Genomic DNA, 285,222 nt, shown 5'->3' with positions numbered 1-285,222 from the left:
CCAGTGCTTTCTCTCAAACTATTTTGTAGTGCTTTTTGGAAGACCCATGACCTCTGAGGAAGACCCAGCCTTCTCACACTGGGCCCTACATTATGCTGCAAAATTTGTTGGTAGTTTTCAGACTTCATAATGCAACACACACGGTCAAGCAGTCCAGTGCTAAAGGCAGCAAAGCAACCCCAAAACTTCAGGGAACCTCTGCCATGTTTGACTGTGGGGACCCTGTTCTCTTCTTTCAAGGCCTTGTTTTTTTCCCCTGTATACTATGTTGATGCCTTTTCCCAAAAAGCTCTACTTTTGTCTCATCTGACCAGAGAACATTCTTCCAATATGTTTTTGGCTTTCTCAGGTAAGTTTTGGCAAACTCCAGCCAGGCTTTTTATATCTCTGGGTCAGAAGAGGGGTCTTCCTACCATAGAGTCCCTTTTCATTCAGACGCCGAAGGATAGTACGGGTTGACAATGTTGTACCCTCGGATGGCAGGACAGCTTGAACTTGTTTGGATGTTAGTCGAGTTTTTTTTTTTTTTAATCCACTATCCGCACAATCTTTCAGTGAAATCTCTCGTCAATTTTTCTTTTCCGTTAACATCTAGGGAGGTTAGCCACAGTGCCATTGATTACAGTCCACACATTTGACAGAGGAACATTCAGGTCTTTGGAGATGGATTTGTACCTTTGAGATTGCCCATGCTTCCTCACAATTTTGCTTCTCAAGTCCTCAGACAGTTCTTTGGTCTTCTTTCTTTTCTCCATGTTCAATGTGGTACACACAAGGACACATGACAGAGGTTGAGTCAACTTTAATCCATTTTAACTGACTGCAAGTGTGATTTAGTTATTGCCACAACCTGTTGTTTGTCTCAGGTAATTAACAGCTGCTGTTATTTGCACAAATTAGAGAAGCATCACATGATTTTTCAAAGGGTGCCATTACTTTTGTCCGACCCATTTTTGGAGTTTTGTGTAAAATGATAATGATTTTCCCCCCCTTTCTCTGTTGTGTTTTTTCATTGCAAGCAAAATAAATGAAGATATTACTACCAAAGCATTTGTATTTGCAATCATTTTCTGGGAGAAATTGAGCATTGCAGGGGTGCCAATACTTTTGGCCAGCAGTGTAAATGGACCAAACATCCGTTTGACATTTGTGCTGTAAACAAGGTATAGGCCTAAAAAGGTGAATACATACAACTAACATACATATTTTCAATAATAATAATAATAATTGTAATTTTGCACATTTATCCATCAACAATATAAGATGCTATTCTGCCTCTAATAGTTCATAATTAACCCTGAGTCCACATGGTATATCACTTTGTGAATTAGCTCATACCTATTTTGACCGTAAGGTGGTAGTGTAACAGCAAAAATAAACCAAACAAATTATTTTACATTACTGCGTGTTCATTTCATCGTTTGATTCGCTTCGTGTGGTTCAGGTGACTCATCATATCCTTATCATTTTGCCATTTCCATGTTTACTGTAAACTAATATTAATAAATACTAATAATTAACGTATCCAGTCTCCATTAAGGGGATGTTTATATGTATTTATTTGACAAAGGGAACATAAGGTACTTCCAGTCTTTGAATTTATTGCATCTAACTACAAGAAAGTAAGACGAAATAGCTATTTCATCCACGCTGGTCTTTTCTTGTGATTCTACCTTGCACTTCAGGGAGTAATAGAGAGTTACAATAGCTCCTTTTGGATGTGGGTAGAATTTACAACAAGATTGTAAATGCAAGGAACACAAGTGGCGGGCAGCACATTTGGTCTGAGCCATGAGTGGAAAAAAACAAGCCATACTTAATACCACCATTATAGTGTGTGACAATCACAGAAACCATCTGCAATATACAGTGCCCTCCATAATTATTGGCACCCCTGAAAAAGATGTTTTCACTTCTAATATTTTTTTAAAATTCAAATAATATGGGACCTTAATGGAAAAAAAGAGAAAAATCCAACCTTCAATACAAGTGCATTCATTCAGTGGGGAAAAAATCCCACATAAAGAAAAAAATATTTGACATCAAATAATGTGTGTCATAATTATTAGCACCCCTGGTGTTAATACTTTGTACAACCCTCTTTTGCCAACAAAACAAGGTCTGGGGACTGAGATGGCCTTGGGAGGAGCTTGATTTTGTGTCTGGTGAACCATTTCTGTGTAGATTTGGCCATATGTTTAGGGTCATTGTCTTGCTGAAAGACCCAGTGATGACCCATCTTCAGCTTTCGGGCAGAGGGCAACAGATTTTGATTTAAAATGTCCTGGTATTTCAAAGCATTCATGATGCCATGCACCCTAACAAGGTTCCCAGGGTCTTTGGAAGCGAAACAGCCCCACAGTCCCAATTTTTCATAGGGATGGCCAGATGGGGCCACCTAAAATCTTGGGGTGGCACACCAAAACTAAAAGCCATAATTTCAGGTTTTCATTATTTTATTGCAGTAAAAAGGTCAGGGGAAAACTATAACAAAAAATTAAGGACACGGCTACTGATATACTTTGGTGTGTTGTGTAATATTTGAGGTTACTAATGATTTAATGTGCATAGTCCATAATTGTCCAGTCAACATTTTGAGTTCCCTACAATTCTATTTGATTGTGTTATGTATATATTAGGCATAAAATGTACATTTTCCAAAAGAAAATAATTACTGGGGTAAAGCAGGTGCTGGCAGGTACAAATAAAAGCAAATACAGAGGCAATTATATCTTAACTGGGTGTTTCCTAACACAATGTTAATGTGACACAAAAATAATTATTACTGAATGAACAAAACATAAAAAGTACTTTCCAACAGGGATACGATATACTGGCTAGCGGGGTGGCCAGTGGGGTGGCCAACAAATTTATAGGCGCCACTGCAAAAAGCTCAATCTTGGTCTCATCTGACCAAAGCACACGATCCCAGTTGAAGCCTGGGACCGTGTGTATTTTTGTGTGATAATAATTGTGACACACATGATTTGATGTCAAATATTTTTTTCTTTATTTGGGATTTTTTCCCCGCTGAATGAATGCACTTGTATTGAAGGTTGGATTTTTCTCTTTTTTTCCCATTAAGGTCCCATATTATTTGAATAAAAGAAAAAAATATTAGAAGCTAAAAACCACATCTTTTTCATAGGTGCCAATAATTATGGAAGGCACTGTACATCATCTAGTGCAGTTCATGATGTTGATCAAATAACATGAAAACCATATTGAAAATAAAGAAAACATGTCAAACGCCAACCAACAAATCAAAAGTTACATCAGTCAGCACTTTATACCCAATGGGGTGAGATAACATCAAGTTCTGTTTCTTCTATTTGAAAAGTTTATCCGGACAGTAATGTTCCTTTATTCGCACGTATTGCAGAATACCATTTCCCCTCATTTAATTTGAGATTCTCCCCTCGCCTCACCTCACTTCTTTCTCTCTATCGGTCATGTTTGCCTATTTCGCACGGCAAGCAAAAGCCACTTACATCCAAGACTGACAAAGTAATCAAGTCAGACTGCAGTTTACAAGGCCGAGCGCACGGCTCACTGAGCAGGTTGAAAGAGGTGCAGAGACAGGCCAGAGAAACCATCCCTTTCACTCGGCCCTTCCTCACTTTCTTGTTCTCATCTTGTTCCCATTTCTTGCTCTCATTCTACTACACAGCCTCACTTTTCGTTCTCTTTACCTCTCTAATACTGCACTTACACATCCCACGTGTATGCGAATATCCCGCAGGTATGAGCAATGGAATAGAAAATGCAAAAGAAGAAGATGCTGAGACGGAATTTTAAGACAGCTGTGTAATTGAATGGGAAATACACAAAGTGATTGTGATTTTGTGTGCCGTCTCTCATAGACAACATGTTATGTGAACAGGATGTCTCTCAGTTTTTAAATGTAACTTGAACTCTAAAGCTGCTGAAATTATCGGTCAGAGATCTGATGTCGAGGCAAACATATTTGCATCAAACCATTTGCGTCAGGGAAAAAAAAATCTCGGATGCTCGCAGCTGTGTGGCAATATGGCGAGATCATAACTTGAAAATAGCAGCCGAAATGTCTGAGGCCATAAAAATAAACAGATTTGTGAGCAAAACACTTCTGTACATCTGTTGCGTTTGTGTAAGTAAGCATGAAAAAGCCGCTTAACAGGCATGCTCAGTCCCTAGGGTTTCAATCTTCAGGGCCCAGCTCCGAGTTGTGTGATTGGTCACTTATGTTGTGGAGCCGGAGCGAAGAGGAGCCAATGGCCATGTCTCATTAGGGAAAGCCACCACCTGAGCACTGGCATCACTCATGCTCATGCTTTTAGTGCATTATATGCATGCCACTACCATCAAATGCTTTGAATAGCCGTTTAATACGTGACATATTTGTTGCATTTATTCGTAATAATAATCCATCAGGTGTTGTTTTTGTGACTTCGAGTTTGTCACGTCAGAATGAATTAAATTGCCAGTTATAAGGTCTAAAAATACTAACATATGTAAAAAACTCCACTCTAAGCTTTGATAAGGATAGAATTACTCAAACTGACTCCGCAAAAATCCTTGTGTTAGTTACAGTGGTATGAAAATGTTTCTGAACCTTTTGGAATTTCTCACATTTCTGCATAAAATCCCCATCAAATGTGATCTGATCTTTGTCAAAATCACACAGATGAAAATACAGTGTCTGCTTTAACTAAAACCACCCAAACATTAATAGGTTTTCAGATTTTGATGAGGATAGCGTGCAAAAAATGACAGAAGGGGGAAAAATAAGTAAGTGAACCCTCAGCCTAAGGAGACTTAAAGAGTAATTGAAACAAATTTTTACCAAATATTTTAAGTCAGGTGTGTGCCTAATCACTGATGAGTGGTTTAAAGCTGCCATGCCCACTATAAAACACAGACACCTGGTAAGAAATGTCTTGATGAGAATCATTGTCTGATGTGCATAATGGCTTGGTCAAAAGAGCTGTCTGAAGATCTGCGATCAAGGATTGTTTATTTGTATAACGCTGGGAAAGGATACAAAACCATCTCTAAAAGTCTGGATGTTCATCAATCAACAGTCAGAGAAGTTGTTTACAAATGGAGAGAGTTTGGCACTGTTACTTCTCTTCCAAGGAGTGGCCGTCCACCAAAGATGACGCAGAGAGATCAGCGCAGAATACTTAGAGAGGTAAAAAAAGAACCAGAGAGTGTCTGACTTGCAGAAATCACTGGCACAGTCCAATATTTCTGTGCACACATCAAATATATGTAAAACTATGGCCAAGAATAGCGTTCATGGGAGGAATCCACAAAGGAAGCCACTGCTGTCTATAAAAACATTGTTGCTTGTTTAATGTTTGCAAAAAGGCACTTGGACACTCCACAGAAGTTGTGGCAAAATATTTTTTGGACTAATGACACCAAAGTTGAATTGTTTGGGAGTAACACACAATGTCATGTGTGGAGGAAAAATGGAACAGCTCACCAACATTAACACCTCATCCCCACTGTGAAGCATGGAGGAGGGAGCATTGTGATTTGGGACTGTTTTGCTACCTCAGGGACTGGACAACTTGCAATCATTCATGGAAGAATGAATTCAAAAGTTTATCAGGATGTTTTGCAGGAAAACCTGAGGCTGTCTGTCGGCGAGTGGAAGCTAAAAAGAGGATGGATGCTGCAACAAGACAATGATCCAAAACACAGAAGTAAATCAACTTCAGAATGATTTCAGAAGAACAAAATACACGTTCTGGAGTAGCCAAGTCAAAGTCCAGACTTAAACCCCATTGAGATGCTTTGGCATGACCCAAAGACAGCGATTCATGCCAGACATCCCAGGAATCTGACTGAACTACAGCAGTTTTGTAGAGAAGAATGGGCCAAGATTAGTCCTGATCGATGTGCCAGACTGATAAGCAGCTACAGGAGGCGTCTGGTTAAAATTATTGCTGCCAAGGGGGGTGAGGGGTGGGGGTGGGGGGCAAAAAATATTAAATGTGATGGTTCACTTCCTTATTTTTCCTCTTCTGTCATTGTTTGCATTCCATCCTCATTTAAAATATGAAAACCTATACATGTTTGGGTGGGTTTAGTTAAAGCAGACACTGTTTTTTCATCTGTGTGATTTTGACAAAGGTGATTTAATTTAGAAGCAGATTCTTGTGCTCGCGATAGCCGAATTCTATCTCTACTGTCTGTTCACTGAATATTTAATGGCTAATTACTGTCGAATGGTAACTTTACTATCGATACATCTGTATCACTCACCTGTAAAACCGGATATCCGGTCGTATCGGTTTATCGTTCTCAAGTTTAATATTTAATCAATGACATGTACACACAACAGTCAACAACACAAAACATTTCGAGGGAAGCTGAGCTTCCCTTGCAGTCTTAGAGCAATTGCCACTTAGCAGTACAAGGATTTTACCCAACCTGTTCCACTGTACTTCTGTTGGCCTACTTTAAAAAGAACTACAAAAACGCAAATACAGGTTGTCTCCTGTGGCGTAGTGTGACATTTCGTTTCTCGCATGTTTTGCCCGCAAAGATAATATTTGATTGAGGTTAAATGGGGAGAAAAGAGAACAACAAATTGCACCGGATGCTGCAATACGCATCCCTAGTGTCAAGGTGGCGCGTGATGTATACCAGAAAAGACGGCAGGCCGCGGGTTAGCGCTCAGACAGATGTGTCTCGTCTGTACACACTGCAGGGGAGGGGAAGCTTGGATGCTTTGGCTACAGGATTAATTTGCCCTTTGAGACAGGTGCTGAGAGAAGCGGGTGCAGACACAATGAATCTAATGTTACGTGACCCCCTCCCCGCGCTCCACTTTAAGTTCATGGGACACTGGGAGCTTAAAGCCAACAAATTCATATGGAAAATCTCTTTCAGCGATATGCTTTTACACCAGTAGTATTATCTCCTGTAATGGGAGCGTTTTCTCCTTTGAGTAATAAGGATTTTCTCTGTATTGCAATTGAAAATATGCTATACACTGATTCAATTCAAACAGGCATCTCTCAGGAGTAGATACTACCACTACTACTACTAGAAATAATTATGATAATGATAAATAGATATATTCTTGCAGGTTATCCAATGCGTAAGTTGATCTTATTAAAAAGTAAGTCCTATATTTGTCTGTCTGTATGTTAGCATGATACTTTAGTTTTAGATTGATTTTAAGTCAAGTACACGGATCCTGATTTTTAAAATGTGAGAGCTTCCACACCACGCGTGATTGCTGTGTTACAGTGAGCTGTATATACTGTAGCTGTATTCAGCTGTATATAGTAATCCCCAACATCAATTAATACTCAACAAATTTATTCTAGGGCTGTCAAACGATTAAGATTTTTAATCGAGTTAATTACAGCTTAAAAATTAATTAATCGTAATTAATCGCAATTCAAACCATCTATAAAATATGCCATATTTTTCTGTAAATTATATATATATTCTGTATAATAATTTGTTGGAATGGAAAGATAAGACACAAGATGGATATATACATTCAACATACGGTACATAAGGACTGTAGTGGGCATTTCACTCTACTGTCATTTAAATCTGTCTATGCTGTCCTCACTCCGAAGCGTCTACTTTTTCCAAAGCTAGACAGCTAGTGAACGACGCCTTAATAATCAGACGTCTTCCTTTTTCATCTGATTTATTAATAAAATGGCCTCAAACCACTGTCCTCTTTAGACCGTAGTGAAACTACAAAAAAAAGTACACAAGCATTGCATTAGCAACAACGTTAGCTTAGCACGCTATACAGGTTCACTAAACATAAACAAAAAGCGTCTCATACAAAAAATATAACATTTCACTTACTAACATAATATGTACATTCTTTACAACAACCATACTTACGGACAAATCTTGTCCAAGGATCATATCAGCACAACATTACAACGTAGGCGTCAGCCCGAGACGTCGTGCAGCCATAATGAACTAGCAAGAAAGCATTAAACCATGTTGCAAAGCGACCACAAGAGTTCGCTGTTAGACAGCACCAAAAACCTTGCTGTAAAACTTACCAAAAGGCAGAATACTGTCTGAGCGGGACATGTGCGTTAATTGCGTCAAATATTTTAACGTGATTAATTAAAAAAATTAATTACCGCACGTTAACGCGATAATTTTCACAGCCCTAATTTATTCGTAATGTTTTTGGGGGTGAATCTTTCCAGAGTGGTCTAAAATGTCACAACATTTCACCATAGTCTACTCTAAATAGGAATTAGTGTCAAAGAAGTAGTGTTTGTTACAATGATACGTCTCAACTGTTTGTCAGGCTAAATTTCAAATAAAACATGGTAAGGCTGCAACTAGGCATGTACCGGTATGATATTCTGAAGGCATGATTACCTTTAGCCAGGAGTGTCCAAACGTTTTGTAAAGAGGGCCAGATTTGGTGTGGTAAAAATGTGGGGGGCCGACCTTGGCTGACGTCCTTTACGTAGAACAATATATTTAAGTAAATTCTTTGTGTCGCATTTGCTTTATTATCTTTTTTAATTAATAATTTCAACAATCTCACAACTAGCCTTTCTCTTTCGACTCTCGGGCTCTTGCAAAATACTGCTGCTGTGAAATTAAACTAGCTTCAAGTTGCTTCAATTTGTCGCTGCGTATCTTCCCTGCAATCTTGTTGTACATGTCAGCGTGTCTTGTTTGGTAATATCGCCTCACATTGAACTCTTTAAAAACAGCTACTGTCTCTTTGCAAATGAGGCAGACACAGTTGTTGCGTATTTTAGTGAAGAAATAGTCCCATTTCCACCTATCATTGAAGCGTCGGCCGTCGCAGTCAACTTTTTTTTGTTGATTGTCGCCATTTTAGAAAATTGGAAGTAAAGGTCACACGGGGTAATGTTGCTTAGAGTGCTGCTGCCTTTTAGTGGGTAAATGAGGAGCAGCATTTAGTGTGTAAGCTACTTCATATGCTGGTAGCAGTACTGCTGACCAATGTATTAAGTCTGTGTGCGAGCCAGACGTTATTGATTTTATGACGGAGGCTGGGGGCCGGATGAAGTTTGACGATGGGCCGAATTTGGCCCCCGGGCCGGACTTTGGACATGTCTGCCTTAAACCAAAATTTCACTTTATCACGGTATTGGAATTACAGCTCTAAAATGTCTTACTTTAAAATATCTGGGGTAAAAAAACAAACACTTTATTCTAAAGATTTCCCGATCGATCGGGTCTGATCACGTCATTTTCAAAGTATCGGAATCGGCAAAAAAATATCGGACATGCCTTTTTTTAATATATATATATATATATATATATTTTTTTTTTAATTTAAATCGTTTTCTAATTGTATTTAACGTTACAGACAAAATGTCTTAGACTCATCCAGAGTAGTTTTGGCTTAGAGTAGGGCTATCAAATTTATTGCGCTAATGGTGGTAATTAATTTTTTTAAATTAATCATGTTAAATAATTAACGCATGCGCTGCACGACCCACTCACGCATTGTCGCGTTCAATCTAGAAAGACGCCATTTTAACTATAGATAGCGCTAAAAAACGGCGTATAATGAGTAGAGAGAATTTTGACAGCCTTTGGAGCTATTTTTTATGTGCCTAAAGCCTTACAATACCTCTCTCAGCAATTAAAATTCACGTGGGAAGCAATGTGGGGAAGAGAGGTAGTAGTTGATCATTATCTTATCACCCTATGTTCTTTCCCAACGAGAAGAGAAGATATCTCAATTGGTGCCCCTACGCACAGTCATGGTTGCACTTCCCATCATGCATTTGGGCAGAAGTTAAATGGTTGCAGTATCATTTACTGAAAGCTCAACAAATACACTAGATGGCAATATTTAGTCACAATATACAAAGTCACACATCTTTCTATCCGTGGAGCCCTCTCACAGAAAGAATGTTAATAATGTAAATGCCATCTTGAGGATTTATTGTCACAATAAGCAAATACAGTACTTATGTACTGTATGTTGAATGTATATATTCGTCTGAGTTTTATTCATTTTTTTCTTAATGCATTGCCAAAATGTATATGATCGGGAAAAATTATCGGGAATGATTGGGATTGAATCGGGAGCAAAAAAAAAAAGCAATCGGATTGGGAAATATCGGGATCGGCAGATACTCAAACTAAAACGATTGGGATCGGATCGGGAGCAAAAAAGCATGATCGGAACAACCCTACTTTTTTCCATTGAACTGGATTTTTCTCCTCAAAACATTACGCAAATTGGAACATAAGTATAATGTTAAGTTAAAAAAAAAAATCTAAATAAAATTAACATAAATGCAGTCCTTTAGGTGAGCCTAAACCCACAGCCACAGCTCAACATTATTACTATCAGTATGAAAATAATTGAATTATTTATATATTTATTATTTATATAATAGCATGCGTGTATGACTCGTATCATGTTTACATTATACACACACACTCTCTTTCTCAACACAGACTGTTGCTACAGAGAAAGATAAAACACCACGTTTTACCACCACTAGACACACTAAACAAGCTGGAGTTAACTCTCTTAACTTTAAATTTTGTATGATGCGAAATCATATTGGTGGTATTGCCTCCTCGGCAGCCACCCCCTGCAAAACTGTTTTACATGTCGGTTGGCCTATTCTCCTCGAAGCCGCGGTCGTATGTAACTTTTCTGTAGCTCAAGTATTCCCATACCAGCAGTTTCGTTTTCTTTGATGGTGGAAAAAGTTAAGGAGTTTCACTTCCTCCAGCCATCCTGTAGCACAACTGACTCACTGACACAGAGCAACAACCGGTGGGAGAGGGTTGAGTCTCATCCATGCATTTTTGGGACATAAAAAATAGCTAATACCTTAGGGACAGTATGATGGAAAATTTATGCGGTTTTGAAACCTTGACATTTTCATGCCACGGTATAGCTTGACACCAGTAATCGGCACATGTCACGCTGCAACTAACGAATATTTTTATAATCAATTAATCAGATGATTAATTAAATGATTCATCAGATAAATGCAACTTTTTTCAATTACCTTTACAATTGAACCTGAAGTTGTTTTAGGCATGTTCTCAGTAACAATGAAGACAAAAAGGATGGCTATTTCCTTCAAAAATAATATTTTATTACAGGCTCCTGATGTAACTGTATTGTAGTCTACAACTGTACTGTTTTAAGGACATAAAACGTGTATAAGTTTTTAATAAAAGTTCTGAGTATAAAACATAAAAAGAAATTCTCAGCACAAAAATCAGATAAAAGTCCTGTTCATTCAAATAAAAAAAAGTGCTGCTGATTGATTTTTTTCTTGTGGGCAAAGCGAGGATATACATTGTGTCAATGACTCATTTATTTTCTATGAACAAATTAAACAACATAATGAAATAAGGAGGCAGACTGAAATAAATGTTTTCTTTATTAAACAGTTGCTCATAAATACAATCCAAAATCCAATTTCAAAATGCACTCTCTTGTATGCCACTTTACAGTTTGGGTTTTGTGTTGAAAGGAGACTCTAAGCTGTTATATGAATATGTTTATGCGACTTTACAATGTAACAATAACTCAAGTGCTAATATGCTTCTCCAAAACACAATACAAACAGACACTTAAGACACTAATTAGCATAATCACTAACTAGCTCAGCACTCCATGCTAAGTAGTAACATCTCATCAACAAACAATTCAAACGATACAATAGTCTTTATTTACTCACTTCTGACAGAGGCGTCCTGGATCTAACAACACAAAACACAATCTAACTCTCGACACTGTAATATTATTGATTCGGCAAACCAACAGCAGAAACATCAGCAGTTGCAGCAGTGAACTCCCTCTCTCTCTTGCTCTAATCACTAATCACTGGTGCGTGCAGCTGCACGCGCAGCCTCACATTACACACAAACAAAAATCCAAATGGGACTGCTCATACTGTAGCTGCCGGCAAAAATTGTTTATCAAATTAGTTGGCAATTAATTAATAACCAATTTAATTGATTAGTTGTTGCAGCCTCAAAGCCTGGACTATTGGTTGTTATAGTCTTTGCTGCATGTACATGTGCATCATTTAAAAAAACAAATAAAAATACAAACAAAAACTACAAGCTATTTATAGAACAGTTCCAACATGACACAAATGGCAACAAAGGAAAAATACCGGTATATACCCAAAACAAGACTCATAAAGAATGAATGGATTGATGAGTCTCAACTAGGGCTGTTCCGATCATGTTTTTTGCTCCTGATCCGATCCCGATCGTTTTAGTTTGAGTATCTGCCGATCCCGATATTTCCCGATCCGATTGCTTTTTTTTTATGCTCCCGATTCAATTCCAATCATTCCTGATCATTTTTCCCGATCATATACATTTTGGCAATGCATTAAGAAAAAATGAATAAAACTCGGACGAATATATACATTCAACAACAGTACATAAGTACTGTATTTGTTTATTATGACAATAAATCCTCAAGATGGCATTTACATTATTAACATTCTTTCTGTGAGAGGGATCCACGGATAGAAAGACTTGTGAATTTGTATATTGTGACTAAACATTGCCATCTAGTGTATTTGTTGAGCTTTCAGTAAATGATACTGCAGCCATTCAACCCAAATGCATGATGGGAAGTGGAACCATGACTGTGCGTATTCATTTTACGCTGCATTTTACCTCTCTAAATGAGTAAAACAGCACCATTATCGATTGAGCACGGTAATGCGTCAGTCGGTCATGCAACGCATGCATTAATTGCGTTAAATATTTAACATGATACACTTTAAAAAAATTAATTACCGCCGTTATCGGGATAAATTTGATAACCCTACCTTAAGCCTAATCTAAAGACTCTGGATGAGTGTGACATATTATGTCTGTAACGTTAAATACAATTAGAAAACGATCTAATAAAAAATATATATATATATATATATATATATATATATATATATTTAAAAAAGGCATGGCCGATACTTTTTTGCCGATTCTGATACTTTGAAAATGATGTGATCGGGACATCTCTAGTCTCAACCATTCACATTTTGTGAAATGTGAAAATGGAACTTTTCTATCTGTTTCATTGTTGATTCGTTTAAATGATGCTGCTATTATAATTGGAATGGTGTATTGATAATATACATAAACACATACAGTGGTATGAAAAAGCACCTGAACCTTTTGGAATTTCTCACATTTCTGCATAAAATCACCATCAGATCTGATCTTTGTCAAAATCACACGGATGAAAAAAACAGTGTCTACTTTAACTAAAACCACCCAGACGTTTATAGGTTTTCATATGTTAATGACAATAGTATGTAAACAATGACAGACAAAAAACACACACTATATTTTAATCTGTGTGATTTTGACAAAGATCACATGTGATGGTGATTTTATGCAGAAATGCGAGATATTCCAGAAGGTTTAGATACTTTTTCATACCAGTGTACATAAAGACATATAACACAAAAGAATTATTTACTGTATGAGACTACATAAATGGATTTCATTCTCTTTTGTTCTTGTGAAGTACTGAACGCAGCTCATTTTTATCAGGCCTGCATGTACAAGTTCTTGCCTTCCATTCATGCACTAATGAATAGAAGCGATCGACACCTCTTCCAGGTGGTGATTTAATGAGCGTATTACCTTTTTATGAGATGGCTCCAAAAATAAATAAAAAAGAGACTAAAGAAAACATGTACTGCAGCAACAAAAGTCGAACATTATGGTACAAAACAAGAACTAATCTCAAAGAAGACTAGCAATCTACAGTGGCTGAAATATTGGCCATTTAAAATTCGCTTGAACATAAACAACCACAGTGGTGAACATAGTAAAACATATCAAAACTGAGCTACAGTAAACTCATAGACCTGATGCTTGTATTTGAAGATTTAACCAATTTTATAATTTCGAGAAAATCCATAAAGTCTCGTTACAATTGATGTTCATCTGATTCGTTCCACATATATTTAGTATTTCAGGTAACAGTCTGTGTTGAAATAAACCCTGAAAAAAGGCTGGTCCTTAAGAAAAGGCACTATGTTTACCACGGTTTATTGAAACAAAATTGGATACGCATTCTCATTGAAACTGCAGGATTAAGTACGGAAGGCATCCACTGTCACGGGAAAGAGGCAGCATTTTTTAATTCACACAAATTTAACTTGATACCTGAAATATACAGCCTGTACTGCTCTGCAGAGCCATTTGAGTGGAATGGGACAGGTTCCAAAGTGTGTGTTTTAAAATCATTTCAAGCGGAAACAATCAATGGATACCTAAACAAGCTGACGCGGAACGTATATAGAGTGGTACCTTGACATATGAATTTAGTTCGTTAAAGTACTTGGTTTGTCTGTCGAAATGGTCATATGTCGAGGTGGATTTTCCCATAAGAATACATTATAATTTCATTAATTTGTTCCACAGCCCAAAAACGTACAGTAAATCCTTAATAAATACTGCTAGTACAGTACAATTACACATAGCAAAACAAATAAAGAGGAAATAAAAAAAGCCAAAAAGACCATTTGGATGGCTTCCATCTGCTTGAGGACCGTTGAGATCGTAGACATATACCCTTCATCTTGTCTAGCCAGTTCACTCACACCATGCTAACATTTTTTAAAATTGATTTCTTTTGTCATTTCAGTCGTAAGCGTCACCGTCTTCGTTTTTTACCATGCAAGAAAATCCAACGTGCTGCCGTCTTGCAGGAAAAAAAAAATTGTGACGCTGTCCTAAATCGTCCTATCTCGAGCATTTCATCATAATTTTACGTCGTATGTCGAAAAAAATCGTGTGTCGATCCGTTCGTATTTCGAGGTACAACTGTATGTATGGAAAAGACTGCAATAAAATGTATCCCATGCTAAGGCTTAGGGGGCTGCAGTCCTCCTAAAATAGTGTGGCGCGCCCCCCCCCAGGGGGGTGAAGAGCGATGCAAGGGGTGGTGCATGTGACTTCATACTTTTTTTGCCATACTAGAGTAAAGTTCAATTGCAAATCCACTCAGTGGGTGGCAGTGGCGCTCTCATTTTTAGAGTGTACACAGTATTTTTTAACAAAACAAGCGCACACAGAAAAGAGTACTGGAGATGAGATGAGGATATATGACGTATGTAGCGTCTGGCTTTTGGCTTTGACTTTTAATACAGTGGGATACAAGGAAAGACCACCCTATTTACTGTGTCTAAAATGTTTTCAGTGGACAACAGGAAGCCAAATCAATTAAGACCTCACTTAAAGACATTAGACCCCAATTACAATGATAAGCTGCTTGATTTTTTTTTTTTTCCAGCGAAAACGTGCCATATATGCCAATAATCGTCACGATTTGTCAGTGTTACACAGAGGTGGGTAGAGTAGGTAAAATTTTTTACTCAATTAAGAGTAATTACAAGGATAACAAGCGTTAATTCAAAATTTTATCACACATGTAAGAGTAAAAGTAGTCATCCAAAAATGTACTCAAGTACAAGTAAAAAAGTATTCATTGAAAAGAATACTCAAGTAATGAGTAACATTTTGAGTAACTGCTTATTTTTGTTTGATTTTTTTTTATTTAATTTTTTAAATTTTATTAATTGATGTCTAATATTTAGTTTAAAAAAAAAGGCTTTAAAAAATTACTCACTCGCGTATTTTAAACTTTTAAACAAATTATGTTTCAATGAAAAAAAAAATAGTGTCTGTAAATAATTCAAGGATATCTACCTCATAACTACTGTATTTTGTTTGTTACTGTCGCATTTTCCCCGTTATTTGAGATGATGAATAATCAATCAAAAAAAAAAAAAAAAGTTTAAAAGGGTAAATATATGAAAAAGAAAATTTTGACCACTCCTTGATTTCTGCATCACGAGTCACGACCCTTGTTATATTACCATGTTTCACTCATAAAATCCCCCATGCGTTCACCTCTAGTTAGGGTTTTGCTGTTTAAAATTTCTTTTTCTTTTTTTAAATGCCCTCCTGTTAAAATTTTTTCTTCCCCCAGAAAATGGAGATTTTAAGCTTTCCAATGATGTATCACACATGCATATAGGACAATTTTGAAATGTGGCCAAATTGGGGTTTTAGAGCGGAACTTCAAGTCACGTGTTTTCCGCCATATAATTTCTTTCTTTAATATTAAGAAGGACACAATGTTATGCAGAGTTGTACTTATCAAAATATTATTTTTTTAGACAAATTACACAATTTACAGTGGCAGCAGAGTTGGGGGGTGTGTGAAACATTTACGTTATTATTTGTAATTGAGAAGCAAAAAGGGGCCGAAAGGGATGCCGATCGATCGGGTCCGATCACGTCATTTTCAAAGTATCGGAATCGGCAAACAAATATCGGACATGCCTTTTTTTAATATATATATATTTTTTAATTAAATCGTTTTCTAATTGTATTTAACGTTACAGACATAATATGTTACACTCATCCAGAGTCTTTAGTTTAGGCTTAAGGTAGGGTTATCAAATTTATCCCGATAATGGCGGTAATTAATTTTTGAAAAAATGTATCACGTTAAAATATTTAATGCAATTAATGCATGCACTGCACGACCCACTCACGCATTGTCGTGCTCAATCTGTAATGGCACTGTTTTACCTATATAGAGAGATAAAAGGCAGCGTAAAATAAGTAGAGTGAATTTTGGCACCCTTTAAGGCCTTTTTTTAATTGGCTAAAGCCTTACAATCCCTCTCCCTACGATTAGAAATATGGGAAGCAATGTGGGGAAGAAATGTGGTATTTGATCTTTTTCTTGACACTCTATGTTATTTCCTAACGCAGAGAAGATATATCAATTGGTACCACTACGCACAGTCATGGGTGCACTTCCCATCATGCATTTGGGCACAACAGTTAAATGGCTGCAGTTTGCCTGGTACACCAGACTCAACGCTGTTCCAGCTATTGAGTCTGGCCACCATTCAGCGGATACAATTTCCAGGCCGGAGCAAGCCACAGCAAACAGACAGCGGAATGGACCAATCAGCGACGGGCAGACGTGACGTTAGTAAAACGACGAGGGCAGGACGAGGGACTTGCGCGCGGAAGTAAACATACGAGGAGAGCAGAGTTTATTCAACATGGCTAGCGCGAGACAGACTGTTGTCAATGGCTCGTGTTGATGTGTTTTTGGTAATTTAAAACTGATTTTACCGTGGATTGGAACATATTCTCGGCTGTCCTGTTCACCATCTGTGTTGTTGTTGAGACGACTTCAGACGCGCAAGAGTGACGTTGCTCGTTAAGAACACGTCACGCAAATAAACGAATCTGATTTGTCGATTGATTTTGTACCTGCTCGAGGTTCCCAGACTTTTCTTTCAGTGTTTGAAAAATACAGGGAGAACAGTCTGGCCGTGCCAGGCAAGGCTGCAGTATCATTTACTGAAAGCTCAACAAATACACAAGATGGCAATATTTAGTCACAATATACAAAGTCACATTGATCCTTTAAGAATCATCTTGAGGATTTATTGTCATAATAAACAAATACAGTACTTATGTACTGTATGTTGAATGTATATATTCGTTCGAGTTTTATTCAGTTTTTTCTTAATGCATTGCCAAACTGTATATGATCAGGAAAAATTATCGGAAATGATTGGAATTGAATCGGGAGCAAAAAAAAAGCAATCGGATCGGGAAATATCGGGATCGGCAGATACTCAAACTAAAACGATCGGATCGGGAGTAAAAAAACACATGATCGGAACAACCCTACTATTTACAGTGGCAGCAGAGTTGGGGGGGCGTGAAACATTTACGTTATTATTTGTAATTGAGAAGCAATAAGGGGCTGAAACGGATCAGAATATTAAGTGATAAAATGTTGAACCGCCAGGATAAATACCATTGTTCACTCTGACACCTGACGTGAACTGCATTGTTCTTTTGTTTGTTTGTTTTTAAAAAAATTACTTTTTGGGCTAAGAAATTTGCTCTCCTTGCCGAATTAGAATGCATGCACATCTCCAATTTCAATCTTATGTTGTCAAAAGGCTCCCACGGTTAATGTTTGGTAACATGTAGCACACACACAAATTGGCCCCCGAGCGGCCTGTCGACAGGCAACAGTTGACCTGACCTCATGGAAGTAACACGACACTGCAGTTTCACGTCAAACGTCGACGCTCACCGCCTGTTCCTCGGCGGGACCGTATGACCGTGTCACGGCAGCAATCCAAACTGTTCTCTCCAGGGACACTTTTGATGAACTTGCTGACACGAAGATGACACGCAATGGACGCTCGAGTGCACTAGGATATAACGCCGACCGCTCTGTTTGAGATCAAGGTCCAAAAGACGCAACACGCTGGAAATCACATAAAGGCTTGAAGAAAAGCGAAACATCACTGAGTCCCCATTGTGCCACGTTTTATCCCTACCATTCAGACTGCTTCACACATTATTCATGCTCGTACATGCCAAACACAAAGCTTCTAAAGAGAAAGACGCTATATTCGTTTGGAAAATTTAAAAAAACATACCTCTCCCTCGGTCTCTCTGATTTACCTTTAAACACACTTGCCTTTTAAACACAGTTAATTAAAAAGAGAGCAAAGTAATCAAATGGATGAGGACAAAAGAGCCGTCAGCAGCTGATGTAAAAACAGACTCAAGGCTTTGTGACTTTTATCTACATTTTCAAGTTGTTAGAGGATTTTGACTGACATTTCTAAACATACATGGCAAGTTCTAAGTATAGCCACCAAGCTATACTTTACTGTCAGAGAGTGGAGATGCCAAACCTCTTGTCTATATTCCCTGTCAGAATCTATTGTGGTTAACCAAGCTCAAACAACAGCACCCGGCCTTTGTTTTAATTCCTGATTTAATTATTGTACATTAGAGATTTGCAGGCTCTGGATATGGATGTACCGAGAGAGGATGATTGAATTTAAGAGTTGAAGGGACTTGCCTGTCAATCAAAGAGGACGACACAAAGGATGAGCAAATGTTTGCTCCGTTTATTCATGACCGCACATTCGGGGTTGAAATTGATATTATGATTATATTTTGACCAATGGTCAGCAGGGCCGGCCCAGCCTATACGCAGACTATGCGGCTGCTTAGGGTCCCTGACCACTAGGGGCCCCCCAATCTGGCAATTGTTTAATTTATATTCTATTTTGTTTACTGCAGTTTGCTTTATTTGACTTTTGTGAGTTTTGATACTTGATTACAAGCTTAAAAAAAATAAAAGTTCTTCCTTAACTTCTTTCTTACCTCTTTTAGAAAAAGGTTTGGCACTATCTACTGTAAGTACTGACAATCATTTGGGGTGAGAAGTTTGAAGTATGCAGTGCAATAAAATCTGATTAATATACAAAATATGGACGTATGGGTTGGATTGCATGTATGGGTTTCACAGTACAGTGTGACAAAATGGTGGGCCAAAAATATGGGCCCCTTTGCATTTTTTTGCTTAGGGCCGGACCTGATGGTCAGTTCAAAGGATACCTGGACTTTTGAACAATTGAAGTTGTTCGTTAATTCAAAATTAGTGGCGAATGCTGGTCTTTCAATGAGGGGAAGCACTGCCAGTGAGTGTTTTGTAACAGTGGAGGGGCTACGCGGCTCCCACTGCTCGTTAGGGAAAGAAACTATATTGCCAGAAGTCGTCTCCAAACGCAAGCAGCTAAAATCAGGGGGAAAAAAAAAAACCAACAGAAAAAAAGCTCGATTTTTTGAAAGCAAGTGTTGCTAGGATGATTATGAAAGTTTCTGGTTCAAGTCTGAACAACGGAATGAAAATTGAAAAATGCCTCTCGTGTATGTTAATTCGACAAGATCGCTGATTTGCCCATTTCGCTGTCAATCAAAATGAGAAAAATGATTCAGCCTCAGACAGATCATTTAATCATCATGAAGAGAACCAGAGCGTCTGGGCCAGCCGAGCCCCGCCCACTGCCCATGGACCCCCAGAGACGCACAGCGTCTGATGGGGAGGATAAACCTAGCCTTTAGCCAATAGCCATTCTCGTTTTGCCACAGTGGAAAAATGTACTCTCTACTCTGGAGAAGCACCACGTTCGCACTGTTTAAAGGAAATCTAGGAATTAAAGGCTTATAGGCTCTAATAAGCCACAATTGTTCTCTTTTATTAAAATATGTTATTAGAAACACATAGAATATTGCCATTGATTTAAAAATCTATAATAATTAGCACATATTTCGACCAACAGTGGGCGCCATGTTTTATCCGCACAATGGACGCTCGGGGTGATGATGTAATTTGTCACTGTCACTAGACGAATTCCTTCTATGCGACGAGATGTCCAACACATGCGCACATCGGTTAAAAGCGGCTAGTTCTTACTTTTCATGTTTTTATTGAGTCTTTTATTACCTTTTAATTGCCTCAAAATATTTCCCTCTCATCCTTTTCGGCATTTTCTTTTCTCGTGGCAGCTTTAAAGCAGATTTTTGATCTGTCGACCACATTAGTCACGTAGCATATTTAAACCACCCTTATTTGATATGACTACGTTGAAGTATTTTCTTAAGGCATCTTTCGTGAGTTCTGTTTGTATGCATCTAAACAAAACAAGCTGAACACGCACAGTAGCACATGTCAAATTCGCCTCTTGTTGGACGTTTCGCCGGTGTAATACATTTTGACAGAGCAACAGCCCCCCCCCCCACTTTCGTCTCGTCTCATCCCGTCTTTCCTGTTCATTTTGCTTTTGCTGAAATAGCGAAAGTGCTGTCATGCTCATTATTGTTCCTCTCAGGTTCAAATTGAAAGGGCTGAACAGATGACATTTTTATGTCATAAATTCATATTCTGGAAGCCTAGCAGCGTAACCATGAGACATCACTGCCCTGCGACGTCAACAATAGCGACCTACTAGTTAAACTAATTTTACAAATTGTATTAAAAACAAAAACATCAAGTGGGGTTTCAATTAGGGTTGTTCCGATCATGTTTTTTTGCTCCCGATCCGATCCCGATCGTTTTAGTTTGAGTATCTGCCGATTCCGATATTTCCCGATCCGATTGCTTTTTTTTTGTGCTCCCGATTCAATTCCAATCATTCCCGAAAATTTCCCGATCGTATACATTTTGGCAATACATTGAGAAAAAAATGAGTAAAACTCGGACGAATATATACATTCAACATTCAGTACATAAGTACTGTATTTGTTTATTATGACAATAAATCCTCAAGATGGCATTTACATTATTAACATTCTTTCTGTGAAAGGGATCCACTGATAGAAAGACTTGTAATTCTAAAAGGATAAATGTGACTTTGTATATTGTGACTAAATATTGCCATCTAGTGTATTTGTTGAGCTTTCAGTAAATGATACTGTAGCCATTTAACTGTTCTGCCCAAATGCATGATGGGAAGTGCAACTATGACTGTGCGTAGTGCCACCAATTGATATATCTTCTCTGCGTTGGGAAATAACATAGGGTGTTAAGAAAAAGACTACTACATTTCTTCCCCACATAGCTTCCCACAAATTTTCTAATCATTAAGGGAGGGATTGTAAGGCTTTAGCCAATTAAGAAAAGGCTCCAAAGACTGCCAAAATTCACTTTACTCATTTTATGCTGCTGTTTAGCTCTATATAAAGGGAAAACGATGCCATTATAGATTGAACGCGACAAGCGTGAGTGGGTCGTGCAGCGCATGCGTTAATTGGGTTAAATAATCTAACGTGAATAATTATAAAAAATTTAATAACCGCCGTTAATGCAATAAATTTGATAGCCCTACTTTAAGCCAAAATTAAAGACTGTGGATGAGTGTAAGACATTTTGTCTATAACGTTAAATACAATTAGAAACCGATTTAATTAAAAAAGTATATATATATTAAAAAAAGGCATGTCCGATATATTTTTGCCGATTCCGATACTTTGAAAATGACGTGATCGGACCCATCTTTAGTTTAAATATCATTTTTTAAAACTCATAATAATGTTTATCTTTTAAGAACTACAAGTCTTTCTCTCCGTGGATCCTTTTAAAGGACTGTGGCTCAGCTTGAATGAATGAAAAGCAATCCGCATCGTAGACAGTGATGAGAAGCTAATTCTGATCAAGTTGAGTGCATTGTAGTGCATGCTTAGTCAATGACATGTACACACAACAGTATACATTTGATCACTTATTTTCTGACATTTTGGGGTAAGCCGAGCTTCCCTTGCAGTCTAAAAGCAATCACATTTATTTAAAATGTTCATGTTTCAAATTTCATGAAGAAATGTCTAATTGAAAGTTTTAAATGTTGACGTAAACTTCAGATTGCCATACTCAGAATGACAGATAAAGTAAAATTGCATTCAATGGCATTAGTGCTGCTCCTTAAAGGAATGAGTGCCACCTGTGTGTAGCTGCACACCTGAGGAGGCGGAGCTATTGATGAGTATTTAGGTGGCAGATTTAGCAAGCTTCAAGTTTGTTTAGTTTGTTTTCTTAAAATTGCAGCTTGCCTTTGTGTTAAATGGGAATGTGGTTGTGTTAGCCTTTTATTTTCTGGATTGTGATGACATAAATATCTGCTTAACGATGCCTTTGTGTTTAGGGAGGTGTCAGACTGCATTTGTGGAATGATAATAATAAAAAAACCAGTGCAGAAACATTAGCCACCAAAAAGATATTACATATATGGTGCATGTTGATGTCATTTTACGAGGCAACTGTGATATAATTACAATATCTTTCTAATGCGCAGCAAAACACAGGACATAACCTCAAGATATAAATGCATTACTGGAGCCAAACTGAGCTGCGGGCCTCATGAAGCTGATTTAATTATCGTTCAATTATATTTTTAAGATTTAGAATAGCTCTGAGTGAGATATTGCAAATAAATCAAAGGCAAACTTCTTAAAATGTATAATATGTGAAAGGTGAAAGGAAGGGGAAAGTTAAGTCTGTGCTGTACTGAATGCTTAACAAGCCGCCGCAGAGAGGCAGAGCCGTACTTTAAATGGCAAAAATGTAAATTATGAAATTAACCATCCTTTTCCTTAATATCCTCTGTCTCCAGTAATGCTTTCTGTAGATATACGGATTTTTTTTTTTTTTTTTTTTAAAGTTCATCCCTCAAAGGCTTTTTTTCACTTACTCAAACCAAATCGTTGGCCAAAGCTTACCATTGGCATGATTTTGTCTGCCTTTACTGAGTGACTTCCTGAAAGACTGTTTTAATGAAATAGAAGGCAGTTGGATTGGACTGATTGAAATGCTAAGTGACATAATCACAGCTGATATGTAAAGTTATGTATGAGCCAACGTATTATGAGCATCGGGAATATCGCACTGGCTGCCTGTCAACATTCTCGTCTGTCAAAGTATCTTAATTGAGAAAGTCTCCCCTTATTTAATTGGGCTCGAAACACAAGATGCTTGGCTGACCTCTTAAATGTTTACTACATCATCATCAAACTTAACTGTGCTTTAGATTTATACAGCATAAATTTGCATTTATTATCAAGGGAGCGGCAGACTTGATTTTCACACTGTAATAAGACCAACAATTTTCCAGTCACAGTTATTCTGTACAATAGTACACCGATTCTTCGCTATTTCTGACCCTCAGTCCACCACGGATTTTTTTTTTCAAATAATAATAATAAAAAAAGATAAATACTATTTTACAGATGTCTCGATCCAATCAGGTACAGCCTCTCCCTGCTGCTGCTTTTCTTGCTCACCAAGCAGCTGCTTGTTAAAGTTAACTGTGAGTGACTGCTCTGAAGCTTTGATGTTGCCAGAGAAGCTTGGGAGCGTCTACCTTGAAAGGTGCTGAATGTTTTATACCTGTCCGAAATTACGTTTAAGGTGTGTTTAAGGCCCCCTCTGCTTCTGCAAGGTACGCCTGCATTTGCGCAAACTATGCATGCGTAGAAAGGAGCAGGCTCATACAGTATGTACCGCGCTCTGAACCGGAAAGTCATTACTTACCGGCGGGAAATTTCTGAAATTACTACACCTTCTAAACCAGGGATCTGGAACTTTGTTTTGTGATCACAGTTTTTTTCGTGAACACAATTGAACTCATCACGGGGGAGCGAGAGTAAAGGGAGAGCACGATCGGCTTTTGCGAGCAGTTGCCGACATAAGCGGAGTTTAAGGGGGGCCAGCCCCCCCTCCCCGGTGGCTGAAAAGTGTTATTGCATATAATTGACTTTCCTATATATGATTTTCTAACTAAGAATTTTTCGGTAAAATATTGTCCATGAAAGTTGTAAAGCAAATAAACAACAAAAATGAATGAAATGAACAAAAAAAATCTATATTGGGTCAAAATTATTTTTCGAACAGATCATGTAACTATTTTAATGATATGAGCAAATTGTATCTGCATGTTCGACTAGTAATGTCTACTCATCACAGTACAACACAGCTGATCGGGGTCAGCTGATTCGGTCGGCATTGAGTTGGGAGGGGCCAGCCCCGCAGCTGTTTGAGCGGAGACTTAATGCGGGAGACGAGCTTTGTTAAAAACTCATCTCCGCGTCATCTGCGATGGGAGTACCACAAATGGGCACTGAAGTGAAGCATATTATCGCGATGTAGTTTAAAGGTTCAAGAAAAATGTGTGGAAAAGAAAAGAGGAGCAGAAAAGCTTCAATTCAGTGTCCGTTTGTTGTCCTCCCATCGCGGATGACGCGGAGATGAGCCTTTTTTTACATAGCTCGTCTCCCGTGTTAAGTCCCCGATCAGCCAGCTGCGGGGCTGGTCCCTCCCAACTCAATGGCGATTGAACATGAGGAAATAAAAATGCGTAGAGGAAAATTACACCCTGAAAAGTGACCTGCATGGTACCCCCACTCAGAGTCGTGCGATCAGTTTTTTTCCATGACATTTCTGCCTTTCAAAACTGTTGTCACTTCCAGGATTGAAACACTCCTGGTTGCGGGTTCCAGGAAATATACGCAGCGCCACACAATATGCTTCTATTGGTTGTTATTTTCCAAGTGGTGAGAGCGCAACTGAGCATCGATTGTAACATCCCAAGTAACGATGTCAGGCTTTCGTTGTTTTCCAAAGATTTATTCCAATCACAACTCTCCTCACTCTTGCTCCTGCGTGATGCGTTCAATTGCGTTCACGAAAAAAATTGATCACAAAATAATGACAGTCTAGAACAAGGGTCCCCAAACTTTTTCCTGTAAGGGCCACATAACTTTTCCCTTCTCTGATGAGGGGGCTGGTCAGTTTGTAACAGAAAAAGTGTGACGATTGCAGGAGTGCCTAAATGTAAAAATTGATTGTTTTTCAGAAGGCCACAATCAAATAACCCTTTCTGGATTCTTCATGAAACAAAAGTAAATAAAATAATAATAATATAATATAATATAATATAATATAATATTACATTTAGGGCTGTCAAACGATTAAAATTTTTAATCGAGTTAATTACAGCTTAAAAATTAATTAATCGTAATTAATCACAATTAATCGCAATTCAACCCATCTATAAAATATGCCATATTTTTCTGTAAATTATATATATATTCTGTAAAATAAATTGTTGGAATGGAAAGATAAGACACAAGATGGATATATACATTCAACATACGGTACATAAGGACTGTAGTGGGCATTTCACTCTACTGTCATTTAAATCTGTCTAGCTGTCCTCACTCCGAAGCGTCTACTTTTTCCAAAGCTAGACAGCTAGTGAACGACGCCTTAATAATTAGACTTCTTCCTTTTTCATCTGATTTATTAATAAAATGGCCTCAAACCATTGTCCTCTTTAGACCGTCGTAAAACTACAAAATAAAAGTACACAAGCATTGCATTAGCAACAACGTTAGCTTAGCACGCTATACAGGTTCACAAAACATAAACAAAAAGCGTCTCATACAAAAAATATAACATTTCGCTTACTAACATAATATGTACATTCTTTACAACAACCATAATTACGGACAAATCTTGTCCAAGGATCATATAAGCACAACATTATCAGCCCGAGACGTCGTGCAGCCATAATGAACTGGCAAGAAAACAATAAACCATGTCGCAAAGCGACCACAAGAGTTCGCTGTTGGACAGCACAAAAGCCTTGCTGTAAAACTTAAAAAGGCAGAATACTTTCTGAGCAGGACATTTGCGTTAATTGCGTCAAATATTTTAACGTGATTAATTAAAAAAATTAATTACCGCGCGTTAACGCGATAATTTTGACAGCCCTAATTATTTATATTATATTATATTATATTATATTATGTTATATTATATTATAATAATAACACTATTTATTAGATAGACAATAACCCTCACTGGGTTCTTCACAGAAAAAAGCCAGGAAATAAATAACACTATTGGGGGGGGGGGGGGTTGTTCAGGGGGCCGGACCAAATGTGGAGGCGGGCCATATCCGGCCGGCGGGCCGTAGTTTGGGGACCCCTGGTCTAAAAGGTGTAGTAATTTCAACATTTGCCGCCGGCGAGTAATGAGTTTCCGGTTCAAACCGCGCGGGCGATTACGTAACATATGAGGCTGCTCCTTTCTACGCATGCATAGTTTGCTCAAATGCAGGTGTACCTTGCAGAAGCGGGGGGGCTTAAACACACCTTACTAATTACATGTTTAAAACTTTTTCTTTTTTTTTTGTGTTAATTTAAATTATACTTTGGAGAAAAAAGGGAAAACATGTCTTATATGTATCTTTTCATTGCTACAGTAAATCTGAATATGTACATTGAACTCAACACATAAATAAATAAATAAGCTCCGCCTCTACTTTGTGGATTTCGATTATCGCTGGGGGGTCACCACTAACCACGAAAAACGAGGGATCAATGTACTCTATGTTCAAAAGAATGGGGTCACTTTGTATTTGATCAGAACTTAATTCATCGCTTGGGGTTAAAGGAGGATGTACCAATTGGCTCTTCTTCATCGTAATGCCTCTGGAATGCGTCACGCTAAATCGTCTTCATTGTAGGCTTGTTGTGCAAGTCTGCTGGCAAGCCCAAACATCTGAGCGACTTCTAAAATGAGCAGTACTAGCCTTGGGCCTATAACACCTTCAAGAGGCTGAGTTCTACAAGAAACTCAGTCTTCTTCGAAGTGAATCAAAACACAATGAATTCAGTTGTTTGGGGTTTTCAGAGTTTATTTGGATTGCATTTCGAATTAAATTCTAGCAAAGCTGATTCAGCAATAAGCAGTGGTGGGAAAGGTTCAAACGTGGTTATCATTCTTTAAAACTACATGTTTATTGATATTTGTAGTAATGAAATAATTTTACCTTTCAACCAACCACTGATATACGACACAACAGCGTGAGAAGTAAACCCAATTATCGCGATACAAACACAATGATCAAGCTCCGACCAAGTGTGGGGATGTCAAATGAATCATCCAACGTGACTGCAGTGTAAGCAGACAGGTTGCATATACCATGCAAATGTCAGATAGTCAATAGAAAATCTAATATATGACATATACACTTGTCAAACCACACAAAACGACCACGTTAATCAAAACAACAACAAAAGCGTGGAAGTGCATAAATCATTACAATCGAAAATAATGGCCCATGGAATCCAGTGGTGTAATGAAGTTCTGCCTTTTTGAGCCGTTTAGTGTTCTGTGCTTAAATGTCACTGTTTTGTTTTTATATGAGAAAATTGTGGGAAATGTATTTAAACTGCATACTAGAAAGAATATTCCGCATTTTCACTGCAATACACAATTAAATAAACCTCAACTCTACTTGTATTCACCATGGAATGCCTGAAAGGTTTAAACCAGTACAAATGCCATTTGAACAGTGATTTATCTGGCCAAAATGAATGTAAAAATATTTTTTTTATTGTTTTAATTCGTGTTCCTAGATGCTTTCTATTGCTGCGGACAAGCAGTGATTAAACGCTAAGGATTTGCTTTAAGCAAAAATGGGAAATCAGTATTTTATCTTGACAGAAGACAATGAAAGTATAGGAGTTAGGCACTTTTAATATTTACAACTAATAGAGTATATGTACTTTTGTCAGTCTTTTAAAACAGATTTTTTAAAGACTGTGTTCAGACTGTAGTCATATCTGATTCCAAATTGTTTACTCTTAACCCATATGACAGGTTGCTGGGGCAATGTAGAGCGACCTCACGGACAGTAAAAACCCATCTGAGCTGTTCAGACTAGGAAGCATCTTGTCCATATCAGATATGAAACTACCTCCCGAATGTGGTTTCGACCTGTATCTTAAAAATCTGATTTCTGTGCTTTGTGACTGTTCAAACTACAAAAGTTGTTCTACCCATTTTCAATCTGGATGGGCTAAAAATTCTATTTTGTCTGCCAATCTGATTAAGGCCAAAGGCAAAGGTGTAGGTTTGTATAGGGACATAACACTACCAACTTTTCAGGATGCTGAAATTGTCCCCCACCAACTTTTACCTTATTTGCATTATATAATTACTTCAGTTTTATAGGTAATTTATATTGTAAGGATAGAATTCACCCTACCATTATTAAGTGAATCATTTTCATTATGTTCAGACTTATATTTACCCCTTTTCACTTGCTGAATGTTCCAGTACACCTCCTTCCCCCAAACACACGTTTGATTGGCTGATGACTTGACACCCCCCCACTCACACACACACACGCCCGCACTCACAGCCCCGACAGAAACACAACATGTCGACAACATGCTGCTTCCTCCGCCCCTTTTGAAGAATAAGGATATTCGATTTTTTCGGCCAGCAGCAGCCACTGTCAGTAATGTAAAAGACATCAATATTGCCCTTTTTTTGTCACAACAATTCAACAACCTTTTTTTGCTGTTCCAGAAAACATGCACATTTGAACCTATATCTGCTGATCACATGTCAGTATGTCAGCCAATTCAACCGATAAATGAGTCCAGGCGTTTTGCTTTGCTGCGTGCATTCGCACATTGACGTGACTCATCATCGTCAGACTCCTAACTGCAGCAGCTGGGGAAACCTCCATGCCGTCCGTGGAATAAAATAATAAATATTGGTGGAAACTGATTAGGCTACACACGCACTTTATTATGCTTTTTGTTAACACTTGTGTATGTAAATCTGATGTTGGTAGCTTTTCTTCTTGTAGATGAAATGCATTTGTGGCAGCCTAGCATTTATAATTTTTTTTTTTTTTTACTTAGCGTTTTGACAGTTGCCGTCATATTTTCGTAATCAAAACACTGTGTACCGAAACAGCATTCCGGCCCTGAATCTTATACCGGAACTGCGTTCTGGCTTTCACCCCTGATCGTTTCACCAAAATTTTGAGAGCAAATCTACACCCTAAGCGTAAGGGTTTGTGTATGCCCATCTCTGAAGCATATCCAAATTGAGCGACATTGTAGATAGAAATAAGACTTGAAAAATGATCTTATGCCATAAAAACATTGTCTGGCTCAAACTTGTGTATCTCATACATTCTATTTCCTTGCATCAATTATCTCATGCTTAAACAAATCAAATTTTAAACTGCAAGCGTTTTTCTTTCTTTTTTTTTCTTTTTTTTATTACCTCGAAACAATATTGTGTGTTGCCATGCCAGCGGCCCTGAACGCTACTTCGACAATCAATCGTTCATTCTTCAACGCGTGGCACTTTTGAATCTTCACGTCGAGATATCTGTTTTTGTTTACACACAAATTTGGGGCAAATAACTGCTGATTGCAGAGGGGAGCAGCAGTGTGAAAGAGTCAGTGATGCCCAGTCTATTAACTTGTTGACATTTTGGGGTCGGCCTGACTCTGGGCTAATGCGGAGTGTGACCAAGCAGAACCATCTTCATTATCCTAGCGCAATGTTTCATTGCTCGGGGCTTGTGCGCTGATGGCCAGCCACCCACTTGGCCGTCTCCACCTCTCATCTCCTATTGCAGCGTGTCTCTATCTCTATCTTCTGTGAATGCATGGTTGCCAAGCGTGCCATCGAGCATTTTTCCTCTCTTGCTCCGGAGCATTCCCGCAGACTTCTAGCTTATTTTGCCCTCCCTCCATCCATCACTTCCTTCCAGCGCCATCCTTTTTCTGTTGTGTCAGTACTTTATTGCATCATCTTTCTTTGCCGTACTTGTGATCGTATATCTTCTTCTCATTTTGGGCTGCCTTGAGATGTTTGCCATCTGTCTGCGGCGGCGCGGGCTCTGCTGTTCTTTTATTTTAACACCACAAATCACTGCATCCCTTTCTGTAGCGTGTTTGGTAATTTCCCTTCACCGATGTCGCACGTTGAGGTTTTGAGGTTTAACGGATCAGATGACAGAACCTCAGTCCGCGGTGGCTTGACCGCTGCTTGTGGATTATCTTCCATGTCAATAGAGATAGTCATACAGCATTGTTATGTCTTGATCCCATTGTAAATCACAGCACATCGACACCAGCTTTGGCAATTAAAGTTCAAGGAGTAAACAGCCTCACCATCATTATGCATTAGAGGGCTCGCAAGCAATACCAAGCGGAGCTGTCGAGATTAATCTCCCACTGTCTTTGCGCTCCTTTCCCCGCACTGTCATCTTGTCATTCGCTCTGTCAGGAACCCTTAAATCACACACGCAAGGGTGCATGAAATAAAAAACAAATTACCTTTTCTTCACTAAGATTAATTGTCACTGATGGGAAATGGAAGAAAATAGTCCAAACAAAGCAGGTGCAAGTAATGCGAAAAAATTGACCTTTATTACCCTGCTCGCTCTCCTGTCACCGTGTTTGTTGATGCTCCACCTTGACCTCGGCGTTAAAATCACTTCTTTGCTTTTAACTGAAAGGAAAAAAAACATTCTGTGTAGGGTTGTTCCGATCATGTTTTTTTTGCTTCCGATCCAATCCCGATCGTTTTAGTTTGAGTATCTGCCGATCCCGATATTTCCCGATCCGATTGCTTTTTTTTGCTCCCAATTCAATTCGTTTCGTTTCGTTCGTTTCGTTTATTCGTTTATTTCAGGCCATTATTCCTTGTCAAGACAACAAATATATACAGCTCATATAATAAAGTAACAAAAAAGAGCAGCAAAGCTGAGTAACATTACAACATCAACTACATGCCTGAAAAGGAGTGGGAAGAAGAAAACTTATTTAATCCCACCCCTATTCTTATCTAATTAAGAACAAAAAATTCTTGCTACTTCCTTCCAAAAATGTAGGCCACCAAAAAATCAGTCCAAACAGTTTTGCACATATACAGTTTTGTACCAAATTTTGTCCCTTGTGATGAAGTTACCACAGGCAACACCCAAACCAAAAACAATTTCATACCAACATGGTAAATGAAAGTAAAACCATACCAACAATGGTAAAGGCCACAGACACAGGACAACAAATTATAAATGGCAACAATAACTATACCAACAACGGTCACGGACAATATACCAGCAATGGTAAAAAACAACCAGCACTCATTCCAAGACAATTTATTGATGTAATTAAGACTTTATTTCGGTATACTGTGACCAGACCATAAGTTTGTACAACCTTTTAAATTTGTAGATAGTTTGGCATTGCTTGTGTTGCATTCCCAAATTATTCCAAAGTTTCACTCCACACACAGACACACAAAAGCTTTTACGAGTTGTTCGAATTTTTGGTATTCTGAAGTCTCCATATCCTCTCAAGTTATGAGTTCTCTCTTTCATTGTAAAAAAGTTTTGCAATTTAATTGGTAATAATTTATTGAATGCTTTATAGAGGATTATTGAGGTATTATAATTTACAAGATCGTTAAATTTTAGCAGCTTTGATTGAATAAACAAATTATGTGTATGATCCAAAAACCCGACCTTATGGATGATCCGCACGACCCGTTTCTGTAAGGTAACTAAAGGATTTATCGTGCTCTGATAAGTGTTTCCCCAGACTTCAACACAATATGAGAAGTATGGGAGAACCAAAGAGCAGTATAAAGTGCGGAGTGTGTTCTCATCAAGGAATTGTTTAACTTTATTTATAATTGAGAGACTTTTGGAAATTTTTGTTTTTATATGTCCGATGTGGGGTTTCCAGGTCAGCTTACTGTCAATTGTGACACCCAAAAATGTATTCACATCTACGTTTTCAATTAGGATACCATCAATAATTACATGCAAATCAAGATTAGTTTTAAAGCTACCAAACATCATAGCTTTGGTTTTACTTAAATTTAATGATAATTTATTTATATCCATCCATTTTTTAATTTTAATTAGCTCCTTGTTCACGACCTCAATCAACTCATTATAATTATTACTACTATGGAACACATTCGTGTCATCTGCAAAAAGAATAAGTTTTAGAGATTGAGATACATTAAAAATATCATTTATATATAGATTAAACAATATTGGCCCCAACACTGACCCCTGTGGAACACCACAAGCAATACCAAGTTGTTTTGATGTATACTGTCCCATTATGACATACTGCACCCTTTTGTTTAAATAATCTTTTAATCTTTAATTTAATAATTCCAACCATTCCTGATAATTTTTCTCGATCATATACATTTTGGCAATACATTAAGAAAAAAATGAATAAAACTCAACAACATACAGTACGTAAGTACTGTATTTGTTTATTATGACAATAAATCCTCAAGATGGCATTTACATTATTAACATTCTTTCTGTGAGAGGGATCCACAAATAGAGAGACTTGTGACTTTGTATATTGTGACTAAATATTGCCATCTAGTGTATTTGTTGAGCTTTCAATAAATGATACTGGAGCCATGCCCAAATGCATGATGGGAAGTGGAACCATGACTGTGCGTAGTGCTACCAATTGATATATCTTCTCTGCGTTGGGAAATAACATAAGGTGTTAAGAAAAACATCAATTGCTACCTTGCTTCCCCACATAGCATCCCATGATATATCTAATCATAGGGAGAGGGATTGTAAGGCTTTAGCAAATTAAAAAAAAGGCTCCAAAGGCTGCCAAAATTCGCTCTACTCATTTTACACTGCCTTTACGATTGGGACATCTCTACATTCTGGTTATACTGTACTGAGACCCCAAATCAAGCTAGGAGTTAGCACAATGTATCGTGGTAGAGAAACAAAAAATCCTGGTCTCATGATTCAGAATTTTAATAATTATAGACAGGCCCTCTGAGGTGAATGCCCGGTGAGTGGGGGTCTTAGGCAGTGGCGGACTTGGCAATTTTGGGGCCTAAGGCGAACATATCCAGGGGCCCTCTTCATGGGTTAGGGGTTAAAAAGGTGAGACGGGTGTGGAGGAAATATGTTCTGGTACACTAGGGCTGTCCTAAACGACAAATTTTCTCCTGATTAGTCAGCCGACTAGTTTTACGATTAGTCGACTAATCAAATTTAAAAAAAAAATTTTTTTTTTTTACTAATTTAGCAATGAAATTTTTGTTGGCGCTTATTAATTCACAAAACTATTTTGGAACACTTAAATTCTTTATTAAAGTACAAATAATCATGTAAATAAAAATAATTAATCACAAATAAACAATGAGGTTAAATGCTGATAGCATTTACTAGTGCAAAAGAATGGAAAGTAAACAGCTTCAGAACACTGACTTTGACTTTGCCTTTCCAACATTATTCAAAACCATCTTTAAAAAATTCCAGAAATATTATTATAGTATACCACTATATACAGTGCTGCTCGAAAGTTTGTGAACCCCACAGCGATGGTCAGATTTTTTGTAAAAAAAACTAAAATAACCTTATTAAATGTTAAGTTATACCCAAATCCACAATACTGACATTCCAAATAATGGACTGAAACAAAAGAAATAGTTATATTGTCATTCTTTATTTAACAAAAGTGGTTGATTTAAGAAAAACTCAGATATCATGTGTGCAAAAGTATGTGAACCCCTTCAGTTAATAGGATATTGCGCCTCCTTTTGCAGAGATTACCTCAACCAAACGGTTTCTGTAGTGACTAATCAGCCTCTCACATCTACTTTGGGGGATTTTTGCCCATTCTTCCTTGCAGAACGCAGTCAGTTGAGAGAGGTTTGATGGGCGTCTGGCATGAACTGCTCGCTTCAGGTCCCGCCACAGCATTTCAATGGGATTTAGGTCAGGACTTTGACTGGGCCAGTCCAGAACACGAATCTTCTTCTTTTTCAGCCATTCCTTGGTTGTATTGCTGGAATGCTTTGGATCATTATCATGTTGCATGATCCACCTTCTGCCAAGCTTTAACTTCAAAACAGATGGCGTCAGGTTATGTTCTAGGATTTGACAATATTCCTCAGAATTCATGATTCCCTGGACTATGTGGAGTTGTCCAGGTCCTGAGGATGAAAAGCAAGCCCAGATCTTGACATTCCCACCTCCATGCTTCACTGTTGGGAGAAGGTTCTTTTGGCGGTATGCAGTGTTGACTTTTCGCCAGACATGGCGGTTTTGGTTGTGACCAAACAGTTCAATTTTGCACCTACATCAGTTGATGAAAACTCTTTTTAATTTAGTCTCGACAACACAACTGTTAAAAAAACAAAAAAAAACTACTGAATTGATTGATTAGGAAATCAGGTTGAAATAATAGAAAATTCCAAAATGTTGAGGGGGTTCACAAACTTTTGAGCAGCACTGTATATTAGTAGTATAATAATCATAATGATTATTCATTGACAATCATATTTGTCATGAAGAGTGTCATTTGAAAGCTATTCTTAGTGTAGAATCTGTATTATGTTGTATTTACTCAACATATTATAATATTAATTCTGAGGTATGTGGGATTAACTCCAGAAATCATTATTTATATGACGAACATGACGTGCTTTTGCTGTTAACCAGCTGTTGAATGTTATTGTATGACTGATTGGAACTGTTCTACATTGTTTCGCCACAGGGTGTGCTGTCGTGTATTTTATGTTCGGTGTGAAGAAGAAGAAGAACGTTGAAAGAGGCCTGTCCTCAACTTCTCCCTCACTGCACTTTGGCTCTCATGGAAAGCACGTTCGCTCATGTGTTCGAAATAAACGATAGCCGGCGCGCAAAGTAGCAAGTGAGCTGTAAAAATAGCGAGCTTAGTGGCGTGAAAACTGCAGGAGAGCTAAGTGAAGCTAACGGACAGCTAAGCGGAGCTAAGCGATGCTAAACGGCGCTAAATGAAGCTAAGTGACTGATACTCAGTCTGTCGTCGTGGAACAGTCCATTGTAGTGCGTGTGTGTGTTGGGGGGGGAGATAATATAAATGCAGTATTCAAATGGCTTTCTTTTTTGTTTTGTTATTTGTTTGTTTGGTATGCTGACATAATTATACATGACGAATAGTTGGGGGTGCTGCTGGCTCCGGTGGCCCAAGCCGTTGCTCGTTGGGGCATGGGCAGCTGGTTGGGGGCCCCCTACTGGTTGGGGGCCTAAGGCGATCGTCTACTTCACCTGAATAGTAGATCCGCCTATGGTCTTAGGCTACATCTACACTAGGACGGATAATGGCCTTAAACGTTCAGTTTTATTATACAATACGGCATGTCGGCTACAGTAGTGGACCTCTTGTCAGCATATTTTATTGCACTGGACAGAGAGCCAGGTAATTTCTTAAACGCCGGATACCCTGTCTAGTGTAGCCACCGGTTAGCGGTGTAAAAATCTGAGCCAATGAAAGTGACGTCATTGAACGTACCATCGCCATTTTTTTGTTCGGCGAATGGTACAGACGCGGTTTTCCTGCCCCTCTTTTTACAAGTGAAAGAGCTTGCAAATTTTAAGCTTGAATATGTCCAGAGAAGACATCGAACAACGCCAAAGAATTATAAGTTTCCGGTTCAAAGGTGACCCACGCGGACGATGACGTCACACATGAAGCTGCTCGTTTTTGTGCGAGCGTATTCTGCAGGCATCCTTTGCAGGAATGTGGCATTCATAAATGCACCTTAAACGTAGTGCGGACAAGTATAAAATATTGTCCGAATTACAAGGCGCAAAAAAAAAAAAAAAAAAGATCCCTCCTAGTGTAGACGTAGCCTTAGGGGATGATTATTCGCGGGCTATTCGACACTTTACCTTCATGACGCTCATCCAATATGTGGGGCGGGGGCGGTGAAATTTTCCGCAGGCAACAACCAGTCGAGCAAGGGTGTTGGAATGCATTAGAGATATTTTAGCACTTAAACACTATATTTCAGCCAGTAATGTTTTTGGCAGCCCTTTTAATTTTCGACCTAGTCTTAGTCTTTTGGACGATAAGACTTATTAGTCCTATTCATATTTTAGCAGTGTTGTTAATCTTACTTTAATAAAGTAATTAATTACAGTTACAAATTACTTCTCTCAAAAAGTAATTCAGTTACCCAAATGTAAGAGTAATTAGTTACTTGGCAAATTAACTGGTGTTACTTTTAATGTTTTTTTTTTTGTTTCATTCAAAAAAAAAAACCTTGGTCACACTATGTGAAGTTCAAAGAATTTTTGGGACAATTCGTCCTAGCCCAATTCTTTACCCTAAACTTAACTAGACGCAGGGGAATTGTGGATATCGCGATAACCAGATAGTAACCATTGCTATGTTTGGAAGTCATTTAATGTTGTGAATCAACCGTTAAAGTTATTGAAATGGCTCCCGTTATTGCATTAGTTCCCTTCTGTCTACTTTCTACATATGAAAGTTTTTAAACTGTTTGATCATTTAATGATAGATTCAAGTCAAGATTTTGCCGATTTAGGAGTATTTTAGATAAAAAGTTACTTTGGTTCGCTTGAAAGGTTCTCTACAACAGAGCCTTCCTGAGAGGTCTACTGCTTTAAAGTGGCGGCTATTTACTAATGCCGGCGAGTGTATCACTTCGCATCTACTTCTCTATACATTTGCTAATGCCGCCGAGTCAGTCATTTTGCATCTAGTTCTATATGCATGTCATTTCGCATCTACTGTACTTCTATATGCATGTGATATATGCATGCATCATGTGGGCGTAGATTGTAGGCTGTTGGCTACAGTCAGGTATTATTGGAGCCACCTAGCCTAGCATGGCGTTTGCAACGGCATCACAACTCCCTTCCCTCCTTCCCACTCTCGCGCTTCTCTTCCGGTGTCTCTCACACTTTTCTCGCGTCATTCAACCAACGTAGTAACGAACGCCTTTACATCCTCAGTAACGTTAACGGCGTTGCAAAGATGAGAAAAGTAATTAGTTAGATTACTCAGTACTGAAAAACGCTATTAGTAACGCCATTTTACTCTAACGCCGTTTTTAGGCTCGAGCGTTTACGTCACAGCAGCACGGGATCATGTGAGATTTGCGACAACGCAGCCATTTCGGAAGCACGTCTGCATCACGGGACATTTAAACTTAACGGCAAATACAATTCAACTACGAGTGCCAAAGATGGAAAAAAGTAAGGAAAACTTGCCAGTTCGATACAGAGACAAACTTGTTCCCACGGCGAAGGACAGATATGTGAGCAATTTTAAGGATGTGAACAATGTTGACCCTTACGAGCAAGCCGAACACAAATGGAGTAAAGATGTCGACAAGCTTCCACCACTACGCGAAATGGACATCATGCTGTATTTAGTGTTTGGTGTAAGTTACTACACTCATCAGCAATTCCGAAACTACAAATTGCTACAAAGCTACGAGCAGTTTTGCTGCGGATGGGTGCAGGATCTGCACATTATGACCATAGCAAACGGCAACACCATCTTTCTAGCAAAGGTAGGCAATGTGTGTATACATTAGTCTATGACCACGGATGTACAAATTTTTTGTTGCAGAAAATGTAGCCTGTGTACAAATTCTTTGCCACTCTCTCCCGTCAAAATATTACAGCTTTTTCATTTAGCAACGACAGGAATTATGTCTTATGAAGACAATGCACATGTATGCATGCTAGTTGTTTAGCTGTAGCTGTAGCTATAGCTAACAACAGGCCGACTTAGGGCATAAAGTTACCGAAATTTGCGTAAACAAACGAAATTAACTTACTGGAGTGGAAGTGCATAGAGCAAACTCTGTGTGTAACTGGAGAATCAAACGTTATGCCCTTCCTTCTGATCGAGGCCACCCATGCCATTCTTCGACGTTTGGTAAGTTCAGATATGATATTTCCCTCGCCTTTTCTCCATGTAGGGATCCGGAAGAAACTCAATGGTGTTCCGTCGAGCTGTACATTCTCCTTTCTATTCGATCGGTTGTTGCAATTCTTTACCTCACGATAATTTCCAACCATTTTTAAAGAGCGACCTGTGTTGAAATGCCTCACTGTTTATGTTTCCCATTTCCAAAATGGCGATAGCGGCGGAAACCTCGCGAGTGCCACGTCATACGCTCGAGCCTAATTAACGACACCTTATTATAGTCATCTCAAAATGTTTGTCTTTGTCTAGTTTTTGTTGACGAAAACTCAACACTAATTTCGTCTAGTTTTAGTAGCAATAGCCTGATGTTAACACGAAAGTAAATGCTATGCTAACACAAGTTACATTTATTGTGTGATGATCCTTCAACACAGACTTTTAAAGGCTAAAGATAAGGCAAAGATAAGCAGACAAATATTAGCGTGTGTGTCTCAAAACAAGAAATGGAGAGACTGGAGAGGACACTAGCGAGTGACACAACCAGACACTGCTACGATGCAGACTAACTACACATAAAATATCAGATTTTGTGAACATGTGACAGAAACTATGGCGCATTTTTGTCTCGTTCATGTCTCATCAGATTGAAAACTGGCATTAGAGTCGTTATGTCTTGGTCTCCCAATGCACGTTTTTAGCTCGTTATCGTCTCATCATCGTCACGAATAGGGATGGGAATTAATACGATTTTTACGATTCAGATTCCATTATCGATATTGCTTAACGATTCGATTATTTATCGATTCTTATCGATTCTAATTTGGGGAAAAAGAAGAACAAACGTTTTGATTGGCATCGAGTTTGTTTAATCAGAAGTCACAGCCTTACAAACTAACAAGGAGGTCAAAAGAGGCCCAAAGCCTCAATGTTAACTGTGGCAATAAGTGGCAAATACACAAGAATGTGTAACATTTAACTGAAACATTTTTCTTATAGAAATAAAAAATATTGGTATATATTGTTCTGCCTTTGGCAATATGTGTTGTGTATTATTTACCATTATATTGAAATGCATGCCTTTTAGTTTTTATGGTTCTTTCACGCTCAAGTGGGGGCGCCCTTGCGCTTTCTCACACGAAGAAGAACGCGCTCACGTGAAGAAGAGCGCGCTTACACGCAAAGAAGAAGTGCCGCATCCAAGCGAGTGAGCAAGTTAGTGAGAGAGGGAAACACTGCTACGATCCTACGTTCTTTGTTAATGTTTGTAAAATATCTACAGAGGCAACGCCTGTATGCATCATCTTTTGTGTTGTTGTTGTGTGTTTCCACTCACGATCGGACACTTAAATCCAGTTGTGTAGTTGTTTGAACGATGTGCTAACCGTTTGTGTTATTTTTTAGTAGTAGTAGTATTATACTATAGTATTATTGATGCAAACCTGTTTATTATTGGGGACGAAATTGATTTGTTTCATTTTTATTTTTAGTTTCACTCTTAAAGTGATGGTTGAATGAAGTCAGCAAATTATACCAACGTCTTCTGCATCGTCATTTGGGAGTTTAGCTAGCTGTATAGCCAGGACTGAGCCTTAGCGTCTCTGTGAAGACAGTGCAGTTGTATTCCCTCCCTCCCCACCTTGCAATGACTGCAAGTCGCTTTGTTGTAATTTTTCCTCGTGAAGTGAAGACACACTTTCGAGCGTTTGAGCCTACATGCTGTTATTGTTATGTTTTCGGCTGCAATGCTCGTGCTAAACCATTGTAACCTTTCATTTTCACTCGCTTTCCTGGTGAAGTGTAGCCAAACTTTGGAGCGAGTGGTTCTTGGCGCCATGCTAGTTTGATGCGTCTGGACAACAAGACACGTCACGACGCAATATGAGTCTTTAGGAATCATTAAAGGGATCGTTAAGGCCTTTTCATTGTGATGTCGAGGTCTCGAAACACTAGGAACCGGTTCGGAATTGGATTTCAATTCTCATCCCTAGTCACGAAAAAATGGTTCGTCGATGAAATATTTTTGTTATAGTCATCGTTGACAAAAACCCAGCCATGCCCCTGTTACGGCCACAAACTGGGCCCCCTAGATGTGCCCTGCTGCCAGTTCCACCCCTGGCTCCATATCAACAAAGCTTTGAAAACATCATTCTTCTTTGTCATGGATTATCAACATGTTTGACCATTAAGTCTGTAATTATGTCCGGTGATGATGTCCTGTTTGATAACACATCCTCATTATACGTCAGCGGTATAACAAAAGAGAAAACAAATCAGACACTCGACTTCTATTATGAATATCCTTTTTTTTAATTGGTCATTATTTGACTTTGTATGACCATTTAATTTTTTTATTGGGTTTTTTACAAGGTTACTTCAGACAGATTTTAAAGGCTTGCATCTTTATTAGACCTTTGCTGTGAGTCTGTTTGTGTCAGAGTCTGGACTGAAAATAAAGGGGTCAGTGCCCCGAGGCTTTGAAATAACCTACATCAGGGACTAAGGCTTTCTTCAATTTAGGTTTACTAAAACAAAGTCTCCAAATTTTACCTTCACTTTCCACTTGGTGTATTTTTCAATTTACTTTGACATACGTTGACTTTACATTAGCCTTCCTTTTCCATTTCGGTTTTATTTATTTGATATTACATTCAATACAAGTTCATTGCCTTTGTCAAGATGATATTCTGGCAACATTTTATTGCTCCATTTATTTCAGGGGAGCTTCACTGGTCACTCGCGGCTCCTGAGGTGTAAAAGAGGCCTCTGAAAACAGCTGTATTGGATGTGTCAACAAATCCTTGGACTGGCCCACAGAGAGCAATGCAAGACAAAGTTCAGCTGGACAACAAAGGAAAGATGTGGGATAATATTTTATTAAGAAAAATAACTTGCGCATCATGCTAAATTTGTAATGTTATTGAAAAAAAGAAAATATTCTTAAAAGTGTTCATTATTTTTTGCTTACATATCAGTGAAATGTGCACCAAATGTGCACATTCTTCCCTTTCCCCAGTCTGTCCTTCATAAATAATTCTGCAACCCCACAAGTCTTAATGTCAGAAAGTTAAAAGGTGATGTGTATGAAAGTCAATGAGGTGTGTGGTGTGTTTTGCTGGGAAAAAAATGTTTAATGATGTACAGCTAGGTTCATATAAAAAAAAAAAAAAAAAAAAAAAAACAGTTCTCAGCCTAAAACAGATAAAAATGAAAGAAATTTGAACTGAAAAAACTTAGTTGCAATAAACCGATGAGCGATTGTGTTTACACGACTCCTCAATGATGACACCAAATGATGTAGAATGCAAACATACAGAGGTTGTTGCTTGTATAGAAAACACATTGGATACTATACTTGACAGCAATGAATAACCACTGTTGTTTTTACAGATAATTTTATTTTCAAGAGAGCTGCTAGTGTTATATTGCGATTGATGGAATCTGACATTCTAGACCGCCGGAATTGTGCCAGCTGAACCGCCAGACCCGCGCTGGTGCAGGTGCAACGGCCTGGACCAGCAGGAACCCGGCAGTCCGGCCAGAAGAGCAAACTCCGCGCGTTCACCTTAGTCTTAACCAGTGTTGGGAATAGTGCCGCTATAAATAACGCCTTTACATAACGACGTTATTTTTTTAGTAACGGGGTAATCTTACTAATTATTTTTTCCGCCGTTACAACGCCGTTACCGTTACTGACGGTCAAAAGCGGTGCATTATTTACTTTGAATAAATTGAAGAAACTACCAGCCGTGGCGAGTCTACTCTGCTCTGTTTATTTGTCATCCAAGACATGGGTGCGTTCAGGTTCATGGCAATGAAAATAGTAAACACACATAGCCTACCTTTGCAAGAACGATGGAGTTGCCGTTTGATACGGTCATAATGTGCAGGTCCTGCACCCATCCGCAGCAAAACTATTCATAGCTTTGTAGCGATTTGTAATTTCAGAATCGCTGATGAGTTTAGTTACATACACCAAACAATAAATAAAGCAGAATGTCCCTTTCGCGTAATTGTGGAAGCCCGTCGACATCTTTACTCCATTTGTCTTCGGCTTGCTCGTAAGGGTCAACATTGTTCACATCCTTAAGTTTGATCACATATCTGTTCTTCACCTTAGTAACGAGTTTGTCTCTTTATCGAACTGGCAAGTTAAAGTTAAATGTCCCGCGTGCCAGACCTGCTTCCAATATGACTGCGTTGTTGTCAAGTCTCACATGATCCCCCATTCTGTAACGTAAACGCTCGAGCCTAATAGCGCACGTACTTCAGAGCCGGTGTTTTCACACACAAACCGGAACAGCGCGTGCGGCAAACACACACACACAAAACAGATGCAGAGGGATATGATGGCAGAGCATTCAGAGGAAATTTGTCCTTTATGAGGTGGAGATACAAACACTGTTTCAAGTTGGTCGAAATCAAAGGAAAGAACGTGCATGTAAAGTGTAATTTATGTCCCGCGGCAAAGCTTTTGTCGACAACTGTGGTAAGCAGTTCAAATCTGTTTATTTTTGTTGCACTTCAAGTGTAGGATAAATCTGTTGCTGGTGAGGTGCAATAAATATTACAAGGTTCTATAACACAACTACCTGTCTGTTCTCCATTCAACTGACTCGAATACTGCATAGAAAATTTCAAATTCTTTGACATACAACAACTTCTTTTTAAAGTAATGGAAATAGTTACGTTCTCTGGTAACTAGTTACTTTTACTATAGACTAATTCAGTTACTAACTCTTTTTGGAAGAAGTAGTGAGTAACTATAACTAATTATTTTTTAAAAGTAACATGCCCAACACTGGTCTTAACCCTTTGTACTGACTCCATTTTGAAAGATTTAAAGAAGGCTCATCGAGAACAAGTTGACAATTTATTCAGGTCGACAGTGATCAAAACGGCAAGGCGAAACAAACACTCAGGCGGAGAGGCAAACTCGTTCCAAGGTCACCATATCAGAAGTCAACAAAAGATTCCCAAGAAAAACGACAACGATTAGTTAAACATTGTCTTTTGAAGGCTCTCGCGGGGCGGGCCATGGGCAGGAAGAAGGGTGTGTTGTCTGTTTGTGGATTGGACTGGAGGATTCGGGAGTTACTGTTGTCCAGGCAGCGAGGGTTGTGGATGTTGCCACCTCCGCGTTAAAGGGGCTCTTGGAGTCTTGTCAGTCGTGTTATCAGTTGGATATTGTGCGTCCTTCTGTGTTCCTTGTGTTAGGACAGACCGTCCCGCCATTTGTTGTGGACTGTCCGGGACGGTGGTGCAGACGTGTAATTGTTAGCATCAATCTTGCTCAGTTAGTTGTATGACCCACGCGCTGGGCTTCCGTGATAAGAAGCCGTTTAGCTCTTATGCCTTATATTCTGCTTGTTTTCCTTAAACTATGGTATAAGTGCTATTCATTTTACATTGGGTGTATTAGAGTAATACAAACTGTTAGATCTCCTTCACAATGCTTTAGACATGTTAATGAGTTTTACTCTGTATAAACTAACCAAAAATAACATTGCCATGAAAACGATCCAGATTAGTATTTGCATTAGTGGTCATGATTATTATTATTTTTCTTAAAATAAGATATTTCACACATGACATGGGAAAGAAACAAACGTAACCATGAAAATACTCTAGGTAAAATGAATGCATGCATAATAAATGTCATTCACGTGAATGAAATACAAGCAAAGAATACTGTAAATATCTATATTGTAGGTGCTGTTGGTTCCAAAACGTGTTTTAATTTGATACCGCTTTTGACCTCAAAATGCACCGAGTCTAGTCAGGGAAGATGATGCTCGTAAGCTTCTGTGTTTTTAATCCAGTCGGGTTCAGGTTTGCATCTGCTCTCTTTGCTATAATTTTCACTGCATGGACTCAGCAGCTAATCAAAGCGTGCTTTTTCGGCATAGCAGTCATGCACACAAACTCCCAACAGCGCATCCTTATTAGCCTGCAGTTTCAAGTCTACTGACAAGACCTCCAGCCAAGCGCTATTCTTAAATGTACTTGCTTTTGTCCGCTCTTCTGAACATCTGAGGAGACGGCTCCTCCCACATCAGCCTCACTTCACTTGAGGTGTAACGACCATGTTGAAGGCACACTCGGTAGCAGAAGTAAAGGCTATGTTTGGTCTCAGCTGAGGGAAAATGAGCTTCCTTATTAAGATTAATTGACACAGATGAAGATAAAAATCATTGATTTTTTTTTTTTTTTGCGGGGGTGTGATTTTGATAGGATCAATAAACCATAATTTTCAATCTGTAGGAATATCTGACTTAATGCCCTTTACATCAAATTTGACAAAAAAACTATTTGTTCCCATATACCATTTTTTTCGGACTAGGTTTTTTTTTTTCATAGTTTGGCCGGGGTGTGACTTATACTCTGGAGCGAATTATGTGTGGAATTATTAACACATTATTATAACATATGACATTGGCGGTAACTTCTAAAAACAACTGAGAAGGGCTGAACAAAATGACACTGAAAAGATAATCATATTTTGCAGATTACAAGCTGCAAGTAATGAAATATGCAGCCGAAAATGGTAATGGAGCAGCAAAAAGTTTGGAATAGTGAGAAAGGGGCTAGCAAATTGCGGAGGTTATCTGTTGTTCTCTCTTCTATTTTTATTTTTTTATTTTTATATTAAATTGCCTTTCAAGATAACAAGTATGTTCTTGGTGTTGGATTTTATCAGATAAATTTCCCCCCAAAATGTGATTAATGTTTTTTTTCCCTCTGCATTGCACATATTTTGTCTGGAGGTCAGTGTATTGGTCTTTTTTTTTTTTTTTTTTAAAGGTTAAGGGGGGGGGAACTTAAGCATTTATAATTTCTTAGTTAAGGGATACGTGGGATAAGGGTCCAAAAAACATTCAGTAATGGTTAATTAAGGTTAGGTAATACTTATGAGGTCTACGTTCATGTGAAATAATACCATACTTAAGGTTAGGTTATAATATATATAATAAATTACTTAACATTAATTCCCAAATACATTAGTGAATTAATAAATAGTTATCAATGTATACTGGTACTAGTAAGTGATTATGTTATTTTAATATGAGAAACATTGCTCTGTGAGTCCTTGGGTGCTGCTAACCTGACCTTAAGTATGGTATTATTTCACGTGAACGTACCTCATAAGTATTACTTAACCTTAATTAACCGTTACTGAATGTTTTTTGGACCCTTATTGTAAAGTGTAGCACATCTGTCCCTTAACTAAGAAATTATAAATGCTTAAGTCCCACCCCCTTAACCTTTTATAAGCCATTACTGAATGCTCTTTGGACCCTTATTGTAAAGTGTAGAACATGTGTCCCTTGCCTAAGAAATTATAATTGCTAAGTTATCAAACCCTAACCCTATATAGGCCTATATATATTTTCAATTTTACCAAACCATTAGTTACTGTCTGGTTATGCATTAACTAATGCATTAGCTAATGCATTAACTCATGTTAATTAATACATGAATAAATGTTAGATAAACAATTATATTAATTATTGTAATGTTACTTAAACATGAGTTATTGTCTAAAAATGCATTAACTAATGTTAATTAAGAGACCCTTATTGTAAAGTGTTACCCTCTCACGCCATCTTGCAAACCTCGCGTGAACCGATCGAGCTGCTCCACAAACGCTCTGCTCGTAAAACGCGCCCTATGGAAATTGGGGGTGAGCAGTGTGTGGTGAGTGGTGTGCAGTGTTGGGCACATTACTTTAAAAAGGTAATAGTTACTCACTACTTCTTCCAAAAAGTAACTGACTTAGTAACTGAATTACTCTATAGTAAAAGTAACTAGTTAACAGGCAAAGTAACTATTTCCGTTACTTTAAAAAGAAGTTGTTGTATGTCAAAGAATTTGAAATTTTCTGAGCAGTATTCAAGTCAGTTGAATAGAGAAGAACAGACAGGTAGTTGTGTTCTAGAACCTTGTAATATTTATTGCACCTCACCAGCAACAGATTTATCCTACACTTGAGGTGCAACAAAAATAAACAGATTTGAATTGCTTACCACAGATGTCGACAAAAGCTTTGCCCCAGGACATAAATTACACTTTACATGCACGTTCTTTCCTTTAATTTCGACCAACTTGAAATAGTGTTTATATCTCCACCTCGTAATGGACAAATTTTCCTCTGAATGCTCTGCCATCATATCCCTCTGCATCTGTTTTGCGTGTGTGAGTTTGCCGCACGCGTTGTTCCGGTTTGTTTGTGAAAACACCGACTCTGAAGTTGTTTTTTTTTTTTTTTTAAACAAACTTTATTAACAGCAAATACACATATACAAACATAGTGCGAGACAATTCACATATAAACAACCGGCTCTGAAGTACGTGCGCTTAGGCTCTAGCGTTTATGTCACAGAATGGGGGATCACGTGAGATTTGACAACAACGCAGCCATATTGGAAGCAGGTCTGGCTCGCAGGACATTAAACTTTAACTTGCCAATTCGATAAAGAGACAAACTTGTTACTAAGCCGAAGAACAGATATGTGATCAAACTTAAGGATTTGAACAATGTTGACCTTTACGAGCAAGCCGAAGACAAATGGAGTAAAGATCTCGATGGGCTTCCACAATTACGCGAAATGGACATTCTGCTGTATTTATTGTTTGGTGTATGTTATTAAACTTATCAGCGATTCCGAAATTACAAATCGCTACGAAGCTACGAAGTTTTGCTGCGGATGGGTGTAGGACCTGCACATTATGACCGTATCAAATGGCAACTCCATCGTTCTTGCAAAGGTAGGCTATGTGTGTTTACTATTTTCATTGCCATGAACCTGAACGCACCCCAAGTCTTGGATGACAAATAAACAGAGCAGAGTAGACTCGTTACGGCTGGTAGTTTCTTCACTTTATTCAAAGTAAGTAACGCACCGCTTTTGACCGTCAGTAACGGTAACGGTGTTATGTAACGCCGTTATTTATAACGGCGTTATTCCCAACACTGGTGGTGTGTTGCTGTGCCGGCATCGCTGACGCGCCGCAGACGTGCCTGGTGTGTTACCGGGGTTAGACTGGCCAGTGTTTTAAGAGGACGCACGGTATTCTGGAGCTAAAGCGAATGCTACGCTAATGCTTGGAGTTAAATTTAGCATCTGATGATCACTGAACACAGACGTTTAAAGGCTAACGCAACTTTCTAGTCACGATTAGAAAACAAATCTTACCGTGTTTCCAAACAAGCATGATGGATCGCAGCCTATCTTGGGATATATCCTAATCTCTGGTAAGGAGAGTGAGGGAGAGGCACGGAGTGACACGACACAAACACTGATAGGATGGAAGCTGACGTACTCCATGTACAGTATGAAAATGTCATGCATTCTCAACATATGACAGAAACGATGTCGCATTTTCGCCTTGTTGGACGAAAGCTGGCATTCGTCTCGTTATGTTCTAGTCTCCCAAGCAACGTTTTTAACTTGTCGTCATCATGAAAAAAATTGTTCGTCGACAAAACACAGTATTTTCATTATCGTCATTGTTGATGAAAACACTGACACAGGTGCTATTTATAGTCCGAAAAATATGGTACCCACACTGGACTATAAGCCACAGGTGTTCTCATTGTATTCACACCTAAAAAGCCCAAAAAAAAAAAAAAAAAAATCATAAATTAGTTACACTGGACTATAAGCCCCATGGAACAACAGTAGCGACTTAGTCCGAAAATTATGGGTCAAATTGAGGGTCAGCCATTAATTTGTTGTATTATATCTATATTCTCTTTAGCTAAATCCACACATTTGGGCAGAGTTTTTAAGCATATTATCAAAAAGTACAACTTCTAATGGTTTAAGTGCATGAAATAGTTATCCCGGCTTGATTTGTGCTTTTTATCAACTTATTGATTATGTGCAAAAGAATAAAAAGATCTTCAAACCACATTAACATCACATTGTCCGTATATGCTCCACTTGTCCCCAGAATCTTAACCACTAATGTTTATAGATTTTTTTCCCTCACCCTGGGCTTCAGTGAACTGATGGTTGCTGTCATGAGATAAACACCAAAAAGGAACACGCTTTCTTCAATGCAAAACACTCCAAAGTTTTCTGCTCGATCAAACCGCCGCGAGCGCTGACAGGTGACATAAATGATACCCGGTCTTGTAATATTAACGTTTAAAACTTAAAAGTGCCAGAGGTAAAAGCAACTTTGAAGCCTAACTGTTTTACATTGTTTGAATAGGAAAAAGTGATTGTGAGAGTGAAGGGTTGTGTATAATCATCCTGTGATTGGCTGGCAACCACTCATTGGTGTTCCTATTGTGTCTTATGGGTTTATGTAATGTAATTCATGTATAGAGAACTGTCGAAGTGTCTTTGAGCAAAATACTGAACCTTTAATTGTTTCCAGTGGGCATGACAGCACCTACGACCCTTGTGAAGATGTAAAATTAAAAATGCTTAATGGGAAAATGCTTGACAAGTTCAAACATGAAAAATCTATAATTCTTCATCTACATCGATCCAGCCCTATACCAGAATTGAATTATGTCTTATTTTTTTCCCCTGGCACTATACCTCCACTCCTCCTCAAAATCACTCTTATAGCTTTAATGTAATCTTATTAACTGACAATGGCGATGACGGCGTAATCGTCTTTGGCTGAAGTTCTAATCATTTCAAATGTACACCAGGGCCACGCAATTTAATATTTCACTTAAAAGGATGACTGCTATTGTGAAATTCTGAATAAGAAAGATGAAAAAATTAAATAAAAACTTGAACACTTCATATGCATCACAACTCTACAGTGAGATATAATTCCAAACCTACATATATATAAATGGAATTTTGTCTGTGACTGTGTGTTTGTTCCTGAGGGACTCCAAAACGGTTTGACTGATTTTCCTAAATTTACACATTTGTACTATACAGTGGGGCAAATAAGTATTTAGTCAACCACTAATTTTGTAGGTTCTCCGACTTGAAAATATTAGAGAGGCTGTTAATTGTCAACATGAGTGAACCTCAACCATGAGAGACAGAATGGAATGGAAGTGGAAAATAAGTATTTGGTCAATACCAAATGTTCATCTCAATACTTTGTTATGTACCCTTTGTTGGCAATAACGGAGGCCAAACGTTTTCTGTAACTCTTCACAAGCTTTTCACACACTGTTGCTGGTATTTTGGCCCATTCCTCCATGCAGATCTCCTCTAGAGCAGTGATGTTTTGGGGCTGTCATTGGGCGACATGGACTTTCAACTCCCTCCACAGATTTTCTATGGGGTTGAGATCTGGAGACTGGCTAGGCTACTCCAGGACCTTGAAATGCTTCTTACGAAGCCACTCCTTTATTGCCCTGGCTGTGTGTTTGGGATCACTGTCATGCTGAAAGACCGAGCCACATCTCATCTTCAATGCCCTTGCTGATGGAAGGAGATTTTCACTCAAAATCTCTCGATACATGGCCCCATTCATTCTTTCCTTTACACAGATCAGTTGTCCTTGTCCCTTTGCAGAAAAACAGCCCCAAAGCATGATGTTTCCACCCCTATGCTTCACAGTGAGTATGGTGTTCTTCGGATACAATTCAGTATTCTTTCTCCTCCAAACACGAGAACCTGTGTTTCTATCAAAAAGTTCTATTTTGGTTTCATCTGGCCATAACACTTTCTCCCAGTCCTCTTCTGGATCATCCAAATGCTATCTAGCGAACTGCACACGGGCCTGGACGTGTACTTTCTTCAGCAGGGGGACACGTCTGGCAGGACATCTGGTGCAGGATTTGAGTCCCTGGCGGCGCATTGTGTTACTGATAGTAGCCTTTGTTACTCGTCGAATTGCAGCAGTCCATCTTTCTCTCCTCTCCGGGTCTCTCGGAATACGGTAGAACTTCAAGTCTCTCCGTCTATCTTCTCTGTTATTGCAACCGACCGCCACACACGCCTTCACCATTTTGATTATTAATGTTAACGAGCAGAAAAACACGCCATAATAGGAGGAATTTACGTAGCGGTAATGCGTCAACACGACGAGTTGACGGACAATATGGCGTGGGGGCGTGGTTGTGACGTCAAGTGAGTAGGGTCTATATGTAAAACTATGGGCAAGAATGGTGTTAATGTGAGGACTCCACAGAGGAAGCCACTGCTGTCTAAAAAAAACATTGTTGCTCGTTTAGTGTTGAATTGTTTGAGAGAAATACCCAACGTCATGTGTGGTTGAAAAATGGAACAGCTCACCAACATCAACACCTCATCCCCACCGTGAAGCATGGTGGAGGGAGCATAATGATTTAGGGCTTTTTTGCTGCCTCAGAGCCTGGACAACTTCATCATTAATAGAAGACTTAATTCAAAAGTTTATCAGGATGTTTTGCAGGAAAACCTGAGGCCGTCTGTCAGACAGTTGAAGCTAAAAAGAGAATGGATGCTGCAACAAGACAATGATCCAAAACACAGAAGTAAATCAACTTCAGAATGATTTCAGAAGAACAAAATACATGTTCTGGAGTGGCCAAGTCAAAGTCCAGACTTGAACCCCATTGAGATGCTTTGGCATGACCTAAAGACAGCGATTTATGCGAGACATCCCCAATCTGACTGAACTACAGCAGTTTTGTTGAGAAGAATGGGCCAAGATTAGTCCTAATCCATGTACCAGATTGATCTGCAGGTACAGGAAGCGTCTGGTTGAAGTTATTGCTGCCAAAGGGGAGGGCCACAAAATATTAAATGATGGTTCACTTACTTATTGTTCCTCCTTCTGTCATTTTGTGCATACTATCCTCATTAAAATAAAAACTTACAAATGTTTGGGTGGTTTTAGTTAAAGCAGACACTTTTTTTTATCTGTGTGATTTTGACAAAGATCAGATCACATTTGATGGTGATTTTATGCAGAAATATGAGAAACTCCATAGGGTTCAGATAGTTTTTCATACGAGTGTAAAACTGAAATTGGCGTTAAAAAGTACTGAAACCAAGCTAGTATGTCGACCAATTGAATTTGAAAAATCTAAATAGCCCCTGATGGTGTTAAACAGTATTCAGGCCTTAGAATTAGGTCTTCATTTGGTCCTGCAATCTGACACTGAGATGCATTTTTAAAAACGTCAACCATTTTTCAGGGGAGCAAAATTAAACAAGTTGCGGTCTAAGTGTGGAACCGCTGAAATGGTGGCCGAAAATCATTGCGAAGCCCTGATTTCATGGTTTCATATGTGTCGAGTTAACAAACCTTGGTCCCAACAATCCAGCACAAGTAGTGTGCCCGAGGCTATGCCGAGCTATACTGTATTGTATATACTTGTATTATATAAAGTTCCTCTCAAAATCAGATGGGTTTTTTTGTAATCCTGCCAGGAAACAAACTAACAAACAGTGATGAAAATGTGGTCCTCGCTGAAGGTAAACAACGTTGCGTATGAATTGACCTCCTAAATGAAAACGTGTGATGTGACAAGTGACTCTAACAGCGCCGAGACTGTGTTTACTTTCAAGCCTCTCTGCGGATCCGTCACTATGGTCTTTGTGTGTTTTGTTTACACCAAGCAAATGTATAAAGCCCTGTGTGGGTCTTCCTCCAGCGTGCAGCCGCCTGCACACGTATTTGCATCACAGCTTACTGTGTCCCTCTGCTCTTGTGTGGCTGTGACAGATGGATTATTCAATAGTGTAATGAATGAGGTGCCAGAAACATTCAGCTCGGCTTTTGGGCACAATGATTTCTCTCTGTCTACCTCTGCATTGTGTCATACGTTGCTTATATTGATTATGATGAGGCGCTCTCTTCTTCAGTTATTACAATATTGATCTCGCGCTGATACATAGGAGCCTGGATGAATTTTGGATTCAGTTAAACAAAAAACCAACAGGGTGAACGCCAGACTTGCTTGGCACTGCTGTGACACTGTTTGATCAATTGATGGCTTCATTCTTTTGGAGATTGCCCTGTCTCTCGCAGAAGCGAAGATGATTTATTTTAATCTTGCCACAAAAAATGTCAGTACTAAATTTTGACACTAAAATATGTTAGCATTTTATTTATTCATCAACCAACCCTGACATTACATATTTGAGCTGCAGTGCAAGAGCTGTTAAATATTGCCTTTTATAATCTATCTCCAAAATTCTACTCTCATAAAAACAGGGGCGGATCTAGAAAAATATTAATGGGTTGGCGAGAAGGGGGTCAGGAGCTTTTTGATGGTGGCAATTATTTCATGATAGTGTACATCCTCGATTCTTTGGAAAATGATGACATTCTGCGACGATTCCAGTCAAAGGGCCTTCGATTGATTTAAAGGGATCCTTTATTTTTAAGACAAGTAATTCTTAAAAGATAAATGTTAGTATGAGTTATAATAATTTGATATTAAAACCCCTTTTAAAGTTTTTGTTTTAGTAAAATTTGTAAAATTATCTTAAGTGATAGGTCACCATTCTTGTTACGTCGCAGTGCGTGACGTCACTGGCCCCCTTGCCGAAATTCCAACGTGTCACTCGTTAGCTTTCCCAACATGTCGTCAGTTCTACCCTTCCTATTTGAACCAGATCTGAAAAGTGAAGAGCAGGACAGCACTATCGGTCGTTCACAAGACGAGCTTCAGGGAAAAATGCAGGCAGCAAATATCTGATAAGGCAAAAGTTGGGCAAAACTGGTGATGCGAGACAGTGCTGTTGTGTTGGGAATCCGGTTGGGAGCGAAAGGGTACGCTGTCCAGTTTTATTAGCAGATATTCAAGGTAAGCATATTGCGTTTTCAAACTTATTCCAATATAATTATGTAGATTGTTAGCATCCAGAGCTGTCGTGTGCTTTACATACAGTACAGGCCAAAGAGCACACCTTGTGTAATCCATGTCTTGTACATTGTAATGCGTGGTAGCTAGGATACGTGTATAAAAGTACCAAAAAGGGGAGAAGCTTCCACTATGCACATTTATTCACAAAAAATAATATTTCCACCTTGACCACTCTTCACACGGGAGCTCAGCAGCAAGCAATCACGCGTTCCCTGACGAACTCCCAACATTGTTGTGAGGTCCACGTCAGAGTCACTGTCGTCACTGTAGCGTGCCATAGTGCTTTAATTGTTTAGTATGATCTGGGGAAAACTCCCACGAAGAATAGTCAACATAAAAGATAGCAATAGTAATACAAATCCGCGTTTTTTACTCACTCGAAGATCCAGGAATTAGACCGATCCCATGACAATGTCGCAGCCGCATCAGGCCGTCGATTCCACAATATAGACCCTACCCACCAACGTCACAAAATCACGTGATCGCTGTATTGTTCCGCCCCATTGTCCGTCATTTTGTGTCTGTATTATCAATGGTCTCGATTGAGCAATTTTTAATGCATTTCATGGAAGACCCGGTGCTTTCGGATGCCGTAAACTCACTGGATGCGTTGCATAAAAGGCGTTATGTGGAAAAGCTTCAGTTTATCCATTCGCCAGATCCATATTTGATGCCTAAATCAATGTTTTTCGACCCGCTGTCTTCGCCGTCTCTGCCTGACATCTGCTACCCTTATATTTACAACTATCTTGTCCACACAAAATCCGCCTATTCTCACGAAAGTTTGAAAAACTTTAAGAGCTTGGAGGCTTATAAATACCTTGTTGCTGGTTGGGTGAAACAGGTCCTCGTCCACGAAAAATCGGCAGGAATCTATCTTGTGCTTGGAAAGGTGAGTTACGAAATTTTCAATTCAAAATCTTTTGTTCTTGCTAACATCCACTGTCAAGTCTAATGTATTTCATGTCATTTGTCAATGGAGCTAGGGCTTTTAATGTTTATATGGTTTAGCGATAGCACTCTCACTACACACATACGTGTATGTTGTCGGCGATTAGCCTAGCAATGATCTTAATTGTGGTTGTCAGCCCAAAACCCTCTAAATATATATTAAATGCATCTTACCAGATATAAAATGACTACTACATAATCTGTGGTAATCGTTTGGAGCCCAGTTTTCTCGTCGAATTGCAGCAGCCCATCTCGCTCTCCTCACCGGGTGTCTTGGAATCCGGTATAACTTCAAGTCTCTCCGTCTATCTTCTCTGTTATTGCAACCGACCGCCACACACGCCTTCACCATTTTGATTATTAATGTTAACGAGCAGAAAAACACGCCGTAAATAGGAGGAATGTACGTAGCCGTAACAGGTAAACACGATGTGTTGACGGACAATTGGGCAGCGCCAGTCAGGAGGGCGGAGTTGTGACGTCACGTGGGTAGGGTCTATAGACCGAGCCGAAAAGCTGCTGTTTGGGACCGACGAATCAAAAAAAAATGGACAGATCCGAAACCAATATTGCAGACGCGGTGGGACCGTCGGATCCAGAAAATAGATGGATCCGTTACTTGACTGAGGATCCAGGAAAAATGTTCGGGCGCCAGTTGTAACGCGTGGTGGGTAGGGTACTTGCATACAGGGACCAAAAAGGGGGAGAAGCTTCCACTTATGCACATTTATTCACTAAAAATAATAATTCCACCTCTACCACTCACTTCACTCCCCTTGTTTCCATTTGACTGGAAATTGCATCCAAAAGCAGCACATCGTGGCATTTTACTTGGCGAGGTCAGGCAGCAATAAGCAATTGTTTAACACCAACACATTTGGAAAGATACCAATGACGTCATCACTGCGAGCCCGCAAACCATGGCGCCAAATAATGGTCAAAATTTGGACTAAATGTTATAAAATATTGCCATTGATTTAACATTTTATGTGTTTCTAAGAACATATTTTTGTACAAGAGAACAATTGTGGTTTATTAGAGCATACATGTATTTAAGTTAGAGGATCACTTTAAAGTGCCTGTGACACGAAAAAGCATGTTTATTTCATAATACACGCAGTATTTTATGCTCCTGAATGAAATGGACCACTTGGATGTGTGAAGAAGCGATCGATATATTTATTCAATTTTTTTTAATCCTTTGAAACATCACTTGGTTCGGGTTAGCATGTTGGCTAGCTGTCACGCCTCTTGGTTTGTTTACATTCTTCGAAGCCGGGGAAGGGAAATGACATAAGCCCGATTTAGGTGGCATAAAATATCATTCCGGAGGTGCGACAGTATAGGTGAAGTCGACAGTTTTGACCATTCTGGAGTAATTTTGCCATGTCGTCCTGAATAAATGCATTTTTATTATTTCATATTCCATTTAGCACAAGACTGTTATTTGTCATCACCATGCCATTTATTTAGCTATCGGGGAAAAAAATACTTGGATAAAAAGAATATCCTGTAAAAATGTTGGAGGAGAGAGACTGAAACAATGACATTTTGCAGCTCTCTACGTCACGTTTTCCTTGTTCTGAATAATTCCCTCTCAATGGGCTGAATAGTAAAACCGATGAGCCCATTCTCCCGCTAACGTCATCCACCTGTTGGGGACGCTAGAGCCCTATAATGGTAGGCGTGGCTAACCTACAGATTTAAAGACCAATTTCTCGTCACATGCGCTTTGCTAAATTGTTGTATATAGTCAAATCGTCTCAAAATATGATTCTAATTCACATAGTAATGCTATTTAAGACTTTTTTTCTCCTGTCGCACGCACTTTAATCCAAAATTACGACGACTTAACACAATCAATTGCTATTAAAGCAATAAAAAATACAAATCTGTTTTGATGTGTAAATTTTGAAACTGTGAAAATTTTGTTGAGGAAATATTTTTTTTTCTACTAAACAAAACCGCATCATTTTGCATTTTAATCAAATTACTTTAAACTATGCTTAACAAATCGATATATTGATTAACATCAATTGTTACGTTCCTAGTGCGACGTCTTAGAGATGTGTAAACATAGTGAATCAGAGTTTGCCAAGAAATCAATATGTAGATGCTTCAAAAGGCTCAAGTCATATTTACAAACTGATATAACGCAACTTAGCTTCATACAATATTTTTTTATATAATTATCATTAGGATCCTCACTGACAGCATTGTTTTCTTCAAAGATGACGATAACTATAACGAAAACATTTTGTTGACAAATTTTTCATGATGATGACGAGCTAAAAACATGTCATGGGCATCCGCAGAGTTTAAGGCCCCCCTCCCCCCGGTGGCCAAAAAGTGTCATTGCATGTAATTGACGTTCCTATGTATGATTTTAAAATTAAGAGTTGTCCGGTAAAATATTGTCCATAAAAGTTGTAAAGCAATAAAAAAACAAAAAAACAAAAACAGAAATGAATTAAATGAACAAAGATATTTTTATAATGGGTCAAAATTATTTTTCGAGCAGATCATGTTACTAGCATCGTAGACGGTTATTTGCATTGCTTAGCCAAAACCACCCAAGGACCGAAGAGGCAAAATGGATATATGTAATTTTTTCAAACCTAAGCTTTCAAAAGCAACAACAACTACTGAGCAAGAACCAAGGATTAAAAATGTGGACAATGAAACGCCAAAGACCACCGTCAAAATGGTGAGCGGAGTTTCAATTTGCCACTCTAAAGACACTAATTGTACAACAGAGCCACCACCGGTGTCTTGCCAATGTGGTTACCCCCGTCAAAAATTGTATCCACTGGGCGCAGGACCGCACACACACACACATTAGTTACGAGCTATGTCGACTTAAACAATTAATTGAAGCCAGAAAGGAACCACAATTATATACAATAGCGTTGATTAAACTGGAGAAACACCATACGAGACTTGAACTGCAGTAATAAGTTATAGGTCATCCTACGAGTAAAACAGTAAAACATTGCCTTTTTTTATGTTCAGTACGTAAGTTACGTTATACGACAGAAAAAAAAAAGTAAAAAAAAAAATTTTTTTTTTATGGCTGGGCCATGTTTTAAAACATCGTAGATAACTACATCACCAAAACACGGAAATCAAGCGAATCAGTGCAGCACAGTGGCTCCGCCCAGGGGATACAATTTTTGACGGGGGTAACTACACTGGCACGACACCGGCGGGCATACCATACTTAATGGATGACGATCTTGGCGAAAAGTATAGCTGTCCTAAGCAGCCTGATTTAGAATTCCCCTCAAGAATGATGGGAAACAAAAATGCTCACCTAGACTTACTTATTACTATAAATATTCTTGTAAGTTAATTTTATTATTGACACTGCGTTTCGGGGTCATCAAAATGTTGTGTCCCCCATGCCCAAAAGTCAAACTCCCCTGTGGTCTTGGGAGACTAAAATGTAACGAGACAAAAATGTGCCATAGTTCCTGTCACATGTTCACAATGTGAGACATTTTTATGTGGCGTTAGCCTGCATTGTAGCAGTGTCTGGTCATGTGATTTACTGCGCACGCCCAACTCACCAGTGTCATCACCAATCTCCAGGCATGCATGTTTTGGAACATTTGTTTTTCTTATCTTGCCAAGAGAGAATATGCAAGGCTTTAGCCTTTAAAGGTCTGTGCTTAGTGATCGTCACACACTATATGTAAATTATAGCGATAGCATTCGCGTTGGCATTAGGCTGTGTGTTATCAGGCATGCACCGGAAGGCAAGAGAGACGGGTGGACTTCTTGGTGGATCTTGCAAAAGAATTGGCTCACTCTCATGTGGGCGCAAAGAAGGCGCAGAAGGAAAAATTGCTTCGGCAACACCCTCCAACACCTAGCCCCGGGAAAAGGGTGAAGTGTCATATGTCACCACATTAAAAGTGTTTTGTTTTTTATAACACCATTCTTTAGTTTCTTTTGTTGTATTTTTTAGATAAGTTTCTTTATTGAATAAAAAACTTTTTGTGTGCAAAAAATGACTTGTGTTGTGCATCATCAGCCATCCAGCATCAGCAATATGACAATCATAAGTCCATACATACAAGAAACAGGGCAACTAAATATTCAGAGAGATTGAGACAGCTGTGGTTTCTCAATGCTGCAATGTCAGACAGTCCTACGCAACAATTCCCCAGCAAAAAAAAAGTGCTCTGAAATCTTTCCAATTTTGTCAAATTGTGGAAAATTCGATCACATTAGACAACCATACTGAGCAGTTACCAAACACTATAACATACTGTAAAAAGGTTGTCCGCCCGATTGCCTGCCTGAGAGGTCCACTGTCCGACAAAGCTAAGGCAGACCTGCCCTGCAAACACTCAAGATGCTAATTGGAGCAATCTAACCATGTGGTTTTTGCGAGTTTGAATGGGACTGACGAATGAGGACCTCAATGCCCACAAAAGATATGCTGATTAGAGTCAGATGACCCTTATCTGAATACAAAAGTAGTTTAAGAAAATAATTTACTATTTTCCTGCTGAGTGTGTATTATCACCAAGTTTTTGTTGACGCTATAATATGTGCTCGTCTGTCAATGTTCATTCGAAATAGTTGTAAACCTTTATTTATTTGTTTGTTTTCGGAGTAAAACTTTTATATTTTACTGACGAAAACATTATGAGTAAATGTTGACGAAAAATAGATGGAATGAGTTTTAGTCAACAAACACTAGACGAAGACACATTTTGAAATATTAAAATATGATTCACTGATAAGTATTATTGTCCAAAAGACAAAGATGAAAATTAAAAAAAAAAAAATGCCTAAAAAAACACTGACTGACAGCAATGTCAAATTGACAGCTTTGTATTATTTTCATCAGTGCCGACTGGGGTGGCAAGTCCATCTCCTAGGGTGGCAGTTGCCACCCCATGCCACCTTGGTGGATTTGCCCCTGCATACAAGTAGAAATGTACGGAATATATTATTTAATTTCCTAAAGTGCTCCCTCAGAATTGTGTCCCACATTGTTCCCCTGTTAGTTTGTTCACGTTTTAAGTGGTATGAACAAAAATCCGTCCATTAAGATTTTTTTTTTAATACACTGTAAACAAGATGTTTTAGGTGACATTTTGCCGTGTTGAGTTGTCTATGTGAATGAATAATTTATATTCAGTGTTAGTTTTATGAGGCTAACTTACGAGTTCCTCGTCTGCTTTTACGAGAACATTTTCATCTTTTTTTTTGCCTTGCCACTAATGAAGTGTACCTACCAGTTATGGCATGATGATTAGCATTAAAGCAGAAGTGGAGCATAGGAAAGGCTTTGTCGCTCAGCACATTAGGAGTAATTCAATCAATGGAATAGCAATGACATTACACTAATTAATTTCAGCCATCAGACGCTGATGGAAATAACCTCTATATATTATAGCATTAGCTATAATAAACTTGAGGCAATGTTACACTGCATACGACATGCTGTTAGGCGATTTGAAAGGGCTGAGTGGTTGTAATTTAATATTTTTTTTATGCAGTGATTGTATTATTTTAATGCATTTTATGTTTGTTATTCAGTGAGTATGTTGGCTTTCTTTCTACTTGTATGACATTTTATGAAAAGAGACCTCAAAGATCATTCACAAGAAGTGCGGATTTTTATTTTTGAGGGTAACTTTTACAGTACGATTGATCGGTTGGCCGATAAAGCATTTTAAAATAAATATTACATAATATTGACATTGTTTTTCATTATCGGTTTTGGGGCAAGATGTATGGTGCCTTCAAAGTGAATGTAGAAGCCTTCTGCCTTTGTACAAGGGCTGGTCACAGCTTAGCACAGCAGTTATGCTGATTGACCATTAGATGTCTCCAAACTAAGATGCTTGGGATTTGCAATGTGAGCAGAGAATTTGCTGTCATGGTGCAAAAATTAAATGAACAATAAGTGATTGAAAAATAATGAATGTTAAACGAGTAAATTGGTTCAATATGCTTTGTACAAGGGCTGTTCACAGTTTAGAACAGCAGTTATACTGATTGACCATTAGATTACACCAAATTAAGATGCTTGGGATTTATTATGCGAGCAGAGCATTTGCATTCATGGTGCAAAAACTACATGAACAATAAATGATTGGGGAAAAAAAAAAGAATCTTAAACTTGTAAAGTGGTGCAATATGCTTTGTACAAGGGCTGGTCATAGCTTAGTGCAGCAGTTATACTGATTGACCATTTGATATCTCTAAACTAAGAAGCTTGGGATTTGTTATGCGAGCAGAGCATTTGCATTCATGATGCAAAAACTAAATGAAAAATAAATAATGAATGATAAATTTGTAAACTGGTGCCATATGCTTTGAACAAGGGCTTTTCACAGTTTAGCACTGCAGTTATGCTGATTGACCATTAGATGTCTCTAAACCAAGATGCTTGGGTTTTGTTATGTGAGCAGCCCGTTTGCATTCATGGTGCAAAAATTAAATGAACAATAAATGATTGAAAAATAATGAATGGTAAACTCGTGAACTGGTGCAATATGCTTTGTACAAGGGCTGGTCACAACTTAGCAGAGCAGTTATGTTGATCGACCTTTCGATGTCTCCAAACTAAGATGCTTGGGATTTGTTATGTGAGCAGTGCATTTGCATTCATGGTGCAAAAATGAAATGAACAATAAATGATTGAAAAATAATGAATCATAAACTCATGAAGTGGTGCAATATAGTCACTTTTACCTTAACTTCAGTTGAAGTTGTTTTCTTATTCTTCACAGTATGCTTATTTGGAAAACCTTGAAGTTGTTACATTTATCATTATTAGAGCATCCAGTGAGGTATCACAATACCCTTAGCTTTAATATGTTAAGTCCATGACCGCATGTATCGGTATCAAGATTTTTGGAGTTGGAGGATAATATCATCATGTCATTATTGGAGAACTCTAGTAATTTGTTATTCCTCACATTACATATTAGGTGCGTTTTTCATCATTCAATCTTGGCAGGACTGTTTACAATACAAACAAAAAATTTCGATGAGATGTATCTTCCCTATACAATGATTAGAGAAAAAAAAGTTTAGTTTAATTCATCAGGATCATTTCCATGTTAACTGCATGGGAACTTGGAAAGTTTCATTGTCATACATTTCATATATAATCAGAGGTGGGTAGTAACGCATTACCTGTACTCCGTTACATTTACTTGAGTAACTTTTTGAGGTAAAATGTACTTCTAAGAGTAGTTTTACTAAGCCCTACTTTTACTTGAGTAGATTTATGAAGAAAAAACAATAGGCTTCATAATGTATTGACGTGACACATTCGCCATGCTTCATTTATTGGCAGTTGGTCACAAGCAGCGATCTAACACCGGATTTAGGTTGAAAAAGTACGAAAGCTGTATTGCATACAAACAGTATGGATTGTCTCAGGAGTGATTTGTTCGAGGATTCGGGGTAATTATTATATTTTTCATACAATGCATGCGTTTTGAAACGTGATTAAAATCAGTGGGAGAAATTAGCCGCTACAGCATTGGCATTATACTTCGCGATATTTACGTAAAATAAATGCTACCTGCAGGTTTTTTTTTTTTTTTTTTTTTTGCTTTTAACCAAGAGCCAATCGAGTGTTTACGTCCATATCTATAAAGAATTCAGGTATTTAAGGATTTATTCACACGAATTTTCAGCGGGAAAAACCTCTTTGTTGTACTAACGGGGCCGCCACAGTGACTTAACTAGCTGTACATTCGACATATTTACGTAAAATAAATACTAATTGCACGTTTTTTTTTTTTTTTTTTTTTTACTATTAACCAAGAATCGAGACTGTTTTACGTCCATATCTATAAAGAATTCAAGGATTTAAGCATTTATTCACAAGAATTTTGAACGGGAAAAAGCTCTTTATTTACATATGGCGGCCGCTAATTTCCTTACTGACTAGCCTTATAGTTCGCAATATTTATGTAAAATATATGCTACCAGCACGTTTTTTTGTGCTTTTCACCAAGAAACGAGACTGTTTTACGTCTATATCTATAAAGAATTCAGGGATTTAAGCATTTATTCACAAGAATTTTCACCGGAAAAGCTCTTTATGTTTCCACTCGGTCAACTTTGACCGAGATAAGCCCCCTATGAATCTGCCCCGTGTCCCGTCAATACATTATGACTAGGGCTGTCAAACGATTAAAATTTTTAATCAAGTAAATTACAGCTTAAAAATTAATAAATCGTAATTAATCGTAATTCAAACCATCTATAAAATATGCCATATTTTTCTGTAAAATATTGTTGGAATGAAAAGATAAGACAGAAGATGGATATATACTGTACATTCAACATACGGTACATAAGTACTGTACAGTATTTGTTTATTATAACAATAAATCAACAAGATGGCATTAACATTATTAATATTAAAGCAATCCATGGATGGAAAAACTTATAGTTCTTAAAAGATAAATGTTAGTACAAGTTATAGAAATTTTATATTACAACCCCTCTTAATGTTTTCGTTTTATTAAAATTTGTAAAATTTTCAATCAAAAAAAAAAACTAGTAGCTTGCCATTGTTAATGTCATTACACCATGCTCACTCCCCAAACCCATAAAATCATTTGGACCCAAGCGCCAACAGAGGGCGCCAAACAACAAAAAACAATTACCAAGTAACAAGCGGACATTACTCTGCTGTCATTTTAATCTGAGCGGGGCATGTGCATTAATTGCGTCAAATATTTTAACGTGATTAATTTAAAAAATTAATTACCGCCCGTTAGCGCGATAATTTTGACAGCCCTAATTATGACGTCTATGAAAAAACGCTACTCTTATTCCACTACTTTGGGCTACACAAGAGTCGTTGCATTTATCCTCTTCATAATATATAATATATATGTATATATATATAATATACAGGGGTGCGCATAAGTGGTCCGCATGCGCGCATGCGTACTGGACGTAGACAAACGTGCTGGCCCTCAACGGCTTCCATACGCTTTTGCGTACCGATGGCTGACCACTGTATTTGCGGCGGACACGAGAAAATAACTTCTCAAAATGTCGAAGAGGCAGGCCACACTGAGTAATTACTTCCGTGTTCCCCCACCCCCGTCAAAAGACAGACAGACGACAGAGACGTCACCGGAGCTACTGAAAAACAGGACTTTTGCTGAAAAGTGGCTACAGGAGGTACCATGGCTAGAAGCAAATGATGCTCGCACGGAAATGCGGTACAAAATGTGCCGTGAGAATCCCAATGTCACCGATAAGAGCAGCGCATTTTATGTAGGGTCAAAGAATTTCAGCCATCCAAACTTTGAAAAGCACGAAAAAAACCAGAGCGCATGTGGCAATTAAGCAAACTATCGATGTCAGACATGACCCCACTCGCCCTATGGACAAGTGGAGGAATAGGACGGAATAAAGGTAATGAACAGTGACATGCACTGACAAACGTGTTTTTGCTCGCATTTTACAAAGCTAAACATGCACGTTCAATGAGGTCTTATGAGGAGGACATCCCACTTTTAAAAAGGCTTGGAGTTAATGTGGGAGCCGCATAATGCCCTTTATTTTGAATTGGTGCTTTTATGTTTATTTCTTTACATTTCACTTCAAAGAAATGCCAATTTTGTTGTGCCAGTTGATGTTAATCAAGCATTAATTGTTAATATAATTAATTAAAGTTAATTGGCTCTAAGTAAAGCTTGTCATAAATTTATCGCATCAGGCGGGTTGGCTCTCAAGCTCAATGAGGACCAAGTCACATCTCCAGGTCCTCCTCTGAGAACCTGGGCGAAAAAATTATGTGCACCCCTGTATATATATATATATATATATATATATATATATATATATATATATATATATATATATATATATATATATATTAGGGCTGTCAAACGATTAAAATTTAATTACAGCTTAAAAATTAATTAATCGTAATTAATCACAATTAATCACAATTCAAGCCATCTATAAAATATGCCATAGTTTTCTGTAAATTATTGTTGGAATGGAAAGATAAGACACAAGATGGATATACACATTCAAAATACAGTACATAAGGACTATTTGTTTATTATAACAATAAATCAACAAGATGGCATTAACATTATTAACATTCTGTTAAAGCGATCTATGGATAGAAAGACTTGTAGTTCTTAAAAGAAAAATGGTAGTACAAGTTATAAAAATTTTTTTTTCATTGTTGATGTCAATAATTACTTACACAATGCTCTTTTTTTTTTTTTTAATGCCAGCTATGCCAAGAGTAGCTCAACCAATTTCACCAATGAGACATCGCAACAATAATCACGTGACTCCATTATACCAATTAGACGCTGGCCTGTTCAATATCATGGCGTCTTTAAAGCACCTTAAAAAATGAAGTATTTGACGTAGCGCGCTCAACATGACTCGAACGCGTAGATTTTAACCCCTCTCCCAGTCTTAATTGGGCACCGACTGACCACAGAAAATGGGAGATATGATCCTTTTAATTTCATGATAATAACTATGAGGGAACTGTTCACTTTTTAAACCAGGAATTATTTTCTCCATGAGGGCACTCATGCTCTTTGGACGAATAATGCTTCATTTCTGTCAATTTTTTAAAATTCTTGCACGAATTCAACGATTTTTTTCTTTTTTAATTTCTTTGGCTTAATGTGGTGATGTAATGGGTAATTGTACAGTATCATTGTAACAATAACTTTGTGCTAAGAATAAAAAATATAAGCAGTTACAATGTTACTCATTAGTTGAGTTTTCTTTTTACCAAATACCTGTACTTAAGTATATTTTTTGGGATGACTACTTTTACTTGAGTAATATTATTTTGAAGTAACGCTACTCTTACTTGAGTACAATTTTTTGGCTACTCAATCACATGGTGTATCTGCTGAGGTCCACATCATTGGGTTAGGTCTGTCCAATTTGTGAACATGCTCTTTACAGTCCAAAGGTCCAGCGAGGGATACTTTTGCGTGTGTTTGCGCATTCTTGGAGCTCAGCACAGCAGAGAGGCGCTCCAAACTCCTGCTGCCTCCCCTGGCAGACGACCTCAATTACAGAGGCGGAGATTATGGGTCAGCATTAACACTACTCTTAATCTGTATACATGGCGCTCCAGCTCCACTCTATCTGCTCTCACCCACCTGCCTCGCTGTCCAGATCCATTGCCTGTTTGGTTTCATGCACACAAGATATCCCGCCTATTTATCCCCCCTGTTCTGCGTCTCGTCCTATCAACCCGGCACACTCCTCCGAGCTCTTCACTCCACGTCTGAGCCTGGGGATTTTCACTCCCGACAAAATGTCATTAATATCAGGATGCTAAATGATTTCTGTCATTTCCCGCTGGCTGCTGTTTCGTTTTTAACGCTTCATTTATCATTTAAGTTCTTCATTTATTTGACTCTAACAGTGTTTTGAATAATAGTTCTGTGGTATATCGACATGGGCTTTATTTTTATGGCTGTCAAGGTTACTCTTGACTTGGATATGAAAAAAAAATCATTAACTATTCAACTAATGTTATACATGTGTAAAAGGCAGTTCACCACTGCGACATTAATATGTTCAAACGATAAAACGCACTCCACTAACTTTAATGATGAATTAGATGGGCTTAATAAAAGTCGCAGATGCAACCAGTTGGCCACAAAAAGGCAATTTTTAAACAACTTTAGACAGGTTCAGCATTTCAGTAGACATACAGTGAGGAAAATTAGTATTTGAACACCCTATGATTTTGCAAGTTTGAAATTTTTATGGTAGGTGCTTGTCCACTGTGAGAGACAATATAGAATAGAAAATCCAGAAATTCAAACCGTATGATTGTTTTAACAATTTATTTGTTTTATACCGCTGCAAATAAGTATATGCAGTCTTGAGAAAATCAGTGTCAATATTTGGCACAGTAGCCTTTGTTTACAGTTACAGATGTCAAAGGTTTCCTGTAACTTTTCACCAGGTTTGCACACACTGCAGCAGGGATTTTACACCATTGCTCCACACAGACCTTCTCTAGATCTATCAGGTTTCTGGACTGCTACGGAGAGACACAGAGTTTGAGTTCCCTCCAAATATTTTCTATTGGGTTTAGGTTCTGGAGACTGGTTAGGCCCCTCCAGAACCTTTTTACGAAGCCACTACGTGGTTATTCTGGCTGTCTGCTTCGGGCCATTGTCATGATGGAAGACCCAGTCACGACCCATTTTCAATACTCTAACTGAGAGAAGAAGGTTATTCCCCAAACTCTCACAATTCATACAGTCATCCAGTCCCATGTGCAGAAAAACACCCCCAAAAGCATGATGCTACCACCCTCATGCTTCACAGTAGGGATTGTGTTCTTGGGATAATACTCAACATTCTTCTTCTTCCAAACACTATGAGTGGAATTAAGACCAAAAAGTTCAATTTTGATCTCATTTGACCACATAACTTTCTCCCATGACTCCTCTGGATCATCCAATGGTCATGGGCAACAGGCCTGGCCTTGTGCTGGTTTAAACAGGGGAACCTTTCGTGCCGTGCATGATTTTAAACCATGACGTCTTAGTGTATTACCAACAGTAACCCACGCCGGGTGCCACTCCTTTCAGCTAAGAACAGGAAACTGAGGCTACAATTTGCACAAGCTCATCGAAATTGGACAATAGAAGATTGGAAAAACGTTGCCTGGTCTGATGAGTCTCGATTTCTGCTGCGACATTCGGATGGTAGGGTCAGAATTTGGCGTCAACAACATGAAAGCATGGATCCATCCTGCCTTGTATCAACGGTTCAGGCTGGTGGTGGTGGTGTAATGGTGTGGGGAATATTTTCTTGGCACTCTTTTGGGCATCGTTGGAACGCCACAGCCTACCTGAGTATTGTTGCTGACCATGTCCATCCCTTTATGACCACAATGTACCCAACTTCTGATGGCTACTTTCAGCAAGATAATGCGCCATGTCATAAAGCTGGAATCATCTCAGACTGGTTTCTTGAACATGACAATGAGTTCACTGTACTCAAATGGCCTCCACAATCACCAGATTTCAATCCAATAGAGCATCTTTGGGATGTGGTGGAACGGGAGATTCGCATCATGGATGGGCAGCCGACAAATCTGCACCAACTGTGTGATGCCATCATGTCAATATGGATCAAACTCTCTGAGGAATGCTTCCAGCACCTTGTTGAATCTATGCCACCAAGAATTGAGGGAGTTCTGAAGGTAAAAGGGGGTCCAACCCGTTACTAGCATGGTGTACCTAATAAAGTGTATATTACACACAATACACAACTATTATATGTATAGTATAGCACACTAGCTTGGGCTACTAAAGCATTAGCTGGCTTCTATTACACAACAACTTATGAAGTTCTGTACATATGGCCCTTCACCAAGGGTGTAGGTTTGCCTAGGGACGGTAGGGACATAACACTAGCAACTTTTCAGGATGCTCAAATTGTCCCCACCAACTTTTAAGCAACCTTATTTGCATTATACAATGAGTTCAGCTGTAAAGGTCATTTAGAATGTCTTCCCTTGTGTTGTTAGGATAGAATTGACCCTATCATTATTAAGTGAATTACTTTCATTATGTTCAGACTAACCCCTTTTCATTTACTGACTAGAACCCCCACATTCACACAATCCCGACAGAAATAAATGTCAATATGACGCCTCCTCTGCACTCTTTGAAGAGGAGGGATATTAGATTTTTTTTTTTTTTTGTCCGACCAGCAGCAGCAGCCAATGTAATGTATAAAGCTGTCAATGTTGTGGAGGTGGGGAACACACCACTAATTTTGCTACTGAAAGTCCACCCTTCTTTTCTACTGTCAACTTTAATTCGACTGTGCATTTGTGCATTTATTCATTAATTAAAATGTATTTTCTACATCATTTAAAAAAAAAAAAAATTTAGCAGCCTATACACATATACTCAAGCACCCCCCTCAAAAAAAACACAAAAACACAACCACTGTAAATTTCCTTTATATGAAGCAAGCATTTTGAAAAATGACTTCCTCCCCATGAAAATAATTTTAACTTTTTTCATTTTTATGTAGTAACCAGCTATTTTTGAGAAATGTACCCAATATGCTTGGTCTTATCAATGTCCCGTCCCCAGCAAAAAGTGTACATGCAGGTTATCGTCCCTACCAATGTTGAGACCAAACCTACGCCCTTGCCCTTCACCACAGAAGTGAACATATATTGCACATCCATATGTTATAGTAAACATAAAATATAGACATATATTTCCGAGGGGGAAACGTAACAGAAAGCATTCACGATTGTCAATGCTACCGCTAGACACCGCAACGTGTTACTGAATGAACCTAACTACTGTAACAAAAAATAGATGCAGCGAATTATTCTGACCAGCAGGTGGCAGCAATGCCCCGCAAATGGTCAACTGATTTCCCATACTAGAGTGTAAACAGTAAAGCCAGCACAGTACATATTATTGGTCCTCTTAATAATGTTATTGGATTTATCGATCGGACCGATAATTATCGGACCAATAATTATCGTGCACCAGTAGTAACGAAGTAATTGTAACGCGTTACTACCCACCTCTGAGAATAGCATATTAAAATTCACAAAAGTAAATGAACCTCAAGGCTTCTTCAACAATTAACACTTAAGAAAGTAACATTGAAGACAGTTTTTCAACTTTATACAGCATAGTTTTGAACAGGTATGAAGGTATCTTGCAATAGTCAGTGAGTGTGCACCATGAACTCCATGGCTTCCATTGAATTTGCTGCATTATTGAGTGCATTATGAGTCGTATTGAACTGAAAGGTTGTGGTTCATGGACATTTCTCAAGATCATTTCTTTTTATTCAAAAGGTTCAGCACACACATACAGTACAGTACTAGCTGCGTCCTCCTGTGAGAATGGCTTCACTTTGTGAGAGGTGCAGTGTGACACCGGGGTATGTTTGTGCATTTATGTAAGTGTTGTGTGTGTTATTTGGGGGAGGGTGGAAAAGAGGACTGTAAGAAGATGAAGGAAAAAAAAGTGATCTTTTAAAGAAAGGAGGATTTACAGCTTTAAAGCTTGTGGCTGCATCTTAACCTTTGAGATATCCCATCTGCACTTCTCCTTCCTCTCTCCCTTCCATTCTTGCACTGCTTCATCCCGCCGTATTTCTCCACATTCCTGCAGATTTGGCAGTGTACTCTCCGTCCTATCTGTCGCGGCAGAAGGGAGCAGAGATGAATCCATTAAGTGGAATAATTTACCCGCAAAGCAAAAGTCTCAAAAAGCGCCTCGGCCATTGTGCGCCTTTCAAAAGAGAGGACCGCTTTGTGTAAAGCACATCCTGCTGTTTGGACACTCTCCCTGTTCCAATCAAAGGGCCAAAATCAGCCCACGGACGGCCTCGTCTGACCCTAAAGAAAAAGCAAAAAAAAAAACATTTTGTGAGGATGTTGCTTTAGCATAATAGTTTGCTTTCCTACAGCGCCTAAGGAAGGGCAGCCGTGTTGATCCAGAAGGAGTAAAAGCATGTAGTGACATCATCGTTTTCGCACGCTGAGCGGCATTTATGGCGTTGTAACGTTTACACTGTGCGTGTGTAATTCATGTTGTGGGGACATGCAGTATATCAGCATGCATGGGGGCTCTCCTCCCTTACGGGGCCAACAAGCAAGCCCCCATAACGTAAATCAGCAAAGTCTCAGGTATGAAGTCTTTTCCGAAGGTCGAGTTAAGGCCGGAGTAAAGGTCAGGTTGGAGGAGATGATGACAAGTGGTCTCCAAGAAAGTAATGTGACTCTAGGGAACTGTGTGTGTGCACGGAGAAATGCTAATGTGCAAATAGCAGCAACTTAAAACTCAAGGTGGATTATAAAGAATAAAAAAAAAACTCATCCAAGGAACAGGCTCAACTCAGCTCAGCTCAGCTGCCATGTGCTTGACAGGCATGAGAATACATACAAGCCCTGAAAGTGTGCCTTCTATTCTTCTTCCACACAGAGCAGATGGATGGGGGGAAAAAGCTCAACAGAATCACACGTGCTTTTTTCATCCTATCTATTCAGTCAGGCAATTAGGCCTTTTTTACATGTGAGAGGTGGCGAAAAGGCTGAGATTTTCAACCTGTTTTCATGGATTGCACCGTACATTAATTTTTTTTTTTTTTTTTACATGAGTGATCGCCTGAACCCAGAAATTTTGAAAGGAAAATTCTGACTTAGATACAGTAGGGCAAATAAGTATTTAGTCAACCACTAATTGTGCAAGTTCTCCCACTTGAAAATATTAGAGGCCTGTAATTGTCAACATGGGTAAACGTCAACCACAAGAGACAGAATGTGGACCCCCTCCCCAGAAAATCACATTGTTTGATTTTTAAAGAATTTATTTGCAAATCATGGTGGAAAATACGTATTTGGTCAATACCAAAAGCTCATCTCAATACTTTGTTATGTACCCATTGTTGGCAATAACGTTTTCTGAACCTAGTGCTACTAAAAAATTACAAAATATATGCATATGTTTTCTAATTTGACACATTAGGCATTACATACAGTTCTCTTGGTAAAACAAAAAAAAACAAATAACTGAAGTGAGAATGAACACCAAGGTTTAATTTTTTTTACAGTGTGACAATGCAATGAGACCCAGAAACGCTTGTATCAAATTTGATGCATTTGGCAATATAGGCTTAAAAGCGCTGACCTAAAATTAATATCAATTCAAGATTTTGGCTATAAATGGGAAAATTCAATTCCTAACAGTCTTTTCCATTCATTTCTTTTGGAATCATGTTAGGATTTTTATTCCCTGTCCAGTCAGATTTCATCTTCCGGCATTGCAATGTCAGTCTTATCTCCACAGGATAAGAATCAGTCATGCTAGCTAATGTAATTTAAACTATATTAGCAATGAGTCTGTGTCTTTTAACTAATTAAATTTCAAAATTGTCCCTCAATGTCCTTGGAATTTTGCCGCCTTGAAAATGTACAACATTGTCCTTTCCACAAATCAATGTTTGGGATTTAGAGCAGCTGGGGAGCTCAACCTATCAGACTATTAAGCTTGTCTCAACCCGTGGCGATTGCTCTTCCCTCATAATGTCAAAAAAATAAGTGATCAAATGTATACTGTTGTGTGTGCATGTCATTGACTAAATATGCACTACAACACGCTCAACTTTTTTTCAGAATTAACTAGGGCTGTCAAAATTATCGCGTTAACGGGCGTTAATTAATTTTTTAAATTAATCACGTTAAAATATTTGACGCAATTAACGCACATGCCCCGCTCAAACAGATTAAAATGACAGCTCAGGGTCATATGCGCTTGTTACTTGTGTTTTTTTTTGGAGTTTTGTCGCCCTCTGCTGGCGCTTGGGTGCGACTGATTTTATGGGTTCAGTACCATGAGAATTGTGTAATTATTGACATCAACAATGGCGAGCTACTAGTTTATTTTTTGATTGAAAAATTTACAAATTTTATTAAAATAAAAACATTAACTCATTTGCTCCCATAAACGTATAAATATGTTCTATTTTTAAATGCTCCACTGTCCCAAAAACGTATTTATACGTCTTTTGCGTTTTTAAATTTTTTTTTATAAGAAGCATATATAGCTTCCGCTGTATCTGAGAAACAAAAAACAACGCTCCAAACCCATTATAAAGCAATAAAACTGGCCACTGGAGGGCAGTAGCGCATTTTGTAAGACGAGGCAACCCGATTCAACAGCAGTGAACGGCCAGGCAGCATGGTCAAAGCGCTGGCGGCATGAAGCCAAGCGGCGCTCCGACCGAACAAAACAACGAGAGGACGCCTGGGACGCCAGGCGCTGGACGACCGTGCAAAACGAGTGAAACCCCCCCGTGGAGCGGCTCGCCAAGCAGACCCCGCAGAAATGCAAAAATAATCCATCTTTGTGAGACAGACAACGATGAGGGAAAAGTTTACACAGCTGACGTGGCAACAACGGCGTCATCTCGGCGACAAACCGTCATCTCTCAGTAGTCTTGTGTGAATAAATTTTTACTTTGCTATCTAAAGCTCTATTTGTCTGGTTGTTCATGATATTTTGTAAAAGGAAAACATTATTCAGATGTTTGGAATGTAACTAATGCAAAAAATAGCTTTGTTAAAGTCAGAGTTATGTTTCAAATGTATGCGTTTACAAAAAGCTAATTTTCTCCGTTTTTTCATCAGAAATTGGAAAATTGCTAAAACTAAGCTATTTTCTAATGCTGATTTCTAAAGAATGGAAAAACATGCGAACTTACTTTTTTTTCTGCTGAAAGAAGAGAGTCTAATCTTTCTTTTGGTGGGTTCCAAGTTTATATAGCAATAGAACAGAATTTTCTGTGGGCCTTGCAAAATCAGTCAAAATCCAGAAAAAACGGCCGGGAGCGAAGGGCCCTGCACTGGTGAAATTGGCTGGGAGTGAATGAGTTAAGAGGGGTTTTAATATAAAATTTCTATAACTTGTTCGAACATTTATCTTTTAAGAACTACAAGTCTTTCTATCCATGGATAGCTTTAGCAGAATGTTAATGCCATCTTGTTGATTTATTGTTATAATAAACAAATACAGTACTTATGTACAGTATGTTGAATGTATAAATCCGTCTTGTGTCTTATCTTTCCATTCCAACAATAATTTACAGAAAAATATGGCATATTTTATAGATGGTTTGAATTGCGATTAATTACAATTAATTAATTTTTAAGCTGTGATTAACTCGATTAAAAATTGTAATCGTTTGACAGCCCTAGAATCAGGTCATCGCTGGTTACGATGTGGCTTGCTATTCATTTATTCGCACTCCTTCATAGTCCTTTAAACATTGTGGATGCGGTGCGTCTTCAGAGTTGAGAGTGCATTGTTCCACTAAAGCGAAACGAGATGAGTCATTGACTAAAGTATGGGTTTATCCTACCCATTGGACGCTGTGCATCTCTGAGGGTCTATGAGCAGTGGCCAGAGCTCAGCTGGCCTGGACGCTCTGCTTCTCTGCATGTGGATTGGATGAACTGTCTGGGGCTGAATCCCTTTTTGACAGTGAAATGAAAGAATGTTAGGATGCGCTGGGAAGTGAACCCGAAAGCAGACAATGGAAAACGTCTGTGCTGGTATGCAATATTTTGGGAGGGTTGCGGCGGCGCACAGGCAAACTGGGTTGTAGCTGGCAAGTGTGAGGTTGGTTTTGCCCTCCCATATGAACAGAATTAGAATTAAGAAAGCCAGTAAGGGTCTACTTACGTCTTTGAAAAACCAAGGTTGTATCCTTCTAGGCTTTCAAAGCTGTCATTGCTGAAATGTTGAAAACAAAGACGGCAGGAAGTTTTCGCTTGAATCTCACAAAAGGTTTTTTGGTCCACTCAGAGTCTCGAGGCTTTGTGTGAGCACTTCTTGGCTACATATTGAGATGGCATGATAAATCTGGCGAGTAAAACCCATAAAATGTTTGCAATATATGGTCAGGATAGCGTGGTTCTATACTTTCATATTGGAGTGCTGGCGAAGTCTTCGGGAATTGACGTGATCAGGTAGCGTCCCTCGTTGCTGAGGTGGTGCTATGGCAGTAACCCAAAAACAATGCGGTCAATTCAACAAAATTTTGGGTAATGTGAGTTTTGAGACAGCGAACGATGCATTCAATTCAATTTAACCGAGTAAAATGCTCGTGAATTGAAGTCTTCACCTGCCCTTTAAGAGGGCAGCTGATTGGGATGGCTCGCAGCTATCGTTGTTCCCCCGTCTGGCCTCCAGCCTTTAATCAGGGAGCTCTAACAAAGAATCAGTGACAGTGAGGCATTTTTAAAATTTTCATTGCGTTGTTCAGAGTTGAACCGGAGGTTATATATATATATTTTAATTTTAGCCACTTGTGTTTGTAGACCTGACTTCTGGCACTTTAGTTTCTTTCCCTACTGAGCAGCAGGTGACACTGAGCCCCTCCACCGTCCCAAAGCACTCACTGGCAGACACACTTTGAGCTTCCCCTCATTGAAAGACCAGCATTCGCCACTGGTCTCAACCAATCCGAGGATGGCAAAATGGCAACATCAATTCTCGCCTTGTGAATGACTGCAGCTCTCCTGTTCAAATGTAGTGGCATATAAAAGTTTAGAGCCCCCAAATAAGCCCAAAAGTCCCACCATAAGCGGATTTTAAGGGGGGGCCAGGCCCCCCTCGTGGCCGAAAAGTGTTATTGCATGTAATTGACTTTCCTATATATATATATATATATATATATAATTAGGGCTGTCAAACGATTAAAAATTTTAATCGAGTTAATTACAGCTTAAAAATTAATTAATCGTAATTAATCGCAATTAATCGCAATTCAAACCATCTATAAAATATGCCATATTTTTCTGTAAATTATTGTTGAAATGGAAAGATAAGACACAAGATGGATATATACATTCAACATACGGTACATAAGGACTATTTGTTTATTATAACAATAAATCAACAAGATGGCATTAACATTATTAACATTCTGTTAAAGCAATCCATGGATAGAAAGACTTGAAGTTCTTAATAGAAAAATGTTAGTACAAGTTAGAGAAATTTTATATTAAAACCCCTCTTAATGTTTTCGTTTTAATAGAATTTGTAAAAATTTCAATCAAAAAATAAACTAGTAGCCCGCCATTGTTGATGTCAATAATTACTTACTCAATGCTCATGGATGCCTATAAAATCAGTCGCACCCAAGCGCCAGCAGAGGGCGGCAAAACTCCATAAAACACAACAAGTGAGCGTTTCAATGTGTACTGTCATTTAAAACTCTCTGAGCGGGGCATCTGCGTTAATTGCGTCAAATATTTTAACGTGATTAATTTAAAAAATTAATTAACGCCCGTTAACGCGATAATTTTGACAGCCCTAATATATATATATATATATATATATATATATATATATATATATATATATATATATATATATATAATAAGTTGTAAAGCAATAAAACTGCAACAAAAATGAATGAAATGAACAAAAACATATATTTTTATAAAGGGTCAAAATTATTTTTCGAACAGATTATGTGACTCGTAACTTAGTCATTTGGTTTGCATTTAAATTAAAAAAAATAGGGGAGGGCAATTTGATTTTTCAAATGATTTTTTTCTTTGATTGAAAATATTTTTTTTGATTGAAGCAACTTTTTTGGGGATTAAATGATTTAGACACAAATGTTCTACCCATAATATGGCCCAAAAACAAAACGGATTGCTTCAAATAAAACGTTTTCAATTAAAAATTAAGTATTCAAATGCTAATTTTTCAATCCCAAATATTTTTTCGCATTCAAAAACTTTTTCCATGATTGAATTTTTTCTTTTTTTGATCAAAGTGATTTTTCTTTTTGAAAATGTATATTTTTGGATTGAATAATAAAGACAAATATGTCCGAGCCAAAATGCGGCCCAAACACAAATCAGCATTACTCCAATCAAAAAAGTTGCTTCAATCAAAAAAAAAAAAAAAAAAAACATTTTTTTTTTTTTTTTTTTTTTGCATTTTGCATTTTTTTTAGTTTGAGTTTCAAATTTAATTTTGCATTCAAACACATTTTTTTTTTTTTTTAATCGAAGCGACGTTTTTTTTTGGGGGGGTTGAAAAAATACATTTTTATTGAACTTTTTTTTTTTTTAATTGAAGCAAATTTTTTTGATTGAATAATAGACACAAATCTACCTCCATATGGCTCCACCTAGGATAGAATTTTGTACCAGGGTAACTACATTGGCACGACACCGGCGGGCATACCATATTCAATGGATGACGATCTTGGCGAAAAGTATTGCCTAAGCAGCCTGATTAAGAATTCCCCTCAAGAATGATGGGAAACAAAAAAACGCTCATTGTCAACTTATTATTATAAATATTCTTGTAAGTTAATTTTATTGCTGACACTGCGTTTCGGGGTTATCAACATGTTTTGCCCCCCATGCCCCAAAAGTCAAACTCCGCCTATGAGTCCCACCATGATGGCTGTTTTGATGAGAGGTCTTGAAGAGAAAAAAGTGAATATCCCAGGTCGATCCATTTTGTTATGAGTTTACAGCTAAACACCTGTGAATGAACAGCCAACAAACCACGGTCAGATATTTGCTGACTTTGAGCAAAAAACAATCACTGAGTGCACCTTTTAATTACGACTATGTTTTACGTTCTCAACCCTCATCTGTGTCTTCAGAGCTGTTCATCGTGGCGCGTGAAGGTTTAACAGTGCGACGCTCTCACCCATCACAGTTTTATGCTTACGCTGACAGGCCGGCTATGTCCACTGCCAGACTTATTCATTGCCTGTGTTTTATCATTAAGGCCACGCTTGTTCTCAAGACATACATCAAACACTTCATCATCACTTCCTCTGTCGTCTTTCTGTCCGTCCTCCTGTCTGTGCACAGCGCCAGCCATTTTGTCCACACATCGAAGCTGGAACAATAGCGAGCAGATGACGAGACATTTTGATGGGTACATTTAAATGCAACAGTTTTACACTGACTCAAATGGTTGTTTTCAAGTCACAGTTAAATCCACCAACCCATTCATAGTGGACACATACAGTCGTGGCCAACAGTGTTGGCACCTGTGATCCTTGCCAAAAAAGGTCTGGACAAACCAGAGTCCATCTGGGAAAATGTTCTGTGGAGGGACAAAACCTATGATTGGCTGGCAACCAATCCCTGGTGTACCCCTCCTCTTGCCCCAAAGTCAGCTGGGATGGGCTCCAGCTCAACTCGGACCAAAAATGAGGACATGCACGAGAGAAAATGGACAAGGGGTCGAGACAACATAAAAATGAAATACTGTATTTATTGTGCTTTGTTTGTAGCAACAAAATAAAAAAAATAAGCTAAGTTAAATTTGGACAAGTCGGTTCTTCAAATAGCCGTAATGTGTATCCAAAGCAAATGATTCACTGTTTACACTGGAAAGAGGAGCCCTGGACAGAAAATCCTTGCAGAACTTCAATAAAAAATGAGCCATACAGTGGAGCAAATAAGTATTTAGTCAACCACTAATTTTGCAAGTTCTCCCACTTGAAAATATTAGAGGCCTGTAATTGTCAACATGGTTAAACCTCAACCATGAGAGACAGAATGTGGAAAAAAAAAACAGAAAATCACATTGTTTGATTTTTAAAGAATTTATTTGCAAATCATGGTGGAAAATAAGTATTTGGTCAATAACAAAAGTTCATCTCAATACTTTGTTATGTATCCTTTGTTGGCAATAACGGAGGCCAAACGTTTTCTGTAACTCTTCACAAGCTTTTCACACACTGTTGCTGGTATTTTGACCCATTCCTTTATGCAGATCTCCTCTAGAGCAGTGATGTTTTGGGGCTGTCTCATCTTCAATGCCCTTGCTGATGGAAGGAGATTTTCACTCAAAATCTCTCGATACATGGCCCTATTCATTCTTTCCTTTACACAGATCAGTCGTCCTGGTCCCTTTGCAGAAAAACAGCCCCAAAGCATGATGTTTCCACCCCATGCTTCACAGTGGGTATGGTGCAATTCCGTATTCATTTTCCTCCAAACAAGAGAACCTGTGTTTCAACCAAAAAGTTCTATTTTGGTTTCATCTGATCATAACACATTCTCCCAGTCCTCTTCTGGATCATCTAAATGCTCTCTAGCGAACCGCAGACGGGCCTGGATGTGTACTTTCTTTAGCAGGGGGACACGTCTGGCAGTGCAGGATTTGAGTCCCTGGCGGCGCATTGTGTTACTGATAGTAGCCTTCGTTACTGTGGTCCCAGCTCTCTGTAAGTCATTCACTAGGTCCCCCCGTGTGGTTCTGGGATTTTTGCCCCCCGTTCTTGTTATCATTTTGATGCCACGGGGTGAAGAGGGAGTTGAAAGTCCGTGTTGCCCAACGACAGCCCCACAACAAAGGGTACATAACAATGTATTGAGATGAACTTTTGGTATAGACCAAATACTTATTTTCCACCATAAATTGCAAATAAATTCTTTAAAAAGCAAACAATGTGATTTTCTTTTTTTTTTTTTCACATTCTGTCTCTCATGGTTGAGGTTTACCCATGTTGACAATTACAGGCCTCTCTAATCTTTTCAAGTGGGAGAACGTGCAAAAGTAGTGGTTGACTAAATACGTTTTTGCCCCATTGTAGAGATATAGGTGGTCGTCCTTGCTAATGTTACATCTTAATGCCCTTATGGCCTTATAACGATCTAGGGATATCTACAGAGGAATGAAAAAGTATTATGATCTAGGGACATCTACAGAGGAATGAAAAAGTATCTGGACCTTTTGGAATTTTCACATTTTTGCATAAAATCACCATCGAATGTGATCTGATCTTCGTCAAAATCACACAGATATTTATAGGTTTTCATATTTTAATGAGGATAGCATGCAAAAGTAAGCAAAAGTAAGTGAGCCCTCTGCCTAAGGAGACTAAAAGGGCAATTAAAACCAATTTTTACCAAACAATTTATATCAGGAGTGTGCCCAATCACTGATGAGTGGTTTAGAGCTGCCCTGCCCAATATAAAACACACACCTGGTATGAATTGTTTTTATGAGAAGCATGTCTGATGTGCATCATAGCTTGGTCAAAAGAGCTGTCTGAAGACCTCTGATCAAGGATTGTTGATTTGTATAGAGCTGGGAATGGATAAAAAACCATCTCTAAAAGTCTAAATGTTCATCAGTCGAGGGTCAGAGAAGTTTGCACTGTTTCCTCTCTCTGAAGGAGTGGCTGTTCACCAAATATGACGCCAAGAGTTCTGCGCATAATACTCAGAGAGGTAAAAAAGGAACCCTGGAGTGTCTGCTAAGGACTTACAGACATCACTGGCACAGTCCAATATCTCTGTGCACAAATCAACTATATGTAAAACTATGGCCAAAAATGGTGTTCATGGGAGAACTCCACAGAGGGAGCCACTGCAGTCTAAAAAAAAAACAAAAAACATTGCTGATTCAGTGTTCGCAAAAAGGCACTTGGAAACTCCACAGAAGCTTTGGCAAAATATTTTGTGGACGGAACCAAAGTTGAATTGTTTGGGAGTTACACACAAAGTCATGTATGGAGGAAAAATGAAACAGCTCACCAGCATCAACACCTCATCCCCACCGTGAAGCATGGTAGAGGGAGCATCATGATTTTGGGATGTTTTGCTGCCTCTGGGCCTGGACAACCTGCAATCATTAATGGAAAAAATGAATTTAAAATTTATCAGGATGTTTTGCAGGAGAACCTGAGGCTGTCTGTCAGATAGTTGAAGCTAAAAAGAAGATGGATGCTGCAACAAAACAATGATCCAAAACACAGAAGTAAATCCACTTCAGAATGGTTTCAGAAGAACAAGATACACTTTCTGGAGTGGCCAAGTCAAAATCCAGACATGAGCCCCATTGAGATGCTGTGGCATGACTTAAAGACAGCGATTCATGCCAGACATCCCAGGAATCTGACTGAACTACAGCAGTTTTGTAGAGAAGAATGGGCCAAAATTAGTCCTGATCGATATGCCAGACTAATATGCAGCTACAGGAAACGTCTGGTTGAAGTTATTGCTGCCAAAGGAAGTGGGCACAAAATGTTAAACGTGATGATTCATTTACTTAGTTTTCCCCCTTTTGTCATTGTTTGCACACTATCCTCATTAAAATATGAAATAAATATACATGTTTGGGTGGCTTTAGTTAAAGCAGACACTGTTTTTTCATCTGTGTGATTTTGACAAAAATCAGATCGCATTTTATGGTGATTTTATGCAGAAATGTGAGAAATTCTAAAAGGTTCAGATACTTTTTCATCCCACTTGATACTTATACAGTATATAAGTGGGACTGTGTGTGTATCGGTGTGTGTGTGTGTTGGTTTCATATGGACTCCGAAACGGCTCGGCAGATTTTGACGAAATTTTACACAGTTGTACTTTACGTGTCTGGAAGTGTTCTTGGATGGGTTTGATCTCTGTAGGCCTCCATTTAGTGCAGAAAATTAATTCCAAAACCCAAAAATTAGCATAGAAAAAGCGACCTGACTGTGGAGCCGACAGCGCTATCTTTGGGCAAAAGACGCCTCTCTTGCAATTACAACGTCGCAGTTGGCTTTCAAACTTAACGCTTTCATGTACAAATTTAAATGTGCTGTGATGATACGTTGTGGCTTTGAGTACTCCATAACAAGATGCTGCATTTAGAAAAAAAAAAAAATCCGGAATATTAATAAGGGATTCATTTCGGCTGGATATCTTGATCTCCGTAAAGACGCGTTTGTCTGTGTGTTTTATGGACGCTGAAACGGCTGGGTGGCTTTTGATCAAACTTTGCACAGTTGTACTTAATGTGTCTGGGAATGTTTTTAGATGGGTTTGATCTCTGTAGGCTTCCATTTAGTGCAGAAAATTAATTTGAAAAAAAGAAAAAAAGCCTAGAAAATGCCGCTTTTCACTTTTTCACCCGAGCAGCACTGAGATAAATCCATCCAGCATACATAAAAAACAAATCATTGGGAAGCCCAAATTTTATAGGTTTCATATGTGTCCGTTTAACAAATATTGGCCCCAACAACCAGCACAAATAGTAGTGTTTACTATACTACTAATAGTAGTAATACTGCTAGTATTATATGAACGACAACTTTTAATCCAGCAATTAAAAAGCTTACTTCTCCCTAATACTTTGAAACAGCCTCGCGCTCCAATTATTTGTGTCTGTTTGTGACCGTGACCGCCACTACCACTGCCTGCTGTCCTGCAGCCAGTGGGTTGATGTTAGAGTAATCATCAATCACCTAAATTGTTGTGTTGAAATACCACGCTCTGCAAAAGCGGACATGCATTGAGGCTGACTGATACACCTGAGTTTAACAGTAAACAGGAGGGGGAAGCTCAAAGTGTCCGCCTTTGAGTGCTTTGTTACGGTGGAGGGACACAGCGGCACCCCTTGCTAGGTAGGGAAAGAAACTAGAGTGACAGAAATCAGTTTACAAACACGAGCAGCTACAAAGGAAAAAAAAACACCAAAAATAGAAGCTCAGATGTGGGTATAGTAGCCAAAGCTTTGAAACAAGTAAGAGGAGCGTTACTTCAAAATAATATAACTCAAGTAAAAGTAGTCATCCAAAAAATGTACTCAAGTAAAAAAGTATTTGGTAAAAAGAACATTCAAGTAATGAGTAACATTGTGTGTAACATCTTACAATGTTTAAATTTTGTTCTTTTAAACAATTGGATTTTTTCCTCAGCACAGTTATCTATATGAACTGTTATTGTTATACTGTACTATAACATATTACATAACCACATTCAGCCAAAGACATAAAACAACAATAACAATAATCTTCCATTTATTTACAAACTCTTGCAGTGCTTCATATTGAAGAACACATGTGAAGGATGGGGGTATTAAGGACAATTATTTTTTGCGCATTGTTATGAGTGTACTTAAAAACCAATGAATGCAGTTGGTTGTGGAAGTTTTTTGCTGTGCTGGTGTAGACATAATTATTTTATTCCGGACAAATAGTTTAAAAAAAAACTAAAGATGCACGATACCGATACCGATACTAGTATCGACAGGGGGTGCCGATCCGGCCCGAAATGGTGGTATCGGTATCGGCGAGTACCAACAAAGACGGCGCCGATACCCTTTACCGGTCCATTATTATAATATTTGACCACAGCCTTTTTTTTTCTCCTGGCGCTCACTACACTCTGTCTCTGTGTTGTGTGATGACACGTGAACACCAAGCAGCTATCGCTATTGGCCTGCTCCAGACCAATGAGAACGGGCCAGTAGCCACTCCTGACCAATCACAAGGCCGCTTTTTCATATGAAGGAAAAAAAAAACGAGGAGAAATGGCGGCGGTCGGGAAATATTTCAAAATAGAAATCCCGTCGATTAAAATCAATGGCTGCATGCAAGATTTGCGGCCTGAAAGTTTCGAGATGTGGAGTTAAATCGGCCAGTTTCAATACCTCGAACCTGATAAAACATTTGAAGACGAAAGGTGAACGAACACAACGAGTTTGAGCCTACAAGAGCAGGACTGCTATCCAGAGGAAGGGCGCTGGACCGGTGCAACAATCTCTGGTCAGTTCACTACGTCAACTTTACTTTGTCTTTTACTTAAAGAAATGCTGCAGTAATTTGGGAACTGTTTCCAAAGTAGGGTTGCCACCTTTCAGAAATAGAAATAAGGGACTCCCCCCTTCCCGAAAAAAGGAGGCTAATAGAGAGACGGGATGCTGTGGTCAATTATTATTACTTATAATTGTTAGCGTCCGCAAATGCGGAAACAAGGTTGGACCTTGAAGCGGACAACAAGCGGGGATACGAACAAAGGGTTTAATGATTGCAAACAAAAAATAACACACGATCGCGGGATAGTAGAAATAACAAAAGGAGTCCGTGACAGCAGGTCGACGGAGCTCAATACTACAAACTCGAAGGTTTACTAAGACGATAGGCAGCGAGCCAAAAGCCAAAATAAAAACACTCAAATACCTGCACAGGGTAGAGGTTACAAACGAGTGCAGCACACTAACAGAAAAAACCCAATGCAGGGGCATAACAAGCAAATGTAGCGAGACTATAGTGCGAGATGTCAAATGGCGATCAGCAAAGCAAATATCTCGGCAGCCTTCTCTGAGATCACCCGTGCTTAAATGCTGCGTTGATGAGCCTGCATTGGATTCAGGTGCGACGTTTGAATTGCGATTAATTACGATTAATTATTTTTTGAGCTGTAATTAACTCGATTAAAAATTTTAATCGTTTGACACCCCTAATATATATTTAAAAAAAGGCATGGCCGATATTTTTTTTTGCCGATTCCGATACTTTGAAAATGACGTGATCGGACCCGATCGATCGGCATCATCTCTATTTGTATGTTCTTCCACATCTTTACCAGTGAATTTGGCACCAGGGACATCATTTTCAGACAGAATTGGTAGGTTTAGCTCGGTAAACATCTCATTCGTACACTATTTACATGCATTTAGCATTGGGACAAACGCGAGCTTCACCCGCCTAGCAAAAATTGCTAATGTCATGTATATTAATGAGCAAAAGTGACGTGTTGCATGCGGTACGCCATTCAGGAACAAAAAGAAATTACCGAGTGTACATATGTTGAGAAAAGAAAAGAAAAAAGCTAGCCGACAAGGACAAGTGCGCCCCCGAACGCACCACGAGGCACTCCAGAGACGATCTGCCCCGTCCTTCAAGTTCATAGATTTTATGTTTGCCGTTTCAAGTAGCACCCTCTTGATAAAAACAATGGAAGAAAAAGTCCTTGTCCACAGCAGTACTGTTACCAGATTTTGATTGATAAACACACAGTTATGAGAACAAAGAATGATCATGTGCAAAAATATAAAATGGACAGATATATATGGCGGAAAACACAGACAAGACTGAAAAAGAAGTTTCTGCTCTTGCACTCCTCTTTAAAAGAAACTGCTGTATTTTAAGCCAAAACAATTGTTGTGTTTGATAGAACAATATGTCTATATGCTGCCATAGCAGATTCATGGCGCATTAGGCCCCCGAACTATTTTTAATTTGTCCGTTTTACCCTGAAAACCCCCGTTAACAGACATCGCGCAACCGCTTTTGTTTCAACCTAGCCATAAAACGAAGGTAATTAATTATATTTATTATTCAAAAATTTAGCTTAGAATCATTAATTGATATTTCATATTTCGTTTAAAAAAAAAAAAAAGACTTTAAAAAATTATTCACTCAAATATTTTAAACTTTTAAACAAATTAGGTCACAATGAAAAAAATGGCGTCTGTAAAAAGTCACGGATATCTACCTCATAACTATTGCTTAATTGTATTTTTTTGCTACTTTCGCATTTTTAGATGTTAAATAATCGATCCAAACAAAGAAAAATTGAGGAAAAAAAAATGTTTAAAAGGGTAAATATATGAAAAATAAAATCTCAACCACTCCTTGATGTCTGTGATCTCTGCATCGCGACCCTTGTTATATTACCATGTTTCACCCATAAAATCCCCCAAAAATCCAGCTGTGGCCATTCACAGCTGTGTCTTGACACTCAGTGACACATGCTACATGGAGCTTTTGGACCGAAACAAGGTAAAGGCCCAAGTACACTGCATGCGTGATCGTTGCGGTTCCGGTCCGGTTCAGTGTTGCCTGCGTGCCACGCAGTCCGTCAAAAACAGGCAAATCATACCGGCTGCTGCACGGCTGCGGTCTGCCAACCTCGTCCCCCCCCGTGAGCTCTCGCGTGATCGCGCGCGATAATGTGCCATTTAAAACAACGAAAAACACACGGAGTCTATACTCATCAGAGAAGCAGAGAGAGAGCACATATTTTCTTTGCATATTGATATTTTAGTTAATCTGGAATTAAGAGACAGACATGACTGCATCATGATGAGATCAGGACAGAAAAACACACATAATAGGACACCTTGCAGCTTCCTTTTTTAAATTGTCCTTATAGAAAGGATCTGCTGCATCATAAATAATTTTGTGGGTTTCCACCTCCATGATGAAGCGCTCATCATCCATCTTCGCTCGTGTTTAAACCATGATTAGGCACCTGGGTTGTTACGTCCAGGCCCAGCTCCGCCCATTTTGCCGGATGCGTGTCCGGCAAAAATAGAAAATAGCCTATACCATCCGGCGGGCATGCGGCACGCCGGAGGTGGTTCGCAGTCAAGCCGGAGCACTGACGCGGCCGGTATACGTTGAACAATAGGATATAATGGGAACGGATTGGCTCCGGCGCTATTTTTTTACCGGAGTCGGACCGGAAACGCAACGATCACGCATGCAGTGTACTTGGGCCTTAAGTACGCAATAATATCTCGTTAAAGTCATGGCGTCTGTAATTCTGCTCTTGCGTGCTCTCACCTCCAGATAGGGTTTTGCTGTTTAAAAAATATATTTTTTCAGAAAATGCCCTCCTGTTCAAAATTTTTCTTCCGCCAGAAAATTGAGATTTTAAGCTTTCCAATGATGTATCACACATGCATTTCGGACAATTTTGAAAGTTGGCCAAATTGGGGGTCTCAGAGCGGAACTTCAAGTCACTTTAGTGTTTTCTGCCATATTCAAGTGAATAAATGGAAATATACTGTATATCTACAATACACAAGTAGAGACTGTTCCCCTCTCTGATGTTGTATTATTTTAGCCACTGTGAGACAAACAGAATGTCTGGGGATGCTTGATATAGATGGTAACCGCGTGAGCAAATAGGCAGACACTTGTTAAAAGCAGCTATCAGGTTGTATTTGAGTTGTCTCTTTGCATTCCCCCTTTATTAACTTCTCTCTCCCTCTCATCATTTCAGCCTTTGAGTCAATTTTCATAATTCAGGAAGCAATCTACTAACAACAAATTCAAAAAAATTTTTTTTTTTTTTTTACATTTGTTGACAGTTTAATCTTAAAATGAACATTCACATCAACACAGCAAATTTAATTGTGCACAGTCTATAACATTCAGTTAGGTCAAAACGTCTGTTGCAAAGAGTACTTTGCTGTGGATGGACATCTGCCCCCCGTAATGAATATAACAACTGGAGGGCATAGTCTGGTCTAGTCAGCCCATACAGATAAGAATATAATGGAAGGACAGATGCGCTATCATTACTCAACATTGGTTAATGAAAGTATCTGTTTACTATAAGAACAAGGCAAAAAATACTATGCTTACTTTTTTGTCAATAAGTTTTTATAACCTGACATGTTTCCATTTTAAGTGTAACTTGGGTACAATGTGTATTTAAGTTTTTAAGCAAAATAAATAGCTTGGCTGTTTCCAGCTGATTGGATTTCTTTGCTGCATGATTTTCTGCGAGAACTCTGTGTCATCAGGGGAAATAAACTTATTTCAAAGTAATTGGAAAGTTCAAAGTTTGACAGTAGGGCTCGTATATACATGCTGTAATTTTCACTGAGTGGAAACGCACAGTTGCCTTCTTGCAGAGCTTTAGAAGCAGATTAAGCTGATGTTTTTGTACACAATTTAGGACACTCTCCTTTTCAAAACAGTAGCATGAAAAAGTATCTGAACCTTTTGGAATTTCTCACATTCCTGCATAAAATCACCATCAAATGTAAAAATCACACAGGTGAAAAACTAGTGTCTGCTTGAACCAAAACCACCCAAACATTTATATTTATTTCACATTTTAATGAGGATAGTATGCAAACAATGACACAAGGGGGGAAAATATGTAAGACATCACATTTAATAATTTGTGACATTTAATAGCTAGTAGAAGAAAAAGAATTCACGTCGACTACATTGCCTCATCACAAGCAGAGTGTTGATCCTTTGCTGCATTTCGACCATTATGCGGGCAGTAAAAAGCATGAAAACAGAGAACACAAACGGAAAGGAGGCTTCCATGTTGCTCTGCATTGTTTACTTCCTTGAACTGAATGAATTTGGTCGCACTTGTCGACGTTGATCTTTGCGTGGTGACGTCACGTAACCTTACGCACGGCTGGGGGGGGGGGGGGGGGGGGGGGTTAGACGGGGGGGGACGTTTTTTTTTTTGTCATTGGGAAAGGTGCCAAATGCCAATTGCTAGTGGGTTGCATCGGCTTGGAAAAAAAGCGCGTTGACCCACTAGTTTCAGTGGGAAAGGGGCATAAAAGTCTAAGGGGCCGTTTACATGGTGACTCTCCGAGAATACGAAAAATGTCAAATTTGCATTTGCGTCTCCATTTGAACAATGTCGCGATTCCGCATGAAAACGATGTAGTATTCATGCCAGGCCCTAGGAGGCAGTGCAGATTTACTGGGCGAGAGAATGATGCACTTTGACCCCACCAAGCTCCCCTCAGCCCGGATAAAAAAATATGCCCGCCCACTGAAGCAATGTCATTTTTCTTTTGTTCAAAAAGGCACAAAAATTGAAACGTTCAACATATTTAATTTAAAAATATTATTAAAACAGTAAATTAAAGCAGACAGTCCGCCATATTTGCTGTTTTTAATGTTTGGTAGCACCGCTGCGCATGCCCAATGTGACGTGTACGAGTGCTGACGTTAACGACGGTCTCGCACCGCAGGAGCCTTTGATATGCATGCCGAGGAAGCCCCCCTCAACCCCCCACAATCGGATTCTTCCACTTTGGAGTAGGATTCAGAATTTTGCGTCTTCGGCTTCCGTCTTCGCCGACACCATATGCACGAGTCCATGTAAACTGCCCCTAAATGTTCATCAATCGAGGGTCAGAGGAGTTGGCACTCATCCTCACCGTAAAGGATGGTGGAGGGAGCATCATGATTTTGGGATGTTTTGCTGCCTTACGGCCTGGACAACTTGCAATCATTAATGGAAAAATGAATTCAAAATTTATGAGGATATTTTGCAGGAAAACCTGAGGCTGTCTGTCAGATAGTTGAAGCTAAAACGAGGATGGATGCTGCAACAAGACAGTGATCCAAAACACAGAAGTAAATCAACTTCAGAATGGGTTTAGAAGAACAAAATACACATTCTGGAGTGTCCAAGTAAAAATCCAGACTTGAACCCAATGGAGATGCTGTGGCATGACCTAAAGACAGTGATTCATGCCAGACATCCCAGGAATTTGACTGAACTACGGCAGTTTTGTAGAGAAGAATGGGTCAAAATTAGTCCTGATCGATATGCCAGACTAATATGCAGCTACAGGAAACGTCCGGTTGAAGTTATTGCTGCCAAAGGCGGTGGGCACAAAATATTAAATGTGATTGTTAACTTACTTCTTTTTCCCCCTTCTGTCATTGTTTGCATACTATCCTCATCAAAATATGAAAACCTATAAATGTTTGTGTGGCTTTCGTTAAAACAGACACTGTTTTTTCATCTGTGTGTTTTTGACAAAGATCTGATCGCATTTGATGGTGATTTAATGCAGAAATGTGATAAATTCCAAAGGGTTCAGGTACTTTTTCATACCACTGTAAGTCAGGAAGCACAGCAAAGCGTAGAACGGCAATTGGGAATACAATGGAAGCACCGACATTGAACACACTGTGATTTACAATATTTATTGACTATGTTAGTACAGTATATGAAAAACGGGCAACGTTAATCTTCGTTTATGACAGTGGTCCATCTTTACGAATGCCGAAAAAAAAAGCCAATGATTTTAGATGCCGATGTGCAATCTAACTGAAGTGAGAAAGGTGCAGAGTTGCATCTAAACCGAAGGCCAGAATGCAATTCATCGTCGGGCACGTTATGTTTTATGGGTTGTAAATCCCTCCCTGGAAAGGATCTTTAAATTAAAGTGTTCTACATCATCACTTACTATCTTTTGTTATCTGTTCCAACCAACAACGCCGGAAGCTACTCCATCATCGTTTTTCACTCCGAAGATGAAATTCCAAATTCCTCACAGAAAAGAGCTAACTTTGTTCTCTGTTGAAAATCTACAACACCACTTGCTCAATGACCCATGTCATTGCACCTCCTGCCTATATGGTCAATAAAATCAGATTGCCTTCAGCTTATAAATGTACAATTGTCAAACTGTCCAATTTATAGCATTATCATATAATACGTTCACGGTGAGATGAGCACAAATGTTCCCATAAATCTGTGTCCCCAAAACAAAATCTGCATTTTACCAAATGTGCAGACGTTGGCAGCAGTGTAATTCAGCCTGGCAGGTGTCGCGCACACTCTTTCAATACAGCATCACTCTTGTGTGAGCGCTGCCTAGGTAGCACTGCGGGGCATTGTTTATATGCACAATTGCTGCAATGGGGGCTGCTAGTGTCCGTATGGGGGAAATTGTGCAAATTGCTATTTTGTCAGATGCGGTCTGGCAGGCCTTTTATGACAGCTTTGCAAAACCAGTCAAATTTGAGCAAATAAGAAGAGGCGACTGTCGGCATTATCGCTAATGTTATTCATTTTGACAATTAAGGGAGTGAGGAGAATGGAAGAGAAATGTCAAACAGGTGGGAGAAAATCTCGGTGGCATTTGAAGAGTCAGGACGCGCGAATCGTATTGATTTTCGACAATAATGATCGATTCTCTTTTGCCTCTTTGTCACATCAAAAATAAGAAACGGGGCCTAGCGGCTTATTCAATGCCAAGTAATAACAATCATGTAATCAAACCATAAGCAGATTTTAAGTTGGCGATGTTGGCGGTTGGCGAAAAGTGTCATTGCATGGAATTGACTTTCCTATATCTATATAAAAGTTATAAAATTGCAACAAAAATAAATGAAATGAACAAAAAGATATATTTTTATAATGAGTCAAAATTATTTTTTGAACAGATCATGTGACTAGCAACGTAGACGGTCATTTGATTTGCATATAAGTTAAAAAAAAAACATTGAGGAGGGCAATTTTATTTTTCAAATGATTTTTTTCCTTTGAAATTTATTTATTTATTTTATTTTTTATTATATTTATAATTATTTATTATTATTATATTTTTTATTATATTATATTATTATTATTTATTTATTTTTTTTACTTTTTTGGGGATTAAATGATTTGGACACAAATGTCCTACCCATAATATGGCCCAACAAAAAAAAGGATTGCTTCAATCAAAGAAACCTTTTTCAATGAAAAATTAAGTGTTCAAATGCAAAATTTTCAATCTCAAATATTTTTTCGCGTTCAAAAACTTTTTCCATGATTGAAATTGTTCTTTTTTTTGATTGGTTTTTCATTTTAAACAATGTATTTTTATTTTTCGATTGAATAATAAAGACAAAAATGACCTAGCCAAAATGTGGCCCAAACACAAATCAACATTCCTTCAATCAAAAAAAAAAAAAAAAAAAAAAAAAATCAATGAAAAATAGCTTTGACATGCATTTTTTGAGTTTTAAATTTATTTTTGCATTTAAACACTTTTTTTTTTTTTTTTGATTGAAGCGACTTTTTGGGGGGGGGGTTGAAAATATATATTTTGATTGAAGCAACTTTTTTATTTTTTTAATTGAATAATAAAGACACAAATCTACCTCCATATGGCTCCGCCCAGGGGATACAATTTTTGACTGGGGTAAATACATTGGCATGACCCCGGCGGGCGTATCATAATCAATGAATGACGATCTTGGCAAAAAGTATTGCCTAAGCAGCCTGATTTAGAATTCCCCTCAAGAATGATGTGAAACAAAAAAACACTCATTGACAACTTATTATTATAAATATTCTATAAAGTTTCATTTTATTGCTGACACTGCGTTTCGGGGTCATCAACATGTTGTGCCCCCCCTGCCCCATGAGTCAAACTCCGCCTATGAATCAGACCGGTTTTTGTACAACCTAGGTCAAACTTGTACTGCTTCTTTTCTAGTTTCACAACAACAAAATGTTTCAATTTGTCAGTGCCAAACAACAAATGATATTAAGCTAAACCTCTTCTGAGCCGAGATGGATGACTACGAAATGATAAAACTGTCACAGAGGTCTGTGCTGCTGTGGCCCAAGAGGCTTTACTCAAAGTGATGTCTGTGTCTACTGTCAGTAAAGTGTGGGAGTTGCATGCAGATAATGAAGAGTCAAGATGAAAAAGGCACATTTTAATGGATGAACTGGAAAAAAAAAATAGACATCTACAGGTTGTATTGAGGTGTTAATTCCCATTTCAAATGAAGAGTGAATACTCTACAAAAATATTATTGCAAAGCCATTAGTAAAATCAAGAAAAATCAAACTACAGTATTTTTCAGACTATAAGTCGCACCCGAGTATAAGTCACACCAGCCAAAAAATGTGCAATAAAGAGGAAAAAAACATGTGTCGCACTGGAGTATAAGTTGCATTTTTGGCAAAATCTATTTGATAAAATTCAACACCAAGACCAAACATGTCATTTTTAAAGGCAATTTAAAACAAAATAGAATAAAGAACAACAGGCTGAATAAGGGTACGGAATGCTAACGTTACACTTCAAAATAATATTACTCAAGTGAATGTACAAGTAGTCATCCCAAAAATGTACTCATGTACAAGTAAAAAAGTATTTAGTGAAAAGAATACTTTTTTCCCCCTTTTTTTTAACCTGTCTTAATCCAAGTCTAAGTGTCCGATTGGTCTAAACAGTTTTGATGTTTCACATGGAGAGTATGACATACTCCCATTGTGATCATTCAACATACCTCATTTATTATGACAAAGCAGCGGACAGGAAGGGGTTATGGGGGAACAGAAAAAAAATAAAAACAAGAAACGAAAGAAAAGCAACAACAAGAAACACATTGAACGTCTACAGTACACTAACTAATAATATGTTGGTGCTATCGTCAGCAAGATGTATTTCCGGTTGACCCCATGTGGGGGGGCCTGTTGACCAGAGAAAGAAGGGGAGGGGGGTGGGGGAGACTATAAGCTAAGTTATTGGGAGGGGTAGAGTGTACACAAATCAGCACTGTGATCTAGAACCCAGTAATCGTGTGAATTATTTGGGAGTGTAAGCCGGTTGGCAACCGACCCTACGCCGCCCCACCGCCAATCCCGTCACCAGGACCCCCCACCCGAGCGCGCCCAATCACAACCAGCTGCACGCGAGCCAACGGGCACCAACCCAGGGCCACGGCCCCCACCCAGCGGAGCCCATCCCTCCTACCGGAGTCCAGCAAAGGAGCCATCATTACCCCCCCCGGGATCCAGGGTGGTGAAAAGAATACCAAAGTCATGAGTAACACTGAGTAACTGCTTATGAAGTTTGGATTTTTTTTTTTTTTAAACCCCTTCAGACCGGCATTGTTTCTGCTGGGCAAACATAAAAAAAATTTTTCGCTGTTTTTTACTCGAACACCAGAACAGTTGTTCTTAACCTTTCTAAAATTACTGAACCCCACGAGTTTCACATGTGCATTCAACCAACACTTCAGAATCGGATAACAAAGCAAAAAAAAAAAAAAAAAAAAAATACACTGAACACAAATAAATTATGTATAAATGGCGGAAAACATAGATAAGGCTGAAAAATCAGTTTCTTCTCTTGCACCCCTCTTTCAAAAAAAACAAAACAAAAAAAACCCCGCTGTATTTTAAAGAGTACGCCATGCCCTGGGAAAATGTTAATATTCGATCATTTATCCATAAACGCATGCCTTTTGTATTCATATCATGCCACTTCGTGTAATTACACACAAGAAAATGAGAGAAATTTGGCTCGATTGTCAAGCTAAAACGACCGGCGCCCGAGATCTGGCAGATTGTGTGTGTGACGTCATTACAAGTGAAGAGAGTTTTTCGCTCTGCCAACAGACACAAATAAAAATGGGATCAGAGGATTTGTTCCAATTTGAGCCCAAACGAACGCCAATGCAGCGTAATGAAATGGTCATTGAGGGGAGCAATGACACTGATGAAACATCGGCAGCAAATCATGTGGGAAACACCAGTGATTTGTTTTGCATTTCTTTTTGTGAAGCTGATACACCGTGACCGCAAAATAAAGTAATGTATAGAATAATGATCATTTATTGCACTATCATAGCTTTTCGCTCTGCCAACAGACACCAATATAAATGGGATCAGAGGATTTGTTCTATATATTTTACGAGCGATAATTTATACATGTGTCCAGTCCTGTATCCAATGCGTGATATTTTTTTATTATAAAAGAGTACTCACTCTGGCCATTTCGAGCTTGGCTGCTCCCTTCCTTTGCTTAGCCTTAGCCTCCTTTGCCAGTCATCGTCCTCTTTCTTGATATCTCGGGACATTTAGGTGGGTGCGCGTGTATGGTGGGCACCGCATCTCCTTTGAGCAGCAATCTTTTAGCAAAACCCGATTTCACTTGTCCATAATTCGTGAAGCTTTCAGGTGGAAAATGCGCACCACAGAAAACCGTGCCGGAGGCTGGGTCTAGAAAATTAGCCCTCTTTGCATGGACAAACTTTACCCATTGTCTGCGTAGTCCAGCTTTTTTTTTCGCGTTCGGGAACTCATGGATACTATATTCCGATAAATAGCTATTTGTACACCACATAGCATAGCAGTTTTGAACCATTTTAGTGATGTTTTGGTCAAACAAACCCGAATGCTACTCTCTCGTCGATAAAAAACAATGGCACCTGGCTCCGCCTCGACTGTCAATCACTTGTTGTGACGTCGCCGCCCCATTCGGCTGTTTCCGGAACACTTTCGGAACTGTTCGTCATTTTCGATCTATTTTCGATAATTTTATTGCTCATTAATGTGATTTTTTTTGTTAACTTTATCAATATTTGTTATCTTGGCACATAACGGTTCTATTGATGTCTCACACCCCCTTTGCCATTACATACCCTTTAAGCCAAAAGAACTGTTGTGTTTGATAGAACAATATGTCGATATGCTGCCATAGCAGTTTCATGGCGCATTAAGCCCCCAAACTATTTTTAATTTATCCGTTTTACCCTGGAGACCCCCGTTTACAGACGTCGCGCAACCGCTTTTGTTTCAACCCAGCCATAAAAAGAAATAAGTAAGTAATTATATTTATTATTCGAAATGTCTGTCATTTTTAGCTTGGAATCATTAATTGATGTTTAATATTTACTTAAAAAAAAAAATAATAATTTTTTTTTAATTATTCACTCGCATATTTTTAACTTTTAAACAAATTACGTGACGTCACAATGAAAACAATTGTCTGTAAATAGGTCACCGATATCTACATCATACATAATGCTTAATTGTATTTTTTTTGTTACTGTCACATTTCCCCCGATATTTTAGATGATATATAATCGATCCAAACAAAGAAAAAAAAACGTTTAAAAGGTAAATATTTAAAATCTCGACCACTCCTTGATGTCTGCGATTTCTGCATTGCGACCCTTGTTATATTACCGTGTTTCACCCATAAAATCCCCAAAGAGTCCAGTCATGGCCATTCACAGCTGTGTCTTGACACTCGGTGAGACATGCCACACTGAGTTTTTGGATCGAAACAAAGTACGTGATAAAATCTCGTTGAAATCATGGTGTCTTTAATTATTCTCTCTCATGCGCTCACCTCCAGTTAGGGTTTCGCTGTAAAATTTTTTTTTAAAAAATGTCCTCCAGTTCAAAAATTTTTTCCCCCAGAAAATTGAGATTTCAAGCTTTCCAATGATGTACCATTGGAAATTGTGGACTTATCGAATTTGGCAAAATTTGGGGTCTCTGAGAGGAACTTCAAGTTACCTGAGTGTTTTCCGCCATTATTTTTACTGTATACTGTATATATATTCTTTAATTTGCGGATTTTCACGCGGTTTTCACCCATTAACCGTGAAAAACAAGGGATCACTGTATAGCAGAAATAACATGTCATATGATATAATAATGTGTTAATAATTTCACATGTAAGTCGCACCCCCGGCCAAACCCTGGGAAAAACTTTGACTTATAGTCCAAAAAATACGGTAGTTAATACTAGTATATGAATGTATATAAATCACTCGGGTATACAATACCTGGCATTTATTTGAAAAAGTAACGTTTAAGGATAAACCTGATTGGTTATGAAGCCAAAAGCATTGCATGTGTTGCCACAGGACTATTATTGCTGCCTCACAAATGTAGGCATGGTTGAATATGATTTCCTTTAATACAACAATTTCCATTGATTAAATACTTCTTATTTATACTTTGAGAAACTTTAAATAAAATGATGAAGGTGCTTTTCCATTTATTTACATTTAAAATTGCAAATAGGTCTCTTTGAAACAACAACATAAAAAGCCCTGGGGATATAATTAAAAGGAACATCTGGGCCAAAAACACAATTACAGTACTTGCACAGTAAAAAAGTTGCAATCACGATAAAAAGAAGACCACAAACTATGAAAAAATGACTTTAAAAATAAAGTAAAGGGCCTGTAATGTTAAAAAAGTTCAACTTTATACACTTCTATTTTTATTCCAGTACAATATTGAATATATATAATATATATATGTATATAAATATAAGCATAACGGTTTACATTTGACTCTTTTAGAATTCAACTGATTTGTTTTTTAGTTTAACAAATTGATTATTTTTGTTTAAAAATCACATAATCAATAAAGGTCCATGCATCTTTTTCATCATTTGGACAGGTATTCCGTGTTGTGAACTTAAAAGAAGGTGTATAAATTCTGTTGAGCGCCACAAAAAACAAAATCAATATTTACTCCTTCAAACACATAATTCTAATTCAGCGCTATAATAATACATGCCAATGTTCATTGCATTCTAAGGCTCTTTTAGTCAAATATGGTGAATAATTTCATGGGGACAAGGCATCGATAGTAAGAACGAGCCATGAAGCGTAGGAGTAGCGAACACCTCTGACAAGGCAAATTACTGAAACAATGACTCATGAGGAAGCCTTGATAGGCAAATGATGACTACCTTTGCTTACATTCGCACTACTCTAAAGTAATTACCCTTGAGAGTGGTTTACAAAGTAATTTAGGACAAATGAGGGGATAAACAAGCACACCTCCTCAACCTAATGAGATTTAATATAAGGCGATACTAAAAAAAAAATTCCCAGTTTTGATCGACGTCGCCAATAATATGTTTGTTATTAGTGTGCTAGTGGTGTGGGTATTTCCCTCGAAATAGCAGACAATTGCACAAGTCGCCATGATCTGAGTCACAAGTAACCTGAGTCTCACCTGTTGTGGGCAATGTCGAGTCGAGTCACGAGGCTATGTCGAGTCGAGTCACGAGGCTGTCAAGTTGAGTCAAGTCGAGCCACGAGGCCGAGTCGAGTCTAGCTACGAGACCATGTCGAGTCGAGCCACGAGGCCATGTCGAGTCACGAGGCCATGTCGAGTCGAGTCACGAGGTTATGTTGGATCGAGTCGAGTCACCAGGTTATGTAGGGTCGAGTCGAGTCACAAGGTTATGTCGGGTCGAGTCGACTCAAGAGGCTATGTCGGGTCGAGTCGACTCACGAGGTTATGTCAAGTCAAGTCGAGCCACGAGGCCGAGTCGAGCCACGAGGCCATGTCGAGTCAAGTCGAATTACGAAGTTATGTCGAGTCGAGTCGAGTCACGAGGCTGTGTCGAGTCGAGTCATGAGGTTAATAATAAAAACACCATTAATTAAATAGATAATAACCTAATAACCCTCTCTGAATTCTTCAAGGAAAGGCCAGGAAATAAATAACACGATTGAGAAAAAGCTGCAATGCTCGTGCTTACCCGTCGTAACCTTTCATTTTCACACTCTTTCCTGGTGAAGTGTAGTCAAACTTTGGAGCGAGTGATTCTTGGCGCCATGCTAGTTTGATGCATCTGGACAACAAGACACGTCACGACGCAATACGCGTCTTTAGGAATCGTTAAAGGGATCATTAAGGCTTTTTCATTGTGATGTCGAGGCCTCGAAACACTCGGAACCGGTTCCGAATTGGAATCGGATTTCGATTCCCATCTCTAGTCACGAGGCTGAGTCTAGCCGGGTCACGAAGCTGAGTTGAGTCGAGCCACCAGGCCGAGTTGAGTCTAGCTACGAGACCATGTCGAGTCGAGCCACGAGGCCATGTCGAGTCGATCACGAGGCTATGGCGAGTCAAGTCGAATTACGAGGTTATGTCAAGTCGAGTCATGAGGTTATGTTGGGTCGAGTCGAGTCACGAGGTTATGTCGGGTCGAGTCGAGTCACGAGGTTATGTCGGGTTGAGTCAACTGAAGAGGCTATGTCGGGTCGAGTCGACTCACGAGGCTATGTCAAGTCAAGTTGAGCCACGAGGCCGAGTCGAGCCACGAGGCCATGTCGAGTCACGAGGCTATGTCGAGTCCAGTCACGGGGTCATGTCGAATCAAGTCGAATTACGAGGTTATGTCGTGTCGAGTCGACTCACGAGGCTATGTCGAGTCGACTCACGAGGCTATGTCGAGTCGAGTCACGAGGCTGTGTCGAGTCGAGTCACGAGGCTGATTCGAGCCGAGTCACGAGGTTGTGTCGCGTCTCGTCACGAGGCTGAGTTGAGCCCCGAGGTTATGTCGAGTCGAGTCTCGAGGCTATGTCGAGTTGAGTCACGAGGCTTTGTTGAGTTGAGTCACGAGGCTATGACGAGTTGAGTCCAGTCACGAGGCCATGTCGAGTCACGAGGCTATGTTGGGTCGAGTCGAGTCACGAGGCTATGTCGAGTCACGAGGTTATGTCGAGTCGAGTCACGAGGCTATGTCGAGTCAAGTCGATTTTCGAGGTTATGTCGAGTGGAGTCGACTCACGAGGCTATGTCGAGTTGAGTCACGAGGCTGTGTCGAGTCGAGTCGACTCATGAGGCTATGTCGAGTCGACTCACGAGGCTGAGTTGAGTCCCAAGGTTATGTCAAGTCGAGTCACGAGTTTGTCGAGTCGAGTCTCGAGGCTATGTCGAGTCGAGTCACGAGGCTATGTTGAGCCGAGTCACGAGGCTATGACGAGTTGAGTCCAGTCACGAGGCCATGTCGAGTCACGAGGCTATGTCGAGTCGAGTCACAAGGCTATGTTGGGTCGAGTCGAGTCAGGAGGCCATGTCGAGTCACGAGGCTATGTTGGGTCGAGTCGAGTCACGAGGCCATGTCAAGTCTCGCACCCTCCCAGCTCAAGTGAGTCAAGTCTGAGTCTCCGTTTTTTTTTCTTCAAGTCTGAGTTGAGTTGCAGCCTTGCAGGTCATCAAATTTATGATTTTGATTCTACTCGAGTCCAAGTCCCTTTGAATCGAGTCCAGTTGTCTGCGAAATACTATTAACAAGATGTGAAAAAAAAAAATGTCGGAAAAACAAAGTTGAGCTTTGTTATCTTTTAAAAGGCAGAAATACACAGTTCATATGCTGGATTTTATTAGACTATTTAAGTGAAGGTAATAAAGTCTATACCAAAGTACTTCATGATCAAAGACGAGTCTGCGTGTATTGACAGTTAAATGTTTTTAATGTGAACCATGCTGCGTTTGAATTTAGAGTTTTGTTCGTTCCCAATTTTCTGTAACTAATATGAAGCAATTTAATAAACGCAAAATCTGGTGCATAAAAAACAGGAAATTAAAACACAAATGTGGGACGGAAGGTTTATGAGGACTAAAAAAACCACAAGTAATCGAAGACAAAATGAGAGACAGATTATTCCGAGAAAAAAAAAATAACTCAGCGGCATAAATAGTTGAATTGTTGAAGAAAATAAATTAGAACCACTTGTGCTGTCTTTAATCCCTAATAGGAGGCAACATTCAGGTATATGAAAAACATCATTAAAAATGTTCTTGTCGAGTGCGCCGTAACAGTGTGACAGTGAAGTCATGCACAGCAGCGCACGGAGGCGGCTAAATGAGATCCAAGCATCATTCATTTGACTTCTTACACGTTTTGTTCGGGAACACGACACCGCAGAGGTTCTTCCAAGAGAAACTTGTTAGCTGCATAGCACCTGGAATCCAATGTCAGAATGTCTTGAAGAAAAAGGTGAGATTTGCAACAGGAAAAGTCATTTCAGGGCGAGAACCTGTCGGCTTATTTGATAGCAGTGAGTTCATGCAAATGGTGGCATGAGCAATAAAAAGTATTAAAAAGAAAGGAGAAGGGTCTGGCTTTGTCCAAGGCATATATGTCATTTTTGTTCAAGATGCAGTAATAAATGTATTTGTTTTGTTTTCCCTAACCAGTAATAAGGGAGTGTCATTGACTCATTGTACAGGGTGATTGAAAAGTAACTCCCTATTTCAAAAATACTTTATAACAACATTTTAATACTTTATATTTTTCTCACTATTTTATTTTGTTTTGTTTATGTCCCTTGATGTATGGCGATTACATTATTTTCTCACTATACACCCACCCACCAAATTTGCCTTGAAAACGGCATTTGTTCGTAGATAAGCCGCACTGGACTATAAACCGCAGCTGTCCTCACTGCATTATGGGATATTTACACCAAAAGATGTTAACCGGTAACACCTTATTTGACAGCAGCATCATATGACTGTCATAAGACCAAACGAACCACCATGAAGCTTCAAGAAGCTTCATTTTCTATCACTGCTCCCTTGGGGGAGACAGTCAACCTCTGCTGCCACCTGAAACACTGTTCTCCAACATGCCTCCTAGCATGCATTGCAGCGCTAGAGATGTAAATAACAATCAAAATTCATGTTCTGTGCTAATTATTTCTTCAGTTACAGTTGTTTCATTAATTAATAGTTATGGTATTTGGTAACACTTTATTTGACAGTGGCGCGATAAGACTGTCATTAGACAATCATAGTTATGACATGACACTATCTTGAGCAATAATGAATGCTTACAACATATGTTATCTCATTTTTGAATGAATGTAAAAGATCCAAGCTGGACATAAATGGAGTTAGTGACATAATTTGCCGGATGACACTTAATAACATCTGTAATAAGCATTCAGTAATGCCCATTAAAGTGTAGTGTCATAGTTATGACAGTCTTATGACGCCGCTGTCGAATATATATATATATTTTTTTCTTTAACATTTCTTGAACAAATTGCACTGCCCTCGGTTCCCTGGACATTAAAGGGCGACCGCTTTTTTGTGTATCAGCCACAGATCCTGTGGTTATGAGTTTTCATGAAAAGGTCTGACTGTCTTAGCCTTAAAGGGTATGAAAACGCAAAGGGGGTGTGAGACATCAATAGAACCGTTATGTGCCAAGATAACAAATATTGATAAAGTTAACAAAAAAAATCACATTAATGAGCAATTATCGAAAATAGATCGAAAATGACGAACATTTCCGAAAGTGTTCCGGAAACAGCCGAATGGGGCGGGGACGTCACTACAAGTGAATGAAAGTCGAGGCGGAGCCAGGTGCCATTATTTTTTATCGACGAGAGAATAGCGTTCGAGTTTGTTTGACCAAAATATCACTAAAATGGTTTAAAACTGCTGTGCTACGTGGTGTACAAATAGCTATTTATCGGAATATAGTATCCATGAGTTCCCGAACGCGAAAAAAAAAAGCTGGACTACGCAGACAATGGGTAAAGTTTGTCCGTGCAAAGAGGGCTAATTTTCTAGACACAGCCTCCGGCACGGTTTTCTGTGGTGCGCATTTTCCACCTGAAAGCTTCTCGAATTATGGACAAGTGAAATTGGGTTTTGCTAAAAGATTGCTGCTCAAAGGAAATGCGGTGCCCACCATACACGCGCACCCACCTAAATGTCCCGAGATATCAAGGAAGAGGATGATGACTGGCAAAGGAGGCTAAGGCTAAGCAAAGGAAGGGAGCAGCCAAGCTCGAAATGGCCAGAGTGAGTACCGTAATTTCCCGAATATAAGGTGCACCCGTGTATAATGCGCACCCCAAATTTACTTGTAAAATCTAGGGAAAATTATTGTACCCGTTTATAACGCGCACCCTAATTTTAGCACCAATAAATAGAAGAATACAAGAAAACAGAGCTTGTGTACAGATACAGAGATGTCATTTTACTGACTGGTAAAACACTGCACAAGCATAGCACATTAGTAGTTCAAAACATTAACGTGAACTGACAATATTTACGGTAATAATATGATTTGACAACTTCTCCAACTTACCAGAATCTAGGAGAAAACAAAACAGATGTGACTTTTCTTATAAAGGCTGCTGTGTAACTTGCTCGTTTCCTCATGATGAATAAATGTTTCTTCCATGGATTGATACGGTAAAATGAAAGTGAGAACGTAAGTCGGAAATCCGTGAGAGCTCATAGCTGTCAACACGACAGTAACCAAAGGAACTATTGTTATTTGGGTTTGAGTTTCCCGAGGGACCGATATAGTTGACGGACACAGGAAGTGTGTGTCCTTACATTTGTTAAGGTCCGAATTGCGGAGCTGCAATAAACGTCGACTCAAATGAGTTCAAGAAACTAAATTCTGTGCTTTATGAAGAGTGAAAAAAGCAGAATTTAACACAGACGAAATCATTCGGCCGATTAGAGTGAAGTATTACCGAAACAAAACGGTGACGTCACGTACCGTAATGGTCGACAACGGGTCGCCGCATACGTTTCTTCAACACAACGTGGCCGTGTCAATGAAAAAAAATCGGTTTATATATATATATGTAATACATATATATTTCTGTCTCCATCCATGTACCCGTTTATAATGCGCACCATGAGTTTACCAGTTGATTTTGGGGAAAAAAAGTGCACGTTATATTCGGGAAATTACTACTCTTTTATAATAAAAAAATATCACGCATTGGATACAGGACTGGACACATGTATAAATTATCGCTCGTATAATATATAGAACAAATCCTCTGATCCCATTCATATTTGTGTCTGTTGGCAGAGCGAAAAGCTATGATAGCGCAATAAATGATAATTATTCTATACATTACTTTATTTTGCGGTCACGGTGTATCAGCTTCACAAAAAGAAATGCAAAACAAATCATTGGCGTTTCCCACACGATTTGCTGCCGATGTTTCATCAGTGTCATTGCTCCCCTCAATGACCATTTCATTACGCTGCATTGGCGTTCGTTTGGGCTCAAATTGGTAACCTAAAACACCGATTAAAGCTTCGTAACTCTCCTCGTCACCATTAGATGAACATTCGTTACGTCCTTCTACGTCGGATTCGTCGCTGAAACTAGAAACGAAATTGTCTGCCATCATCGCCGCCATTCAGTATTAAAGCACTGAGCCTTTTTCTTGTTGAAGAAACACCCCTCACTGTCAATTCTGAATTCTCTTTATTGACAACGAGGGGTGTTTCTTCATGAGGGAACCTGGAATATGTGTAGGATGAACACAATGCAACAGCATAAACAGCTCAAAACACCCCTAATTCTCCCCTCACTAGAAGGAATTATATTGATGCAGACATGCGCTGCCCCCCTAGTGGCCGGTGGCACTCTCTTCACTTGTAATGACGTCACGCACACAATCCGCCAGATCTCGGGCGCCGGTCGTTTTAGCTTGACAATCGATCCAAATTTCTCTCATTTTCTTGTGTGTAATTACATGAAGTGGCATGATATGAATACAAAAGGCATGCGTTTATGGATAAATGATGGAATATTAACATTTCCCCAGGGGTGGACATACCCTTTAACTTAAGCATGTCTCCTTTCAAAGGTTCTCCATGATTTTTGCACATACCCCCCAAAAAGTCTACACACCCCAAAATCTTTTACCTACCTTATTTTTTTGGTTATTTTGGTTTCATTTGACCTTGAAAAGAATAGCTTTAAAAGACGATAGAATGTTTTAGAGATGTTTTTTTGTTTTGTTGTGCCTTCAAACTTCTGCTAGAAATGACAAATAGTCAGGAAATGACAGCTAGATTGTCTTTTATTTGGGTTTACGGTAATCAAATCTGTTCAGATTCTCAGTAAGATTGTTTGTTGCAAAGGTTTTATTTTATTTATTTATTTTATTTATTTTATTTTCTCTTCAGGCATGACATATCCAAAGAAACATACAGCATTTATACGTGTTTACAATTAATTCAACCCAAAAAGAAAAGGGCTGACGGGAGAAGTCGAAGCTTATTGAAACCCGTCCCCAGTATACCATATAGGACGCAGAAAATATCGAATATCAATTTTTGACATTCAGATTTCGTAGTGATTACAAGTTTTTTTTTTTTATAGTAACCATCCCCTCTGATTGTTAATGTTTAAAATGATTCATTCTGGTCTGCTGTTTTAATATCAAGAACCTGTCATTTGAGGGATGTATAGACTTTAGGGTCAGAATGTCGCAAAATAACTGCAGCAACTTAAAAAAAAAAAAAAAAAAAATGTTAACAAGAAGTTTAAGGCCAACATGACAGGAATTGTGGCTGAGAAAAATGCATGTATATGTACAGTTTGTATTGTCTACCTGTATGTATATATTTCTATGTATTTTACATGTAATATAGAGAAGTACCCATACGTTTACTTCACATCAAGTAAGTGTAGTGTTTATTTTAACATCCTTTCTTTAACATGTGGCCAATTTCCTCTTGCCTCCCTTTGCTCTCTTTGTTCCCGGGCCCTGTTAACTCGTAATGAAATTAGAATGTGTGCCTGTGTGTATGTGTGTTTTCCCGTTAGCCTGTGGGGCACCAATTTTGCCTAGCAACAAGTGGCCATACAACTGTGTGACATGGTTGCGAAAACAGATTTCTAGCAATTCTGCTGATTCTCTTCTATTTTGTAGACAGTGATTGTAACGCTTTATTCTTGGATAACCTCTTTTTTCTTTAGAGTAATGTGTTATTATTTTAAAGCCAGTAATCTGATTAAAGTTACTCATCCAAATTTACTCTGACAGAGGTGAGTAAAGTAGCTAAAACCTTTATTCAAGTAAGAGTAGCGTTACTTCTAAATAATATTACTTAAGTACAAGTAGTCATCCAAAAATTTACTCAAGTACAAATAAAATAGTATTCGTTGAAAAGAACTGAGTAACATTGTGACTTACTGCTTAAAATGTCAGATTTTTTTAATAACGGTATTTTTTTTTTTCCTCAGCACAACTTCATCTATATGTCTACATCTAACTGGTAATGTAACTTAGTTACTCTACAGCTTACTATATTTTGAAAGTAAGTTACCTTATAATTCAGTAGTCAGTAATCAGATTACTTTGTAGCAGTGTTGTTTTCGTCAACGATGACAATAACGAAAATATTTCGTCATCGAACACTATTTCTCATGACGATGACGAGATGATAACGAGCTAAAAATGTGTTTTGGAAGACTAAAACACATTGATAATAGGGCTGTCAAAATGATCGCGTTAACGGGCGGTAATTAAGTTTTTTAAATTAATCACGTTAAAATATTTGACACAATTAATGCACGTGCCCCGCTCAAACATATTAAAATGAGAGCACAGTGTCATGTCCACTTGTTACTTGTGTTTTTTGGTGTTTTGTCACCCTCTGCTGGCGCTCGGGTGCGACTGATTTTATGGGTTTCAGCACCATGAGCATTGTGTAATTATAGACATCAACAATGGAGAGCTACTAGCTTATTTTTTGAATGAAAATTTACAAATTTTATTTAAACAAAAACATTAAGAGGGGTTTTAATATACAGTGCCTTGCAAAAGTATTCGGCCCCCTTGAACCTTGCAACCTTTCGCCACATTTCAGGCTTCAAACATAAAGATATAAAATTTTAATTTTTTTGTCAAGAATCAACAACAAGTGGGACACAATCGTGAAGTGGAACAAAATTCATTGGATAATTTAAACTTTTTTAACAAATAAAAAACTGAAAAGTGGGGCGTGCAATATTATTCGGTCCCCTTGCGTTAATACTTTGTAGCGCCACCTTTTGCTCCAATTACAGCTGCAAGTCGCTTGGGGTATGTTTCTATCAGTTTTGCACATCGAGAGACTGACATTCTTGCCCATTCTTCATTGCAAAACAGCTCGAGCTCAGTGAGGTTGGATGGAGAGTGTTTGTGAACAGCAGTCTTCAGCTCTTTCCACAGATTCTCGATTGGATTCAGGTCTGGACTTTGACTTGGCCATTCTAACACCTGGATACGTTTATTTTTGAACCATTCCATTGAAGATTTGGCTTTATGTTTTGGATCATTGTCCTGTTGGAAGATAAATCTCCGTCCCAGTCTCAGGTCTTGTGCAGTTACCAACAGGTTTTCTTCCAGAATGTTCCTGTATTTGGCTGCATCCATCTTCCCGTCAATTTTAACCATCTTCCCTTTCACTGCTGAAGAAAAGCAGGCCCAAACGATGATGCTGCCACCACCATGTTTGACAGTGGAGATGGTGTGTTCAGGGTGATGAGCTGTGTTGCTTTTACGCCAAACATATCGTTTTGCATTGTGGCCAAAAAGTTCAATTTTGGTTTCATCTGACCAGAGCACCTTCTTCCACATGTTTGGTGTGTCTCCCAGGTGGCTTGTGGCAAACTTTAAACGAGACTTTTTATGGATATCTTTGAGAAATGGCTTTCTTCCTGCCACTCTTCCATAAAGGCCAGATTTGTGCAGTGTACGACTGATTGTTGTCCTATGGACAGACTCTCCCACCTCAGCTGTAGATCTCTGCAGTTCATCCAGAGTGATCATGGGCCTCTTGGCTGCATCTCTGATCAGTTTTCTCCTTGTTTGAGAAGAAAGTTTGGAAGGACGGCCGGGTCTTGGTAGATTTGCAGTGGTCTGATGCTCCTTCCATTTCAATATGATGGCTTACACAATGCTCCTTGAGATGTTTAAAGCTTGGGAAATCTTTTTTTTATCCAAATCCGGCTTTAAACTTCTCCACAACAGTATCTCGGACCTGCCTGGTGTGTTCCTTGGTTTTCATAATGCTCTCTGCACTTTAAACAGAACCCTGAGACTATCACAGAGCAGGTGCATTTATACGGAGACTTGATTACACACAGGTGGATTCTATTTATCGTCATCGGTCATTTAGGACAACATTGGATCATTCAGAGATCCTCACTGAACTTCTGGAGTGAGTTTGCTGCACTGAAAGTAAAGGGGCCGAATAATATAGCACGCCCCACTTTTCAGTTTTTTATTTGTTAAAAAAGTTTAAATTATCCAATAAATGTGGTTCCACTTCACGATTGTGTCCCACTTGTTGTTGATTCTTGACAAAAAAATTAAATTTCATATCTTTATGTTTGAAGCCTGAAATGTGGCGAAAGGTTGCAAGATTCAAGGGGGCCGAATACTTTTGCAAGGCACTGTAAAATTTCAATAACTTGTACTAACATTTATCTTTTAAGGACTACAAGTCTTTCTTTCCATGGATCGCTTTAACAGAATGTTCATGTTAATGCCTTCGTGTTGATTTATTGTTATAAAAAACAAATACAGTACTTACTGTATGTACAGAATGTTGAATCTCTATATCCATCTTGTGTCTTATCTTACCATTCCAACAATAATTTACAGAAAAATATGGCATATTTTATAGATGGTTTGAATTGCGATTTATTACGAGTAATCAATTTTTAAGCTGTGATTAACTCGATTAAAAATTTTAATCATTTGACAGCCCTAACTGAGACGAATGCCAGTTTTCCTCTGATGAGACGAGAACAAGACAAAAATGCGGCATAGTTTCCGTCTCTTCTCTTTTCTTGTTGTTGTCGCCATCGGCTCCGGCGGACAGTCGCCATGTTGTGTTGCACAAGTTCTGAAATAAATTAATAAAACCTGATGAAGCTGGCGACTTCTAATTTCTAAAGACTGGTGAACGGAGGTCGGAGGAGATCGTAGACATATTACGGCCGGATTGTTGAGCCACTTCACTGACGCATACAACACGTTCATATTTTTTCTATCATTTCCATCTTGATTTCAATGCTAAGCATACCTTTTTCCTTTTTTCACCACCCGCACTAACCTTCTTGGGACCTACAGTGGGGCAAATACAGTGGGGAGAACAAGTATTTAATACACTGACAATGGGAAAACCGATTGTCATTGTATCAAATACTTGTTCTCCCCACTGTAAGTATTTAGTCATCCACCAGTTGTGCCAGTTCTCCTTATTGAAAAGATTAGAGAGGCCTGTAATTGTCAACCTGGGTAAACCTCAACCATGAGAGACAGAATGTGGAAAGAAAACCCAGAAAATCAGATTGTTTGATTTTTAAAGAATTTATTTCCAAATTAGAGTGGAAAATAAGTATTTGGTCACCTACAAACAAGCAAGATTTCTGACTGTCAAAGAGGTCTAACTTTTAACGAGGTCTAACAAGGTCTAACGAGGCTCCACTCGTTACCTGTATTAAAGGCACCTGTTTTAACTCATTATTGGTATATACGACACCTGTCCACAATCTCAGTCAGTCACACTCCAAACTCCACTATGGCCAAGACCAAAGAGCTGTCGAAGGACACCAGAGACAAAATTGTAGACCTGCACCAGGCTGGGAAGACTGGATGTGCAATAGGTAAAATGCTTGGTGTAAAGCAGGGGTGTCCAAACTTTTTGCAAAGGGGGCCAGATTTGGCGTGGTAAAAATGCGGGAGGCCGACCTTGGCTGACGTCCTTTACATAGAACAATATATTTAAGCAAAATTTAGCAAGCCATTCAGTGTGTCACATTTGCTTTATTATTTTTTTTTAACGAATAATTTCAACAATCTCGCAACTAGCCTTTGCGGTGTTCTCTTTCGACTCTAGGGCTCTTGCGAAATACAACTGCTGTGAAATTAAACTAGCTTCAAGTTGCTTCAATTTCTCGCTGCGTGTCTTCCCTGTAATCTTGTCGTACATGTCAGCGTGTCTTGTTTGGTAATATCACCTCACATTGAAATCTTTACAAACAGCGACTGTCTCTTTGCAAATGAGGCAAGACACAGTTGTTGGGTATTTTAGTGAAGAAATAGTCCAATTTCCACCTATCCTTGAAGCGTCGGCCGTCACAGTCAACTTTTTTTTGTTGATTGTCGCCATTTTAGAAAATTGGAAGTAGAGGGTCACACGGAGTAATGTTGCTTAGCCCTTAAATACCTGCAACATGAAGCAATTATCAGAGAATCCCAAAATTTGAAAAATAAAGTCCTAATGAAACCTTTTTTTCAAATTTGTGAAAAGTCAAAATGAATATGTGTAATAAGCGCTCTAATATCTATAACCCATGCTTTTTTTTCTTATGGAACCTGCAGATGCATGTGTTGACTTGCATCCATCATTTTTTTTTTTTTCAAAAAGAAATGTAAAAACTCTAAATTAGTCTGAAAATCATGAAATTTTAGGTATATCAAATGTGATACATTTGGCAATAAAGGGTTAAAGTGCTGCTGCCTTTTAGTGGGTAAATGAGGAGCAGCATTTCATGTGTAAGCTACTTCATATGCTGTGTGCGGGCCAGATGTTATTGATTTTATGACAGAGGCTAGGGGCCGGATGAAATTTGACCACGGGCCGCATTTGGCCCACGGGCCGGACTTTGGACATGTCTGGTGTAAAGAAATCAACTGTGGGAGCAATTATTAGAAAATGGAAGACATACAAGACCACCGATAATCTCCCTCGATCTGGGACTCCATGCAAGATCTCACCCCTTGGTGTCAAAATGATAACAACAACGGTGAGTAAAAATCCCAGAACCACACGGGGGGACCTAGTGAATGACCTACAGAGAGCTGGGACCAAGGTAACAAAGGCTACTATCAGTAACACAATGGCCCGCCAGGGACTCAAATCCTGCACTGCCAAACGTGTCCCCCTGCTGAAGAAAGTACACATCCAGGCCCGTTTGCGGTTCGCTAGAGAGCATTTGGATGATCCAGAAGAGGACTGGGAGAATGTGTTAGGGTCAGATGAAACCAAAATAGAACTTTTTGGTAGAAACACAGGTTCTGGTGTTTGGAGGAGAAAGAATACTGAACTGCATCCGAAGAACACCTTACCCACTGTGAAGCATGGGGGTGGAAACATCATGCTTTGGGCTGTTCTTCCGCAAAGGGACCAGGAGAACTGATCTAATTAAAAGAAAGAATGAATGGGGCCATGTATCGAGAGATTTTGAGTGAAAATCTCCTTCCATCAGCAAGGGCATTGAAGATGAGACGTGGTTGGGTCTTTCAGCATGACAATGATCCCAAACACACAGCCAGGGCAACAAAGGAGTGGCTTCGTAAGAAGCATTTCAAGATCCTGGAGTGGCCTAGCCAGTCTCCAGATCTCAACCCCATAGAAAATCAGTGGAGGGAGTTGAAAGTCCGTGTTGCCCAACGACAGCCCCAAAACATCCCTGCTCTAGAGGAGATCTGCATGGAGGAACGGGCCAAAACAAGGTACAAAGGGTACATAACAAAGTATTGAGATGAACTTTTGGTATTGACCAAATACTTATTTTCCACCATGATTTGCAAATAAATTCTTTAAAAATCAAACAATGTGGTTTTCTGGGTTTTCTTTCCACATTCTGTCTCTCACGGTTGAGGTTTACCCATGTTGACAATTACAGGCCTGTCTAATATTTCCAAGTGGGAGAACTTGCACAATTAGTGGTTGACTAAGTACAGTACTTATTTGCTCCACTGTATGTTGATTTCTTCGTCCGTCTTGCAGGAAAACAATGAAATTGCGGCGCTGTCATAAATAAAAAATGTTTTCATGTCGAGACAAATGACGAGTCAAATTTTACGTCAGATGTCGAAAGGGTCGATGTAATATAAAATTCAAAATGATTTTTTTCTATTAGGGAGGAATTGACATTTTCATAGTATTTTACTATTTGTTTATTGAATGTGTAATTTACAAGGTGAAGTTCAGATATGTATGTACAGTATTATATTTAACAGGGCTTAAGCTGTAAGAATATTTGGTGTAAATATTGGCAATCGCGTATGCCATTACAGGGACAATTGTTAGCGACATTTCCATAGAAAAGACATCAACAACACAAAGCAGTCATTTTATTTCCATCCAATAATGTACTATTGGAAAAAGCTGCCAATGTGGCTTTTATTGGTCTTTTTTTTTTTTAACAAACTGGCACACGGTTCGGTAATGTCACAAAAATTACACTTTGTTTTGTTTTTTTTGTTGTTTTTTTTCCCACACATCATCGTCACATTGTTTGGCATAATTGATATGTTGCTTTTTTAAACATGTGAAACACATTTCTGTACATCATTTCGCATGATTTGAATGAGTAATTAAATCATTAATACATCAATATGCAAGCTACTGAATGGAAAATGTGTTGCTTTTTTTAAACATACTTTACAAATATAAACACACATTTTGAAATGTGAAGATACATAAAAATGCAGATCCAGTCGTTAAGGCCAGCGCCACAGAACAGCAAATAAGCAGCGTTATTGCTACAACACTAAAATGGCAGGTGTTTTCTTTGTTTTTCTTTTATTTTTGAATTCATGTGGCCAGGTTTTATCTTTTTAGACGAATTTGCCATGTCACTTTCAGGTGCTGCCTGTGAGCTTCCTTTAGCCTCGATTCAAATAACGCTCAAACTGCAGAACAGCCTCTGCCAATATAACCCTTCATTAACCATTAAAAGCCATAGCGTCTCCCAATGGAAACAAGTCAATGCTGGGCCTTCTTTACATTAAGGGAGTGCCAAAAAGTCGATTATTAGATGCATTGCCATTCGATTACGATTCATAAATGTTCAAAAACGATTATTTTTCCCTAATAACTTTATGAAAGGCGCTTGTAGCGGAACAAAATTCAAGACGCGTCTGCCGCCCGGACACCTTTAACGGAGGCACGCACAACATTATGATTTATGCTGCCGGTTACTGAGTGAGAGATTTACTCCTTTTCAAAAGACTGGAAAATAAATTTGTGTATGAGACAGGCAGGAGCCCGGTGGTCGCGCTTCAGTGCGCAAGTTATTTTTTAGAGCGAGAGGGGAAGAGAGATAGTTCATTGCTCCTTGTCTTTCAGTTGTCCAGCAATAGGTTCAAGTCGTGTTAACAGGAAAAAGTCCTTAGTGTTTTGCTAAGTCCCGTGTCCGTCTATCAGAGGTTAGTACACAAACCCTCTTGTACTGTTTAGCCTTTTTTGTTGTTGTTTTTGAGATGTTAATAGTTAGCGCCGAGCGCTATGCTAATTAGCAACTTTGCTAACATGTATTTCCATGTCAAGTTGGGGCGTTGTTTGGTGGTGTACATAAGTTACTCCAGATGCAGAATGTTTAAAACCAGGATTAAGTACAGCGGTAATAGTACAGAATCTGTGAAAACAAAGTATATTGGTTGACAGAAGTGTTTTTTTCTAAAGACACTTTGTCTGTTTCCAGAAAATGTGGAATTTATTCCACCAGTGTAAATTTTATCGTATTGTTGAGAGAAATACCGTAATTTCCCGAATATAACACGCACTTTTTCCCCCCCAAATCAACTTGTAAAATCATGGTACACGATGGAGACAGAAATAAATATACAGTGGGGAGAACAAGTATTTGATACACTGCCAATGGGAAAACCCATTGGCAGTGTATCAAATACTTGTTCTCCCCACTGATATATATGAACCGATTTTTTTTTTTAATTGACACGGCCACGTTGTGTTGAAAAAACGTATGCGGCGACCCGTTGCCGACCATTACGGTACGTGACGTCACCATTTTGTTTCGGTAATACTTCACTCTAATCGGCCGAATGATTTTGTCAGTATTAAATTCTGCTTTTTTCACTCTTCATAAAGCACATTTTAGTTTCTTGAACTCATTTGAGTCAACGTTTGTTGCAGCTCCGCAACTCAGACCATAACAAACGTAACAGACTTCCTGTGTGTGTCCGTCAACTATATCTGTCCCTCGGGAAACTCAAACCCAAATAACAATTGTTCCTATTGTGACTGTCGTGTCGACAGTGATGAGCGCTCTCGGATTTCCCGACTTACGTTCTCACTTTCATTTTATCGTATCAATCCATGGAAGAAACATTTATTCATCATGATGAAACGAGCAAGTTATACAGTAGCCTTTTAAAGAAAAGTCATGTGTTTTGTTTTCTCCTAGATTCTAGTAAGTTGGAGAAGTTGTCAAATCATATTATTACCGTAAATATTGTCAGTTTATGGTAATGTTTTGAACTACCAATGTGATGTGCTTGTGCTGTGTTTCACCAGTCAGTAAAATGACATTTCTGTATCTGTACACAGGCTCTGTTTTCTTGTATTCTTCTATTTATTGGGGCTAAAATTAGGGTGTGCGTTATAAACGGGTACAATAATTTTCCTTAGATTTTACAAGTAAATTTTGGGTGCGCATTATGCATGGGTGCGCCTTATATTCGGGAAATTACGGTAAGTACTGCCTTTGAAACAGGTGATGTTTTTGCACCTTCTTGTAAAAAAGAGTATCTCAAAGTCAGCTGTGTGTTGTATGGGTATGTTGAGACATAAGTATTGCCTTTAAAATGGTTAATGTTTTTGCACGTACTCATACTTGTCACCCGAGGCCGTTGGCAATCTTACAAATAGTGACGTATGCCCTTACAAATTGGTGACAAATCTTACAACGTTCTATATAGCGTGCAATATGAAACAACAATAAAACTCAATTTTTAAAATAATATGAATTTATTGGTAATATTGTAACATATAACCTGGTGCAATCAAATAACAATCAGCTACATTATGAAAATTTAACAGTGACTTTTGTTATAATTGTATGTAGCACTTTTGGCAATTTCTATTATGTCTTGATGGCTGCACTTCATGGCACTTCAGCTCGCAATTCAGTTTTACTTGAAGGTAATTCGTTAGTGTGTCCAATTAATAAATTAAAACAGTCAATTGATAAAATTACCAATGCAATCTTGAGTCAGGGAACATTTCTTTTGCTAATTCTGAGAAGTGATCAGCAATAGTTGCAGGCAAATTGTGTTCGGCCACAAATTGGCAGGTAAGAAATCTCCGCTTTTGTCACTTTTCATTCTGCAGACTTCATCTTTATGACCTGTGTTGTTAATCTTACTTTTTAAAAGTAATTAATAAGTAATTAATTAATAAGTAATTAATTAGTAATTACTTAATTAATAAGTAATTACTTACTTAAAAATTAAGTAATTAAAGTAAACTGAGTTAGTAACTCAGTTACCTGAAGGTAAGAGTAATTAGTTACTTGGCAAAGTAACTGGTGTTACCTTTCATGTTTTTTTTTTTTTTTTTTCATAAAAAAAAAAAAAAAAAAAGAAAAAAAAAACATTGTAACCTTTGCTATGTTTGGAAATCGTTTAATGTTGTGAATCAACTGTTTAAAGTTGTTAAAATTGCTACCGTTTTTGCATTAGTTCCCTTCTGTCTACTTTCGACATGTTAAAGTTTTAAAAGTGTTTCATCACTTAAAGATAGATTCAAGTCAAGATTTGCCGATTTAGGAGTATTTTAGATAAAAAGTTAATTAAGTTCGCTAGGAAGGTTCACTACATCAGAGTCTTTCTGAGAAGTCTACTGCTTCAAAATGGCGGCTGTTGATTAACGCCGCCGTCTGTCATTTCGCATGTAGTTCTATAAGCATTTGATATCTAGGTGTAGATTGTAGGCCGTTGGCTACAGTCAGGAAATATTGGAGCCACCTAGCCTAGCATCGCGTTTGCTGCAGCGTCACAACACTCTTCTCTCTCAGTGTCTGACTTTTCTCGCGTCATTCAGCCAACGTAGTAACGCATCGTAACGCAAATTGTCTCGTTGCCTAAACGGTGACAAAATCCAGAGGAAAAAAAAACGTAATGTACGAAAAACGTACAGATTTTGAACGTACGGCGTACACATTTCAAAATCAGTGCTCACTTGTACAAATTACGCCGAAACCGTACAACTTGACAGGTATGCATACTTGTAAAAAAAAAAAAAAAAAATTATAATTAAACAGTTTAAGGCCTGCTTTTTGTTGTATGGGCATGTTTCCGCCGTTACTGTTGAATCATAAGTATAGGATTAAATGAATAATGGACATACATTTTTTTAGCGACTTTATTAATTAGTAATGTACGATGCATCGATAATCGTGATAATCTTGATAACCGTGATCATCATCATTCTATAATCGAATCGTAGCACCCTGAATCGTAATCGAATCGAATCGAATCGTGGGGTGCCTTACATGGCACTCCCCTAGATTACATACAATCATATTTACAGTAAATGAGAACGTATAGCAGTGCTCCTCCTGTAACATTTACAACAAACAAACTCTTTTATGTAGATTTTTTTTAATGATACATCTTTGGAAAAGGTCCAGCTCGCTTAAGTGCTCAGTGAAATCCCATCTTTAAAGCCAATTATAGCTCTTATTTTCTGAAAACTCATCGTTAGGTTTGCTCCGAAATAATGGTTTAAAGCTCCATATGCTTGTCTTTACCTACAACCCTGCAACAGTGTAATTTCCCAAGAAAATGAGCCATGGGAAAAAATCATTAACATCAGCAAAAGTTATTCCAGCCAGAGAGAATGGCTCAATGTGCTGCTCAATGAGCGGAGCAGCCGGCAGCCTTTGCAGCCTCCAGTGTCCGTGCCTATCTCCATATCTTCATCTCGCAGCATCTGCACTACATGACAGGGAAGTGCCACTAAAACACATCACCTCAGGATTCAAAAAATAAAAAAGGTACGCGACTATGACAGCTGTAAATTGCCTATTTCCTCCCTTGAGCCGTCATCCCCATTTTCCCTACATGTTGACTTCTTTGAATTGTGCGGTAATTGCTTTAAGTCACTTCCCCCTCTTCATTTCTGCTGTGGAGGTTTACCTCATTGCCGCTGCCCTCTCTCATTACTCATCCCGCTCAGAATAATTCTAAGTGACTTGAGGTCCTTCCTGTCAGAGAAACAAAGGTTGCGAAGACGGAATTCGCTTGTGCATGAAAGCCACCGCGTGGTACTGAATTGACTAAATGCCCTTCTTGCTTTTGTCACCACCATTTCATTTTCGGTTGCTCACGGGCAGCACTTGATGTGTTTTTTACTTCAGCACGTGCACGCGGGGGAATACGAGTCCATTTATGACCCTTCATCTACTCTAATGTACCCCATAGGGCTAATTATTGGACTCTGTGGTAAATCATGTTCCTTTTCCAGGCCAGAAAAGGTGCACACATGTTACCAAGATGTAACTCACTGGGTACGTTTACATGGGCAGTTTTCCTCAACCCGATTCGGTGTTGTTTTCATCAACGATAACGAAAACGAAAATATTTCATCAACGGACAATTTTTTTTTATGACGATGGTGTGACGATGATGAGCTAAAAACGTGTCTTGGCAGACTAAAAAATAACAAAATGGATCGCAGTTGCCATCTGACTAGACGAGAACGAGATGAAAATTTGCTATAGTTTCCAGGTTCACAATGTGTGACATTTTCTTACCGTATGTGTAGTTAGCACGCATCTTAGCAGTGTTTGGTCATGTCACTCAGTTACAAATTACTTCTCCCAAAAAGTAATTGAGTTAGTAACTCAGTTACCTGAATGTAAGAGTAATTAGTTACTTGGTAAAATAACTGGTGTTACCTTTCATGTTTTTTAAATTTTTTTGTCATTAAAAAAAACATAGTAACCTTTGCTATGTTTGGAAGTCATTTAATGTTGAAGTTGTTGAAATTGCTCCCGTTATTACATTAGTTCCCTTCTGTCTTTTTTCAACATGTGAAAGTTTTAAAACTGCTTTAAAGATAGATTCAAGTTAAGATTTTGCCGATTTAGGAGTATTTTAGATAAAAAGTTACTTAGATTCGCTAGGAATGTTCTCTACAACAGAGCCTTCCTGAGAAGTGTACTGCTTTAAGATGGCGGCTGTTTACTAACGCCGGCAAGTCTATCATTTCGCATCTAGTTCTCTATACAGTACATGTGATATCTACCGTAGCATCATGTTAGCGTAGTTTGTGGGCTGTCAACTGCAATCAGGTATTATTGAAGCCACCTAGCATAACATTTGCAACAGCGTCACAACTATCCTTCCCTCCTCCTCACTCCTGCTCTGCTCTCTCCGTGAGTCTGTGTCCCTCAGACTTTTCTCGCGTCATTCAACCAATGTAGTAACACACACCTTTACATCCTCAGTAATGGTAACGGCATTGCAAAGATGAGAAAAGTAATTAATTAGGTTACTTATTACTGAAAAAAATAACGACGTTAGTAACGCTGTTATACTCTAACGCCGTTATTAACAACACTGCTTCCAAGTACGTCCTGTTCATGTGCTTTTGTTGTCGGAGCGGGGAAAAAAAAAACTGCAGACACAGCTTTCATTCTGATTCTGTTGCGTGGGCAAAACGCTTGTAGACCTATTAATTCATCGACAACAATAAGATGTCAAAATGCAAACGGTAAGTTTTTTGTCTGTAAATGTTTTAGCAACCACTTGCCACATGGTTAAAAAAAAGCCTTAGAAATGTATACACTACATTTTGAAGCTGGCGTAGAAGAAACGTGCAAATTGACTATAAATCTTTAAAAATTTAGTTTCGCAACAGTTTTCACAACTTCGTGTTCGCGCGCAGCCATTTTTAAAAATAAATGGCGGTCCCATCTCGGCAACCTGGGTAGGAAAAAAAAAATCCCAGTTTTTCAGTAGAAAATACGACATGAAGGGGTGTTCACATTCTATTTTCCACTCGACATGTGTTATTTACTATAATTACGTCAACACATGAAGGCAGCATAAGAGAAAAAGAGGTGCACTTTCTGCTTCCTGCTTAACCCGCGTGTTCTCACGTAGTAGGAGCGCATGTGCAAGCAAACCAATCCGCTCCACTCAGCAGTTTACATGGGGCATGGAGTGAATTATCAATCGGCGTAGACTACCTCTTACAATCCGATTGGCTATCAGACATTTTTTATTGTATTGGCCCTTCAATCGGATTATAAATAGGATTTTTGGGGACCCGTGTAAACACACCCGTTGCCTGCTATTGTCAAAGAGACGAACCAGATCAGCCCTAAAAATGAAATGTTTTTTACATTGAGCAAATTACCACTTGCAAGACTGAAGCTACTGAAACACATCAACAACCGTTCTATTGTTCTGCTTTAATGTTATTTCACAAATTAAGACATTAGCCGCCATTCAATCGTTGCCATCCCCATCCCAGTAAAAATGGATCTCTATCATTGTCAACGGCACTCAAAAATTGATTATTGAATGTCAGCTTTCTCAGTTCAAATGTATTTTACTGTGGGGCAAATAAGTATTTAGTCAACTACTAATTGTGCAAGTTCTCCCACTTGAAAATATTAGAGAGGCCTGTAATTGTCAACATGGGTAAACCTCAACCATGAGAGAGAATGTGGAGAAAACCCCCCCAGAAAATCACATTGTTTGATTTTTAAAGAATTTATTTGCAACTCATGCTGGAAAATCAGTACCAAAAGTTTATCTCAATACTTTGTTATGTACCTCTTGTTGGCAATAACAGAGGCCATACGTTTTCTGTAACGCTTCACAAGCTTTTCACACACTGTTGCTGGTATTTTGGCCCATTCCTCCATGCAGATCTCTTTTAAAGCAGTGATGTTTTGGGGCTGTCGTTGGGCAACACAGACATTCAACTCCCTCCACAGATTTTCTATGGGGTTGAGATCTGGAGACTGGCTAGGCCACTCCAGGGGTCATTGTCATGCTGAAAGACCCAGCCACGTCTCATCTTCAATGCCCTTGCTGATGGAGATTTTCACTCAAAATCTCTCGATACATGGCCCCATTCATTCTTTCCTTTACACAGATCAGTCATCCTTGTCCCTTTGCAGAAAAACAGCCCCAAAGCATGATGTTTCCACCCTTATGCTTCACAGTGGGTATGGTGTTCTTCAGATGCAATTGAGTATTCTTTCTCCTCCAAACACGAGAACCTGTGTTTCTACCAAAAAGTTCTATTTTGGTTTCATCTGACCATAACACATTCTCCCAGTGCTCTTCTGGATCATCCAAATGCTCTCTAGCGAACCGCAGACGGGCCTGGACGTGTACTTTCTTCAGCAGGGGGACACGTCGGGCATTGCAGGATTTGAGTCCCTGGCGGCGGATTGTATTACTGATAGTAGCCTTTGTTACTGTGGTTCCAGCTCTCTGTAGGTCATTCACTAAGTCCCCCCGTGTGGTTCTTGGATTTTTCTCACCGTTCTTGTTATCATTTTGAAGCCACAGGGTGAGATCTTGCATGGAGCCCCAGATCGAGGGAGATTATCAGTGGTCTTGTATGTCTTCCATTTTCTAATAATTACTCCCACAGTTGATTTCTTTACATCAAGTGTTTTACCTATTGCAGATTCAGTCTTCCCAGCCTGGTGCAGGTCTACAATTTTGTCTCTGGTGTCCTTCAACAGCTGTTTGGTCTTGGCCATAGTGGAGTTTGGAGTGTGACTGACTGAGATTGTGGATAGGTGTCTTTTGAATGAATGAATTTATTGTCATTGTCATCATCATCAGTATCATTGACAGTTACAGAGTGTGGGGTAGTTTGGCCAAGAAAGAGAAACATTGACACGGAATATGGAGTAATTTGCCCGAAAAGACGATGACAGACAAAGGAAGACGGGGGAAAAAAAGCATATGCTTATTGATACCCGTCCCCCAAAAGCCAGGGACGCACAGTCTAGCAAGTTAGTGTTGCATAGTCCATTTTTTTACTCATATATCTTTCCAAAAGTCATTGATTGCCATGGCATTTCGCAATATTGTCAATTTGAGTAGGTTCATTGGATAGGTTGATTTCCAAGTTGGTGTAGGGAGGGATGGCCGGGGGTATCATGGAGGCCCACGTCTGCCGTATCCGCTCCGGAAGATTAGTCATCATCCTCCCTTGCCCGGTTCCCGCGAGCGAGCCTTTCATGATCCCGGATCTCCGTGATGATTTTCGTGACCATTTGAGCGGTGGCATCACTTAACGCTGCTTGTTCCTTCTTCACCTGAGACAATTTGTTGCCGTTGTTACGAGCAATCTCCATTGCCTCGTTGAGTTGACGCTTCATTCTCATCGAGAATCGGTGTACCCAGAGGGCACCAAGAAGCAGCAGGAAGGCGAGCGCGATCAGAGAGCGGAGGTCCTCGACGTCCTCAATCTGGAGAGACGTTAAGCATATGGGCCTCCATTTTCCCCAGGCATCCTCCACATATCCAGACGTGAAGGTGTTGGCCGGACATGGCCGTTGGTTTGGTGTAGGTCTCATTGTAGAAAATATTTTGTCCAATGAGCTAAGTGTCCAGTCCGATATATCAATAATGAGTTAAAACAGGTGCCATTAATATAGGTAACGAGTGGAGCCTCGTTAGACCTCTTTAGACCTCGTTAGAAGAAGTTAGACCTCTTTGACAGCCAGAAATCTTGCTTGTTTGTAGGTGACCGAATCCTTATTATCCACTCTAATTTGGAAATGAATTCTTTAAAAATCAAACAATGTAATTTTCTGTTTTTTTTCCCCACATTCTGTCTCTCATGGATGAGGTTTACCCTATGTTGACAATTACAGGCCTCTCTAATCTTTTCAAGTGGGAGAACTTGCACAATTGGTGGTTGACTAAATACTTATTTGCCCCACTGTATGTCTACTGCGGTGAATTGCAACCGATAAGTTAAATAGTGGACAATCTGGCCTGAAATAATGATAAAATTTTACGTGCTTAGAACAGATTTGCAATTTTGCTTCCGGGTGAAATCAAAACCTACAGTCAAGGTCAAGTCTGCTGGAACAGATTGCGGTCAAATAAATAGTTTGTAAAAGTCAAATGTGTGCTGAAATGTACGACGCCGCACCTGCAACTTTTCGGCCACCGAGACATTTACATTTAATCAAATGGCGGAGCAAAAGCAAGCTTAAGATTTTTTTGGTGTGTGTATCGCATAACGTCAATTGGACCTAAATTTGGGTTAAGCAAAGTTGCACTTTTCTACTGACTCATTCCGAGCATCGAGGAAAATATACAGGTCAAGCGAATAACAAATATGTCACGAAATAGAAGTCAGAAGGAGTGCACTTTCTCGGGCGCGCCGAAGCACACGACTTCTGCGGCGGTTTTGTCTCGGCGAGCACGTACAGTGAGCGTGGCCTTCTTGTTAAAAGAGGGGATGTACTTTTGAGTGCGAAGCAGTCTCTGGATGGACTATTTGCCCAGACAGCACTTCTCAGTTCAGCCATGCACCGCTATCTGCACTGGAGCTAAGACACAGATACTGCTGCACTACTGATATCTTTTAACTCTTAAGAGGGAGAGGAGTTTTCTTTTTCGATGAACGCCTTTTGCAGTTCTTTCTGACAACTTCTCTCAAAGGTGGGCATGTGTCGGAGTGTGGAAATGACAGAGAAATGAGCAGACGATGGAGGTTTTAATTACTCCAGCAATCCCAATCCAGGACGAAAATAGACAGCAGCAATAGCGGAAAGACTGGCGCCACCGTGCTAGCCGTTCCGCGCTGCCTCTCCGTGGCCCTTGACTCACTGTTGGAGTCTTTCTCAGAATACGGTGGGATGATATTGAATTCTTCACTCTTAACCTCTTCTTGCTCTTCCACTTCTTCACTGGTCTCAATCTGGAAATGAGAGGGGTTCAGATTAGAATTGAAGAGATGTACATTTTTCTTCATAACTCATTCACTGCCAGCCCAAGTATATTTATAGACAAGTTTCCGAGGTACTTCCGCATTTTTTCTCGCGACTGCCGTTTTCCGTGTTCTCTCCAAAACAACAATAGAGCTGGAGTGTCATCAGTCGTCAAAATCCCTCTAAAAAGACAATTTGGAAATACCACATCCATTTTCCATCATCACGACATTGGAGGACAACATGAAAAAATTGCTAACCAAAATAGTTTGTATTTCATTGATTTAATGGCAGTTGATGGAAACACAATCAGGGAGCTGAAAAGCTCCGAAGCATCCAGTTGAATGTGACCTTATACATGAACATTGGAATTTTGTGTTCACGAAGGCGGATGTGGGAAAAAGACAGTTCCACCAAAAGCAATAACAGGTACAATAATGTTCAATTTGACTAAAATTCTTTGTGTTGCATCACAGCTGAGATACAATTAGCTTTGCATTAGCTTCAACGATGAAGAAATGGAAAACAAACTAGGACTGCAGCTATCGAATATTTTAGTAATCGAGTAATCGACTGAAAATTCTATCGAGTAATCGGATAAAACCTCAAAAAAAATTTTTGGGTAAAGAGCAATTATAAATATACATGATTAACAACAGACATTTAATCGAATATTGAACCATTTTCAGTCAATCAATCAATGTCTTTATTTTCAGTGTACATTGTTGAAAATAGCCAACAATTGCATCTCAGATGTGACTAGAAAAAAAAATTCACTTTCACTCAAAAAACCTCTAGATCTTATAAAAAAACAACAACATATTTCTTACCTAAAAATGTAATTACGCTTGTTAATGCACATCACTTGAAAGCTATGTGTTTTCCCCACGTGTTTCATATATAATTTCCCATTTGTGTCAAGCTATTTTTAAGTTCTAGTTAAGTTTTAAATTAATCTAAACTGTAAATTCTGATAGGATTGTGTTCAAAATAAATGTATGATACCTGCTGTATTGGAACACATTAGGGACCAGTGCTACTTGGTGTTTTATTCAGCAATGACTACTGAGCCAAAACTGACAGTTAGCTTTATTATGTTTTAATTTTACACCCTCATCAATCTAAAGCGCTGTGTTTTTACAGATTATATAAAACCTGTATGTAAGACACGTTAGCTACGCATAGACAGTGGTCTAAATCAATAGAAACCTAGCCCTCCGAAGAGCTAACGTTACGTGACCGAGTGACAGTAACGTTATATTTATTAGCGATGAGAAGTGTACTGCTTAAAGATGGCGGCTGTTTACCAACGCTGCCCAGACGCGGCCGAGTCTGTCATTTCGCATCTAGTCCTAAATGCATGCAATATCTATGAGACGCATCGGACACTACCTGCTACCAAACTAGCATCATGCGGGCGTAGTTTTTAGCAACGTCGGCGTAGTTTGTAGCGGCTGTCGGCTGCAGTAAGTTTTTTTTTTTTTTTTGTATTGCTTCTTTCCTCTACGCATGTGATGTCAGCGTGTTGTCCCGCATTAAAAGTAGTCCGGGCAAAACGTGATGCTTAGAGCTGATAAAATTAAACGATTCCTCGAGGTGAATAATATTACTCGGATCAGTTTTTAAACTCGAGTTACTCGAGTTGCTCGAGGATTCGTTTCAGCTCTAAAACAAACACTTATCTATTACAAGTTATACACCAGATTTTACCCTAAATGCATAAATTCAAGTGTTACATGTTTTTTGTTCGTTTGTTTGGAGGTGGAAAACACTGTTAGGCAAGGGAAGACAACCTGATGTCCCTCACAACAACACATGATTTATTGACCTGTTGTGCACATGCACCAATTGTTTCAAACAAAACAAGAAATTGAATCATGTTGTCCAAAAGTTTTATTGTGATCAATATCTTCGATAAAAAAGAATGACATACTATAAGTTTTTATATGCACACCTGCGAAGAGCTCATAATACCATAACTATATCCTAACTAGATGAAAATTACCTTATATGTTTCCTTGTAAAACCAAAATCCACGTCAGCCCTTCTTTTTTCGGTGAAATATTATTTGTAATTTCGCCTCATTTTGGTCACTCAAGTGGCCAGCGTATCAATCCACACCTCATGTTAACAGAGGCTGCACAGATTTTTAGAATTTGTCCACGAACAATCAACGACGTGATAAGAACAAACATGCAATCATTTAGGTGGATCCTTTAGGGTTAAAGCTGCGAGCCATATCCTTAATCTGCTGCTGGTTTCGATTTAAGGCGTATGGCGAGGTAGAGCCACACTGGAGCCTTGAAAATGGATGCTGTTCAAAACATTCCACTTCCAAACATATATGTAGGCACTTCCAGGAGTTCACACAACCAAGCACAGCACAGAAAGTCCCAGAGTCTCATCTATGTCGTGCTGAATCCATTTTTGGAGATTCCGTGGGTTCCTCTAGTTTGATTTGTCAGTTTAAAACTTTGTCTACTTCAATCGCAATTCATGGTGTTCAGTCTAAACCGGAAATCCATAGCAGAATATATCAAAGATGGCGCCGCCCAGTTTTCACTTAGGAAACTTGTCTATACTATTCGCAGATAGGGTTCCCAACTGTCCCTTGGAAAACAGAAGCGTCCCATATTGAGAAACAAAATTACGCGCCCCGTATATAGCTTTCAAGGGACATACTTTGTCCCGTATTATCATGAAACTCGAAAATGTTCTTATTTGTACAATGAGCAAATACTGGTATGGTGCTTTACAAGTATATGCAGGTAAACGCATTCCTCTGTCTCTCCTGCTTTTTGACCAATGAGCTTGCGGAACAATGACAATACGTAAACCCAATCATCTCATTGGTCGAGCTACTGTTACTTGACATGATGAAAACGGAAGGCAACATAAGAGTGCGGGAGCCTAGACTTCACTATCAGTTGACGAGACAGCTCCTACAGACATTGCGCCTAGGCTTCTGGTAGGGGGCCAGGCAAGGCAGAGTGTCATGAAATCTTTCACGGAGATGAACTCAAACACACGCTGTGTTCTAACACTGGATTTAGGTGGAAACGGAAACAGGACTAAGGTTTTAGTGCATACAAGCAGGCAGGAGTGTTTCAAGAGTGATTTGGTGGAGGAGTCAAGGTAATTATCATATAAAATAGCACCATGCATGCACTTTGAAATGTTGTGAAAACAATGAAATGAATGAAAAAAAATAGCTTAACTTTTGCTTGAAATATTTACGTAATATGAATGATAACTGCCCGTTTTTTTTTTTTGCTTTTAACCAAGAATCTAGATTGTTTTGCGTTCATATTTATATACATTTCGGGATTTACGCATTTATTTACACGAGTTTTTAACTTAAAAAGTTTTGATTTGTGATGGCCGCCATGTTGGATTTTGTATCCATACACAATAGCATAACTTTACGTTCAAATAATCTGGTAATATTCGGCCAACTGCTCGTTTTTTGGCAATAAACAAGTAATTTAGACATTTCTGCGTCAACCACCCCCCAAAAAAATCAGTTTTTATGTGTTATATTTTACATAACATATCAATCTAAAAACGATGAGGGCCAGATAGCTGGCAAGACATGCTGAGGCAATAGTGACATCGATAGTGACATCGGAATTTAACCTAAATAAGTTGTGATTGTATATAGACAATGCAAAATTAGCTTTTGTTGACTAAAATTAAGATGATTCTGCATGATTTCCTCAATTATTAAGTTTATGATGTGAAAATTGAGTGATTTATTAGCTGTTGAAAACATGTCACACTTGCACTAAATTAAAAAAAAAATTAAGTGGCTATTTCGGGAAAAAACTTATATTTTCAGTTATATTATAGGTGCATCTCTGAAATCGGAGAATTTTATTGCCAGTTTTGTTTTACTTATATAAAAAAACAATTAATCGGGATTTCATTAGAATTTTTTATGCTGCTGCTCATGGAGACCCGAATATGCCTAATGGAGGTAGGTGCCTGTTTGGTTTTAGGTTGCCGGCGGCTTTAGTTTTGAAAATATTTAAACATTTTAAGTTTTTGAAAATAGGCCCCCTATGGAGCGGCCCCGCTCCCTGTCAACTGATAGTGAAATCTATGGTGGGAGGTAAAAGGTTTGAGTTAAGCTTGAGTAAAAAGCATGTTCATGTTGTTAGGGTCTGCAAATGCGGAAACAAAGTTGGACCTCAAAGCAGACAACAACTGACGGATGGCTACAAGGGTTTATTAAATACAAACAAACAAAAAACACTAAGGCTATAGGCAGAAAGCCAAAAAGACAAAATAAAACGCTCAAATAAGGTAAAGGATTTCAAAACGAGAGCATCAGGCGAAACAAGTAAATGCAACGAGACTAGAGTGCGAGGTGTCATATAGCGATCAGCGAGACAATATTGCGGCACCCTCTTGGATAACCCGTGTTTAAATGCCATGTCGATTAGCCGGCATTGGATGCAGGTGCGATGTCGGAACGCCCCCACAACCACCTCTGCAACAAAAAAACAATCTAACCAGCAGCAGAATGTGACAGTGACAAGTATTTTTTTTGTATTAAAAATGCATTGCTGATAATGATTGTTTTTCCATATTACTCAAATATGTAGTGAATTAATTCAGGTTTGAATAAAATTATTATAATTATGAATACAAAAAAAATCTACTTTTAACATGCAAATAAATAATAAACAAATATTAATTTATAAAATTATTAACAGGATGACGGTTACTGGGCCGGCGACTCAACCGATAAGGTGGTTTTTTCTGTTTTTTTTTTTTTTGTCTCAGGGTGTTGGCAACCCTATTTACTGCGCATGTGTTGTGGTAGATATTTAAAGAAATTTTAAGATTTAAATTTAAAAACACAGAATCACAGCAATAGATGTTGAATCCATGTTAATTTGAAGGGGCTTGCAGCGATCATTTAATCCATTATAATTTAGTACCTTATTTTACCGACTAAAGGTTACTTTTGGGGGGGGGGGGGGGGGGCTGCAATTTATAGTATTCGTCTGTTTGTTTGTTTGTTTTCCACACAGACGGTCGAGAGGAGAGTGCTCCTGGCGTGCCCTCTACTTCCAGAGTTCCACATTCTTCAAAAGTGATATTAAGGCTGATTTCAGATATGTCTCCAATCAGATTCCTCCTCAAATCAGATTTTCAGGGTTCATCGTTCACACTATTTTTAGCAAGTGTACAAATCAGATCAAGGCCTGTTCCTACTGAGCCCCATTGTTGACACACCTGACAGGTTGCTGTGGCAACGAAGGCCTCAGCGTAGAGGGACGTCACGGACAGTCAAAACCTATCTGAGCTGTTCAGACTGAGGCCATGTCTACAACGTAGCAGGGTATCGTAGATATATTTTTATGTGAATAAAAGGAAATATACTGTATATCTGTTCATTTCACATCGTCACGCATAATCACTTATTATCCCATAGCACTGCGTTTTGTCTATTTTGTGAAGTCCGGGACTAGTACAAGGAGTAGCTTTTTGTTCAAGGTTGTTTGTAGATATTGGGAGTGAGATACCTCTCCCAATCCTGTTCTTGTTTTGCCTGTTTTTTTCTGCTGTTTGTGGAGATGGCAAATATAAACTGTATGAACTTCAAGGTCGGGGCAGATCTTCTTGGGATCACCTCGTGGGCGCCCAGGGATGTTTGTCCCGGCCGACTGGCTTTTCTCTTTTCTGTCCTCAACAAATGTGCCCTCAGTACTTTCTTTTTGTTCCTGAATTGTGATTCGTCATCTCCTGTTCGTTAAGAAAACAAAAGAACCCTTAAAAAAAAAAAAAAAAAAAAAAAAAAAAATCAAATTTTTTTCTTCTTCAGTGTCTTTCAAACAGAGAAACTTTTTCTGTGGTTTAGCCTATCATCCACAGGCAGACGCAACGATGGTTTTTAAAAACTCCGACCATAGTGAATATTTGCGAATTCTGCGTTTGATACAACATCATGTGTACATTAATAACCAAAGGTTTGCATTTTTTAACAGTCGAAACGTGACAGCCTTCGACACAAAACCAACAAATGTTGTATGTGCGACCCGTGTTTACATTCAGAGACTGCGCTTACACTCACGAGGATTTGGAATCTTACAACATCACATAAACATTGCGAATGTATTAAAGAATGCACATATATAAATACTAGTGCTGTCAAATTTATCGTGTTAACGGGCAGTAATTAATTTTCTAAGTTAACCACGTTAAAATACTTGATGCAATTAACGCATGCATGGAATGACCCGCTCATGCATTGCCTCAAACAGTTTACAATGACGCCATTTTAGCACATTGAGAGCGGAAAGGCAGAGTGGACACATGCGTTCATTGGACCGCGCCTTTCATTGACATAAGCTTTGACATCTCTCCCACAACAAACGTAACTACTGTGGTAAGCGACGTGGGGAAGAATGACAGGAGACGATAATTTTCTTAACACGCTTTCCTGAACACAACGCGGAAAATATACCATTTGCAGCCACCATTGACAGTTATGGTTGCCCAACTTCCCACCATGCATTTGGGCGGAACAGTTACGTCGCTACAGTATCATTTAGTGAAAGCACAACAAAAATAATATTCCTATCTCTCAAAAAAATAACGTTCACAAAAAGAAAAGCGCTCAATGCAAAGAGAACAGGCATTCCCAATCAAAATAGCTATGCGAAATACACATAAAACTTACTCAGACTTTGCCTTGGCTAGATCTGTATTTAATTTAAAACTCACCAGTGACTCCTTGTGGTGTATTTCAATCACTACCTTACGCTTACATAGTTAAAGACACTGAGGTAGGGAGCCCATGTGACGTCCCGCTCGGCAACGTCAACAATGGCGAGCTATTAGTTTATTTTTTGATTGAAAATGTTACAAATTTTATTAAAACGAAAACATTAAGAGGGGTTTTAATATAAAATTACTATAACTTGTTTTCAAATTTATCTTTGAAGAACTAAAAGTCTTTCTATCTGTGGATCCCTTTAACAGAAAGAATGTTAATAATGTCAATGCCATCTTGTGGATTTATTTTTATAGAAAACAAATACAGTACTTACGTATGTACAGAATGTTGAATGTTTATGTCCGTCTTGTGACTTATCTTTCCATTCCAACAATGATTTACAGAGAAATATGGCATATTTTAGCGATGGTTTGAATTGCGATTAATTACGATTAATTAATTTTTAAGCTGTGATTAACTCGATTAAAAATTTTATTCGTTTGACAGCCCTAGTAAATACATAATCGACCTTGCTAACATGCTAACGGTTCATAAACATCTCACAAGGTGAGGGCTGAACAGACAAAATACAATTGTTGAAGCATTTATTTACTTTTTGTCATTCACTCTGTGCTTGGATGTACGTCAGTATATTTGTAAAAATAAAAAAAAATAAAATAAAAAAACAACACTTATGCAGTTAGGTGTGGATGATATGTTTCCTACAAATTTATGTGGTGTGGACATTGAGGGTTTTTTTTTTTTTTTTTGACAGATGGGGCAAAATACTCATTTTTTTAAAATCCCTGCTACATGTGGACATGGCCTTAGAAGCATCTTGTCCATATCTGATCTAAAACCACCTCCCGTATGTGGTTTCAATCTGTCGCGCAAAAATTAGATTTCTGTGCTTTGTGATTGTTCAGACTATATATGAGCCATCCAGTTTAAAGCCAGGTTTGGCAAACAAGTTTTGTTGTTTTGTTCAGGCTATAGTAATCCAAATAACTTGTTTATGAACAGAAAATCTTTTTAGCCTGTTGTTCTCCATTTTATTGTTATGACTATAATGTTTGGTCTTGGGTTTTTTTCACCTTTGTTGATCATTTGAAGTCCGGAAACGACCAAATTTTCATAAGAAAACTAAAACTCCAAAACATATATCCAGTGTTGTTAATAACAGCGTTAGAGTAGAACGGCGTTACTAACTGCGTTATTTTTTCAGTCGTGAGTAATCTAATTAATTACTTTTCTCATCTTTGCAACACCGTTACCGTTACTGAGGATATAAAGGCATGCGTTACTATGTGTTACTACTTTGGTTGAATGACGTGAGAAAAGTCTGAGAGACACGGAGAGAGAAGAACGGGAAGGAGGAAAGGGAGTTGTGACGCCGTTGCAAACGCGATGCTAGGCTAGGTGGCTCCAATAATAACTGACGGTTGCCGACAGCTTACAAACTACGCCCACATGATGGATATCACATGTATGTAGAACTAGATGCGAAATGACAGACTCGGCGGTGTTAGCAGATGTATAGAGAACTAGATGCTAAATGATATACTCGCCGGCGTTGGTAAACAGCCGCCATCTTAAAGCAGTAGACTTCCCAGGAAGGCTCTGTTGTAGAGAACCTTCCTAGCAAACCTAAGTAACTTTTTATCTAAAATACTCCTAAATCAGCAAAATCTTGACTTGAATCTATCATTAGATGATGAAACCGTTTTAAAACTTTGTCATGTAGAAAGTAGACAGAAGGGAACTAATGCAATATAACGGGAGCAATTTTAACAACTTTAACGGTTGATTCACAAAATTAAATGACTTTCAAACATAGCAAAGGTTATTATCTAGTTATCGCTTGAACTTCACATAGTGTGACCTATGTTTTTTTTTTTTTTTAACGTTAAAAAAAAAAAAAAAAAAAAAAAAAAAACATTAAAAGTAGCACTAGTTAATTTGCCAAGTAACTAAATACTCTTTCATTCGGGTAACTGAATTACTAACTCAATTACTTTTTGGGAGAAGTAATTTGTACCTTAAATTGATTACTTTTTTAAAGTAAGCTTTACAAAACACTGCTAAGATATGAATAGGACTAATAAGTATTATCTTCTAAAAGACTAGGACTAGGACGAAGATTAAAAAGGCTGCCAAAAACATTACTGGCTGGAATATACTGGTAGTGTTTAAGTGTTAAAGTGAATCTCTAACTTAAATACATGTAGGCTCTAGTAAACCACAATTGTTCTCTTGTACTAAAATATGTTGTTAGAAACACATAAAATGTTAAATCAATGGCAATATTTTATAATATTTAGTCCATATTTTGACCGTTAGTTGGCGCCATGGTTTGCGGGCTCCCAGTGATGACGTCATTGGTATCTTTCGTGTTCAACAATTGCTTATTGCTGCCTAAATTCGCTAAGTAAAATGCCATGATGTGCTGCTTTTGGATGCAATTTCCAGTCACATGGAAACAAGGGGAGTGAAGTGAGTGGTCAAGGTGGAATTATTATTTTTTGTGAATAAATGTGCATAAGTGGAAGCTTCTCCCCTTTTTGGTACTTTTATACACGTATCCTAGCTACCACGCGTTACAATGTACAAGACATGGATTACACAAGGTGTGCTCTTTGGCCTGTACTGTAAGCACACGACAGCTCTTGATGCTAACAATCTACATAATTATATTGGGATAAGTTGGAAAACGCAATATGCTTACCTTGAATATCTGCTAATAAAACCGGACAGCATACACTCTCGCTCCCAACCGGACTTCCCAACAGGACTCTCTCATATCACCAGTTTTGCCCAACTTTTGTCTTATCAGGTATTTGCTGCACGCATTTTTCCCTGTAGCTCGTCTTGTGAACGACCGACAGTGCTGTCCTGCTCTTCACTTTTCAGATCTGGTTCAAATAGGAAGGGTAGAACTGAGGATATGTTGGGAAAGCTAACGAGTGACACGCTGGAATTTCCATCTCCCCAAGAGAGTCTAACGGGACCAGTGACGTCACGCACTGCGACTTAACAAGAATGGCGACCTATCACTTAAAATAATTTTATAAACTTTAAAAAAGGGGTTTAAACATTAAGAGGGGTTTTAATATCAAATTACACTCATACTAACATGTATCTTTTAAGAATTACTTGTCTTAATAACAGAGGATCCCTTTAAAATATCTCTAATACATTCCCACACCCTTGCTCGACTGGTTGTTGCCTGCAAAAAATTTTCCACTAACACTGCCCCCGTCCCACATTTTGGATGATCGTCTTGAAGGGCCCGAAAAAGTGTCGGGCCCATGAATAATTATCCCCTAAGGCTACGTCTACACTAGGAGGGATCATCTTTTTCTGCCTTGTAATTCGGACAATCTTTTATACTTGTCCGCACTACGTTTAAGGTGCATTTATGGACGCCACGCACCTGCAAGGGACGCCTGAATTTGAATCTATCTTTAAATGATGAAACAGTTTTAAAACTTTCACATGTCGTAAGTAGACGGAAGGGAAATATACGGGAGCATTTTTTTTTTTTTAATGGGAAAAAAACATGAAAAGTAACATCAGTTACTTTGCTAAGTAACTAATTACTCTTACATTCAGGTAAGTGAGTTACTAACTAAATTACCGTAATTTCCCGAATATAAGGCGCACCCGTGTATAATGCGCACCCCAAATTTACTTGTAAAATCTAGGGGAAATTATTGCACCCGTTTATAACGCGCACACTAATTTTAGCACAAATAAATAGAAGAATACAAGAAAACAGAGCTTGTGTACAGATACCAAAATGTCATTTTACTGACTGGAGAAACACAGCACAAGCATAGCACATTGGTAGTTCAAAACATTACCATAAACTGACAATATTTACGGTAATAATATGATTTGACAACTTCTCCAACTTACAAAACCTAGGAGAAAACAAAACAGATGTGACTTTTCTTTGAAATGGCTGCTGTATAACTTGCTCGTTTCATCATGATGAATAAATGTTTCTTCCTTGGATTGATACGGTAAAATGAAAGTGAGAACGTCAGTCGGAAATCCGTGAGAGCTCATGGCTGTCGACACGACAGTAACAATAGGAACTATTGTTATTTGGGTTTGAGTTTCCCTAGGGACAGATAGAGTTGACGGACACAGGAAGTCTTTGTGCTTACGTTTGTTATGGTCCGAGTTGCGGAGCTGCAATAAACGTTGACTCAAATGAGTTCAAGAAACTAAATTCTGTGCTTTATGAAGAGTGAAAAAAGCAGAATTTAACACAGACGACATCATTCGGCCGATTAGAGTGAAGTATTACCCAAACAAAATGGTGACGTCACGTACCGTAATGGTTGGCAACGGGTTGCCGCATACGTTTCTTCAACACAATGTGGCCGTGTCAATAAAAAAAAAAAAAAAATCGGTTTATATATATGTAATATATATATATATATTTCTGTCTCCATCCATGTACCCGTTTATAATGCGCACCATGATTTTACAAGTTGATTTTGGGGAAAAAAAGTGCCCGTTATATTCGGGAAATTACGGTACTTTTTGGGAGAAGTAATTTGTAACTGTAATTATCACATATCATAAGCTTGGGTGTCCTTTTCATCACTAAAATAATAATCTCCCATTGGTCAGTTGCCAACCAATTTAAAGGAATTCCCTGAAGTAAAGGGAATCTCAAGGTAAAGGAAAAGGTTCATTGTGTGGTCACATTGACCTTGACAGCAGAAAACAATCAGCTCATCCTTGAGTCCAAATGAAAATTTGTATCAAATGTGTAGAAATTGGCCTCCGGCAATACTGAGACTGCAATCATAAAAATGGAATGGATGAATGAACAACCTGGAAACACAATTTTTCCATCTCTGGGTGTTGCTGAGGTGGAACAACAACAGGTTGATACTTCACTTAAATTGTTAGATGTTAAGGGAACGCGTCGTTGGCTGATCAGAAACTAGCATTACGGAAAGACATTTATGCAATCCAAACATAAAGTGATGATGAATGTGGCGTGTGAAGTCATCACACCTCCTTTTTGTCTGGCGCAAAAAAAAATAATAATAATCTGGCCGATTGAGGAGGTGAAAAAAAGTTTATTGCTATATCTCAGCATTGAACACTGAATTGTTCTCTTTCCTCATGTTTTTGGCAATGACTGATCTATTTTTTGGTGTTCTCTCATCTTAGCTCGCCAATACGCTATTTCTTATCCTATCACCAGAGGTGGGTGGTAACCAGTGTTGGGCACGTTACATTAAAGAAGTAATTAGTTACTCACTACTTCTTCCAAAAAGTAACTGAGTTAGTAACTGAATTACTCTATAGTAAAAGTAACTAGTTACCAGTGAAAGTAACTATTTCCGTTACTTTAAAAAGAAGTTGTTGTATGTCAAAGAATTTGAAATTTTCTGAGCAGTATTCGAGTCTGTTGAATAGAGAAGAACAGACAGAACCTTGTAATATTTATTGCACCTCACCAGCAACAGATTTATCCTACCCTTGAAGTGCAACAAAAATAAACAGATTGGAATTGCTTACCACAGACGTCGACAAAAGCTTTGCCCCGGGACATAAATTACACTTTACATGCACGTTCTTTCCTTTAATTTCGACCTACTTGAAATAGTGTTTATATCTCAACCTCATACAGGACAAATTTTCCTCTGAATGCTCTGCCATCATATCCCTCTGCATCTGTTTTGCGTGTGTGTTTGCCGCACGCGCTGTTCCGGTTTGTGTGCGAAAACACCGGCTCTGAAGTACGTGCGCTATTAGGCTCGAGCGTTTACGTCACAGAATGGGGGATCACTTGAGATTTGACGACAACGCAGCCATATCGGAAGCAGGTCTAGCTCGCGGGACATTAAAATTGCCAGTTCGATATAGAGACAAACTCGTTACTAAGGCGAAGAACAGATATGTGCTCAAACTTAAGGATGTGAACAATGTTGACCCTTACATGCAAGCCAAAGACAAATGGAGTAAAGATGTCGACGGGCTTCCACAATTACGCGAAATGGACATTCTGCTGTATTTATTGTTTGGCGTATGTTACTAAACTCATCAGCGATTCCGAAATTACAAATCGCTACAAAGCTACGAACAGTTTTGCTGCGGATGAGTGCAGGACCTGCACATTATGACCGTATCAAACGGCAACTTCATCGTTCTTGTAAAGATAGGCTATGTGTGTTTACTATTTTCATTGCCATGAACCTGAACGCACCTCAAGTCTTGGATGACATATAAATAGAGCAGAGTAGACTCGCTATGGCTGGTAGTTTCTTCAATTTATTCAAAGTAAGTAACGCACTGCTTTTGACCGTCAGTAACTGTAACAGTGTTGTAACGGCGGAAAAAATAATGAGTTCGATTACCCCGTTAGTGAAAAAATAACGCCGTTATGTAAAGGCGTTATTTATAACGGCGTTATTCCCAACACTGGTGGTAACACATTACATTTTTTAGAGTAACTTTTAGGGAAAAATGCACTTCTAAGAGTAGTTATTTTTAAGCCATACTTTTTACTTTTACTTGATCTGTGAAGAAGAAACGCTACTCTTACTCCGCTACTTTGGACTACACTAGTCATAACATTGTTCCACTTTATTCTATATATTAGAGGCTCTACCAGTTTCACCAATGAGACGTTGCAACAATAATCACATGACTCCATTATACCAATCAGACTGAAGCTTGCCGTTCTATTATCACGCTGGCCTGTTCAATCACATGGCGTCATTAAAGCACTGTAAAAATTTAAGTATTTGCTCTCAACATACAGTGAAGAAAATAAATATTTGAACACCTTGTTATTTTGCAAGTTCTTCCACTTAGAAATCAGTTTTCATCGTAGATGAATGTCTACCTTGAGAAAGATAATCTAAAGAGATAAATCCAGAAATCACAATGTATGATTTATTTAACAATTTATCTCAGTTATTGCAGCTGTATCACAATTTGAACACCTGAGAAAACAAATGTTAATATTTGGTGCAGTAGCCTTTGTTTTACAATTACAGAGGTCAAACGTTTCCTGTACTTTTTCACCAGGTTTGCACACTCTGCAGGAGGGACCTTGACACACCCACCTGTCTGGTTTCTGGGCTGTTGCTGAGAAAAACTGAGTTTGAGCTCCCACCAAAGGTTTTCTAATGGGTTTAGGTCTGGAAACTGGCTAGGCAATGCTAGAACCTAGTTAAGCTTCTTATGGAGCCACTCCTTGGTTTTCCTGGCTTTGTGCTTCAGGTCACTGTCTTGTTCGAAAACTCAGGCACAATCCACCTTCAATTCTCTGACTGAAGGAAGGAGGTTGTTCCCAAAAATCTCACAATACAGGGACTCAGTCATCCTCTCTTTAATACAGTGGACTTGTTATATCCCATGCGCAGAAATACACCCCCAAAGCATGATGCTACCACCCAAATGCTTCATAGTAGGGATGGTGTTCATGAGATAGTACTCATTATTATTCTTCCTCCAAGCACTGTTAGTGGAATTATGACCAAAAAGTTCTATTTTACTCTCATCTGACCACAAAACCTGCTCCCATGACTCATCTGCATCCTCCAAATGGTCATAGGCAAACTTAAGACGGGCCATGACATGTGCTGGTTTAAGCAGTGGACCCTTCCGCGCCATGCATGATTTCAAACCATGACGTCTAGTGTATTACCAACAGTAACCTTGGAAACGGTGGTTCTAGCTCTTTTCAGGTCATTGACCAACTCCTGTGGGGTAGTTCTGGGCTGATTCCTCACTTTTCTTAGGACACCCCATGAGGTGATATCTTCCACGGGTCTCCACTCCGATTGAGATTAACCATCATGTTTAGCTTCTTACATTTTCTAATGATTGCTCCAACAGTGGACTTTTTTTCACCAAGCTGATTGGCAGTAGCCCATTCCAGCCTTGTGGAGGTGAACAATTTTGTCTCTGGTGTCTTTGGACTGCTCTTTGGTCTTGATCGCATTACAAGTTTAAGTCTTACTAATTGTATGGGCTGTACAGGTGTCTTTATGTTGCCATTGACCTCAAACAAGTTCATCTGATTTAGGATAGCACATGGAGTGGAGTTGGACTTTTAATAGGCGGATAAACAGTTCTTTCAGGTTCAGTATTCTAATGGATTGAAAGGTGCTCAAATAATTATTTGCAGCTGCATCACACAAAGAAATTGTTTTTAAAAAATCATGCATTGTGATTTCTGGATTTTTCTTTTTAGATTATCTCTCTCACAGTGGACATGTACCTATGATAAAAGATTCAGACTCCTTCACGGTGTATCACATGAACCAATACACATGAAAGTTATTATAAGTCAATTAGTGCTGCAACGATTAATCGATTAACTCGAGTATTCGATTAGAAAAAAAGATTCGAATTAAATTTTCCTGCTTCGAGTATTCGTTTAATTAAAGAGGCGTTGTAATGGTTTGTTTTGTAAGTGTTTGCATTTAGTTTTATTGATTGTGGTGGATGCACTGCCCTCTAGTCTGCCTCATTTCATTTGGCTGAATCGAGCTGCTCCCGGTTAAGACCAACATTAGCTAAGTTTTTTTGAGCTAATGTTTATTTTTTTAATGCATTCATAATTTAGTTTATAGGTATATTCAGCCGTTTGTTTTGTGGGAATATGTGTCTGAACCATTTGTTAAGAACAATGTAAAAAAATAAAATAAAATAAAAAGTTAGCATTTTATAGCATTCAAGCTAGCGGACATTTGCTATGTAAGTTGGCCAAATTGTTCTTTTGTTTTACATAGATCTTCAATTATTTATTTTTTATACCGTTTGAGGCACAGCTCAAGTATTTACATTTTTTATGTTTTTTTATCCGATTGCTGGATTATTCGAACTAACTAGTTCATCGATTAATCGACTACTAAAATAATCGATAGCTGCAGCCCTAAAGTCAATACACATTTATTTTGCGTTGATCATTTAGCCTATCAGTTTTTTTTTTTCTTCTTTTTTACCTTTCCTGCTCCGCTGTTTGACACGAAGAATGGAAGTCTAAGTGCCCGGATAGTCTGAACAGTTTTAATGTTTGACATTGAGAGTCTGACATACTCCCTTTGTGATTGTTCAACATACCTCATTTATTATGACAAAACAGCGAACAGGAAGGGGTTATGGGGGAACAGAAGAAAAGAAACACAACAGAAGAAAGAGAAGAAACACAACAACAAGAAATACATTGAACGCCTAACTACACTAACTACTAATATGTTGGTGCTATCGTCAGCTAAATGTAGGGCTGCAGCTATCTAATATTTTAGTAATCGAGTAATCGACTGAAAATTCTATCGATTAATCGAGTAATCGGATAAAACAAATATATTTTTAGGTGAAGAGCAATTATAAATATACATGAGAAAACAAGACATTTCATCTAATCTTGAACCATTTTCAGTCAATCAATGTCCTTATCTTTGACGTATATTGTTGAAAACAGCCAACAATTGCATCTCAGATGTAACTCGAATTAAAAAAAAGACTAATTCACTGCTTTCACTCAAAAAACCTTTGGATCTTATTTTTAAAAAAAAAAGTATATATAAATATATATTTTTTTAATTATTAAATTTATTAGGATCATGGAAGCTTCCACTTGGGGAAAATATATACATACAGTATATCCTGTATATACATAATACAATAAAAATATACAGTACTGTATATATATATTTTTTTGTTGTTGTTGTTGTTATTTTTTTACCTAAAAATGCCGTTACGCTTGATAACACACATCACTTAAAAGTTAGGATTTTTTCCCACGTGTTTCAATTGAATTTCTATTTGTGTCAAGCCATTTTTAAGTTTTAGTTAAGTTTTAAGTTAGTCTAAACTGTAAGTCCTGATAGGATTTTGAGTTTTTGCAGCGTTCAAACTAAATGTATGATACAGGCTGTATTGGAGCACATTAGTGACCAGTGCTACTTGGTGTTTTATCCAGCAATGACTACTGAGCTAAAATTGATAGTTAGCATTATTGAGTTTTTATTTTACACCCTCATCACTCCACAATGCTATGTTATGTTAAAGCCTTTATGTAAGACACGTTAGCCACACATCGAAAGTGGTCATCATTAATAGAAACCTAGCCCTCCGCAGGGCTAACGTTACTTGAGCTAGCGAAAGTAACGTTAATCTTATTTATTAGCGCTTAGCGCTCTTTATTAGGGCTTAGCGCTCTACTGCTTTAAGATGGCGGCTGTTTACTAACGCTGCCCAGACGCGGCCGAGTCTGTCATTTCGCATCTAGTTCAACATACATGTGATCTCTATGAGACTCATCAGACGCTACCTGCTACCAACGTAGCATCGTGCGGGCTAGTATTTAGCAACGTCGGCGTCATTTGTAGCGGCTGTCGGCTGCAGTAAGTTTTTTTTTTTTTGTATTGCTTCTTCCTCTATGCACGTGACATCGGCGCGTTGTCCCGCATTAAAAGTAGTCGGAGCAAAACGTGATGCTTAGTGCTGTCAAAATAAACGATTACTCGAGGTGAATAAAATTACTCTGATCAGTTTTTAAACTTGAGTTACTCGAGTATTCGTTTCAGCTCTAGCTAAATGTATTTCCGGTTGACACCATGTGGGGGGCCTGTTGACCAGGGAAAGAGGGGGAAGAAGGTGAAGAATTTAGCCTATCAATTAATTAGGTTCATATAGGTGAGAAATGTAGCCTTGACCCCCTTTCACACAGTCTGTTTGGTCTTATACATGTCCCGTCCCCAGCAAAAAGTGTACATGGAGGTTATGCTGTTATATTGTCCCTACCAATACTGAGACAAAACCTACGCCCTTGGTTCAGAGTCGTTTTCACCATTTTGTTTTGCCCGACATGTGGCAAGTAAATAATCCACCACTGGCACAGACTACAACGTCACAGGATTCCGTATCAGGTGCAATAACCATGCGCGAAAACATGACTGCCTGGCGAAGGATAGTTCCTATAACTACTTGAGAGGTCTATAATTATAGGAACCAAGTACTCAGGTTCCTACAGTCTGAAAGCGGCTAGTATGTAGTAATTCAGCTCCTGAAGATTTAGTCCACCTCAAAACTTTTTTTTAACTTAAAGTACTAAACGCGACAATCTTTTCCTTTCACAAGTTCTATTGGCCACTTCACTTAAAAGGTTCTATTTGCAGCTGTAGCGGATGAGGTCTACAGTGTGTACACTGCAAACACATTTGCTGTTCTGTGATGTGAGCAGGAAACAGCTGTCACCACGGAAAGTCACTCACCCAGCTGTCGACCTATGTCACGACGTCTACTTATGCCCGAAAGCTGAGGATGTGCACTTTTCTTCGCTAATGATTAATTAAGTGAATTGATGCATGCATACATTCATATGGTTAAAACATATGGCTGTCATTGCACCGCAGTGGCCGTAATAAACTGTCAGTAATGCCGGACATGCTCACGGATCTGATACACTATCACTATCCAGCTCACCTAATCGTACCCTTCAATGTCAAATAAAAATTAAGAACTCAAAAGGGGTTTATTGTTAAATAAACTATGCTTATGAATGTTGAATGCAGCCCACTGGTGGCAGATTTTGCAGCAGTGGGGTGCTGTGGGAGGATTATGAGAAAAGAAAGAGAATATAGAGTGAAGGGGTGTGCATACATGAATATTAAAAGTTGAGGGCTGAGCCTAACGTTGCAAACACCTTTAACTAATCTGTAACCACAATGGGCCAGGAGGGGCTTAGGAGTGGTGGGAAGTTTCTGTAAAATGAGGATGCAGGCCCCAAATCACTGTTGCTGCCTTGTAAGATTGAGTTAGTCATACACTAAGGTTGTAGCATGGGTTAGAATCTCATGCGGCGAGGCACCGAGAGGGCTTACTTACGGTAGTAAATTCCGGGAGAGAGTTGACGGCGTGGACCCTCTCCTCGTCGACTCTGGGGGAAGGCTCGGGAGCCGGGACGGGGCTGGTCTCGGTGGGGGGTGCCACGGAAATTCCCATGGAGCTGATAGCGGCACCTGAGGCAGAGTCAGCAGGGGGTGTCTTTGCATGCTTCATTATTCATCATTACCAAGTCACTCTGACTTCTGCACTCTGTCCTATATTTGAATACACTTGATGACTGCAGTTGTTAGGGTTGGATTTGATGGAGGAAATGAACTTTCACCTTACTTTTTATCATGTGCAAATGCAAATCTTCAAAAATTTTGCACCATTTTTTCAATACACTGATTACAAGAACTCAACAATAATATCTGCGATATGATAGCAATCAGTCCACCAAACCCTGCACCCTATTCGAGTAGTGGACAAATAGAAAAATCTTGAGGATTTAGTATACAGGTAGTCCCCGGATTACGAACGGGTTCAGTTCCTACGCTGGCGACGCAAACCGAATTTCCGCACCAGTCGGAATTAACCCTTTAAGTAACCCCTAAGTTCCCGCTGAATCTCAAAATAACTATCCAAAAACATGTATTATACATCATTGTACTGTCCTTTCCAAGACATTGGCGCAAAGCCAGAGTTATGCTTCTGCATTGCGCTGACGGCGTAAAGATGATGTAGACCCTACGGCTTCAATGAGCATTCGATAGTTCTGCAGCAAGGGAACGCGTTGCTCTGTAATTCACTGCCAAGTAGAGGTGGGAATCTTTTGGCACCTAACGATTCGATTACAATTACAATCCAGAGGCTTCGATTTGATAATAAATCGATTACTGATTACTTTTTTTTTTTTTTTTTTATCTAGCGGCATTAGCTGCACGATATTTACTCTCGGTCCGTTCCTCATTGCATCCCGAAGACCGCACTGACTGTGTTTAATTTCTGCTTTACCTGGTATAATTCAATAATCGGAACTTGGATGTTTGTGAATCGTTCTCAAATCTTCCACGGCCGAATCGCGAATAATCTAAGAATCGGATATTTTGTACGCCTCTACTGCCAAGCCACTAGAGGGGTGTTGTGTTGTGTTTGTACGGTTTTGGGGGACTCTTGTCATCCTCTAGTTTTCTTCCAGTTACACAACAATGCCAAAGGAGATGGAACGCTTGAATGTGGATCTTCAGCTCATCAACATTGAACAACAAATGTTGATCATACAAATGTTGAGGCGCAGGCGACACAGAAGACGGTTGTGGAGGTGGTTTGTCCGACTGTTGATGCCACACAGAGACTAGAATTCTAGCATCGGGTGGAAGTCAGCAACCTGTGTTGTCCTGTGTTTTGTCCGTTTTCTTTGCCGTGTCCTACAACCAGCAGGTGGGAAGCCATAGCAGATTTCTGGCAGCTGTGGAACCTTCCAAACTGCGTTGGAAGCCTTGATGGTAAACAGTTTATCATAAAAGCACCGAAGCACTCTCAATCAGTGATGATGTATCAAGTGTGTGAACTGTCTGTTGTTGAAAACTAAACATAAAAACAACTCTTTTGACACCAAACCTGTGCTTTATTCTTCATATACTTGAAGTGTAAAATGTAAATAAGTCACAGACTCACGGCAAACATATGTACACAATAAATGATAACGTGCACCAACCAAAAATACGACATAAAGTGATAAAAAGCTGGCAGTTTTGGCCGACTGTGTCACCGCTTCATGTGGCTATTCGCTTCCAAACACGCATACTTGTCTCGGAGGTTCTTCCATTTTTTTATGCAATCGCTGACCTCCAGCCCCATATTTAGAGCTATCTCCTTCCACAAATAGCTTGTCATTTGGCAATCTTCACAATGTCTTGGCGAGACATTGTAGAGGTTGTCCTACTTGCGTGTAGGACAACAATGTTTGAAAATGGCGTTGATTTCGCGCTAAACCGGAAACAAGAGTCTGTGCGGACCAATCACAATCCATTTGCGTCACGTCATCACACGTTGACATGACGCCCAGTCAGGAATCTCTGGAGGTGCACAGCGGAGGGTCGTAAATCGGGTCTGCCTTGACGGCGTAGGTCTGCCACAGAAGCATAACCCTGCCTTTAGTCCTAGCTAGACAGCGAGCTAAACTCCGAAATGACAATGTCAGACGTCCATGTAGTTTGCTGACTTTATTCAGCTGCTCATCACATCAACACTTGCAGAATGAAACTAAAATAAAAATGAAATTAAATCAGTTTCATCTTCAATAAAAGCAATTCAAAGTCTATAACTAGCTGCTTATACGGCAATAACAATCCACACAAACGATTAGCATGTATCAGTTAGCGTCCGTACATCAGCAAAAACAATCACATAAACCCACCCCAAGTATTCGACCACTATTAAAAACGCAAAATAAACAGTACAAAAGGTGTTATATACAGGTGCTTACTCTGTGGATGCTTCACACGCAATAAATGTGCACACAAGCTTGCAGGTGTAATTTTTCCACTGTCACTCGGCTGTGGAATTTCTTCGTAGGAGCAAATGCACTCTTCTTTGTGTGCGCAAATATGTTCTTTGTGTGTACATGCGCTCTTTCTCGGGTGCGGAAGTACTACCTGCTCTATGCTTCCTGTGCCAAAATAAGAGCAAGCATCACGAAACAAAAGTCAACATTTTATATATGTGGCGGAAAACAGAAAAGACTGAAAAAGCAGTTTCTGCTCTAGCACTCCTCTTTAAAAGAAACTGCTGTATTTTAAGCCAAAACAACTGTTGTGTTTGATAGAACAATATGTCTATATGTTGCCATAGCAGATTCATGGCGCATTAAGCCCCGGAACTATTTTTAATTTGTCTGTTTTACCCTGAAACCCCCTGTTTACAGACGTCGCGCAACCGCTTTTGTTTCATCCCAGCCATAAAATGAAGGTAATTAATTATATTTATTATTAAAAATGTCGGTCATTTTTAGCTTAGAATCATTAATTGATCTCTAATATTTCGTTTTTTAAAAAAAAAGACTTTAAAAAATTATTCAATCGCATATTTTAAACTTTTAAAAAAATTACGTCACAATGAAAAAAATGGCATCTGTAAAAAAGTCACGGGTATCTACCTCATAACTATCGCTTAATTGTATTTTTTTTTTTTTTTGTTACTGTCACATTTTCTCCGATATGTTAGATGATAAATAATCGATCAAAAGAAAAATCGAAAAAAAAAGTGTAAAAGGGTAAATATATGAAAAAGAAAATCTCGACCACTCCTTGACCCTTGTTATGTTTCACCCATAAAATCCCTCAAAAATCCAGCTATCGCCATTCACAGCTATGTCTTGACGCTCGGTGATACATGCTACATGGAGTTTTTGGATCGAAACAAGGTAAGTACGCGATAATATCTCGTGAAAGTCACGGCATCTTTAATTTTGCTCTCGCGTGCTTTCACCTCCAAATAGGGTTTTGCTGTTAAAAATGTATTTAAAAAAAAAAAAAAGCCCTCCTGTTTAAAAATTTTCTTCCCCCAGAAAATCGAGATTTTAAGCTTTCCAATGATGTATCACACATGCATATCGGACAATTTTGAAAGTTGGCCAAATTGGGGGTCTCAGAGTGGAACTTCAAGTCACCTGAGTGTTTTCCGCCATATATATTTTTTAGGGCTGTCAAACGATTACAATTTTTAACCGAGTTAATCACAGCTTAAAAATTCATCAATCGAAAATAATCGCAATTCAAACTCTCAATAAAATATGCCATATTTCTCTGTAAATTATTGTTGGAATGGAAAGATAAGATAAGATTATAGAAATTTTATATTAAAACCCCTCTTAATGTTTTCGTTTAATAAAATTTGTAAAATTTTCAATCAAAAAATAAACTAGTAGCTCGCCATTGTTGATGTTAATAATTACACAATTGGCTCCTGGTGCTGAAACCCATAAAATCAGTTGCACCCAAGCGCCAGCAGAGGGCGACAAAACACAAGTAACAAGTGGACATGACACTGTGCTGTGCTTAATCTGTTTAAGCGGGGCATGTGCGTTAAATGCGTCAAATATTTTAACGTGATTAATTTTAAAAATTAATTACCGCCCGTTAACACGATAATTTTGACAGCCCTAATATTTTTTAATGACTCTAAACAAGATGGTGGACGATACTCCGGCGTCGTAAAGTCGAAATCATATACAGTAACTCGGGTAAGTTGTAACTCGGGGACTACCTGTATTTTCAACTATTTTTATCTTTAAAAAAAAAAAAAAAAAAAAAAGGTAATAAATAGAACAATACTTAGAAATAATACATGTTTCTCCTGATATTGACTGATTCTTTCCCAGTTTAGTAGTAGTAGATACAATATGTGTGTTCACCATTTCAATTTGTTTTTCAATTCTCATTAACTCACAGATTAGATGTCTATCGCTGTCAGTGGTACTGAAACATGATCGTTCATCATGTCAATGGCAGCGATTGAATTTACTTTTGGTTTTATTTAAGCACCACATGTTTGTGTTGTGTGGTGATTTAGCGCATCCCCTAGTTTGCTGGTATGAGGACATGCCGTTCCGCATTATCGCTCAAAGAAATAGCAACGAGTTAAAAACTTGTAGGTACAATTCATCTTGAAATGACGGTGATCAAAGTATAGGCAAGAGGCGCATTGTTCTGTCTAGCAAATGATACTCACGCAGACAGATGTTGTTTTTGAACATGTGCAGGATGCGCTGACAGCCCTGCCATTCGTTGCCGCTGCCATCGCAAGTGCACCACTGGGACACCTCTGTACTGCTGTTGCTCACATAGTTGGGAGTCATAATGGTGCCTGCAAAACATGGTGAACATCAGCTTTAAGTCAGCCGAAATATTAATGCCCTGTGTCTCTGTTGCAGAGGCTACTGACAATATTCGCGCTCCTGCAATAGGGTCAAAAATGTTTTGAAAGATTCAGTTAGGGGGTAAAAAGGGGAAAAAGTAATACAATTCAATGAGTTGCTGGTAGTAATACAAATGTGAAATTCTTTTTTTATGGTGTTTCTGTCAGGAATTCTGAAGAAGCAGAAGCAACAATAGTAGTAGAAATGTTTTTTGGGGGGGAAAAATTGTGCATGTTGGGACTGGCGTGCCTCGGTGCTGGTAAAGTAGTCACTCTCTAACCCAGAGGTTGTGGGTTCGATTTCCCAGAAGTATTTCTAAGCAAGATATGTGTCATCAGTAGGTCAATGAGCATATACCGTCAAAGTTCTTTGAGTGCCTTGATGGTGGGAGGCACTATACAGTGGTATAAAAAAAGCATCTAAACCTTTTGAAATTTCTCACATGTCTGCATAAAATCACCATCAAATGTGATCTGATCTTTGTCAAACTCACACAGATGGAAAAACAGTGTCTGATTTAACTAAAACCACCCAAACATTTATAGGTTTTGATCTTTTAACGAGGATAGCATGCGAACAATGACAGAAGGGGTAAAAATAAGTAAGTGAACCCTCTGCCTAAGGAGACTTAAAGAGCAATTGAAACCAATTTTTACCAAACAATTTAAGTTAGGTGTGTGCCCAATCACTAATGAGTGGTTTAAAGCTGCCATGCCAACTATAAAACACACACCTGGTAAGAATTGTCTTGATGAGAAGCATTGTCTGATGTGCATCGTGGTTCGGTCAAAAGAGCTGTCTGAAGACCTGCGATCAAGGATTGTTGATTTTCATATAGCTGGGCAAGGACTCAAAACCATCTCTAAAAGTCTGGATGTTCATCAATCGACAGTCAAAGAAGTTGTTTACAAATGGAGAGAGATTGGCACTGTTGCTTCTCTCTCAAGGAGTGGCCGTCCACCAAAGATGATGCCAAGAGTTCAGCGCAGAATACTCAGAGAGGTAAAAGAGAACCCATAGAGTGTCTGCTAACATTAATCACTGGCACAGTCCAATATCTCTGTGCACACCTCAACTATATGTAAAACTATGGCCAAGAATGTTGTTCATGGGAGGACTCCATGGAGGAAGCCACTGCTGTCTTAAAAAAAAAATGTTGCTAGTTTAATGTCCGCAAAAAGGCACTTGCACACCCCACAGACGTTTTGGTAAAATATTTTGTGGACTGATGAAATCAAAGTCCAATTGTTTATGAGTAACCCACAATGTCATGTGTGGAGAAAAAACGGAATAGCTCACCAACATCAACACCTCATCCCCACCGTGACGCATGGTAGAGGGAGCATTATGATTTGGGGCTGTTTTGATGCCTAGGGGCCTGGACAACTTGCAATCATTAATGGAAAAATGAAATCAAAGGTTTATCAGGATGTTTTGCAGGAAAACCTGAGACCGTCTCTCAGACAGTAGAAGCGAAAAAGACGATGGATGCTGCAAAAAGACAATGATCCGAAGCACAGACGTAAATCAACTTCAGAATGGTTTCAGAAGAACAAAATACACGTTCTGGAGTGGCCAAATCAAATTCCAGACATGAACTCCATTGAGATGCTGTGGCATGACCTAAAGACAGCAATTCATGCCAGACAACCCAGGAATCTGACTGAACTACAGCAGTTTTGTAGAGAAGAATGGGCCAAGATTAGTTCTGATCGATGTCCCAGACTGATCAGCAGCTACAGGAAGTGTCTGGTTGAAGTTATTGCTGCCAAAGAGGGGGCCAAAAAAAATATTAAATGTGATGGTTCACTTACCTATTTTTACCCCTTCTGTCATTGTTTGCATACTATTCTCATTAAAATATGAAAACCTATAAATATTTGGGTGTTTTTAGTTAAAGAGGACACTGTTTTTTCATCTGTGTGATTTTGACAAAGATCAGATCACATTTGATGGTGATTTTATACAGAAATGTGAGAAACTCCAAAAGGTTCAGATACTTTTTCACACCACTGTACAAGTGTTAACTCCATTTACCATTAAACAAATGGCGAAAACATTGTTATTTTTCAAATCATTATCAAAATGTATGAAATGTTTCAATATTTTAATTACAGTAAATTTAAGGTGTGAACAACATCATTAGGACAGATATAACAGTAGTAACATACAAATTCTGTGACTCGTACTAGCTATTGCTTAAGTCAGCATTTCATCATGATAATACTTTGCACTTTCCCTCATTATAATGTCAAATTATTTTTTCATGAACCTTTAAGTATTTTCAATATTTAGCACAGTATTTGTAAAGTACTCATAAGAAACTGTAATCTTTTTTTAAACTTAACTGCAAGTAAAACCCAAATAACATGACTAACAAACATAATAAAAATATACTGCTAAAAGCTTTATAGAAGCAATTAAACTAGTGTTTTTTTCCTGAGGTAAAAACGTTTCTAGAAGTCAAATATCACTGCAAGACACCTGCTGATGAATTCTAAATAATCCTTCAAGTCGTGTTCTGCCTTTTCCCCAAAATGATTCAATCTCTCAACGTCTTCTCCGCTTTCATTTTCTCACCTATGAGTCCAGCGTAGGCCTTGAGGCACATTGCTCTGCTTTCTCGCATGCAGCCAGAAGCAGACAGAGGAGCTGGCTGACAGTTGTGTTGGAAATCAGCAAACCGGGATCTGACGCATACAAAAAAACACACGATTTCAGATTTTCTGAAGTTTAAAGGTACCTCGATGGTAAAAATGTTCTCATTCTGCTTTGGCAATCCAAAGACAATGACAAAGTATTTCTCGCAAAGAATCATTTTCTTTGGTAGTTGTATTATTTGGTCACCAATACTCACGTGGCTTATGTTTTGTTGTACCCAGCCTGTACATTCAGGTCAGTTTTAATGCCAAAGCAAACTTTAACAGTTGAATTAATCATGAGTTTATTGGTGATGCCTGCAGAGTTTGGTGCATGTTCTACAATATTGCAACGTTAATACAATTACCGTCATTTTCGCACTATAAGGCGCACCTGACTATAAGCTGCCACCCGCCAAATTTGGCACGAAAACGGCATTTGTTCACAGATAAGCCGCATTGGACTATAAGCTGCAGCTGTCCTCATTGTATTATAGGATATTTATACCAAAAGATATTCACCGGTAACACTTTATTTGACACCGGCATCATACGACTGTCGTAAGACTAAATGAACCGCCATGAAGCTTTGAACCACTGGGCTGCAAAGCTTCATCGCTTCAAGAAGCTTCATTTGGTCATCACTGCTCCCTCGGGGGAGACAGTAAACCTCTGCTTCCACCTGCTGTCAACACTGTTGTCATACAACATGCCTCCTCGTATGCAATGTGGCGCTACAGATGTAAATAACAATCAAAATTCATGTTCTGTGCTCATTATTTATTCAGTTACTGTTCCAGTTGTTACATTAATTGCAAGTTTTGGAATTTGGTAACACCTTATTTGATAGTGGAGTTATAAGACTGTCATTAGACAATCATAATTATGACATGACATTGTCATGAGCATTAATGAATGCTCATAACAGATGTCATTTAGTGTTATATGGCAAATTGTCTCACTTTTCTTTGTGAGTTTGTGTGTGAGTTTGTGACGTAATTTGCCGGATAACACTTAATGACATAAGCATTCAGTAATGCCTATGCTAGTGTCATGTCATAATTATGACCGTCTTATGATAGTCTTATGATGCTGCAGTCAGAGTGTTATCTATTAACCCAAATAAATCAACAAATAAACCGTACTGGACTATAAGCCGCAGGATTCAAAATGAGGGGGAAAAGTAGCGGCTTGTAGTCCGAAAATTACGGTAGTTGGGTGCATAAATAAAATCATTCATTCTTTTTTTTGAGCCACTTATCCTCACGAGGGTCACGGGGGTCTTAAGCCAATCCCAGCTAACTATGGGCAGCAAGTGGGGTACGCCCTGAATCTGTTGCCATCCAATCACAGGGCACACGGAGACGAACAAACTTTCGCCCACACAGTCACGCCGAGGGAGAATTTAGAGTGCCCGATCAGCCTACCATGCATGTTTTTGGGATGTGAGGGGGACATCAGAGCAGTGTTGTTAATAACGGCATTAGAATATAACGGCGTTACTAACGGCGTTATTTTTTTCAGTAGCGAGTAATCTAATTAATTACTTTTCTCATCTTGGCAACGCCATTACCGTTACTAAGGCGGGAAAGGCGTGCGTTACTATGCGTTGCGATGTTGGTTGACTGACGTGAGAAAAGTCTGAAAAAGACGGACTCACGGAGACGAGAGAGCAGAGCAGGAGTGGGGAGGAGGCAAGACAGTGTGATGCCGTTGCAAACACGATGCTACTATGCTAGGTGGCTCCAATAATTCCTGACTGTAGACGATAGCCTACAAACTACGCCCACATGATGCTTCGGTAGATATCACATACCGTATATACAGAACTAGATGCAAATGACAGACATGGCGGCATTAGCAACAAGTATAATAAAGAACTAGATGCGTTAGTAAACAGCCACCATCTTAAAGCAGTAGACTTCTCAAGAAGGCTCTGTTGTAGAGAACCTTCCCAGCGAACCTAATTAACTTTTTATCTAAAATACTCCTAAATCGGCAAAACTTAACTTAAATCTATCTTTAAATGATGAAACAGTTTTAAAACTTACACATGTCGAAAATAGACAGAAGGGAACTAATGCAATAACGGGAGCAATTTTAACAACTTTAACGGTTGATTCACAACATTAAATGACTTCCACACATAGCAAAGGTTACTATCTAGTTATCGCAATATCCGCAATACCCCTGTGTATAGTTAAGTTTAGGGTAAAGAATTGTCCCAAAAATCCTTTAAACTTCACATTGTGTGACCTGTTTTTTTGTTTGGTTTTTTTTGGGGAGAAAAAAAAAACAAAAATTATCACCAGTGACTTTGCCAAGTAACTAATTACTCTTACATTCAGGTAACTGAGTTACTATCGCAATTACTCTTTAGGAGAAGTAATTTGTAACTGTAATTAATTACTTTTTTAAAGTAAGATTAACAACACTGCATCGGAGTACCCGGAGAAAACCCACGTAGGCAAGGAGAGAACATGCAAACTCCACACTGGAAGGCCAGTGCCCGGAATTGAACCTTGTTCCATGGGCGTAGGTATGCATAGGGTCAGTAGGGACATGACACTTTTCAGGATTCTTAAATTGTCCCCACCAACTTTTAAACAACCTTATTTGCATTATTATGATGACTTCAGTTATAAAGGTAATTTGGACTGTCTCCCCATATGTTGTAAGGATAGGATTGACCCTACCATTATTAAGTGAATTTTTTAATTATTTTCTGGCTTTTATTTACCCCTTTTCACTGCTGAATGTTCCAGTCCATTTTTCCCCTCAAATGTTTATTTGATTGGCTGATGAAGGGACCCCCAACACACACACACACACTCACAGCCCCAACCCAATGTCACCTCCTCCACCCCCTTTGAAGAGGAGGTATATTAGAAGTAATTTTTTTTTTTTTTTTGCTAGCGGCAGCTGCAGCCACTGCAAGTACAACAAAGAGACATCAATGTTGTGGTGGTGGGGAACACTGCTCTAATTTTGCTACTGAATGTCCGACCTGTATCAGCGTTAGCATAACATTAAACTGTGTGAATTTGCTAACCTGCAAAACTTAGAGAGGTGTTCTCCTGTATGTGTTTTCTACTGTTAACGTTAATTAAACTGTGAGAAATGTAGTCAAACGAAGTTTATCCCTTTCTCCCCAGCTTTCATTTTTGTTGTTGAGTTTGGCTGTGCTTGTGGACAAAAGCAATAGTGTTTTACCTGAAGGAAATCTGAATTTTTATTTATATTTGTTATTCCCTGACCAAGAGGTTTTTTCAGTTGTATTTAGTTTATATATTTATATATACGTTATATTAATTTCTCAATAATGTTGAGAGGTCTTTAATTATATCCAGACATTTATTCTGGAAGTTTTAAAACTGTTTCTTAAGTAGTTTTTGGGAAAAAAAAAAAAAGTTTGAATCGAACACTGTATCACCTGACCCAATACACATGAATGTTAGTATAAATCAATACAGATGTATTTTGGATTGATCATTTAACTTATCAATTAATTACGTTCATATTCGTCAAAAATGTAGCCCTGACCCCCATTCACCCAATCTGTTTGGTCTTTTTAATTTCAAGTCCCCAGCAAAAAGTGTACATGGACACGACCAATGTTGAAACCAAACCTTCGCCCTTTCCTTGATCTCAGATCTGTGAGGCGGACTTGCTAACCACTCTGCCACAATGTCGCTTAAATGACTTTAAAAAAAAAAAAAAATTAATTGTTACTAGAGATGTCCGGGTCCGATCACGTTATTTTCAAAGTATCGGAATCGGCAAAAAAATATCGGCCATGCCTTTTTTTCATTTTTTTTTTTTTTTTAATTAAATCGTTTTCCAATTGTATTTAACGTTACAGACATAATATGTTACACTCACCCAGAGTCTTTAGTTTAGGTTTAAGGTAGGGTTTTTAAATGTATCCCAATAACGGCAGTAATTATTTTTTTTTATAAATGTATCACGTTAAAATATTTAACGCAATTAATGCATGCGCTGCACGACCCACTCACGCATTGTCGCGCTCAATCTGTAATGGCGCCGATATATCTATATACCTGTAGAGAGATAAAAGGCAGCGTAAAATGAGTAGAGTGAAATTTGGCAGCCTTTGGGGCCATTTTTTAATTGGCTAAAGCCTTACAATCCCTCTCCCTACGATTAGAAATATCATGGGAAGCAAGGTAGCACTTGATTTTTTTCTTAACACCTTGTGTTATTTGCCAACGCAGAGAAGATATATGAATTGGTAGTGCTATGCCCAGTCATGGTTCCACCTCCCATCATGCATTTGGCCATGGCTACAGTATCATTTACTGAAAGCTCAACAAATACACTAGATGGCAATATTTAGTCACAATATACAAAGTCACAAGTCTTTCTATCCGTGGATCCCTCTCACAGAAAGAATGTTAATAATGTAAATGCCATCGTGAGGATTTATTGTCATAATAAACAAATACAGTACTTATGTACTGTATGTTGAATGTATATAGTCGTCCGAGTTTTATTCATTTTTTTCTTAATGCATTGCCAAAATGTATATGATCGGGAAAAATTATCGGGAATGATTGGAATTGAATCGGGAGAAAAAAAAAAGCAATCAGATCGGGAAATATCGGGATCGGCAGATACCCAAACTAAAACGATCGGGATCGGATCTGGAGCAAAAAACATGATCGGAACAACCCTAATTGTTACCTTAAAAATTAGTTTGAATAATTAGTCAGATGTGGACAGAGTAGCCAAAAATTTCAAAATAATATTCTTCAAGTCAAAGTAGTCATCCAAAAATTTAGTCAAGTACAAGTAAAAAAAGCATTCGTTGAAAAGAACACTTACTAGTAAGTAAAGAGTAACATTGTGGGTAACCGCGTACAAAGTCTGATTTTCTAAAAATGATATACCGGTATTTTTCTCAGTACAACTTCCTCTATATGAACTGTATTATTATACTGTACTATAACATATTACATGACCAAATTAGGCCAAAAAGATGACACAAAAGTTATCAAATTCAGACTAGAACAACACTATGGAACATCACCCGTCCAAAGAGCATGAGCGCCCTCTAGTGGAGAAAAACATTGTTACCTCTGATTGGTATAATGGAGTCATGCGGTTATTGTTGCGATTTCTCGTTGGTGAAACTGAGACAGCCACTGTTGGCATCTCTGGCGAAAATAAATTCCAATATGTAGAATAAAGAGGAAAAATGTAACAACTCTAGTGTAGCCCAAAGTAGCGGAGTAAAAGTAGTGTTTCTTCTTCACAAATCTACTCAAATAAAAGTAACACAGTAAATGTAACACGTTACTACCCACCTCTGTAATCAGTACACTACAAATTTGAATTTGCAAATTACCTGTTGTGTTCTTCAACAAATGTGTTTAAACATAGGCAATGGAAACGTTTCGGGATTTTCTATGGATGTTATAGTAACATTAAAGGATACGTGTAAAATATTCATGTGTTTCATGTTCATAGCTAAATGCGTTAAATTTTTATATTGTGTGAGGAATCTGGTTTCAGTAGAATGCTTCACATTCGTCTTCACCCAACCTTTTTTCTTACCTGCATAGCTCATCCCGAGAGCAGTAGTTTTGTAAGCTGAGGCAGTTGGGCTTGCCCATTCGGTCCTCTCCCTTGGTGTTCTCTTCATAGGAACAAGATGGCACGATGGTTTTTCTGCGGCGCTCTCCGCACAAGGTATCAGAGCACGGGCAGAAGAGCAGGGCGAAGCTGTACTCCTCCGGGACACGCTCCAGGAAGCGCCGCAAGGCCCGGTGGCATTTTTGACGGTTGCAGCCGTTGTCGGAGGCCGTCGCTCGTTTGGTGCACGCCACTACGTACTCTGAGCGCAGGGAACCGCATTTCTCGTACAGACCGCAATCTTGGGCCGCCTTGAGACACTGATTGTGACCGTCCATGGACACAGACGAAGCTAATGGGAAAAGAAATGTGTGACGTCTGCCAGGAGACAACCTTCAATTGATTCATTTATATTGGTGGCTGTACCTGCCATGATGGAGGCCATGTGTGACATCTCAATATTTCTCACCAGGCTGAACTCCAGTTCTTCATATGGAGACACTTCATATTCATCATATGCTGAAAGCATAAACAAAATCTTTGTTACATTCATAGAAATCATCACTGCTATACAAAAACACAATACGTATGTACATATAGATGAAGTACAGACTGGACTGGTCGCCAGGGCAAAAAAGAAACAAAAAATGATGCTCACATTCAAACAATTAAACAATTTAGTATAATGAACTGAATGCGGATTAACACAATTGAGAGCGAGTAGTTTTATGAGCTCCGCCAAGTACAGTCAATGAACTGGATGATCACTGCCGATGGCCTTTAAAATATATACTCTCTCTTTTATTTCTTGCCCAATTCCTTTCTTTGTATTACGATAATCTACATTGTTTCCTTGACGATTGCAATATATTGTTTAGAGTTGTCCGATACTGACTTTTTAACCGAGATCCTGATATTGTCCAACTCCAAAAATCTGATACCGATGTCAAACCAAAACCGATGTGTGGACTTTTATAACACAATTGTATTGTGATGCCCCACTGGATGCTATAATAATAATAATAAGAGAGTCTTTAGTTTAGGCTTAATGTAGGGTTATCAAATTTATCCCGATAACGGCGGTAATTAATTTTTTTAAAAAGTTATCACGTTAAAATATTTAACGCAATTAATGCATGCACTGCACGACCCACTCACGCATTGTCGCGCTCAATCTGTAATGGCGCCGTTTTACCTATATAGAGAGATAGAAGGCAGCGTAAAATGAGTAGAGTGAATTTTGGCAGCCTTTGGAGCCTTCTTTTAATTGGCTAAAGCCTTACAATCCCTCTCCCTATGATTAGAAATATCATGGGAAGCAATGTGGGGAAGCTAGGTAGCAATTGATCTTTTTCTTATCACCTTATGTTATTTCCCAACGCAGAGAAGATATATCAATTGGAAGCAATACGCACAGTCATGGTTCCACTTTCCATCATGCATTTGGCCATGGCTACAGTATCATTTACTGAAAGCTCAACAAATACACTAGATGGCACTATTTAGTCACAATATACAAAGTCACAAGTCTTTCTATCAGTGGATCCCTTTCACAGAAAGAATGTTAATAATGTAAATGCCATCTTGAGGATTTATTGTCATAATAAACAAAAACAGTACTTATGTACTGTATGTTGAATGTATATATTCATCCGAGTTTAGATTAATGTTTAAAGCTAATTGGTAAAGATGTCCCGATCAGAATCGGCAAAAAAATATCGGACATGCCTTTTTAAAATATATATATATTTTTTAATTAAATCGTTTTCTATTTGTATTTAACGTTACAGACTAAATGTCTTACACTCATCCAGAGTCTTTAGTTTTGGCTTAAAGTAGGGCTATCAAATTTATCGCGTTAACGGCGGTAATGATTTTTTTTTTTAATTAATCACGTTAAAATATTTAACGCAATTAATGCATGCGCTGCGCGACCTACTAACGCGTTGTCGCGTTCAATCTATAACGGCGCCGTTTAACCTACATATAGAGCTAAAAGGCAGCGTAAAATGAGTAGAGTGAATTTTGGCAGTCTTTGGAGCCTTTTTTTAATTGGCTAAAGCCTTACAATCTCTCTCTCAACAATTATAAATATCGTGGGAAGCAATGTGGGGAAGCAAGGTAGATGATCTTTTTCTTAACACACTATGTTATTTCCCAGCGCAGAGAACATATATCAATTGGTGCCACTACGCACAGTCATGGTTGCACTTCCCATCATGCATTTGAGCAGAACAGTTAAATGGCTACAGTATAATTTACTGAAAGCTCAACAAATACACTAGATGGCAATATTTAGTCACAATATACAAAGTCACATTTATCCTTTAAGAATTACAAGTCTTTCTATCCGTGGATCCCTCTCACAGCAAGAATGTTAATAATGTAAATGCCATCTTGAGGATTTATTGTCATAATAAACAAATACAGTACTTGTTGAATGTATATATTCGTCCGAGTTTTATTCATTTTTTTCTTAATGCATTGCCAAAATGTATATGATCGGGAAAAATTATCGGGAATGATTGGAATTGAAACGGGAGCAAAAAAAAAAAAAAAAATCTTATCGGGAAATATCGGGATCGGCAGATACTCAAACTAAAACGATTGGGTTCGGATCGGGAGCAAAAAAACATGATCGGAACAACCCTAATTGTAATATTACTTAAACATTAGCTATTGTCTAAAAACGCATTAACCAATGTTAATTAAGGGACCCTTTTTGTAAAGTGTTACCCTCTTTTGTGTTTTTTCTTTGCAAGCAAAAAAATAAAATAAAATAAAATAAATATTACTACCAAAGCATTTGTAATTGCCATCATTTTCTGGGAGAAATTCAGCGTTATCTGACAGAATTGCAGGGGTGCCAATACTTTTGGCCAGCAGTGTATGTGTGTGCTGGTGTAAATTGCGACTAATTTGCAGTTCACTTGCATTCACTTTAGCCTCTAGTTTTTGAGACAATATTTTTTTTCACCTGAAATTAAATTTGTGCTTGAGTTGAGAAGCTTTGATATGATATAAAATGTGAACAATTCGCTTTGGTTGACTTGATTCGCAGAGTGTTTGATACAGGCGAAATCTTATTACAGTATGCAAGTGAGCCTACTGGTATGGTCTGCAAATGTTCTGTATAGGTAAGCAGTAAACATCCACACAACTGGCCGGGCTTCAATCCCACCTCCAAACCTCACAGTCCAGTAGACCCTTAGGCAGTGTTCCTCCCTTCGAGAGCCACGTTGACATTTGCACACTTGAAGGGGGCGATGGCGCTGCAAGGAGTTCTGAGCCTCCAGGCACTCGGTGCGGGCGTCCGGGCCGAGCGGCGAGACCGCCTCTTCGGCCGCGCAGTACTCCAGCAGGCGGTAGAGGACCATGCATGACTGCTCTTGGACACAGCCCTGCTCTGCCAGCAGACAGTCGTAAGAGGCCGACACCGGAGTGCTACCTGATGGAGACACAGTGATACCTTGTCTTCATGGAAGGTGCTTAGCTGCAGGCTTAATTGCCCCGCTGTTTGCCGTTAGGCTAAATAGGTTGTAATTAAGACAACACATCAAATTAATTGTGCTCTGTGGACACACCGGAGAACTACCGTACTCATTATCATAACCGCCAGGAAGATTCAATTGAATGCCCACAAGCGTTCTTCATTCAAAATATGGCCATAAAACACTGCCGCGGTTGGGTTGATTAGATTGATTGACAGTCGAGAAGGGGGGTGAATCCATGCTTTTTGGACAGCATCCGAGTAAACAGTCAGCGAAAATCTAGGCACTGTCCAAACACAGAATCCTCTGTCGACAATGCAATGTATGAGCACATTCTTATCAGGTTTGAAACACGCATCTCGCACAGCACAATATATTCCCATCTAAATTGTTTTTCTTTTAAACCTCGGCTTTCAGTTCCGAAGCCTTCCTCGTGTCACTCCCTAGAGTGCATATTAGATACCTTTATGTGTGTCAGTTGTTGAATAGTGTCGCATTCCTTAGGTAGAACATTGGCTTGCATCAAAAAGACTGTTGTTCCGAAGCCAACTCTCAGATGCGGCTTGCCCAATTTTTTAGTTTGTGATTCAACAACCTTAAAAAAAAAACTTATGCTTATTTTGTTTATTCTGCATGAGATCACTGGTGTCAATCTCAGAAAGATTTGATCAATGAATTTTACATAAGGAGGTTATTCCACATGAAACAAGTCACGGTTTTAAGCCGGGTAGAGAAAAAGGTTTTCTGCATCGCGAGAGAAATGCTTGACATTTCAAGAAATGTATACTGAAATATTTCTGTGAACATCCTTTCAAGCGTCAACCAATTTACAGAAATAAATGATCATTTTCCACTCGCTGCCATGTTTATGCATATTTGATTTAACACACGGGCAAGAATCACACAAATTCTGTGTGAATGTAAATTAGATTTTACAGAATTGACTCGAGATCTTTCATCTATTAAAACTCATCAAGTGGGGCTTATACATGAAAACACAGGCATCATTGTGCATAATTCTTGTTGTGGCTCCATGTAATGCTTAAAACGACTCTATTTTATGCACTACAAGTCGCACATTTTTTCATATTTTGGCTGGGCCTGCGACTTATACTCAGGTGAGACTCATACGTTAATACTTACCGTATTTTTCGGACTATAAGTCGCACCACCCATAAAATGCCCGACGAAGAGGAAAAAAACATTTTTTATTACGTTTTTATTTGGCACCGATTGACCACGGAAAATCGAAGATATGGTCCTTTTAATTTAACTATGAAGGAATTACCGTAATTTCCTGAATATAACGCGCACTTTTTTTCCCCAAAATCAACTTGTAAAATCATGGTGCGCATTATACACGGGTATATGGATGGAGACAGAAATATATATATACGTGTATATATAAACTAGGGCTGTCAAACGATTAAAATTTTTAATTGAGTTAATTACAGCTTAAAAATTAATTAATCGTAATTAATTGCAATTAATCGCAATTCAAACCATCTATAAAATATGCCATATTTTTCTGTGAATTATTGTTGGAATGGAAAGATAAGACAAGATGGATATATATATTCAAGATGCGGTACATAAGGACTGTATTTGTTTATTATAACAATAAATCAACAAGATAGAATTAACATTATTAACATTCTGTTAAAGCGATCCATGGATAGAAAAACTTGTAGTTCTTAAAAGATAAATGTTAGTACAAGTTATAGAAATGTTATATTAAAATCCCTCTTAATGTTTTCGTTTTAATAAAATTTGTAAAATTTTCAATCAAAAAATAAACTAGTAGCCCGCCATTGTTGATGTCAATAATTACTTACACAATGCTCATGGGTGCTGAAGCCGATAAAATCAGTCGCACCCAAGCGCCAGCAGAGGGCAGCAAATCTCCGCAAAACACAATTAACAAGTGGAGTTTTCACTGTACTGTCATTTAAATCTGTCTGAGCGGGGCATGTGCTTTAATTGTGTCAAATATTTTAACGTGATTAATTTAAAAAATTAATTACCGCCCGTTCACGCGATAATTTTGACAGCCCCTAAAAAAAAAACATTAAAAAAAAAAAAAAGTTTATATGGCCATGTTGTGTTGAAGAAACGTATGCAAGGATCCGTTGCCGACCATTACGGTACGTGACGTCACCATTTTGTTTCGGTAATACTTCACTCTGATCGGCCGATTGATTTCGTCTGTGTTGAATTTTGCTTTTTTCACTCTTCGTAAAGCACAGAATTTAGTTTCTTGAACTCATTTGAGTCAACGTTTATTGCAGCTCCGCATAACAAACGTAACACAACACAGACTTCTGTGTCCGTCAACTATATCTGTCCCTCGGGAAACTCAAACCCAAATAACAATCGTTCCTATTGTTACAGTCTTGTTACAGTATTGTACAGCGATGCGCTTTCCAATTTCTGACGTAAATCCTTCCTTCTATTTTACCGTATCAATCCACGGAAGAAACATTTATTCATCATGATGAAACGAGCAAGTTATACAGCAGCCTTTAAAAGAAAAGTCACATCTGTTTTGTTTTCTCCTGGATTTCGGTAAGTTGGAGAAGTTGTCAGATCATATTATTACCGTGCATATTTTTCAGTTTACGGTAATGTTTTGAACTACCAATGTGCTATGCTTGTGCTGTGTTTCACCAGTCAGTAAAATGACATTTCTGTATCTATACACGAGCTCTGTTTTCTTGTATTCTTCTATTTATAGGTGCTAAAATTAGGATGCGCGTTATACACGGGTACAATAATTTTCCCAAGATTTTACAAGTAAATTTGGGGTGCGCGTTATACACGGGTGCACCTTATATTCGGGAAATTACGGTACTCACTATTCAACTATTCAAACTAGGAACTATTTTTCCACTAGAGGGCACTCATGCTCTTTGGCCGATTGATGCTTCAGTTCTGTAGCTTTTTTTTTTTTGTCTCTCGCTGGAATTCAATGATTTTTGTTTGTATTTCTTTGGCTTAATGTTGTTATTTATTAGGTTATATTACAGTATAGCAGTGTTGGGAGTAACTCCGTTATAAATAACGCCGTTACATAACGGCGTTATTTTTTCAGTAATGGGGTAATCTAACTAATTACTTTTTCCGCCGTTACAACGCCGTTACCGTTACTGACGGTCAAAAGCGGTGCGTTACTTACTCTGAATAAATTGAGGAAACTACCAGCCGTGTCAAGTCGACTCTCTGCTCTGTTGATTTGTCATCCAAGACTTGGGGTGCGTTCAGGTTCGAGAATAGCGCACGTACTTCTGACTCCAAGCTGTTTGTCCCTGCTCATTCAATTAGACAATGCTTTCCAAAGTTTGGTAACGTTTCTGTGTTGGCTACACCTGATGCTAGCCTCATTCCCATCTCCCACTGTCAGCCAGCAATAATTCTGCTTCCATCTTGAGGACGGCAGACGCTTTGAAGGTGACGTGAATTGTCGGGAAACGAGCCTACCTGAATGCAACCCCTCGAGAGATGCGATGGAAGTGATTGTGATTGGCTGAGGGTTAGAGTCATGTGTCGTGGTAAGCCAATCAGAGCCGGTGATTTCACAAGCAAACCGGAACAGCGCGTGCGGCAAACACACACACGCAAAACAGATGCACAGGGTCGGGATGGCAGAGAATTCAGAAGAAAAATTGTCCCTTAAGAGGTGGAGATATAGACACTATTTCAAGTTTGTCGAAATTAAAGGAAAGAACCTGCATGTAATGTGTACCGTATTTTTCGAACTATAAGTCGAGGTTTTTTTCATATTTTGGCTGGGGGTGCGACTTATACTCAGGAGCGACTTATGTGTGGAATTATTAACACATTATGATATAATTTCACATGTTATTTTGGTGTTTTGCAGTGACACTGATGGTTTTGTAAAGTTGTTAGCATGTTCTTATGCTATAGTTATCTGAATAACTCTTTATAGCTATGGCCACGTTCGCGTTCTGCCTTTGGCAGTGTATGTTCAATTGTATTATTGACTTTTTTATCTTGAAATGGATGCATTTAGTTTGTGGCGCTTTCACGCCCACCTGAGGGCGCACTCGCACTTGTTTACATGAAGAGTGCTCACACGCCAGAAGAAGACGGACAGCTACGTAGCTCTGACTCTGAGTGAGTGGGCGAGTTAGCAAGAGAGAAAAGACGGCTGCGAACCTACTTTCATTGTTTATGCTTTTAAATTATCTCTACAGAGGCAACGCCTGCGTGTATCATCTTTTCTGTTGTTGTTGTATGTTTTCCACCCACGATCGGACACTTAGAGCCAGTTGTGTGGTTGTTTGAACGATGTGCTAATGATAGCGAACGCATGCTAACCTGTTACTTATTACTGTAATAGTACCTAATTATCATTTATTTACGTTGATGCGAACCTGTTTGCTATCGAGGACCTTAATTGATTCAGCAAATTATACGGACGTCCAGCATTGTCTTTTGGGAGTTCGCTGTATAGCCAGGACCGAGCCGTAGCGTAGGACAGTATATTCACATTTCGTTGTTCATCCACTGTACACTGTACATTTATTCAGCATGTTGTTCTCTATTGTATTTTTATATTAAATTGCCTTTCAAGATGACGTGTCTGTTCTATGTGTTGGATTTTATCAAGTAAATTTCCCCCAAAAATTCGACTTATACTCCGGTGTGACTTGTATATGGTTTTTTTTCTCCTCGTTGGGCATTTTATGGCTGGATCGACTTATACTCTGGTGCGACTTGTAGTCCGAAAAATACGGTAATTTATGTCCCGGGGCAAAGCTTTTGTCGACATCTGTGGTAAGCAATTCAAATCTGCTGAAGCACCTAACAAGTTAACTACCTGTCTGTTCTTCTCTATTCCACTGACTCGAATACTGCTCAGAAAATTTCAAATTCTTTGACATACAACAAGTTCTTTTTAAAGTAACGGAAATAGTTACTTTCCCTGGTAACTAGTTACTTTTACTATAGAGTTATTCAGTTACTAACTCAGTTACTTTTTGGAAGAAATAGTGAGTAATGTAACTAATTACTTTTTTAAAGTAACTTGCCCAACACTGCAGTATAGTAATAACAGTTCATATAGATAACTTTGTCCTGAGGGGGTAAAAAACATTGTTTTAAAAAAATAAATAAATAAACATCGTAAGCATTTACTCGCAATGTTACTCATTACTTGAGTATTTTTTTCACAATACTTTACTTGTACTTGAGAACATTTTCTGGATGACTACTTTTACTCTTACTTGAGTAATATTATTTTAAAGTAACGCTACTCTTATTTGAATAAAATTTTTTACTATTATACCCACCTCTGGTTAAAAATCCTGTTTCTCCCAGTACACAAACTTATATTCAAGATTTTCTGTGATAAACCAGTAAAAATTGACCTACAAACCAAAAAGTAGATAAGAATACATGTTTAGACAAACTGCAAAGAAAGATCTCCGCCTGTGGGTGTTTGTCGTCTCACGTACATTAACATATAGATTACACACAGACACACTCAAATACGCAGCATTGTATTGAGATTGGTCACACACTTTGATTAACTGCTGGAGGGCGGCGGGGCAAAACACCGCTGCCATTGCCGTTCTGCCGCCGCGTTTTTGGTAATCTCAGACGCCACACGAGGTCCACGTCTCACTCACGCATGAAATATATCATAAACAGAGGCTAAGCGTTATTGCCGCTGCAGGAAAGCTGCCATAGCTCCTGCCACGACTCCACAGGCCAAAGCGGGCCCATAAAAAGCAACGCTAATCCAAATGGTTGGATTTCTAGATCATTACGACACACACGGAGCGTCTGTGTTAAATCTATGAAAACACGGAGTTTATCTGACAAACATAAAAGCTTCAAAGAGTACAGAGTTGCACTCATTGATTAACTAAAGATGTCTTCTTAAGACTCGGGGCAACGGCGAAGAAGATCGGGGGATGAATTATTGTGATACGTGTGCCGTAACACACTCTATTGATTTCTCACTGGGGTGATTAATACGGTGTGTGCAGGAAAAGATGATGAAAGTTCACACCGTTCATGGGAGACCACACGCCAACGTTCACAGGGAAGTGATTGGCTGCGGCCAATTTATCTTTTAGCCATTCATAGGCGTGGGATGGATGGCCGACCATCCACGCTGCCGGGCAGTAATTGGAGATGAGAGGAGAGTGTGGCGGAGAAGTGGGAAGTCTGCAGGGACTCGGGAGACGGGGAGTGTGACGGAAAAAAATTCCTGCAACGTTGAAGTGCACATATAGACTCACTGGACATAACATTAGGAACACCTGCGTAAGGTGTCTCTGGGATGCCACTGTAATGCTGTGATTTGTTTTCATTGATTGCCATAATCATTTGTTTGAGTAGGTCAGTTTGGATGAAACCCTAATTTTTTCCTGAATCAATCATGGACTGAAATGAAATGTTCATCAAGCAAGAACGCGTTATTGTAATCTGATTACTTTCTTTCAGTAACAAGCAATATAACGTGTTCATTTTTCCAAACCAGTAATCTGATTAAAGTTAGATTTCTTAAACCTGAGTTATGCTCCCGCGTTGCGGTGACGTCGCAGCGACTGCGACGTCATTCGACATTCGATGGTTCTCCGGCCAGGTGACGCTATTGGTCATTGTTGAGTTAATTATCGAGGGTTGATTGAATATTTGCTTGATTGATTGAATATTTGCTTGTGCTCATATATACACCTAATACATACATAATACATATTTTTTCTTATTTGATATAACCAGTAAATGATTATTGCTTGCTATACTAGGCTGTTTAAGTTAATGTTTAAGTGTTACAAAGTGTTAAAGAGGGTCGGGGTGACAGCTGCCTTGCTTCATGGCTGCAACATTGCGTAACTAGACCTTCTAGGACATCTTCAGCATCTTACGTCTGGACTTTCGTCTAGACTTTCGAGGACAATCTTCCATTCGAGGACAATCTTCCATTCGAGGACATCTTCCATGGCCGCAGCGTTGCATAACTGAAGTGTCTGCGTCATTCTGACCACTTTACCTATGTGCCCTTGTGCCCTTGCTTACACACGTGTATTTAGTTAGTTCTACCTACATGCTCACACATAGCCAACCAAAATCACATGGGTGTCTCCAGCTTGCTTTCCCCCTCCCTTTAGGGCGACACCCTTCTATGTTAGGACAAACCCCTAATAAAAAGAGCAAGGAGGTTTTTTTCCTTAGATCAATTTTGGTGACTATACAGTGTAATCTAACATTTCTCTGTCTAGTCCCTCCTTGCTCTCCTTGGCCAAGAAAACTGAGTTTCTTCTCTCCTTATTTTTGGGTAATTTTACAAATGTCTACCTAAGGGTCTATTTTTGAACTTGACAGTCATATTTCCCATCATGTGTCCGTAATGGGATTTGGGTGCCGCGGTATGATGACGTGCACAGGCGCGACTGTTATTGTTGCTATAGACCCCAATCACCAACGTCACACAATCACGTGATCACTGTATTGTGCCGGCATATTGTCCGTCATTGTGTGTCCGTATTGTTATTGATCGTAAATTCTAAAGGTGGATTCACTTGCAAATTATGGAAGCCCCGGTGCTTTCAGACGCTGTAAACTCATTGGATAAGTTGCATAAAAGCCGTTATTTGGAAAAGCTTCGGTCGATCCAGTCGCCAGATCCATATTTGATGCCCAAAATGATGTTTTCTCCCGTCCGGTCCCGTCCCGTGCGTCAGAGCTCGTCCTGAGACCACAAAATTTCCAATCATGCTACAGTTAATGTCATGATGAGGAGTAGGGTACCCAAAATCGGCACCGGCCTGAAAATAAACTGACATTTGGTCAGCTGAACGTCACTGTTGTCATGATTGTAAAATGAAACTTGATCGACAACGGGCTGGTGTGCGCCGAAAAATAGCTGCCCCGCGTGAAATGTCCCCCCTGACGGGAGCGCATATTTATATCGCTTTATTGACGTGAAAACATCAAATGTTTTCATGGACGCATTACAGTAATGGATTTACGACTGTAAGATCAGTTTTAAATAATTAAATTACACAAAATATTAGTACTAGGGTTGTTCCGATCATGTTTTTTTGCTCCCGATCCGATCCCGATCGTTTTAGTTTGAGTATCTGCCGATCCCGATATTTCCCAATCCGATTGCTTTTTTTTTTTTGCTCCCGATTCAATTCCAATCATTCCCGATAAGTTTTCCCGATCACATACATTTTGGCAATGAATTAAGAAAAAAATGAATAAAACTATATATATATAATATATACATTCAACATACAGTACATAAGTACTGTATTTGTTTATTATGACAAATCCTCAAGATGGCATTTACATTATTAACATTCTTTCTGTGAGAGGGATCCACGGATAGAAAGACTTGTGACTTTGTATATTGTGACTAAATATTGCCATCTAGTGTATTTGTTGAGCTTTCAGTAAATGATACTGTAGCCATGCCCAAATGCATGATGGGAAGTGGAACCATGACTGTGCGTAGTGCTACCAATTGATATATCTTCTCTGCGTTGGGAAATAACATAAGGTGTTAAGAAAACGATCATTTGCTACCTTGCTTCCCATGATATTTCTAATCGTAGGGAGAGGGATTGTAAGGCTTTAGCCAATTAAAAAAAGGCTCCAAAGGCTGCCAAAATTCACTCTACTCATTTTACACTGCCTTTAACTCTCTACATAGGTAAAACGGCGCCATTACAGATTGAGCGCGACAGTGCGTGGGTGGGTCGTGCAGCGCATGCATTAATTGCGTTAAATATTTTAACGTGATACATTTTTTAAAAATTAATTACTGCCGTTATGGGGATAAATTTGATAACTCTACCTTAAGCCTAAACTAAAGACTCTGGATGAGTGTAACATATCATATTGGTAACGTTAAATACAATTAGAAAATGATTTAATAAAAAAAAATATATATATTAAAAAAAAGGCATGGCCGATATTTTTTTGCCGATTCCGATACTTTGAAAATGACGTGATCTGACCTGATCGATCAGGATTCCGATCGATTGGGACATCTCTAATTAGTACTGTATTTTAGTAACAAATCGTGGACTTGGCCACATAACCATCTTTGAACAGAAATGTATTAGTCTACAGGTTTTCACAACCATATCCCAATCAATCACACAGGTATGACATTTATTAGTTCAAGCAGAGTAAAATAATACATATTCACGGTACAAGAAAGTCGTTTCCGTGTGGGCGCTCCCGCCAGGGGGGACATTTCACGCAGGGCGGCTATTTTTCGGCAAAACACCTGTTGTTGCGCTCACCTTCTTGCTGCGCGACCGTGGCGACGAGCTTCGTAGTCTCCGTCTGATGATGTCTGCGATCGTGTTGGCATCATATTGATGTTTTCGCCGCTGTCTAACAGCTGTCGACACAGACGCATCATGGACCGACATATAACAAACCGTGCTGCTTTCGAGATTTGCCCTTTTAACAATGGGCAAACAGCAACTACTTAAATGATCGTTTATCTTCTCTGTTACTGCAACCAACCGCCACACATGCCTTCACTATTTTGATTAATAAATGTTAACGATTGTCAGGAAGGTTTTTGGGTTCGTTTATTAGGCGGTGATTCCTTAGACAAGCAGAAAAACACGCAGTAATAGGAGGAATGTACGTAGCGGTAATATGTAAACATGATGAGCTGACGGACAATATGACGGCACCAGTCAGGGGGGCGGAGTTGTGACGTCACGTGATTGGCGTCTATAGGTCATGATATTTCCCATCATGTGTCCGTAATGGGATTTGGGTGTCGCGGTATGATGACGTGCACAGGCGCCACTGTGTTATTGTTGCTATAGCGCAGGGGTCTGCATGTCCAGTCTGTTTTCAATGTGTCCCTCCTTTAACACACCTGAATCAAATGATCAGCTCATGGAAAACAAGCTGGATAGCAGCTCTCGAGGACTGGACTCGCAGACCCCTAGCGAGTCGACGTCTGGGCTAAATGAGCACAAGGCTCCTCGTGTTTTTGTCTCCCGAAGAGTATTTTTAAGCCCACAGACGGTTCATTGCATTAGTAGCAAATTAGAGCACAGGTCTCCTCGCGTTTTTGTGTCACAATTAGTGAAAAAGGCGACAGGCACCATCGATCTCGTGAAAGACGACATTGCCTCACTAGAAAGATTATTTCTACCATTTTTGTCTATTATCTACTTCATTACAGGCATTAACAATTAGGCTAGGTATATGGAATGATTCAAATATGTTTGGCTGTTTTATTCCGGTTTTACCCCAATTATAAAATTTAATGTGGCGTGTCAGTCATGCTTGGAACGGATCAGGGTATTTACAGTGGTATGAAAAAAAAAAATTCTCATATTTCTGCATAAAATCACCATGAAATGTGATATGATTTGTCAAAATCACGCGGATGACAAAACAGTGTCTGCTTTAACTAAAACAACCCAAACATTTATAGGTTTTAATTAGGGCTGTCAAATGATTAAAATTTTTAATCGAGTTAATTACAGCTTAAAAATTAATTAATCGTAATTACTCGCAATTATCACAATTCAAACCATCTATAAAATATGCCACATTTTTCTGTAAATTATTGTTTGAATGGAAAGATAAGACACAAGATGGATATATACATTCAACATACTGTACATAAGTAATGTATTTGTTTATTATAACAATAAATCAACAAGACGGCATTAACATTATTAACATTCTGTTAAAGCGATCTATGGATAGAAAGACTTGTAGTTCTTAAAAGATCAATTTTAGTACAAGTTATAGAAATGTTGTATTAAAACCCCTCTTAAGCTAAAGACTTACAGAAATCACTGGAACAGTCCAATATCTCTGTGCGCACATCAAATGTATGTAAAACTATGGTCAAGAATGGTGTTCATGGGAGGACTCCACGGAGGAAGCCACTGCTGTCTGAAAAAAAACAAAAAACAAAACATTGTTGCGCCTTCAATGTCCGCAAAAAGGCACTTGGAAACTCCACAGAAGTTTTGGGAAAATATTTTGTGGACTGATGAAACCAAAGTTGAATTGTTTGGGTGTAACACACAACGTCATGTGTGGAGGAAAAATGGAACAGCTCACCAACATCAACACCTCATCCCCACTGTTAAGCATGGTGGAGGGAGCATCATGATTTTGGGCTGTTTTGCTACCTCAGGGCCTGGACAACTTGCAATCATTAATGGAAGAATGAATTCAAAAGTCTATCAGGATGTTTTACAGGAAGCTGACCTGAGGCCGTCTGTCAGACAGTTGAAACTAAAAAGAGGATGGCTGTAACAAGACAATGATCCAAAACACAGAAGTAAATCAACTTCAGAATTGTTTCAGAAGAGCAAAACACACGTTCTGGAGTGGTCATGTCAAAGTTCTAGAGTTGAACCCCATTGAGTTGCTGTGGCATGACCTAAAGACGTCGATTCATGACAGTCATCCCAGAAATTTGACTGAACTATAGACGTTTTGTAGAGAAGAATGGGCCAAGATTAGTCCTGATCCATATGCCACACTAATCTGCAGCTACAGGAAGCGTCCAAAGGGGGGACCACAAAATATTAAATGGGATGGTTCACTTACTCATTTTTCCTCCGTCTGTCACTGTTTGCATACTATTCTCATTAAAATATAAAAACATATAAATGTTTGGGTGGTTTTAGTTAAAGCAGACAGGCAGACAGTTTTTTCATCTGTGTGGTTTTGACAAAGATCAGAACACATTTGATGGTGATTTTATGCAGAAAAATTCCAAAAGGTTCAGATATTTTTTCATACCACTGTACATGTAAAATATATTTCCATTTTCGGATTACGAGAATACTTCCAGAACCAATTAATGTCGCAAGTTGAGTTACCACTGTATCTTTTTTTCTGTGTGTTCCTGTACCTTCAACTGTGAATCGCAATACTTGGGACTAATGATTCATTCAAGAGTGATTTTGGTTGGTCTAACCAGAAAAATAAAGCAAAAGGTATGAAACGGACACACATTACATTTCGCCCTTTTTGTTTGTACGATGTATTACGGTCTTAGCCAAATGGTTCACACTAACACGACATGCTACATCATATTTGTGCAAATGGGATGGATCACATCATAAACTCTCATACAAACAAAAAACTACACACTTCGAGCTCACATTGCCGTACAGTTAACGGGGTGTTAATGTAAAGACAGTCATTGACCTGCGAGCGAAGAGGCCATACTGGAAAATAGCAAAAAGGCATGACCACAATGTGTAATGACCATTTTTCCTGCCAAAACTATGTCGTTTGGATACCACTCAAAACAGTCAACTAAAAGACATTTAGAAAGAAAACGGGCTGAGCAGATGGCAAATGACAGCAAGCTCTAGTAGATGTCCAAACTCTCTCCAATCAGCACATGAGTGACCCCCAAGTCATGCCAACATTTAAAATGCATTTATTCCCCACCGAATTAAGGATTAAAACATGGCACCATCACTTATGGAGTGTGTGAAGGCTTTTCACTTTGTGTTAAGAGCCGCGAGTGAATTAATGAATGAATTAATTGTGTATTCTGGCTTGTGTGCTGCACTCGCCCCTGGACAGAGTTGTTTCCTTAAGAAGGACACAGTTGGTTAATCGGCCATAATTAAGGCTGGTGTTAGTCCTTGCTGATGCAGCCCTTTCTTTTCCCACTTTCTCCACCAATCAGCTCGTTGTCATCCAACATCTTTTAAAATTAAACATATGCTTAGGCAGGAAGACTGCAGTGAAAGCCCTGGGCGTCGTTACACTAGCAGAATCTAAAGTTGTGGGGGTTTTTTTGTTTTTTTATATCATAAAAAGCTTATCTTACTTCCTATTGCGCCAATTCAAATTGAGTTTCAGAATAATTTACAAACAGCTCTCATTATGATGCAGTGCACTTCTACATCACTGCAAATTAGATACGCAATATATTGTTAATTACGGCAGCCCATGTCAAACTATAGTGAGGATTATTATCAGATAATTGCATATTGTTAGATTGAGCTGTGCTGATTGACACCTGAAGGGGTTTTAGGTCCACACAAAAAAAATATGGGAAATGGAAGTAGTAACATGACAAGAATATAGTCATTTTATTTTTAGCTAAAACATAGACATATTAAGACAAGAGCGTTGTGAAGGGTTTAGCGTCGTCAGTTGGAGCCATTGAGTTAGCCGTCCAATTATTTTGCAGCAGGGCCGAGAAGCAAAAGTGGTATTTGCCTTGTGGCATTTTTTTTATGTAGCAAAATTGATGTTGCCATGTGGCATTTTTTTTTTTTTTTTGTCATGTGGCAAAATTGATTTTACCATGTGGAATTTTTTTTTTGCCATGTGGCAAAATTGATTTTGCCATGTGGAATTTTTTTTTGGTCATGTGGCAAAATTGTTTTTACCATGTGACATTTCTTTGTGCCATGTGGCAAAATGGATTTTTCCATTTGGCTTTTTTTTTTTTTTTTTCCATGCGTGCATAGCCGTCAATGGCATAACCTGACTTTGGGTGTCAGTTGAATATCAATGCGCTGTAATGGTAAGTAAATGGCTAAAAATCACAGCCACACATGTTGTTCTGCCCTTTAAGATGAATGGAAAATTTGGACGGGCATAGCCGTCAATGGCATGGACGTGCATGGTCGAGCATGGCCTGCAAAACTGCCATATACCCCCAAAAATGCCACCCCCCCAAAAAAAAAATGCCACAAACCAAAATCCATTTTGCCACATGGCAAAATCAATTTTGCCACATGGCAAAAAAAATGGCATGGACGTGCATGGTCGAGCATGGCCTGCAAAACTGCCATATACCCCCAAAAATGCCCCCCCCCCCCAAAAAAAAATGCCACAAACCAAAATCCATTTTGCCACATGGCAAAATCAATTTTGCCACATGGCAAAAAAAAAAAATGTCAAATGGCAAAATCTATTTTGCCCAATGGCAAAATCCAGTTTGCCACATGAGAAAAAGAATGGCACATGGAAAAATCAATTTTGCCACATGGCAAAAAAAATGTCACATGGCAAAAAAAAAATGCCACATGGCAAAATCCAGTTTGCCACATTGCAAAAAGAATGCCACACGGCAAAATCAATTCTGCTATATTGCAAAAAGAATGCCACATGGCAAAATCCATTTTGCCACATGGTAAAAAATGCCACATGCCAAAATCAATTTTGCCACATGGCAAAAAAAAAAAAAATGGCAAATGGCAAATGGCAAAATCCATTCTGCCCCATGGCAAAAAAATGACCCATGGCAAAAAAAAAAAAAAAAAAAAAATGCCACAAGGCAAAATCCATTTTGCCACATGGCAAAAAATGTGCCACATGCCAAAATCAAATTTTCCCCTTTTGGCAAAAAAATTTCAAATGGCAAAATCCATTTTGCCCCATGGCAAAAAAAAAAAAATTACCCATGGCAAAAAAATAAATAAATAAAACCAAAAAAAAAAGTGCCACATGGCAAAATCCATTTTGCCACATGGCAAAAAATGCCACATGGCAAATATTACTTTTGGTTCTCGCTGTCTCTCTAATTTTGACTCTGACTCCAAGTAAAAATTAATTGGGTGTCTAGTGCCCGAAATGCGCCTTATTAGTTGATCTGACTTAAGTGTCTGACAAAGACAGACCCCAACTCAAATCACGTTTATTTATTCATTTATTTGCCACCAGAACGACTTCAATGCCACAAATTGAAATTCACTAATCCAAAATGGCCACGAGGATGTTTGAGTTAAATTTCACTAGAGTTGTCCGATGATGACTTTTTAACTGATATCCTGATATTGTCCAACTCAAAAATTCAATATCAATATATACGGTTGTGCACTTAGCATCTTATTGCTAATTGTATTGTGATGTCGCACTGGATGCTTTACAAATAAAAATAAATGTTCCATATAAATAATATAAATGGAAATGAGAAATAAAATCCCTAATTAAATAAAATGAATCATTCACAATTAAATCACATTTTCAGTAGTTACCCCCAAAGAGCAGCTAAGAGGCGACCAAAGCATTACAAATACAGGCAGCCAATCACAGGACATGTCAATGCAATAACAATTCCCAAGATGCATTCTACTGGGCTATTTCACAGATTTTTGTATTTTATTATTTTTCTAGTTTTCTTAGTGACTATTTCTTTCTGGTAACACAGTAGTTATATGTAATGAGTTATTATTTCAATATTTTTCAATCATTTATTGTTCATTTAATATTAACACAATGAATGCAAATCATAACAAATCCTAAGCATCTTCACTTGGAGACATGTAATAGACAGTAAAAATAACTACTGTGACCGGTCCATGTACAAAGGCAAAAGATAGAGTGCTACTACATTCACTTTGAAGGCAACTTGCATATTGGCCCATAACCGATAAGGAAAAGCTGACGTTAATTCATCCGAAATCATTTTAGAATGCTATTGTCGGCCGATATTCTCATATTGGACAACTCTATATTTTGCCAATCACCTGGCCGCATGCCAAACAAGAGCAAAGTTTTCAATAGGAATCCTCTGCGTGAAGCGTTAGCAGAAACAAAGGAGAATATAACAGAAAGCCACAACTATTTTGGCCTTTTTGCAAAAATAAATAAATTTAAAAAATAAAAAAGACTTTGGGCTCTCACACTTTTTTAAGTCTGCCTTTGTTTGCTTTCTCTTGATGTTTTGAGCCGTCAGCCTTGACAGAACAAAGGGCCCAGCATGAGCTCAGTGTACAGAGAAGGCTGTAATGAGGTTCTTAATGCTGCGGATTGCCTGACTGCCCTCTAACATAACACCTGAGAGAAGGACATTGTGGCCAAATTGATTTTGGAGACAATTAGGTCAAAGCTATAGATACTGAAATCGACCCATCTGCCAGGGACAAGCAATCTCATCTTGGGGGGGTCCAATCATGTGATCACCATCCGTCAGCGACTGTGTCCACTTTTGTCTTTCAGCCGCTGACCCCACGCGGTGGGCCATTATTGCTGCCCCTCTTTACCCCCACCTTGAACCATAATGTTAATTTGCATGAGTGACCTATTCACATTCTTCATTTGATATTTTCTTTGAGTAAAAGGCTTTTCCATTTACAAATATTAAACATGAATATCACTGCTTCAAACTCAACTTCGGACTGTACTTCCAAGGCATTTTAAGTAAGCTTGAGAACGATAAACTGATATGACCAGATATCCGGTTTTACATGTAAGAGATACAGATGTATCGATAGTAAATTTACCATTCGACAGTAGTTGATATGGGCGGCCCCTTACTTGAATGCGAGGCACAGTGCATGACCCGTCAATACTAAGGTTGTTCCGATCATGTTTTTTTGCTCCCGATCCGATCCCGATCGTTTTAGTTTGAGTATCTGCCGATCCCAATATTTCCCGATCCGATTGCTTTTTTTTGCTCCCCATTCAATTCCAATCATTCCCGATAATTTTTCCCGATCATATACATTTTGGCAATGCATTAAAAAAAATGAATAAAACTCGGACGAATATATACATTCAACATATAGTACATAAGTACTGTATTTGTTTATTATGACAATAAATCCTCAAGATGGCATTTACATTATTAACATTCTTTCTGTGAGAGGGATCCACGGATAGAAAGACTTGCGACATTGTATATTGTGACTAAATATTGCCATCTAGTGTATTTGTTGAGCTTTCAGTAAATGATACTGTGGCCATCCCAAATGCATGATGGGAAGTGGAACCATGACTGTGCGTAGTGCTACCAATTGATATATCTTCTCTGCGTTGGGAAATAACAAGGTGTTAAGACAAAGACCAATTACCACCTTGCTTCCCCAAATTGCTTCCCATGATATTTCTAATCATAGGGAGAGGGATTTCAAGGCTTTAGCCAATTAAAAAAAGGCTCCAAAGGCTGCCAAAATTCACTCTACTCATTTTGCACTGCCTTTTATCTCTCTATAAAGGTAAAACGGCATTATTGCAGATTGAGTGCGACAATGAGTGAGAGGGCCGTGCAGCGCATGCATTATTTGCGTTAAATATTTGAACGTGACACATTTTCTAAAAAATTAATTGCTGCTGTTATTAGGATAAATTTGATAACCCTACCTTAAGCCTAAACTAAAGACTCTGGATGAGTGTAACATATTATGTTTGTAACATTAAATACAATTAGAAAACGATTTAATTAAAATATATACAGTATATATATTAAAAAAAGGCATGGCCGATATTTTTTTTGCCGATTCCGATACTTTGAAAATGACATGATCGGACCCGATCGATCAGGATGCCGTTCAATCGGGACATCTCTAGTAATTAGCCATTAAATATTCAATGAACCGATAGTAGTGATAGAATTCGGCTATCGCGAGCTCAAGGATCGGCTTCTAATGTCTAGTTCAATGCATTGCTTAATATGATAATAATTTAGCTTTTACTTCACATGCTGCGCTTGTGTTATTCACCACACAGCGCACTTAGATCGAGAACGCACGCATGATATAATATGAACAAGCACTACTCTCACTCGTGGTTGCCTCAACTTTCCATGCATTTCGGCAGAACCGCTACTAGTCGCCGTCATTACCCGATCGTCACGGGCGTGTCATAACAACGCGAGAGCTAACGAAACCACTGTAACGCACGCTCCATAGCATTTTCTTCACAGCCCAAAACGAAACTAGTAGTGGCAACGAAGCAACATGCTAAAACAATGGACAGTGTGATCACCGACGCCGGCGACGTACAGCGATTAATTTATAACGCACCCAGGAAAACAAAAGTCGGACTTTGAAGTGATGACGGCAGCCAGATCTGTTCGCATGGCACAGAGCTTATGTGAAGTGTGGAGCGGTACAGAGATCGTGAGTTTTTAATCCTGAAAAATAACCCACTACAATGGTGGAAAGGGCGGCACAAAACGCAGTCTACTTAAACATGAACATGTGGATTAGTTGATCTTCCTCAAGAAAAATCTGTCCTTCAAAAAAAGATATGGACAGTGATGAGGAATAAAAAAATGAGGAAGCACAGGCATGAGTGAATGACTTTGCTGTGTATTAGGTTAAAGCAGTGCTTCTCAATTATTTTCTGTTACGCCCCCCCAAAGAAGACGTAAATGTTTCGCGCCCCCCCCCCCAAACACTCTGCCGCCACTGTAAATAGTATCATGTCTATAATATGACTATTATAAGTACGCCTCTGCCTAACATTGTGTCCTTTTTTTATATTAAAGAAAAAAGTTACATAGATCAACTTATAATAAAGTATAACTTTATTAACATTGTTTTTTTGCCTGAATTAAAAAAAAAAAAAGTCACATCCAGACTAAAAATACACACAAGGTACATTTTTGACAATTGGATACTGAAAAATAAAATGTAATAAAATCAGTTAACAATAACAAATTCAAATTGATTAGAAACATTAACTCATGAGGACAATATACCAAAAAATTTGGCCGAAAAAACAAAACTGAATAGAAGAAGGGAAAAAAGTGTCTTTGGACAGAAGAACAGTTTTTATTTTCGCTGCTCACAGTATCACCTCCTTACGTCCTTTGCAATGGTGTGGGGTTATTTTGCACTGGGCATTCTAACAGTGCTCACCGGTTTACTGATATAACACTGACAAAGCGGGACGATTGTTGGCAATATTCGGCACGTTTTCGCTGAAAAACAATCAAGCGGCTTATCAATGAGATTGAGATCTAATGTCTTTGTCTTAAGACTTCCGGCTGTCCGCTATAATCATTTTTAGACACAGTGGTCTTTCCTCATCTCCCAGTAACTCCCACTGTATTAAAAGTCAAAGCCAAAAGGCAAATGGCCCGAAAAAAGCGCATTCTCGGCGGCCGAGGGAGAACCGTAGGTGAGGGCGGTCGTCGTGACGATCCCAAGCCGAAAATGGCACTTCTCAGGCGGACACGTGAGAACCGGAGAAGACGGTGGGTAGCTGCGTGAGTCCGGCCGGAAAACGGCTTTCGAAAACGGCGCACAGCTCTTCAATATCTCTTTTCTGTTGTCTTGCTTAGTTCAAAAATACTGCGTGCACTCTGAAAATGAGAGCGCCACTGCCACCCACTGAGTGGATGTGCAAGTACACTTTATTCTAGTACGGCAAAAAAAAAAAAAGCATGTTCCCCAAGGTCGCATGCGCCACCCCTGGCATCGCTCTGCGCCCCCCTGGGGGGGCACACCCCACTATTTGAGAAGTAGTGGGTTAAAGTAATGATTATTGACCTGTCTGTCTAAAATGCCATGTTTTTATTCCCCCAATTATACCAGTCGTAAAGCATGTATTATTTATTTATGATAACACTAGCAGGTTTAATTCTTTTTTTTTTTTTTCTAGAGCTGCTGCATATAATTAATATTTTTTGTTTGTAAGATGTTGACGTTGAAAGTTTGCACTTAAATTATTTGCCTCTTGTGTTCAAAACACCAGGAAATACATTAATTGAATTACTGCACTTTATTGTTGTCTGTCATTGGAGTTTTATTATCAATCCCATCCAACAAAATGACGGTCATATGGTAAGCCTTATTTGTTTTTAATAAAAAAAAATAAAACATAACATTGGTATGAAATTTTGTTGTTTAATTTTGCCATATTAGAAATGTGGTCTTTTTATATGTTTAAAATACTGTACAAACACACACAACAAATATTTACTATCGTATAGTTTTCACTCTATCGAACCGTATCGTTCTTAAACTGTATCGAATCGTATCGAATCGCTTGACCTTAAAAATGTATCGTTTTTTTAATCAGATCGTAACCTGTGTATCTAGATACATATCGAATCGGCTTCATATCAGAGATTCCCAACCCTAATTTTAAGGCAAAACACAAACCATCTAGTAAATTCTGGAGCTTTTTTTTTTTTTTTTTTTTTTTTTAAAGATATAGATAGCAACCTTATAAATCCTTGTTTACACGTGCCACATGCACATGCCTGAAGTTGGGGGGAGGCTTTCTGCTTGTCTTCCTAGGTCTATTTTGAATCCCCTCCTTTGCCGTGTATGCGCCTATATAACTTTAATGATTAATGCGTCTACGGGGAGGGAAGCCAAATAGTAAACACAACAGTGATGTTGTCTCCCATTGTTGTCCTGGCTGTCACTCTACAGTACTACTGCATGCCTTCAAATAAACAAATATAATAAAATCTCAAAATGTGAAACTCCAACTAGACAGAGTTACATGATCCATTTTGTGTATACTTGAATTGGATTACAATGGACATATTGCATAACCACGTCCCCAAATCACAAAAGTCGGACACCTAGCCATAGAGTTGCATAGGAATACTGTGTGGTCGTGACTTAACCCCTTCAGACCTAAGCATGCTGCCGAAGGACATGACGCATTCTCGTCTCTAAACCAATTAATACACTGAATTAAGTTGCTATTGCCACTTCTGGGAGATGATTGGATAAAACTTTACCCATTGAAATCAAATCGTGAGATTTGACACGCCCTCTTTGCCATTTTTGGCCCTTGGAAAATAGCTGACCAAACACAACTTCAAAAAAGATAACGTAAAGTGCTCATTTCTCATCAAAAACAAATTAACATTAATATGAAAAATAACCAATAAAAGCAATGAATATCCCCGACTAAAAAAAATGCACTTTGTTCTGGTGTTTAAGTAGAGTAAAAATCAGCGCAGATTATGATTATTTTTTTGCCTAGCAGAAAAAATGCGGGTCTGAAGGGGTTAAAATATATATATATTGTTTTTTTATTCAAAATAGCAAAAACCTGATGGCCGACAAAGGGGCTGTTTACATGGTGACTCTCCGAGAATACGAAAAATGTCAAATTTGCATTTGTATTGGCCAGTCTCCATTCGAACAATGTCGAAATTCCAGATGAAAGCGATGTAGTATTCATGCCAGGCCATAGGGGGCAGTGCAGATTTACAGGGTGACAGTGAATGATGCACTTTGACCCCAACAAGTTCCTCAGCCCGGAAAAAAATATGCCTGCCCACTCGACGCAATGGCATTTTTCTTTTGTTCAAAACGGCACAAAAACTGAAACATTCAACATGTTTAATTGAAAAATATGATTAAAACAGTAAATTAAAGCCGACATTCTGCCATATTTGACGTTTTTGTGACGTGTACGAGTGCTGACGTTATCGGCGTGGTCTCGCGCCGCGGGAGCTTTTGATATTCATACGAGCAAGCCCCCCTCAATCCCCCGCAATCGAATTCTTCCACTTTGGAAGCAGGATTCAGAATTTTTCGTCTTCACCTTTCGTCTTCGCCGACACCATATGCACGCGAGGTGAGTGCGCTACTCAGTCATTGCGTCTTTGTGTCGCCGAGTCGCCATGTAAACAGCCTCTAAAAAAATGCACTTTGTTCTAGTGTTTAAGAAGAGTAAAAATCAGCGCAGATTATGATTATTTTTTTGCCTAGCAGAAAAAATGCAGGTCTGAAGGGGTTAAAATGTATTTTTTCTAACTTTAAAATAGCAAAAACCAGATGGTTTAATGCTGTGCGTTGGGTACCTGTATTTCCAACACCAGGTACCCTGAAAAATTGGGGGGGGGGAATAGAGAAAGTAAACACCTCAAACTTTCTATAAAAAAGGAAGATATTCATCCGTTTGGTCACGGATGCACACGAAGGAAAGTTCTCCTCACGTGCACACCTAGCATTTTGCTGCGGTCAACTCGAATGCACGCCGCTCTCTCAACGTTGAGCATTTATTTACGTCGTATTCATGTTGCACATGTATGTTTATGATGTAAGTTGTTTAGTTAGCACCTCTGGATAATATTGAGAATCCAACTGAATGTAAAAGACTGCTTATTCATCACCACAATAACTTTGGGAGAAATATCTGACGGAACACATGACATAATGTTAGAGCTGGATAGATGTATGGCCTATGGGGTTTCTCGTTTTTAAGTTGCGAGTGGAAGCATTTTGCCTCGATTATAATAATAATAGTTTAGTACTGTAACCCTCTCTGTCTGCTTCGAGAAGAAATTCCTTTAAAAAAATAAATAAATAAATAAAAAAAAAACAGGTCTATTTCCAGCTGTGGAAGTGAAAATTCAGAAATTTTAACTCCTGCCGTCATCCATAAATCGTTCGTTCACTGAATCGCTGTCACTGAGAGAATTTGACAAAGCCTTGGCATAGACTTCATCATGTATTGGTGGGACACAGGGCGCAGGGCCGATAAATAGGGGGCCTGCATTGTTGGCGAGGCCGTCAAAGCTGACTGAGTAGGATCACAGACAAAGTTCCACTCTTATTCCCAATTCTTGTAACTTGGCAATCACCTGTTTTTCAATCGTTTCATTGTTTGGTTCATGGTAATTTTTAGTAACTTGCGCATATGTGCGTCATCTTACTTGGATACTGGTGATGAGGAGATCATTTGCACGTCCGCTTTGATCCAGTTCCTCTGCCAAAACTTCCAGTTTTTTAATGCGATTTTTAATATGATCATTTTATGTAAATATTGTGAACTATGAGGCTCGTAAGTGAGGAAATTAGCAGCCGCCATATGTAAACAAAGGGCTTTTTCCATTGAAAATTATTGTGAATAAATGCTTAAATACCGGAGTTCTTTATAGATATGGACAGAAAACAGTCTCTATTCTTGGTTAAAAGGGAAAAAAACGTGCAGTTAGCATTTATTTTATGTAAATATTGCGAAAAATTTGGCTGGCCGGTAAGGAAATTAGCGGCTGCCATATGTAAACGAAGAGCATTTTCCGTTGAAAATTATTGTGAATAAATGCTTATATGGACAGAAAACAGTCTTTATTCTTGGTTAAAAGCAAAACAAAACGTGCAGTGAGCATTTATTTTACGTAAATATTGCGAAAAATTAGGCTGGCCAGTAAGGAAATTAGGGCTGCCATATGTAAACAAAGAGCATTTTCCGTTGAAAATTCTTGTGAATAAATGCTTAAATCCCTGAATTCTTTATAGATATGGACGTATAACAGTCTCGATTCTTTGTTAAAAGCAAAAAAAAACGTGCAGGTAGCATTTATTTTACGTAAATATTGCAAACTATGAGGCTAGTCGGTGAGGAAATTAGCAGCCGCTATACTGTATGTAAACAAAGAGCTTTTTCCGTTGAAAACTCTTGTGAATAAATGCTTTAATCCCTGAATTCTTTATAGATATGGACAGAAAACAGTCTCTATTCTTGGTTAAAAGCAAAACAAAACGTGCAGTTAGCATTTATTTTATCTAAATATTGCGAAAAATTAGGCTGGCCAGTAAGGAAATTAGCGGCTGCCATATGTAAACAAAGAGCATTTTCCGTTGAAAATTTTTGTGAATAAATACTTAAATCCCTGAATTCTTTATGGACGTATAACTGTCTCGATTCTTTGTTAAAAGCAAAAAAAACCTTGCAGGTAGCATTTATTTTACGTAAATATTGCGAACTATGAGGCTAGTAGGTGAGGAAATTAGCAGTCACCATATGTATGTAGGCTGGCCAGTAAGGAAATTAGGGCTGCCATATGTAAACAAAGAGCTTTTTCCATTGATAATTCTTGTGAACAAATGCTTAAATCCCTGAATTCTTCATAGATATGGACGTATAACAGTCTTGATTCTTTGTTAAAAGCAAAAAAAAAAAAAACTTGCAGGTAGCATTTATTTTACGTAAATATTGCGAACTATGAGGCTAGTTGGTGAGGAAATTAGCAGCCGCTATATGTAAACCAAGAGCTTTTTCCATTGAAAATTCTTGTGAATAAATGCTTAAATCCCTGAATTCTACATAGATATGGATGTAAAACAGTCTCGTTTCTTGGTTAAAAGCAAGAAAAAACGTGCAGTTAGCATATATTTTACAAAAATATGACGAAGTACAATGCTAGTCTGTTAGTAAATGTAGCTAGCGGCCTCCGTATGTAAACACCTTTTCCGGTGAAAATTATTTTTGAATAAAGGCTTAAATCCCCAAATTCTTTATAAATATGGATGTAAAACAGTCTTAATTCTTGGTTAGAAGCAAAAAAAAAAAAAAAAAAAAAACATGCAGTTAGCATTTATTTTATGTAAATATGTCAAAGTACAATGCTAGTCTGTTAGTAAATGTAGCTAGCGGCCGCCTTATGTAAACAGAGCTTTTCTGGTAAAATTCTTGCGATTAAATGCTTAAATCCCCGAATTCTTCATAGATATTGACGTAATGATGTCTCGATTTTTGGTTAACAGCAAAAAAAAAACCTGCGGTTAGCATTTATTTCACATAAATATTGCAAATCTATGATGCCAACCCTCAGCGGCTAGTTTCTCCCATTGAATTTTTTTCACGTTTCAAAATGTATGCATGTTACGAAACCATGCCTCGAACAAATCACTCCTGAGACAATCCATCCTGTTTGTATGCGGTGCAGCTTTTGTACATTTTCAACAGAAATCCGCCATTAGATTGCTGCGTGCGTGTGTTTGTGAATCGCTCCTCTTGATATGGGCGGCCCCCTACTTGAATGCGAGGCACAGTGCATGACCCGTCAATACTAAGGCTGTTCCGATCATGTTTTTTTGCTCCCGATCCGATCCCGATCGTTTTAGTTTGAGTATCTGCCGATCCCGATATTTCCCGATCCGATTGCTTTTTTTTTTTTGCTCCCGATTCAATTCCAATCATTCCCGATAATTTTTCCCGATCATATACATTTTGGCAATGCATTAAGAAAAAAATGAATAAAACTCGGACGAATATATACATTCAACATACAGTACATAAGTGCTGTATTTGTTTATTATGACAATAAATCCTCAAGATGGCATTTACATTATTAACATTCTTTCTGCGAGAGGGATCCACGGATAGACAGACTTGTAATTCTTAAAGGATAAACGTGACTTTGTATATTGTGACTAAATATTGCCATCTAGTGTATTTGTTGAGCTTTCAGTAAATGATGCTATAGCCATTTAACTGTTCTGCCCAAATGCATGATGGGAAGTGCAACCATGACCGTGCGTAGTGGCACCAATTAATATATCTTCTCTGCGTTGGGAAGTAACATAGGGTGTTAAAGAAAAGATTAACTACTTGTTCTTCCCCACCTTGTTTCCCACGATATTTCTAATTGTTGAGACAGGGATTTTAAGGCTTTAGCCAATTTAAAAGCGGCTCCATAGACTGCAAAAATTCTCTCTACTCATTATACGCTGCCTGTTAGCTCTATATATAGGTAAAACGGCGCCATTATAGATTGATCGCCACAATGCGTGAGTGGGTCGTGCAGCGCATTGGTTAATTGCGTAAAATATTTTAACGTGATTAATTTTAAAAAAGTTAATTACCGCCATTTACGCGATAAATTTGATAGCCCTACTTTAAGCTAAAACTAAAGACTGGATGTCTGTAACGTTAAATACAATTAGAAAACGATTTAATTAAAAAATATATATATATTAAAAAAAGGCATGTTCGAAAAATTTTTGCCGATTCTGATACTTTGAAAATGACGTGATCGGACCCGATCGAGATGATCGATGAGGACATCTTTAGTCAATACCATTATGAAGTCTATGGCTTTGGGTTGAATGAGTTTTACAAGGAGGTGGGGCTTTGCGAGAGGTCCATTATGCTTACACTAGCTATAACTTCCACAAAACTGGCATTGGTAGCGAAAGCTGTCCAACCGTTTTGACTAGAAGAGACTGGCAGTGATCATTCACCTAGTCAAAATGAATTGGACACCTCACGCCATCAATTATGGAATAATATTTCTAGCAAGTTAGCAATAAAGCACGTAAACATATTCTGCATTTCAAAACAGTCAGGAAACAGTCATTCCAACGGTGACTTGCCAATGGATTTTGATTCACAGAACAATAAAAGATTTCTGCTGTAATTAGCCTCACAATTTTGCCAGACAGGAAAAATACATCCCACTGTTAAGTGGCGAATTGTATTGCACGTGTGGAAAATGATGGTGCTCTCTTTTCCACAATTACATTCAATTTATGGCAACAATAGCAATAGGAGAACTCCACTGCCTGCAGACGAACTTATCTCTGATGGAGAAATTATTTGAGATTTAGTCCTCCATTTGAGCAGGCAAAGAAAAAAGGGTAAGAGGTAGAGCACAGTTGCACTTGCTCTAATCAGTTTTCATGCACATAGCCCACAGAGACAGCTCCAGCAGAGATACGACGAGAGGAGTGGAGCTGCTTGGCAAGCGGCAGCAGACCACTCTCACATCAACAATTGCCTCACAAGAGCACTACATGGACCTGTGTCTTGTTTTGATGAACTGGAACCCTGGAATGCAGCACCACATCATCACTCCTCTTCTGGTATACAGCAGCCAGCCTCGAGTGTCGCGTCGAGCGCTCGGGTTTTTCTCCTGCAGAATTCTCAATATTTCATGTTCCTTCACTGTGCAGTGCCAAACTGTGATGTGCCATATGGTTTCTTGGCAAATTGCTTCGATGTGTGCAACTCGCAATCAAAATGCAGAGTACTTCGGGAGACAAAAGACTTACATTTGAAGCAAATAGAATCAGAACTCTAAGGATGACCTGTGAGTTGTTCATTCTGTCGACTTATTTTCACTTGGTAAAATGGTATTCAAAATTGTTTAAAATACAACAGCATCATTTTCTTTTTATTCTTTTAAAGTAGTTTTCATGTTTGGTTTTGTGAACTTCACAGTTTTATAATTAGAGCTGGGAATCTTTGGGCACCTAACGTTCGATTACGATGACGATTCAGAGGCTCCGATTCGATTATAAGACGATTATTGATGCACCCCCCTCCTTTTTTTTTTTTTTTCTTTTTTTTTTTCTTTTTATGTTTTGTACATTGTACAAAATTGTTCAAAAATCCTCTCAGGCTAAACCAAACTACTATTTCAGTATCAAGTTAACATATAACAGTAAACAAATATACAAAAATAAAAGTAAATAAAATACTCCAGTCCCCATTCTGTATCAGCAGTTTTAAACTACATTCAATTTATTTATTGTTGTGAATCAACCGTTACAGTTGTTAAAATTGCTCCAGATTATTCCATAATTTCCCTTCTGTCTACTTTTGACATGTCAAAGTTTTAAAACTGTTTCATCATTTAAAGATAGATTCAAGACAAGATTTTGCCGATTTAGGAGTACTTCAGATAAAAAGTTAATTAGATTCGCTACAACAGAGCCTTCTAGAGAAGTCTACTGCTTTAAGATGGCGGCTGTTTACTAACGCCGGCAAGTCCGTCAGTTCGCAGTTCTGTTCAATAATACATGTTATATGATATACTGGACTGTCTCAGAAAATTAGAATACACAATATTCTAATTTTTTGAGACAGTCCTGTGTATATATACAGGACTGTCTCAGGAAATTAGAATACACAATATTCTAATTTCCTGAGACAGTCAGGAAATTAGAATATTGTGTATTCTAATTTCCTGAGACAGTCCTGTATATATACACAGGACTGTCTCAAAAAATTAGAATATTGTGTATTCTAATTTCCTGAGACAGTCCAGTATAGTACTGTGCAAAAGTTTTAGGCAGGTGTGAAAAAATGATGTAAACTAAGAATGCTTTCAAAAATATAAACAATGATTGTTTATTTTTATCAATTTACAAAATGCAAAGTGAGTGAACAAAAGAAAAATCCCAAATTTATTCTGCAGCATGACAACGACCCCAAACATACAGCCAATGTCATTAAGAACAATCTTCAGCGTAAAGAAGAACAAGAAGTCCTGGAATGGATGGTATGGCCCCACAGAGCCCTGATCTCAACATCATCGAGTCTGTCTGGGATTTCATGAAGAGACAGAAGGATTTGAGGAAGCCTACATCCACAGAAGATCTGTGGTTAGTTCACCAAGATGTTTGGAACAACCTACCAGCCGAGTTCCTTCAAAAACTGTGTGCAAGTGTACCTAGAAGAATTGATGCTGTTTTGAAGGCAAAGGGTGGTTACACCAAATATTGATTTGATTTAGATTTCACTTTTGTTCATTCACTGCATTTTGTTAATTGATGAAAATAAACTATTAACACTTCCATTTTTGAAAGCATTCTTCGTTTACAGCATTTTTTCCACACCTGCCTAAAAATTCTGCACAGTACTGTATATATATATATAAATACATATTTATGATATCTACTGTAGCTGTTTGTTTGTAGCAACTACCAACCGGGCGTTGTTTGTAGCGGCTGTCAGCCGCAATCAGGTATGATTTTTTTATTTTATCTAGCGGCATGAGTTGAACATGATATTTACTCTCGGTCCGTTCCTCATTGCGTCCCAAAGACCGCGCTGACTGTGTTTTACTTCCGCTGTACCTGGTATAATTCAATAATCGGACTTTAAAAGTTTGTGAATCGTTCTCGAATCTTCCACAGCCGAATCGCGAATAATCTAAGAATCGGAAATTTCGCGCGCCTCTAGTTGTAATACTGTTGGCTTTGTTCACTGGGAGAAAAAAAAAATCCAACAAAATGATATTTTGGAGGGTTTTTCAATTCTTATTCAACAAAATTATTTCACTCAGTTTTGCAAAATATACCGTATTTTTTGGACTATAAGTCACACCTGAGTATAAGTCGCAACAGCCCAAAAATGCGCAGTGAAAAGGAAAAAAAAAAACATATAAGTTGACAAGGGCATAGGTTTGGTCTCAATACAGTGGGGCAAATAAGTATTTAGTCAACCACTAATTGTGCAAGTTCTCCTACTTGAAAATATTAGGGAGGCCTGTAATTGTCAACATGAGTAAACCTCAACAATGAGAGACAGAATGTGGGGGGAAAAAAAACAGAAAATCACATTGTTTGATTTTTAAATAATTTATTTCCAAATTAGAGTGGAAAATAAGTATTTGGTCACCTATAAACAAGCAAGATTTCTGGCTGTCAAAGAGGTCTAACTTCTTCTAACGAGGTCTAACGAGGCTCCACTCGTTACCTGTATTAATGGTACCTGTTTTAACACATTATCAGTATAAAAGACACCTGTCCACAATCTCAGTCAGTCACACTCCAAACTCCACTATGGCCAAGACCAACGAGCTGTCGAAGGACCCCAGAGACAAAATTGTAGACCTGCCCCAGACTGGGAAGACTGAATCTGCAATAGATAAAACGCATTGGTCCCACACAAAAATACACATGGTCCCAGGCTTCAACTGGGACCGTGTGCTTTGGTCAGATGAGACCAAGATCGAGCTTTTTGGCAACAAACACTCTAAGTGGGTCTGGCGTGCCACGAAAGATGCGCATGCTGAAAAGCACCTCATACCCATTGTGAAGTATGGGGGTGGGTCAGTGATGCTGTGGGGCTGTTTCACTTCCAAAGGCCCTGGGAACCTTGTTGGGGTGCATGGCATCATGAATGCTCTGAAATACCAGGACATTTTAAATCAAAATCTGTTGCCCTCTGCCCGAAAGCTGAAGATGGGTCGTCACTGGGTCATTCAGCAAGACAATGACCCTAAACATATGGCCAAATCTACACAGAAATGGTTCACCAGACACAAAATCAAGCTCCTCCCATGGCCATCTCAGTCCCCAGACCTTGTTTTGTTGGCAAAAGGGGGTTGTACAAAGTATTAACACCAGGGGTGCTAATAATTGTGACACACATTATTTGATGTCAAATATTTTTTTCTTTATGTGGGATTTTTTCCCCACTGAATGAATGCACTTATATTGAAGGTTGGACTTTTCTCTTTTTTTCATTAAGGTCCCATATTATTTGAATTAAAAAAAAACATTAGAAGCTAAAAAACACATCTTTTTCAGGGGTGCCAATAATTATGGAGGGCACTGTAGTTCCTTAACAACAGTATACTGTAACCCCCTTGCAGGAAGCAATTATATACCATTGCACTCATCAACCAATCACTATTTCAATATGGATATAATTTGGATGCCAGCTATTTTCATCCCAACCTTCTCACAACAATTCTCAACTGTACAAACAGCTTTTAACTTTGTCAAAAATGCATGACATCATGCTTTTTAAAAACCGATGCTCCTCATTTTCGCGATCCACACAACCGTTTACCATCCAGAACAATATACAATGAGAATAGACGGTCACACGACAATTGCATTGACCACGGATGGTCGAAAAAGTCGCATGTTTCCAGAAGACAATTGCCAAATGCATTATAATCCAAATGATCTTTTTACAACATCAGATGCTAGAAATGATGAGTCTCTCTAATATTTTCTCTCATCCTCGTGATATACAGTGGGCGTAATGCCAGTTCAATCTTTGTGTGCAGTCGGCCAAAACACAACAGAGTTGCGGACACACATTGTAGAAGGAGTACAGTGAGCACGCCAGGTGGCCTTGTTGGAAAGATGACAAAGCCACGTGACACATACTCAAATATGTATATAACATAAGCGGAGTTTAAGGGGGGCTAGGAGTTTTATTGTATGTAATTGACTTTCCTATATATAAAAAAGTCGGAAAGCAATAACAACAAACATGAATGAAATGATCAAAAAAAGATATTTTTTAATGGGTCAAAATGATTTTTCGAACAGATCATGTGACGAGCACCATAGACGGTCATTTGCTTTGCATATTATTTTAAAAAATAAAAATAAAAAATAGGGGAGGGCAATTTTATTTTTGAAATGATTTTTTTCTTTGTTTGAAAATATTTTTTTGTTTGAAGCAACTTTTGGGGGGATTGAATGGTTTGGACACAAATGTCACACAAAAAGGATTGCTAAAATCAAAGAAAAAAAAATGTATTGAAAAATTAAGTGTTCAAATACAAATATTTGAGTCTCAAATATTTTTTTCGCATTCAAAAACTTTTTTTCTATTATAGTTTTTTTTTCGTTTTTTGATTGAGGTGATTTTCTTTTGAAAATATATATTTCTTGTTTGAAACAACTAATTTTTTGATTGAATAATAAAGACACAAATGTCCTAGCCAAAATGTGGCTCAAATGCAAAACAACATTACTTCAATCAAAAAAGTTGCTTCAACCCAAAAAAAAAAAAGACTTAGAAAAATAGCTTTCAAATGCATTTTTATAGTTTCAAATTTTTGCATTCAAACACTCTTTTTTTTAATTGAAGTGACTTTTTTTTTAATTGAAATATATATTTTAGGGCTGTATAAATTATCGCGTTAACGGGCGTTTATTAATTTTTTTAATTTTTAATTTAAATTTTAAAATTAATATTCAACGCATTTAACGCACATGCCGCGCTCAAACAGATTAAAATGACAGCAAAGTGTCATTTCCACTTGTTACTTGTGTTTTTTGTTTTTTTGTCGCCCTCTGCTGGCGCTCGGGTGCGATTTTATGGGTTTCAGCACCATAATTATTATTGACGTCAACAATGGCGAGCTACTAGTTTTTTTTTTTTTTTTTTGATTAAAATGAAAAACATTAAGAGGGGTTTTAATATAAAATTTCTATAACTTGTACTAACATTTATCTTTAAAGGACTACAAGTCTTTCTATCCATGGATCACTTTAACAGAATGTTAATAATGTTACTGCAATCTTGTTGATTTATTGTTATAATAAACAAATACAGTACTTATGTACAGTATGTTGAATGTATATATCCGTCTTGTGTCTTATCTTTCCATTCCAACAATAATTTACAGAAAAATATGGCATATTTTATAGATGGTTTGAATTGCGATTAATTACAATTAATTAATTTTTAAGCTGTGATTAACCCGATTAAAAATTGTAATCGTTTGACAGCCCTAGTATTAACATACTTACACACGTGTATTTAGTTAGTTCCACCTACATGCTCACACATAGCCAACCAAAATCACATGGGTGTCTCCAGCTTGCTTTCCCCCTCCCTTTAGGGCGGCACCCTTCTGTGTTAGGACAAACCCCTAATAAAAGAAGGAGCAAGGAGGAGGGTTTTTTTAGATCAATTTTGGTGACTGTACAGCGTAATCTAGCATTTCTCTGTCTAGTCCCTCCTTGCTCTCCTTGGCCAAGAAAACTGAGTGTCTTCTCTCCTTATTTTTGGGTCATTTTACAAATGTCTACCTAAGGGTCTATTTTTGAACTTGACAGTAACTACATTGGCATGACACCGTCCATACCATATTCAATGGATGACGATCTTGGCGAAAAGTACAGCTGTCCAAAGTAGCCTGATTAAGAATTCCCCCCAAGAATGATAGGAAATAAAACAAAACAAAAAAACGCTCATTTTCGACTTATTATTATAAATATTCTTGTAAGGTAATTTTATTGCTGACACTGCGTTTTGGGGTCATCAACATGTTGTGCCCCCACCCCACACAGCCCCAAAAGTCAAACTCCGCCTATGGTATATAAAAACTTAGTATTTGCAATATAGAGTAAATACAACTTTTAATGGACTGAAATGAACTCTGGAAAATTCATGTCAGACTGCAATCAACGTCCACTAAATAAAGAACCGAAATCCTCACAGTCAGCTCATGAGAATAATACAGTTGGGCATGGCAGGGGTCAAAGTCAGCTTTAATGTCATTTAACAATGACTGATTTCCAATCGATTTGCTAGCCAACGTATGCACATTCATCTCTTTCTATTGTGAACGCAAGAAAAAAAACAGCCATCATGCAAACAATTGCCCAATTCCCAAATATGCTGTGCATTGTGTTTTTGTCGCTGCAATAAAATACAGGCTTGCTGCTATTGTGAAATTCAAATAGTGCATCCATAGGGGAGGACGCAGACAGACAGGTGCAATCCTCCTCCGCCGCCTCCTTCGATCTTGAATACACACTTTAATGACGACTTTGGCGAGCTTCCGCCCGCAGCTCTGTGGCTTGTCATCAGTGACAGACATTTTGGGAAAGGCTTGCTCTAAAGCGCCACACTGCCGGCGTTAAGGTGACAGAATCGTACACGGCCAAATGTATTCAAATCTAAAAATAACATTGCATGAAATGTGATTTCACTGCTCCATCTCTTCTATTGTTTTCCTCTAATACCTGTGAAGGAAATTTCAAATGTGATGATTTTCTTTTTAAAATAGGCATGAAAGTGTATCGCTGACAATATGCATTTTTGTTGACATTGATCGGAGATGGGGGGGAAAAAAGCTTCTTTCTCACAGAATCGGTGTTTAAGATTTTGATTCTCTTTAAATAGTACTTGAAATGTTACATTATAGTGACTGTGTGTGCATGCTTTATGTACAGTGCTGACCAAAAGTATTGGCACCCCTGCAATTCTGTCAGATAATGCTCAATTTCTCCCAGAAAATGATTGCAAATACAAATGCTTTGGTAGTAATTAAAGATGTCCCCGATCACGTCATTTTCAAAGTATCGGAATCGGCAAAAAAATATCGGACATGCCTTTTTTTAATATATATATTATTTTTAATTAAATCGTTTTCTAATTGTGTTTAACTTACACTCATCCAGAGTCTTTAGTTTTGATTTAAAGTAGGGCTATCAAATTTATCGCGTTAACGGCGGTAATTCATGTTTTTTCAATTCAATCACGTCAAAATATTTAACGCAATTAACGCATGCGCTGCACGACCCACTTACGCATTGTCGCGTTCAATCTATAATGCCACCGTTTCACCTATATATAGAGCTAAAAGGCAGCGTAAGATGAGTAGAGTGAATTTTGGCAGTCTTTGGAACATTTTTTTAATTGGCTAAAGCCTTACAATCCCCCTCTCAATAATTAGTACGACCGTGAGATGCAATGTGGGGAAGAAAGTAGTTGCTCTTTTTCTCAACACCATGTGTTATTTTCCAACGCAGAGAAGATATATCAATTGGTGCCACTATGCACAGTCATGGGTGCACTTCCCATCATGCATTTGGGCAGAACAGTTAAATGGCTACAGTATCATTTACTGAAAGTTCAACAAATAAACTAGATGGCAATATTTAGTAACAATATACAAAGTCACATTTATCCTTTGAGAATTACAAGTCTTTCTATCTGTGGATCCCTCTCACAGAAAGAATGTTAATAATGTAAATGCCATCTTGAGGATTTATTGTCATAATAAACAAATACAGTACTTATGTACTGTATGTTGAATGTATATATTCGTCCGAGTTTTATTCATTTTTTTCTTAATGCATTGCCAAAATGTATATGATCGGGGAAAATTATCGGGAATGATTGGAATTGAATCGGGAGCAAAAAAATGCAATCGGATCGGGAAATATCGGGATCGGCAGATACTCAAACTAAAACGATCGGGATCGGATCGGGAGCAAAAAAACATGATCGGAACAACCCTACTTGGTATACTTCCGGTATCCATCAATGAGATTCTTAGAATGCTCTGCTGGAATTTTAGACCATTCTTCTTTGGCTAACTGCTCCAGGTCTCTGAGATTTGAAGGGTGCCCTCTCCAAACTGCCATTTTCAGATCTCTCCACAGGTGTTCTATGGGATTAAGGTCTGGACTCATTGCTGGCCACTTTAGAAGTCTCCAGTGCTTTCTCTCAAACCATTTTCTAGTGCAGTGCTTTTTAAAGTGTTTTGGGTCATTGTTCTGCTTGAAGATCCATGACCTTTTAGGGAGATCCAGCTTTCTCACACTGGGCCCTACATTATGCTGCAAAATTTGTTGGTAATCTTCAGACTTTATAATGCCTTGCACACGGTCAAGCAGTCCAGTGCCGGAGAAAGCAAAGCAACCCCAAAACATCAGGGAACATCCGCCATGTTTGACTGTGGGGACCATGTTCTTTTCCTTGAAAGCCTTGTTTTTTTTTGCCCTGTAAACTCTATGTTGATGCCTTTTCCCCAAAAGCTCTAGTTTTGTCTTCTAACGCGTTTTTGGCTTCCTCAGGTAAGTTTTGGCAAAGTCCAGCCTGGCTTCTTTTAATGTCTCTGGGTATCCTACCATAGAGTCCCTTTTCATTCAGACGCCGACGGATAGTACAGGTTGACACTAAAGATGTCCCGATCGATCGGCATCTCGGGTCCGATCACGTAATTTTCAAAGTATCAGAATTGGCAAAAAAATATCGGACATACCTTTTTTTAATATATATATATATATATATATATATATATATATATATATATATATATATATATATATATATATATATATATATATAAAAAATTTATTTTTTAATTTTTTAATCGTTTTCTAATTGTATTTAACGTTACAGACAAAATGTCTTACACCCATCCAGAGTAGTTTTGGCTTAAAGTAGGGCTATCAAATTTATTGCGTTAACAGCGGTAATTAATTTTTTTTAATTAATCACGTTAAATGATTAACGCATGCGCTGCACGACCCACTCACGCATTGTTGCGTTCAATCCATAAAGGCGCAGTTTTACCTATACAGTATATAGAGCTAAAAAGCAGCATAAAATGAGTAGAGAGAATTTTGACAGCCTTTGGAGCGTTTTTTTATTTGGCTAAAGCCTCACAGTCCCTCTCTGAGCAATTAAAAATATCATGGGAGGCAATGGGGGAAGAAAGGTAGTAGTTGATCATTTTCTTAACACGAGTTGATCATTTTCTTAATACCCTATGTTCTTTCCCAACGCAGAGAAGATATATCAATTGGTGCCCCTACGCACAGTCATGGTTGCACTTCCCATCATGCATTTGGGCAGAACAGTTAAATGGCTGCAGTATCATTTACTGAAAGCTCAACAAATACACTAGATGGCAATATTTAGTCACAATATACAAAGTCACATCTGGCCTTTAAGAATTACAAGCCTTTCTATCCGTGGATCCCTCTCACAGAAAGAATGTTAATAATGTAAATGCCATCTTGAGGATTTATTGTCATAATAAACAAATACAGTATTTATGTACTGTATGTTGAATGTATATATTTGTCCGAGTTTTATTCAATTTTTTCTTAATGCATTGCCAAAATGATCGGGAAAAATTATCAGGAATGATTGGAATTGAATCGGGAGCAAAAAAACAAACAAAAAAACGCAATCGGATCGGGAAATTTCGGGATTGGCAGATACTCAAACTAAAACAATCGGGATCGGATCGGGAGCAAAAAACATGATCGGAACAACCCTAGTTGACACTGTGGTACCCTCGAACTGCAAGACAACTTGAACTTGTTTGGATGTTAGTGGAGGTTCCTTATTCCACCATCCGAACAATCTTTCGTTGAAATCTCTCATTTTTTCCTTTTCCGTCCACATTTAGGGAGGTTAGCAACAGTGCCATTGGCTTTACACTTATTGATGACACTGCGCATGGTAGACACAGCAACATTCAGGTCTTTGGAGATGGACTTGTAGCCTTGAGATTGCACATGCTTCCTCGCAGGTTTACTTTTTCGAGTCCTCCGACAGTTCTTTGGTCTTCTTTCTTTTCTCCATGCTCAATGTGGTACACAGAAGGACACAGGACAGAGGTTGAGTCAACTTTAATCCATTTTAACTGGCTTCAACTGTGATTTAGTTATTGCCACCACCTGTTACGTGCCACAGGTAAGTTCCTGATGCTGTTAATTACACAAATTAGAGAAGCATCACATGATTATTCAAAGGGTGCCAATACTTTTGTCCGGAACATTTTGGGATTTTTGTGTAAAATGATAATGATTTTTTTTTTTTTCCATTTCTCTTTTGTATTTTTTCATTGCAAGCAACATAAATGAAGATGTTTCTACCAAAGCATTTGTAATTGCAATCATTTTTGTGAGAAATTGAGCATTATCTGACAGAATTGCAGCGGTGCCAAATACTTTTGGCCAGCTATCTTTTCAGCAGCCTGACAACATCATCCAAAGAGAAGTTAATTATTCCTCATATCCATCGACACGCATGTGATCATGTGGTCAATATAGTGACATTCTAAGATCTTTACGTGGCCTTTTGTAAGAGGCAATTTGGACGCACAGCCTGAGGATGAGAAACGCACACACGCATACGGTCATCAAATTGATGAGTCTGCTCGCCTTGAGCAAAGAAGACGACTCATAAAAGAAAAAAAAATTTTTTTTTTTGTTTTAATATTGCAGATCAACAAGCATTTATGCCCCACTGTAGAATTGCTTCTCAGCTTCAATATTTGCATTAAAATTGATGATTAGAATTTTTCCGCAAGGACAAGCAGATTCTTCCAAATTCAGTTTGTATAGAAAAAGACATCCCGGACTCCTTTTTTTCCCCCCTCAATATTCTTTTATCCCACAGTATTTGTCCAATTTAATCAAGCCAAGTGCCCTAAATGATGACGTGCCATAAAGTGGTCTCTTATTTTACTGCCATTAGATCCTGCAACTTCTGACATCATATGAAAACCTCTCCGCAATCACCATCTAATGCACGTTATGTACCATGTCACTGATTTACACATGTGCTAATGGATAAAAAAGCCTCCTCTTAAAGGGGAACACCAGATAAGTGAAATGTCTCAATGATGTGGGACAGCCTAATCAATATGTGCTGGGTGAACACCCTCCGCCTCCAATTTTGGCGCATGTCCAAAGAAAAAGAAAGACTTTACCCATGCATGCATGATGTCATCCACATGTAAACTGCCTATAAAATTCACAGCAAATGGACTTTGGGATCATTTTGTCAGGCCAAAGGTTGCATTCCAACCTGGGATGCTGTGCAGGTGCATAGGTTTAATATTTCACTCAGGCGTCAGGTTTAATGCATATAAATAGTTGGTCAATTGAATTAAATAGTTGTAATTTTTCTTTAGTAATTGTGTTTCCCTAAGTTAATTTTACAGTTGACAAATACTTCCTTTTGCCCGGGACTCTCACCCCATTTTAAGAGCATGTTTTACCAACCTCGTTTACATGATTCATTTACAAGAATGCACAAAGCAGCAATTTTAAATGACTGTGTTGCCATAAAATAGCACTTAGTATGGACACCACAGCAATTTTTAGTACTGCTTAGTTTTCTCAATTTTTTCAATGGTTTTAAACGCATCCTACGTAAAATATTGTAAAATGAACACTTGGTACATTGTTTTGTAAAATTGTGCAGATATTTAGACATTTTCATCAACATACTTATCTCTATGAATAGCTTTAAACAGGAAGATTAAATCCTGTGTTTTTAGATACTTAAAATATTTGTAATGACATGCACCTAAGTGGAATAACAGCGCACTTTCTACCTGGAAAAAAGATAATTTCAAAAAGCGCATGTAAATGAAGGTGCCTACCGTGGGAGAAGACCTGAAGCAGGAGTCCGATCAGCATCATCCTGTGCGTTGACATCGGACACTTTTGGAGATGGGAAGTGTCAAAGTGGCACCCGGCTGATTTCAGCTCAATAAGCCGTCTGCTGCTTCCACATACAATCCTCCTGTCGTGAGAGGAAGATGACGATGAGGAGGCGCCCACACGCGCTCGCCCCGATCCGACTCCGAGGGCCAGGTAAGAGATGCTGAAAAGTTGGCCAACAACACCGCCGACGCGACCGACTGCGCGCGCTACTGGAGAAGGTGCGCAAGTTCTCGCGATCTTTGCTACTCCATCTCCGTCTCTTACATCCGCGCTTGGATTGATTGAAATGTCGAAAAGAGATCCCTGTGCCCCGCTCGTGTGTGGCTCCGCTCGGAGGAGTGGGAATTGGCCACGATCGCGGCTCCAGTTATTATAGGGGGCACGTGATTGGCTTCTGGAAATCCCGAGTGGCTGCGAATGTTTCCTAAGGGGGAACAGCTGTGAGCGGACATGACATGATGGACAGCAGTGAGTGCTCCATGACGGAAAGGGGGGTTAGATCGGTGAAGCACATTGACCTACCTGTTGTTACTCAGGCTATGACTCTCATGCAGTCATTAAATTTAATAATGCAAAGTTGTAGGGGGGGAAAACTCATTACATTTGGGAATTTTGCTAAGGAACTATGTTGAGGTTGGTTGATGCGCTTCATTTCTATAGTGCTGTAAACCTTTCGTGCACAAATTATATCTTAATTTTTTCTTAACCATGCAGCGGTTAATTTGTGACGGATCCTGCCGGAACAAGTTTCGGCACCTCTTGAGTTTGGCCTCCCTATGTTCCCGGACTTATTCGGGCAGATCCTCACCTCTCGTGTATAGAAAATAATAATAACATAAAAAGTTTTTTTTTTTTTTTCTAAACGTATGAAATAAAATAATAATATGCATGAATCTATTTACAGAAAAGGAAAAAAAATCCAAGAATTGCATGCATGTTGTTCATTGAAAAAAAAAAAAATTACGTAATTTGAAAGAGTCAGAGTTTTGTTGATGCACTGAAAAGCTGGACCAAAAAAAATCACCCTCCTGACATTAAAAAAAAAAAGAAAAAAAAAAACGTTGGAAATTTGCGGCAAATGGGGAGCAAGCAGCCAGGATCAAACGATATTTCAGCATGCCAAAAAGCATGCATGTTGTTTTCAGCACCATTTTCTGCGTATGTTCCAGGAACCTATGCCCATCTCATCATCACCATCTATATGTACTTTGCGTTCCGGCACCTTATGATTTACAAATCAAGCACTTGTCTTAACTCATTGGCTGGCATTGGTGGCGCTATAGACGTCCATCCTATTTTGACTGGGAGGGTTGGCAGTGATCATTCGATCGCCATCAATCATCAACGGCACTGAAACATGAGCCAGTCAGTCCTTCCAGTTTAAATGAACTGGACGTCTACAGCTGTCAGTGGCATGCAATGAGTTCAATGCTATTAAAAAAAAATGCTTTAGAGTGTTAACTGGGAAGTGTAGTTGTCATTTTTTAAAAATCAATTGAACTTTTGTTGACATTGTATTCATTCGTAATATTTACCATAAAACGATTAAAATTTTTAATCGAGTTAATCACAGCTTAAAAACGAATTAATCGTGATTAATCGCAATTCAAACCATCTATAAAATATGCCATATTTTTCCTGTAAATTATTGTTGGAATGGAAAGATAAGACACAAGACGGATATATACATTCAACATACTGTACATAAGGACTGTATTTGTTTATTATAACAATAAATCAACAAGATGGCATTAACATTAAAATTATGTTAAAGCGATCCATGGATAGAAAGACTTGTAATTCTTAAAAGATAAATGTTAATACAAGTTATAGAAATTTTATGTTAGAACCCCTCTTAATGTTTTCGTTTTAATAAAATTTGTGAAATTTTCAATCAAAAAATAAACTAGTAGCTCGCCATTGTTGATGTCAATAATAATTATGGTGCTGAAACCCATAAAATCAGTCGCACCCAAGCGCCAGCAGAGGGCGAAAAAACACCAAAAAACACTTGTAACAAGTTGACATGACACTGTGCTGTCATTTTAATCTGTTTGAGCGGGGCACGTGCGTTAATTGCGTCAAATATTTTTACGTGACTAATTCAAAATATTAATTACCGCCCGTTAACGCGATAATTTTGACAGCCCTAATATATAGACAGACAGACAGACAGACAGAAAGATAGTATATAGTATATATCTATAGTATATATAAATATATACTAGTGATTTATACAGATATATATATATACACACACAGATATATACAGTATATATATATATATATATATATATATATATATATATATATATAGTATATTATATTTTTTTAAATAATATGATAAGAATTGCTAATATTTAAGATTTTTAGTGACGAAAAAATAATCACTTATCCCAAAAAAGCTTAAATGTCTTATGTGTGGGGGGGGGGGGAAATTATAGTAAATGACAAAAATTTGTCACTTGCCCTATAAACGGTTAAATATCTTAAGTGTCAACTTTTCAATAGCTGTCCCCTGGCCACTGTCTTTGAAAGGGTTAATGATATTTTGTGACCTCCATTAAGCGCTTTCCATTGGAATTTATAGTAGTTACCTGATTAACTGCCATTGACAGTGATAGACGTCCACACATTTTTTTTTTTTTTTACGTCTCTCACCGTCCATGGCACTGGGGTAATATTGCACATAAAAAATATACCAAATTCTGCTTTCTGCTTTTTGCACAAAACAAAACAAGTGTGGAGCCCCCTTTATTTTAATTAATTTTTTCATTGATATAGCATAAATGATTTTTTTTTTTAATGTCAGTTCATCACATTTAATCATGTGCAGGTGATTTACATGCAACCAAATACAATTTCTGTGGTTAAATGTTTCTGGTCCTGTCAGACACACTGGGGAAACCAGTGTGTACCCTGCAGACGGAGTGCTTTCATATCAGCTTGCAGCAGGATTGAGACTGTGAAATTTTTACTTTCTCCACTGCTGCAACTAGCCTGTGGGATGGGGTGCTTTTTGTCATCAGGGAATGACACGCAAAGAGAATTGCTCTGCGCGGTAAATATTGACTTATTTTTCATTTTGCTCACCTAAGACAATGATTGTGCAGCCATATGGAATTGCAGCAGATGAGATAATTTATCAAAGGTTGAGGGAAGCAAATAAACGCGACTAACAGACTTGGTTGGTTGATCTCATTGCGGCAGAAAATGCGGTTTATTAACTTGTCATGTGAAAAAGATAAAGCTTGAATGCTTCAAAAATTCCTCTAGTATGGAATTACTTGTAATTTGATGACATGAGTAATTGTAAAATAGAATGCGACCTCACAATGAAAGAATGGGGCGACATTAGAGCTTCATTAGCATATCCTGTTGAACTGGATGCTTAAGTGGCAGCATATCAGCAGAAATGGTCATAAAAATATGACAGCACCCAAATTAAAGTTTATGGCACACTATTATGAAACCTCCACAAAACCACACTAATTATGTAAACTTCGTTCATGTCGCTCAAAAATCTTTCTTCGTATAGTTTTATTTTATCATGTTACAGCACTGCCCTCATGTGGTTGCGTTGCACCATTGTGATACAGGCCCCCAACAATTACACTGCAAATTTATAACGTTTTAACCAGATTATTTTTTCTTAAAACTAGTCAAATAATTTCTTCCATCTTGTTTTTGAGTGTTAATGACTAGTTAACAGATTAAGGCGTCAGAGTAGTCCACTTAGTTTAAGTAAATAATATATTACAATTTGTTCTTGTTAAGCCCATACAACTAAAAGTTGGTAGTTTTTCCACAAATTTGCCTTCAGATAATGTTTTTAATAGGGCTGTCAAACGATTAAAATTTTTAATCAAGTTAATCACAGCTTAAAAATTAATTAATCGTAATTAATCACAATTCAAACCATCTATAAAATATGCCATATTTTTCTGTAAATTATTGTTGAAATGGAAAGATAAGACAGAAGACGGCTATAAACATTCAACATACTGTACATTATTCCTGTATTTGTATTGTAATAACAATAAATCAACAAGATGGCATTAACATTTTTAACATTATGTTAAAGAGATCCATGGATAGATTGACTTGTAGTTCTTAAAAGATAAATGTTAGTACAAGTTATAGAAATGTTATATTAAAACCCCTCTTAATGTTTTCGTTTTAATAACAGTTGTAAAATGTTCAATCAAAAAATAAGATAGTAGCTCGCCATTGTTGATGTCAATAATTACACCATGCTCATGGTGCTGAAACCCATAAAATCAGTCGCACCCAAGCGCCAGCAGACGGCGACAAAACACCAAAAAACACAAGTAACAAGTGCACATGACACTCTGCTGTCATTTTAATCTGTTTGAGCGGGGCATGTGCGTTAAATGCTTCAAATATTTTAACGTGATTAATTTAAAAAATTAATTACTGCCCGTTAACGCGATAATTTTGACAGCCCTAGTTTTTAACAATATCTATTCTTGAATTAAGAACATGTAGGCATTTCAAAGCCGTTTTTAAGATTAAACGTACTCATTTATCGCTTTAAAAAGGTATGTTAAGCCAGAGACTTCAGGGCACGTGGTGCGGGTCAAAGCTGACCAAGTGGAAACACAAAGAGCTTTTTCCGTTGAAAATTCTTGTGAACAAATGCTTAAATCCCTGAATTCTTTTTAGATATGGACGTAAAACAGTCTCGATTCTTGGTTGAAAGCAAAAAAAATGTGCAGGTAGCATTTATTTTATGTAAATATTGCGAACTGTGAGGCTAGTCAGTGGGGAAATTAGCAGCCGCCATATGTAAACAAAGAGCTTTTTCCGTTGAAAATTCTTGTGAATAAATGCTTAAATCCCTAAATTCTTTTTAGATATAGAAGTAAAACAGTCTCAATTCTTGGTTAAAAGCAAAAAAAGGTGCAGCTAACATTTATTTTACATAAATATTTCGATCTATGAGGCTAGTCAGTGAGGAAATTAGCAGCCGCCATATGTAAACGAGCTTTTTCCATTGAAAATTCTTGTGAATACATGCTTAAATCCCTGAATTCTTCATAGTTATGGACATTAAACAGTCTCGATTCTTTTGTTTAAAAGCAAAACAAAACGTGCAGTTAGCATTTATTTTACATAAATATTGTGAAAAATGAGGCTGGCCAGTAAGGAAATTAGAGACTGCCATATGTAAACAAAAGAGCATTTTCCATTGAAAACTCATCTGAATAAATGCTTAAATCCCTCAATTCTTTATAGATATGGATGTAAAACAGTCTCGATTCTTGGTTAAAAGCAAAAAAAAAAAAAAAAAACGTGCAGGTAACATTTATTTTATGTAAATATTTCGATCTCTGAGGCTAGTCCGTGAGGAAATTAGCAGCCGCCATATGTAAACAAAGAGCTTTTTCCGTTGAAAATTCTTGTGAATAAATGCTTAAATCCCTGAATTCTTTATAGATATGGACATAAAACAGTCTCGATTCTTGGTTAAAAGCAAAACAAAACATGCAGTTAGCATTTATTTTACGTAAATATTGCGAAAAACAAGGCTAGTCAGTGAAGAAATTAGCGGCTTCCATATGTAAACAAAGAGCTTTTTCCGTTGAAAATTTTTGTGAATAAATGCTTAAATCCCTGAATTCTTTATACATATGGACGTAAAACAGTCTCGGATTCTTGGTTTAAAGCAAAATTTAAAAAAAATTTGTAGGTAGCATTTATTTTACGTAAATATTGCGAACTATGAGGCTAGTCAGTAAAGAAATTAGCGGCTGCCATATGTAAACAAAGAGCTTTTTCCGTTGAAAATTCTTGTGAATAAATGCTTAAATCCCTGAATTCTTTATAGATATGGATGTAAAACAGTCTCGATTCTTGGTTAAAAGCAAAAAAAAAAAAAAAAAACTGTACAGGTAGCATTTATTTTACGTAAATGTTGCAAAGTGTATTGCCAATGCTGTAGCGGCTAATTCCTCCCATTGATTTTTTTCACATTTTTTTTTTTCAAAATGCATGCATGGTACGAAAAATATAATAATTACCTTGAATACTTGAACAAATCACTCCTGAGAAAATCCTTCCTGATTTTATGCAGCAGTACAGCTTTCGTACTTTTTCAACTTAATCCGGCGTTAGATCGCTGCATATGATCGACTGCTAATAAATGAAGCGGAGTGTTGGACGGCCCCCTTCGGGAAGGCGTGACGTCGTGAGTGGTTAATTTGTCATGTTAATACATTATGAGGTTTATGGTTAAGCTTATTTTCAGCTAGCTATTCTTCTTATTTCAAGAAATCTAACTAAGTAAAATTTACTTAAAGCACTAATACTAGTTTACTAGTAGCACTAAAATGCCCACAAGTAATTTTTTCTCACTGGTAAGCTAAATTATCATACTACTGGGGCAAAGAGCACATCTATACGCAGACATGAAGATGGATATAAAAGAAATTTAATGAAAGATCACTCGGTTTTCCATATGCAAACAAAATATTACACAAGACTACAAGCCAGCAACAGCTGGCAAACTGTGCTCTGCAGGGGATTCCTGAAACATTGTTGTTGCCGTGTCTAAAGCGGTGCCAATTTTTGTCATTGATGTAAACAAATGCCAGAAATCTCAAAGGAGTGCATTCATCTCGGCCACATAGGCAATGCAACCAAACTGCGACAAGGACTGACAAAATATATATACACTACATGCACTGTATACAGTCAAATGTCTTGTATTTCTAACTAAATTTAGAACAACAGTAGCCTGTGATAGGTTGAGGACCCATACTGTATTAGGTCTGAAGAAAACGACACCAAGGCAGGTCAGTATGGGTCAGATTTTTTTGAGCTTGCGTACAATTGTACAGTGCAACCATTATTTGAACATTCGGTTATGCTATACAAATATACTGTGTAAGATAGAGATTGGTTGTATGTACGGTATTGTCCGATACAAAACAAATATTGTAGAACATCTCTTTTGGTACAGATAAAACATGAATCTCAACACTGACAAGTTCATTCCAGCAATATAGTCAGATAGGGTTAAAAGTTTACATGTGAAAAAAAGGTTAGCCTGTCAAGGTGATGGGGCTTTCTTTCCCCAAGGACACACACTGACCAAATTGCAGTAGGCCTGCCTTCGCTGAGGAAGCAATGACACCTTACATTATTCCACTCAATACCAGACCTCAGTTTTGTGGTTCTTACATGAAAACTTGGGTTGCTTGAAAACCACATTCCTCAAAACAGAAAGTCCCTGGTTGTGGTCTGCGATGTGTGCATAGTGCAGACATGACAGTAGAGTGGTACTCAAGAATACTGTGAAGGTGACACCACTCTGACATTCAGTAACCTAATGCTGTGAGAGTCACGTGCAATACACACATACAGTAAGTACTGTATAACCTTAGAGATTTGTACAATTAAAAGTGAGGGTTGACTGGCTCGAAATGGATATCAAACAAGACTTGCAATAAACTACAATATCTAATAAATAGGCTTGCCATGTATGAATGTTTGTATTCATTCTTGAGATGTGCTACATGTTGAAGTGTATGACCCCGCCCCACCCAAACACACACACAGAGGAGAAAATAGTCGCCACCTAGAGTACTAAAGAGTACGTCAACGTGGGCCCCATATTGGATGTGGAAATGTGGAGATGTCATTCATTTGTTGCTGTGTCTGTCAACCAAGACATTCACAGACCATTCCAATGAGGCTGAGAGAATGTATTGTTGAAGGGGGAGGTGAAGACAACCAGCACTATATAAAGCACATGACACGAGCAAATGTTGAGCCTGATGAAAAATGTAACTGAAAAACGTAATTTGTAATCAAATTTAGTTGTTTTCTGTTGTCTTATTTTTCAAATTAGTCATCTATAATGCACAATCAGATTAATGTTTAAAGGTAATTGGTAAAGATGTCCCGATCGGAATCGGCAAAAAAATATCGGACATGCCTTTTTTAAATATATATATATATTTTAATTAAATCGTTCTCTATTTGTATTTAACGTTACAGACAAAATGTCTTACACTCATCCAGAGTCTTTAGTTTTGGCTTAAAGTAGGGCTATCAAATTTATCGCGTTACGGGCGGTAATTAATTTTTGAAAATTTAATCACGTTAAAATATTTAACGCAATTAACGCATGCGCTGCGCAACCTACTCATGCATTGTCGCGTTCAATCTAGAACGGCGCCGTGTAATCTACATATAGAGCTAAAAGGCAGCATAAAATGAGTAGAGTGAATTTTGGCAGTCTTTGGAGCCTTTTTTTAATTGGCTAAAGCTTTACAATCTCTCCCTCAACAATTAAAAATATCATGGGAAGCAATGTGGTGAGGCAAGGTAGTAGTTGATCTTTCTCTTAACACCCTATGTTATTTCCCAACGCAGAGAAGATATATCAATTGGTGCCACTACGCACAGTCATGGTTGCACTTCCCATCATGCATTTGGGCAGAACAGTTAAATGGCTACAGTATCATTTACTGAAAGCTCAACAAATACACTAGATGGCAATATTTAGTCACAATATACAAAGTCACATTTATCCTTTAAGAATTACAAGTCTTTCTATCCGTGGATCCCTCTCACAGCAAGAATGTTAATAATGTAAATGCCATCTTGAGGATTTATTGTCATAATAAACAAATACAGTACTTGTTGAATGTATGTATTTGTCCGAGTTTTATTCTTTTTTTTTCTTAATGCATTGCCAAAATGTATAAGATCGGAAAAAATTATCGGGAATGATTGGAATTGAATCGGGAGCAAAAAAAAAAAGCAATCGGATCGGGAAATATCGGGATCGGCAGATACTCAAACTAAAACGATCCGGATCGGATCGGGAGCAAAAAAACATGATCGGAACAACCCTAGTAGTTGGTGATCTACTGAATTTGAGTTAACAGTCTGTTCCAGACAGCTGCTGCTGATGTTTGTATTGTCACGTGAGGTCTTTTAGCTAGTTGCCAACATAGGCGGAGTTTGACTTTTGGGGCAGGGGGGGCACAACATGTTGATGACCCCGAAACGCAGTGTCAACAGTCAAATTAACTTACAAGAATATTTATAATAATAAGGTGAACATGAGCATTTTTTGTTTCCCATCATTCTTGAGGGGAATTCTAAATCCGGCTGCTTAGGACAGCTAAACCTTTCGCCAAAATCGTCATCCATTGCCTATGGTACGCCCGCCGGTGTCGCGCCAATGTAGTTACCCCTGTCAAAAATTGTATCCCCCTGGGCGAATCCACTGCGCTGCACTGATTTGCTTGATTTCAGTGTTTTGGTGATGTAGTTATCTACGAAGTTTTAAAACACGTCCCATCCATTTAAAAAAAACAACTTTTTTTCTGTCGTCCAACGTAATATACATATTGAACGTAAAAAAGGCAATGTTTCACTGTTTTACTTGTAGAATGAGCTATAACTGTTATTATTGCAATTCAAGTCCTGTATGGAGTTTCTCCAGTTTAATAAACGTCGATGTCCAAAACATATAACTACGGTTCTTTTCTGGCTTCAATTAATTGTTTAAGTCGACATAACCCATAACTTATGTGTGTGTGTGCGCTCCTGTGGCCAGGGAACACAGTTTTTGATGGGGGTAACTACATTGGCAAGACACAGGTGGTGGCTCTGTTGTACATTTAGCGTCTTTAGTGGGGCAAATTGAAACTCACCATTTTGACGGTGGTCTCTAGCGTTTCATGGGACACATTTTCAATCTTTGGTTCTTGCTCAGTAGTTGTTGTCGCTTTTGAAAGCTTTGCGTTCCGGTGTTGTGCCGAAAAATGTCCCCCCCCCACGTGAAATGTATCCCCTGACGGGAGCGCGCACACGTCACTAGTACAAACAGCTTTTTCTTACGCAACTTTTTTTTTTTTTTTTAAATTAACACAATTATACAATTTGCAAACAAAAACGGGTTTAAGAAATTACAGTATTATATTAAGAAAACAACAAATCGATGAACACGGAAACGACTATCTTGTACTGTGAATATGTATTGAAAAATGTTATGTGCTTAACCATAGACACTTTTATACCCAAGTAAACGGTCAATTTCTCAACAGACGAAACAGGAGGCATTTTCTGCGGACTTTGTGTTCATCATCACACCACACTTAATATATGAATACATTTTACTCTGCTTGAACTAATAAATGTCATACCTGTGTGATTCTCATTTGGATATGGTCGTGGAAACCTGTCGACTAATACATTCCTGTTCATAGATGGTTATGTGGCCCAGTCCACAATTTGTTACCAAAACCCGTCAGGGGATACATTTCAGGCAGGGGGGGACATTTTTAGGCACAACACCAGCACCTTATAATTTACACAGTGGCGCCTCCAGAAATTTTTCATAGGGGTGGCCAGATGGGGCCACTTAAAATCTTGGGGTGGCACACCAAAACTAAAAGCCATTATTTCAGGTTTTCATTATATTATTGCAGCAAAAAGATCAGGAGAAAACTATCAGAAAGACTTAAAGACATGCCTACTGATATACTTTGGTGTATTGTGTAATATTTTATGTTACTAATGATTTAATGTGCATAGTCCATACTGACCAATCAACATTTTGAGTTCCACAACAATTCTGTTTAATTGTGTTATGTATATATATTCGGCATATGGTGTACACTTAACAAAACAAAATAAATGCATTCATTTGGGATGAAATGCGTAACTGATGCTACAACAATCTAACGATATACTGGCAAGTGGAGTGGCCAGTGGGGTGGCCAACAAATTTATAGGGGTGGCCTTGGCCACCGCTGGCCACCCCCTGGTGGCGCCACTGAATTTACAAATTAAACACTGTCTAAAGGTTCGTCATTTTTCACCAAATTCAAGAAAAATTTGCTTTCAAATAATGTTTTGAACAATATCTATTCTTGAATTAAGAACATTTACATATTTCAATGCTTTTTTAAAATAAAATGTACTAATTTATTGATCAAAAATAAAGTTAAGCTTATTTTCAGCTAGGTATTAACCTTATTTCAAGAAATCCACTAATTTCCAGTAGATTTACAATGAAAACATGGGAATTTAACTAGTTTTAAGGAGGTGCGTTTTTGCAGTACACAATTTGTTTATTATTCATTTTTATTATTTGGATTACTTTTACACTACATCAACATCAATTCATTAAAACTCCGGTTGTTGTCAAAATGCCGTAGATATTGAGTTCGTACTGGTTTCAGGACAGAACTGCCACATCCAATATGGAAGCTTAACCGTTGTATCATACCAATGGTCATAGAGACAAAATTTTGCCATACGTCTACGAGAAATCCATCGTAGAAAGACGTCAGAATCAACTCTCGTGTGTGACGCCAGACGCACGTCTCGCTCCATCTCGCGAGTTATCGCCCAGATAAATCCGCAACGCGGCTTTCCAATCGGCCATTTCGTCGGTGCAGGCCATAGCCGTAAAGGGCAACGGGGGAAATCCGCATTACTGGTTATCTGAAAGGCACAGCAAGAACATCGCACCATGAGTGAGACAGCTATCTCTTTCGCCAAGGATTTCTTGGCTGGCGGCATTTCCGCAGCTATCTCCAAAACAGCCGTCGCACCAATCGAGAGAGTGAAGCTTCTCCTTCAGGTGAAAAACGTCTTCCGGAAAAAAGCTGCTTTTTCTGCGCTAGTTCGTTAGCTTGTGTCAACTTGCCCAATGCGGCACATAGCGTTCCTTATCGAAAAACGCTTGACAGCCAGGTCTTTATCTCCCTCAAAACAGTTTGCAGCTTTTGTGATGTGTTTCAAGCGTGTTGATATGGAAAAGTGTCGTTTTAAGATTGTAAGGTCATCACGGGATTGCAATGACCTACACGAGCCGGCTGCTAATGCTATCGCCTCCTCCACGTTAACCTTAGCCGGCGTTGCTAACAAAGGACAAACACACTCAAGTGGCGTCAGGACATCGTGTACGAATGAACATAAAACGGAATTACTTACTAAATTCGACAATTTTTGTCCATGCTTGTGTTGGAGTGACATTTGTGCATTTCAAGCTTATTGTAAATCAACCGACAGTTTTATGCTAATGTGGAAGGCGGCTCGTGAAATGGCTGCTAGTTCTGTTCTACTCTCATGACTGGGTTGACAAGTTTTACATGATTATTTCTCCCTTCTAATTTTCTCGTTTTTACATGTTGCAAATAGTACTTTACTCACCAATGTGAATTTGGGCTTTGTTATCAATGGTTGTCAACAATTAAAACTGCCACCGTGTGCCGCCTGAGTTTGCTCGTGAGCTGATAGCGACAGTGGTGGATAATTATTAGTTGAGTGTAGTGTGTTAAGATTTAATGGGTCCCAAGGTCATAACCTTGTGATGTCACATGCTCATGCCTAATTGGGTTTACTCTTACATAACTCATTTTCGCTTTCCCTCCATCCAGGTGCAACATGCCAGCAAGCAGATCACAGCAGATAAGCAGTATAAGGGAATTGTGGACTGTGTCGTCCGTATCCCCAAGGAGCAGGGCTTCCTTTCCTTCTGGAGAGGTAACCTTGCCAATGTCATCAGGTATTTCCCCACCCAGGCCCTCAACTTCGCCTTCAAGGACAAGTACAAGAAGATCTTCCTGGACGGTGTTGACAAGCGCGCTCAGTTCTGGAGGTACTTTGCCGGCAACTTGGCGTCAGGCGGCGCCGCCGGAGCCACCTCCCTGTGCTTCGTGTACCCACTGGACTTCGCCCGTACCCGTCTGGCGGCCGATGTCGGAAAGGCCGGCGCCGGGAGAGAATTCAACGGTCTCGGCGATTGCCTGGTCAAGATCTTCAAGTCCGACGGTCTGCGCGGGTTGTATCAGGGTTTCAACGTGTCCGTGCAGGGCATCATCATCTACAGGGCCGCTTACTTTGGCATCTACGACACCGCTAAAGGTAGGCAGATGCTCTAGTTTCATTATCTACAGGACCACAAAGGCCGTAGGACTTAAACATGTTCTGCTGTTGGCAGGTATGTTGCCCGACCCCAAGAACACTCACATTCTGGTGAGCTGGATGATCGCCCAGACTGTGACAGCCGTCGCTGGCCTGACCTCCTACCCCTTCGACACTGTCCGTAGACGTATGATGATGCAGTCTGGTCGCAAAGGAGGTGAGTTAATTAACTTTCCACGGATTTAAAGTCGATCGGCTGCAGCCTGACTTACCGTTTCCTCCTTTCTCCCCGGTCAGCCGACATCATGTACAGCGGCACCATCGACTGCTGGCGTAAGATCGCCCGCGACGAGGGCGGCAAGGCCTTCTTCAAGGGCGCCTGGTCTAACGTGCTGCGAGGCATGGGCGGCGCCTTCGTGCTGGTGTTGTACGATGAGCTGAAGAAGGTCATCTAAAAAGTGTGTCACATTGTCACCTCACTGTCCAATTCGGCTAAATGTAATAATTTTCCATTTCTTATGGACTCTGCATTCTGCCTTATTTATGGGAACAAAACTATAGTGTCCTCTCCACTTAGCTGTGGGTAATGGCTGTAAGTTGTGCATCTTGATTTTAAACGTTCCGCACCGCCCCCCTTTACCATTGTCATTCCTACAACAAGTATAATACCTCCTGTTATTCACTAGGTTTGTATGGTCCCAAATCCAATAAATCCATTCTGGGGAACAAACTACAAATATGGGTGTCCACTCTCTTTCCTCCACTGTCATAGCATGAGTACACTGGATCATGAAAAAGTGGATTACACCCAACTGCTATATTTACTTGCGCTTATCTCCACCTGAGCCTCCCTGTATGTGGTCACCGCTAGGCTTACATCTAGGTACAGTAGATCCTTGTAACGATGTTTCTTTATTCTTAAACGGTTCAACAAAACCCATTCTTTTTGGTTAGCAGGCTACGTTCATGCTTGCTTTTTGTTTGGTCCGAAACTTTATAGACATGTTCAGCCATAGTTTTGGTTAACCTTCTGGTACCACTGGTAAATGATTCACTTTATTTGACATTTCAGTGGTTTGTTGGAACATTAAAGTCATATTTCTCATACAATTCTGTGTATTTTCTTTCCAGTGGCACGAATAAAATCAAGTCATTTGACTTGTGTAAGCGCTTCCACCAGAAGAGTGATATAAAAACCCAAGATTTGTGGAAGAGGCATTTTTTTTTGTAGACAAATAAGGCCATGTCCACATGTAGCAGGGTATTGGGCAAAAGATATTTTTTTACGGTTTTACCTGTCATCCACACGCGCACGCAGATTTAAACCATGGTTCCTAAAAATGACTGGGAAAGTGAAGATGTGCGAATTCTGCGTTTGTGGCTTCATCATGTGGACACTGATAACCGAAGATTTACGTCACTGGCTGCGACAAATTTTGTCCTCACGTCACACGAGACCAATTTTTACGTTTGGGGTATATTAAATAGGTGCTTTTTGGCTCCTTTTTTTTTTGTTTGTTTCCCAAACTCTTGCTGTGCTTCTTATTGAGTAATGGGTATTTTGGACAATTATTTTGTTTTGAATGTACTTAAAAATGAACGAAAGCGGTTGGCTGTGGAAGTTTTTTTTTTTTTTTTCTTCCCCCGACGTATTAGGGCAGATCCTCGTTTTAAAAAAATCCTGCTCCGTGTGTACATGGCCTAAAAGTGGACTACAAATAGTAAAACTACTAAAATGAGAACACGGAAGTGTAATGTTCATTTTATAATGTGTCTGTTCAGAATTGTGACTTTAGAGGGCGCCAAAATACAGCAAATGAGATGCATTTCCGTTCCCGCTTCCTGATTACTTTAATAATGTACGGTTTAAAAGCGTTTTTTGTTTTTAAAAGGGCCAGTTAAACATTTACAACAAACACCTGTTTAACCAAATGGTGCATGCACTTCTATAATATAGTGGCGACAGCAAGTTAGGATTACTGTAATGCATATTAGGTCATGTGTACACCTAGCAGGTCTTTTTTTTTTTTTTTTTTACCGAGGATCCTGCCCTAATACGTCGGGAAAAGGTAATTACGTCCACACCAGCACGTTTGTAAAAATATATAAAAGGCTTCCACTTCTACAGCCAACCGCATTCACTCATTTTTAAGTACATAACAATGCGCGAAAAAATGTCCATGATACCCCCATCCTTCACGTGTTCTTAAATATGAAGCATTGCAAGAGTTTATAAATAAATGGAAGCTAAAAAGCACCTAACATACTCCAAATGTAAACAATTGGTCTCGTGTGACGTACGGACAAAGTTTATCGCGGTCAGTGACGTTTCGGATGTGTCCACATGATGGCGCCACAAGCACAGAATTTGCACATCTTCACTTTGGGCGCCGTTTTGAAGAACTCCTTTAAATGTGCTTGTAGGCCAAAATGTAGAAAAAGTTCTTTTTTCCAAATACCCTGCTATGTGTAGACATGGCCTAAGGTGTGCCCAAGTCCGGTCCTCGAGAGCCCCCTATCCAGCTTGTTTTCCATGTATCCCTCCTCCAACGCACCTGAATCAAATAATCAGGATCATTATCAGGCTCCTGCAGAGCTTGCTAATGAGCTGATCATTTGATTCAGGTGTGTTAAAGGAGGGAGACGTGGATAGGGGCTCTCGAGGACCGGATTTGTGCAACCCTGCTCGAAGAAATATAGTTTTATGGAGAAATACAGTGGTACCTCTACCATAGACTTCATAATAGTATTGAGGCATCCCATCTGTCAGCCACTTCGCAAAGCCTTCAAGTAGGGGGCCATCCTACAGTCTGCTTCAGTTATTCACAGTCGGTCGCAGTTAGTCGGCATATGCAGCGGTCAAACGCCGGACTTAGGTTGAAAAAGTACGAAAGGTGTACGCCATATTAACAGGAAGGATTGTCTCAGGAGTGATTTGTTCGAGGATTCAAGGTAATTAATATATTTTTCATAAAATGCATGCATTTTGAAACGTGAAAAAAAATCAATGGGAGAAATTAACCGCTACAAAGTAGCATCATTCTTTGACGTGTTTATGTAAAATAAATGCTAACTGCACGTTTTTTTTTTTTTTTTTTTTTTTTTTTGCTTTTAACCAAGAACCGAGACTGTTGTACGTCCATATCTATAAAGAATTCAGGGATTTAAGCTTTTATACGCAATAATTTTCACCGGAAAAGCTCTGTTTACATATGGCGGCCGACACATTAACAGACTAGCATCAAACTTTGACATATTTATGTAAAATAAATGGTAACCGCATGTTTTTTTTTGCTTTCAACCATGAATTGAGACTGTTTTACGTCCATATCTATAAAGAATTCAGGGATTTAAGCAGTTATTCACAAGAATTTTCACCGGAAAAGCTTTGTTTACATATGGCGGCCGACACATTAACAGACTAGCATCGTACTTCGACATATTTACGTAAAATAAATGTTAACTGCATGGGTTTTTTTTTTTTTTTTTGCTTTCAACCATGAATTGAGACTGTTTTATGTCCATATCTATAAAGAATTCAGGGATTCAAGCATTTATTCACAAGAATTTTCAATGAAAAAAGCTCTTGTCCTTGATTTCACTCGGTAAGCTGACAGCAACAAGGCAGGTCACCTATTAATCGGCCCCGCATCGCGTCAAATTCATTATGAAATCAATGCCTCTACTTACAAACGTCTCTAAAAACAGAATTTTCAGGTCAAGACGTGCCTCAATGGGGAAATTTTGCCTCTTGTTATGAAATTTTTCCTAACCCCAAACCCTCGCAGCTCCCAGTTTACTGAACGTAGCATACTCATAGCTGCTCTACCATTGGCTATTGCCGAGCATTCCTGGCATCCAGTTGGCTAAGACAGGGACCTATACTATGTGTGTATTTGTGAATCCCAGCGTCCTTCTTATTTACCCATTGTGTTCCGACAGCTTTACATGAGTGTATTAACTTTTAATCTTTATTCTTGTTTTTTTTTTTTTTTTTTTTACAATATGCACAACTCTGATTTTATATTTATCATGCAATAATTGTAACAAGTATTTGTTACATGTTTTGATGGATTTTTTATGTATCATAAAAGATTTATGTTTGAATTTTCAGCGGCTTGGAACGGATTAGGGCATTTCCATGGAAAACGCCTCTCTACTTACAGAATTTTCAAGTTAAGAAACTACTTCCAGAACCAATCCATTTCATATGTAGAGGTGCCACTGTAGGTGAAAATGTATGGCTCGTGTTTAAAAGTGATGTTACAGATTAAACAATAAAAACTGTCATAAATCAGTCAGAATATATCAGAATATGATTCATCTCCGGATATTATGTTTCCTTGTTTTCCTACTACGGCCAAGGTAAAGAGGGGGTGACAGCAACCAGTGTGCGTGGGTGTGTCTACTTATTTAACTCATTGTCTGCCATTGATGGCACTTGACAAACAATACATTTTGACTGGGACTAGATTTCTCACCTGACATCCCGTCCTGCTCCTGGAACTATTCTGACTCGCCTATTTCGACAAAGCGAATTTCATTCATGCCCATAGAGTCAATTTGAATCGCATTTGAATGAACAAACCAATCCCAAATGTGCATATGTGTGAAGCAAAGAAAGACTATATGCTTATTTATGAACGTGTGATAAAACATTGGCGGTCCATCCAGAGAGTTTTGCTGCCAAATGCATTCTGGGACAACACCCAACTGTATGAGGCATATTATTTATGGCTGTTCTTTTGTTTAGTATAATGAGTTACAGGCTTACTGTTATACAGCTATGTGATGGGTCATGAGCTGAGGCTTTAGAAGAAAAAATGAAATACAACTCAGAATTCAAACACCTCAAAGGTACAATTACAGTAGTGTTTTATTGATCTTACATTAGCGCAGAACTACTTCTGCACTTGTGCGACAGTTGCGTTAAAAAAAAAGCAATGAAAACGTGTTTGTTATTCACTGTTATTACACCCTGGCTTGTCATTAAAGTCAATAGTGTTAAGAATGTTGTGTTTGATCTGATTATTTCTATTTCCATGACATCCTATGGGAGGAAATGGATTGCGTTCAACCTTGATGGTTTCATCGTATTTGTAGTTTGGGAGAAATGGTAGGAAATGAAAGGCCGATCAGACATTGTGTGAAGTACAGGAAAGTACTAGTTTTTTTATTCCTTCATAATCAAACTTCACAAACAGCTTGAACTTGTACAATACCTCAGAGAGTGAAAATTACAAAAAAAGTGCTGGTAACATTTACAAAAATCATCCTTACTTAGCAACAATCAGTTTATTCTTCCACACTTTTTTTAGTCTTTTGTATTAAGGCTTAATACTTCTGTATAAAGTATATGCAAGATAAGTCTTCACAGTTTTTCGAAAAAAGTCACAATATTGTGTAACATAATGAAGCTTTTACGGCTATTTTTCTTTATAATAACGAATACACATCACTGGTAAATATATGTGAAATACAGGGCTTATTGTAAAATGGCAAGTTATGATACTGTTTGCTGAGATAAAATGATTCCACACACTTATTATAGGAAAGTTTGCAATAACTGAAGCAGGAGGAGGAAAAAAAAAAAAAAAGATAAGTGTCAACAGTTGGGGAGATCGCCTCCAAACTTTGGCACATCCCACGAATGAACAAGTCACACGAATATGAGATTCCAAACGAAAGAAGAGCTAAACTGGCATAAAGTGAAAACATGCTGTGTAGTAAGGTGCTAAATTAGAGATATTACATTGCCAGCCTTTTTTTTTTTTATTCTAGGAAAAAAAAAAAGTCATTATTCTTTTGTCTTCCCCACATGGACTAACATGAATAAGGTGCATTTTAAGACTACACATTTTTTTCCCTTAAATGTTGACAAAATATGTAATAAATACAAGTCAAACAAAATAAAATTGACCAATAGTCTTGAGGCGACCTCATGCTTTCCCGTGGATTGGAAAAAAAAAAGATTGTGTAACTCTCTTCTCGTGGCATGTGAAAATAAAAGCTGTATTGTAGTTATGGCGTTGCCTGTGTGTTTTTTTAATTACATTTTTTTCCCCTCTTTTTTTTTTTTTAACAATAGAAATTGTGACAAACTGGATGACTAAAGGAGATGGAGTCGAAAGCCGAGATATATTCACAAGATTCTCAAGAAGCTGCACTGGATTTGTTTACAGGTGGACAGATGAGCCAATCTACCCTCATGCATACTTGTACAGTTTAAAGTGACGCAACAAGCTCACTTTAAAATAGTCTACATCACGAAACAAACAAAAAAAAAAAAGCAATTTGGTTTTTAGTGCAAACACAATTGGCTGGCTTCAGCTTTTCAATAATAACAAGGAGATTACAAGAAGGCACGTACTTATGCTTCCTCGAACACGCAACATTTAGACGAACCGCGACATCAAACAAAGTGATGGCGACAGGAAGAAAAGCTACTATGCTGCGTATGACGGTGACGATAATTTGCGTCAAGGTCGGACCTTGATTGGTGGGACAGAAAAATTGATTTGGTGGATGCAGTCAATGAAGGTAATATCACAAAAAAAAGGTGCATTTCATTTTTTTGGAACATTCTAGATTAAAACAATGTTAAAAAAAAAAACAACAACACACAAATAGACCAAATACGCTGTGTTTCTTTTTGTTTGTGTACAAATGAATATTGGATTTAGACTCATAATGGATCCCTTCCCTCATTGACATCACATCTCATTCACCTCAACATCTGCTTTGATTTGTCAAAAAACGACCACAGGAGGAAACGACACTTTAATGCCCCTCAAATGTGAAAAACATGGTGTACCGCGCACGGACGCCCGCAAACAACAATGGTTTCGACAAGGTGTTTAGTGAACTATATTGCTTTTTGATTAGAAGAAGACCAAAATGAGTCTATAGTGCAAATTTCTTTTCTGGTTTGAGAAAGTGGAACAATGAGAATTGGCGTAGTCAGCTTCACCATCGCGAGACGGCGTCCTATCTGTCTGTTTCTCACATGGAATTTCCCTTTGTGTTGTTTAATCAATGCAATCAGTCATCAGGTGAGATGGGCACCAAACTGGGAAATCAAAATTGTTAATAGAATATATATATCAAGCAAGTGTTGGACTCAATTGCCAAGCAACAAGCGAATCCTCGCAATTGTCCAAAATCAATGAATTGAATTCATTTTTCATGCTGTTACCAAGCAACAATTTAGTAGAGTGGGTTTCATCTACGGGTATACACCCTCACCCCATACATAGGAAATGTTTTGACGTCTCACTTTACCTCTTTCAGTACCATTGACAATGATAGACGCCTGCAAGCTGTGGCTCTAGAGCCAAATATGGCTCCATTCTTAGGGGTAGACACACGGGAGGCGACGTAGTTCGCTTTTCTATGGCACGAGCGCGAAAAGCTCCTGCGGCAAAACGACTCGCGAAGTTCGTGCACATATACATACACACATGGACCAGCGACGCGATATAAGAAAATAGGAAATGATTCCATTTCTGTCGCCTGGCACTACAACCAATCAACAACCGATTTATTGATCGAAAAATCAACTGCAAGGACACTGGCAAACCCGGAAATTGAAATAGACAAGCCACACTTTGTCAACATGGGGGCAAAAAAATGACTAAAAACTTTGTCAATATGGATATTTAATTTTTGCTCTCACGAACGAAATTTGAAAGAACTGACATTGCGAGTTTTGGCGTTTTTGCGATATATATATGGCGGAAAACAGACAAGGCTGAAAAAGCAGTTTCTGCTCTTGCACCCCTTTTTAAAATAAACTGCTGTATTTTAAGCCAAAAGAACTGTTTTGTTCAACAGAACACTATGTCTATATGCTGCCATAGCAGATTCATGGCGCATTAAGCCCCCGAATTATTTTTATTCTGTCCGATTTACACTGGAAAGCTCCTGTTTACAGACGTCGCGGAACCGCTTTTTTTTCGACCCAGCCATAAAAAGAAGGTATGTAATTATATTTATTATTCGAAATCTCTGTCATTTTTAGCTTAGAATCATTAATTGATGTCTAATATTTACTTAAAAAAAAAAAAAAACGGCTTTAAAAAATTATTCACTTGGATATTTGAAACTTTTAAACAAATTACGTCACAATGAAAAAAATGGTGTCTGTAAATAAGTCACGGATATCTACCTCATAACTAACGCGTAATTGTATTTTTTTTTTCTTATTACTGTCGCATTTTGCCCAATATTTTAGATGATAAATAATCAATCCAAACACAGAAAAACTGAAAAATATTTAGTTTAAATGGGTAAATATTTGAAAAAGAAAATCTCGACCACTGCTTGATGTCTGTGATTTCTGCATCGCGACCCTTGTTATATTACTATGTTTCACCCACCCATAAAATCCCCCCAAAATCTGGCTGTGGCCATTCAAAGCCTTGTCTTGACACTCAGTGATACATGCTACATGGAGTTTTTGGATCGAAAAGAAGTACCCGATAATATGTCGTTAAAATCATGGCGTCTTTAATTATGCTCTCTCATGCTCTCACCTCCAGTTAGGGTTTATTGTTTAAAAAAAAAAAATTCAAAAAATGCCCTCCTGTTCCCAAAATGTTTCTTCCCCCAGAAAATTAAGATTTTAAGCTTTCCAATGATGTATCACATATGCATATAGCACAATTTTGAAATTTGGCCAAATTGGGGGTCTTAGAGCGGAACTTCAAGCCATCTGAGTGTTTTCCGCCATATAGCGATATTACCCCTAGAAGGATTTTCACCAGATGACTTTACTCTGGGAAGACTTTGGTTCACTCACTATGATCACATTGTTTTCATTAGAGATGTCCCGATCCGATCACGTGAATCAGAAATTGAGTTGTTCGCGCAATTTTTAAGAGGATCTTGTTTTTAATTTAAAAAATGTATTGCCTCTCACCCTCCCTCCTGCTAAGGAACCTTGCCGCTCGGTCTGAATGCATTTACGGTAATGCTTGGATTACCCAGGTGCGCTCATTTGACCACGGGAACACGAACCTTCTGTCCTTTGCAATATTTACAGAAGATAAAATTGTCTTCTCGTTTTAGCCAAGGGAAGTGTTTGTGTTAATCTGATCGGAATTTGTAAATCTTGCTAGCAGTGTCGCTGCTAACACTAACTAAGCAGCCAGATCAAACTGTCTTTCTTGGTCACCAGTGCAGCTAGCGTTTGGTACTTAAAATTAAGAATGATTGACAGGTTTGCAGCTTTGATCTGCCCAGAGACGCCTCGGTAGCTCTACGATCAAAGGCACAAATGTGTTAATCATCGTTAAGCTCGGTACACAGTTTGAAGTGTGCCGTGGCAATTCATTCACTGTGTAAGTGAGAGGCTGTTCTCGGCAACGTGAGCGTCAAAGCAAAAAAACCTAACTTTTTTCGGTATTGGATCAAGACTCAGATGGAATCAGGTGACTCGGATTTGGACACGGGTGCAAAAATATGCTATCGGAACATCCCTGGTATTCATATAATATTGTTTAATCCCGGCTAAGGGTGTTTATCTGTGAATTATTAAGATAGGCGTATCTAAAAGGGGTCCCAAAAAAACAAAAAACAATTGCGCGTCCTGCGATGGGACTAGTGCGAATGCGCACACTGTGATGGCGATGTTCAAACAATATATTGTGCGGGCCTATCTTGTATGTACTTTTGATGTTCTTTACAAGTTTCAATAAATGTTGCTTGCCATTAAAAAAAAAAAAAAAAAAAAAAAACTCAACAAAGAGGAGTGTATCATTTTAGCATAGTGCGACCAGCACATACTTTACGATACCTCTCGACATGATTTCTGGGATATAAATATTTTTTTTTAAAAAGCAGCTGTACGGGGAGTTGTTGGCGCTCAGAAAAGACTGGAAATTTTGAAATACCCTAAAAATTCATAGCCAATCAGAGACGAACAATGACCCACAGGCAGAGAGCGTTGCGTGTCGCTTGCCGCTGCAGTCGCATCGAGCCCCGTGTGTTGGCTTTCAGCTGAATGGCGACTTTCACTATCGCTTCCCGTGTGTCTCGCCCCTTAATTGTGAATTCAAACAAGTTTGCTCCAGTATAAATAAACTTGACGTCTATACCCGTCAATGGCAATCAATTAGTTTTAACAACAAAGCCCCGTCCTTCCCTCCCTCCCACGTCCTGTGCAGTCATGTCTATCAAATACATTGCTCAACTTAGAAATGTTGGAAATCTCACTCCAGTCCAGTGTTTGACAAATCATATTAGTATATATTAAAAACAAACCAAACGTCCGTGCACATACTACATTTTAAAAAATGTTTCCCCCTATTTCAGAACAGCAGTCAAAATATTTTAAACAAGCTCGTTTCATAACATGAACAATAAAATATCAACTTGGAGGATAAATTACTAAAAAAACAAATTTCAAAACACGTTACTGCAGCATATATCTCAGGGTTTGTTTAGTTTGATGTTAATCATTAACAACAATTTACTACAACAGCTCCACTTCTGCCAAGTTATGTTTCTTTCAGGGGGATTGGGGGACCGGGGGGGATTTATAAGAAGAAGAAAGATAATTTAGCCAAAAAACAAAGTCTAACAAAATATACACATAAGCAACATCTTAGTTTACAAAATAGCATCTCATCTACAAACAAGATAGTGCAGCAAATAATAATAATTAAAAAAAAAAAATGGGCAAGAAGGCGCCCATCATGTAAATTGAAGCAATTTGTGCCTTCAATTTTTAGACCAATCCGCAATTCGATTTCATGATACCAAAGACTCGCTAACAAATTGCCAGAAAAACCTTGAAGGATGGTGTTTTGTTGTTACAAAAATACATTATTTCATATTGATCACAGGTTTTGGAGCACATTTCAATTGGATTTTTTTTCTTTTGTTGCTACCGTGAGCATGAAGATAATTTTTATTTGGCTTCAGAACCTAGAAATACGTGCAAACTTAACATCTTGGTCCATCTCAAGTATAAATGGCTAAACGTTTTTATCAGTTGTGATATTAGTTTTATTGTTGAAGGGATTTAAAATGGAGAGCAAGTACAAAGAGTACATTTGACAAAGGAGTAAAAAAAAAAAAAAAAAATTTCATGTAAAAGTGAAGGTGAGGGGTCTACGTTGAGTTAAAGGTGGGAATGGCACATTAATGAAAAGCATTTTTCGGAATAATACATATGCTTTCAAATGTTCGAATTTCAAAAGGGTGTATTATTTTTTCATTTTAAAGATGTTACATTTTAAATAAAAAACCTACTATAGACAAGCACAAAACTACAAACATAAACTCTCTGCCTTTCAGAAGAAAAGCAAAATAAAATCACCAGATAAATAAATGTTCTTTTCTCCCAAATACTCCCTTAATCTATACTCAACCCTTCTTTGGTTTGTGTGAACCAACGTTGTCTAGTTCAGCCTCCCCTCGCCAATTGAACTTCAAATAATGAACGGGGCCCAGCGCGACAATCTTTCTTTTATGTCTTCGTGACGTCTGCTTTTACTGTTTACGCGTTGTCGACACAAGCTTTATGATCTGCTAGGTGAAAAATAAATGACGGATTCAATTAAATGTGTTATTTGTATATTCTCATCTAGTGTGAATGCTGGCTGGAATGTTCGATATTGAACAGGAATGCAATTGTGCTGCTTAAGAGGTAAGCAAAACCAAAATGAATGTACTTTAGAGCAGTGATTCTCAAATTGTGGTAGAAGGAAGTACCACTATTGGTATTATACTCTTGTGATTCACTAAATTAAACCCAACAGAGGCATTTACAACAAATCTAAAATACAGTTCAATTATATCTAAAAAAAATCTTTTATAAATTTACATAGGTACTTTCTTTACTGTGCAATATATTTTCATAGAATCAGTATTTAGGTACAGTTTTTGGTTTTCTATAATAAATACAGTGTAATGTTCAAACGGTGTTCTGTCGATTTACGCTCCCCAATGGAATTGATATCCAAAGCGCTACTGAGCATGCACATGGGAACCACATCGCAGGTCAAATGTCAATCGAGTTCAGCTACCATTTTGACTACGACGTCTTTGCTGTTGTTGTTGCTGCAAGTAATATTTTTAAAGTGTATTCATTTTATAGTGCCTTTTACATTACATTACATTGTGTGATAAGCAGTAAACACGTGTGTCACCTGGATTTTAATGCTGTTTATTCTTTAAAGATAGAATATTGACATAATAGCGGGATAACTGTGGGAGTATCTAAATATCTAATACAGTGATCCCCCATTTGTCGGGGTTAATAGGGACCGCCCCCCTCCAACACGAAAATTGAAAATCTGAGAAGTTAAGGGCAGACCTTATTTACATTAAAAAAATATATCTTTTTTATTTGGTGTGTTCAATGTATTTTTTCAGATTTAACTGCATTGAACAAAGATACATATAAGACATAAGTTGTTCCCTTTTTTCCCTAAATATAATAATAATAGCAAAAAAACAAAAAACAAACAAAAAAAAAAACTAAAAATAAAACAAACAAACAAAAATCTTTAGATGTACATTTACAACGGTTGAACTAAATAATGGAAACACCTAACATTTTGGAATCATAATCATTGAACACAATTGTTAAAGAATGTCATGAGGAACATTTTAATGAAGTTTAGCATCTCGTAAGGCCTGCATAAACCCCAGACCTTGACATTATTGAGCATTTATGGTCAGTTTTAGAGATTCAATTAAGACATCGATTTCCACCGCCATCGTCTCTAAAAAATTTAGAGGGTATTCTAACTGAAGAATGGCTTACAATTCCTTTGGAAACAATTCACAAGTTGTATGAATCAATACCTCGGAGAATTGAGGCTGTAACTGCCGCAAAAGGCGGACCTACACCAAATCAATAGATTTTTGTTGGTTTTTTTAAGGTGTTTCACTTATTTTGTCCAATTCCTGTATATTTTAATAAATGTTTTTTAAGCACTGCAAATGTAATAATTAGGATATAAATAAGATACAGTATATATAAAAGAAAACAATGATTTGTACATGTATAAATGCATACATCTTAACATTTTGCAATAAAATACTTGATTTTATTTATTTTTTTAAATCTGTGATGGACTGCGAAGTTTGAAACATGATATAGTGAGGGGTCAGAGTATAATATTATATCAATAATAAATCTAAATAGCTGAAGTGTGTAGTAACACATTACATTTACTCAGTTACATTTTTCAGAAAAATGTACTTCTTAGAGTAGCTTTACCAATCAATACTCTACTTTTACTTGAGCAGATTTGTGAAGAAACACTACTCTTACGCCACTACTTTGGGCTACACTAGAGTTGTTACATTTTTCGTTTTTATTCTACATATTGACCTAATTATTGCCAGAGATGCCGACAGTGGCCGTCTCAGTTTCACCAATGAGACGTCGAAACAATAACCACATGACTCCATGATACCAATCAGAGTTAACAATGTTTTTTTCTCCACTAGAGGGCACTCATGCTCTTTGTACGGGTGAGGTTTCATATTGTTGTTCTGGTCTGAATTAGATGATTATTGTGTCATCATTTTGGCATAATTTGGTCATGTAATAGGTCATAATGCGGTATAATAATAACAACAGTTCATATCGATGAAGTTTTGCTGAGAAAAAAATATCCTATGATATTTTTAAAAAACGAACATTGTAAGCAGTTACTCCTAATGTTACTCATTACTTGAGTATTCTTTTCAACGAATACTTTTTTACTTGTACTAGAGTAAATTTTTGGATGACTACATTAACTTTTACTTGAGTAATATGATTTAAAAGTATCTCTACTCTTACTTGAGTACAATTTTTGACTATTTTACCCACCTCTGCTCAATAGAAATGTCAAAACATAAGGTAGATTTGTTCAAAGTTAAACTGCTATCAACAACGGTAAAATTACTTTGACGAGGGAGCGCAAATCGACAGAACACCGGCGCACTTTACAATTTAATATATTGTGCAATTTCATTGAAAATGTCGAGAAATTGTTTAATTTTTTTTGAGGTGGTACTTGGTGTAAAAACGTTTGAGAACCACTGCTTTAGGGACTAAACAGGACTACATGCTAGAGTTACACTAATCGGACGGCGGTAGCTGATGCTTTGAAACCAACTGAATAGGGTTGTGTAATAGAGGAGAAAAAGGGACATAGAAATGAGACTGACATTAAAATATGGGTGGAAGAAGACTGTGTGCGATTATTGGATGACAGGGACGAGCTATCACGTTGCCTATATCGATTATGCTTATTTTGAATGTCAATGAGATTAAGCTTTCCAAAAAAATGTATCTGTTTATAGTCATAGCTGTTTTCTCCTAGTAAATAAGACGCATGGAGGACTTCAAGAACCAAAGTGAGGGCAATCACTTCATTGTTTATAACCTGCTGTGTGATTTTTCTTCATTTTCAAAACTGACTGACAGGCTGCCATTGAACGGTCAAGATTTTGACTCATCACTGGCAGCAGTAACAGCAACTACGGGTGTTCTGCTATTGTGTTTATTCTTTTGGGAATTTTTCACTCATCAAAGTAAATTAAAAAAAATCTCACATAATGACCCTTTTCCCCTTACAAGACGGCATCTTTAATTTTTCAAAAAAGATAAGGACTTCATTGTACAATTATTTTTTTCCTTTCATTGTGGCCCTAATAGTCCATTGTAGAAATTAACAATAGTAGTTTTAATTTGAAGTGTTCTCACCCCCCTAAAATTTTCAATTTGGCACGTTGACCAGGCTGGGGAATGAAATTGTGGTAATTAGTCCACAGGGGACACAATAATGAGCCTGTCCAAAACCTTTAATCTGACAGCCACACCGTCATCGCCATCCTAAAACTTCATGTCCGACACAAAGCGCTTTTAGAGACCTTTGTGCAATAATCCTGTGTTGTTTTCAGCCCAATTTCTAATCTGATTACAAAACTTTTCCTCTAAAGAGCCATTATTGAAAAAAAACATCTTTGCTATAGTTTGTTTTCGATACATTGTAGCTAAGATGGCCCAATACGATAAAGCATTCCTCAATAAAGGAATTTGGCAACAGATTTTTTATACAATGGCGTTCTAGTATCAGGTTCAAAGGGTACTCGGTGTACTTTGACACTGAAAGCTTACAATGCCACGTTAACAGGCATAAACAAACATGTTGAATGTGTTGCTATTTCATATGAAAAGATGCATTGAATTATTTCAACATTTGGAAGTGATTGCGCATCTTTGATATCTTTGAATCCTCCGAATAGCGTACATGTAAAATAACACAACACCTGCTTTTACTGTATATGAATAGAACATTTCTGGTATTTTAAAGGGTTTGGATGCTCTCACAACCACCTGGTTTTACTCATATAAATACTGTAGTATACTTTTAACTAAATAGACCATCGTGTACTGTATATATTGTATCTGTGCAATGTAGGAGAGAAAAACTATGAAAGGAACTATTCTGTATAGTTGCTGAAAGTACTGATAGGCACTTGATAGGCATATTCCCGATATCCCGCAAGGAAAAATGCATTCAACTGTGTGGAGATGGCGATTATTTTATATACATTTATATTTATATATATACTGTCTGTATATATAAATATCTCTGTCAGAAAGGTATCTGTTTCACACGGATGCGTGCTGTAGAAGCGCAAATAAAAAGCTGTTATGTATAATCTGAGTGGTTTTATTCTAAACTGTGACTTATTTCAAGCATGAACAAAGAAAAACTGCTGGAGACAACCAGGAAGACAAACACTACAATCAATCCTCACCATTTCTGTCCTGTGTTTTCACCTCAATGCAAAGCCTGTACTGTACTGTATGCACATGTATGATACACCGTGAAAAATATGACTCCGTTACTTAATTACCCACGACCCAGCTAAGTGAAAACTATATGCATGTATTAACAAGATCACCGTACGTTGTGATCACCAGATGAAATAAGCAGGATGAACTAAAGAAGCCTCACGTATAAATGAAGACTCGAATGTACTGCGAGACGGACAAACGATGTACTGTAGACCCCGAATCTCTACACTAAGAAAAACAACAAAAGAAAAACAGTCATATTATTGGAGAACACAATACAAACAGCTGCAAAATTGGTATCCAATCGGGTTTGTTCTGGGAAATACGCCAAGACTTTGCAGGAAACAAACCCGAAACTACAAGAAATGAGCAAAAAGGCTCGCAACTTTGAAAGCCGTTTTCATGATTTACCATTGCAACAGCGAGAAAAGATTGTGACGCACCACCACGAGTATTTGAAGCAGAATAAAGAATATACTGTACTGTATAACTATGAACAGTGAAGGGAAGCTAATGCACACTGGGGAGTAGTAGAAGAAGAAGAAGTAGAAGAAGAAGGCTCCTTTCCTTCCAATCTTTTCGTACAAAAAGTCAACCGATGATGGGATGAGGTATTACCCTCATCCGGAGAAATTGGCTACTTGTTATTCCAGAAAACCACCACCACGACAACAACAACAACATTAAAATGATAGCGAGACACTCTTATAGTGTAATTCTGAAATGAAAATATTGTCCAAAGCCAACGACAAGCTACTTAACCTACCATTCAGACCATTGATAACACAAAGCTGGTTTTACTCATCTAGCTACAGTCTATAGTGCATTAGATATATGTGTTTATACAAACTATGCAAAAAGCGGGTGCCATGAAGGAATGCTAAATCACTGAATACGTACATTACACTGAAACGTGTCTGCCTCTGCACGAAAAGATGACATTAGTTTGGCAGTGTTGGCGCTCGACTGACGAGGCACCGTAAGCTGTGTGCCAAAAATGTGGCAATACTGTTGGAAAAGAGAACTCGGCAGTTTGCTTACATAGACTATTTAGTGCATTGTCTGTTAAGGCAAGAGATGACCCTCCACGTGCTGTGTCAAGACAAATAGAGCACTAGCATGCAGCACATTTGCCATCCTGGCAGCAACAGTTACAAAACAGGGACTGCACCGATTTTTTTGTTTTTCTCTTTTTAGGCTGATACGCACACCAAAAATGAGATGGCTAAATGTGAAATAAATATCAATGTTAAACATGGGGAGAAACTACAGTAGAATCTCAGTTGCGGTTGGATGAAATTTGGAGAAAAAAACTGACTTCTGACTCAGTTTTCAAGGTGTTTTCAAGCCCAAAAAGGTGCGGCGAGGAGCTGCTCCGTGTGTTGTACCTGCGCTGCGTATTGCAAAGGAAGCCCTACAAGGTCAAGATATTTCGCTTATCAACAGTTTGATTCGGCTAAAAAAGCACACAGACACGACGACACTCACTAAAGGAAGGAAAGGACACAACGGTGCACAACCCACGGACACATACAGTATTATCAAAGAAGCTGCATTCCATCACCTTTCCACGCCTGCCCAAAAGTTGTACTAGGACACATATATCATCTATGTTACATACATACACACACATACGCACTCACGCTCACAATAAATGTTTTCTCATTATTTTTATTATTATTATTAGCGTGATATTGGCTGTTATTATCACGATCGCCAAGTCAGACAGAAATTGCCGTTATTATTACTGTTGCCATTTCACCGTTTGGCTCTCAAGAAAAAAAATCTGTCTCCGAAAGAAATGCAACTTATTTATCGAGTTACAGGGAAGTGACTCCATAAAACATGAACTTAAAAAGAAAGGTAAAACATTGATGAGCACACGTCATGTTATACATTTAAATAAATGCTTGCATTAAAACGGCACAAGTACTGTACAAACAGTATATGTGTTGATATACTGTAGGTAACCGCAAGCTATAACGAAAGCCAAGAACCGCTCAATTACTTTAAAATTGAAACAAAGCTATGCTAACACGTGAACTCTATAACCAAATGTTAGATTTTTTTTATTTTAAAAATCCTCTTTTCTAAAACTATATCTCTGTTAACAGTAGTGCACTTATTGGTTTAAGCAGTGCAACATATACGCATGAAAATAACGCAGTCCACTTATCAAGATTAAAAAAAAAAAAAAAAAAAATCTGACTTTAAAATTGAAAAAAAAAAAAAAAAAAAAAAAAAAAAAATCATAGTTTTTTGACGAATACGATTAAATATTAAGCACAGGCATTTTAAGAAAATGTGCAAAATAGCACGTTTTTGTGTATCTGCAGCACTGTGAGCAACATCATTACAAAGGAGCTTATCCTTCAGATTGCAATTGCACACAGTAGGTGTGTGTGTATGTATATGTAAGTGTGTGTGTGTGTACATACATACATACATACTGTGTATATACATACATATATGTGTGTACATACATACACATATATAGATACACACATATATGTATTTGTGTACATACATATATAATACATACATAAACAGTATATATGTACATGTATATGCGCGTGTGTCCTATTTCTGTTGAAAATGTGAAAATCCACATATCAGCCTCAAGCGCTGTCATGATTCATGTATGACATCTTACCCACAGTAGGTTCAATATCTAATAAATGTAAATGTGTGTCCAAGCTTTAGAAAAAAAACAAACTGGAATGTATACTACCATGTAGAAAGCCCATCCACAAGTTGCGGATGTACAGGAGTATGAAAAAGTATCTAAACATTTTGTAATTTCTCACTTTTCTGCATAACATCACCATCAAATGTGATCCGATCTTTGTCAAAATCACACAGATGTAAAAACAGTAGTGTTGCAAAGATTAATCGATTAACTCGAGTATTCGATTAGAAAAAAAATATTCAAATTAAATGTTGCCTCGAGTATTCGTTTAATTAAAGTGGCGTTTGAATGGTTTATTTCGAAAGTGTTTGGATTTAGTTTTATTGATTTGGGTGGATACACTGCCCTCTTTTCACATGGCTGAATCCAACTGCTCCTTGTTAAGACCAACGTAAGTTAAGGTTTTGTTTGAGCTAATGTTTTTTAATGCATTCGTAATTTAGTTTATAGGTATATATAGCTGTTTTTTTGTGGGAATATTTGTCTGAAGTTCTGAACCATTTGTTTAGAGCATTGTAAAAAAAAAAAAAAAACTTTAGCATTTTGTAGCATTTAAGCTAGTGGACTTTTTCTATGTAAGTTAGTCAATTGTTCTTTTGTTTTACATAGATCCTCATTTTTTAAAAATAAACTTATACCGTTTGAGGCTCAGCTCGGGTATTTTAATTTTTCATCTTCCTTATCCGATTACTTGATTATTCGAACTAACCAGTCCATCGATTAATCGACTACTAAAATATTCGATAGCTGCAGCCCTAAAAAACAGTGTCTGCTTTAACTAAATCCACCCAAACATTTATAGGTAGTGGAGGGAGCATCCTGATTTGGGGCTGTTTTCCTGCCTCAACTTGCAATCATTAATGGAATCATGGGTTTATCAGGATGTTTTGCGGGAAAACTTGAGGCCTGATGGTGTAACAAGAAAATGATCCAAAACACAGAAGTAAATCAACTTTAGAATGGTTTCAGAAGACAAAATACACGTTCTGGAGTGGCCAAGTGAAGGTCCAGACTTGGAACCCATTGAGATGATGTGGCATGACCTAATGACAGCGATTCATGCTAGACATCCAAGGAATCTGACTGAACTACAGCAGTTTTGTAGAGAAGAATGGGCCAAGATTGGTCCTGATCGATATGCCAGACTGATCTGCAGCCACTGGAAGTGTCTGGTTGAAGTTATTGCTGCCAAAGTGGGGGCACAAAATATTAAATGTGATGGTTCACTTACTTATTTTTTCCCCCTTCTGTCATTGTTTACATACTATCCTCATTAAAATATCAAAACCTTTGAATGTTTGGGTGGTTTTAGTTAAAGCAGACACTGTTTTTTCATCTGTGTGATTTTGACAAAGATCATATCACATTTGATGGTGATTTAATGCAGAAGTGTGACAAATTCCAAAAGGTTCAGATATTTTTTTCATACCACTGTATGTGTGTGGGAGAGCTATTTGTTTTCCTCCGATCAAAATGTTGCAGGCTGAGGAGTGTTAGCTTTGCAAAAATCATCAACAGGTTCTAATCTATAATCAGATGGCAGTTAATTAAAAAAAAAAAGATTGAAATTGCATGCCTATTGCTTGTGCACTGTTGAAATCCACAGCCAACTTAGAGCCCGAAATACAGAATAGAAAATGAAACACCATGTAGGATAATCGTTAACAACAATAGATTGAGAGACGAATCTTGTTTGAAAATCTACAGCCTGTAACAGTCTGATGTTAATGGGAGGAGCGGCAAACAGGAAAGAGATTTTAGTGTCTTATTCCTGATGCTCTAACTGCGACTGGAAAATGGCTGAGAAATAAAACTGTATTTAAAAAGAAAGGAAAAAAATGGCTCCCGTTTTATGATTGGCGCAGCCTCGACTAACAGTCTTTTAGGAGATTAGTGGCAGTGTATGCAAATGAGTTCAGAAAAACTGTTTGTTTTGGGTTTTTTGTTTTTGTTCGTTTGTTTTTTTTTTTCCCGCTTTGTCTCATCAACACAATCTAATTTAGTAAACTGAACCATCAAAAATGCATGGACAAATACAAAACATACGAAATATTATTCCTGCCATCTTTGACAGGAACTGATTGAAATTTGTACCTTGACAACAGCTGCATTACAATCTTTTAATACCATAAGAATAAATAAAACCCAGTGTCAAATTTAGTACTTTCTTTGATTTAAATTGACTTTAGAAGGCAATCTTGTGACTCAGTATTTTAGAGGGAACATGCAACCCCACCTAGACAATTTTGTAAGTTGTTGTTATTGTTGTTTTAAATTATACCACAGTAAGTGTGGACATCTATCGTTTCCAAACTGGTCAGTATGGGTTCACAAGGGCCATTTTAAATGGCATCTCACACACACAAACACACACACACGCACATTGGGAAACATGCAGATCCACACACGATGCACACGTATATTCGCTCAGCTAGATCTACACTCAAAGTGTGTTTGTGTGTATGTGTTTCTTTCGTAGGCCTTTTGGTAGTGTTCAACACATAAATCAGTATTTTAGGAAATCATACATTTAGAGGCCTGTAGTTAGGATCCATCCAGTAGATCAATATCAAACTACTAAGCCTTAAGGCCACCATCTTTTTGTTTATTTAGAATAACAAAAAAGAAAATCTGTTGTTGTTTTTTTTTGGGAAACTTAATGTGCCAGTGTCTATACTCATTACTCTCCATACCTTAAAAGAAGAAAAGGAAAATCTAGTGCCATTTGTTTGTCATTCTTTTGGAGAAGTTTATCTAGTTGTACTTATCCATCAGAGACATGCATCCGCATGTGGTCGTTGAAGTGCTCCATTTGGTCGAACTTGACGGGGCAGACAGAACACATGTAGGTGGTCCCTTCTTGACAGCCCGCCTCGGCTGCCACGCCCACTCCCGTTCCCACCACGGGCCCTTCACCTGCGCCTCCGCTAACGGGCATGGCCAGGGCCACCACTCCGGCGCCGGGCTCGGGGACAGCCATGGGGAGGGTGATGGGGATAGAGACAGGGCCGGGGGTGCCGGCGGCGCCCGTCAGCCCCACGATGGCGCTGCCTGTGCTGTGCAAGGCCATGTGGCGCTCCAGCAGGGTTTTGTGGGAGAACTTCTTCTTGCAGATGACACACTCGTAGGACTTCTCTCCACGGTGCAGCCGCATGTGGACGTTGAGAGAGCTCTTCTGGGTGAAGCGCTTGTTGCAAATGCTGCACTGGTAGGCCCGCACCCCGGTGTGGGTTACCATGTGTTTGATTAAGTAATCCTTCAAGGAGAACGAGCGCCAGCAGATGCTGCACTGGTGAGGCTTCTCTCCTGCGTGGGCAAGACAAACAGAATCGGGGAGACAAACAGAAAATTCAATTATTCCAAACTTTCATCGTGACATAAATGCTCAGAACATGCAAATACCAATGCCAAACGACCGCGCAGGAGACAATGTCGCCGTGTTTAACCGTATTCTCATCAGGAGAGGAAGATGGGAAAAAAAAAAAACAACCTCATGAATGTAAAAAATGTTTTCCCTTTCCTTATCTGAGGCTGAAGCTGCTCCATCTGTTAATGGCATCAACAAACACATGTAGAAGCCAACACTGGTCATTTCCACAAATCTGCAACACTGTGCGCGTAGTCGGCACTAGAAGCCGAACAGAAGGTGTCCGGTCCCCATTTCATTAAAGAATATGAGCTCGTCAGCAGCTGACAATTCAAAGTTAAATGCTCCTGCTGACTTTATCTCGTGGACGCCTCAAGGCCACTGTCGGGGAAGCATTAAAACTCACTTTGTGTCTGGCTAGAGACACATTTATATCTCCACTTACTTTACCTATATTGAAAATATGAGCGTTCAACATTCTATAACACTGACACGTTTGGTCTGGTCAATACGGATGCAATTTTTAATAAGGAAACCTTCTTCACATTTGTCAAATCATTGTGACTAAATACAAAAAAATATAAACTGTGGTAATAAAAAAATGTGTCGCCTCACCCTGATCTTGTGCTTCTAATTTTGTCTATAAGTAACCACCATGCCACATCCCCACGACCTCGCAAAACAAAAAACTGCTTGTGTTATGGTAACCCTCCAAAGGAAATAAGGTGATTTTAATAAGGTTAAATAAGGTGATAAAAAAAAAAAAAAAAAAGGAAATAAGGTGATTTTCTGCGATAAAAAGCTAATTGGACAAAGCGAGGCTGAATGGGTGTCTCGGCGAGCACATGACAAATGATTGACACTTCGTGAGTCACGCCTTCTTTTTGATTTGTTGTTTTTCCTTGGGCATTGTGTCTGGAGCCATAAACAGCTGATTTTTTTTTTTCCACTGTTCATATTTATACTACTGTCTTTTTTTAACATATATGGAAAAAAAGTGACTTTCCTAATTCTCTCTTTAGATCAAACATTGATACCGCATGACTTATAATGGTAATAAGCATACTGTATTTATTAAAGACTAAACCATTTTATTGTCTACTTCAGTGTTGTTTTTGCCAGCCCTTTTAATTTTCGTTTTAGTCTCAGTCTTTTGGACAATAATACTAATTACTCGTAGTCATATTTTAGTCATCTCAAAAAGTGTTTGTCTTCGTCTAGTTTTTCTTGACGAAAGACTAATTTATTCTAGTTTATTCGACATTTACTGTTTGCGTCTGTAAAATTTAAAAAAAGATTTACTCGAAAAAAATATATAACTAAATAAAGGTTGCCAACTATTTCAAATCAACATTGACAGACGAGCACATATTGTACATTACAAGGACAACACCAATTTGGTGATATATGCACACTCAACAGGAAAACAGTACATTATATTCGATTAATTTATTATACCCACCTGGACGCAAAGTATAACAAACAAACAGTATGTAAAAAAAAAGATTAGAGCGAGTTAGAGAGGACACTAACTATTAGCATAAGTCTGATGCTAACGCATATGTTATGCTAACGCTATGAGTTACATTCAGTGTGTGAAGCAACATTGCATATTCTCTCTGGCAAAATAAGAAAACAAATTGTACAGTGAAGGCAAGCCCGGAGACTGACGGGCAGCACGTCACATGAGTGACACAACCAAACACCGCTACGATGCAAGCTACCTACACATAAAATGTCACACATTGTGAACATGTGACGAAAACTATTGTGCATTTCCGCTTCGTTGTCGTCTCGTCAGACGAAAACTGGCATTAGTCTCGTTATGTTTTAGTCTCCCGTAATAAGTTTTTTTGTTATCGTGTCGTCATCGACATGAAAAAATTGTTCGTTGACGAAATATTTTCATTATAGTCATCGTTGACAAAAAAAGTGGTCTACTTTTTAAATTTCTAAAAGTTGTAAAAGTACCATGTACGCTATCTTTGCGCTGTTATCCAGAAAGAGACGTTTTTAACATTTTTACAATGCATTTAATGTTGCGATGATAATAATTACTGGAATTCATTTACATCAGTAACTCATAAAATGTGCAGCAAGTATATGATATTTGATTGCAACTAATATCTCTACTGGATTTGAACTGTAAATGATGAAATAGAACTGAAATATATTGGTGCAGTGTTGTTTTTGTCAACCATGATAACGATAACGAAAATATTTCGGCAACGAACAATTTTTTCATGATGATGACGTCACGATGACGGCTGAAACGTGTCTTGGGAGACTAAAACGTAAGGAGATGGATGCCAGTTGTCGTATGACGACACGAGAACGAGAGATGAAAATTTGCCATAGTTTTTGTCATAAATTCACAATGTGTGATATTTTCTTACTGTATGTGTAGTTAGCACACATTTAGCAGTGTTTGGTTGTCACTCATGTGACGTGCTGTTAACACACACACGCACACACACACGCTTACTTAAGCCTGTGCCCATTCCTTTTGTGAAACATGCATCAGGTGCTGCTTGGTAAGTTTTGCTTTCTTATCTGGGCTAGACATGCCATGTTGCTTTAGCCTATAGACCCTACCCACGTGACGTCACAACTCCGCCCTCCTGACTGGTGCCGCCCAATTGTCCGTCAACACATCGTGTTTACCTGTTACGGCTACGTACATTCCTCCTATTTACGGCGTGTTTTTCTGCTCGTTAACATTAATAATCAAAATGGTGAAGGCGTGTGTGGCGGTCGGTTGCAATAACAGAGAAGATAGACGGAGAGACTTGAAGTTCTACCGGATTCCGAGAGACCCGGAGAGGAGAGAGCGAGATGGGCTGCTGCAATTCGACGAGAAAACTGGGCTCCAAACAATTACCACAGATTAGTAGTCATTTTATATCCGGTAAGATGCATTTAATATATATTTAGAGGGTTTTGGGCTGACAACCACAATTAAGATCATTGCTAGGCTAATCGCCGACAACATACACGTATGTATGCAGTGAGAGTGCTATCGCTAAACCATATAAACATTAAAAGCCCTAGCTCCATTGACAAATGACATGAAATACATTAGACTTGACAGTGGATGTTAGCAATAACAAAAGATTTTGAATTGAACATTTCGTAACTCACCTTTCCAAGCACAAGATAGATTCCTGCCGAATTTTCGTGGACGAGGACCTGTTTCACCCAACCAGCAACGAAGTATTTATAAGCCTCAAAGCTCTTAAAGTTTTTCAAACTTTCGTGAGAATAGGCTGATTTTGTGTGGACAAGATAGTTGTAAATATCAGGGTAGCTAGCAGATGTCAGGCAAATACGGCGAAGACAGCGGGTCGAAAAACATCGATTTAGGCATCAAATATGGATCTGGCGAATGGATAAACTGAAGCTTTTCCACATAACGCCTTTTATGCAACGCATCCAGTGAGTTTACGGCATCCGAAAGCACCAGGTCTTCCATGAAATGCATTATAAATTGCTCGATCAATTGAGACCATTGATAATACAGACACAAAATGACGGACAAGGGGGCGGAACAATACAGCGATCACGTGATTTTGTGACGTCGGTGGGTAGGGTCTATAAAGGTCTGTCCTGAGGGATCATCACACACTAAACTAACTTGTAGCGCTAGCATAGCTTTCGCATTAGCATAGCATTCGCGTTAGCATTAGCATTTAGCGTGGTCACTCTTCATACACTCTTGGAAAACATTGTACATGCAGTTCGTGGTTTAATTAATTGCAAATAATGTTCTGTTTTCCTGCTGAGTGGGAATTATCATCATGAAAATGTTGATATCCTTGTAGACTCCTCTGCCATTTTCATTCGAAATTGTTTGAAGCCTATTATTGATTTATTTGTTCGTGGACTAAAACTTTTGAAGTTCATAGACGAAAACATTTTGAGAATTGTTCAACTAAAACTAGACGAAATTTCTCTGAGTTTTCATTGACTAAAACTAGACGAAGACGAACACATTTTGAATTGACTAAAATATGACTAAGACTAAAGAGTATTTTTGTCCAAAGAATAAATTAAAAATGGCTGCCAAAAACAACACTGATTTGGTGTTAGCGCGTTAACAAGTAAGTCATTTATATGTATCTACGCATACATAAGTATGTTCGGCTCATGAAATTATGTAAATGCAATTGGTATGGTTCATGCAATTCATATATTGCTATTCAAGAGACATACATTATCATCTAAATCAAAGCTTTATAGTCCTATTGTTTTAAAAATTTATAATTTGCCAAGACACTGTGATCCAAGAACTAACAAGTCCCTCTGTTAATGTGTAGTCACTTTTACTCTACTGTACTATTTTGCTTTTTTATAAATCCTCTGGAAAAGAATTTTGGCTAAATGCGGGATTCTAAAGTTGGAAATAAAATTATATGATGAGTGTTTATGCTTGTTATACTAATTGAGTTTGGCAAAACATCTGCTCTAGTCATGCGTTCAAAGAGATTTTGAGACGGAGACTTACCCGTATGCACAAACATATGTTTGACGTAGTTCTGTTTTGCAGTAAAGGTTTTACAGCAGAGAGTGCATGAATAGGGTTTCTTCTCCCCCTGACCCATTGCCTGTTGCTGCTGTGATGACGCCGGCGGCACGCTCATGGCGTTGGGGAATGACGGCATGGCAGCGGGAGGAAGCTGGCCCGGAAGGTAAATGAAGGACTTGCTATCTCTAGCCGGCTGCGGGAAGAGAGTGGGCAAGAAGGTGCCCCCGGTGGTGGGGCCAATCACTTGGGAGTTGCTGGTCACGGGGTGCGGCATTCGGAGATTGCTGGTGTGTGGCTCCACCTGCCGCAGGTAGTGCGGGGCGCTGGCCAGGGACTGTGGCATGATTGGATTGGCCAGGGGCTGCATTATGATATTGTCACTAGTGATGTGGCTCTGGTCGCCCTCATCAGGTTCCTGCGCTTGCTCCGGCGACGAGTCGTTGACCTCGACCGGGCCGCCTTCCCCTTGCTGACTTTCGCCACCCCCTTCCCTGTTAAAGCTCAGGTACGGCTGCTGCTCCATGGTATCCGGCTCGGTACTGATGGAAGAGCTGACACCGGAGTCAAAACTTTCCACCTTGGACTCGCTCACAATACCCGCGGCATGGTCGTTTTCCACCTGGCAGTCGGCAACGCTGTCAAAGCAACCGTATTCGTCTTCGGCTTCCTGCTTGATGTGCCTTCCGCCCGGTTGTAGCCGTACCGGTCGGGGCTGCTTACGACAGTGCGTGGACTCGGCCTGGGAGATGAAGCGCTCCACCTGCTGGGATCTATCCTGGATTCGGTTCATCCACGGTGGATCTTGCGACTGCTGGTCTTTCTGAATGCCGCCACTCTGATCGTAATTGGGGTTGATGTAAAGGGAGCGCTCACGGGTGCCGTTGGATAGGCCCGAGTAGGGATACAGCGACGTGTACGGTCGATCCACGTTCTGCTGAGAGGACGTTTGCATACAGCCCGACTCGGCGTCACTGCTCGGCCCCGAAGTGCCGGACTCCGGCGTGCCGCGGGGGGTGTCTTGACCGGAGTCTCCGGATATAACGGGGAAGCCTCCCGGGCCCGCCAGGCCCACATTCTGGGATACGATGCGAGTGCACTCATCAATGACGGTCTTGATCTGCAAGATGCTGGCGGCAGTGAGAATCTGCAGGGCCTCAGACTGAGACACTCGCAGAATCCCGCTGTACATAAAGTCAATCAACTTTTGGATGGATTGCACCGAGACCACCGAGGGGATCTCGATGTCGCTGTAGCCCAAAAGCAGCTTGTCCTGAAAGAAGGGGCTTCCAGCAGCCAGCACGCAGCGGTGAGCTCGCAGCATACTTCCATGGATCCGAACAGTCACATCACAAAAGTGCCCACGGTTGCGCTGCTCATTGAGGGTCTCAAGTACAGAATTGCTGAAGTTGTGGAGATTGATGTTATGAATGCGCTCGGTCATCCCCTTGCAACTGATGTGACCTGAAAACGAGGCAGCAACACACCTCATTTAGAGAAGCTGAATTATTTAGCCCCGTTAGTTACGTTGCACTTGCCTCGCTTGTGTTGTTACCATACTGGAATTTACTTGTCTGATATTATCGGCCGATAGAAGCATTTTAAAATGATAACAGATAATATTGACAACGGTTTTGGGCCAAAATACATGTTGCCTTCAAAGTGAATGCCTTCTGCCTTTGTACAAGGGCTTGTCACAGCTTAGAGCAGTTACCCTTATAGATGTCTCCAAATTAAGATACTTAGGATTTGTGATGTAATATCATTAGTGCTGCAACGATTAATTGATTAACTCGAGTAATTCGATTAGAAAAAAGATTCGAATTAAACAAATACTCGAAGCAGCAAAATGTAATTAAAGTGGCGTTGGAATGCTTTGTTTTGAAAATCTTTGCACTTAGTTTTATTGATTTGGGTGGATACACTGCCCTCTAGTGGCAACAGTGAATATGACATAACTCATTTCACATGGTTGAATCCAGCTGCTCCCTGTTAAGATCAACGTAAGCTAAGTTTTTGTTTGAGTTAATGATTTTTAATGCATTTGTAATTTAGTTCATAGGTATATTTAACAGTTTTTTGTGGTAATATGTGTATGAACCATTTGTTAAGAGCATTGTAAAAAAAAAAAAAAAAGTTTGCATTTTATAGCATTTATGCTAGTGGATTCTGCTATGTAAGTTAGCCAATTGTTTTGTTGTACTTAGATACTCATTTATTTATTTTTTATACCGTTTGAGGCTCAGCTCAGGTATTTTAATTTTTTAATTTATTTTTTATACCGTTTGAGGCTCAGCTCAGGTATTTAATTTTTTTAAATATTTCTTATTCGATTACTTGATTATTCGAACTAACTAGTTCATCGATCAATTGACTGCTAAAATAATTGATAGCTGCAGCCTTAGTTATCATTATTAAAGCATCCAGTGAGGCATCACAATACAATTTGCCATCATATGTTAAATCTACGACTGCATGTATCTGTTTGATATCGGTATCAGATTTTTGGATAACGGTTAAAAAGTCATTATCGGACAACTCTACTGGAATTGCTCATTGCGATAAAAAGTGGTTTCAGTGCCAGTCTTAAGCGCATTAGTGAAAAACTGCCAAGAACAATGAAAACGCAGAATGTCACTTGATGTAACACAAATGAGAGAAATAGTCAAACATTTATTGTACCCATGATTTAAACAGATATGTATACATATTTTAACTGTCAATTAATTTATTTCATTTCCTAAATTATATTTTAAAATGTTCACGAAGCAAAAATGTGTAAATGTGGCATTAAGAATTAATGGCATTTCACAGGTACAGTGTATATTTAGGTAAAATATTTTAACATAATACAATACCTGTTTCTCTCAATTTGTTCATTTTTCATCTAAAGTTTGAAAAATCTAGACTCCATTGCAAAATGTAATGTGACAAAAACTAAATGTTATCTTTACTTTAAAAAAGAAAGGCCTGTATAATGCACTATATAGTTCCTTCCATTGAAAATCTAAAGTAATAATAATAATGATGATAATACTACTCCTAATAAAACTGTAGATACAGTATGTATTAACCTGGAAATTTAACATGTTAATGTCCACGATTTAATGAATTTTTGAATCTCCTTTAATCGCCAGTGGGTGGCGCACAGGGCTAAGAGGACAAGCGCACTCTTTTGTTGGTCATGTGCTTACTATGATGTTGCTTCCAAAACTCAAGACAAGAACACACTGGATGTACGGCCGTAGATCAGTGAGATAAGACGAATCATGATATATTTTCTCGTAATTTGGCTACTAAATAACAAGTCATCTTAAATCAATTACTTCAAATTTGATCATTCACAGTACTCAATACTTCATACTTAATTCATGTTCATGAGGGAACGGGGAGAGAATATTTCAAATAAAACATTTCAAAGAAATGCATCGTATCAACCACAAACATTGATCTATTCATAAGACTGCAAATATATATATAAAGACATTTAGATAAGACTTAGCAAATGTTAAAATGATGATGAAACATGTTTCTAGTGAAACATTAAAACTGTGAAAAAACAAAAAAACAAAAAAAAACATAACCAAATCCCAAAGGAAGGAATTTTTTTTTGGAGTAATGCTTAAAATTTGGACTTGCACATCAGGGTAAAATTGATTTTGAACTAACACTAAGTGCACAATATATAATCACAACATTATTAATAATCTAAAAGGCAGAAAATGAAACGGTGACGATTTCCCACAAGATAGTATTGTACATAATTCCAAGCATTTTACTGTTAAATTAGAAAATTAGAAAAGGAACTCACAGTTAGATGACGAGCGGCTGGTGATGAAATGCGGGTCAAGCTTCAGTTTGCTGGTGGAGATGGCTGAACAGAGGCCGGGCGCTAGGCAAGGCTGTCAGTCCTCTCTTCCCAAATCATGTGTTGCTCTGCCAAAGTGTTTGCAGGGGAGAGAAGAAGGGGGGGAAAAAAAAAGACAAAGACAAATCTTTAGAATCACACCAATATTGCCACTCCCTTGATGGACCCGAAGCAACACGAATTTCTACCTCTGACATGCTGCAACAGATGTGTGAAGAGTTGTCAATGCCAAATTAAAACAAAAACACAAAAATAAGGATGGTCCTGTATGCAATCCCGCAACAAGGGTGAAAATTATATTGGAGAAAGCGAGTCTCTCAGCAGTTATCTGAGTCACTGGGCAACAAAACCACACCCTTTAAAAAAACGATCTTGATTCCACATTAATTAATGCACTCAGTGTGTGTGTATGTGTGTGTGTGTGGGTGAGCGAGCGTGTGCGTGCGCGCTATTTTCTCATCTCCAACAGCTCAAATAAGACAAAGACGTCCCGCAGTTCTAACAAGTTGAAATAATAAAAAAAAAAAAAGAATTTCAATATTAAACACACAAGACATTCATTGCAAAAAACAAGCCCACCATTCAAAATCATTAAGCATGTGACTTGCTCTTTGAGAGACTAAGGCAAGTTTTTAAACTGGAGCTTTTATACTGTATGAGGGACAGCCTGTAAAACAAACAAAAAAAAACAGTAAATAAAAAAAAATAGAAGGCGACACGGAGTCATTTCAGGTCACTCACAAGGGGAAAATCTTTTAAAGTAGTGTGAAGCAGTCAAAGGGCATGTCTCAATCAAATTTCCCTTACTGTACAGTTGCATCACATATTTCTAGTCTTCTGGTAAATGGCAGCAAAAGCAGCACTTATAATGCCTTTGTCAGTTTGCATGTTAAAGAATATAATCTGACTTTAATAGCGTGAGCTCTTTTTTCCCCCATCCCCTCAAGCCATCAGCTAAAAAAATGTATTTATGTTAATATTCATTTTGAACTTTTTATGTTGTTCTTTTTAGTATAGAAAGAGGCGATACTAGTAAGAACCACCTTTGGCACATACACGTTGATGGGACGTGAAAAGTAAATTAGGGTAGTTGGGGCAGCACATTTCGGGGAATTTGAAATAATATGTATAAATTTAAAATAATTGCAAAATCAATAGGCAGTCGGTGCCAGGTTGGTGTCATTTGCTCTTGTTTTCAAGTACCCATTAGAACTGTGGGCGCTTCATTTTGGATTAATTGTACTGATAATACAATCTTTTTAACTTGGATAAGGGAGTAGGCATGTGCCGGTGTGAAATTCTGACGGTATTAGGGGTGTAACGGTACACAAAAATCTCGGTTCGGTACGTACCTCGGTTTTGAGGTCACGGTTCGGTTCATTTTCGGTACAGTAAGAAAACAAAATGCAAAATATAAATGTGCTAGTTATTTTTTACGCGCCTTTGTGCTTTCAAAACTAGGAACATTAGCCTATACAAAGCTAGAATTCTGCTCAAAAAGTAGCCGGTATTTAAAGATAATCCAACTACAATTTGCCTTTCAAACCCCGCGTATTGGTCAGCTTTCTTTCTGAAAGAAAGAAGAAAAAGAAGTCCTGTGCTAAAGAGAAACGCAATCCCAATGACAAAGATTTTAACATGTATTTTACAAATGAAATGCCTCAATGAATCATTTTTTTCCCCTTATGAACGGTTTTCAAAAGCTTTATTGGTGGATTTTCTCAAGTTAAAGCGCCACACAGAAATTAATAAATTTAATTGTGTAAGCAGGATCTGTGTATTATTCTTATTATTTAATTACAGGTGTTTTACTCATTTCAATTTATTTTATTTAAATGGGCTATTATTTATTTTATTATGTGTTTATATTTCACAAATGTGATGTAATATTCATTTATATTGTATATTTTATGTTGTATAACTTTGGTTCCTATGTGAATATTAGTTCCTACTTGTTTTGTTGTGGTAGGAGGGCTTTGTATTGAACACGGGGCCATGTTGGTTATTATTATAGCACAAAAGACAGCAGTAAATCAACAAAGACAAGTCAACTGTGCCCCGATCTACCACTCAAGAGATCTGTTGGACTCAAAAAGTGGGTTACGATTGCATATTAGTTTGAAAATCGCCCGGATCCACCGTATTTTTACACGAGTGACTTCCGATCTGCCCGATCCGAGCTACTGGTAGTAGTATTGACGCAGGAGGGTCGCGTCTCGCGTCAAATAATAAACTCTGCCATTCTTTTCGCGTGCGTCGTGTTGAGCCGCTTCTGGGACGCGTCTAACACACGGCCGCACTGCGACTGGTGTGCATTGGCTGATTGACTTTAACGCCCGCATTTCACTGCGTTTCGTGGCGGCCACGTTGTCGCGCTGTTGAAGTTTCTGGGTTATACTGTCCTACCGTGTTGGTCCTCATTATAGTAGAGGAGACGGAGTAACTATAATCTACACAAAAAAAACTGTAACCCGATCGACTCACAGCCTCAAAAGGTAAGGGTTACATTACGTCAGAAACTCGTTCGGTACGCCACCGTTCCGAACCGAGCACCACGTACCAAAACGATTCAATAAAAATGCATGTACTGTTACACCCTTAGACGGTATGGTAACCTTAAACCGAAATATCAGTTTCACGCTATCACGGTATTGCAGTTACAGCTCTAAAATGTGTTACTTTGAGATATCTGGGTTTAAAAAACATCCAAAATACTTTTTTCCATTGAACAGGATTTTAATTTTTCAAAACATATTAGCAAATTGGAACATTGGTATAATGTTAATCAAAATACATAAAAAAAAAAAAAAAAACATTCTAAAATAATATAAAAAGTAATACTCTAGATAAAATTGAAATAAATGCTGTCCTTTAGGTCAGAGCTCCCCAACCTTTTTTGCACCACGGATTGGTGTGATGTGTGCCTTTTTTTTCACAGACCGGCAATGTGTGGCAGAACATTACAGTAAATATAAAATAACATGACGGCGCCAAAAACGATTTAAAACATTTAGTGCAGGGAAAATGTAAATCACCATACGCAGAATCAACCTTTTTTAACAGCGTCCTCTCCTAAAACTTGACGGTAAATATCCTTGGTCATAGGCATAAGGAGTTCTTCAATCGTTCAAAAAGTTTTCTTGGCTTTAGCAATACGATTTGCCGCGCGGTATGATGCTCTCAGTGAATTTGCTTTTGTTGCCTCGTTTGCTAGTTTTTAGCTACATATTATGCAGAATGGACTTGTAGGCTACTCTTCGCGCTCAGCAGTTGGCTTTTACCCCGTAAAAAAGATGTCTGTTTTTGGGTTATTTTCGCTAACATGTGGCCTTATTATTTCCAGGAAAAAATCTGATGCACCTATGTCTTTATCGAGGGCAAGCACACATAGATATAAAAAAATAGACGCTAGCTCCAATGGATTTCAATGACAGCTTCTTATCCAGTTTTATTATTATATCTATAGTAGACAGGCGTATTGATGTGTCAAGAGGCACAGGCCAGATTGTGGTCATTAACAAATAATTTATTATTTCTCTGCGGCCCCTTGGCAAATGTACCACGGACCGGTCCCGGCCCCGGCCCCGGCCCCGGCCCCGGCCCCGGCCCCGGCCCCGGCCCCGGCCCGGTGGTTGGGGATCCCAGCTTTAGGTGATCCTAAACCCACAGCCACAGCTCAACATTATTACTATCAGAACAAAAATAATTTTCCATAAAAAGCACATGTGTATGACTCATATCATGTTTACATTTTAAACACACACTCTCTTTCTTAACTCAGACAATTGCCAGAGAGAAAAAAAACACACTAAACCTGCCGAGTTACATGTAACTCTCGTAGCTGGTGGGAAACGTTCATGACAGTGTTGACTAACCTTTAATTTTGTATGCATGCAAAATCATATTGGAGATATTGCCTCCTCGGCACCCACCCTACGCAAACATGTTTTAAATGTCGGTTGGCCCGTCTCCTTTAAGCTGCGGCCATCTGTAACTTTTCTGTAGCCAAAGTATTCCCATATAAGTGATTTCGTTTTCTTCTATGGGGGAAAAAGTTCAGGAGTTTCACTTCCTCCAGCCATCGTGTAGCACAGCTGACTCTCTGACACTAAGCAACAACCGGTGCACCAGCAGGCGAGGGATTTCTCCATGCATTTTTGGGACATAAAAAATAGCTAATACAGAAGGGGAAGGTATGATGGAAAATTTTACAGTTTTGAAACCTTGATGTTTTCATACCATGCTTTACCTTGAAACCGGTTCTCGGCACGTTTATATGGGAGTTAATAATAATAGTCATTATGTAAAATATTTTTCTGCAGGAGGGAGGAATGGCTTTTAATTTTAAGAAACAAGTATAAGTCTCACGAAATGACACAGCAGCAAGCAAAAGTCAAGCTGAAGTCTTTTTTTAAGTTGAATTGGGAGAAATTTAGGCCAACAATGTATGAATGTCCTCCGGGCGGTCTTTAAGCCATAATGGGTAATTTGGGTATCATCTGCGTTAAATGGGAAATGGATAACTTTGAAGAGATTTCCCAGTGGCAGCATGCAAATGCTGAACATAACTGGGCCAAGTACAAAACCCTGAGGAGCCCCACACCACAGGCGAAAGACGAATGTTACGGACAAGGAGATTCCGACATACAAATGTCCTGTCTGAGCTTACATTATGTAGCACTCAAAGGTCATGCCTCCTATTGCCTTGAGTGCCATGTCAAACTACGGCGGTCCGTGTCAGAGAAGAGACATGCTAAACAGCAGAATGGAAAGATTCAAGGGATTGCGCCAGCTAAGGCTAAAAGTTCATTGAACAAACATACTCCGAGAAAGTGTTACTACTTCTTGAAAATATTGCTATCGACCTTCCTTCAACTCTGGAACCAAAAATATAGGTGCAAGTTAGATAACTTGTCATATTCCAATTTGCCTAGTCAAATTCAGAGCAGAATAACATCTATGCGTGTGCCAAAATTCTATTTGCCACCAACACCATGACAAATATTATCTGCCAGGCTAGCCTGTTGCCAGGGGCGCTACAGTTAGGCAAAGCAAACATACTGTACATATATCTCCCTTTCTGGCTGCCCCGGTTCATGCAGACATGGAAATCCACCTGCCTTAGGGGTAGACTCAAGTGAATTGTGCCAACAAAGGGGAGCAGGCCAAGGAAGGCAGGCTCCACTTGCCCAGACTGCCACTCACAACAGTGATTCCATTTTAGCCGTGACACAGTGGGTGAGCAGCAGCCAGCGCCTACCTGCAGTGAATTCTAATCAGTCCAGGGGTCTGCCTGGCGCCCCCTCCCCTACCTCCTGTACCCTGCCTCACACTAAAGGGCCTGATGATCCTTCAAAATTAATTAGATCCTCCTAGGTGGCAGCCATTTTCTTTCCCACATCCGCCACGCTCCACCAAAAAATCTTTCCGAAAACGCAACCAAATTTTGGCCCCCGCTCCCCGAGCCCGCGTGCTGATCTCTTTCTCTGTATCTTTACCTGTTTCCTGTTTCATCATCCCCCTCGCCGCCCACCCCCTCCATCTGTCTGTCTCCCTGTCTGAAACAATCACCCACCACTCCTCTTCTCTCCTACCTCCCCACCCCACCACAGCCCGCCCCTCGCCGCCTGCCTCCATGCTCCGAGCTCTGTGTCTGCCTCTGTGGAGTTTGCTGTCAATAAATCCCCAGAGGTCAGTTTGTCTGCTGGAAATCAGACACAATGCTTCAGACCGCCAATGCGATGCATGCTCTGTTGCAACCGCCACAACAAAGACTGAGGAGGACTCACGGGTGGTGAGAAGGGGGGGATGATATTGGGGTTGGTGGGCTACCAAAAAATTGGGCTGTAACTCCACCAAGCAGTCGGACTCCAGGTTAATCAGCTGCCTGTATTACGTGACAAGCTCATGTAATATGCTGCATCAAATTGGACATCAGTTAATAAGGCTGTGGTGGAAGGGGGTGAGGGCGGAGGGGGGGTGAAGTGGCGAGACTGGGGGATGGGGGTTGAGAACAGACACGAGAGGCACGCGTATGAAAGGAGCAGTATCAGCCATGTGAATAATATAGATCTTGAATATGCTAATAGTGCTTACAGCGTGCATTCAAGGCCTTTGCTACATTTGCCACATTTACATCTGGAGACAAAAGGCCACAGAGATTTGTGGACCGTGCACGTGCACGCAATACAGTATCTACATCACTCTGTTTTTAAGGAATCATTTATGGGTTTGTTTGAAGCCCCGACTGATTGATGAACACCATTCGGCGCTGTAATTATTTATTTCAAAATTGTCGCGTCTTGCACGCGTGGATATGTCGGCTTTAATTAAACACACAATGTAAATGTGTAGCAAGAACAATGGAAAATGAAACAGCGTTGATCAGACAGGTGAAAATGACCTCAATAGAGGAGGCTCTGTTTTCTTCTTTTCTTGCTAAGCCCCCCATTAAGGTATTAAAGAATTCATTAGGTGTTTAACCATAACGATGCGTGGAATTTAACAGGTAAGGTGTGATATAGCATCTTCGAGCACCAGCTTACATGCTGTTAAAAACAGTTTTCGGCTTCAAGTAAGACTTTGAGAGGCGTAACCGAATCCTTACCATGTCATATTTTTCAAGTGAGTCATGATGTCTTGTGATTATAATGGAATGGTTGAAATACATTGGAAGCATGGTTGCCTTTACACTTCAATCAAGAGACTCTTTCTGCAGAACTGGCTTCTCCTAAAAATACCTAAAAAAAAATTCTCATTTTGAAATGCAAAAAATATGAAAAACGGCATTTCTGTTTCAAATAGGTACTCACTTAGTCACTCATATTGTAAAGTAACATAAGAAGGACCAAGTATTGCGCCAACATTTTTAAGCTGAGATTTCTTGAATAACTACATTATTATATTTGGTAAACCAAATGGACTTCTTAAGATACACACAACACTAAATACAAGTTCGGACTGAATAATAACACACAAGATGAATGTGTTAAGACATTGAGTCCAACAACAGCGAAAAAAATCAAATGTGGTGAAATGAAATAAATCCCTGCAGAGAACAACATACAATGAACACAAGTGCAGGACAGTCTAAATATTTTTTTTGACAGGACAGCTTGCTCAACTTTCTGTCAAAAACACACCCACCACCACCCGTTAACCACAGCAGATCCATTGTCCAGTTACAGATGGGAGCAAATTCTACACCAAATATCTTTCTCACGCGCATTTCTTTTTTTTTGGGTCGGGCAAAGTTAGCACAGACATTCATGTATGAGTGTATTGTACCCATCGTATTCTATTCCGTGGCAACATCACACGCTGCATGCCCTCATTAAATATTGCAAAAAAATGTCGACGAGATGTGCTTTTGTTAAAGAGCATTTGACCCAAAAGAACCATCTGACAACTCACATGATCGTCTCCTAAAGTCCTTACCCCCCCCACTCTAACGCAGGTAATGTTCATTTCAAGAGTCTTCTTTTGGAGGCAAGCATCAGTTGCTGTGGCTGCCTCTTCACAGCTATGTCAAGGACAATTTGTAACAAAAATAATTCAAATAAGAAAAATACAAATATTAAAAAAACATCCAAACATTAAAATGTAATAATACGATGAGATTTAAGCCATGATGCTCAACAAAAATATGCCTAGCACAGTATATTACAATAATTGTGTAGTTTTATATATGACGGAAAACACAGACGAGGCAGAAAAAGCAGTTTCTGCTCTTGCACCCCTCTTTAAAACAAATTGGTGAATTTTAAGTCAAAAGAACTGTTGTGTTTGATAGAACAATATGTCTATATGCTGCCACAGCAGTTTCGTGGCGCATTAACCTCACGAACTATTTTTAATTTGTCCGTTTTACCCTTGAGAACCCGATTTACAGACACCGCGCAACCACTTTTGTTTCAACCCAACCATAAAAAGAAGGTAAGTAATTATATTTATTATTCGAAATGTCTATCATTTTTAGCTTCATCAATCATTAATTGAAGTCTAATATTTAGTTTAAAAAAAAAAAAAAAACTTTATAAAATTATTCACTAGCATATTTTAAACTAGTGATGCACGATAATACATTTTTCAACCGATATCGATAACCGATAATTTCCTGCCCCTTCCACCCGATAACCGATAATGTCTCGACGATAATTCTATTCAAATATGTATGTAAAATTTTAAAGTATACAAAGATCAAATGTTACTGTGCAAAAATGTAATTTAGTGCTATTTTCTTTCCACATCAAATGTGAACAAGTAGTAAATTCCAACAACTAAACAATGGCAATGATGTTGTGTAATGGTAAGCTTTTGGCAACAATTACTTAGAGAGTAAACACCCAAGTTACACAAAAATGCCTTTAAAAGTAAGCCATTCCTAACATATCACATTTCTACACTGCAAAAACACCTCCTTAAAACTAGCAGAATTGGACAAAACTGTTGATTGCGCACATTTGGAGGCAAAATCAAGTATATAATTATCGGATTGCATTATCGGTTGAATTCCGTTTTATCTGGATTATCTGTGTGACGTCATAATTGCCATTGTCGGCCGATAATTATCGGTGACCGATATTATTGTGCATCTCTATTTTAAACTTTTAAACAAATTACATCACAATGAAAAAAATAGTGTCTGTATATAGGTCACAGATATCTACCTCAAAACTATCACTTAATTGTATTTTTTTTTTTTTGTTACTGTCATATTTTCCCCTATATTTTGGATGACAAAAAATCGATCCAAACAAAGAAAAATGGGGAGAAAAACATTTAAAAGGGTAAATTTTGAAAATCTCAACCACTCTTTGATGTCTGCGATTTCTACATTGCGACCCTTGATATATTACCATGTTTCACCCATTAAATCCCCAAAAAGTCTGGCTGTGGCCATTCACAGCTGTGTCTTGACACTCGGTGAGACCTGCTACACAGTTTTGGGATCGAAACAAGGTAAGTACGCGATAATATCTCGTTAAAATCATGGTGTCTTTAATTATGCTCTCTCATGCTCTCACCTCGAGTAGGGTTTAGGGGGTTAATTTTTTATTTTTTTAAAAATGCCCTCCTGTTCAAATTTTTTCTTACCCCAGAAAATTGAGATTTTAAGCTTTCCAATAATACATGCATGTAGGACAGTTTTGAAATGTGCCCAAATTGGGGGTCTCAGAGCGGAAGTTCAAGTCACCTGAGTGTTTTCCGCCATATAGTAGTGATCCCTTGCTATTTCGAGGCTCAACTTTCACGACCTCAGTGCATTGCAGATTTTTAAAAATCTTGTTATAAGAATAAGAGTTCTAAAAACATATTTATGTACACTCATAGACTTAAGTCTATGGTACACTTTATTTACATGTATGTATGTACGTATGTACACTTACACACACACACGCACACACACACATATCATACGAGAGTAAGAATGAATGCACATTTATTTTATACATTATTTTATGTTTTATTCATATTAATATTTTATTTACATTTTTCAAACTTCTTAAATGTTCTAAGAACATATTATTGATATGATAACGTAGGCATTTAAAGGGTTCTATATACATTTATTGATATTATATATACACAAATAAATGTATGTTAAAAATGGGGGGGGGGGGGTGACACTACTTTGTGGTTTTTCATTGAACGCAGCTGGTTCTGGGCCCCATTAACAGCGATAAGTGAGGGATCACTGTACATGTTAAAAACAAATCACCTTGGTTTATGCTCAATGATGATTTTTAATAACTTTACTACTATATGGTAGAGATAGGCCAATAATTGGCCAGACAAATCATCAGTGCCGATATTTGGAAATTTGACGCATATCGGTATCGGCCTCTTTTTTTTTTTTTTTTTTTTTCTAAATCAGACCAGCCGATATGAAAAAATCAATTTAAAACTGGGTTATTTTGGCCCATATGCAACCGCGCCTCTCTCTGAGGGGTTAAATGGTAATGGTAAATGGAGTTACATTAGCATTGCACCTTTCCACCTTTTTAAGGCCCTCAAAGCGCTTCACGCTATATCCTCATCTCCCTACTGGTGACGCAGCACCAGGAGCAACGTGGGGTTTAGTATCTTGCTCAAGGATACTTAGACGAGGTCATCGGGGCTTTCTTTTCTGTGGAAAAATTTCAGAGAGCTATTTATTTAACCTTTTATTCAACTTTAAAAGAGATGTTTTTGAGTCTAGGGAATTCAGGCACTTCTGGAGCTACTATTTTCCATTTGTGTGATTCAATAAACATGCTTTGGCATTTCAATGATGTTCAGTGTTTGCTTTATTCAATTTTTTTTTACGCCATTTTTTTATACTTTTAATGCAAATGAATATTGGCTCCAAAAATCGGTTATCGGCCCCTCTAACGACTAATAATCCATATCGTATTGGTCCTGAAAAACCCGTATCAGTCGATCTCTACTAGGAGTGGGAACCTTTTTGTACCTCACGATACAATACAACACGATTTGCGATACAAAGCTGACCATAACGATGATCTGATGATATGGCGATACAACGGTTATCGATACATTGGTCAGGAAATCATTCTAGGATATTCTACAAACAGCTAATTAACAGAAACACAAGCTTCTAGTGCGAATTGGAATTAGTTTATCACTAGTAGACGTCCAATCCATTTGAACTGGGAGGGTGGCAGCTTGCTGCCATCCCTCCCACTTCAAACGGATTGAACGTCTATGGCTGTCAATGGCAGGCAATTAGGTAATTTTGGGCCATTTAAGGTCTCACTGGAACAGCGCCAAACAGAAGTTCCAGCATCATCACCTTGTCCAATGCAGATTATTGACTTTGACACCTTGTCCAATGCAGATTCTTGACTCTTGACAAGGTGATGATGCTGGAACTTTTGTTTGGTGCCGTTCCAGTGACATTTACAAAGATGACTGCCTGATGACTTTTTGCCATGGGTTGTATCATGGTGGAAGATTTTGATAACAACTTGTTGGTTCCCTTTTTTTTTTTTTTTTTTTTTTTTTTTAAACTATATGCGGTGCATTTGCCTAGAAAAAAATAGTAATAACATAACAAAATATTTGGAATAAATAAAAGTAAGGCTCTTCTAGTCACGAACAAAAATTGGCTACAATTTTCTTCAGTATAGCCTCATCTAAAAGAAAAAAGCTGTAGTTGTAGCAGTGAGAGTATTTCAGCACTTGAGGTTATGGTGTTGTGTATGTGTAAGTGTATGGACATATGTAGAGACATGTGCGTGTGTTCCTGAATGGTTTAAACACTTCCAGCTCGGTGACCTACATGTTACATCCATCTGTGCATTTAAAGCACACAAAAGCAACATTCTTCTTCCCTACATGGACACTAAATCCTTTGGGTTTGAGTTTTTTGGCATAGAATATTTGGATCACATTATGATGATACATTTATTGAACGCAAAATTAGTTATGCAAACAAAACCTAATGAGATTGAGGGGCCGACTCAGAAATACAGCATTTCAAAAGTTAATCATGTGCTATTTTAAAAGCAATTCATTATCATGTAATTTGGACCGGTGTATAATGGACACAGATATGTATAATGCATCAAAGTTAATGAACAATGCAACCACAATAATAAACATGCAATGTCATGGTTACCTTTCAGTCATTCCAAAGTGTTCATATTTTGATCTTTTTAAAGGCAATGTTTCATACGGATCTTTTATCTTAAAATACACAGAAATTATTAGCCTGTTAAATTGAATGACATCAACTGGAGTTTGCTATTTTCTGTGTTTTAACATGAGTTGAGCAGCTGCACATTTGGCATACATTATGTACTAGGGTGCTTTAAGCTGTTCAACTTGACCCTGCACTTTTTGTCAGTTGGCCTGTGCTTCAAGGGGCCGCAATTGAGCTCCTCTTGTAGACTGTGGCCAGCTCAACAACACACTTTAGAAAAAGTGATTGTGAAAAATACGCGAATGTGACAAATAAATGAGGAAAACACAAATGAAGATCTACAACACTGAATACTGTGTCATAGGTCGTCATTGATCAGCTAAATGGCCGCTTTAGACTTGAGCGTTTATCCATGAATACAAGTACTTGGAATTTATTTATAGTTTGGCACGTCTTTGTGTAGTAAATACATGCATATAATACATACCTCATCAGCTCGCTTGACATACTGTACGACCCATCTAAAAGTGTCATGCTGACACATTGAAACGTGCTCAACCACGTGACGCCTTATGCACTCTAACCAAGTGCTCTGTGGACCAGCTAAACAATTTAAGCTTATGTAATGCAACTTCTACCGTATACTGCAACATGCTACAATGCATTACTAATGCAATACAATGCATTCTGAGAGTATTAGGAAACATCAGCCATACAAATAGTGTTGCAAGGCAGATCTGTGAAGCAAGCTTGGTCAAAAATTTTACAACAAAGAAAATTCTTTTCGCAATTGTACATACAGTAGTACCTCTACATATGAAGTTAATTCGCTCCAGGACCTTGTGTGTAAGTCAAAATGGTCGTATGCTGAGGAGGACTTTCACATAAGAATACATTATAATTCCATTAATTCGTTCCTAAACCCGAAAACCTACACTAAATCCTTAGTACATACTGCTTGTACTATTGAAAATGGCAATTACACAGAGCAAAACAAATAAATTATAAATAAAAATTGAAATAATAATACAGTGGTACCTCTACATAGAAAGTTAATTCGTTCCAGGACCTTGTTTGTAAGTCGAAATGGTCGTATGTCAAGCAGGATATTCCCATAAGAATACATTATAATTCCATTAATTCGTTCCACAGCCCAAAAACCTACATTAAATCCTTAATAAATACTGCTGTTACTATTGCAAATAGCAATTACAAAGAGCAAGAACAAATAAATTATGAATAAAAATCGGAATAATGAATTACTAGTAGTAATAATAATAATAATAATAATAATAATACTGTACCTGTATTAATGTAACAAATCGGGTTCTAATGTGGCGGATGTATTTTGCATGGTTTACCTGAACGGACCACGTGGTTGACGACAGAGTGTGAGAGAGTGTATCAGAGTTTTTACTTTCACTTTTCCATGTTCTGTTGTTGGGCATCAGCTGCGGGTGTCAGTAGGCATGTTGTGAAGGCAAGTTCTGAAATAAATTATTATAAACCTGACGAAGCTGGCGATTTCTTTGGTGACGTTACAATAATATTATTTGTCACCTAAACTTATACAGACTGGCGAACGAAGGAGGACTACCGAGTTCGTAGCCATTCTACAGCTGTATTGTCGAGCCAGTTTATGGACGCGGGCATCACGCTCATATTTCCCAATCATTTCAAACTTGGTTTGAATGGTAAGCCTCACCTTTTTTTCACCACCTGCACTAACATTGTTGGAACCCATGTTGATTTGTCTCACAAGAAAATGCACCATGCGTCTGTCTCGTGAGAAAAACAAAGACACTGCCAGGCTGTCATAAATCGTCGCATTTCGAGCATGTCGTCGGATGTAGCGAGTCGAATTTTACGTCGGATGTCGAAAAAATCGTGTGTCGAAGCAATCGTATTTCGAGGAACCCCAGTAGGGTGATAATAATTCTTGTAATAATGTAACGAATCGGGTTCTAATGTGGCAGATGTGTTTTGCTTGCTGTACCTGAACGCACCGCGTGGCTAACGTGAAAGAGATTGAAAGCTGCGGAAGAGACTTTACTTTCTCTTTTAATGTTTATTTGTTGGCGTAAACTGCGACGGACAGTAGGCGTGTTGTTTTGCACAAGTTCTGAAATAAATGATTAAAAACCTGACAAAGATGGCGATTTATTTGGCGATGTTACCACAATAATAATTGTCACCTTAACTTATAAAGACTGGCGAAGGAGGTCAGAGGAGGCCAGTAGAGATCATAGACATTCTACGGTCGTATTGTCAAGCCAGTTCACGGATTTTCAATCATCATTTGAATGGTAAGTGTCACATTTTTTTTTCACCTCTTGGAGCCCTGTTCATTTTTCTGTGTTAAATTCTCTCACAAGAAAATCTGCCGTGCGACCTTTTGCGGCAAAACAAAGAAACTGAGGCGCTGTCATAAATCGTTGTATTTCGAGCATGTCGTCAGATGTAGAAGCAAATGGCGTGTCAAATTTTACGTCCGATGTCGAAAAGATCGTGTGTTGAAGCAATCATATGTCGAGGTACCGCGGTACTGTTAAATAAATGCGAAAATGGTAAATATAATGAAAGAAAAAAGTTATACTAAGGAGAAGCGAATAAGTGCTCACTTCAGGGTCACTTAATCAAGGGTTAAAAAAATATATATCAATAATTTGAAATTCATAATCAATGATGTGGATCTAAGAATCTCTCACTCAGAATTTTCTAAATACTTCTCCCACTCCTGCTTCATCCAAACTACGTGTATAATCTATTAAATTATCTATTAAATTATCTATGGTCACCATAATTTATAACGATATGGATCTCATTTTCTTCCAGAAGAAAAGAAATTACACCATTTTATTGCCAGCTGACACTCTCTAATTTGGTTTGTATCTAAATACCGTATACAGACCTTTGCTTTGGTAAAGTTCCACAGTTGGCTTTCCTTTACTTATGTGCAACATTGTCATTATTAAATATTTGGTAATGCTCAGGAATGACTCCAGGAACAAAATGTTGAGGTGGTTTTACTAGTTGTATTGCTTATAAATTGCAGTGCAAACAACCACGCATTATCCTATCACACGGGATGTTCTGCTGCCAAAACATTTGAGTTTTATCAGTTACACCGTTTTTCTTTTTTTTTATTTATTTTTTTATAATTTTGATTTGAATACTTTGAAAAAGGGGAGGGTGACTGTTTACTGTCATACAAGCCTCAAGCTAAGGCCTTCCAAAGAACTAGCTGCAATGTATCGGATGAAGCTATGTACATGATACTTAGCCGTAACAGTTTCTAACCAGAAAAGCCAGTCGAGCTGTAAATCCCACTTTGTTTGCATGCATTTCCAACATCTTACTTGAGTAATGTTTGTTGCTAAGAGATGCAATGGATTTTGGATCCTACCAACACCACAGAACACTGCCTTCCCCGGCGCTACACTTCACAGATTTACTGTCATTTACTATTTACTGGTGTAGGGTTGTTGTCTCATATCTGAGTCACTACAGATACGCCTCATAGCACATGATCACCCTTCAGCTCGGCCGATGGTAATCACCAGCCTGGCTAATGCACATGAATGGCTGGCCAGTGCGGTCGCTTTGGATGTGGCAGAATTCTTCTCTTTGAAAAGCAGTGTGTTGCCCCCCTCCCAGAATGCAACCCAAGCAAGTCAGCTGGTTCTGGTAACATTCCGTTAAAGATCGTGCCACATGACCATTGGCGTGGCTTTGCCATCAGAATGGTTATCGAAACACTAGCGGGGCTGAGATGAATTTTCCGCCTCACTTTTACATGTGATTTTTCATTTTTGTCCAAAACGAGGCTTAGGTTAAAAACAACCTTTTAATGACTACTTACTGCCACTTCAATAAGAGTGTCTCTGAGGCTACTGTATGTGTCAGTCATTTGACCTGCCAGGCTGTTTACCCTGGCTTCTTTTGAATGCTTGTTGCAATAAACTGGTAACACTATACAGAGGCAGCAAAATTTTCAAATTTGCAAGCTGGAGATTGAGTGTAAATGATAATAGTTGCTCTTCTTGTAAATGTGTCAAATAACTGAAAAGGATAAAATTGTTAAAAGATTACTATGATATTGTGGCACTTAATAGCGCAGTATCACGATAGTGCAACATTCCTTATAAATGTGCGCGTTAATTTTTAAGCAACTATCAGGTCATAATTCAGGTTAAGTTAAAAGCTCAGATAAAAAATAATTATACAGTGATCCCCAATTATCGCTGTTAATTGGGAACAAAACTGACTGCGTAAAGCGAAAAACCACAAAGTAGTGTCACCCCCCCATTTTTAACATACATATTTTGGTGTATAAATATCAATAAGTGTACATAAAACCCTATACGGTAAATGCATTTGTTATCATTAGAACATTAAAATAGAGTTTGAAACGCACACAAAAATTATTAATAATATATATAACATACATAATGTATAAATAATAAAAATAATACAGTACGTACAGTACATTCATTCTCACACTTTCTCATATGATACATGTGTGATTGTGTATGTAATTAAGTGTACATATATAAGTAGATGCAAATAAACTGTACATAAATACTAGAGCTGGGAATCTTTGGGCACCTAACGATTCGATTACGATTACGATTCAGAGGCTCTGATTCGATTATAAAACGATTATTGATGCACCCCCTCCTTTTTTTTTCTTTTTTAATTTTTTTTTTTTTTTTTAATGTTTTGTACATTAGTTCCAAAATTGTTCAAAAATACTCTCAGGCTAAACCAAACTACTATTTCAGTATCAAGTTAACATATAGCAGTAAACAAATATACAAAAATAACAGTAAATAAAAAACTCCAGTCCCCATTCTGTATCAGCAGCTTTAAACTACATTTAATTAATTTAATGTTGTGAATCAACCGTTAAAGTTGTTAAAACTGCTCCCGTTATTCCATAATTTCCCTTTTGTCTACTTTCGACATGTGAAAGTTTTTAAACTATTTTAAAGATAGATTCAAGTCAATATTTTACCGATTTGGGAGTATTTTAGACAAAAAGTTAATTAGGTTCGCTTGGAAGGTTCGCTACAACAGCCTTGCAGGAAAGTTTACTGCTTTAAGTTGGCGGCCGTTTACTAACGCCCACATCTAGCTTTTTGTAGATGTGCTGCTAACGCTATCGAATCTATAAGGCATCTAGTCCTATATAACTGATATCTACCGTAACATTATGCGGATGTACTTTGTAGCAGCTTTTCAGCAGCAGTCAGGTATGTTGTTGTGTTTTTTATCTCGTGGCATGGGTTGAGCTAGAGCCGTGAGTTGAGCATTGGCATTACCCGAGGGGCCGGGTAATGAGAAGCATGGTGTTTAGCTACTCTCGCTCCGTTCTTCATTGTGCCGAAGACCGCGCAGCACGCTGAGTGTGTTGTGCTTCTGCTTTACTTGGCATATTTCAATAATCGGAATTTGGATGTTTGTGAATGGTTCTCGAATCTTCCACCGCCGAATCGCGAATAATCTAAGAATCGGAAATTTTGCACATCTCTAATAAATACAGTATGTTTTTAGAACACTTCAATAGTAATATGATTTTTTTTTTTTAAATCCGCTATGCACTGAGTGAGTACACTTTATAGTTGCGCTGCGAAATAGTGACAGATGATTGTATATATTGTCATACACTGTACATAAGATAGTTTTGAAAAGCAAAAAGGTGAATCTGCACTTATATATGAATGAATCTGCATGTCCTAAATGCTTAATTAGCAAACGTCACAAAAACGACATACTGTACATACAAATTAGAAAACAAATGTCTCACTACATTGGCTTATCAGAATGCATGACCATGGCAGTTGCTGATGCTTTTTTAACAGTGCTTGACAGCTGTCAAATGCACTTTTTTGCCGAGACAGATTTCTTCAAAACCACAGTTGAGAAAAAAGGTGTTTTAAAATATACCCTTGTACAGTACTAGTAGATATAAAAAAGTACAAACAAACACTCCTGTTCAATGGCAGGTCTTTGTGATACAAAAAATGAGACAAGAAGCTGCTTTCTTGGACATTCTGACCTTAATCCTCAACATCTCAACTGATTCTAGAAAAAAAAAATAGAAGCGAAGTAAAAATGGACAAATAATGTGGTAGCAAACGTGTTTTGACAGTACACACAATTACATTATGCTATGCTAAGATAATGAATTTTATTTTATCCATCCAGTCAACTGAAACTGTTCCAAAAAGTCCTAAAACTGTTCCGAAATCTCAAAAATACGAGTGGGAAACTGTGTTCTGTTCCAATAAAAAAAAAATCAAGGTTGGACTTTTTGGGCGTTATTCCAAAAAGTATGTTTGGCACAAACACAACATTGGTTATTCACCAGAAGAAAACAAAACCTACAGTGAAGTATAGTGATGGAAGCATCCTGATTTTGGGCTGTTTATTTTATCAGCTGGACCTGGGCCTTCGACAATGTGGAAGGAATTATAAAAAGTTTGAAATGGCATTCAAGGTTAGCACAAAACTTTCAGTCTTTCAGGCAAAAATTGTCAGGAAAAGCCCATTGGAAAAGCTGAAATGTAATACAGGTAGTCCCTGGGTTACGAACGAGTTCCGTTCCTACGCTGGTAACATAACCCGAATTTTAAAGCCAGAATGAACCCTTTAAGAACCCCTAAATCTCAAAATAACCATCCAAAAAGCCCAAATGTATTGCATTTTGTTTAATTATGAAGGATACTGGTGGCAGTGTTGGGTCTGTCTGGACTGTCGCCTTGTATTACTGGGGAGCAGACTCAGACATCTAAAGGACAGCTGTGCTCTGGTTTGGCCGACATAAACCTGTAAGTTGTTTCCACTAATATATGTTTGTGTATGCATTTGTAATTAACGTTTAAAGCTACAGGTTGTGGAGTTATGCCTAAGCGATTTGCTATGAGAATTATAAATACGTTAGCATTCGTAGCATTAAAGCTAGCGGATTTTTGTTCGGCAAATTAGGCTAATTTAATCTGCTAAATTTACATGTTGATTAGACTAGATGGATGTTTGAACACCAATTGTTTTGTGTCAAGTGTTTGATTGTTAAAATGTGTGTCATTTTGAACATACGTGTGCACATGTGTGTTACAGCTTTACGAATTGTCAAAAGTGAAGGGAATAAAAAGCTTCAAAGAACACAATTGCCTTGTTTTTTTGTCGGTAAAGCTGACGTTTAGCGAGGACAGAACACGTCATATTAATAAAGTAACGTAATAAATAGGATACTGTTAGGTACAATAAGGTACTGTTTATGCAACAAAAAAAATGACTGGAGACAAAATGGCAAACAAGACGACGGTGTCATAAAGTCGCGTAAGTTGAGTACGTCGTAACCCGGGGACTACCTGTACCTAGATTAATCACAGGCACTTTTAATAGTGTCAAGCCTGTACTGACTCCAACTACATGAATTCAGTTATTTTTACTCCTTCCATTGTATTTAAGAATGTTTTTTTTTTCAATTAAATCAAAGTATTGATTAGAGCTGGGAATCTTTGGGCACCAAACGATTCGATTACGATTACGATTCAGAGGCTCCGATTCGATTATAAAACGATTATTGATGCACCCCCTCCTTTTTTTTTTTTTTGTACATTAGTTCCAAAATTGTTCAAAAATACTCTCAGGCTAAACCAAACTACTATTTCAGTATCAAGTTAACATATAGCAGTAAACAAATACACAAAAATAACATTAAATAAAAAAACTCCAGTCCCCATTCTATATCAGCAGCTTTAAACTACATTCAATTAATTTAATGTTGTGAATCAACCGTTAAAGTTGTTAAAATTGCTCCCGTTATTCCATAATTTCCCTAGTTTTAAAACTATTTTAAAGATAGATTCAAGTCAATATTTTACCGATTTAGGAGTATTTTAGATAAAAAGTTAATTAGGTTTGCTTGGAAGGTTCGCTACAACAGCCTTGCAGGGAAGTGTACTGCTTTAAGATGGTGGCCGTTTACTAACGCCCGCAACTAGCTTTTTGTAGATGTGCTGTTAACACTACCGAATCTATAATGCATCTAGTCTTATATAAATGATATCTACCGTAACATTATGTGGCTGTACTTTGTAGCAGCTTTTCGGCAGCAGTCAGGTATGTTGTTGTGTTTTTTTATCTCGTGGCATGAGTTGAGCTAGAGCCGTGAGTTGAGCATTGGCATTACCCGAGGGGCCGGGTAATGAGAAGCATGATGTTTAGCTACTCTCGCTCCGTTCCGTCCCGAAGACCGCGCGGCACGCTGAGTGTGTTGTACTTCCGCTTTACTTGGCATATTTCAATAATCGGAATTTGGATGTTTGTGAATCGTTCTCGGATCTTCCACGGCCGAATCGCGAATAATCTAAGAATCGGAAATTTTGCACACCTTTAGTATTGATGTTCTGTATGTTTTTTTTACCTCACAAGAACCAGGCATTTGAATGTGGGTGTGTAGACTTTTTAGATCCACTGTGCAGTATCTATGGACTCTCCATAAAAGACCAAAAAACAATTGAAAGGGGATTTTTACTCTCTCGACAACTAGCTTGCCAAGAATTGTCCTGACAACTATGGGTAAATTGAATCTATGCCAATATTTCAAAAGTATACATTTATTTAAAGTTGTAACTCTTTTCAGATCTGTTTTGATCAGATGTTTGATCAATTTTGTGAAACAATTTGTAAAAAAAAAAAAGTTCCATTTTTGGTGTATACGTTCAAGAGAAAATAATAACCTTTTGTGAGGTAAAAACCACAATACATTCCACAAACTTGAGCTACTCCTATCATCAGTTGGCGTTCTTTGTATTTATCCTAAACGCCAATTTTCAAACGGTCTAATTAACTTCACCCAAACCTAAAATAGTATTTGCCATTTGGTAGTTGTGAAACAGGTACTGCATACCTATGCTTTTATCATGAGCTTAAAGTGTTGGCAACAAAGACGAGGAAGAGGAAAAAGTTTCAGTTTGCAGTTTACCGTTAAAACTGGCCAAATTAATAACGAGTCTCCAGAAGGAGGGGGGAATCTAGATCTTCCTGCCTCTTTATCAAGGTTGACTTTCAGGCAATAAACAATGTAGACAGTATCCAAGAAATATTTGGAGAGAGATTATATCAGACTCTCAATAAAATGAGAATTCAAAAAGAAAAGTGTCTGCCAAAGAGCTTCTTTCAACAGACAATGTGTATTCTTTCGCAGGCATCGAAAGGAAAGTGGCGAGGGGTAAGAAAAATGCTCTAAATTCAATGTAAACACTTCCAAAATGTCTTCATTTTAAGATACAGCCACAATGTAAACAGCATTGTGGGTTTAGTTTAGTCCTTCTACAGTGCATACAGACAAACCTGGAGAGAGCCTGTGTGCAACTTTAACATTTTGACTGCTGTGGCTTCTGTTTGCAGGCTGAAGGCTTAAAAAAGGTATTTTCTGAGCCAAGATGGAAGCAGAAAATACAAAAGTGTCAGTATTTTAGTTTGAAAAGTCACCAACTACTCTCGAAAAAAAAAAATAAAACAAAGCAAACATACCAAAATGCTCAACCTCTGCTTAGATTCTTTTCCCATGCAGCCAGGCCCAGCTCACCATGACTTGTAGCAAACCATATGGGTAACAGGGTGAACTGAGGACACACATGCCTCTTGGCAAACTCACATCTTCACTATTAGAATCCAGGATACATTTTTCACATGATTTGAATGCCAGGACCTGCTTGTGTGTTCAAAGCAACAGAATGCAAACTAAGTTTAAATGCTTATATATCTTTCATACACATACACACACACACACACACACAACCACGCGCCCCCCCACACCCACAAATAAACTTTTTTTTCCCTAAAAGCTTACATCACACATTTGAATACTTTAGCAGAGCTCTGTGTTATAAAGACCTTTTACTCGTTGACACTAAAAAATCTTTTGGACATTGTTTTATTTTTATAGCAAACAGAAGAGGCTTTGAAAGAGTCACAAATGCAAAGAGAATCCCAGCAGTTGAGTCAAGGTAATGGAAACTTAAAGAACCATGCAGCAATCTGATGAACGGGGTATATTAATACTTTTAAATGATTCAGAGTGCATTAATTTACAAAAAACTGCAAACCCTGGGACGTATTAAAACTCTTTGACACGAAACCTTTAATAGCTAAAACTTTTCACTGAAAATGACATTGCTCTGCTGTAATAATAAATTATAAAAATGTAATAAACGGCTCTTTTAAGAGCTTTTATAACGATCCTTGCAATCTCTAGTGTTATGTTTTCATCATTCAAAATCAGGTCACAGATAGCCTTTAGAAACTCTGAGGGTATTGTGGTGCTGTAACTATACACTGTCTGTACAGTAAGCATGAGCAGTAACACCGAACATGTCGACATCCCGTCCCATGTTGGAATGTTTGCTTTGTATTCACAGTGTAGAGAATATCAAACAATACAATCTAGGAAATGCTGCATTTATTATCACCCCGAACGACGGAAATTACATTGTGCTTCATAAGACTGACATTTAGACAGTTTTGCATCCGAACAAAAGTCTGCTGACAACAACGTTCGCAAATTGGGCCTCAATGTGTGCTTTCATTATGCATTCCTGTGATACTGGCAGGGAGCAGAGATTCCAAAGCTAAAGTCTTCTGAGAAACTGAAAATATGCCTTCAAGTTTTGTCTGACATTTTTGCTATGGCATTCAAAGGTTTTGATGGGCTTCCAAATTTTGTTATACAATCCAACCAATTCTAAGAATCCGAAACACATTTCCTTAAACTTGGGGGCAGCTGAGGCAACCAAATTAAAATAGAAAAAAAAAAAAAAAAACTGTTACGTGATAGCTAAATTGGCGTCGCATGAATGAATAAAAGTGGCTGGAATTATTTTGTTATTCCATGCTTGACCTTGATTGACGAAGAAAATTCACCACATTACAAAAGATCACCACTCCCCCCACTCTCCCAAAAACCAGGCAGATTACTTTTTTCCTTGTCTTGCTGCTGAGAGGAAAATCACCAAAATTCATGTAACAGCATTTTTCAATTGCATGAAAGCAATGAGCGTGCACAGGAGACAACTCTCATTAATATCATGCACCAGCAGCACATTTTCTTGTTGTTACTAGTATGGGACAAGTTGCTATTGTTGTGGCTAAAATTGTGTATTACATTGCGATGGCAGCAATTTAACATTCCCATTTGGCACAATATTTGGAAGGATTACCAATATTTTGCACTCATTTTTGTTTTTTAATCAGCGTGCAAATAATGAGTACTATTATTATTTTTGTTAATTAACATTGAACTAAACTTTAATATTCTAATAAGGAACAGAGTCTGTAACCCGACTCATAACTTGACTTATACAAAAATAATATGTATACATTCTATATTGTTAGTTGTTAGGTAAAAGAAGAAATGTATGGACAATAAAAATAAAAACTAACATTTTTGCCCTAAATTTACAAATGATGATAAAAATACACCTTTTGGTCGAACAGCTTCTTCAAACCAAAACATAAAAAATGATGTTGGCATTTATCAACTGTGTTTTAAAGTAAAGCTGTACAATGAATGCTAGTTTGATAAATCTATTGAAGTCTATGTATGCATACATACAAATATCCATACTCTTCTTATCTCACATGCTTACATTTGCGTTCTTTTTATAGCATTTTTAAACATTTTTAAATCAACTTGTGTCTGTACATACACAGTACTTACTATACAAGGATATTCCCTCTTGATTAATTGTGTTAATAGAAAATATTTGTACTGTATTTTTCCTTTTTTTTAATTTAAATATTTACATTAAAGTCCAAATATGACTACTTGATTTTTATTACAGTATATTGTGTCTTTATCAGATCTTGTAGTTTTACAGCCTTACAACGAGGTGCATGGCATCCATTTTGGCAAGAGTTAAGCCACCAAGTAATGTTATTTGCCTTTTAAATTGCTACAATTTTCCACCTGACTAAATATTACTTTTCTTTCGTCTTCTATCAGATAGCATATGGGTGAAATACGGCAAAAGCTGATAAAGACTCACAGAAAGGACAAGAAATGCATTTTGGTGTGTATCATTTGTTCCAACAGCAAATGCAAACTCCATTGCCAAAATGGTTGTTAAGGCTGTGGCTGAGCCAGGAAGGACTCCAGTGCATGATTTGACTTCAAGGTCTACTATTATTAATGTTTCTTTCTAAATCCACAAATTGTCTAGTTATAATACATGGGGCACGGCTAAATTTTGCAACCAAATTTATAATAAAGTAAAATCTAAAAACTTTTTTTCACCAATTACAATTATGCACTTGAAGCAAATGTATGCAGGATTTTTCGTGAATACTCTTTGCCCCTCTCGAAAATATTTGCAGACGAGAAAAAAAAAATACTACAGAAATCTAACACTGCGGGGTCTCCTCTTGGGGCCACAGTGAATTAACTTCATTTGGCATTGAACCGCCATCTGTGTGCACGTACAGTAAAAATTAAATTTCGGTACTAAATGAAGAATATTTGCAAGACTATTCGGAATATTACATGTGCTACTTGATTGAAGGAATCTCAGCATTGTTTTGTAACCAACACAATCAAATATATGCTTTTTTTTTTTTGTTTGTGTGAAAAATACTTTTTAGGTTGAGAATTGGTGACAAGCTACAGAGGAAAGGAGAAGAATGGTGACACCAGAAGAAAATTGGGATTGATTGCTGGGTGTGGATTAGCACCCTCTTCACACACAGGCGCACACACACACCTACCTCTACAGTTTCTCCTTCATATAATAATGAGCTTCCTTGGTCTGCAGACATGCTCTTAAATATTCATTAGTCATGGGTAGGATTTTAAGCAGTGACACAAAAAGCAGACGCACGTTGATGCACAAACACTGTGCATATTAATGTACATGTGGAATATATGCATATAATAAGTAGTGATTCCACCGAGATGAAACAAGTCATACTGAGGCCTTATCTCGCTTCCTCTGGGTTGATGAAATCACTTTTGGACATCAAGCTGTGGTGAGAGCTCACACACATTTGCACACACACAAAACACTGTACTGTTCTATTCATCAAATAATAAAATGTCCAAAAATACAGGTGTTGAGTTTAGGCTTTGCAGATAAAAGGACTCAATCCCACATGCACATTTTACTGCACTCTCCCACATGCCAGCCAGTCGATCAATACGATCACATTTGGAGTGATCTCACATAACATGTGCAACATCAGGCAGCACATGTGTCAAGTCACATATGAGCCATTCATTCCATTAACGGACTGTAACTCATTCCTGTTTTGCAGGAAAAATATTAATTAAAAAAATATGAAACCAGAGCCCTAAAATGAGTGTTGTGGGGACAAAATAATCAGGAGTGCTCTTGATTAGTTTGCAGCAACAATACTAGGCTCAACCTCTGATATTGACCCATAATGTGCCCAACTTGGATGTTGCTGCAGCTTGTGTGGTGTTAAGGCAGGAACATGCTGTATCATTCTTTATGAATGTGACCAAGACAAGCACTGTGAGACAACATCTGTTAGCAAGTCACACACACGCACGCTCAACCTCGTCCTCACAATACACACAGATATACATAGGCACGCATTTAGGCGCTCGAATGCATGAAGCCGTAATAACTGACATGTTGCTCCACTTTAGGCCCCGTCAGATTATTTGAGGACATCTATCAACCTGCATCCTTATATGTATGTATTTTTGGGGGGAAAATAGCTGGTGACCCACCTCCCCTCAACAAAACGCCCTAAAGGCGCACTGAAAAGCTCCTCTTGCAACTTTAATCACACCACAGCATGCACGGCTCCAAATCTAGGCCAGCCTCCACCAAAAAAACATTTTCACATATCGCTGGCAGATAATAAAAGGTACACAACTGAATTTGTGACACACACAAGCGATTCGAAGCTTAACTGTATTGTTGGATCATAAGCAAGCCTTCCTTCTCTGCTCCGATGAGCACGTCTTCGTGTATCACCATCTCCAGAGCTCTATTGATATTAATTCATGTTTAAAAAAAAAATGTGGGCCGGGCATGTGCTTAGTTGGGATCGAGGCTAAGTTCCACAAAGTGATATCGCGTGGAGAAGAAGTGGGAGCTTTCGTGCTATGCTCGAGAAAATGAATTTACAGTGACCTAAAAGGCGAAAGGCGCACCAGCATGTAAAACGAAAGCAAGACTGACGGACACTTGGACGTAGCATTGTTCTCAAGAGATTACAAAAAAAAAAAAAAAAAGTCAAGAGGGTTACGTTAGGTTGGGTCATGTTAGGTAGGTGGGCATGTTGAGAATAGTGACAGATGGGGAAACTTGCGTCATGTCCAGCTTGTGTTTTTTTTTTTTTTTTTTTTTTTTTTATCCCTGAATATAAATGGACATGCAAGCGCGGTGACAGCGTGGACTGAACCTCCTCGTACGGCGGAGGCTTCGGTTTCGCCGCCCGACATTATTGAATTAACATAATTAAGTCCGCGATATGACCAAAAAAAAGAGGAGCGTGCACGCAAGTGCCCCCCCACCCCCTTAAAAAAAAACTCCACAAGCCCGTCACACATACTGGAAAATCCCTCTCCTACTGCAAATACCCGTTCACTCCATTTACTTACTTACTTAAGAAATATATATCCATGTCTTACCTCCACTTCGAAGCTCGCTGCCCCCTCACAAAAAGTGGCATGGACGACGTCTGAGCGAGTGTATGTATAACGTGTGCCTCTTACTTTGTTTCATTTCTCACTTCCATCTTCTTTTCATCTCATCAATAAACACACGCTGCAGCCTACCTTCATAGAAGCCGCTCGCTTCAAATGTGCCCTCCCATTTTTTAACTATACATCGGGTACTTTGAGAGGGGTGGAGGGGGGGAGAGGGTGCAGGCACGCCTTTTCACTTAAAGCTGCCATTGGGGGAGAACAGTGCACTGTCTTGGGTTGCTCGTCACTTTTTGAGCCCCCCCACGGAAGAGAGAGAGGGAATCGAGAGAGGCTCCATTATGTGCAAGCAGTGGGAGTTGTTATAGTACTACTACTAGTAGTAGTAATGTGCCTCCTACTCGCAGAGGAGCCACAATATTTAAAAATAGAAGGCGCGGTGGTGACACGGCGAGCTGTGGATTTGTATGCTAATAAACATGACTTTGAAATAGGAATATATCTATATTCGTGCTCGTACGAGAAGGAAGACAGACTTATAGAATGAAGCTCGTCCACAAATGTGAATGAACTCTCACTCCCCCCCCTCACTCCCTCGCTCTCTTCCTCTTCCTCGTCTGGATCGCAAGGACGGTGGAGGAGCCGGTCATGTGTCCATCACAAGGCCGAACTTCCTATTGGATGTCGCGACGGTCCATCAAAAGAAGAGACGGTAACTCGCCTCTTGATTGGCTTACAACGCCGCCAATCGCGCAGCGGGCACCAAACAAGCTAGATTGTCTGCCTTCTCTTCCACTTTCTACGCATTTCTATTTTCGCATTTATTTATTTTTTAACGTCCCGAACTGACCTCGAGTTTAGGAGCAGGGGGGAACAAACGGTGCCGGTTCGTCGGGCCAATCAGATTTGGTTGAGAGATTGCTTTCCCCCCCCCCGCTCGTGTTGTTGTTGATTTTTTCCCTCTCTTCTTCAAGCGCCTTCAGATAGATTTTGGCTGGCATAGAATGAAGCAAATGGGTCATGTGGGACCAACCCCCCCGGACCCCCGCTCCCCGCCTTAATGTCCCCCCTCCCTCGCTGTCTAGACAGTGACAGGTGTGCGTGTGTGCGCACACACGCGTGTCTGTAGTCCACATCAGAATAATGAAGCACGCGGTGGGTCGTGATAATTAACGTCCGTGTATTATTCATGTGTGAAAAGCGTGCTGTAGATACACACCAAGGCCGTCTTAGGCAATGCATTGACACGTCTTAAAAACAAAGACAGAAAAAAAACCCATTTCCTGATGAAGAGGTCAGCTAAGGTTACGCGCAGGCTGACTGCCTCGCCTCCCTACGAAGCATCGCGTGTTCATGTAATTGTGGCAAACATCCACACTGTTACGAAGCAAACTCTCCAAACTTTAATAGGTATCACCGGAGCGGTAACAAAAAAAAAAATAAAAACCAAAATTATACAATCGCTATCTACGAGTTGTGCTAGGACTGTAAGCAGAACTCAATTCGGGATAGTAGTTGCATGTGCATGCCGGCGCGGGCTTGATGTGCGCGCCCTCTGCAGGCTTCCAATGTGGCTCCACGCCACGGGTTCAAAGGAGGACAGGCCTCCCACCATTGCTTTGACCTACATCATTACATGGACGAGGAACGCCCTCCTAAAACTTACTTCAGTCCTTCAGTCTTTTTTTGTCAAGCAATCACTTCCATAGAAAAGTATTTTGCTCATTTAGTTTAACGTATATATTTGTGTTTGACCTTATGAACTCACTTGAAATCAGTTTTATTTTTTTATTATTATTATTTTAGTTTTTAAATATGTATAGATCAACGATTCTCAATGTATTTTTATTATTTTAGTTTTTAAATAGGTATAGATCAACGATTCTCAATGTATTTGGCGGAAAACACTCAGGTGACTTGAAGTTCCGCTCTGAGACTCCCAATTTGGCCAAATTTCAAAATTGTCCAATATGCGTGTGTAATACATCATTGGAAAGCTTAAAATCTCAAATTTGGTGGGAATAAAAATTTTGGACAGGAGGTCATTAAAAAAAAAAAAAAAAAAAAAAAAGAATTAAACAGCAAAATCCTAACTGGAGGCGAGAGCACGCAAGAACAGAATTAAAGACGCCACGATTTTAACGAGATATTATCATGTTAATACCATGTTTCGATCCAAAAACTTGATGTAGCATGTATCACCGAGTGTCAAACAGGGCCGGCCCAGGCCATTTGGCGGCCCTAAGCAAAATAATTCCAAGGGACCCATATTTTTGGCCCAACATTTCATCACAGTGTACTGTGAAACCCTTACATGCAATCCAACCTATATGTCCATATATTGTATATTAATCAGATTTTGTTGCACTGCATTCTTCAAAGTTCTCACCCCAAGTGATTGTCAGTACTTACAGTAGATAACGCAAAATCTTTTTCTAAAAGAGGAAAGAAAAAAGTTAAGGAAGAACTTTAATTTTTTCAGCTTGTAACCAAGTATCAAAACTCACAAAAGTCAAATAAAGCAAACTGTAGTCAACAAAATAGAATATAAATTAAACAAGCGCCAGATTGCCCCCTATCTGGGCCCCCTAGTGGTCAGGGGCCCTAGGTAGCTGCATAGGCTGGGCCGGCCCTGGTGTCAAGACACACCTGTGAATGGCCACAGCTGGATTTTTATTTTATTTTATGGGTGAAACATGGTGATATAACAAGGGTCGCGAAGCAGAAATCGCAGACAACAATGAGTGGTTGAGATTTTCTTTTTCATATAGTTACCCTTTTAAACGTTATTATTCTTTTTTTGTTTGTTTGGATCGATTATTTATTATCTAACATATCGGGGAAAATGTGACAGTAACAAAAAAATACAATTAAGCGATAGTTATGCGGTAGATATCCGTGACTTTTTTACAGACGCCAAATTTTTCATTGTGACGTAATTTGTTTAAAAGTTTAAAATATGTGAATGAATAATTTTTTTAACTCGGTTTTTTTTTTGTTTTTGTTTTTAAACTAAATATTAGACATCAATTAATGATTCCAAGCAAAAAATGACAGACATTTTGAATGATAAATATAATTACTTACCTTCTTTTTATGGCTAGGTTGAAACAAAAGCGGTTGCGCGACATCTGTAAATGGGGGTTTTCAGGGTAAAACGGACAAATTAAAAATAGTTCGGAGGGTTACTTTTCCATGAATGGCAGCATATAGACATATTGTTCTATCAAACACAACAGTTGTTTTGGCCTAAAATACCTGTACAGCAGTTTCTTTTAAAGAGGAGTGCAAGAGTAGAAACTCTGTCTGTGTTTTCCGCCATTTACAAATTGTTTGGTTCCTCAGTTACCAACATAACAACACCCATTTAAATACATTAACCTAGTATAAGTGTTCATCACAACAATTATGCTTTTCCTTTAAACACAATAATACTATACCATTATTTGCTATTTTAGGCAACAGTAATATGCAGTTTGAATTAGGGACGCACAAATTTTCCCCCTTCCGATCCAATCCGATATCTGAATTTTAATATCTACCAAAACCAGATTTTTATGTACTTTAATAGTACATAACAAATTTTATATGTGGCTGTAATAAACGCCTCTTTACAGGCAAATATGTTATGCACACAGGTATTCAAATATGTCCCAAAAGGCTTGAGTTGAGGCAAGGATACAGTTAGACAAAAGAAGTTAGAAAAGGGCATCCTGATAATTTATACAAATATTTATTCAATCAAATTGTTAGGAACATATTAAATGGGAAATACAAAATAAAAGTGCATAATGCGTAAAAATGAAGTATTGTGCAAACATCTTAAACACACACACACGCACACACGCACACTGCAGTGTGTATCTGAACAACAAAAAAGTACAGTAAATAAAATCATTCAAATGTTAACACTACTGTTAATTGGCTTGAACTTATTCATGCTAATGTAGCAGCAAAAAAACACAAATTTTCAAGTATTTGTGAAGTGTAAATATCTCGCCCACACTGTCAAGTGTGTATCGGAAAAATGTTCCCAACGTGAAATATTTACACACCGTGGACATCAGTGTTGTTTTCGTCAAAAATGACGATAACGAAAATATTTAGTCAACAAACAATTTTTTCATGATGTCACAATGACGAGCTAAAAACGTGGATTTTGGAGTATAGAACATAACGAGACGAATGCCAGTTTTCGTCTGACAAGAAGACGAAGTGACGAAAATGCGACATTCCTCATCACCGGAGTTTAGGATGTGTCTCAAGCTAGGCTGCGCTCCATCTTGCTTGTTTGGAAACAATAAGATTTTTCTTATCTTGGAAAGAGACAATATGCAATGTTGCTTTAGCCTTTAAAGTTCTGTGCTGAGTAATCATCAGACGCTAAATGTAATCCTAGTGTTAGCGTAGCATTTGCATTAGCATTAGCTTCAGAATGACGCGCGTCCTCTTATAACAATGGCAAGTCTAAAGCAGAGCCACTCTGCATTTCTGGTCAGTAAGTTCAATTCTATCCTTACAACACATGGGAAGACAATCTAAATTACCTATATAACTGAACACATTACCGTAAATTCCGGACTATAAGCCGCTACTTTTTTCCATCCCTCAGTATCCTGCGGCTTATCGTCCAGCGCGGCTTATTTGTTGATTTATTTGGGTTAATAGGTAACACTTTATTTGAGAGCAGCGTCATAAGACCATCATAATTATAACACTATCAAGGGCATTAATGTATGCTTATGACAGATGTCATTGTCATCCGGCAAACTATGTCACTAACTCCATTTATGTCCAGCTCGGATCTTTTAAACTATTCAAAAGTGAGATAATTTGCCGATGACACAAAATGACATCTGTCATAAGGATTCATTAATGCTCATGGCAGTGTCATGTCATAATTATGATAGTCTTATGGCACGACCGTCAAATAAAATGTTACCAAATATGTCTTTTAAATCTTATGTCCGTCATAATTATGACATGACACTATCAAGCATTACTGAATGCTTATGACAGATGTCATTAAGTGTCATCCGGCAAACTATGTCACTATCTCCATTTATGTTCAGCTCGGATCTTTTACATCCATTCAAAAGTGAGATAATTTGCTGGATAACACTAAATGACATCTGGTATAAGCATTCATTATTTGTCAGAACAGTGTCATGTCATAATTATGATTGTCAAATGACAGTTTTATGGCGCCACTTTTAAATAAAGAGTTACCAAATACCATATCTAGCAATAAATGAAACAACTGAAACAGTAACTGAAGAAATAATTTGCATAGAACATGAATTTTGATTGTTATTTACATCTGTAGTGCTGCAATGCTTGCTAGGAGGCATGTCGGACGACAACAGTGTTGACAGCAGGTGGAGCAGTGATGGGCAAATTCACCTTCTCGAAGCAATGAAGCTTTTCAGCCCATTGGTTCAAAGCTTCATGGTGGTTCATTTGGTCTTATGACAGTCTAACAGTGCCGCTGTCAAAATAAAGTGTTACCGGTTGCTATCTTTTGGAGTAAATATTCCATAATACAGTGATGAGTGTTGCGGCTTATAGTCCAGTGCGGCTTATCTGTGAACAAATGCCGTTTATGTGTCAAATTTGGTGGGTGTGGCTTATAGTCAGGTGCGCCTTATAGTCCAACAATTATGGTATATCATACATATAGGGTTGCTTAAAAGTTGGTGGGGAAAATTTGAGCATCCTGAAAAGTTGGTAGTGTTATGTCCCTACCGTCCCTATGCAAGCCAACGTACTTGAATAAGATAAATAAAAATTGTGCTTGAAAAAGTTTTAGACAAACACTTCTTAAAATTAAATGCAACTGTGCTTTTTAAAGTTAAAAACAACTGAATAGTGCTTCAGAAAATGTTGTCACACATATCTAAAATTTTTGGTTCAGTTGTCTTTAAGCAATTAGCAGGGTGTAATAATAATTACAGTGTATGTTTGTGCCCTTAATCTGAACATCAGAAAAGTACATGAAAAGTAACTTTTCATCCTAAACCAATTATCTCTGAATTTTCACTTCGTCTATCATCAGTGCCCTGTTGAAAGAAATTGCTGCTGTCTCCTTTGAAACAATTTACCTCATGTAACATCGTTTGACGAACAGCGTATATTCATAGAAATTGCTTAAAATCGTCAAAGCCTTGTTTCTTCAGTCACTCTGCCTTGGTCAAATGACATGTAAGGGTTTGTTTACTACACCCAATTTGCTCTTAACCATCTTCATCACCAAAGCTTGATAGCTTTGAGGCACTTTTTCATAACCTGAAGGTATAAAAGATTTTGTATGGATTCCTCCTTCCTAAGTTCACAATCACATCATCTCTAGAAGGTTCACACAAAGAAACATTACAAATATACCACCTTGCACGAACTTGAATAGATTTTTGATCTATAAAGATAGCCAACACTTTGACCAGTCAAATAAATGTTTTTTTAATACATGATCTCTCTGCCCTATTGTAAATTAATGTTGATTTTTATTTCCCAGTCTGGTCATAAATCACTGAGATTGTAAATGCGAATATAATTTAAAAGTTTGTGAGTTACTGCTTGACAGCTAATAGAAGGGCACATGTAGACAAACTATTCACACTCACAAATTGCATTCATTGCAGTTCATTGCAACTGTATCAAAATAAATGAACAGTTGTTTTTTTAATCTTGGATGAAGGTACAAAGGAAACATTTGCATATTCAGCTTTTTATTTTGCTTACGGTTCCATATAAAACACATGCTTTCCTCTAGATTTCATGAAATAATATTTGTCTTGTCACTACATTGATTAAAACTGAATCAAATAATGCTTTTGAGTACAAACATTGAAAAAAAATCAAAATCAAATTGAAATCAATATTGAAATTATTTAGGTTTCAGTACATGTCACAGTATTTTTTATCCTTCATATAGTTCAAATGCAGAAAATCCTGTAAAATAGCCGATAACTTCCAAGGTTTTCCTGTAGTCAGTAAAATGTACTGAAATGGGATTTTTTTTTTTTTTTTTTAAATACATTTTTTGTGCCTCTCTCCATCATTCAAGTTTTAACATTATAAACTTGTAATGTTGCCACACAATTGCTTCAATGATTCTGCCCTCTCTAGCGCACGAAAAAAAAAAAAAATCCACCCTCTAAACCTTGAAACCCGAACCTGTCATCACGTTACTCCACACGTTTAACCACAGTTAAATCTAACACAAAATGTCGAAGAAAAAAAAAATCTTGTTGTGAATAAATTACTCCTAATAGATTCCTCAATTATTCCGATCATTAGTAAACACCAAAGTACTCTTTGAAAAAAAAAAAAAACTTGCTACGTCTTTCACACACTTGCGTGTGCATACTCGGACGCACACACACACGAATGCTCACCGTGTTAGCATTTGAGCTGAACAGTTTTTTTGCAGGTCAATTTTATTTTCACATCTGTAAATGCAGCCAACTAGGTAGGAGTTTTTTCTTCAGCATTCTGGTATGCATTCATTCAGGTGACCTCTCACATTCTTGTAGAAATATGAAAAACATGTTCATTATTTCACTATTAATTTGTCTGTAATATTTAAAAAGATAGAAAATTACTGAAGTCCCCTGAACTTGAAAATGTGCAGTGTCACATTGTAATTGTCAATGTCGGCCAACTGATTGTTTTCCTTCTTTCCCTTTTGATATAAAACATTAATACGTGAATGGCCGCGGGCTTTTAATTTTACAGGGTCAATATAACTCATCACGAGCTGGATGCCAACATCCAATGTTCAAACTTGTTTGGAACTAATGAGATTAGTTGTGATTCAATTAATGGTGGAATTACTTTTTTTCCACAGTCTGGTTCCTACAGCGTAATTATTTCATTTTAGGAATCCAATAGGTAGAAATTGAAAAGGAATACACACATACAAAATGCACCCATTTTCCAGAGGGCTCTGCTACAACCTGTTTTATTCAAATGTTTTTCCCAAGGTCTTGACTATTGCGTTTGAATACAGTACATATTAAATACCATAATGCCCCAAACCTTAATTAGGTTATTGATTGGCATAGGAAATTGGTGCACTGCTTTCTTCTGATAGAGAAAATGTTTTGAGATGCAGAGCTTAAGGGTTCATATGTAATGCGGGTGGGGTGATAAATGCTACAAGCTTGTGGTAGGTTTGGGTTAGAAAGAGGGTTAGGCCCTGAAGAGCCCGTTACACCCTCAAACTAGAGATGGGTGATACCAGTGATTTTGGATTCGATCCGATACCAAGTAATACCAAGGCCAAATATTGCGATCCGATCCAATATCGATACCGGGAGTTCATATTCTATATATATATATATATATATGATATATATATATATATATATTAGGGCTGTCAAACGATTAAAATTTTTAATCGAGTTAATTACAGCTTAAAAATTAATTAATCGTAATTAATCGCAATTAATCGCAATTCAAACCATCTATAAAATATGCCATATTTTTCTGTAAATTATTTATATTCTGTAAAATAAATTGTTGGAATGGAAAGATAAGACACAAGATGGATATATACAGTGGGGAGAACAAGTATTTGATACACTGCCAATGGGAAAATCCATTGGCAGTGTATCAAATACTTGTTCTCCCCACTGTACATTCAACATACGGTACATAAGGACTGTAGTGGGCATTTCACTCTACTGTCATTTAAATCTGTCTATGCTGTCCTCACTCCTAAGCGTCTACTTTTTCCAAAGCTAGACAGCTAGTGAACGACGCCTTAATAATCAGACTTCTTCCTTTTTCATCTGATTTATTAATAAAATAGCCTCAAACCATTGTCCTCTTTAGACCGTCATAAGACTACAAAAAAAAAGTACACAAGCATTGCATTAGCAACAACGTTAGCTTAGCACGCTATTCAGGTTCACTAAACATAAACAAAAAGCGTCTCATACAAAAAATAGCACATTTCGCTTACTAACATAATATGTACATTCTTTACAACAACCATACTTACGGACAGATCTTGTCCAAGGATCATATAAGCACAACATTACAATGTAGGCTTCAGCCCGAGACGTCGTGCAGCCATATAAACTGGCAAGAAAAAAAGAAACCATGTCGCAAAGCGACCACAAGAGTTCGCTGTTGTGCTGCAGCACAAAAAGACTTGCTGTAAAACTTACCAAAAGGCAGAATACGGTCTGAGCGAGAAATGTGCGTTAATTGCGTCAAATATTTTAACGTGATTAATTTAAAAAATTAATTACCGCGCGTTAACGCGATAATTTTGACAGCCCTGATATATATATATATATGTGTGTGTGTGTGTGTGTGTGTGTGTGTGTGTGTGTGTGTATATATATGTGTGTATATATATATATATATATGTATATGTATATGTATATGTATATATATATATATATATATATATATATATATATATATATATATATATATATATATATATATATATATATATATATATATATATATATATATACAGTGCTGCTCGAAAGTTTGTGAACCCCACAGCGATGGTCAGATTTTTTGTAAAAAAAACTAAAATAACCTTATTAAATGTTAAGTTATACCCAAATCCACAATACTGACATTCCAAATAATGGACTGAAACAAAAGAAATAGTTATATTGTCATTCTTTATTTAACAAAAGTGGTTGATTTAAGAAAAACTCAGATATCATGTGTGCAAAAGTATGTGAACCCCTTCAGTTAATAGGATATTGCGCCTCCTTTTGCAGAGATTACCTCAACCAAACGGTTTCTGTAGTGACTAATCAGCCTCTCACATCTACTTTGGGGGATTTTTGCCCATTCTTCCTTGCAGAACGCAGTCAGTTGAGAGAGGTTTGATGGGCGTCTGGCATGAACTGCTCGCTTCAGGTCCCGCCACAGCATTTCAATGGGATTTAGGTCAGGACTTTGACTGGGCCAGTCCAGAACACGAATCTTCTTCTTTTTCAGCCATTCGTTGGTTGTATTGCTGGAATGCTTTGGATCATTATCATGTTGCATGATCCACCTTCTGCCAAGCTTTAACTTCAAAACAGATGGCGTCAGGTTATGTTCTAGGATTTGACAATATTCCTCAGAATTCATGATTCCCTGGACTATGTGGAGTTATCCAGGTCCTGAGGATGAAAAGCAAGCCCAGATCTTGACATTCCCACCTCCATGCTTCACTGTTGGGAGAAGGTTCTTTTGGTGGTATGCAGTGTTGACTTTTCGCCAGACATGGCGGTTTTGGTTGTGACCAAACAGTTCAATTTTGCACCTACATCAGTTGATGAAAACTCTTTTTAATTTAGTCTCGACAACACAACTGTTAAAAAAACAAAAAAAAAAACTACTGAATTGATTGATTAGGAAATCAGGTTGAAATAATAGAAAATTCCAAAATGTTGAGGGGGTTCACAAACTTTTGAGCAGCACTGTATATATATATGTATGTATATATATATGTGTATATGTGTGTGTGTGTGTGTGTGTGTGTGTGTTTATATATATATTAGGGCTGTCAAACGATTAAAATTTTTAATCGAGTTAATTACAGCTTAAAAATTAATTAATCGTAATTAATCGCAATTAATCATAATTAATTGCAATTCAAACCATCTATAAAATATGCCATATTTTTCTGTAAATTATATATATATTCTGTAAAATAATTTGTTGGAATGGAAAGATAAGACACAAGATGGATATATACATTCAACATACGGTACATAAGGACTGTAGTGGGCATTTCACTCTACTGTCATTTAAATCTGTCTATGCTGTCCTCACTCTGAAGCGTCTACTTTTTCCAAAGCTAGACAGCTAGTGAACGACGCCTTAATAATCAGACTTCTTCTTTTTTCATCTGATTTATTAATAAAATGGCCTCAAACCACTGTCCTCTTTAGACCGTAGTGAAACTACAAAAAAAAGTACACAAGCATTGCATTAGCAACAACATTAGCTTAGCACGCTATACAGGTTCACTAAACATAAACAAAAAGTGTCTCATACAAAAAATATAACATTTCGCTTACTAACATAATATGTACATTCTTTACAACAACCATACTTACGGACAAATCTTGTCCAAGGATCATATAAGTACAACATTACAACGTAGGCGTCAGCCCGAGACGTCGTGCAGCCATATTGAACTGGCAAGAAAGCAATAAACCATGTCGCAAAGCGACCACAAGAGTTCGCTGTTAGACAGCACAAAAAACCTTGCTGTGAAACTTACCAAAAGGCAGAATACTGTCTTGAGCGGGACATGTGCGTTAATTGCGTCAAATATTTTAACGTGATTAATTTAAAAAATTAATTACCGCGCGTTAACGCAATAATTTTGACAGCCCTAGTATATATATATATATATATATATATATATTTGTATATATATAAAACAACCCTGCAGTGTTCTCAGCCATTCTGATGATATCTAATGTACAACTGCATCAAGCACTCAAAAACTATTAAGTCTCTTTGTGTCAAATATGCTTTGCAATGGAAAACTGCTGCTTTTAATTACGAGTAAAGCAGTTTCCCTCAAACTCACAAACCAATCCATCAACAACAAACTCTGATTAATCAGTCTCACTCTTTAACCATGACCCTTAAATTCATATTCATATTAATAGTAGCGTGTTACCGCCCTCAATTGGTAGATCACTAAAAACAAATCCAATAATCAATAGTCACTTGCCGTTTTTGAATTTTATTTTACTAACACAATTTTCAAACAGATTTTGAAAAAAATAAATAAATAAATAAAATAAAATAAAAATAAGTAGCAACAAAACGAGAAATCAAGCATTTAATTGTAACATTAAAAAATATGGAAAAACATTTCATGAAAAAATTAAAATATGAAACATAAATTCACAAGAAATAATAATAAACGAATAAGACATAATAATAAGGTTAAGTAAGAAATTAGGCGTGAGAGGGGCGGAGAAAAAGCATGTTGTTCGACACAGGATAGGGACGTGAATGGGGGCGGGAGCACACGCCAGTGCACTGCTTATGTGTGTGCACTGCTTACGTGCGTGTAGAATGCGAAAGGGAAAAGTAGTACAAAAAGTGCACAAAAATATACCCAAAAATTGACAAGGAAAATATTATATATTAATTCCAGATATCGCTACTTTTGCTTGGGGATCGATACCTAAAATGTAACGCGCTGGATCGAAATATCGATATTTTGGTATCGATCCGCCCATCCCTACCTTAAACAGTGGCGCAATTACGCGTTGAGCAGCGAATGGGCAGCATATGGGCACGAGCCGACAAGAGGAATTCCCCTGATGCCCCACTCCCGTTTTTTTTTTTTTTTTTAACTTACTGTTCCAAGTCGTCATCAGCAGCCTCGATTTTGTTCTTTCATATCCTGTTTTATTTTGGTGGGTTTCTCTGTTACCCTGTTACTTTGTGTTCAATTAGGCTACGTCTACACTAGGACGGATAATGGCCTTAAACGTGTAATTAGCTGGACTATACAGCATGTCGGCTACACTAGCATGCCTCTTCTCCGGATTTGTTGATAGACGGATAATGTAGGCAGGTAGTGTTACCCGCCGCCTACGCGCCGCCTAATATGGACTGCTGTCTCCTTACAACCTTCGGATACTCAGGAAGGGACGTCCCTGTTTTTTTCCCCACATTCTGTCTCTCATGGTTGAGGTTTACCCATATTGACAATTACAGGCCTCTCTAATATTTTCAAGTGGGAGAACTTGCACAATTAGTGGTTGACTAAATACTTATTTGCCCCACTGTATGTTGCTGTGCTTGCCGATTCGAAAGTGTGTAACATGCGTAAACTTTAATAAGTAAAGCGTGCTGGTTGGAACCGATAAGAGAATCGTTAGGAAAATTGCCAAACGATTCCATGGAATTGGACGACTCGGAACCGGTTCTCTTTAAGAACCGGTTCTCGAGTCCCATCCCTACCGCTCACCATGTTATTGTGTGATCATTCTGATAGATGAAATGTATTGAGATAAAGATCTTAAGGGTCCATCTGTACTGCTTGGTTATACTTGCACTTTAGGAAAATTGGTGAGGGAAAAAAAAGCTACAAGCTTATGCTAGGTCTGGGTTAGAAATAGAGTTAGGCTACTAAAGACCCAGTTACACTACCCAAATCACATTGGGTCCCCTTCATGATTTATGTAGACACGTTTTTATAAGAGTTGACTTTATAAAAATGTTTAACTTAACTGAAATCGAATGGTACAAGTAGTAGGTAAAGGAAACATGTTTTTGAAAACTTTATAAACTTACTTTTTTGGGCAATTGATCATCTCAATTTTTACAGTTCTGGTAACTTATTTGCTTCCTTTCCTGCTTCCCTACGGTGCAGACATCTCTCTGCTCACTCCTGCTGCTTTAGCTACAATCATCTTTTAATCACTTTTTAATCACTCAGCAAGTGTTGGATTTGATCTCATTTTCTGTTATCATCCTTTTTTTTTTTTTAAGTAAACCAAGATTTCCATCATCATTTCTTGGCTTTTACAGCACTTTTTATACTGGAACTCTGCCCTATCATGACTGGAATTGAGGAACTCGACTAACTGAAGCTAATTAGCCACAATATGCCTCCCCTATTCCATGGGTGATTACTGCAAACTGCTCCAGAAGATAGCAGTGTTGGAAATAAAAAATCAGCGACTTGAAGTGAGAGTGGAGATAAAGAGACATTTTGGAAATGAAACGACTGCCGATTTCCCAAAACAGTGAGAGGGAGCAGCCATACAGAATGCCAACCAGCACCACCAAGATGCAACAGGAGCCAGGTGTAAATGGCAACAAACCAATCAGTCCTCTACGGAACACTCTTGGTGCAAAGCTGAAGCACTATAACTCGGGAATACATTTATTAGGAAGAACCCAGCACCGGCAGATGTATGATGACATCTGGTGGCCCAGCTCCTGTCACGAAGGAATACCGCTTCTACCCCAGCACTAAGGAGGAAGATTCCCTCACGACGCTGAGATTCTACTGGAGAACAGATTTGCAACACTGTCTGAGAATTCTCCCGGGAAGGAGGCTCACCCAGCTCTAGAGAAAGGTACAATGTTAATTCAAGTGCTGATAGGCTACAGAAAGCGCGATCCATCGGGCTCCAAACTCTGACAGTGGGCGAAGAATCTGTGAATGGGATAAAACGCTTTTGTACTAAGCACACCAAAGTACTTTGCTTTACCAACACTATGTTTGATATTTCAGAGAAGATCCTTAACATTGCTGATGAGCATCCAATACTTAAAGCTCTGATCATGCACACATGAGCCCTTGATGTTGTGAAGAAAAAAATCAGTTAAAGCAGTACTTGACTAGGCTGATAAATAAAGTATAAAGTTTAATATTGAGATTTTGCGTTGGGGCACTGCCGTGTGCAAGTTATAAATTCCTCACCCCGGTCTGGACCCGAACATTAAGGAAGGGTTGGAGTTTATGACTCTGAAGGGTTGGAGGTCATGGCTGATGGATTGCTAAATCACATTGATAAGGATTAGGAGTAAATTAGTTTTCTATAGACTAGGGCTGTCAAACGATTAAAATTTTTAATCGAGTTAATTACAGCTTAAAAATTAATTAATCGTAATTAATCGCAATTCAAACCATCTATAAAATATGCCATATTTTTCTGTAAATTATTGTTGGAATGGAAAGATAAGACACAAGACGGATATATACATTCAACATACGGTACATAAGGACTGTATTTGTTTATTATAACAATAAATCAACAAGATGGCATTAACATTATTAACATTCTGTTAAAGCGATCCATGGATAGAGGGACTTGTAGTTCTTAAAAGAAAAATGTTAGTACAAGTTATAGAAATTTTATATATAAAACTCCTCTTAATGTTTTCGTTTTAATAAAATTTGTAAAATTTTCAATCAAAAAATAAACTAGTAGCCCGCCATTACTTACACAATTGCTCATGGGTGCTGAAGCCTATGAAATCAGTCGCACCCAAGCGCCAGCAGAGGGCGGCAAAACTCCATAAAACACAATTAACAAGTGGGCATTTCACTCAACTGTCATTTAAATCTGTCTGAGCGGGACATGTGCGTTAATTGCGTCAAATATTTTAACGTGATTAATTTTTAAAAATTAACGCCCGTTAACGCGATAATTTTGACAGCCCTACTATAAACTCATTTGAGTGTTCTACATTCCTTACCTAAACTAGAGTCTAAACTGGGATATTCCCAATCACAATAAAGACTCACATCTGGTCTGGCATTGAGCGAGAAAACGATACCCGACTCATGAGTGCTTCTTTGCCAGGTTTTGGGTGTTGAACCCTAACAACTGTAAAAGTTTCTGAACAACTGTCGGACAGTCTCATGCAGTATTGCCAACTTGGCGACTTTCTCGGTAAATCTGGCGACTTTCCAAAGCTTCTTGGCGACTCTTTTTTTGTCAAAAGCAACTAGCAACATATCTGGCGACAAGTTAACATAATTTTTTCCCGATTGTACTGTATTGTAGTTCTGGTCCATTTAGTTTGGCGATGTCAAAAAAAGTTAACAGTGAGGGTTCATCCGTAGTTCTTATGTTTTTTAGTTTTTTTTTTTTTTTTCTTCTTCTCCCACAATGTTATTTCTCTTTCCTACACCGTCCATTACAATTACATGTAAATTTGGTGATGTCGTCATTTAGCAAATTCTAGCGACTTTTAGGACAGCCAATAGCTACTTTCCTTCCTCGGGAGTTGGCAACACTGCTCTCATGTAGGTCTCAGGTTAATCCATCTGACTTTAACATTCCTCAAAACAGTTAGTCACCATGCTGAAAGGAATTTTTCATCAGAATTATGTGAATTACAGCTATCCCTCGCCAATTCGCGCTAAGAAAATTGTGGTTTCAGTTATTCGCAGATTTTTGAGCTACAGTATAAGGCTCCCTTGACACCTGTGCACATAAGTGGATTTTAAGGGGGGGGTCAGGCACCCCTGGTGGCCGAAAAGTGTCACTACATGTAATTGACTTTCCTATATGTAAAAGTTGTAAAGCAATAAAACTGCAACAAAAATGAAAGAAATGAACAAAAAAATATATTTTTATAATGGGTCAAAATTATTTTTCGAACCGATCAGGTGACTAGCAACTTAGACGGTCATTAGCTTTGCATATAATTTTCCCCAAAAAAATTAGGAGAGGGCAATTTTATTTTCCAAATGATTTTTTTCTTGATTGAAGAATTTTTTTTTTCAACTGAAGCAACTTTTTTTGGGATTAAATGATTTAGACACAAAGGTCCTACTCATAATATGGCCCAAACACAAAAAGGATTGCTTCAATCAAAGAAAACTTTTTCGATGAAAAATTAAGTGTTCAAATACAAATTTTTTAATCTCAAAATATTTTTTCGCATGCAAAAACTTTTTCCATGAAGGACATTTTTCGCTTTTTGGATTGAAGTGATTTTTCTTTTTGAAAATGTATATTTTTTAAGCAACTTATTTTTTGATTAAATAATAAAGACAAAAATGTCCTAGCCAAAATGTGGCTCAAAGACAAATCAACATTACTTCAATCAAAAAAGTTGCTTCAATCAAAAAAAAAAAAAAAAAAAAAAAGAAAAATAGCTTTCACATGCATTTTTTTGAGTTTCAAATGTATTTTTGCATTCAAACATTTTTTTTTTTTTTTTTGATTGAAGTGACCTTTTTTTGGTTGAAAATATATATTTTGATTGAAGCAACCTTTTTTTGATTGAATAATAGACACAAATCTACCTCCATATGGCTCCGCCCAGGGGATACAATTTTTGACTGGGGTAACTACATTGGCACGACACCGTCGGGCGAGCCATATTCAATGGATGACGATCTTGGCAAAAAGTATTGCCTTAGCAGCCTGATTTAGAATTCCCCTCAAGAATGATGGGAAACAAAAAATGCTCATCGTTAACTTTTTACAAATATTCTTGTAAGTTAATTTTATCGCTGACACTGCGTTTCTGGGTCATCATGTTGTGCACCCCCTGCCCCAAAAGTCAAGCTTTTCATGTTCTGCACGTTATCACCTTATACATTCTATAACATCTTTCACATCAAAGATGTTTATATTAACTGATTGAAGAATAAGAACACTATATACAGTATTTTAGAGCATTCGGTATTTATTTGGATCAAATATATTACAGTCTGTTAAGAAAACTCGAATGTAAACTTCTGACCGTTCACCAGTGCAAATCTCTGAAACTGTATGTTAGGTCTACTGCACAATAACCAGAACACTATGCTTCCATGCTATGGAAGAGTTCATTCAGCTCTGGTGCAGGGGAAAACTTTGTACTAAAAATGCATACATTTAAACAGAAAGAAAAAAGGTCTACATACCAGTCTGAAATGTCGATCTCTTTAACCTCTGTGAATATAAAACAAAGAAGCTTTTGTTATCAATAGCTACATCTTCATAAATTGCCAATATGAACATCATGAAAATTGGTTGGAACTCACCTCTGGCCATTTGGTATCAGATATGTTGATCGGACGACGATGAAGGCGAGGAAGATAGCGAATTTATAGGGTTTTTCCCACCCATTGGGTGTATTTTACGTAATCGCCTCTTTGAAGTTTTATTTTTACCATGCTTTTCTCATTATCTTAACACAAACATTAGCTCTGCATTGCTGAGTAGTAGGGATGGGAATTGATAGGATTTTTACGATTCCGATTCCATTATCGATATTGCTTAACGATTCGATTCTTTATCGATTCTCTTATCGATTCTAATTTGGGGAAAAAGAAGAACAAACATTTTGATTGGCATCGAGTTTGTGTAATCAGAAGTCACAACCTTACAAACTCACAACAAGGTCAAAAGAGGCCCAAAGCCTCAATATTAACTGTGGTAATAAGTGGCAAATGCACAAGAATGTTTAACATTTTACTGAAACATTTTTCTAACAGAAATAAAAAATATTGGTATATATTGGCATATAGGTCGTTGGTCTGCCGTTAGCAATATGTGTTAAACTTGCAGGGGTCCCCAAACTTTTTCCAGTGAGGGCCACATAACTTTTCCCTTCTCTGATTAGGGGCAGGGTTCAGTTTGTAACAGAAAAAGTGTGTCAATTGCAGGAGTGCCTAAATGTAAAAAATTATTGTTTTTCAGAAAGCCTCAATCAAATAACCCTTTCTGGATATTATAAAAGTAAATATAATAATAATAATTATAATAATAACACTATTAATCAAATAGATAATAACCAAATAACCCTCTCGGAGTTCTTCACAGAAAAAAGCCAGAAAATAAATAACACTATTGAGGAAAAAAAAAAAATTCAAAATTCTCTCTGGTATTGTTCAGGGGGCCGGACCAAATGTCGGGGCGGGCCGTATTCGGCCCGCGGGCCGTAGTTTGGGGACCCCTGTTAAAGCGTATTATTTACCAGTATATTCAAATGCATGCCTTTTAGTTTTCATGGCGCTTTCACGCTCAAGTGGGGGCGCCTTTGCGCTTCCTCACGCGAAGAAGAAGAAATGCCGCATCCAAGCGAGTGGGCGAGTTAGTGAGAGAGGGAAGCACTGCTACGACCCTACGTTCTTTGTTAATGCTTGTAAAATAGGCAACACCTGTATGTATCATCTTTTGTGTTGTTGTTGTGTGTTTTTACTCGCGATCGGACACTTAAATCCAGTTGTGTAGTGGTTTGAACGATGTGCTAATGCTAGCGAACGCATGCTAACTGTTTTGTTATTACTGAATTAGCAGCTAATCGCTGATTTACGTTGATGCAAACCTGTTTGTTATTGGGGACGAAATTGATTTGTGTCATTTCTATTTTTAGTTTCACTCTTCAAGTGATGGTTGAATAAAGTCAGCAAATTATACCAACGTATCCTGTATCGTCATTTCGGAGTTTAGCTAGCTGTATAGCTGTCTCGGTGAGGACAGTGCAGTCTATTCCCTCCCGATGCAGTTATCTCCACCTTGCAATGATTGCAAGTCGTTTTGTTGTAACTTTTCCTCGTGAGGACACACTTTCGAGCGTTTGAACCTACGTGCTGTCATTGTCATGTTTGCGGCTGCAATGCTCGTGCTTCATGCTAAACCATCTTAACCTTTCATTTTCACCCTCTTTCCTGGTGAAGTGTAGCCAAACTTTGGAGCGGGTGGTTCTTGGCGCCATGCTAGTTTGATGCGTTTGGACAACAAGACAGTCACGGCGCAATATGCGTCTTCAGGCCTCGTTAAAGGGATCGTTAAGGCTTTTTCATTGTGATGTCGAGGCCTCGAAACACTAGGAACCGGTTCCGAATTGGAATCGGATTTCGATTCCCATCCCTACTGAGTAGACATACCATTTGTATACATTTGATGAAAAATGCTGCGTTTCTCTCCACTGATACACAGGTGTCCATCTTAACACAAACATTAGCTCTGCATTGCTGCGGAGACATACCATTTGTATAGATTTGTTGAAAAATGCTGCGTTTCTCTCCACTGATACACAGTTCAGCATACACAGATGTCCATCTTAACACAAACATTAGCTCTGCATTGCTGAGTAGACATACCATTTGTTTACATTTGTTGAAAAATGCCGCATTTCTTTTTAGCGTCTCTCCCACTGATACACAGGTCAGCATAAACTATCATGCATTAGGAATAGCATCTGCTGTACATTTTACCCGTCACATATGAACATCAAAGGGGGGTTCTAACAGGAGACTGCGTCATGCTTCAACCGTTTTTATGTCCAGACTTGAAATTCCTTCCAGTAGCATTACATTTTGGAGCTCATTGAATACTTTTTTGAATCATTATTAGTCTAAAAAGAATAGACTTAACTTCATGGCATACACAGAGTTGATCCATCGCATTTCATGATAAATGGTGTTCTACTTGTATAGCGCTTTTACACCTTTCAAGGTGGTCAAAGCGCTTTACACTACATTGCCATCTACCTACTGGTGTTGCGTCACCAGGAGCAATGTGGGGTTCAGTACCTTGCTCAAGGATACTTAGGCGAGTTCAGCTGGGTAGAGAATCAAACCCACAACTACTCTGCCACTGAGCCACGACACCCCACATGCTCATGATAATTGGTTAGGTTAGGTTGGGTTTAAAAAAATTAACAAGTAAGAGGATATTATGTTTTATGACGCTGTTGATTTCACTAAATGATCAATAATTTCATATAATTTAACCAACCAGGTAAAAAGCAGTCTTCACCAGCGGGGTGTGATGTTAACACACGTCTTGTTAATCACAGCTTCACTTCCGGGCACTTGATGCGATGTTAACGCATGTCTCTTTAATCATGGCTTCCCTCACGGCCGCTTGTTGAAAATGCCGGTTAGCACGCTTTGACTGCTACTAGCACAGGCGCTAACCACGCCCTACTACTTCCGATTCTTCGTTAGAACATATACGGACATAACCCATACCCCGGAGCACGCATGCGCTAAACACGCCCCCACACGCATTACATTTTTTTCTAGGGGGACATGTCGGGACATATCCTTAATTAACTCAATCCATATTAGATCCATCGAAGAAATCATACCAATATAGATCAAAGGATTATGATCAAAGGGGTCCTGGGGGAAAGGGTGGGTGGGTCATAAATCATCTGTCATCACCAATATATATCAAAGGACTACGATCAAAGGGGGCGGGGTCACAGACGTCAAAGTCATTCATCATCTGTCATCACCATATAGATCAAAGGACTACGATCAAAGGGGGCGGGGTCACAGAGGTCAAAGTCATTTATCATCGTGGCATGAACCCTACTTGACATAAGGTGTATTTTATTACTTTTTTTTCATGTGACTAGCACCTAAGACGGTCATATGCTTTGCTTAGCCAAAACCACCCAAGAACCGAAGAGGCAAGATGTACAGTATATACGTAATTTTTTCAAACCTAAGCTTTCAAAAGCGGCAACAACTACTTAGCAAGAATCAAGGAATGAAAATGTGGACCAGGAAACACCGGAGAGCACCGCCAAAATGGTGAGCGATGTTTCAATTTGCCCCACTAAAGACGTTATTTGTACAACAGAGCCACCACCGGTGTCTTACCAGTGCAGTTACCGCTGCCAAAAATTGTATCCCCTGGCCGCGGGAGCGCACGCACACACACACAATCACATTAGTTATGAGTTATGTTGACTTAAACAATTATTTGAAGCCATAAACGAACCACAGTTATATATTTTAAACATAGACGTTTATTAAACTGGAGAAACTCCATACAGGACTTGAATTACTGTAATAACAGTTACAGGTCATCCTATGAGGAAAACATGCCTTTTTTATGTTCAGTACGCATATTATGTTATACCACAGAATTTTTTTTGTTTTTTGATGGATGTTTTAAAACCTTGAAGGTAACTACATCATCAAAACACAGAAATCAAGAAATCAAGCAAATCAATCACCCAGGGGATACCATTTTTGACGGGGGTAATTACATTTGCACGACACCGGCAGGCATACCATATTCAATGGATGATGATCTTGGCGAAAAGTATAGCTGTCGTAAGCAGCCTGATTTAGAATTCCCCTAAAGAATGATGGGAAAGAAAAAGAAAATGCTCATTTTCAACTCAAAATAAATATATTCTTGTAAGTTAATTTTACTGCTGACACTGGGTTACGAGGTCTTTAACATGTTGTGCCCCCTACCCCCCAAAAGACAACCTCCGCTTATGATTTCTATGTAGGCTATAGTTAGCCTGCATCGTAGCAGTGTCTGGTTGTGTAACTCGTGATGTTCTATATTATATTTAAATGGTTGGAAATATGCTCCGCTTCTTTCGATTTTCGGGGGGTTCCCTGTAAACCGCGAAAAACTTGGGATCAATACATAACTATGAAACAGTCCTTTTCTGGGTCCGCAATGACATTTTGTTAGCCTTTGACGCTAGTAAATCCTAAATCCTGGTTCTGCCTGATCTCATTGTGACCAATGGCGTAGTGATGAATTCACCTGACTGCTGTTCAGACTCCACTCAGAGACATTGGATGTGAGTTTGAGTGCTTAGCTGTCACTATACTATGTGCCCTGGCGACAGGGGTGTTACCGGGGGCGGGGCAGGAGTGGGCTGTGCCCACCCATGGACATGCTCTGTCCACCCAAAGAAAACTGGATGAAGTACTAACGGCAGTCTGGGCACCGCGTATGGTATCCCATTCATATAGTACTGATGTGTTCTAAGTTTTAACCTTTGCGTTGTAACCTCCTCTTTTACCTTAAAACTAAAGTTGCACCGATACCGATACCAGTATCGGCGGGGGGCGCCGATCCGGCCCGAATTGGTGGTATCGGTATCGACGAGTACCAACATTTAGGGCGTCGATACCATCTACTGGCATTACTTGAATGCAAATGTACCGTCCTCCCCATGTGAGCTAATTTCCCAAATCCCGATGCATAACATCTGTATGTCTTTGTCTCGAAATTACCAAACGAAATTAACACCTTCGTCTTCAATATTAAGGATGTACACTACAACACATATTTGTGATGTTTCGTTGCTCATCTAACATGGCAATCACAAACGATTAGCATGCATAAGCTAACGACTGCTGTTGTTGCGTCGATGGGATCAGAGAGGTTAAGACAGTGGGAGACTAAGCAAACTCATGGTTTCATGATGAACAATGAGTGGCAAATTAAGAGCGCCGTACTTCAAACTCGTCCTGTTTATGAAAGTCGATTGTCATATGCTGGTGTTGTGCAGTAATGAGCAGAAGTGACTTCTGTGGTCAGAAAACAC

General features: G+C 38.4%; 3 protein-coding genes across 5 annotated transcripts; 1 reads left to right on the top strand and 2 right to left on the bottom strand.

The window, feature by feature from the left end:
- Positions 1–119,086: 119,086 nt before the first annotated feature.
- Positions 119,087–204,579, bottom strand: LOC130906176 (GDNF family receptor alpha-4-like). The gene is made up of 9 exons (XM_057820167.1): positions 204,248–204,579; positions 192,878–193,020; positions 154,446–154,712; positions 151,691–151,783; positions 151,247–151,616; positions 145,611–145,720; positions 142,844–142,978; positions 138,173–138,306; positions 119,087–119,561 (listed from the first exon to the last, which is right to left on the bottom strand). Exons 2-9 carry the CDS (start codon positions 192,930–192,932, stop codon positions 119,358–119,360), a joined length of 1,368 nt encoding a protein of 455 aa, XP_057676150.1. The 5' UTR covers positions 192,933–193,020; positions 204,248–204,579; the 3' UTR covers positions 119,087–119,357.
- On the top strand, positions 204,354–206,969 carry si:dkey-251i10.1 (uncharacterized protein LOC100038774 homolog). Its single transcript, XM_057820168.1, has 4 exons — positions 204,354–204,573; positions 205,373–205,859; positions 205,936–206,076; positions 206,157–206,969. Exons 1-4 carry the CDS (start codon positions 204,463–204,465, stop codon positions 206,312–206,314), a joined length of 897 nt encoding a protein of 298 aa, XP_057676151.1. The 5' UTR covers positions 204,354–204,462; the 3' UTR covers positions 206,315–206,969.
- Positions 206,970–211,442: 4,473 nt separating this feature from the next.
- zbtb20 (zinc finger and BTB domain containing 20) lies at positions 211,443–262,801 on the bottom strand. 3 transcript variants are annotated; one of them, XM_057820164.1, is made up of 4 exons: positions 261,715–262,801; positions 236,063–236,187; positions 232,234–233,715; positions 211,443–227,668 (listed from the first exon to the last, which is right to left on the bottom strand). In XM_057820164.1, the coding sequence occupies exons 3-4, from the start codon at positions 233,693–233,695 to the stop codon at positions 227,127–227,129; spliced, it is 2,004 nt and encodes a 667-aa protein (XP_057676147.1). In that variant the 5' UTR covers positions 233,696–233,715; positions 236,063–236,187; positions 261,715–262,801; the 3' UTR covers positions 211,443–227,126. The 3 variants fall into 3 exon arrangements, with proteins under 3 accessions (XP_057676147.1, XP_057676146.1, XP_057676149.1); XM_057820163.1 differs by having other exon boundaries at positions 262,438–262,801; XM_057820166.1 differs by lacking the exon at positions 261,715–262,801 and adding an exon at positions 236,308–241,682.
- Positions 262,802–285,222: the final 22,421 nt, after the last annotated feature.

This window comes from Corythoichthys intestinalis, chromosome 18, assembly GCF_030265065.1.
Source record: "Corythoichthys intestinalis isolate RoL2023-P3 chromosome 18, ASM3026506v1, whole genome shotgun sequence".
NCBI classification, from domain to species: domain Eukaryota; kingdom Metazoa; phylum Chordata; class Actinopteri; order Syngnathiformes; family Syngnathidae; genus Corythoichthys; species Corythoichthys intestinalis.
This window is presented reverse-complemented; position numbering and strand designations above follow the sequence as displayed.

What these genes read in the sequence shown, in the direction of transcription:
- LOC130906176 (XM_057820167.1), bottom strand. Translation starts at nt 192,932, where the DNA reads ATGTCAACGCACAGGATGATGCTGATCGGACTCCTGCTTCAGGTCTTC. An exon ending in GCTTCAGGTCTTCTCCCACG is followed by an intron (nt 154,713 to 192,877) that starts GTAGGCACCTTC and finishes TGTCTCCATCAG; the next exon opens with GTAGCACTCCGGTGTCGGCC. An exon ending in GGCCTACGCTGGACTCATAG is followed by an intron (nt 142,979 to 145,610) that starts GTGAGAAAATGA and finishes CATGTTTTGCAG; the next exon opens with GCACCATTATGACTCCCAAC.
- si:dkey-251i10.1 (XM_057820168.1), top strand. Translation starts at nt 204,463, where the DNA reads ATGAGTGAGACAGCTATCTCTTTCGCCAAGGATTTCTTGGCTGGCGGC. An exon ending in GAGTGAAGCTTCTCCTTCAG is followed by an intron (nt 204,574 to 205,372) that starts GTGAAAAACGTC and finishes CCCTCCATCCAG; the next exon opens with GTGCAACATGCCAGCAAGCA. An exon ending in CATCTACGACACCGCTAAAG is followed by an intron (nt 205,860 to 205,935) that starts GTAGGCAGATGC and finishes TGCTGTTGGCAG; the next exon opens with GTATGTTGCCCGACCCCAAG.
- zbtb20 (XM_057820164.1), bottom strand. Translation starts at nt 233,695, where the DNA reads ATGACCGAGCGCATTCATAACATCAATCTCCACAACTTCAGCAATTCT. An exon ending in ACATATGTTTGTGCATACGG is followed by an intron (nt 227,669 to 232,233) that starts GTAAGTCTCCGT and finishes TTGCCCACGCAG; the next exon opens with GAGAGAAGCCTCACCAGTGC.